We start from the raw sequence: 240,349 nt of genomic DNA, 5'->3' as shown, positions 1-240,349 counted from the left end.
TGAGCACATCTTAATCCTCAAATAAACAGACATGATAAATTCTATTGTGTGAAATCAATGCTTATCATTTTGTTGTAGACTGTTATCATAATAATGGTTTAATTACGATCATCAATCTATACTTTAAATCCCATAAATATAGTTAACATTTATTGTGTGCAAGAGTTCCGGTTTGGGTATTGAGACATTTGAAGGGATTTTGTGGTTTGACACCAAGTTGTTCCGACTATAACGTTTCTATATCGTGTACTTTTCAGGCACACCATACCATTTTACAGCATTTTACCTCATTTTACATTTTGGATCTCTATTCAAAGGAAATGCAGGTTTTGTCTTACAGAATACATCTAACTAGTAAAATATCACACAATTGCTTGAATGATAAAACTAGAAAAATTCAAATCAGTTTGTTCGAGTCAACTGAAAGTGCAGGAAGTGAAAGTAAATTCCGGAATCAAGAAAAATGTCCAAGGAAATAATGTAATTAAGTATTTAATTAGGTTAAAGACTGAATTCCTTCAATTTGCTAGAATTATAAAGTGGTTTGAATGATTTAGTGAAGTTTCAATATAGTTCCATTGTGTTGGATCTAACCATATGTTAAAGAATGACAATCCTGAACAGCACAAGTTGGTTAATCAATCCAAAATCCGGGTACAGGAATACGTGACTCTGGCATTTTGTCGAATTCGGTTTAAGCCAGAGTCACGCTGGCCTAAGGCTGTAAACTTGGTGAATTAACGTACCGGTGGACAATTTGTGTGCTACGGCACGTTTGTGTATCGTCAAAATTTTCGGAAAATACCATGCAGTTTTGATCGCATTTTACCACCAAGATTGCCGTGATACAAAAAAGTTTGCTTACAACTGGATTAACCGATTTGTGCTATTTAGGAACAAGACTCTTTCAAAGGATACTTAAAGTAGATTTTTCAAAATTCTGATTTCCCCAGATTTGATCCAACACCTTTGTATCTACGAAAACGATACTTAATATACATTCTTGGATTCTTTGGCTACCTTAACCTATACACAATGCGTGTAGACTTCACAATCGCAATCATCAAATTAACAGAGAATCGGACAGTCAACAATGAAGATGGAAGTTATACATATGAGCAACACTTCAATTGGACCAACGAAGAAAAAGGAATTGCATTAAGTACATTTTTCTATGGCTATATAGGAACACAAGTTATCGGTGGATATATAGCAACAAAATTTAGTGGAAGACTGGTAATCCCCCGTCATTAAATAATGGATGACTTTGATTATTCTTATCAGCATATAGTCATTGGTAATTGATTGAATGTAAACATTTAATTTAGGTCTTTGGCACGGGAATTCTCGGAGCTGCATTGATGACGTTTTTTACACCAATTTTATGTTATCAGGGAATTTCTTATCTTTATGTCTCGAGAATCATTATTGGAATTTGTAGTGGGCTTTCCTATCCATCGATTAATGCTGTTTATGATAAGTGGTGTCCGCCGTATGAGGTATGAAGCTATAGAGCAGTGTTGTCCAAACTCTTTTGTGTCATGGCACACCTTGTTGGGTAGTCACGACCAAACGATGGCATGCGGTTCGTGGCAATTCCAACTAGGTGCCGCGACACACAGTTTGGACAACACTGCAATTATCTAGTCACAAACTGTTCCTTAACCTATTTCCACAGCGATCCAGAGCATCATCATTTGGAATATCCGGCGTCTATGTCGGAACTATAATCGGACTGTCCCTATCTGGCTATATAGCCATTTGTCATCGTTGGGAATGGATTTTCTATGGATTTGGGATAATAGCTACAGTATGGTCAATCTTATGGTTCATAATCATCAAAGATTCACCAGCAGATGATGACTGGATACTCAAAAGTGAAAAGAAGTTCCTTTTGGACAGTTTGAATCTTGTTGAAAGTACAGGAACTCCATGGAGAGCTATATTGACGTCATTGCCTGTTTATGCTATTGGAATTGCTCATTTTGCGTATTGTTGGGGATATAACACATACCTGACAATAATTCCATTGTACTTACAAGACATTTTGGAATATGACACAAATGGACATCATCATACAGTTATTACTTCCATTTCATACATCCTAATTACTCTGTTGCTGTTACCATCAGGATATCTTGCTGACTGGCTTCAAGTTAACAATTATCTATCAACAACTCAAGTCAGGAAGTTTTTCAACAATATATCATTCTTCCTGCAAATGGCTTTACTACTTATGTCTGGTTACTTCAAAGATTTAGCTGCTGTTATTACATGCTCAAGTTTATCGGTTGGAATAGGTGCATTGGCAATGTCTGGATTTTTAGCAAATTCATTGGATATTGCACCTCAATATTCAAGCATTATTCTTGGGTTATCGAACAGTTTTGCGGTTCTTCCAGGTGTATTGTTGCCAGTATTGTCTGGTCACATCATTCGGACGCCGGTGAGTCTTAAAAGGCATAGAATAGTGCAGTGTTGTCCACACTGTGTAGCGCGGCTATGTCATGAACTGCTTGTCGTGTGCGGTTTAGGTCGTGGCTTATTACTTAGTTGTTGGACAACACTGGCATAGTGACTAATAAGCTTCATGTCTACCATACCCAGTAACATAGCAGTAACTTCACTAATCCTTCCTATTTTTCATCATTTCAGGCTGATTATGAGTTCAAATCAATGTTTTACATAGCATGTGCTATCTATCTCTTTGGATTCTTCTTCTATTCTATTTTTGCATCAGGAAAAGTTCAACCATGGGCAAATTTAAATCGTCAGTCGTCTATTAGTCTAGAAATTCTCGAAAGTGACATAACAAGTCAAGGCGTGTCTCGAGAGAATTCTAAGTTTAGAAAGAATAAGAATGAGTGCTAAAAAGGAATTGGATATACTTATTTAGATACTAATTAGATAGAGTCTTTGTTGTTGTGTTGGGTATATAGGAATAAAAAGGTGTAGTCAATGTTGTGGATTGCTAATTTTTACATTAGGTAGCCCGATCTGCATATATTTAAATGTTGCCACAACTTAGACAAAGCAGCAGAATGTTTAGAACCTATGGACAGCTACTCGGTGTCACTGAAGCACTGAGCTGTCACTAAAGCTGTCACCAGGTTCTATACATTTTGCCGCTTTGACGCCATTGTGGCAAATTGGGTACTAAGCATACTGATGCCTCGTTGCTGTAGTTGCAGCCAATACGTGCCGGTCGGTTTGATCAATTCGAATTCTGTCATTTCCAAATTTCTGCATTTTCAAAAGTTAAGCTCCATCAACTGCTTAATCTACATGATCAAAACAACATTGGAACTCTAGCCAACGGTAGATTATCAATGTATGGGTTTCTCTTTGCCTCAACATTCTTAAGACTTAAATGTCATATTAATACTTTGCATAACATCCAAAACATTTCCCAATACATCCATGTTTACATTCCTAATACAACAGTGATTCTTTATATACACCCAAATTATGCATATATTTTGCTGAATATACACATTTATTTTTATACCTTTTAAATTAAAGAGTTCAGTGTCTCTGAGAAACTGCTGATGTTTCCATTCCGTTTGTAGTAAATATAGAACAGCTGTATACAACATTTTTAAGAGAAATAAAGTTTTTGATGTTCACTTTGTACTGGATGTGATTATTATTATTTGAGATTGTAATTTGTGGTATTAATCTAGGGCATCGAAGCAAAGGCTGCATATTCTAGGAAGGAAGATCAACATATCTCTTTTAGTTTTGGAAAAATTCTTCAATTTGCATTGGTTCTTTGTGGAAAATATTCAGATCTCTGACGGATTTCCTAACATGTGGTTTGATAGACCAGATGATTTTTTAGGGACGACCACAAATTCGGTTGTTTTCGCCAAGTGACTGCCACTTGGTTCTAAGTATGCTTTCTCGATACCAGGACTGGGACTGGGATGGGACTGCACTTCTGGGACTCGGGATTTCCCGGTCCCGTCCCCATCCCGTCTCCGTCCCGATCCTTTCCAGGTTCTGAAAATCTTCCGGGACCGGGCTTTCGGGAAAGCATAGTTCTAAGTATACTGCCGCCTCGTCGCCGTGGTGGCAACATTTCAAAATGTGGTCTATCAAGCCACATGTAAGGAAATCTTTCAGTTCTTGAGTTGAGCTTCTGTGGCCGAATGGTTAAGCAACCTGATCAGCTACCTGTGAATCTCGATTTTATGAGGATATGGGTTCGATTCCCATTAAAAGTTGATCTTCCAATCATTAGATAGAGCAATTGTAGACAACCTCTGAACCGCGGTCCAAAAGTGTGTCCTTAAAATTGCCATGAGCAGTTTTAGAACTGTAAGGTTTTGGTCGAGGCTTACGTCTTAAGTGTGCCACGGAAAATATAAGATTACTCAACACTGAGATAGACTAATGTCAATATCACAATGTATGAATTCAGATTATCGTATGACTTGCGATTCCAAAATGTCAAGTCCATACAAATTCTGCTTGAAGAAGCTTAAGAGTACTTCATAGATAAAAGCATCAATGCTAACTGAAAAGCTTTCAATTAAAACTTAATAATGAATGCATTTTTAATCTCTTCCAATTAAAGTAATACAAACACAAAAACATTCTTATCAATGCTTGTCATTAAGTATGATACTAATTGTTTATTGCTACTTGTCATGGACACACACTCGATTTGTCAAAACATTCAAACACTTTATTCAGTATTATCGCGGCTTTTGGGGAGCTAGCTTCTTTAGTTTTATTCTCTGTTTATTATTTTGCTTATCTCACATGTTGGAACTGCCATAGTCACGTGATTCTAATTAATTCCCCAAAAAAACTAAACAAAAATAATAAAAAAGGAACGACCGTGACTTGACAAAAAAAGAGCTTATCTTATCAATATATAATCATGAGTGACTTGTAAGTGCTAGACATTGTCAATACTTCATTTCCATATCTTATCATAAATATTTATTTATTTATTTTAGGGTTGACCCAACACCTTTCTATTTGAAGAAAAGATATCTGATAATATTCTTGATTTTTATTGGCTATATAAATTTGTATACAATGCGTGTCAATATGAGCGTTGCCATAGTAGCACTAACGGATAATCGAACTGTTATTGGTGAGGATGGAACAAAGACTTATGAGCAGCATTATGATTGGAGTTCACAACAAAAGGGTTTTGCACTTGGTGCATTCTTTTATGGATATATTACGACACAACTTGCTGGTGGAATTTTAGCATCGAGAGTTGGCGGACAATGGGTGAGGATTTGAGATTTTATTGGGTCATTGAGTTATGTTGAGATGATTGACGACAATGACGATTATGAGAAGATGGTCTGGATTCTACAATGTCGGCTGAAAGTGGAATTGATACTTGAATAATATAGTGATCGAATCATACTCGGATTTTGCATGAAAAAAACCTTTGTGATGTGCTATTCAGAATTATTTCAGATCAGATAAAGCCGCTAAACCAAATAGCAATACAGGGAAATTAATCGATCAACATTCCGTCATCAGGACGGCTTGATTCTAGCAAAGTACCGGATTTAAATTGAATCAGGCACCAAGTCAGAGTAGTACCGGTCTAAGTGACCGGCGTAACTCTGGAAAGATAACACATGTAGCCTGGTACTACTCTGACTTGGTGCCTGATTCAGTTTAAATCCGGTACTATGCAAGATTCAAGCCGTCCTGATGACGGAATGTTGATCGATTAATCTACTTGTATTCGGCTACCGGAAAACATTTGGTATCTTTCCAGAGTTACGCCGGTCACTTTGACCAGTACCACTCTGACTTGGTGCCGGATTCGGTATAAATCGGGTAACATGCAAGAGTCATGCCGACTTGGGATCGATTATTGGATTGATTAATACTGCAGTAAGAGGATAAGGTACTGCTACCTAAGTCCACTGCTACATCTCATTATTTATAGTAAATAGCTAGTGATGACTGCTTTAGAGCAAACCACTCATGTCACCCACAAAGATCTCAATCTAATTTTACAATCCCACAGGTTTTCGGCCTAGGAATCTTCGGAACCGCTGTCATGACATTATTCACTCCCCTGATGACCTATCAAGGAATAACATACCTCATCATATCACGGGTAATTCAAGGAATCTTCAGTGGATTAGCATTTCCAGCTGTTAATGCTGTATATGCAGTATGGTCACCTCCATTGGAAGTAAGTTGTTTATATTTAGAGTCACACAATTCTTATCTAAAATCTGAACCTTTTTTATTTTTAGAGATCACGAAGCGGTAAATAGTTTGTGAAGTTATTGCATGTACATCCAATCTAAAATGTTATTTTGCAGCTAGTTATGGAATTTCTGGAATCTACGTCGGCACAATCATTGCAAATCTACTATCAGGCTGGCTAGGTGATAATTATGGATGGGAATGGATATTTTATGTCTTTGGAGCTGCAACCATTGCTTGGAATATTTTGTGGTTCCTCCTCGTCCACTCTAGTCCTGATCATGATCCATGGATAACAGAAGGTGAAAAGCGTTTCATAGCTGAAAGTTTAAAGAACCAAAGTGGAAAGAAGAATGTAGTTATGCCTCCATGGAAGGCAATATTCACATCATATCGTGTCTATACCATAGCCATAGCTCATTTTGCATACAATTGGGGCTACTACACATTATTGACTCAACTTCCCATGTACATGCGTGATATTCTCAAATATGATCTCACAAAAAGTGGAATACTTAGTGCTGTGCCTTACATCTTACAAACAATATTGATATATATTACTGGATACTTTGCAGACTGGCTTTTAATGAAGAAAATCATCACAGTCACACAAGTTAGAAAATATTTCAATAATACAGCATTGCTTGGTCAGATGACATTTCTGCTTATAGCTGCATTTTTGACAAATACATCTGCAATTATTGTCTGCATTTCGTTGTCTGTTGGATTAGGTGCTTTAGCTATGTCAGGATATTTGCCAAACACTATTGATATTGCTCCTCAATTTGGTAGTATAATTTTGGGTTTATCCAATTCATTTGCTACTATTCCTGGACTTGTATCACCTGTACTGTCTGGATTTATTGCTGTTACACCGGTGAGTATGTTTAAGCATTGTTGGAGTCTAGATCATCTGGATACATAAGATCTATGTAGCAACTTTAGACTTTATTGCAGTATTGTCCAAAGTTTGTTGATTAACGGCACGTCTTGGTGCTAAGACCCGACCGAGGCCACACACTGCTTGCGACACATAGTTTGGACAGCACTGCTCTATTGGATCCGTATATTCTGTCCAATGATTCCTTATCCACTACCTGTATTCCTTGATCTATCAGTTCAGAGTTGGCAGGACTCCAATATGGAGGTGCCTCCACTGGAGTCCGGACTCCCAAAGTCCTGACAACTCTGTTTTTCCTTACATTTCCTTACTTAAATCTCATTCTAGAGTGCCGATGAATACCGAATAGTCTTCTACATCACATGCGCAATCTACATAGTTGGAGCAGTAGTTTATGGAATTTTTGCCACAGCTGAAGTTCAGCCTTGGGCTTTAACTGAACATAGTACAACAGAATCAATTAGTGATAGGGAAAAAGAGACTAAAAATGTATGACAATAAAGATTGTAGTTAAATTTTTGAAGTAAATCCTTAACTTTATGAAATTTAGAGTTTCAATTTCAGTTGTTCGTGCTTGCTAATAACGAGTAATTAGGGAATTTATTGTAATTGATATGGAAATATTGTAATCATCAAGTTGCATTTAATGCACATAAAACAACGATTATAACTCGCGTAATATCGTCGGTTGGATTTTTAATCTCTTGTTTGTTCAGGATATGTTAGCAAAGAGGAGGAACTTAAAGGTTTATTCGCATTTGCCCGCTTTCATCCGAATATACGAACCAGTTCCGCCATCTTCCCGGAATTCTAACGGAAATCAAGTGGATTCAGAATTAAGTAACGAAAACAACCAAATGTGCCAAGAAACTGCTATGCTTTCTCGTTATCGAGATCTGCATCGAAATTTCCCATTTCCGAAAAAACCCGGGCTATGTCAAAAATTTCATTCCTGATCCTGTTCACGTCGTCATCGTGATGACAACACTTCAAAATGCTATTTTATTTCCAAGCATTTTCCCAAAATAGAAGTAAACTTTGCAAAAAATTTAAATTTTTATTGTAAACATCCTTAAATTTCAAAATTTTTGTGTTGACCTTTCTAGCTTCGTATTCTGAATCTCAATTGATGTACATCAATAAATAAATATAATTAAAGAAAGCAGATAAGAAGCTTCAAGTGTCAAAAAATATTCAATTTCTGCATTGACTTTTTCTTCGCAAAGGAAGTGATTGAATCGGAATATAATCTTAATTGTACAGTAAAGCCGCTATCTTTATGACTGGCCATTCAACCTATGGTACTTGGCTTTTATTTTGGAGTTCAATAATGATTGAATAGTTAGTATCAATCCTGCACTTTTGGTGAATTGTACAAAAATGGAAGAAAAATTTGAAATTGAAACTTTTATGGGAAATGACTTGTAAGTAGCCGTTCTGATCCTTTACCGAGTGTATAACTTGTCACCTCAATCCAATAATTCTAAGAATAATCCTTCTAGATCCGCAAAATCCTTACCATTTTACAAGAAAAAGCGCTACCTGATTGTCTTGCTGATTTTCCTTGGATATTTCAACTTATACACAAATCGAGTGAATCTAAGTGTCGCAATCGTAGCCATGACTGAAAATCGAACAATTCAACATGAGGATGGCACGGTCAGTTACGAAAAATATTTCGATTGGAACTCAAAGCAAAAAGGATTTGCACTTGGTGCTTTCTTCTATGGCTACCTCACGACGCACATTTTAGGGGGCATTCTAGCAACTAAATATGGTGGACATTTGGTAAGATTTAGGGAAATTTTGGGAAACTCAAGTTTCAGACCTTCTTCTTGAAATCGTAAAAATTGTCCAAACAATTTCAATTTCTTCAGACTCAGATGATTGTCTGAGTCCTAGGGAAACCTAAGAATCAAATGTTTCGAGGCACTCAGGTTGCATACCATGACTCAGACATCAGCTTAGCCGCTCTTTGTTCTCTAGAAATTTGAAACATTCATGTCACTATGTTATCATTTCCTCAGGTCTTCAACTTTGGATTATTTGGAGTTGCAATTGTTTCAGCACTAACTCCATACATGGCCAGATATGGAATCGAGTTTTTAATCACAATCAGAATCCTTGTGGGTATAGCAAGTGGATTTTCATTTTCGTCGGCGAATGACGTACTTAGTAGATGGATTCCTTTAGCGGAAGTAAGTTTAATTTGTTGAATGCTTTATTGAAAAAAAGCTAAGGAAATTTAATGTTGTTTCTGTTTTAGAGATCTAGAAGTGGTAAGTATGATATGAGTGATTTAACTCCTGACAGACCTGACGTAAATGCATCCCAGAGCAGATAAGGCTTTGATTTGTCGGCTATGCGTCTTGTCATAAACTTGATTTTCTTTGGCAAGTTCCATAAATATCAAAATTACTCGAGTTTACTATAAACAAGACATAAGGTGGAGTAATCGTAGCCTGCTCCACTCAGGATCCAGTGCAATCAAATAGTCTGAACTCCTATATGGACATAAAACCATAGCAATTCAATTCCCAGTACAACTTTCATTAACCTTCAATTTTCCCTTTTATAATTTTAAGCAAGCTTCACAACAGCTGGCCTAAATGCTGGAACATTCATGGCTAATTTCGTGTCCGGATTCATCAGTGTCAATTTAGGTTGGGAATGGATCTTCTATACATTTTCAATCACAACGATTATCTGGTGCATAATTTGGTTCTTTACTGTCCATCGTTCACCAGCGACTGATACATGGATTACAGCAGCAGAGAAGAAATTCATCATTAATAGCTTAATAGACCATAGTGGAGAAAAAGCAGTGACAAAGCCACCATGGAGGTCGCTTTGGACGTCACTTCCTCTTTGGGCTATTGTTGTTTCTCATACTTCCTATACTTGGGGATTCTTTACACTGATGACACAACTTCCAACATACATGGACGAAGTTTTGCATTTTAATCTTAAAAATAGTGCAGTAATCAGCTCATTGCCATACCTGGCATTTACATTAGTTGCATTCTCGTCTGGATTCTTGGCTGATTGGATGTTAAAGAAGAAGTTCCTTAATGTCACTCAAATTAGGAAGTATTTTAACAATTTTGCACTTCTGTGTCAGATGACATTCTTACTGATTGCTGCATTTGTCACCGACAAGACTATTATTATAATCTGTATCATCTTATCAGTTGGACTTGGAGGATTCATATCATCAGGAATTTTTGCAAATACTCTCGATATTGCACCTCAATTTTCAAGCATTATTTTTGCAATTTCCTCAACATTTGCTGTGATTCCAGGAATGGTTTCGCCGCCATTGTCGGGATTTATTGCTGTTACGCCGGTAAAGTATATGAAGGTTTTGCGGAAATTTGGGAAAATTTGTTATAAAAACTTCTGGTAAAATTTTGAACCTGATTTCGATTTAAGGGACAATTGTTGGAGGAAGTCTATCAAATTAGGATTCCCCTCTAACTGTCGTGTACATTCATATTATTCGGAAGTCTCACGGCATCAGAATTGCCCAAAATCTAACCACAGTCCATCGTGACTCTAGTTTCAGGCAAGATTCAATTAAATCCGGTCTCAGACTAGAGTCAAGTCAGCCATTGCTAGATTTTAAGCCATTTCTACGCCGTGTGCCTTCCGGACTAAGAGCATCTTTTACTATTCAAACTAATCTTCTTTATTCTCTCCCAGAATGCCAGCGAATATCAAATAATATTTCTGATAGCATGCTTAGTTTACCTTTTTGGTTCTATATTTTATGGGATCTTTGCATCTGGAGAAGTACAACCTTGGGCTTTGAACAATTCTGACAATTCAAAAGCCGACACGAAAGCTCAACAAGTCAAATTAAAAGCTGAAGATAACTTTAAGGAACGGAATGAAAATGAAATGAAAAATGCATAAAGTTTGTGCTTAATTGTTTTGTAATTTGAGATAATTGAGCAATTATAAATCATTAATCGAATATTTTTAATTACAATAAAGTATTTTTGAAAACTGAAATGTTCTAGTTCTACTTACTGGCTTACGTGACTTGAGCAGCACAATCCGACAAATCTCATTTAATTACCATAAAATGAGTCGAAATCAGTCGTCACGATGTCGCCAGGACCGTTAATATGACTTTGAGCGTACTTACCGTTTTAGAACTAAAAATGGAAGAAGCCGGAGCTTTTAAAGCCAAGTGTTATAATTATTAAATGCTGCCACTTGGTTATGAATGCCATACGAAGAAACTCGTCTCCGTGGTAGCTAAATCATTCATTACATATAAGTGCAGTACTGCATATATGTAAAAGTTTAATAACTTAATTAAATAACAAGTTTTTGTAATGGGATTAAAGCAACTTTAATAGTTTGATGAGATGCGTGACAGTTGACACAGTATGGAATTGAACAGGTGAATTCAATATATTAGTATGTGACCATATGAAAAAAAGACAGTTCAAATCACACAATGTTCACGACATTAAAGAATGATAAAACATAATAACATATCTGAATTCAAATGCAAAGTTAAGTTCAGTTTTGTTTAATTTCTGAAAATCATCTAGTCAGCCGATTTTTTATTGACAATTTATTCAAACTAAAGTGTGATTAACATTTTTAATTCTCAGTTGGCTTTGATTTTTAAAAATAATTTATTTTTATTCACTTAAAAAAAGTACTTAAAGATTCTTTGAATCATCAAGATGGCAGAAACGTAAGTAAATCAACAGGAACTGACAATTTTGTCACTTCATAACTCAAATCTCATACCTAACAAGCTGCTATCAACAAATGAACTAAATCTCCTTCTAATTCCAGTAATGGTGATTCAGTTCCCTTCTATAAAAGAAAACGTTTTCTGATCGTGTTCATGGTTTTTTGGGGCTACTTTAACATCTTTGCTAACAGCGTAAACTTGAGTGTTGGAATTGTGGCCATGACAGAAGAGAGAGAAATTATAAAAGATGATGGAACAAAAGAAACGGTACAAGATTTTAATTGGAGTCCAGCAGACAAAGGAGTTGCACTTGCTTCATACTTCTACGGATATGTGACAACGCAAGCTTTAGGTGGAATCTTAGCAACAAAGTATGGTGGATTTATGGTGAGTTTTAAGGCTAAAAATGTTAATTTAGAGAAGATTCATGATTTATATTTCAGATTTTCAACATTGGCATTTTTGTTACTGGAATTTTCGCGATGCTTACCCCAATGGTATGTCCCCTTGGAATTGGATTTTTGCTTGCAAATAGAGTTATTATCGGAATCTTCAGTGGATTGTCATTCACGTCAGCTTATGATGTATTATCGAGATGGATTCCTCCGTCAGAGGTAAGAAGCTTGTTGATTATTTTGGATTTTGTCTTAATTGCTTGCTTATTTACAGAGATCACGTAGCGGTAAGTGAAAATCATCATTTATTGAAGGACAGAGGAGTTCCTTATTGATGATATCCTAGGATACAGCCAAGAGTCTGGCAATTTAACATGTCCTTTTCATTTGTTAACATCCTGAAGTGCCCACATCCCCAAATAATGCCTTCATTCTTTCTTCCATTTAGTCAGCTTCGTAATGGCTGGAATCAACATTGGCAATTTCACAGCAAACTTTGCTTCTGGATACATCAGCGTACATTTCGGCTGGCGATGGATTTTCTATGTATTTGGAATTGTTGCCATCATTTGGAGCATCTTGTGGCTTCTTCTTGCTCGTAAATCACCTGAAGATGATAAATGGATAACACAGGCTGAAAAGGAATACATCATGGAAAGCTTAAAGGAGGAAAATAGTCAAGAAAAGCTTGCAACTCCATGGAAAGCAATTGCAAAGTCAGTTCCATGTTATGCAATTTTTGCTGCTGATGCTGCATTTTCTTGGGGATTCTTTACACTTGTGACTCAACTTCCTCAATATATGGACGAAGTTTTGAAATTCAGTTTACAAAATAGCGCAACAATCAGCTCATTCCCTTACTTACTTTATCCATTTATTGCAATGTCTGCTGGATCTCTGGCTGACTGGTTCCTGAAGCGGAAGATCCTCACTGTTACTCAAGTCAGAAAATATTTCAACAGCTTTGCATTATTATGTCAAATGTTGTTCCTCTTTATTGTCGCATTTGTGTCGGACAGAACAACTATTGTTGTGTGTATCATCTTGTCTGTTGGAGCTGGAGCTATTGCTGCATCTGGATATCTTGCAAATCCACTAGATATTGCATCGCAATTTTCAAGCATAATTTATGGAATTTCATCGACATTTTCTGTGTTGACGGGAGTCATTTCACCAACAATTACTGGATTTATTGTGACATCACCGGTAAGGGATATGAAATTGGATATTAGGGATGCTTACTTAATGCTTTGTAATCTTTTCAGGAACCTGGACTGTATAGAATTGTATTTTTGATAGCATGTACGATTTATCTTATTGGAACTATTATTTATGCATGTTTTGCATCTGGAGAGATTCAGCCATGGGCAGTTGCTCCGGAGCCAGTCAAAGATGTGGAAGTTAAGAAGTAGTGTTCTCTGGAATCAATAATTTTGATCTTAATTCTACGTATTAATAAATTGTCTGTCGCAAATTTAATTAAATCATTTTTGAGTGCCATTGAAGACTTGATTTCAGGGAAAATCATAAAATGTGAATTATCTGTCTGATGTTTCATATTCAGCTGTTCCATTTCATTCATAAACAACTTGCACTTTTGATTATCAGTATGAAAATTGACACATGATTAGGGAATATAAATTTTATTGATCTTAATGATATTCATTAAGCAGATTTTTTGGAAAATTGATAGGCACACTTGACTAGACTTGTGCCGCTGAATCACCAATAAAACCTTTCTTCGAAAAGTAAGCAATTGGAGTGATAATTGAGGCTTAAAATTTGAACTGATATCTTTATAGCTGGGAATTTTACTACTAGTGACTTACTATATATGATCGATGCAAAAATGGATTTTAATTCAGTATCAATTACAATTGGTTTGTGGATTAAGCTTCAAATTAAGAAAATTGTGATATTATTTGAAATATTAAAAGATCATATTAAAATGACTGAAGGGTAAGTATTGAGGCACATCCTTTCGTTAGAGCGTTATGTAATATATGTGACTTAGTGATATTCAAGTGACTGTGCCGCTCGTGTAATTTCGAAATTTAGAGAAATGCAAAAAAACCTTCTCAGACGGTGTAAGTCTAGCTTGAAGTTGGACTTAACAGAATTTTCGAACCAGTACAGAGTCATACCAGACTTGGCTTACTTCGAAGTCTGCCCCAAAAGTCTTTAGCTAAATTAACCCGAATTTTAATTATTTCACAGAAAAGAAACCCCAATTCCCTTCTACTTAAGAAAACGATACCTGATTGTCTTCTTAATATTCCTTGGCTACTTCAACCTTTACACAAATCGAGTGAACTTGAGTGTCGCTATCGTTGCAATGACTGAAAATCATACAATTTACAACGATGATGGGTCAATCAGCTATCACAAGGATTTTGAATTCGATTCAAAGGAGAAAGGCTTTGCTCTTGGTGCCTTTTATTATGGATATATTACAACACATTTCCTTGGCGGTGTATTGGCTACAAAATATGGTGGTCATTTGGTATGTACAATTTATTTGGGTTTGTCCTAAACTGAAGGCCTGTAGACAAAAAATGAAGGCTTGCAGTCTTAGACGAACTTCAAGATACAGCAAAAAACTTGCAAAAAACTGCAGGCTTGCGCTAAAATGCAAGTCTGGGGTTCTTGGCTTAATCAAATCCTAATAAATAATTTCTTCAGCTCTTCAACTTTGGATTGTTTGGAACTGCTTTATTCTCAATGATCACACCATTTATGTGTCATCATGGAATCGGATATTTGATTGCTGTTAGAGTCATAGTTGGAGTTTGTAGTGGATTCTCTTTTGCAGCAGCAAATGATGTACTAAGTAAATGGATTCCTCCAGCAGAAGTGAGTTTTAAGACATTAAGACATTCAAAGATTTTCAATTTATTCTTTCATTTAATTTTCAGAGATCAAGAAGTGGTGAGTTATGATTATGAATTTAGGCTATAAATAGGTCTAGATCAAGGTCTAGGTCAAGGTCAAACTGTCTTGTCTCTTGTTGTGTCTAAAAATAGTTTAATCTGGGGTGTCGATCCATAGCTAGCTAGATTTCTTTCAGAGACCGATCTCGTTCTGATTATATGGTGCTGTCGATATGACAAGGATTCGAACAATGCTCACGACAGTACATCCTCCTTCAGCTTCTAAACATTTGATTAATCTAAGAATGGTCAATAAATATTTTCATTCTATATTTCTATAGCTGGATACATAGTAGCAGGAATGAATGCTGGAACATTTATTGCTAATCTAGGGTTCGGAAAAAGACTAACTGATAATCTACAGTTATTAACATGTAGATTATCTACAGAAAATCTACAGTTATCTACAGTTTGCAAACTGTAGATAAATTTTCAAATGAAAAAAAATCCGTTAATCAAAATCGAAAATTTTGTAAACAAACAATTTTTTTATTCTTTTTTCGTATCAAATTCACTAATTTGCTGCTGATTTTAATCACTAACAGTGTAATAAGGCTATAAATATGGTTTCATAACCATTTTCTTCTTGATATTAATCAATTTAATTAATTTAAATTTCAAAAATGTTTTTTGTGAATAATTTGTGTGAAAAAGGCAGAAGCTGTTTTAAGGATTTTTTAGCCAGTGTAGAATGATCTCGTGAAAGAATCGCAAGTCACAGGCAATCCAAAAGACTCAGAAACGAATAAAACATAAAATTCATATCGATATACAAAAATTCTTCAATTTTTGATGTTGTTGATACCAAAAATTAGATTTGTGATGTGCTTATCTCTATTGATGTTGAAATCAATTCATAAATTGATAAAATTGATATAAATTCATCAAAATAAATGAATTTTGTACAAAAATTTTAACGATTTTTTTTGTTTCGAACAAAAAATCTACAGTTAGTTATCTACAGTTTGTAACTGTAGATAAGTGTAGATAACTGTAGATAACTGTTAATAACTGTAGATGTCCGAACCCTATGCTAATCTAATATCCGGATATATAAGTGACAATTTTGGCTGGGAATGGATATTTTACTTGTTTGGAATCATATCACTCAGTTGGAGTGTCTTGTGGTTCGTAATTGTCTATCGTTCACCTGAAAATGATCCATGGATCACAAAAGAAGAGAAACAATTCATTACTGACAGTTTAGTTAAAAATGGCAGAGATAAAGCAGCTTCAAAAACACCATGGAAGGATATTTTCACATCACTTCCAGTTTGGGCAATTGTTGTGGCTCAAACGACATACAACTGGGGATTTCATACTCTTCTCGCTCAACTTCCTTTATACTTAGATGAAGTTTTAGACTTTAATTTAGAAGAAAGTGCAATGATCAGTGCCTTGCCGTACCTGGTTTTAACAGTTCTAGTTTTCGTTTCTGGATTCATTGCTGACTGGATGTTGAAGAAGAACTTTATGTCAATTACAAAAGTGCGAAAAATCTTCAATAACTCTGCATTTATTCTACAAATGGTGTTCCTTATGGCTGCAGGGTTCCTAACATCTCCTGTTCTTATTATAGTTTGTATTACTTTGTCAGTTGGATTTGGAGCTCCTACATCTTGTGGCTACACTGCAAACCTACTTGATATTGCACCTCAATTTTCGAGCATAATTTCTGGAATTTCCTCAACAATTGCTACTATGCCTGGAATGATTTCACCACCATTGTCGGGATTTATTGCCACCACACCAGTAAGTCATAACTACATACCAGAGCTTGAAGTCGACTCGAGTCTACTCGAAATTGAGCTCTGGTACATGCTTTATTATTTGTAATAATTTGCTGATTTTTTGTCATAGAGTGCATTTGAATATCGAATAATCTTTATGATCGCATGTGGAATGTATTTATTTGGTACTGTATTTTATGGGATATTTGCTTCTGGAGATGTACAGCCTTGGGCTTTGGTTGAAACGGCGGAACCAGTTCATTACGAGAGATTTGAACATAAAATCATAGAGAAGAAACAAGAGAAGAAGATGGAAAATGTAGTTTAGGAATATTATTAAGTTTAGTGATTTTACATACAATTTGTGATATTAAAATTTATAAATTAATAAACTTTAATTAATAATTTAGCATAAATTAATGTATTTTTAATGCTTGAGGAGCCTAGCCCGATCGGCAAAAGTTCTTCATAGCTTAATGGCTACCAAATGTCATTCAAGTGGCAATATTTATGGAAGTTGAGATGAAAATTGCCACTTGGATGCCATATGAAAACCAATTAGCTGTCATGAGTTATTTGTACTGATCGGGAAGCTGCAAGATTAATTATCTATTGTACTACACCCTATAGACCTAATACTTATAGTGAAATTTATACCAATTGCAAGATCAACGGCAATTTCAAGGACACCCCAAAGCAAATTGACATCCAAAATTCACGACTAAAATACTCAGGAACAAACGTAAATACCAAAAATGAACAGATGCACTATAGAATCAATAAATTGACCCCGAAAATTAATCAGTCATATCTACGAAATAAGTGTCAATTTATTGGAAAAATGATGATAATCGTAATGCGTTATCGAAAACACTGACCATATCCAACCTTTTATCTATTCCTGTGCAGACGCTATATAAGCGATACCCAACAATTGAGTCAATTAGTCTCTATACAGTCTACTGAGTGATTAAAGGTGAATAGTGAATAATTTTTGGGAATCGATTGAGGAATAATTTACATTATGGCAAAAATGTGAGTGAACTTCCTTCAAAATTATACAAAAAGTCACAATCCAACTATTTTCCAGCAAAGATATATCAATTCCTCTTTATTTGAGGAAACGATACCTGATTGTCTTTCTAATTTTTCTTGGCTACTTCAACCTTTACTCAAATCGAGTTAACTTGAGTGTTGCAATTGTTGGCATGACTGAAAATCGAACAATTCAAAATGCAGATGGATCAGTCAGCTACGAAAAGGATTTTGACTGGAACTCACAGGAGAAAGGCTTTGCTCTTGGTGCCTTTTTCTATGGATACATATCTACCCACTTCATTGGTGGTGTATTGGCTACAAAATATGGTGGTCATTTGGTAAGTTTTTGTAATGAAGTCTGAGCAGCACAATGCAGCAGAGTTGTCAGGACTGCAGTCTAGAGTCCAGATTCCATTAGAGGCAAATCAAAAGGAAGCGACTTTTTGGATTTTCGGTGTGCGGTCTCCCAAAGTTCTGGCAATTCTGCAAAGCAGTAAGACATCATGTTTCCTGATAGTTCCTTGACGGCTGATTCTAATCCATTTTATACGAACAATGATAATTGCCGTATTGTGCTGCTCGGAAAATTAATTATGAAAATCCATTAAATGATTATAATGATTTTTTTTCAAGATTTTTAACTTTGGAATATTTGGAACTGCACTTTTCACCATGATTACACCATTTATGGCACATTTTGGAATCGAATATTTGATTGCAGTTCGAGTTGTTGTCGGAATTTTCAGTGGATTTTCATACACATCAGCCAATGATGTACTTAGTAGATGGGTTCCTCCATCAGAGGTTAGCTAAGTCCTGGTCCTTAGCAGACAAAGAGCAGCAGGTATTGAAGTGTTATTCCTGTATCATGGAAGCATGCTCTTTGACTGTTAGAGGATATATCATATAAAACTCTATTTTAAGGGATTATCATGATTTTTCAGAGATCCCGAAGTGGTAAGTTCCAGTTCCATTGCCGAAAAATTCTTAAACTCTTCTTTTTCTTCCAAAAATACAGCTGGATATACACTTGCAGGAGTAAATGTCGGAACATTTACAGCAAACTTAGCATCTGGCTATATAAGCGTATCTTTAGGCTGGGAATGGATCTTCTATACTTTTGGTATAGCTGCATTGATTTGGAGTGTGCTTTGGCTCATGATTGTTCATCGTTCACCAGAGACTGATCCATGGATATCAGTTGCTGAGAGGAAATTCATTGCTAATAGTCAAGGAGGTCACAGTATTGAAAAAGTAGTCATAAAAACACCGTGGAAAGCAATTTTTACATCACTTCCTCTTTGGGCTATTATTGTTGCACATACATCCTATATGTGGGGATATACTACACTTGTGACTCAACTTCCTTCGTACTTGGATGAAGTTTTACATTTTAATCTTAAAGACAGTGCATTATTAAGCTCGTTGCCTTACATGGTCTACACAGTTCTAGTTTTTATTGCTGGATTCTTAGCTGATTGGATTTTTAAAAGGAAGTTCCTTTCAGTCACTCAAATTCGGAAATATTTTAACAATATTTCATTCTTGTGTCAAATGGCATTCCTACTTGTAGCTGCATTTAACACTGATAAAACCATCATAATTGTCTGTATTGTTCTGTCAGTTGGATTGGGAGCATTTTCATCTTGTGGATATACTGCAAATGTTTTGGATATTGCACCACAATTTTCAAGTTTAATTTTTGGTATTTCATGCACGATTGCCACACTTCCGGGTATGGTGTCACCACCATTGTCAGGATACATCGCAACTACTCCGGTAAGACTATAATAGTTCCCGAGCAACACAATAGAGCAAATTGCATTTTTGGATGCCTTCAGGAAATATTTACGTACCCTAACAGGAAACGAGACCATTTTTAGGTATCGGAGAGTTATTTCTGTACCATGGAAGCATGCTCATAGCCTATTAAGGGTCTCTCTGTTAATAGGACAACCCAGCAGAGTCCTAGCTAACACGATGTGCTGCTCGGGACTTAATCTTTTTTGTGACAATGTCCAATGATCATCCTTAACATTTCAGAGTGCCGGCGAATATCAAATAATTTTCCTGATAACATGTGGAATATATCTCTTTGGTGCCATTTTCTATGGATTATTTGCATCTGGTGAGATCCAATATTGGGCTATAACAGAATCATCAAAGAAGCCGAGTTCCGGTTCAGAATGAAATTAGCAATTAAATGTCCAATTGTTGTGTCTATATTATTGTTTGCTGTTGTCTATGATTACAACTCGTACGCGACCGTCCGTACGGTAATAATCTAATCAGATGATAAGTTTTAGGCAATAATTTGAAGATAAACAACTGTCTGTTGTGACTTTATATTGATAGAATGACTTCTTGTTGTCATCACGTGTTTGTTGTTGTTGTGAATAATTATTAAATTAGATTGTGCATGTATGGAATGCTAGAGATGTGGACAAAAACAACAAAACATTTTTAAATGTCACGTTCTAAATTGTTTACACTTTCTTCGTGCTTAAAAGAATACTTCAAGCTTTATCAAGTTATTGTTTACAAGGTTGAAAGTATTGAATTTTACGTTCAAGTGCCTTGTATATATTGAGTGTCAAAATTGAACACAAAATTGAATTTTTCCAAAAAAAATGGGTCTAAATTAGCTGTTCTCGAGTTATCAGAAGCTCTGTACTAATTGTTGTCTACGCAGCGACGTAATAACAACTTAATTACTGGTTTGTGTTGCTCGGGATAATCATCAACATTTTTGTTTGCAGTTATGAAGAATGCGAAGCAAATTAGTCACTTTTTGATCAGTTTAGATCATATTTAACTATTTGTGGTCAGTTCTAAGGGTTTCTGATGCTAAGACCTGGTCTTCCTTGATTCGGTCGAAAGAATTTCGTCTACCCCGATACTTCTGGGAACCTTATTCAGCTTCTAGTTCTTAATACACGTTAGAGTTGGCCGAACTGAGTGCCGTGGCACAATAGATGTTTTAATCACCAAGGTATGCTGTGAGATGGACATTCTGTTAGGAACCAAATTTATGTCCTAGCAAAGAACAAACTAGAGGTTGGCGGTCTGTTGCCTAATCACTATCCTATAATGTCTTACTACACCGGTGGGCACACTAGTGCAGCAATAGTGTTCAGCTGGAATTTTTTGGAAATGTCATGAGGCGAATGCCGTGTGCGGTCGAAGTCTGATCTGCTGCGTGAAATAGAATATTGGCCATCAATGCCTGCAAATACCTCAAAACACTAGACTCCGCTTCGTCAAAACATGAAAGCATCTCACTTCTTTTTATTACCTCATTATCATTTTGATGAATACCTAAAATACTACACAAATCATCAGTGCTGCATCTTTCTCTTCACAAAATTACTGAATAAAATCAATTTTATTATGTCTCATGCCTTGATCCACATCTGTTATCATCACCATTCAAGATTATTAACCATAACAAAAGTAGTCCATTCAACTTAAATTATACAACAACAAATGAATAGCTTTAATCCACATTGACAATAAAAGTAAAAATATACATTATTAAATGATGCTATTCATTTCAGTTGATTAGCAAAAGTCGATCGTATTACATGTAAAATTGTCAAGTGTAAAGAAAAATTTGTAAAAAATAAGAATAAAATTTGATTAAAAAATGCCAATTGAGGTGACAGATGATAAAGGAACAGTGATAATAGAAACGCTTCCGATTTGGAAGAAGAGGCGCTATCTGCTCGTGCTGCTTGTCTTTTTTGGCTTTATCAATGTTTATACATTGCGGATTAACTTGAGTGTCGGAATCGTTGGTACTTGATTATGTCGAAATATTTTTTTTTGTTTATTTTGTGGCTTAAACTGAAAGTTGATTATGCAAGTGACGTGATTTTAGAGAGATAATGTCAATGGACTTTTAAGAGATTGGTGTTGTATTTTCAAAACAAAGTTTGCTATGATTTTGAGCACTTTAAGTTAGGAATTTAAATAAAAATATGATTAATTTAGCAGTTGAGTTTTAAGTTTTTATGAGACATACGGATGAAGATAATGAGTAATTCTGCTTCAGCTATACACAGGGAAGTATCCACATAGCTACAAACAGAAGAGAGGATTTATGGAGCGCAAACATTCAATGGGAGGGAACGAAGCAGGAGTGGTACAAGATTTTTGTCTTAGATGATCCTTCAGAGCTACAAAACGCAATACATGAATAACTGATATGAGAAGCACTGCTTAATACTCTTGAAAATTAATTTTGATCCATACTTATTTAAATGTTGTCCAAGCAACAGCCAAGAGAACAGATGAGCTCAAAGTCGACTCAAATTATGTGAGGAAAAGTCAACTCAAGTCGACTTTGAGCTCTGTTTCATACCAAACTACTAATACCTAAATTTGCCCAGTAAATGCTTTCGTATCCGCTACATTTAATCTATACCAATCGAGTCTTTTTTGACATTTTTCTTAACAATTTCCTGTCTTGTATCTAATCAACTTAAGTGCATACATCTTCAAATATCATGAAGTGAGTTAAGTGCATCCATGACCTAATAGATTAATCGTTTATTTTTAGCCATGACCGAAAACAAAACATTTGTGAATGAAAATGGAACAGAAGAGTGGCACAAAGAATTTGATTGGGATACAAAACAGCAAGGACTTGTCTTGAGTTCGTTTTTCTATGGCTACATATGTACACAATTTATAGGAGGTATTCTCGCTGCTAAGATTGGTGGACATATAGTGAGTAGATATCAATAAGTTGTCTTGAATATCATATGTCGGTTAATCAATCCAAAATTCGACCCGGAGCCCGGAATATAAACTGAATCAGGGACCATACCAGAGTCATGCCGGTCTAGTGCTTGATTTTGGATCGATTATCCAACTTATGATATTCAGCTATGATCAGCAGCTATTAAACCAATTTATATCATTAGGTTTTAGGATTAGGAATTTTCATCACAGCAGTTTTGACCTTGCTATCACCAATAGCAGCACGTACCGGTTTAGGACCATTTGTTGCACTTCGCGTAATTATGGGATTAGCTGAAGGATTCACATTTCCATGTATGCATCAAATCTGGTCAAAATGGGCACCGCCATTAGAAAGATCAAGAATGGCTGCAATTCAATATGCTGGAACATTTATCGGAATGGTTATAAGCTTGTCAACATGTGGAATTATGGCTGACACTTATGGATGGGAAAGCGTTTTTTATGTCTATGGAATTATTGGTTGTGTTTGGTATGCCTTTTGGCTTGCAATTGTCCGGGCAAGTCCAGCAAATGATCGATTTATAAGTGATGAGGAGAAGAGGTATATTGAGGCATGCCTGGCACAGACTAAAAGTACACCAACTGCCAAAAATATTCCATATAAAGACATATTCACGTCTACGGCTGTTTGGGCCATAGCTGCATCACATTTTGCTGAGAATTGGGGAGTCTACACTATGCTGACTCAGCTGCCGTTGTTCTTTAAACGTGAGTTGACTTTGTGCTGCTTAAATTCCTGAAATTTTATATTTAAATTTTATATTTTTTTTCAATTTTAGACAACCTTGGCTTTGATCTTTCTGGAAGTGGCTTCATTGCTGCTATACCTTATCTAGTTCTCGGTATTATGCTGTTTCTGGTTGGCTATTTAGCTGACTGGTTTCAAGAGCGCAAAATACTTACAACTTCTCAAGTTCGTCGATACTTTAACTGTCTGGCATTTGTGTCACAAACTATTTTTATGATGCTTGCTGCTTATCAGAAAAGTCGTGTGCTTATAATTTTATTTATTACTTTTGGAGCGTCATTAGGTGAGGAAGTAAAGCTTTAATTCTGAGTTATTTAATTATTAATTGCTTTTAGGTGCATTATCAATTTGCGGCTACGGCGTTAATCATTTGGACATAGCTCCACAATATGCATCAGTATTAATGGGAATCAGCAACACAGTTGCCACAATTCCTGGAATTATTTCTCCACTTATAGCTGGATTTATTGTCACAGAACAGACAAATGCTAGTCAATGGAAGTGGATATTTATATTGACATCGTGTGTTTACTGCTGTGGATGTCTTATTTATTGGTTCTTTGCATCTGGAGAGCTGCAATCGTGGGCGAAGGAAAAGACTGAGGATAATGTCAAGAGAAATAATGAGAGAAGCAGTGAGACTGAAGTGACGAGGTTTTAGCAGTTTAAAGTTAGTTGATTAAATGTTTACTGGAAGCTGGAATAGCACAATTTGGTTAATCGATCCGAAATGTGGTACTAGGCCGGCATGTCTCTGATAAAATGTCGGATTTGAGTCGAATCTAGTCCATCAGAGTCAGAGTCATTTTCAGAGCTCGAAGTCGACTCAGATTTTGTATGAAAAAGTCATTAATTCTTCATAATTCTAATTGACGTCGAGTTCACTTTACTATGGGATCGGACTTTTGGTTCATTAAACGATTTGTGCTTTTCGGGAAGCTTATTAGCAACATCATAAATAAAAAGTTAATCTAATTAAGTAGTAATTTATGTAAATTAATTGAATTATTTTCTGGCATTAGAATCTGGCTACAACTGAACATTCCTCAAAGTGCATGCTCTATGCAGTCTCCTTAAAATTATGCAATGGACAACTCATGCCAGGATTAGAGCCACAACATAAGTAGTTTAATATGTATTGGCTGATTAGAATTATCTAAATACCAACTTGATACTATTTTGGCATATTAAACTTGTATTTTATCAGCATTTACAAATATATTCAGTTTAATTGATATGGATTGGACTTCAAGTACTACAATGTTGCTCTATTTAGTTGATAATTGACCGTCAATTGATCTACATGTGTCTAACAAAGTGAAATATTTCAAAATGACAGTAATATTAAGAGATGATACAGGAAAAATTGTCAAAGAAACACTTCCGATATGGAAAAAGCGACGCTATCATCTTGCACTGCTCGTGTTTTTTGGCTTTATCAATATTTTCACTTTACGTTACTTCTTAAATGTGGGAATTTTAGGTAATCTAATGATGTAGATTAGATAATAACTAGTATAACTATAAGTACATTAATTATCAAGATGCTTTTGAAGTCGTTTACTTGTTTAGTTCGTAATTTTATCAATTCGTAGGTGGCAATTTAAAGCAAAGTAAGAATTTAACGGTTTTGCAGATCAGTTTGATTCAAACTGAATCCAATTTTGACTGATTGAATACATAATTTAGATCAGTGGTTAACAACCTGATTGCCGCGGCATACTAGCGTGTCAACAATTTTTTTTTTGAAATTCCATGAATCTTATACCGGATACGGATTTGTCCGAGGCTTACAACGGAGGTATTTCGTGAAAAAAGGTTGTCCATCAGTCCCTAACTCGCTAAGAGTGTGCTTTCATGAGCAACGTAAGCTGAGATTCTCAAATTATCAGAAAATTATACCGTTTTTGCATGTGAAAGGTTGCAACTCTGGCTGAGAGTAATGCTTCGCGAGCATGCAAAACTGGTATATTTAAGAAGAAAAAGCTTTCGATAGCATTCACCTTTTCTGTTAAGGACTTATTTGGATAGTTATTTTGTTTTCAATTGTCACATATGCAGCCTAACCATTTAAAATACGAACATAACAAATAAAAGACTCAGAACAGCCATTTAAGTGTGCTTTCACGAAATTCAGATCACGGACGAGACTTTCCCGGGATTTGTCGGTCACGATCCCACATCGAGAAAGCATTCATTTAAGTTTTATTTAATTTTATTTATTTTCAAGCTATGGTTAAGGAAGAACATAAAGATTGGGATGAAATTAAGCAAAGTCTTATTTTAAGTTCATATTATTATGGTCAAATTTGTACACAAATCTTTGGAGGCATGATGGTGTCAAGAGTACCTGATTTTATTGTAAGTAAAACAGTACCCGGAAGGCACATAGTGAAGGAATAGCTGAAAATCTGTTCCCAGGTCACCATGACTTTGGTCGCTGTCAAGTCATCTAAAAGCTTGATTTTTGGCCATTTCTACATATTCTTGAGCTTTATCTGGTATTTATTGACTAGCAATTTATCAATATTATCTTTAATTTCCAAAGGTTTTCGGTACGGGAGTTTTGGTGACATCAATTCTTACATTAGTATCTCCAGTAACATTAAACGCCAATTTTGAAACATTTATTGCATTACGTGTACTAATTGGATTAGTAGAAGGATATACAATGCCAAGCATGTATCAAATTTGGTCAAAATGGGCACCACCATTTGAAAGAACAAGTATGTGTGCATTACAATATGCAGGACATTATATCGGAATTGTGATGTCAATGTGCACTTGTGGTGTTATTGCTGATGCATTTGGATGGAGTGTTATATTTTATATTATGGAGGCATTGCCTTTGTATGGGCTATTATTTGGTTGGCACTAATTCGTGGCAGTCCCGAGGATGATTATTTTATTAGCGACGAGGAAAAAGAATATATTGCAGCTAGTTTTGCAGATATTCAGGAACTGCCCAATGAAAAAAGTATACCATTTAAAGCAATATTCACGTCTAAGCCTGTTTGGGCAATAATTTTGGCACATTTTACTGAAAATTGGGGACTTTTTACGATGTTGACACAACTTCCGTCATTTTTGAAAGGTATTATGGACAGTCTTTAAGAATTTATGAAAATTTTATGAAAAATTTCACCAATTACAGATTATAGTGGCTATACCATATCAGATACAGGCTTTGTGGCTTCAATTCCATACCTTGTCTTTGGTGTAGCACTTCTTCTAGCCGGCATTCCAACAGATTATCTTCAAGAACGACAAACCCTCACAACAACACAAATTCGTCGATTTTTTAGCTGCTTTTCATTTTTGGTACAAGGAATTTTTATAATGTCTGCAGCATACATGCCTAATCCAATGGTATTGATTACATTCATATCAATAGGAGCTGGATTTGGTGCATTATCAACATGCGGTTATGCAATGAATCATTTGGATATAGCACCACAATATGCATCGTTTATAAAAGGAATTGCGAATACAATAGGAACATTACCAGCCATAGTTGCACCAGTCGTTGCTGGTTTATTAGTTAAAAACAAAAAGGATCTCAATCAATGGAAAACTATATTCATAATAACTGCTCACATTTATTTTGCTGGATGTATTATTTATTGGTTTTTTGCATCTGGAGAGATTCAGCCGTGGGCAAAAGAACCTGTCCAGGAAGAACCTGCTAAAAAAACTGGGAAAAAATCAACTAAAAGATCCAAAGATAGAAGTGAGAACGATGTAGAAAAGGGTGAACGGAAAGTCACTAAAAGTCGTAAAACTAACAAACGAAAACCAAAATATAGACAAATTAAAACGAATGAAACAAAGCTTTCAAGATTTACGGATAGAGTCTCGACTTATTTTTCTAAGATTTTTAAATTTTAGTTTCAAAATAAAAGAAAGAAGAAGAATTTTCATATTAATGTCTATGTCTTGGTCATCTGAGGGAGGCAATATGTAACAGTTGATTTGTACTGTCAGCGAAGTAAGTAATTAATACTATGTCTTGTCCTGAGCAGCATAACAGTATCGCCATGTCATGAGCACCTCGTTGTTTTAATGATAAAACGTCTTTTCAGCTTCAGAAAACGGAAATATATGAGATTTTCCTCATTATGCTTCTTGGAAATCAACCTGCGAAAAAACTTAAACAGCGAGAGGGCGGCAATGGTCTAGTTAGTTAGGAAGTCGAACAGTCGACTCAAAGGTCCCGGGTTCCGTCCCGGATAATATTCCATGGGTTTATTGATTCTAACAAAAAAATCATAAATTTCATGGATTCAATGGAATTCATAGTATCTGTTAGATGATCCGCTCCTGTAATAGTCACTCCAACTCGGTTTGTGTGATTCGCGACACAAAAATAGTGGCTAGGTATTTTGCATTGATATAATCTCGGTCATGCATCGTGCAGAGTTGGAAAAATCATGCCGTTCATTTGTACATAAACCGTCATCACGACTCTAACATTGATGCGGGATTGAAAACTAAATCTGACTCCAAATTAGAGTAAATTTTTTGATCTATTAACTATTTGTGGGTTATGGTAAGTTTTATTCAGAGCTCGTAGTCAATACAAAATCTGACTCAATTCTGAGTAGACTTCGAACTCTGGCTTTATTAGGACTTGCGATACTTATGTACTCAAAACCATTCATCTATTTTATCAACTCTGTTTTTATCAAGATTATGATAAATATAAAGTGTGTAAAATTATGAATTTATACCTTAAGTTATCGATAACATTCAAATCAGATAACGAATTGCGTGACTTTGTAACATTGTTGATTATTTCAGTTTTTAAAAGTGTGCCGATCTAAGTGCACATTTGCTGATATATATCTATAAAAAGATGACCACTGACATTATAGCTTGTGATGAGGATGAGAACTTAATAGAAGATGCAACACCTTTTTGGAAAAGGAGACGGAATCACCTTGCACTTCTTGTGTTTATAGGATTTGTTATTATCTACACTCTGAGGTTTCTATTAAGTGTTGGAATAATTGGTAAGTAGATTAATTAAGCTTAACATGATTATTAAAATAAATGATTTTTATTCTCTAACCAGCTATGCTACAAGATAGTGACATAAAATGGGGTTCACTGCAGACCGGCATGATTTTGGGATCATTTTTCTATGGATATATAGTGACTCAAATAATTGGAGGAATTGCCATTGCATTTCTGCCTGATTTTCTGGTACTTTATTTCAGAGTTGGCAGGACTCCAATTTGGATGCGCCTTTTTGGACTTTTGGAGTCCGGACTCAACCAAAGTCCTGTCAAATCTGCTTTATTTCCCAATTACAATTTAACTTAATTTATTAATTTTAGATTCTTGGCATAGGAGTTGCCATAACTTCAACATTAACACTGGCATCGCCAGTTATTGTACAAGCCAGTTTTGCAGGATTCTTTGCCATTCGTGTAATCATTGGATTAGTTGAAGGATTTGCATTACCAAGTATGAATAATATTTGGATTCATTGGGCACCGCCATTGGAACGGACTCGCCTAATCGGAGTTCAACATGCTGGAAAATACATAGGCACTGTTCTATCGCTTTGTACTTGTGGTATTATAGCTGCAAATTTCGATTGGAGTATAGTTTTTTACATTTACGGTGGTCTGGGCTGCATGTGGGCCATCGTATGGATTGTTCTTGTTCGTGGACGTCCTGTAAATGATTGGTTCATTACTGACGAAGAGAAACAATATCTTGAGTTGACTGTACCTAAAGAGAATCCAGAAAAGAAGCTAAAGGTTCCATTGAAAGCAGTTTTAACATCGATGCCGGTCTGGGCTATAATTGTGGCACATTTTACTGAAAATTGGGGACTTTTCACGATGCTGACTCAAATGCCGCTATTTTTACATCGTAAGATTTTCACTGATTTCATGGGGCTGTTCATAAATGTTGTCCGTTATTTTGGACTTGTAGACAGTCCCTAAAAGGTCATTTGCTTATTAAGTAACGCTACGGGGAGGTGCAAGCATATCCAAAATACTCGAATTTTATATTACCTAATAAGCGAACAGCTTAATTACAGATAATTAATTGACATTGTCTCCCCCATAGATGATTTCGGCTTCGATATTTCACAAAGTGGATATGTCTCAGCAATACCCTATCTAGTCTTTGGATTAACACTTTTTGTAGCTGGATTTCTTGCAGACTTTTTCCAAGAACGTAAAGTGCTTACGACATCTCAAGTCCGACGATATTTTAGCTGTGTATCATTTTTGTCACAAGGTATTTTCATGCTGTTAGTAGCTTATATAGCTGATGCTCTTTTGGTTGTGATGTTTATATCGTTTGGAGCTGCTTTGGGTGACTATTTGAATTCTAGATAATTAATTAAATTTGAATCTATTTTGTAAAATTACAGGTGCACTGTCAACCTGTGGATATGCAATGAATCATATGGATATAGCACCACAGTTCTCATCATTTGTGAGGAGCATAAGCAGTACAATAGGTACAATTCCAGGTATTGTTGCACCTTTGGTTGCTGGCTTGCTTGTCACAATTCCACAGGCTGCGAATGAGCCTCCAACAACTATAACTTCAACAGACTCAGAAGAAAGGACTGAAAGTAATGAAGATGCTGTAACTGAGCATATAAATCAATGGAAGGATGTCTTCATAATTACAGCACATGTTTATTTCCTCGGATGCATCTTTTATTGGTTCTATTCATCTGGAGAAGTACAGCCGTGGGCGAAATTACCTGAAGATTCAAATGCAGCACTAAGCAGTTCGTATGATATTGAGAGTAATCCAGCAGAAGTAACAGAAAATGCAGAGAGGCCCACCAGAAGAAAGAAAAGAAATGTTGATAAGGAAAGAAGAACGAAACGTGATAGCTCAAATAACCCGAGTGTGCACAAAAATTCATCTAAAAATAGACATAAAAGTGCAGCTAGACCAAAAGATAACAAAAATAATAAAAGCAAGAAAAAACCAGATAAGGAAGCTTCAACAATTGGGTCAAGATTAGTAAGAATTTATGATGGATTTGCTAATTATTTGTCAAGAATATTCAAATTTTAATGTATTTATCATAAAATATTCAAGATTAATAAAGTAACGAGAATACTCATAAGAATACTGAATAAAGAATATGAAGATAAAAGCAAATATCCCAGCACAAATTGCAAGAGTTGATTAATTGAACAAAAATCCGGTCTCAGTTCGATATGACACTAGCATGGTGCCGGATTCAAAACGAATTCAAGGAGGTATTAAAGAACTTAAACTAAATTCGAAACGAAATCAGAGTCACGTCGCTCTTGAATCGAATTTTGATCGATCAACTGCTTTGTGCTAATTGATTGAAAGTTAATCTGTGTGCAAATTTTATTATTTGCGATTGGAATCATTAAAAATCATGACACTTTAAACCTGAAGAAGCTCAATTAAGAATGGTCTTATAGTTTGACTATTTAAATTTCAAGAAATCACATAGTCAAAGAATTCATGGAAAGAAGCTATCGATCGAGACAGTATTGTATTTTTAATCGGAAATTAGGAATCACACGCAATCGTAATAAAAATATTGACATAAACTTCGTCAAATTTGAAATCAAATCAGATGCTCCAAATCCTGCTTCCAGATACTCCATTTCAAACCTAAAACAAAACATTCAAAATTAGCAATAAAACAGTTTAATAAAATTCTTTGCCATTTACCATTTTTATTCATCCGGCGTCTTCTGACGTAAGTGAATCATCAAAAAATATTTAAATGAAACAAAAATGCAGTCATATCTCCAAAGAATCTCACACAAAAATGTCCATATAGAAAAAATAATCCATTCTATACAACAACAAATCCAAAACACGAGCAGCAGTTGATGAACAATAACAAAAGCGTGCAAGAACTGGTTTGTCTCAATGAACTGAAAATTAGCATATGACGGTGAAAATCCTCTGCCAAAAATAAACAATACCGGTGTCCACATGTTGTGGCTATTAAGTCTTAATTTGCATGTGATACAATGTGACGGTGCAATGCTCTGAATTGATCTTTCACATTTTGAATTAGTTCCATATTATTTTGTCATCTAGCTTCCAATTTATGATAATAATAGACATTCAGCATCTCAAGTTCACTGTCAAGGTCAAATCATTTATTTTTTTCCATAACGTGTATTTTTTCTATTGCATAATTTATTTGTAAGACTTGTAGAGCAGTATGAGATAAGGCGAGATTTGGGATTGTCTTCGTGTGACGTTAATATAATCTGGAATAATTTAGAATTTTGACGTAAGATTTTTTGGTTTAATCTTGCATTTAATTAGACAACTTAATGACCTCGTTCTGGTGTTTGTTGGTTGAATCTTCGGAGTTTTGACTTTTTTGTTTTTATACTGTTATCTGTCAATTTTCTAGAATTTGAATACTGTTTGATTGTTTTGATCTAGTTTAGGTATGGCCATATGCATATTGCATCTTGAAAATGGTAGTTTGGAGCGAAGCTTAAGCTCGACTTTATTTAAGTAGTGTAAATTAGAGCAAACTTTACTCCAATAACAAATGACAATTAATGAATCTCAAATATGTTACACTGGCGTGAATCTAGCCAATAGTGTCAAATTCAAACCGGATCCAATGTCAGACCTGTGTAACTTTAGCAAAGTGCAGAATTTTAAACTAAATCCAGCACTATTTAAATACTTCGCTGTCCGTACATGTAAATTGTGATCCATGGTTCTATCGCTGGCAATCGCTTGTCAATTACCGATGCAAAGTGCATTACCATATCTATCGACAGCGTGTTTTGCATGAGTTTTTGGAGTCACTATGTCGACATAATTCCAACAGGGTGCTGAATTCAAATTTAATCTAGCATCATGCCAGAGTCACGCTGGTCTGTTCCAAGATTTTTATCAATTAACCTATTTGTGCTATTCAAGTTAATAATTTGAAAAAATATTAAACTTAGATGAGCCGATTAAACTTATCCTCGAGTTTTAGCGTTTTTAATATTATATATTTGTTATTTTGGAGGAGTTGGGGAGGCCATCGATCTGATTCGGTGGCTGACCAAGCGTCAAGTGTTTTGCCTTCCCGTGGTACTTCCTGTTTTCACTACAGCGACCGAAACTGTGCCAGGATAAGTACATTAAGGAATAGATTAAAAGCCTATTCACACTCCTCGCATGTAGGGCGACAGTCCCACAAACAGGCTAGATATAGTAGGCTTACAACTTGCTATATTCGAAACTTAACTGTACAAAGAAATAGCATTTTTGTAGCAATGTAGTATTTTGATATTTGAACAGCACACTAAGTTTTCTAGGGCACCGCTACGTCGTCCTTATATTAACAAAATTCTTGGTTGACCAAATAAGCTAAAATTTTATACAATGCAACCCTTTCATTATGAATTTAGAGTAGTTCAAAAGGGATGTTCATTAATAGCATTCAAAGTATTTCAAATGCCTAACATTATGTTAGCGATAAAGTTGTTTTCAAAAAGATTCTTTGTTCTAGAACAATAAGAAAATCCGGAACCCAAAAAAAGCTGTATTTGATTCTAAAATTAGCGTGACTATATCTACCGCTAAGCTATTTATTGCTTTAAAATAAATAAATATTCAAATCAGATTATTATTAGCAACACAAGACAATATTAAAAGAAGTTTTCTAGGAAAAGATAAGCAACAACACCCAAAATTGATATAAAAATATGTCATAAAAATGAAGCCAGTCAAGATCATTTGATATGCATTTAAATGTGTCTTTCATATGACCGTCTATATCAGCATTCGTGCAATAAAAAGTCGGACTTTGTGTCACTAGAACAGGCTTGTCTGTAAGGTGAGAATCAGCATATGAAGTTTGTTGTTTTTGAACAATTTTAACGCATCAATATAATTAAATTCTAAAATAATTAAATAAATATTCTCATAAACTCGCTAATCATCCTTGTCACAGTTTTAAAGTCGAAAGTTCTTGATTTTTTGTGTATTTTTTTTCATGCTAGTGTTTCGAGCTACGAGCAAAAAGTCACGTACACACAATTTTTATTTTAAAAAAATAAATTTTTGTCCAGTCTAAGTCCATCCGAATATATGAAAAATAAGCATAGTAAGTTAAGCGATTATACAATCTCTCGTATGATTATGGAGTCGCTTTTTAATGAAAAAAAAGTGAATTATCTCATAAGTAAGCGAATGATGACATTTGTATACGCGGCCGAATTTTTATGCTCATTGCTGCACGTGTAGGGGGGTCATGGAACGGACATGGACGATGTTGTTTTTGATTTTAGAATTTTTTATATGTCGAGAGATTATGTGAAAGCTTCTAGAATGTGTGGAATATTCTGAAATGGATCTTTTTGTGTGTGTGCTGGTGCTTGAATGTGAATTCTAATACATGAAAAGTTCTGGAAATTTTTAGAATTTTGTTTGTCATTTTAAATTTACTTTATTTTAGAGATTTTTTTAAAAATTTCTAGATTTTTCTGAAAATTAACAAATTTGAAATGATGTTTAGCTCATGTTGAACTGGTATGAATCTTAAGGTATTGATAATTTGGTCAAATACCTGACAATTACGGCTACTTTTCTTCATTTATATTTTGTTCCTTTGTCATCTTCTCTACAGTTAAACGTCAGGTAATTCTTGTTATTTCAATAATTTGATTGTTTTTAAAGTACAATAACAAAGCCTGTTAAGCAATGGACGTGATTCCTAATCAAATGCATAAAATGTTTGAGGGGACCAGCAGTATGCGCAAAAGGCACTACAATTAAGAATATATTGAATTTCCTTTAGATCTACAGATTAAAGTGAAATCCGAACCACTTGCAAGCTCTGCGTATTATAGCAATACAAGTCCATCATAAAATGAGATGTTCCTTGCAGAGTACCTATTTGCAATTCATGTGCATAAGACTCAGCCAAAAAATCATACAAATACATGAATATCCTTATGGATATCTAGCAGAAGAGACACATTATGTGACAAAGACCTCAAAATCTGCTGGACAAACTGCTGGACACGACATATGACAATGATCGAAAATCCGTTCCCAGTCCTTCTTGACTCTGTCTGTACACCAAGTTTTATCAAATCTAGTATGAGGACAGAGTCTCGCTGACATGGGGTCACGCTGACATGGGGTCACGCTGACATGGGGACATCAAATTTTTTGGTCAACTCCACGCCGTGTGCCTTTCGTTACATTTTGTGAGTTTGATATATCTCGAGGGACACATCATACGATGACATAGCAATATCATTCTATTTTTCGAAAAAATCCTCATATAGCGGACAGTCATTGTCGTCAAAACGTCGTGACGATTACTTTTGTTATGCCACTTTTATTATGTGTCGCTCGGATATACTAGCTCTATTTAAAGTGTAATCGAATCATAGTTTCGTTATAGTATCTGGAAGTATCTTTAACAAAGAAATTCTTGAATTTTTACAACAGAAAACCCCTATGTCCTCCAATTTTCAGATCAAGCATAAAATCTGAAAAATCTTACACGAGCCTTAGAAATGATGCATAAAATCTGAAATAAAAAACCTTGCACGAGTCTCAAAACAAACAATACACAATCATGCTTCAAATATTCATGTGTAGCATTCCTTCAAAAATAATTCATGGGTCATTCCAAATGAAGACCTTAAATAGTTTGTATTTTCACGTACGCTTTGCACAATTCCTGATAACAATACAAACTACTTTTGTTGTTTTGTTCTAATTCCAGTTCCAACCGGACATAAATTCGAAAAATAATCATTTTTTGATAAGATTAATGAGCATTTTTACACACGCGTGTGTCAATTGTTCAGCTACTCGCTTTACTTTGATCTTGACGTTGTTTACTCCAAAAATAATATGATTATCAGCATCAACTACCGGCTTTAATAATGATGATAGAAATTTATTCTAATGTATTCTTGATTCTTTATTTAAAATTGTTTCTGTCTACATGCTACATGATATAAATAAACTTAAAAACTGCACGCGAAAGAGAAGAGAACTTTTATGATCCACAATTCTCTTATTTTCGTCTCGTGGATGCTATTAAATAATAAATTTCTTTCGTTAGCCAATATCGGAGGGAAGAAATTCATTATGAAGTTTACGTCTCGACATTTTTCGAGATTATTGCCGTTTTTTTACTCATTTGCTTCTTTTGGTCAACACAACAAAAAATCGACACGTTTTAAAAGAAGAAGAAGTCAGGATAGCAGGCGATGATTTGACTTAAATTTATGTTATGATGATGATAATGACCCCCGACTAGCCGTTATTTGTTTGTCTTGTTGATGATCATGAAATGACAGTTTCAGGTACAAAAAACAATAAATAAAGAGATTTTGATGTTATGTTAAAGCAGGCAGAAATATTATGTAATAATTGTAAGAGTAGGCTGGACACAGGGTATGAATATTTTGTTGGAAGGATATACGTCGAGCAGCACAATGGAGTCGACTGTGATGTCGTCACATTGAAGACAAGACATGAGATTCTACTGACGACTACGTGATGACTGATTTCGGCGAAAAGTAAACATTGCTACATCGTGCTTTTCGGAATATAGATGCTGAGCATATGAAGCCTTGGATTGTATTTCGCCATTTCCCATTCAAACTTTCACGTGGTAAGAGGCCGAACTCAAAGCCAATTTATGGAGCAAATACCAATAAGATCGTGGTTTTATTGTTTGTGTAGGCCTAGTAAACTGGAAACCTTAATTCAAAGCTATGAAGCCTAAAGTGAAATTAGTCGGAGATGGATTCACAGAGACTGTTGAGAGACAGCAATACTTTTGGTATTGGTAATCAGCCTCAAATTCTCTCTAACGAAGAGCATAGACCACAATTGATCTGTACGGACATCGAAGTAAGTTACCACTTACAAAATTCACCATAACTCAAGTGATTCTTTACACAAAAATTCACAATCCACAAAATACTGACCTTCTCACATTATTCTGTAAATATTACCAATATTGGATGAAAATATCAATGAAGATTAAGAAATTATTAATGATGTAGCAACAAGGCATTGATTTTGGGAGTAAACAAGTAAATGTCACTTAGACTACTGTTAACCTAGGTTTATCAATATATTTATTCCATCCATGGCCAAGATTAATGTGAATTCTAATGAGATTGATTTGGTTTTTTGAAAAGAACATAGACTTGAACTTTTATTTTGTTTAATGATGAGCTAATGATAATAGCAATACTAAAGCAATTTATTTTTTTTATCAATTAGAATTTATCAATAAAACCTGTTCTAGACAGAATGCTAAAAAGAAGCCGTTGATCAAGACATTATTGTACTTTTAATAGGAAATCCACAAGTTATAAATCCAATTTTAGACGATATCTATTGGAGGTCATGAATCGAAATTGATTTAACAGTTCGAGTAAAAATAATTCCGTTTTTCCTTATTTCGTTTACAGCAGCTAGTTAAATATTTAAATAATCAAAATCGATTTAGGATGACTTAAAATTTAAATTTAACGTTTCTATTAATTTATTAAAGAACATTACAATTGAGAACTATTGGCTATTTTATTTACAAAAAATCAATTGACAATAATATTTTAGGTTTTATCTCTCCGATATTCTAATGAATACTACTGACAAAGTCCATTGATATCTATTTTGAACTGCAGATGTCTCATGATTCTATAAAAACATACATATTGCTATTTGCCAACTTTAAGAAAGGATAAAGGTAAGATTATACCAAGAATATTATAATTCAGCAACTCGTGGAGACTATTATAATTCATAAATGTATTTTCACGTGCTGATTTCTACAGTTTCTCAAAAGTGTTAGTATAGCTGCTATTTTTGAAAATGTTCACGACTTATAGTCTGCAAAATACTGAAATTCAAAGATTTGTTTTAATGTTAGCAACATTGACGTTTATTCTCGAACGTCAAGAATGAAGAAGGTTATGCCAAACACTTTAAAGACACCGCTAAAGCTTTTTTATTAGCACCAAATGAAAGCCGCCTTCATGTGACATTAGAATGGCTGCTATTTGCCCTCTATGGTTCCAAATTAGAGCTTTCTTCATTTGTGTCGCTCAGGATTCAAAATTAAGATGCAATCTTAAGCGATGCTAAATTATAGCTTTTCACATCATTGAGCCAGATCATCAAGTTAGGGTTTACCAGACCGCTGCACTAAGTAGACCAGTTTATAGTGGGATCAGAATCTTTCCTTTGATGACGCTATGATCAGTTTATTGACGTTAGTCTACAAAGAGAGGCTGTGAGCCGTATTCCACTGCAAATGATTCGAAAAAGGGCAGGTCAAGAAGTTTCTCTTGCCAATTCTCGTAGCCATGACTGCTTGTTCGGCATCACAATAATTTGGTACAGAAGTACGAAAACATTTTGGCACCGACACACTTCGACTCACTATTATACATAGACTCAATCTAAACTCGTCAATATTTTCTAAATCACTAACTTCTATTCATGCAGACAAGCTAGAATGAACAATAAATTTTCAACTTAATCATATCACTACCTACAACAATCAAGCCATTCAACTTGATACGCAAAAAAAAAAAATCTTCTTTAATTGAAAAATTTGTTTTGCTCGCAGTTTTTTTTTATTTTTCGCAAATTGAATCAATCAAAAAAGATTGTTAAGAAGACGAAAATAGTGTAGAAATTTCGATATGAGTTAAATGACCGCAAGACAGTAACAAAGGGCAAAGATTAGTTGTGTACAGAAGTCATACACATGTTTGTGTTGACGACATCCAATTTAAAATTTTGAGGCGAGATAATTCAATACTTTTTATTAAATTGTGTATCTTGAACATAATGGGATACAATTTTGTAATTTAAGTAATTTAAGTAGAATTTTTGCACAACATTTTGAGGTGTTTAAAGGCTGATGGGAGATCACAAATTTTATCAGTATATCGGCTGAATTTGATCGTGAACAGACGTCTGAGATATATCTAAGAAAGTTATATATATAAAAAATGAAGTTCCTTATTCTTGCTGCCGTACTAGTTGCTGGTGCCTATGCTACCTTATCAGCTGATGAGGCTAAGCTTGTGAAAGGATCATGGGATAAAGTTAAAGGACAAGAAGATGAAATTCTTTATGTAATTTTCAAGGAAAATCCAGACATTCAAGCCAAATTCCCAGCATTTGTTGGAAAGAACTTAGAAGAAATTAAGTCATCAGATGATTTCACAAAGCATGCTGACAGAATTGTGTAAGTATAACCTAAAACATATTTCCCTACAGCATAACTAATTCCTGCTTCCAAAAATCAGCGCTGCCGTCACAAAATACGTCGACTTGGTTGGCAATGAAGCTAACGTACCAGCCATCAAGACCCTCCTTAACGAATTAGGACAAAGTCACAGAAGTCGTGGTGCCACAAAGGAACAATTCGAAAAGTTCAAGTCATCAGTTGCCAAATACCTTAAAGAACACTCTGGTGCATGGTCTGATGCCACTGGTGCCGCATGGAACAAGGCATTCGATGAAATGTATGCCATCGTCTTCAGCAATCTTGATGGAAATCCAGTTCACTAATCAATTCGATACGGACCGTACGGCAAACTTTAGTCAAAACATGGACAATATGAACCGCGAAAGTATTTGCAATAGGCAGTAAAACATTTTTTTTTGTTACATAAACTCATATTATCTATTGTAAATTTTCTTACATTAAAATATCAGTTCAATAGGCAGAAATAAATTGAGAAGGTTATGAATGATTTAAAAAAGAAAAGTTTTCAAGTGTTTTTAATGGAATTAAGAGTGAAATGTGAAATTTTGTTACAGTGATTAAATAAATATCTGATGATATCGAGTGGATGGTATAAATAGTTAGGATGAGATGTTCAATTGGGCATTTGTCAGATCGTACCCAAAGGCTAGACACTCAAATTGTATTTACTGTTCTTTCATTTAACTAGAATAGCATAGTTAAGGTGATCGATCAATCCGGTTCTCAGCTGGCATGACTATGACTCGAATCTAAACTGAATCCAACATCATGTCAGAGTCATCTCAGTCTTATTCAGGATTTTGGATCGATTATCTGACATGAAATATTCTGCTGAGTACAGTAAATATTGTACTGCATTGTTAAAACGTCTGATCCTAAATCATATCATCAATTTAATAAGAAAAGTAGTTTAAAATCAATTCAACAGCATTTAAAGTAGTTGTACATCCATTAAACTTCAATTTATTGTGAAGAACATCAAAATTCTAATTTGTTTAAATCTATTGAGTGATAAAAATAGAAAAGACATGATGCTAGTCTTAGAATGGAAGTTGTAGAAATGCGACTTCCATTTGCTGTTAGTAAATGTGTCAATAAGAAGAGTAAAATGCTCCGTAATCGAACCTTCTTTATTTGTGCTGATCGGATTAACATTAAATTGATGTTTCCTTCATTTAGAAGCCGCGTATTGACTAAAAAGCTTCCAATTGTAGTCGGAAATTATTTGGTGTAATTAAATAATGCATTCATGGCAAAGCCTTAAAAAATTTTTATGAGACTTTATCCGTTTTTGCCGGAATTTTAGTTTGTGGAGCCTAAAAATTCACCTCGGCTTAAGGGAACAACATACATAAAGGTGGTGAGTGCGTAATACATGAGGTCTTAGCCGCTCATTGCTCCACAATGTACCACTTAGTGGGACAGAGTCAAACGAAGCTCTGATTAATACACTGTACTTTTTCTTAGCAAACTCAACCCTAAATTCAATATAAGAGAACCCAAGACAACAGCCGGAGGCCATGGCTCAGAATTGACATGTACGACCAGCGAAGTGAAAAAATTAAAGCATCCATAATGATCAACAAAAATTTCATATCATCCAACGGCCTTTAGCCTTAATAAATTTGTTTACTCCAAAAATGCATGTAAACCCATTAATTTTCTCGTATGACTCCAAAATGTCTCAATAAGTGCTATATTATGTCATTCTCACACAAAAATAAAACACATCAATTGGATGTAACCACAAAAAGTAAATTATGTGTGATTGTGAACAAATCTGAATGTGAGGCAATTTGAGGAGTCTTATCTATAAATAAATTTGAATACTGAAAGGAACAAGATAGTAAAAGACACGAGTATGAAAAAAATATTGACCTTATGCTACTTAAAGCTAGCTACCCAAAAAATTCTGATATTTTTTATTTCAGTTAACCGGATTTCCATCAAGAGTTGAAAAAAGAACAAAATAGAAATTATTAGATGCCTTATTCCATACAGCAGCTGTATCATCATTCCATGATGATTGTCTCTTCATAAATCCATCAAGTGATGTCCTGAATTTGTTGAAAAATTCCTTTTGAATTCCTCGACTTTTGTGGCTTGATCCCAATTCATTCATTAATGTCTTTGATGCTGGAATGTTGTTTGGATCTCCAGCAAGTGATGCAATTTTTGAGAAGAAGCTCACAATTCTAGTTGCATGAATGGCAAAGGCAATCGATCCTCTCAATGCTTCAAGATCCTTTCCAACAAAGGCAGGAAAGTGTGCCTGAATTTCTGGATTTTCCTTAAAAATGACATAAAGGATGTCAGCTTCTCTGTGCTTTACTCGATTCCATAAAGTTCTTAATGTATCAGCTTCCTCACTACTAATTGGAACCAAATCGGATGATGCCCTCATGATGCACAATACAAGAATTATGAATAACTTCATGACGATGCCAATGACTTGTGTTTTGTCAACTAATTTAATTGGTTCTGAAAAAAAGAAATCTGAAGTCAGCTTGAAGCTTGTAATCTTTTATAAATTTTATTTATAAATAAACATGCTCAAATAAGCATTATCATTGTTTTTCTGAAATAAACAATTATTGCCTTTGATTTTTTGAGTGTAAAGGAATGACTAAAATTTTGTAATGATTTTTTTTGGCTGTTACAGGCTGTTTACATTCAAATTAACGAAAATTCAAGTTATCATACCAAATTCGACCCGAGCAACTTAGTTATTGTACCAGCAATATCACTTTTTTTGAGTCAATCATGTCAAAGGATCAGACTTCATGATTTTAACGATAATGTTTGATCCTGGACCTTCTCTTCCTTCCTATGCAACCAAAATGTCCCAAATCGAATGCATTAACGTTTTCAAAGAATATCAATCAAGAAACATTTTGTTTATGTGGATCTATGCAACACCACTGCTGATCGTTCCCAAGCACATCCATGTTTCTACTATGTTCTACTAATGTTTTGCAAGTCATGATATTCCTTCATCTGAAAAATATCAACCTTTGCCATAAAAACTCTCCTCATCTTTCATGAAATGATAAGGAAGCAGTTAAGAAATTACAAAAATACTCGTTTTTGTCAAGTGAATACAACGCATTTTTTCTCAGCGGTCAATAATTGATTAATAAGTTTGAATAATCTGCAAAATAAGACTAAGGAGAATCCAGGTCACTGGTTGAGACAAAAAAGAGATCCAGTAAGACCCAACAACACAGCCTTTGGATGGAATCCACAAGCGAAACGCTGACCAGTAGCTGCTTGGAGTAGAACAGTAATGAAAGAATGTCAGCTAAACTTGCGAACAGGGAATTTACACAAACTAAGTGATAGAGCCAGAAACAGAGTCAGGAGGAAAGCATTCTATTGTTATCAAAGCTCCATATGTGAAAAAGGTTGCAGTAATTAAAATCCCGTCATTTGGTTCTTAGAGAATCTGTACAAGCTTTGTGATGTGGCCAGTAACAGAGTCAGATTGAAGGCCTTTTGTAATAACCTAGGCTCCAAGTCGGATAATGGTTCCAGTAAGTAAGTAAGTTTTTGGTTTTTAGCGTCAGCCGAACGAGCGACCGAACATTGTGTATTATTAATCTTCCCTTTTCAAATAAGTTTCAAAAATTGCGCTAAAAACAACTTTACACCAGTTATTTTGAGACTGAATATTTTACGTTATTTAATCATAGATTAAAACAAATGCGAATGTAGAAAAAATGTTTATTTAGAATTTAGATGCAAAATGAAGCGGTTGTTATTCATTGCATTGCATTTCACGAAAATGATTGATTTTTTAACACTAGATTGATGCTATAGGTGTTGAAGTGTTGAAGAATAGGTAGACTGCAAGCTCGAATATCACAGTTAGGTGAATTGATCAAATTTCGTGAATTGATCAAATCGAGTGGAAATTTGAACTTCCGAAGCCACTCCCATCATATTTGCTTAAATAATCAATACTTATCTCGTTAATTCAATCAATGCATTGATGTTAACAACAATTACAATGTAATTAAATATTATCTATCATAACATTCTTATCACAATTCCAGAACAAAGAAGAATATCAAATACAACTGCAATCTCTCAACCTTTAGTACTGTACTTTTAATTAAGTACATAAAAAACTCAAATAATCAACAAAATGACTTGAACATTTTTGGGGCAGTGTTGAGCAACCTTTAATTTTTTGCGGCATATCTTGATGGTAAGTCATGACCATATGGCGTACGGTTTATTGTCCATTTCCCAAAATGTTTAGCATCACACTAATGTGCCGCGTTACACAGGTTGCTCACCACTGTTGCAGGCCTAATAAGGGTATAAAAGATTGGAAATTTCTTCAAGTGAAATTAGTTTCCATTTGAATTCGAATCGATTTGTAGCAAAATGAAATATCTCGTACTTGTTTTGTGCATTGCCGTTGCCACAGCTGATCGTACACCACAGTCAGCAAGTGATCTTGCTAAATTCAAGGAAGCATGGGCCACATTTAAGCAAAATGAAGTTCAAGTCGTGTATACCGTCTTCAAGGAAAATCCAGAAATCCAAGACAAGTTCCCACAATTTGCTGGAAAGGACATAGATTCAGTCAAGGATACAGAAGCTTTTGCCGCACACTCTGGTAGAGTTTTTGGATTCGTTTCAGATATTGTTGCACTTGTTGGAGATCCAAACAATCGTCCAGCTCTTCAGAAAATGGTCGCCGAATTTGGAGCTAACCATAAGGAACGTGCAATTACTAAGGAACTATTCGAAAAGTTCTTAGCATCACTCGATAGCTATCCAACTGAACAATTTGGTTGGGATAGTGACACTAAAGCATCATTCAATAAAGGAATGCACAACATTTTCCATTACCTCATTCAAGCATCAACATAATTTATTTTAAATTTTTGAGAATCATTCTGATAATGCACGAAAAAATAAAATAAAAAATATTTGTTTAAAGTCAAATGAAAGCATTTTTGAATTATATTTCAGATAAGAATTAACTTGGAGGTAAATGACGAGTGAGAAACGGAATTGACCTTTTGTGATTCCCCTTTTTAGCGCATTTTTGAAAATTGTTTCAAAAAGGTAGCTTAAATGCATTTTGTTCGGATGAGATTTAGATCTTAAAGACTAGACATCGCCATAGAAAGCTCAGGATGGTTTCAATAGCTCAATTATATCGAGTTGTCGGACATTTGAAAGTTTCAAATCAATGACTACATACTAAAATTAACAATTTCATAAACTAAAACAACAACACGTTTTTTATTGTTTTACAGCGTTCTTCAATGTTTTTACAGTGTTTACTGAACAAGGTTTAAATTTTTTTGACCGTTATCTGGTCCTGTGATTTATGAAAATCCGTCAAATGATGAAATTCTTAAATTTCTAGTATAGTGGCATGGACTGTATCTCAACTGTATCTTGTTTTGTTGGTCAGGAAATTATATGGATCCTACTGGATCTTGTTTTGAACCTTAAAGTGATCTGGATCCTACTGAGTCTTGTTTTGTGGGTCTGAAAGTGACCTGGATCCTTCTGGATCTTGTTTTTGTGGGTTTAGGAGTTATATGGTTCCTACTGGATATTGTGTTGTGGGTTAGAAATTGACTTATTAAACAATTATTGATCGATCGGACAAAAATGCGCTGAAGCAACTCGATAAGAATCAGTACATTTGTACTTTTCATTTAACTTCTGAAGCCACTCCCATTATATTTGTTTAAATAATCAATACGTTTCTCGTTAATCCAATCAATGCATTGATGTTAACAACAATGATATTGAAATCAAATATTATCTATCACAACATTCTTATCACAATTCTAAAACAAAGAAGAATATCAAATACAACTAATTAAGTAAAGAAAGACTCAAATTATATACAAAATGACTTGATCGTGTAAGGTATAAAAAATTGGAAATTTCTCCGAATGAAATTAGTTTTCATCTGAATTTGAATCGATTTATAAGTAAGCAGCAAAATGAAATATCTCGTACTTGCTTTATTCATTGCTGTAGCCTCAGCTGATTTTTTACCACAGACAGCGAATGATCGTCGTATCTTCATAGAATCATGGAACACATTTAAACAGAATGAAGTTCAAATCGTTTATACCGTCTTCAAGGCCAATCCAGAAATCCAAGACAAATTTCCACAATTCGCTGGAAAGGACATAGATTCAATCAAGGACACAGATGCTTTCGCCGCACACGCTGGCAGAGTTATTGGATTCGTTTCAGAAATTACTGCACTTCTCGGAGATGAAGAAAACAATCGTCCAGCTCTTCGGGCATTGATCAACAAATTCGGAACTAACCATAAGGAACGTAAAATCAGCAAAGAACTGTTCGAAAAGTTCTTAGACTCACTCGATAATTATCCAACTGATCAGTTCAATTGGGATAACAACACTAAAAGAATATTCAGTATTGGACTACACAACATCTTCCACTACCTTATTCATGCCTCAACATAATTTATTTTAATTTTTTTGTGAATCATTCTGATAATGCACGAAAAATAATAATAAATATTTGTTTGATGTCAAATTGAGGCATTTTTGAATTATATTTCAGATAAGAATTAACTTGGAGGTAACTGAGGAGTGAGGAATTCATTAAATTGATCCTATTATGATTGGGGAGTTGGAGAGGTCGTCGATCTGACTCGGTGACTGACCAAATGTCTTCATGTTGGTATTTGCTTGCTACTTCATGTTTTAAATAAGAACATCGCTGGCGACCAAAGCTGTTGCCTGTTGGGTGGTAGATCTGCAAACAGGCTAGATATGCTAGGTGGTGTCATATTCGATTCCCCGTTTTTATGATTTGTGGCTAAGTTGTTGATTCAAAGAAAATGAATCCGCTTTTACTTGGAATTGAACCAGTGACCTAGAGGTTGGTTAAGAGTATCTGTACTCTACGAACTACGCCATCAGAACATATGAATTCACATTCTACCAATTGCCAATTCTTATTGTACATAAAACAGTATTTGACAGTGCAATACACTACAAATTCTTAAATTCTAGGGATATATGTCCCCCCTTATCCCACCCGACTTAATACATGCATATCAAACATTAAGATAATTTCTTAATTCTTTATTGTTTGCACTTCATTATCTTATCGCTCAAGTTTATTGCAGATAAAAATAAACTTGCTTAAAAAAAATTCTCACAGTATATTAAGCCAGTCTATACTTAAACTTTGTTCTGATCAATTCAATTTATCACCAAAATGAAATTATCATTTATACAATTTTTCAACAAAAAATCTCTAAATTTGGATGCAAAGGCTAAATACATTCAAATTGGCTTTGCAATGCTTGCAAATTTTTCAATATTATCAACTGGAATGGGTCTTGGATATCCAGCAATTACGACTCAGATATTAGCAAAAGACACAACATTAATATTAACAGAATCTCAAGTGTCATGGTTTGCATCAATTACAGCAATTGCATGTCCATTCGGTGGTCCAATAACAGCATATCTCACAAATAAATTTGGACGTAAAGGAACTTTAATAATTATCGACGTAATTTCCATTATTCAGTGGATAATTATTGGATTTTCAAGTCGTAGTGATGCACAAATACTTTTTATTCAACTAATGTTTGCAAGAGTATTAACTGGACTTACAATTGGAATGATAACAACACCGGCTGTACTGTATTCAGCCGAGATATGTCATCCGTCGTTGAGAGGCAGAATGACGGTGTTGTCGACTCCATTTTTTGTTGCAATTGGAATTTTATTGATTTATTTGTTGGGGTATTTGTTGAAGGTAAGGGGGCGTTCACTTATTATGTTTCACCAGATCGGCACATCACGGCGACGAGGTGACAACATTTCAATATGTCCCGATCGGGTAGGAGGGGATGGGGGAGAGCTATTCTGTAACGCAATAATTATACGGCCCCTAATAAGATTCAGTGGCTTAAGGGGTATCTCAAATAGACGTTGAAGTAGTTTTTCAGTGTTTATTGAACATCACAGCTTAGTTGCTAGTTCGATTAGCCTACATTTGAGTCACTTGAGTGCTAATGAATGAAAATGAACATTTCCAAGCGGGAATCGATTGTCAGTCAAGTTTTTGAAGGTGCGAGGCTCGATTGTCGGTCAAATGCTCAGAGATGCAATTCGATTTTATTCGATTTCACATTCGATTTCCGCTTGGGACGAGTCATTGTCCTGATGGTACCGAGACAACTATATTTCATCTATTCGGACAAAGACAGCATGTTACTCGGGTAGATTAACACTTTTTTACCTTTTTCAACAGGAAGACTACAGATTAGTAGCGATTTACTCCCTTGGAATCACAATATTTACACTTTTGATCTGTTTCTTCATTCCTGAATCTCCAGTTCATCTTATTCTGAAAAATAAGCTGAAAACTGCTCGCCATGTTCTCTCAAAAGTCAGACATTTAGGTAAGTTAAAGGAAGGAACTGCTAAATATGTTTAATATTTCTCAATTCCATTAATCTAGCCAATGATGATCCGAGAATTGACGAAGAAATTCACCAAATTCAAAAAAATTCTCAATCTTCTGTATCGAAAACATCAAGTCTGTCAATATTCAGAGAATTTAGTAAGCCACAGCTGTATAAGCCATTCATGATTATGCTTGCATTCTTTACAATTCAGCAACTGTCTGGAGTATTTGTTATTTTTGTATATACAGCACAATTTTCAATTGAAGCTGGTGTGTCAATCGATGCATTTTTAAGTACAGTAATTATTGGAATTATTCGTTGTGTGATGACATTCGCAGCTGCATTCTTATCCGATAAAGTTGGTAGAAAGCCATTAGCAATTGTCTCAAGTATTGGAATGTTTATCAGCATGACTGGATTGGCATTAAGCTCTGAATTTTCATTAAAAGATACTCAATACTTTTGGGTACCAGCAGCACTTTTGTACTTTTTCGTCTCAATTGGAACCATTGGAATTTTAGTACTTCCATTTTCAATGGTCGCTGAAATGTATCCACAAAAGTCAAGAAGTCTTGCTGTTGCACTTTCTCTGTCTTACTGCTTCATTGTGAGCTTTTTAACAATTAAATTCTTCTCAACAGCTTTTATGGCTTTTGGAAGTGCTGTAGTTTTTGCATTTTTTGCTGTGATTTCATTAATTGCTGTATTTTTCTCGATTTATGTCTTGCCAGAGACGAAGGGCAAGACACTACATGAGATTGAGAAGCATTTTCAGAAGTGATTGAAAATTTAAGCTTTTTTGAGCCAAAAAGTTAAGAATTAAGTTTAAGGGTTCATTCACTTGTTACGTAACGCTCTTAGAGTTGGGGATGAGTCTGACACACTGGGAGGCAGAAGGTTGAATTGCGTTACATAACAAGTGAACGGCCATATTTACAAAATACAATAAAAATCACAAATTATACTTTAAAAATCAGAATTTTATTGACTTTTTACAATGGATTTCCATCAAGTGCTGAGAATAGAACCAAATAGACATTATCAAAGCCTTTTTCCCATGCTGTAGCTACATTATCATCCCATGTTACATGTTCTGAAAGATAAGCAGTCAGTGATGCTCGAAATGCATTAAATTGAGCTTTTGATATTCCACGTCCTTTATGATTAGCAGCTAGCTGATTTATAAGAGTTTTTGCTGCTGACACACCTGAGTCAGTTGGATTAAGTTCAGTAATTTCCGAAAAAAATCCAACAATTCTGCCTGCATGTGTAGCAAAAGCTGCAGTTGCTTTCAATGTTTTAAGATCTTTTCCAGCAAATTTCGGAAAACGTGATTGAATATCTGGATTGTCTTTAAAAATAGCAGCAAGTATGTCAACTTCATTGTGCTTTACTTGATTCCATGAAGCTCTTACAAGAGCTGTTTGATCATCAACCAATGGAACAAGATCACAGCTAACTCCAATAATGCACAGCACCAAAATAAACAATTTCATTGTTATGCTTCTTACTAATTAAAAATTTGATAGTGAACTTCATTAAATTCAATAAGAAGCTTGATCTTTTATACTCCTAATTTTTTGAAATTTTTCAAGTTATGAATGAGATTAAATTAATTATTTTGGTGAAAATAATAACAATTAATTTAATGAGATAAGGTATTGTGTTTTTCTAAGTCAAGGACAAGTAAAGTCTAGGAAATGATCTTGAAGAGTTTACTGACACGGCTGATACAGCTATTAATGCATCAGGGGCGTATTCAGGTGGGAGACGTCAAGGCCCCCTCCGCCATCAACCCTTGACTTTTTTGGATGCAATTCTTCATTTTCCTAGGGATTTTCTAGGTCAAGTTCCCAAAATATCACTCAAAATATTTCTAGTTCCACCCCTGTCATCCACAGATTCAATCCTATCATTTTGATGAAAGTTGAAAAAACTCAATTGAACTTTGAGAATGGCTTACGTGTGTCTTACTCCTTTTCAAACAATTTATAACAAAATAATCATGTAATAATCTCTCATCTCAGCTACTTTAATCCTATGCTTCTCTCACAAATTCTAAACTATAAAAGCCGTAAAGATTTGTCAATCAATTATGTTTTCAGTTAAAACTAATCCAGGCAACAATATGAAATTCTTCGTTGTTCTCGCTCTCTGCTTCGCTGCAGCTTCAGCTGCTGTCCAACCATTGACACCTGACCAAGCTGTTCTCGTCAAGTCATCATGGGCACAAGTTAAACACAGTGAAGTTGACATCCTTGCTGCTATTTTCGCAGCCAATCCAGACATCCAAGCTCGTTTTCCACAATTTGTTGGAAAGGATGTCGCTGACTTAAAGGACACAGCTGCTTTTGCCACACACGCAGGAAGAATCGTTGGTTTCTTCTCAGAAATTATCGGACTTATTGGAAATGTTGAGAATCGTCCAGCTGTTGAAACACTTGTCGGACAACTTTCTGCTAGTCACAAGACACGTGGCATCCCAACTGCTCAATTTGGTGAATTCCGTGCCTCACTCGTCGCTTACCTCCAAGCTAATGTTTCATGGGGCGACAATGTTGCCGCTGCCTGGAATCAAGCTCTTGACAACTTTTTCTTTGTTCTTACCTCAAACTATTAAATGATTTCTTAGTTTATTACAATAGAACAATAAAAATGCAATAGAACCAATTTAATTCGATGGGATTTATTGAGATTTGTAATGATTTTACAGCCAACTTTTTTGCAGCCAAGTTGTGCTTTTTATTTATCAGTTGAAAACGACATTGCTTCTTTTGAGTCTTGTTTTAGTTAGGTGATCGTAAGTCGTTGACACATGTCATATCTGGATGAATGCAGACGAAAGGTTAATGTCGTCTGGTCTAGATGAAAGCAGATGAATGGTCTTAAATTTAGAGTTCTTAGATAGGTGCCAATGAAAAGATGTCTAGTTGTATCATGGTAGGTTTTGTCTATGCCTAAGCAGTCAGACTCTAAATGATATCGAATTAGGAAAATTAAGCAGTGTCAAGAAATCACAGATAGGGTTTCTGATGTCGTTAACGAAAACGGAAAACGGGCCGTTTTTTTCGACTCAAAAAAAATTTTTAATTAATAATTTAAACTAAAAAAATTAATATTCCTCAAGTTTTTGGCCTGCGGTATACTTTTAGAAGCAAATTTTTCATGTACATATTTTGGCAAATCAAAAAGGACTTCAATTTGAATGTAACGTATCGTTTCGCTACCATTAAAAAAACGGACCCGTTAACGGCCGTTTTTCAGAAAAAAATGGAAACGGCCGTTTTTTAAAAATGCCGTTTTTCAGAAACCCTAATTACAGAAAAACGATGACTTAGTCAATTATTCTTCTATCTTAGCTGTGCACAGCTATGTACCCGGTGCTGTCACGCCACTTGAGCGGTACAATGGAAAGAACCGCATCTTTCATCATAATATTGAGTCAAAATCAGTCGTCATGGAGCAAGTATGATTACATCTCGTTTTATCGTTAGTATATCGACGAAGCGGTTTCTCAGCGATAATCTTGTGCTGCTCGGAATACGTTTAATTATGTAACTCTAATAATTACGCTCATCTAGATGAATGTGCTCATTCGCTCGCTATTTTGAGTTCTTTTACATACATTTAGGAGTCAAATTTGTGGAATGTTTTCAATGTTTGAGAAATAATGAATTTAATAGTAAACAAAATGCTTAACCTATGTACGACCTCTGAGATGATAAGCACATACTTTATTTTGAATTATAAAATAGACATCTGGAAGAAATTGCATAAGTTGTTGTGATTAAAAAGAAGTTTTATTGCTGTACGTAAATTATTTTATTTTTATTGAAGTATATCCGAATCATGTCAAATTATCTACATGCTTTAATCGATGTGTCAATAAATACATGTATACCTAAGGTCCTAAGTTGGATATCACTAGCATGTAATTTACAATAAAGCGAAGATCATGCCGAAAACGTTGTCCATACCTTGGTTCCAGGCAGCTGTAAGACTATCGGTAAATGAAACCTTACTTTCGAGGTATGACATAAGTGATGTACGGAATTCATTGAATTGTGCCTTTGGAATTCCACGGCTTTTGTGGTTTGAAGCCATTTCAGCGATGAGTGTCTTCATGGCTGGCATGTTAGCCTCATTTCCCATAAGAGCAATCATTTCTGAGATGAATCCGACAATTCTTCCAGCATGTGTAGCGAATGCAGCTGTGTCCTTCAATGAGTCGATGTCCTTTCCAACGAATTGTGGGAACTTAGCCATGATGTCTGGATTAGCCTTGAAAATGTAGTAAAGGATGTCGACTTCACTGTGCTTAACTTTATTCCATGAGTCACGAACAGCTGTGGCTTGATCAGCTGACAATGGAGCAGCAATGGCACCAGCAATGCAAAGAGCAAGAACTAAGAACTTCATTTTATTGTATGGATTTGTTTGTTGATTCAAATTCAATTGAAAACTTAACTTCATTGGTGAAATGCATCGGCTTTTATACTCAAAATTTTACACGACAATAATTAAGCACGAGATAGAAATGTGGCAAGTCTCAAGATTAATCAGAACACTTTGTTGCAACAGCAACAACAAGAAGTTGCATTTTTGTCAGTGAAATGTTTAAAGTAAATAGCCTCTAATCAAATGAAATTTACTCAAAGTCATTGAAATGTTTGAATGCACGTGTAAAATTTTATATAAATCAAATTTGCAGTTAAAGAAGCAATTTATAGATGCAATTTGAAGCTTTATTCATCAACCTTTTGATTAATCTAAGAGACATTTCATAAGATGTTCATGACGAGAAACCATCTATTCCTAATCCTGATAGATAAAATACATCTCGTCAATTAAATAATGAATACTGTGATAGGAACGCATTATATTAGCTACAGACTCTAGGTATGCTTATCAGCCAATGCATACTATGTACATGCACTACATTGTTGCATGTGATTCAACTAATGCTTAATTTACAATTAAGCAAAGATCATTACGAAGATATTATTAAGAGTGACGTTCCAGGCAGCAACTTTTGCATCATTCTATGAGGCGGAATTGCTTTAGAGGTATATGACGAGTGATCCACAAAATTCGTTGAATTGAGCTTGTGAAATTCCACGAAGCTTGTGATTGGCAGATAGCTCTTCGACGAGTACGTTGACCACTGGTTTCCAACAAGAGCAACAATTTCTGAGACGAATCCGATGATCATTTCGGCGTGTGTGACGAAAGCAGCCGTGTCTACAATTGATTCGAGATCCTTATCGGTAAATTATGGGAAACGAGCTTGTGCTTGACGGAGCCTATGAGCACGGACTGTAGCAGCTTAGTCAGCTGACAATGAAGCGACGATATCACTGATGCAGGGGGCGAGAAGAACGAAAAATTTCATTTTATCTAGAAGAGTTTATTGCTTTAAACCCAAGATTGCGTGAGAATTCTAAAAGAGATTACGCATTGGACACATATCAATTAAATGTTAGGACTCATTAGACCTGACCAAAATTGTAAACATGATAAGGATAGCTACTTTGTAAAATAATGACAGAATCAAGCTTTATATACAAATTCGGTGGCAAGCTTATGTCAGAATTATTTTTTACATAACAAACATCCCACAATATTTTGGTAGACTTCGTTTAGTTACTTATTTCGGAATCTACAGTCATTGACTTTAATTATTAAATGTGCCAGACAATCTTAATCTATATGTAAATATATAATGATTATAGACAATGCAATTTTCGTTTATTGCAATCAGCTATGCCACTTTTGTTTCAGTTTATTCACTTTTCTAATCGATTCATTCTATCCTTAATATTCATGGGTATTAACTTTGCAGTATACTGTAAAAATACATCAAATAAATGGTTGAACAACAAATAGGTTTTGATTCTTAGACTTTTATTAAAAATCATCCAAATCATGGACTAAGACTATACATGCATGAGCTGTTAATACATGTTCTTACAGATTCTATTTATTAGATCACATTATCAATTTACAATTGGGCGAAGAGGAGTCCGTAGATGTTGTCAAGACCGGCGGTCCATGCGGCAGCGGTGGCGGCATCCCATGCAACATTGCTTGAGAGGTATGAGACAAGAGCGGTTCTGAATTCATTGAATTGAGCTTGTGAGATTCCACGGCCCTTGTGGCTGGCAGCGAGTTGTCCGACGAGTGTGTTGACAGCTGGAGCATTTGATTCGTTTCCGATGAGGGCAATGATTTCTGAGACAAATCCGACGATTCTTCCGGCGTGTGTGGCGAAAGCAGCTGTATCCTTCAATGAGGCGACGTCCTTTCCGGCGAATTGTGGGAAACGAGCTTGGATGTCTGGGTAGGCTGAGAAGACGGCAGCGAGGATGTCAACTTCGTTGTGCTTGACTTGTCCCCATGTGGACTTGACTGTAGCAGCTTGGTCAGCTGACAATGGGGCGGCGATGGCACCGACGACGCAGAGAGCGAGAACAGCGAAGAATTTCATTTTGTCTAGATTTGTTAAGTGATTCAAATTCAATCGAAAACTTAGTTCACTTCCTAAAATGTTGCGTCTTATATACTAAAATTGTTGTGAGAAAAGGATCTTGATGAGAATTAAAATTTCTAAAATATGTGAGAGATTAAACATACTATGTTGAACGCATGGACTTCAAGTTTGATAAGAAACTCTTCTGTACTAGAGTAAACAAAAACAGAGTTGGCAGGACTTTGGAGTCCGGACTCCGAAAGTCCGTGGAGTCCGGACATTTGGAGTCCGGACTCCACTTTTTTTTTTGGAGTCCGGACTCCAATGGAGTCCGGACATTGGGAGTCCGGACTCCGAAAGTCCGGACTCCGGGACTCCGGGAGTCCGTGGAGTCCCATACAAAAAATTTTTTTTTCTTTTTCGGTTACACTGTGTAACATTGGTGAATTTTTTGACATGTTTTTCGATTACACTGCGTAACCCAAGTTGAAAATGTGAATTTTTTGACATTTTTTTGGGTTACACTGCGTAACCCGAGTTGAAAAAGTGAATTTTTGGACATGTTTTTCGATTACACTGCGTAACCCAAGTTGAAAAAGTGAATTTTTTGACATTTTTTTCGGTTACACTGCGTAACCCGAGTTGAAAAAGTGAATTTTTTGACATTTTTTTCGGTTACACTGCGTAACCCGAGTTGAAAAAGTGAATTTTTTGACATTTTTTTCGGTTACACTGCGTAACCCGAGTTCAAAAAATTATTTTTTTGACATTGTTACACAGTGTAACCCAAAAAAATGTCAAAAAATTCACTTTTTCAACTCGGGTTACGCAGTGTAACCCAAAAAAATGTCAAAAAATTCACTTTTTCAACTCGGGTTACGCAGTGTAACCGAAAAAAATGTCAAAAAATTCACTTTTTGAACTCGGGTTACGCAGTGTAACCCAAAAAAATGTCAAAAAATTCACTTCCATGAATTCAACTCGGGTTACGCAGTGTAACCGTAATATACATAGTCATTTAATATGTCGTAAACTGTAATGAACTCGGGTGTATTGCAGTGTGCAACCCAATTAAAAGCATGTCAAAGTTCAAATTCAAGCTATAGATTTATTCGGGTTACGCAGTGTAACCGAAGAGTATTGGTTTTATTTAATTCAATTTGATTCTTAAACTTCTTCTTCCTTGTCTGGGGCTCACTTGGGTCTATTGTAGCGCAAAGAGAACGCCTAAAGCCAGCTTTATCCTTCGAGAGCTTCTGTCATTTCGGAATGTTATACAAAAAAATATAGTCAAAAAATTCACTGATTTTAACTCGGGTTACGCAGTGTAACTTAAATATACTGGTTAAGCATGCATGCGAGCGTGTTCTCATTTTAATGTGTTATAGAGAGTATGCTCTGCCTGCTAGGAAAAATCTGAAAGATTATTTAAAAATTTCTAAGCAATGTTTAATTTTTTAACTGATTCTTAGATTTTTATTAGAAATCATTCAAACCATGGACTATTAATGTACATGCTTAGCTGTTAATACATGTTGATATAGATTCTCTCAGATCACATAATCAATTTACAAAGCGGCGAAGAGGAGTCCATAGATGTTGTCAAGACCAGCGGTCCATGCGGCAGCTGTGGCATCATTCCATGCAACATTGCTTGAGAGGTATGAGACGAGAGCAGTTCTGAATTCATTGAATTGAGCTTGTTGGATACCACGGCCCTTGTGGCTGGCAGCAAGTTGTCCGACGAGTGTGTTGACAGCTGGGGCATTTGATTCGTTTCCGATGAGGGCAATGATTTCTGAGACAAATCCGACGATTCTTCCAGCGTGTGTGGCGAAAGCAGCTGTGTCCTTCAATGAGGCGACGTCCTTTCCGGCGAATTGTGGGAAACGGGCTTGGATGTCTGGGTAGGCTGAGAAGACAGCAGCGAGGATGTCAACTTCATTATTCTTGACTTGTGACCATGTGCTCTTGACGAGACCGGCTTGATCAGCTGACAATGGAACGGCGATGGCACCGACAACGCAGAGAGCGAGAACAGCGAAGAATTTCATTTTGTCTAGATTTGTTAAGTGATTCAAATTCAATCGAAAACTTAGTTCACTTCCTAAAATGCTGCGTCTTATATACTAAATTTGAGTGAGAAAAGGATCTTGATGAGCATAAATGTTTGAGAGACTTTCCTTTGGTATAACGCAGCGATGATTTGTTTTCATAGTCCATGATTGATAAGCAAATCAATTGCAAAACAGAACGTGCCAAACAAATTCTAAAAATCACGTATTCCTTAAACATTCTAGTAAGAACTTACTTTTTCTTAATAACTTATTAGGCCATGATTTGGAAAGTTTTAAAAGGAACTTGAACTCAACACACAATGTCTAGGAAATAAACAACTGAATAGTATTGTCCAGACTCCAGGGTTCCGGACTTTTGGAGTCCGAAGACATTCCACTTTTTTTATTTTAGTTCCGGACATCAAATAGTCCGGACATTTTTTAAAATTGTCCGGCTAATCATGCTTAAGTTTATTTCCTGCCAACTTCTGAAATTTGAAAATTGAAGATGAATTTTAACAGCATACTTAATCTTCACCATAGTCAAATTAGTAGAAATAATGTAGGCACTGTAATAAACATATAAATCACGTAGTCTAATAAAATATTTGCTGATTTTTATATAGTTCAGCTGAAAGGATTCCGTCGGGAATTAATCAATTTGTACATTACAAAGTAGTCAAGTACATTTCAGGACTTAAAGCTGCATTACAACAAATCGTGACAATTTGCAAGGAAGAATGTCGCATTGGTGTTACTTCTAAAGATAGCTATTTGGGAAATTTACGACATGACATAAAAGCAACTTTAGGACTTGCAACAAATGTCAGTTAGATGCCCAATTGTTGCATATGTACAAACTTCGGATTAAACCAAAGAATCGGACTGGATTTCAGCACACTTCGAGGTCGACTAGGATTTTACATGGAACGGTCGACTGAGTTTTGGTTAAGAATTAGTTAGATTTCTTATAGTACAAGCTGAGTGTGGTTCAGAGAAGTTGTTCAAATTCAACTGTAACTTTATCATGCGCAGCTATGAATCAATCAGCTCTGAACAATTGAGGATTTGTCAGACGATTGAATTCATAAGGTTATCTTCAGTGGCTCATAGCTCCGAGATTCTTGCTTACCACTCATTTGATGCTCCTTTTGTCTTTAGCTTACAAACCCACATTATCACTGCATACGAAACATCGAAATAGGAGAAATAAAAGCTATGAATCCGAAACGGTATTCGAGTTACCACAGCTACCACAACAAAGTATTGGTTTCCTCATGTTATTAAAATTCCTGATTTACTGTTCCTTCGACTAAAAACTTGTGTTGGGATACGTTAGTCTATTGTCGCGCAAATCTGAAGAACGTCATAAAGACAGCTCTATCTTAATCGAGCAGCGATGTCAGTTCGAAATGTTATACAGAAAATCCTAAAAGGCAAAGAGCATGCTTATAAGTCCTTGCTATAATTAAATATACAGCATGCTTGCGAGCTTTTTCTCAGCTTAATGTGCTCTTGAGAGTATGCTCTGCCTGCTAGGTAAAATCTGAAAGTTTTTTTTTATGAATTTCAAATCAATATTTAAATTTTTTAACTGATTCTTAGATTTTTATTAGAAATCGTCCAAATCATGGACTATTAAATCTACATGCTATAGCTGGTAATAAATACATGTTCTTATAGATTTATCTCAGATCACATAATCAATTTACAAAGCGGCGAAGAGGAGTCCGTAGATGTTGTCAAGACCGGCGGTCCATGCAGCAGCTGTGGCATCATTCCATGCAACATTGCTTGAGAGGTATGAGACGAGAGCAGTTCTGAATTCGTTGAATTGAGCTTTTTGGATTCCACGGCCCTTGTGGCTGGCAGCGAGTTGTCCAACGAGTGTGTTGACAGCTGGGGCATTTGATTCGTTTCCGATGAGAGCGATGATTTCTGAGACAAATCCGACAATTCTTCCGGCGTGTGTGGCGAAAGCAGCTGTGTCCTTCAATGAGGCGACGTCCTTTCCGGCGAATTGTGGGAAACGGGCTTGGATGTCTGGGTAGGCTGAGAAGACGGCAGCGAGGATATCAACTTCGTTATTCTTGACTTGTGACCATGTGCTCTTGACAAGACCGGCTTGGTCAGCTGACAATGGAGCGGCGATGGCACCGACGATGCAGAGAGCGAGAACAGCGAAGAATTTCATTTTGTCTAGATTTGTTAAGTGATTCAAATTCAATCGAAAACTTAGTTCACTTCCTAAAATGTTACGTCTTATATACTAAAATTTGAGTGAGAAAAGGATCTTGATGAGACGAGGAAATGTCTTGAGAGACTAATTCCTTAAGTATAACGCAGCGAATTTGTTTACATAGTCCATGATTGATAAGCAAATCAATTGGTCAAAACTAGAACGTGCCAAACAAATTCTAAAAATACATTTTAAACATTCTAGTAAGAACTTACTTTTTTTATGATAACTAATGCGGCCAAATGATTCGGAACTTAGTTTTAGAATACAGAACTTGAATTCTCAGACATACAATGTCTAGGAAATGAAACTGTACATAGACGAAGTTTGTAGATCAAGCTTCTAAATCTCTTAAAAGTTCCAGGTCAAATTTCATCATCTTACAATAAGTTCCAGCCTCAAATAGTAAACATTTTGGAAAATTGTATGGTAAATCATGCTTATCATAACTTCTGAAATTTGACATGAATTGAAGCGAATTTTCAGTTATTTTTCTTGTATCTCTGTTCATCTTGTGATAAGTTTAAGTACTTGAATGTCGACATCCAAGCAAATTAATTAATTTATATTTGTTCATTTTTTATATTTATTGACAATTCCGTCGGGAATTATACAATATGTACATACATAAATAGTAATACATTTCATATTGAAAGCGCAATACAGCAAAACGTGTCAATTTGGGGGAAGAAGCACAAGTTTGTGTTACTGCTTAAGGATAGAATCCACAAAGGATAAGATGTCCTGAAACTCTAAAAGCAACATGGCATAGGACGGTTCTAAGAGAATGTCAGTTAGAAGACAAAATGTATAATTTGTACAAACTTTATAATAAGACCAACAATAGAATCAGATGAAACGCTTTTTGTAGAAACCAAGGCTCCACATCGGAGCATGGTTCCAAAAAGTATAGATATTATTGATGTAGTATCAAGTAACTGTAAAACTAACCATAACTAAGTTTTTAATACATTTAAAATCTCTTATTAAGCTTCAACTGTCATAATGTAATACTTTCAGGTCCTTTCTATCAATATTCTATTCATAAGGTTATCTTGTGACTCTCACTCCAATTATTCGTGCTAAACTTCAAGTTTCTTATACATTTCTCTAGCTAAAGTTGCCCAGAGCTTCACTTTTTCAGAGTTGATGTAACTAAACATCTGAAAAAGGAGAAATTTGGAAATGACTGAATCCGAAACGGTGACCTTCGAGTTACCACAGCTTGACCACAACAAACATCTTTCCTCATGTTAGGCTGACATGCCTTAATTACTGTTCTTCGACAAAAAACTTGTGATTTTCATAGTTATTGTATTGTATCAGAAATATGAAGATCAATCATAAAGACAGATGAAGACCAGTAAATAAGGAAGCGATGCTAACTTCTTATTTTAATATTATTTCCTTCAAAAAGAACAAATATGACCAAACCAAAAAAACAATCAATGGATTACAAAATGCAGATTTAATTTACTGAACTAATAAAATGTTTAAATCAAGTTTAACGTGAATTGTCTCTAAATAGGATAGAAAATAAATTAAATCAAGTTAATAAATTATGCTTTCTTTTGAACTGTAGATTTTTATTAAAAGCCAACGAAACTAAGTTTTAAATCTACATGCTATAGTTGGTAATAAATAGATGTTCTTATATCTTTATATCAGGTCACAATATCAATTTACAAAGCGGCGAAGAGGAGTCCGTAGATGTTGTCAAGACCGGCGGTCCATGCGGCAGCTGTGGCGGCATCCCATGCAACATTGCTTGAGAGGTATGAGACGAGAGCAGTTCTGAATTCGTTGAATTGAGCTTGTGAGATTCCACGGCCCTTGTGGCTGGCGGCGAGTTGTCCAACGAGTGTGTTGATTGCTGGGGCATTTGATTCGTTTCCGACGAGAGCAATGATTTCTGAGACAAATCCGACAATTCTTCCGGCGTGTGTGGCGAAAGCAGCTGTGCCCTTCAATGAGGCGACGTCCTTTCCGGCGAATTGTGGGAAACGGGCTTGGATATCTGGGTAGGCTGAGAAGACGGCAGCGAGGATGTCAACTTCGTTGAATTTAACTTGAGCCCATGTTGATTGGACTGTAGCAGCTTGGTCAGCTGACAATGGAGCGGCGATGGCACCGACGACGCAGAGAGCGAGAACAGCGAAGAATTTCATTTTGTCTAGATTTGTTAAGTGATTCAAATTCAATCGAAAACTTAGTTTAATTGCCAAAATTTCAAGTCTTTTATACCAAAAAAAGAGCACTGTTAAATGTACCGAGAGACGGGGAGACTCTTGGGAGATAATTATTAAGTAACAGAAAATAAATGCGATAAGGAACTGTTTGGTCCTAGACAAAATAAATCAAAAATACATTTTTGCAGAAGCGTGCCTGTTTTATGATAATAATGCGGACAAACAAATCGAAACTTATTTTTAGAATACAGTACGTGAATTCTATTTAGAATACAGTGTTAGAATTGAAATTGTACACAGACGAAGTTGAGATTTCAAATCTCGTAAAGCTTCCAGGTCAAATTTGGTGATCTTCAATAATTCATTACGAGTAGCATTCAGTCTAATCATCTGTCTATCTTTTAAGGACTTTCCCAATTATTGATCGAGACTGAAGTCATTTTCGATTATCTGTGGAAGCACAGACATCAAAAATCTATTGTTTTTGCCTCAATTAAAGAAATTTGTTCAATAAATTATTTACTGTAATTTATCTTTGTTATTCCTTATATTTTAATTAGCTAAGCGCTAATAAAAAATCCTGAAATATCTGCTTACTGTCTTACTAACTTCGCTGGTCGTACAGATCAGTTGTGATCCATTACCTCCCACAGGAGTCGACTGAAACTGGCTCTATCGCTGGCTTCCACTTGCCAATTTCCGATATCTATATCTATCGACATCTTCCTTTCAAGAGTTCTTTGGACATTCACGAAATGTATGCTTAATGACAATTTTACGAAATTAAATAATTTTTAACGTCTGGAAGCATTGTACAATTCCGAGTCATGAAATAATTCAGTTGCAGACGAGAACGCATTTGATGGCATTTGAACGGAAGATCCTGAGAGTTATATATGGACCAAAGAAGGAAGATGGCTTATTCAAAAACAAGAGCAACGCAGGATTTTACAAGACTTACAAAAATCGGATATTGTACTGAAATTCAAGAAGAACAGAATCCGTTGGGCTTGAAATGTTGTTAAGAGACTTAGTGAAGCTCTAATTGATAAAGTCTTTGAATCTGAATTCAAAGAAGGCAAGCGATCATGAGGGGACCCCAAGAACTCACGGAAAGATGCTGTCGATAGAGATGGTAATGCACTTGGCAACGGTAATTGACAAGTGGGATCAGCGAGCGATAGAGCAATGATTGTTTAGCTTGCTTTGCTGTAGTAATTTAAAGATTTTTCAATTTTAACAAATCTGCAAGGTATAAATAATACAAAAAAAATTTCATAAAATTCAGTTCTTAAATTTAAATTTTATTTTCTAAAATCTTCAAGATCACACTAGATTTTGGGCATTTGAAATTGTCAATTAGAACAATTTACAAACCGGCGAAGAGGAGTCCGTAGATGTTGTCAAGACCGGCGGTCCATGCGGCAGCTGTGGCGGCATCCCATGCAACATTGCTTGAGAGGTATGAGACGAGAGCGGTTCTGAATTCATTGAATTGAGCTTGTTGGATACCACGGCCCTTGTGGCTGGCAGCGAGTTGTCCGACGAGTGTGTTGACAGCTGGGGCATTTGATTCGTTTCCGATGAGGGCAATGATTTCTGAGACAAATCCGACGATTCTTCCGGCGTGTGTGGCGAAAGCAGCTGTGTCCTTCAATGAGGCGACGTCCTTTCCGGCGAATTGTGGGAAACGAGCTTGGATGTCTGGGTAGGCTGAGAAGATGGCAGCAAGGATATCAACTTCGTTATTCTTGACTTGAGCCCATGTGGACTTGACTGTGGCAGCTTGGTCAGCTGACAATGGGGCGGCGATGGCACCGACGACGCAGAGAGCGAGAACAGCGAAGAATTTCATTTTGTCTAGATTTGTTAAGTGATTCAAATTCAATCGAAAACTTAACTTCTTTAACAAATTTGTGATTCTTTTATACCAAAACTGTGAATGAGAGAACCTTACAATGAGAATAAATGCCATAGACAATTTGTGAGAGATTGGACATTGTCATTATAATTCAAGTTTACCCGTGCGTATGATAAGACTATTTTGTTTCTGTACCCAGACAAATAAACCATGATGAGACTTGATAATCATGCGGAAGATTAAATGCTTCAAAATCAAAAACAACCGATTCCTTTTTTATTAACAAATCCAGTTTTTGGGTGAAATTTAAGACTTTTTAAAAATTATCCTTCCATCATATAATTGTTAGATAAATAAGCGATTGTTCAATTTTCATGTCTGGAATCATGACTTCCGTACCTTAAGAAATGTCAGGTCAACAACTTTCAAACCAGAAGAAAAACAACAATTTGATTACAAAATATCAGAGGACTTTCGTCACAATTTACGGTTTGTTTTGACTGAGACCACAACGAGGAATTTCTTATCAAGCTTAAGATTATTCTTAACTAAGTCCTGTCTGCGTATTATCAATTCTCTTCTAATTCTCTCATTATTGATTTGGTATAAAAGAATCACAAATTTGTCAAAGAAGTTAAGTTTTCGATTTAATTTGAATCAAGTAACTAATCCAGGCAACATGAAATTCTTCGCTGTTCTCGCTCTCTGCGTCGTTGGAGCTATTGCTTCACCATTGTCAGCTGACCAAGCCAACCTTGTCCAATCATCATGGGCTCAAGTTAGAAATAACGAAGTTGACATTCTCGCTGCTGTCTTCACAGCCAACCCAGACATTCAAGCTCGTTTCCCACAATTCGCCGGAAAGGACGTTGCTGCCTTGAAGGACACAGCTGCTTTCGCCACACACGCCGGAAGAATCGTTGGATTCGTCTCAGAACTTGTTGCTCTTATCGGAAATGAATCAAATGCCCCAGCAGTCAACACACTCGTCGGACAACTCGCTGCCAGCCACAAAGCTCGTGGAATCTCACAAGCTCAATTCAACGAATTCCGTGCCTCACTCGTCGCTTACCTCCAAGCTAATGTTTCATGGGGCGACAATGTTGCTGCTGCCTGGACACAAGGACTTGACAACATCTTCGGACTCCTCTTCTCAAAATTGTAAATTGTTCTAATGACAATTTCAAATGTACAAAAATCTAGTGTGATCCTGAAGATTTTAGAAAATAAAATTAAAACTTAAGAACTGAATTTTAACTCTTTTACTGCACACATCCATACTAACATTTGTTTTGCATGACTTTATAATATTTAAGAAATGATATTAAATTAAATCTCTTTGAGCTTCGTTTCATAGTAAAAGGGAATTTCCCTTGGACATTTACTTGTTACGTAACTTAATAAAATGACTTTGTAGACTTATGTATCTTATATTATATAGGGATTTTATGGAATGAAGTGACTCGGTTGCATAATAAATTTGCTTTCCATGATTAAATTATTATACACCAATTATCACGATCATTCGAGAATCAGCATGAAAAGATTTTCATAAGTCCTTTGACATAATTTTAAAATTATTATATCGGAAATTGTAGAAAGAACATTAAGTTAACATTAAGAGTAAACAACAAAACACGCTTTACTTTCTACACTTAAATTAACTTTATTCGTCTGTTCCGTGACGTCTGTTCCGAGACGAATAGAAAGTAAAGCGTGTTTAGTTGTAAACTCAAAGTCCTTTTACAAATTATATGTACTAAGAACGCAACTCGCAGCCCCACTTTTGTAGACTATAGACATCTATCAAAGCAATTGTTTGACTCCTGCTTTAAATTGTAAGTCTAATTTTTAACGGGAGACTGGTAAACCGTTACTTGATAAACCATCATTAGCCTTGTAACGCATATATTGCGCATTTATGGATCTTAAGGTTTGAAAAGCAAAAATTTATTTTTTGCAAAAAGTATAGTAAAAAATTAGGTTTTTGAGTTTTTGTAGCAATCTCCTGTTGGTAATTAATTATGTAAATCTAGGAACTGATCAAGTTACACAAATTGCTTTTGTGTCAAACTTTAAGCTAAACTTTAGTTTATGGTTAGTTCTGAAAGTCATTTCAAGATAATTAGAAAATAAATTTTTTGTTTAATTTTGACTCAAAGATTTTTATTAAGTCACAAATTATGAACTATTTACATGCTTAGAGCTGTCAATAAATACATGTTTATCACACTATCAATTTACAATTGGGAGAAGAGGAGTCCGAAGATGTTGTCAAGACCGGCGGTCCAGGCAGCAGCTGTAGCGGCGTTCCATGCAACATTGCTTGAGAGGTATGAGACGAGGGCGGTTCTGAATTCATTGAATTGAGCTTGTGAGATTCCACGGCCCTTGTGGCTGGCGGCGAGTTGTCCGACGAGTGTGTTGACAGCTGGGGCATTTGATTCGTTTCCGACGAGAGCAATGATTTCTGAGATGAATCCGACGATTCTTCCGGCGTGTGTGGCGAAAGCAGCTGTGTCCTTCAATGAGGCGACGTCCTTTCCGGCGAATTGTGGGAAACGGGCTTGGATGTCTGGGTAGGCAGCGAAGACGGCAGCGAGGATGTCAACTTCGTTGAACTTAACTTGAGCCCATGTTGATTGGACTGTAGCAGCTTGGTCAGCTGACAATGGGGCGGCGATGGCACCGACGACGCAGAGAGCGAGAACAGCGAAGAATTTCATTTTGTCTAGATTTGTTAAGTGATTCAAATTCAATCGAAAACTTAGTTTAATTGTCAAATTTTCTAGTCTTTTATACTAAAAAAAGAGCACCAACAATTGTTTCGAGAGACGGGGAGAAGTATGGGAGATAATTGTTAAATAACAAAAAAATACGCGCGATAAGGAACTCTTTAGTGCTAGACAAAGTAAATCAAAAACAATTGCAGAAGCGTGCCTGTTTGTTTATTTTTAGAAAATACTACGTGACAAATGCTTCAATTTTCCTTGTTTAATACTTCAATATCCTCAATATACTAATGATTGATGTATCTTTAAATTGAAGATGTTCTGTGCAGTTATAAAATCAACTGTCATTAAATAGTAATAATAAACCCGATCGGCACAAATTGAAATGTTGCCACCACGGCGACGACTCGGTCGTATACTTAAAGCCAAGTGGCTGCCACTTGGCAAATTCGGTCGTTTTCGCCAAGTGGCAGCCACTTGGCTTTAAGTATACGACCGAGTCGTCGCCGTGGTGGCAACATTTCAATTTGTGCCGATCGGGAAATTGTCACATGATAACCAAAGACAGAGCCTGTTTTAAACGGTATTTGATGAAGACCATAGACCGCAATGGATCTATAAAGCCAACGATGTCAGTAACTTAGATTCCAATTTATCGAATCTGTGAAGACCGGAAAATCAGAAATTAATAGCATTTAGTTCAATTACAGAAATGTTTGCAATCATTAATTTATTTCTCTTTCATTCCAACTTTATTGTGGAGTTGAACAATGTACCTAAAAATTTCAGCTGTTTATAAAAACTAAGAAATTTTTTGCATCAAATGCAGTAAGTGAGAAATCAACTCGAGAAATCTCTTTAGACCAGTAGAGAATTGAGAATTGATAATTCGCAGACAGGACTAAGTTAAGAATAATCTTAAGCTTGATAAGAAATTCCTCGTTGTGGTCTCAGTCAAAACAAACCATAAATTGTGACGAAAGTCCTCTCATATTTTGTAATCAAATTGTTGTTTTTCTTCTGGTTTAAAAGTTGTTGACCTGGCATTTCTTAAGGTATAGAAGTCATGATTCCAAATATCATTTTTAAAAAGGTAATCTTCCTAAAGTGCTGATCTCAATTTTAACAATCCTAACTGTATTAATGGTACCTTCCAAGGAAATTGAAATGATTGGAGATTTTGCTACTAGACCTAATATCTTCAGTTAAATACGCATCAGTCATTGTTATGGAAGATTAATTAGATTAACTGTTTAATATTTGAATCACTGAAATATTGCTAAAATATAGAAATTGCGGATATTGAAGTATTCAACAAGGAAAGTTAAAGTTTTTGTCACGTACTTATTTTCTAGAAATAAATATTGAATGGTTTTTCCTCAATATTATGATAATAAAGAGGCACGCTTCTGCAATTGTTTTTGATTTACTTTGTCTAGCACTAAAGAGTTCCTTATCGCGCGTATTTTTTGTTATTTAACAATTATCTCCCATACTTCTCCCCGTCTCTCGAAACAATTGTTGGTGCTCTTTTTTTAGTATAAAAGACTAGAAAATTTGACAATTAAACTAAGTTTTCGATTGAATTTGAATCACTTAACAAATCTAGACAAAATGAAATTCTTCGCTGTTCTCGCTCTCTGCGTCGTCGGTGCCATCGCCGCCCCATTGTCAGCTGACCAAGCTGCTACAGTCCAATCAACATGGGCTCAAGTTAAGTTCAACGAAGTTGACATCCTCGCTGCCGTCTTCGCTGCCTACCCAGACATCCAAGCCCGTTTCCCACAATTCGCCGGAAAGGACGTCGCCTCATTGAAGGACACAGCTGCTTTCGCCACACACGCCGGAAGAATCGTCGGATTCATCTCAGAAATCATTGCTCTCGTCGGAAACGAATCAAATGCCCCAGCTGTCAACACACTCGTCGGACAACTCGCCGCCAGCCACAAGGGCCGTGGAATCTCACAAGCTCAATTCAATGAATTCAGAACCGCCCTCGTCTCATACCTCTCAAGCAATGTTGCATGGAACGCCGCTACAGCTGCTGCCTGGACCGCCGGTCTTGACAACATCTTCGGACTCCTCTTCTCCCAATTGTAAATTGATAATGTGATAAACATGTATTTATTGACAGCTCTAAGCATGTAAATAGTTCATAATTTGTGACTTAATAAAAATCTTTGAGTCAAAATTAAACAAAAAATTTATTTTCTAATTATCTTGAAATGACTTTCAGAACTAACCATAAACTAAAGTTTAGCTTAAAGTTTGACACAAAAGCAATTTTTGTAACTTGATCAGTTCCAAAATTTACATAATTAATTACCAACAGGAGATTGCTACAAAAACTCAAAAACCTAATTTTTTACTATACTCTTTGCAAAAAATAAATTTTTGCTCTTCAAACCTTAAGATCCATAAATGCGCAATATATGCATTACAAGGCTAATGATGGTTTATCAAGTAACGGTTTACCAGGCCTCCCGTTAAAAATTAGACTTACAATTTATAGCAGGAGTCAAACAATTGCTTTGATGGATGTCTGTAGTCTACAAAAGAGGGGCTGCGAGTTGAGTTCTTAGTGCATATAATTTGTTAAAGGACATTGAGTTAACAACTAAACACGCTTTATTTTCTATTCGTCTCGGAACAGACGAATGAAGTTAATTTAAGTGAAGAAAGTAAAGCGTGCTTAGTTGTTTACTCAATGTATTAATGTTCTTTGTGTTTTCATGCTGAGTCTCGAATGATCGTGATAATTGGTGTGTAATAATTTAATCACGGAAAGCAAATTTATTATGCAACCGATTCACTGCAATCGAGTCACTGCAGCCCATATAATCCCCATATAATATAAGATACATAAGTCTACAGTCATTTTATCAAGCAACGTAACAAGTAAATGTCTAAGGAAAATTCCCTTTTATTATGAAACGAAGCTTAACTTCTATTTCCAAGAGATTTAATTTAAATTATTTCTTAAATATTATAAAGTCGTGCAAAACAAATGTCAGTATGGATGTGTGCAGTAAAAGAGTTAAAATTCAGTTCTTAAGTTTTAATTTTATTTTCTAAAATCTTCAGGATCACACTAGATTTAAGCAATTAGATTGTCATTTGAACAATTTACAATTTTGAGAAGAGGAGTCCGAAGATGTTGTCAAGTCCTTGTGTCCAGGCAGCAGCAACATTGTCGCCCCATGAAACATTAGCTTGGAGGTAAGCGACGAGTGAGGCACGGAATTCGTTGAATTGAGCTTGTGAGATTCCACGAGCTTTGTGGCTGGCAGCGAGTTGTCCGACGAGTGTGTTGACAGCTGGGGCATTTGATTCATTTCCGATAAGAGCAACAAGTTCTGAGACGAATCCAACGATTCTTCCGGCGTGTGTGGCGAAAGCAGCTGTGTCCTTCAAGGCAGCAACGTCCTTTCCTGCAAATTGTGGGAAACGGGCTTGGATGTCTGGGTTGGCAGTGAAGACAGCAGCGAGAATGTCAACTTCGTTATTTCTAACTTGAGCCCATGATGATTGGACAAGGTTGGCTTGGTCAGCTGACAATGGTGAAGCAATAGCTCCAACGACGCAGAGAGCGAGAACAGCGAAGAATTTCATGTTGCCTGGATTAGTTACTTGATTCAAATTAAATCGAAAACTTAACTTCTTTGACAAATTTGTGATTCTTTTATACCAAAACAATCAATGAGAGAATTAATAGAATTAGAAGAGAATTGATAATTCGCAGACAGGACTTAGTTAATAATAATCTTAAGCTTGATAAGAAATTCCTCGTTGTGGTCTCAGTCAAAACAAACCATAAATTGTGACGAAAGTCCTCTCATATTTTGTAATCAAATTGTTGTTTTTCTTCTGGTTTGAAAGTTGTTGACCTGGCATTTCTTAAGGTACGGAAGTCATGATTCGAAATGTGAAAATTGAGCAATCGCCCAGGCTGAGAAACTCCGCGGTATCCATACAAACACCGCTAAATATCGCGGAATTTCATATAAATACCGCCAATGCCGCCTAGTTTCTTATCTGAACAATCGCTTATTTATCTAACAATTTTAAGATGTAAGGATAATTTTTAAAAGTCTCAAATTTCCAACCCTATAACTGGATTTGTTAATAAAAAAGGAAACGGTTGTTTTTGATTTTGAAGCATTTAATCTTCCGCAAAATTATCAAGTCTCATCATGGTTTATTTGTCTGGGTACAGAAACAAAATAGTCTTATCATACGCACGGGTAAACTTGAATTATAATGACAATGTCCAATCTCTCACAAATTGTCTATGGCTTTTATTCTCATTGAAAGGTTCTCTCATTCACAGTTCTAGTATAAAAGAATCACAAATTTGTTAAAGAAGTTAAGTTTTCGATTGAATTTGAATCACTTAACAAATCTAGACAAAATGAAATTCTTCGCTGTTCTCGCTCTCTGCGTCGTCGGTGCCATCGCCGCTCCATTGTCAGCTGACCAAGCTGCCACAGTCAAGTCCACATGGGCTCAAGTCAAGAATAACGAAGTTGACATCCTTGCTGCCGTCTTCTCAGCCTACCCAGACATCCAAGCCCGTTTCCCACAATTCGCCGGAAAGGACGTCGCCTCATTGAAGGACACAGCTGCTTTCGCCACACACGCCGGAAGAATCGTCGGATTTGTCTCAGAAATCATTGCCCTCATCGGAAACGAATCAAATGCCCCAGCTGTCAACACACTCGTCGGACAACTTGCTGCCAGCCACAAGGGCCGTGGTATCCAACAAGCTCAATTCAATGAATTCAGAACTGCCCTCGTCTCATACCTCTCAAGCAATGTTGCATGGGATGCCGCCACAGCTGCTGCATGGACCGCCGGTCTTGACAACATCTACGGACTCCTCTTCGCCGGTTTGTAAATTGTTCTAGCTGACAATTTCAAATGCCCAAAATCTAGTGTGATCTTGAAGATTTTAGAGAATAAAATTTAAATTTAAGAACTGAATTTTATGAAATTTTTGTTGCATTATTCACTGTGCTTTGTTTTGTACGACTTTTTAATTTTTATTCGAATTATTAAGGATCATGCTAAGTGAGCTCACAAAATTGAGCATATTGAATTACATTCATCGAGTATACTCATTAGAATGCTTATGTAGAAGAGTTCACTCATTATCCGTTTGAGTTAAGAAATGAACTTAAATAATTCTGTGGAATATCGAAGTTCTACGTTGTATGAAGCAAATAAGAAGCAATATTTTAAGCGAATTACTTAGTAAGAAACTCTAAAATATTACTTTATAGACCTCCTACTCGTCCATTATAAATTATTTTCTTTGAAAACCATTTTCATTGTTTGACATGGAATCTTGTTGATGATTAATAGCTCAGTAATCTAATCCTGACTCTCATTTATTAAAGTTCTTAAGAAATTTTCAAGAATGATGTAGTTTGGATGAGAATTCGTGGGATGAAAATTAATCTTGGAAAGCTTTTATGGAACAAACCAGATTAAGTTGTAATTGATGGAACGAAAGCTGGCATAAATATTTTAGAAATTATACCAAAATTCATAAATTGAAAATTCATTTTTTATTACTTAATAAGCATTCAACTTGAAAATCCTCTCATAAAGTTCGTTTCCTTTTTTATTGTTGCTGATCTGGCAAATTTTTAATAATTAACATTTCATTAAAATGCTGATAAGTTGGTTCTGTTGAAAATAATAAAATTCAAGCTATAATTTAAGATGCTTAGTTAATAACCAGCTTAAGACGCTGGTCTGTACGACAAAGTAAGTAAGTAAGTAAGTAAGTAACTAAATTCCATATCTGAAAATCTTCTGAATATAGTAAGAAAATAAAATTTTTGTTTAATTTTGACTCAAAGATTTTTATTAAGCCACAAGTTATGAACTATTTACATGCTTAGAGCTGTCAATAAATACATGTTTATCACATTATCAATTTACAATTGGGCGAAGAGGAGTCCGAAGATGTTGTCAAGACCGGCGGTCCAGGCAGCTGATGTGGCGGCATCCCATGCAACATTGCTTGAGAGGTATGAGACGAGGGCGGTTCTGAATTCATTGAATTGAGCTTGTGAGATTCCACGGCCCTTGTGGCTGGCGGCGAGTTGTCCGACGAGTGTGTTGACAGCTGGGGCATTTGATTCGTTTCCGACGAGAGCAATGATTTCTGAGATGAATCCGACGATTCTTCCGGCGTGTGTGGCGAAAGCAGCTGTGTCCTTCAATGAGGCGACGTCCTTTCCGGCGAATTGTGGGAAACGGGCTTGGATGTCTGGGTAGGCAGCGAAGACGGCGGCGAGGATGTCAACTTCGTTGAATTTAACTTGAGCCCATGTTGATTGGACTGTGGCAGCTTGGTCAGCTGACAATGGGGCGGCGATGGCACCGACGACGCAGAGAGCGAGAACAGCGAAGAATTTCATTTTGTCTAGATTTGTTAAGTGATTCAAATTCAATCGAAAACTTAGTTTAATTGTCAAATTTTCTAGTCTTTTATACTAAAAAAAGAGCACCAACAATTGTTTCGAGAGACCGGGAGAAGTATGGGAGATAATTGTTAAATAACAAAAAAATACCCGCGATAAGGAACTCTTTAGTGCTAGACAAAGTAAATCAAAAACAATTGTGGGAACGTGCCTGTTTGTTTATTTTTAGAAAATACTACGTGAATTTTCAATCGAAATGAAATTGCACGTAAACGAGAAAATCAATTTGTCCTTAATCCGTATTTCATATATTCCACTGATTTGAAATATTTAGCCTTAAATTATAAGTCTCAATAAGCTGCCATATGAATAACTGATGTATTACATTTGATTGAAGATCTTAGGTCAAGTCATTCAAATTCACTAGAGTTAGAAGTGGACTAAGGTTTTGTATTAAAATTGAGACTTTAATCGACTCGACTCCATATGATATTTGAGTCGCCTTTAAGTAAATTTACTATGGACACAGTAAGGACTTACGACATTATCTCAAAGAGATCATAGATCGCAAATGTCGTACGTTCAACTTCAATTTCGTAAATCTCTGAAGACCCGATCATCAGAAATCAATAAGCGATGTCCACAAAATAAGTGAATTATCAAAAAGTTTAATCTGATTTTTGTTTTCACAGTCTATGCGAATGTCAAGCAATGTTATGGTATTCACTAACTTACTTACTGTAATCATGTTCCTTTGTTAAGCTTAGGTTACAACAAAAGGCTTTTCATCTGACACTGTTGCTGGCTCTGTCACATATTTTGTACAAATTTTCTGTCTAATGACATTCTTTCATTACTGTTCTGCGCCAAGTAGATTTTGAAGCTCCTGGACACCGTTTCTGGTCGGATTAAATCCAATTATTGAGCAAACTCTTGTTTCTGTCCCAGCTTTGACTTTTTCTTCCAAAGAGTATGCTCTGTCCAGCCGTACTTCGTCATCTAAATTGATGTATTGCTGATCTGCTTTTTACAAAAGCTTCTCATTCAAAGGTAACGAAAAAATAAATTAATTTAAAAAAATTATGTTCATTTACCTTTAAATTTACGTATAACAATTTGAGGGTTGTTCCTTAAAACTCAGGATCAGTAAAAGGATGTTTATGACTTTTACCTTTTTCAAAAGAATAAAACGTCGGTTCCTTGAAAAACATTGATCTTCACATGCAGTAAGGATCGTTGCCCTCGTCTCAGAACTTGTTACTCTTATCGGAAGTGAATCAAATGCTGTTTAAACCCTTGTCGGATAACTCGCTTCCAGCCACAAGGGTCGTGGAATCTCACAAGCATCCTTCAACGAATTCCGTGCCTCACTCGTCGCTTACCTCCAAGCTAATGTGCTTGTGCTTGGGCGACAATATTGCTGCTTCTTGGATCTAAGGTAAGGCTGGTTTTTAATTGTTCTAATCACATAATTTTGAACGTCCGAAATCTAGTGTTATCTTTAAGATTTTTAAGAATAAGATTAATTAGTATGGGTACAATTAAATTTATGTTTTCTTTAGTGTATACATGCTGTAAATACATACAGTAAATACTTACAATCAATCATGCATATATACTGTATTCATACAAACATGCAAACATACATACATACATACCTACATTCATACATAAATTCATATATAAATACATGCATATATTTTTAATCCATATATGTTTTAGTGATTAAAAAATAAATAAAATAATTTTAATGCAAATTAAAATATCATCGATTCAGTTTGTGCAATTAATTTAATTAAAATTGGGTTAAATTAACTTTAATGTGGTGGTGAGCATTCAATTTTGAGCCACGGCACACCTCAGAATTTTTAGCGGAACACTAACAAAGTAAGTCTGTTAAACATTGCATTGGTTAAGCTCTGAATTGTGAATAACGATCTGGTTGTCTAGTTGTTTTACGGGTTTTTAATGTCTAGATGCACATTCAGGTATTATGAAAAATTTTAATCAACCTAATACTTACCTAATTACTGGAACCATTCTCCGGCTTGAAGTCTAGGTTATTACAAATGGCTTTCCATCTGGCTCTATTGCTGGGGTTCATCTCTATTGTTCTGTTTTTGAGTAGCAATCTCATATGTACTTGGATCCTGCTGAATCTTATTACACCTAGAACTTAAACATTTTCAAGCAATAAGAACAAGAATGTCTTCAATTTTAACTTTTTAGCTCGTGTAATTAGTATTAATTCGACCAGAAAACGTACAATCACGAGATACAAACCTCAAGTGTGACTCGAACTCATGTCTTATGATTTTTGGTTGCACACCTTTTCCACTGAGCTTTTGGGGATTATTCGACATTATGGCCATACTTACTTACTTACTTCCTTGGTTAAAGCGCACGGGGGTTCATTGCCGCGTTTAAAGAATGTCTGTAGACAGCTCTATCTACGACATTATGGCCATACATAAACTATATCACCTTTACTACTGCACTCCAAATAATATACCGTTGAATGGCTACTACAGGAATCCCCATTCTAAAATGCTAAATTACTTGGATACCTTCTGATATAAATAAAAAATTAATTTTTTTGTTTAATTTTGACTCAAAGATTTTTATTAAGTCACAAACTATGAATTAAGACTATTTACATGCTTAGAGCTGTCAATAAATACATGTTTATCACATTGTCAGTTTACAATTGGGCGAAGAGGAGTCCGAAGATGTTGTCAAGACCAGCAGTCCATGCTGATTCAACGGCGGCGTTCCATGCAACATTAGCTTGGAGGTAAGCGACGAGGGCGGTTCTGAATTCGTTGAATTGAGCTGGAGCGATTCCACGGCCCTTGTGGCTGGCGGCGAGTTGTCCGATGAGTGTGTTGACAGCTGGGGCATTTGATTCGTTTCCGACGAGAGCAATGAGTTCTGAGATGAATCCGACGATTCTTCCGGCGTGTGTGGCGAAAGCAGCTGAGTCCTTCAATGAAGCGAGATCCTTTCCGGCGAATTGTGGGAAACGGGCTTGGATGTCTGGGTAGGCAGCGAAGACGGCAGCGAGGATGTCAACTTCGTTGAATCTGACTGAAGCCCATGTTGATTGGACTGTAGCAGCTTGGTCAGCTGACAATGGAGCGGCGATGGCACCGACGACGCAGAGAGCGAGAACAGCGAAGAATTTCATTTTGTCGAGATTTGTTAAGTGATTCAAATTCAATCGAAAACTTAGTTTAATTGTCAAAATGTTTAGTCTTTTATACTAAAAAAAGAGCGAGAACAATTGAATCGCAAGGCATACAATTTTTGGAGAGACAACAATGGAAAAAGAAGTAACTATCAAGCGAATATGATAAGGAACTCTTTATCGCCAGACAGTTTGATTTGATTTTAATGAAATCCTGTATAATGCACGATAAATGTTTAATTCCGTAATATTTTTTAATATCACATGCTTGACGCTGTATAAAAATCTAAGGATATTTATCCATTTATTATTCTATTGAACTAATGAATAGTTGGAACAAGAGTTGACATGAACTAATCTTGGCTCTGAAATCCAAATACGTTTTTTTCAATTACAAACTGCACAAGCAACTGTTTTGAGAATATTATATGGTGTATATCTGAACTAGGTGCACAAAACATACATTTGGGACTGATTGTTAAGGATAAAACCGTTGTCCTTAAAAGTTCTAAAAACATTGTCGCTCGATTTAATGCGAAAGAAAATAATAAGAATAATAATAAGCACATGTAAGCAAATTTTTCATTTGTTTTGACTGGCATCAAAGAGTTCCTTATCATTTTTATTGCTTCTATTGTTACTCAAAATTTAATTGTAATCTCTAAAAAGTTCATATGCCTCACTATTCAATTGTTCTCGCTCTTTTTTTAGTATAAAAGACTAAACATTTTGACAATTAAACTAAGTTTTCGATTGAATTTGAATCACTTAACAAATCTAGACAAAATGAAATTCTTCGCTGTTCTCGCTCTCTGCGTCGTCGGTGCCATCGCCGCCCCATTGTCAGCTGACCAAGCTGCCACAGTCCAATCAACATGGGCTCAAGTTAGATTCAACGAAGTTGACATCCTCGCTGCCGCCTTCGCTGCCTACCCAGATATCCAAGCCCGTTTCCCACAATTCGCCGGAAAGGATCTCGCTTCATTGAAGGACACAGCTGCTTTCGCCACACACGCCGGAAGAATCGTCGGATTCATCTCAGAAATCATTGCTCTCATCGGAAACGAATCAAATGCCCCAGCTGTCAACACACTCGTCGGACAACTCGCCGCCAGCCACAAGGGCCGTGGAATCGCTCCAGCTCAATTCAACGAATTCAGAACCGCCCTCGTCGCTTACCTCCAAGCTAATGTTGCATGGAACGCCGCCGTTGAATCAGCATGGACTGCTGGTCTTGACAACATCTACGGACTCCTCTTCGCCCAATTGTAAATTGATAGTGTGATAAACATGTATTTATTGACAGCTTTTAGCATAGTATAGTTTGTGACTTAATAAAAATCCTTGAGTCAAAATTAAACAAATACTTTAATTTTTTAAATAAATCAAAAGGTTTTCAGATATGAAATTTTCATCGTATTCAGCGCATTTTACAGACTTCAGTTTGAAACACGTCATTTCTTCACGTTGTCCGTAATATTGTCTTTTTCACTATCTCCTTTCATAGCGAAGGACCTTTAGACTTGAAATCAGATATTAAATTAGTTTCTATATCTTGTCGAAAACCTGACGGAATAAAGTATTTTGGCTACTTCTTTTCTGAGTTATATCTGTTTAAAACAACTGTTGACGGCAGTTGACCAGTCTTTTCGTACATTTATCATAAGTTATTTCTAAATATGAAAACAACACTATGATCTATTAAGAGTGCCATATAATTACTATAAACGTAACAATGTTACGAAATCATTAAGGATTATAAGGAGAGAAGCATGAATTTCGATGCCATAAATGAAAATTAGATTCTTTGGAATATGTCATATTACGTTATGGACATATTTTTTGTCACAGTACACCAGTTGATAAAGTTTTTTTTCATCCTCAATTTATGATCGATGCAAATTAATTCAATTTTCTATCAATCGTGTCACTTTGAACTCCTTTCTCTTTTTGATAAACACTAGTACTTACTTACTTACTTACTTACTGGAACCATTAGTACAAATGGACACTATTCCTGACCACATTACAAATAATAGATAAGCACTAGTATTACCACACAAAAACCTTTAAACTAAAATTATGATGATTTTTAATTAAAAATAATCTGGAGTTATATAAAAGCTCGAGTTACATAAAGCTAATCCAATCTTTAAGCTTGACCTTGATTAGCGTGGTTAATAAAATCTTAACAAAGAATCATGTCGGCTCGCACCTTATGATTGGTGATAAAAGTTTTGAGGTGGTCAATAAGTTTGTTTTCCTAGGTTTTATCATAAGCAACAATAACGACATTTCCATCGAGGTGAGTCGGAGGAAACTGGCACAAACTGGCGCAGCGCACATTCTTCTCGTTAAGAAGCTTAATAACATCGAAGAAAATCTCCAGAATAGCTAAATTGACCATTTAGAAGACGCTTATCCGCCCTGTAGCGCTGTATGGTGCTGAATCATGAAACATGACCTCAGCTGACGAAAACGCAATAGGTATTTTTGAGCGAAAAATGCTCAGATCAATCTTTGAATCAAAAAAACAGATGGTGACCTTTTTCGGAGCATAGGCAATGAGGAATAGTATCGGCTATTCACTGAAACTGATATTGTGAGACGCATTAAAGTAAATAGACTTAGGTGGGCTGGACACGTTATCAGAAGGCTCGTGGATGTTCTATTGGTAAAGGTATTTAAATTTAACTTTTTAGATGGCAAGAGATCGAGCGGTAGGCCAATGAACTCATGGAAAGATTCTGTCTAAAGAGATAGTGTCACACTTGGAATTGGTAATTGGCAAGCAATAGCCAGCGATAGAGCCAGCTTCAAGAACCAACTGAGGGAGGACATATATCAAATTTGATCTGTACGGCCAGTAAAGTAAGTAAGTAAGTAAGTAATAAAATCTTATCTGAAAAACTTTTGATACAAATAAAAAAATTAAAGTATTTAATTAATTTTGACTCAAGGATTTTTATTAAGTCACAAACTATGAATTAAGACTATTTACATGCTTAGAGCTGTCAATAAATACATGTTTATCACACTATCAATTTACAATTGGGCGAAGAGGAGTCCGAAGATGTTGTCAAGACCAGCAGTCCATGCTGATTCAACGGCGGCGTTCCATGCAACATTAGCTTGGAGGTAAGCGACGAGGGCGGTTCTGAATTCGTTGAATTGAGCTGGAGCGATTCCACGGCCCTTGTGGCTGGCGGCGAGTTGTCCGATGAGTGTGTTGACAGCTGGGGCATTTGATTCGTTTCCGACGAGAGCAATGAGTTCTGAGATGAATCCGACGATTCTTCCGGCGTGTGTGGCGAAAGCAGCTGTGTCCTTCAATGAAGCGAGATCCTTTCCGGCGAATTGTGGGAAACGGGCTTGGATGTCTGGGTAGGCAGCGAAGACGGCGGCGAGGATGTCAACTTCGTTGAATCTGACTGAAGCCCATGTTGATTGGACTGTGGCAGCTTGGTCAGCTGACAATGGGGCGGCGATGGCACCGACGACGCAGAGAGCGAGAACAGCGAAGAATTTCATTTTGTCGAGATTTGTTAAGTGATTCAAATTCAATCGAAAACTTAGTTTAATTGTCAAAATGTTTAGTCTTTTATACTAAAAAAAGAGCGAGAACAATTGAATAGTGAGGCATATGAACTTTTTAGAGATTAAGATTAAATTTTGAGTAACAATAGAAGCAATAAAAATGATAAGGAACTCTTTGATGCCAGTCAAAACAAATGAAAAATTTGCTTACACGTGCTTATTATTATTCTTATTGTTATCTTTCGCGTCAAATCGTGCAAAAATGTATTTAGAACATTAAGCACAGACATCCAGACATTTTATCCTTAAAAATCGATCTCAAATTTATATTTTGTATGTATAAGCTCAGATATACAGCATATAATATTCTCAAAGCTCAGTTGTATGGAGAGTATTCAATTAAAATTTTCTTTTTTAAGGTCTTAGAGCCAACATTGGTTCATGATCCAATTATTCATTGATTCAGTAATTGCTTAATTCTTGGTTTCTGCAGTTCTACACCGTTGATGGATGTGATATTCGAAAATATTACAGAATTATGGATAATCATGGAACAGCTATCAAATTATCGTACATTATACAGGATTTCATTAAAATCATATTAAACGTACATGTAAGGAGAGAAACAATTATTTTGACTGGCGATAAAGAGTTCCTTATCATATTCGCTTGATAGTTACTTCTTTTTCTATTGTTGTCTCTCCAAAAATTATATGCCTTGCGATTCAATTGTTCTCGCTCTTTTTTTAGTATAAAAGACTAGAAATTTTGACAATTAAACTAAGTTTTCGATTGAATTTGAATCACTTAACAAATCTAGACAAAATGAAATTCTTCGCTGTTCTCGCTCTCTGCGTCGTCGGTGCCATCGCCGCCCCATTGTCAGCTGACCAAGCTGCCACAGTCCAATCAACATGGGCTTCAGTCAGATTCAACGAAGTTGACATCCTCGCCGCCGTCTTCGCTGCCTACCCAGACATCCAAGCCCGTTTCCCACAATTCGCCGGAAAGGATCTCGCTTCATTGAAGGACTCAGCTGCTTTCGCCACACACGCCGGAAGAATCGTCGGATTCATCTCAGAACTCATTGCTCTCGTCGGAAACGAATCAAATGCCCCAGCAGTCAACACACTCATCGGACAACTCGCTGCCAGCCACAAGGGCCGTGGAATCGCTCCAGCTCAATTCAATGAATTCAGAACCGCCCTCGTCGCTTATCTCCAAGCTAATGTTGCATGGAACGCCGCCGTTGAATCAGCATGGACTGCTGGTCTTGACAACATCTTCGGACTCCTCTTCGCCCAATTGTAAATTGATAGTGTGATTAACATGTATTTATTGACAGCTCTAAGCATGTAAATAGTCTTAATTTATAATTTGTGACTTAATAAAAATCTTTGAGTCAAAATTAAACAAATGCTTAAATTTTTACTTCTTAATTGACTGCTGACCAAGCCAATCTTGGTTAACCATTAGGAAAGAATGTCGCTTCCAGGGTCGCTTCCTTAGAAGACACGGCTGCTTTCGCCTTTCGCCTTCAATTTATTTTTCATGGAATGACAATGGGCTTCTATTTCTATTTACTAATATCTAGTCTTGCCATTTCATCAAAAATATCCTTAATCCTGATGTCCTTTGAGATCGTTTGCAATCAATTAAATCTTCTACTGTTCCTCTATGTAATGGGGGCATCCTGTCTGCATCTATATTCATGTACAGCCCATCTGAAGCGATCAACACGAAGAATTATTTTATCATCCTGGAAGCACTTACATAATTCGATGTATCCATAATTTACAGGGTAATAAATCAACCGTAGTACATGTCTTTAGAAGATTCTAAGACAGTCGTGGGCAACCTTTTAATTTTCGTGCCGTACCTTGGTGGTAAGTTGCGGCCAACACAACGACACACAGACTGCACATCACTGTTTCAAGTACCTACATGAATGAATCTAAGTCATACATATATGACGTGAGTCCTAATCTATATTGTAAACACCCAATTTCTTTTCTGATACAAGAACGGAAGCCTTATGAAGCCATTTTGTGAAGCCGTGTGAAGCTGGAAATTCTGAAGATGGGCGAAACGGAAGCTCCCGAATGCACTAGTATGTAATGAGTATAAGCTACCCTAATCTTAAATTTCATTCAATAACGCAACAATACACTAATTGGTTCTTATATCAAGAAGCAAAATTGCCTTGATAGCTCACTTAGCAAGGTACAGGTCACGAAAGTTGGTGTAGAATTTGAATTCCCACGTTCGAATCTCAGCTTAGTGATTTTCCGGAAATTTAAATACTTCGGCTTCTTAAGTGTAGGAATCTAGTGATAAAAACCAAGAATTAGGCAATTCGAGATGTAAGAACGAATCATGAATGATGTAGTTAAAATTAGACCTGGAACGGACCTGAATATATTGTTATCTACTAGTTAACTGGAACGAGAGCTTGCATTAATACCGAACTTGAGACCTACAAGTTTGCAATTGGCTGCTGCACATCAATAACAGAAAACAGGTTATGAAGTGTATACTTGAGGTTATATATGCATAAAATAGATTTAAGAATTATTGTTAAGGACACTGTCTAACGCAAATGCTGTCAGTAATGAGTGGCAATGAGCAGTAAGAGAGAAAGATAATCTCTGTTCTCTCTATTCCTTACACTAACGATTGTGTTCAAGGACATCTGAAATTTTTCTCGACACAACAGTGTGCGAATGCTCCTTTAAATCCTTATTTGATGATCGATGCAAATTGACATTTTATTCTTTCATTAATTACGCTTTTGGCTGCTTTCTTTTATAAAACATTGTATTCTGAGTTTCTTTAGAAACATTTTGGAGCAATAGAAAAACTAAAAAAGCTTCAAATCCAATCGTTAAGCTATAAATTTGCATGATTAGTAAAATATTTTATCTGAAAATCTTTTGATATGAATAAAAATTAAAATATTTGTTTAATTTTGACTCAAGGATTTTTATTAAGTCACAAACTATACTATGCTTAGAGCTGTCAATAAATACATGTTTATCACATTGTCAATTTACAATTGGGCGAAGAGGAGTCCGAAGATGTTGTCAAGACCAGCAGTCCATGCTGATTCAACGGCGGCGTTCCATGCAACATTAGCTTGGAGGTAAGCGACGAGGGCGGTTCTGAATTCGTTGAATTGAGCTGGGGCGATTCCACGGCCCTTGTGGCTGGCAGCGAGTTGACTGATGAGTGTGTTGACAGCTGGGGCATTTGATTCGTTTCCGACGAGAGCAATGAGTTCTGAGATGAATCCGACGATTCTTCCGGCGTGTGTGGCGAAAGCAGCTGAGTCCTTCAATGAAGCGAGATCCTTTCCGGCGAATTGTGGGAAACGGGCTTGGATGTCTGGGTAGGCAGCGAAGACGGCAGCGAGGATGTCAACTTCGTTGAATCTGACTGAAGCCCATGTTGATTGGACTGTGGCAGCTTGGTCAGCTGACAATGGGGCGGCGATGGCACCGACGACGCAGAGAGCGAGAACAGCGAAGAATTTCATTTTGTCGAGATTTGTTAAGTGATTCAAATTCAATCGAAAACTTAGTTTAATTGTCAAAATGTTTAGTCTTTTATACTAAAAAAAGAGCGAGAACAATTGAATAGTGAGGCATATGAACTTTTTAGAGATTACAATTAAATTTTGAGTAACAATGGAAGTAATAAAAATGATAAGGAACTCTTTGATGCCAGTCAAAACAAATGAAAAATTCGCTTGCACGTGCCTATTATTATTCTCATTTCTGTTAAATTGAGCGAAAATGTTTCAAGAACTCAACGATTTTATCCTTAAAAATCAATCTCAGATTTATGTATTGTAAGCAAAAGCTCAGATATACAGCACATACTACACTATGGGACAGAAATGAATTTTTTTTCCAAAAATTATTTTCTTCGCTTAAATTATAGTCCCTAGTATCCCATTTATGGAACTGATTACGAAATTGGATAATTCGATTCCGTTGCGGATATATGGCTCTTCAAAGTTTGGTTCAAGTGTCCTTTCTCATCAAACTCAAACGATCATCACCAGTCACTGGTTTGATAAAAATTCTTAAAACTTTTTTATTTGATAGCTATGTGTAGGAGCTTAATTATAAGATATAAAAAATTATCCTGCCTTGATTCCCTTAGGGAATTTTTGGATTTTCTATAAAAATCACAGGCATGTTGTGTTTCCGTTTGTCGGAGCCTCAACCAGTGCAACTATGGATTCTAAAAATATTTTTATATTATAGATATAGATACAATCTACAACTTTTATGAACATACTATATAATTTTACTGCAGTTTTGGTGATGAAAAAAATTATTTTCTTCAAAAAAATCACAATTTTTGGACATAAGTTGCTGTAGCTCTTCAGGAATACCCATAGTAGTGGAACTTTATTGCATATTTAAATAGCTCTTACATTATGCTATTTGAAAGTGTAGTTAGTTGGAAGTCGGTATATCGGACACTTTCGAGCAATTTGGCTTTGAAGTGATAGTGAAATGGATCGACGAAAATGAAAAAATTGAATAACTTTTTTATAGTCTAACAAAAATTTTTGTTTTTACTGTAGATCAATAAATCTCATCAAGACGCGTATTTTGAGTATAAATATGTTATGCTTTGGTCAAGTTTTCTGAGTGAAATGTTAAATTTTCAATTTTGATCAAAATTTTTCAAAAAAAATCACTTTTTTTCAAAAATTCAATGAAACTTGCTGGAATCTTTTTTAAAAGTTCTATTTTCATATCGTAATCAACTTTTGTTCAGCAACTTGTGTCAAATTTACCTAATTGAGGTTGAAATTTGACAAAAACTGATTTTTAGTGCATTTTTTGAGGTTTTTTCATACAAATGCTATTAAATCTTATCAAATATCAATTTTTAGCATCATATTATTGATTAACTTTATGTTTTTGAGAATGATCTTTCATTTTTCGAAGAGAAACTTATCAGATATCTTGTAAAAACGGTCAAAAACTGACTTTAAGTAGTTCAAGCAAGGAGACAAAAATTTTCAAATTCACTTTTTTGCAACTAAACTGATTCAGATGACTTTTAAACTTTCAAAAATTATTAATTATGTGCAAAATTTACTAAATTACTGCTAGTTTGGAGTAGTTAAGGTTTTAAAACGACTTTTTTCATCTGATTTTAAAAATTGAAATAACTACATTTTAAAACAGTTTTTCTATAGATATTGCTTTCACAGACACTATAAAATTATTAATTTTGCTTTAAATTTGATATTTTTGATAATGATAAATATTTTCTTTCAAGCAAATAACAATAAAATTGTTTCATATCAATCCTAAATTTTGTGAAAAATTTTAAATAAATATTTAATTAAATATGATATGTTAATCCTACTCTGCATTATTAGATGAACATTTTTTATTGGAAAAACTCTTGCAATTACTAAATACGGCTAAATACTATCAAAACATGAAGATATGTCATAAGAAAAATGAATTAAAACTATGCATGACACTTTCTATGAAATTGGATAGAATAAGTCGTTTTAATACCTTAACTACTCCAAACTAGCAGTAATTTAGTAAATTTTGCACATAATTAATAATTTTTGAAAGTTTAAAAGTCATCTGAATCAGTTTAGTTGCAAAAAAGTGAATTTGAAAATTTTTGTCTCCTTGCTTGAACTACTTAAAGTCAGTTTTTGACCGTTTTTACAAGATATCTGATAAGTTTCTCTTCGAAAAATGAAAGATCATTCTCAAAAACATAAAGTTAATCAATAATATGATGCTAAAAATTGATATTTGATAAGATTTAATAGCATTTGTATGAAAAAACCTCAAAAAATGCACTAAAAATCAGTTTTTGTCAAATTTCAACCTCAATTAGGTAAATTTGACACAAGTTGCTGAACAAAAGTTGATTACGATATGAAAATAGAACTTTTAAAAAAGATTCCAGCAAGTTTCATTGAATTTTTGAAAAAAAGTGATTTTTTTTGAAAAATTTTGATCAAAATTGAAAATTTAACATTTCACTCAGAAAACTTGACCAAAGCATAACATATTTATACTCAAAATACGCGTCTTGATGAGATTTATTGATCTACAGTAAAAACAAAAATTTTTGTTAGACTATAAAAAAGTTATTCAATTTTTTCATTTTCGTCGATCCATTTCACTATCACTTCAAAGCCAAATTGCTCGAAAGTGTCCGATATACCGACTTCCAACTAACTACACTTTCAAATAGCATAATGTAAGAGCTATTTAAATATGCAATAAAGTTCCACTACTATGGGTATTCCTGAAGAGCTACAGCAACTTATGTCCAAAAATTGTGATTTTTTTGAAGAAAATAATTTTTTTCATCACCAAAACTGCAGTAAAATTATATAGTATGTTCATAAAAGTTGTAGATTGTATCTATATCTATAATATAAAAATATTTTTAGAATCCATAGTTGCACTGGTTGAGGCTCCGACAAACGGAAACACAACATGCCTGTGATTTTTATAGAAAATCCAAAAATTCCCCTAAGGGAATCAAGGCAGGATAATTTTTTATATCTTATAATTAAGCTCCTACACATAGCTATCAAATAAAAAAGTTTTAAGAATTTTTATCAAACCAGTGACTGGTGATGATCGTTTGAGTTTGATGAGAAAGGACACTTGAACCAAACTTTGAAGAGCCATATATCCGCAACGGAATCGAATTATCCAATTTCGTAATCAGTTCCATAAATGGGATACTAGGGACTATAATTTAAGCGAAGAAAATAATTTTTGGAAAAAAAATTCATTTCTGTCCCATAGTGTACTATTCTTCAAGCTTGTGTGTGTAGTTTTCAATTACAAATTATGTAGATCTTAGAACCAAGACTTTTTCATGCCAACTCTTGTTCCCAACTATTCATTAGCTCAGTAGAAGCCTAATTCTTGGTTTCCAATAAGTATCCTTAAATTTTTACACAGCGTCGAGAATGTGATATTCAAAAATATTATGTAATTCAACATATATCAAATTATCGTACATTATACAGGATTTCATTAAAATCATATTAAACGTACATGTAAGGAGAGAAACAAATATTTTGTCTGGCGATAAAGAGTTCCTTATCATATTCACTTGCTAGTTACTTCTTTTTCCATTGTTTTCTCTCCAAAAATTATATGCCTTGGGATTTAATTGTTCTCGCTCTTTTTTTAGTATAAAAGACTAAACATTTTGACAATTAAACTAAGTTTTCGATTGAATTTGAATCACTTAACAAATCTCGACAAAATGAAATTCTTCGCTGTTCTCGCTCTCTGCGTCGTCGGTGCCATCGCCGCCCCATTGTCAGCTGACCAAGCTGCCACAGTCCAATCAACATGGGCTTCAGTCAGATTCAACGAAGTTGACATCCTCGCTGCCGTCTTCGCTGCCTACCCAGACATCCAAGCCCGTTTCCCACAATTCGCCGGAAAGGATCTCGCTTCATTGAAGGACTCAGCTGCTTTCGCCACACACGCCGGAAGAATCGTCGGATTCATCTCAGAACTCATTGCTCTCGTCGGAAACGAATCAAATGCCCCAGCTGTCAACACACTCATCGGACAACTCGCCGCCAGCCACAAGGGCCGTGGAATCGCTCCAGCTCAATTCAACGAATTCAGAACCGCCCTCGTCGCTTACCTCCAAGCTAATGTTGCATGGAACGCCGCCGTTGAATCAGCATGGACTGCTGGTCTTGACAACATCTTCGGACTCCTCTTCGCCCAATTGTAAATTATTGACATTGTGATTTTATAGAATCTATAAGAACATGTATTTATTGACAGCTCTAAGCATGTAGATTTAAATTGTGACTTAATAAATATCTTTGAGTCAAAAAATTTATGTTTTTTTCATTTCTGCATAATTGTTATTTGTATTTTCTTCTCAGAAAAGCAAAGAAAAAAAATTAAGGAACAAGTGTTATATAGAATGAGAATGAATTTTAGGTTTGCCAGAAAACTACAGGCCTACATATTCTATTGTTCAGATTCAAAAACTACATGCCTGGATAAATGCAGAATACTGCAGGACTGTGCATCTCATTTTGGTAAATCCTAGAATGAATGCCTGGATGGTAAAATGATGGGATATTGAAACTGACATTGAATGAGCTATATGTAGATAAAATTGTAAATGATGCATGAATCAGACATCATCTTATCAAGACGAATGACAAAAATGAAGAATGGTACACTAAAAATCTGATATTGGCACCAAATGACTCATTCTTGTCATTAGGGTTGATGGAATAATATTTCATTCATACATTTTTTACAAATTTATCTACACAGGATAAACAAGATGCTCATTTCATGGGATATTCAATCAATTTTTGTACATATTGGTCTTTGGGACAGCACTCAGTAGATATATCCATAAAATTACCAATCAAGAATCAATTTAGCTTCTGAAGTTGAATATTTTGATATTATAATCAATAAAAGTCTTAAAATAATTCACGATAAAAAGCAGCGATATATGCAGGAAGTCACGTATCATTCATAAAACAGGAATAAGTCATTAAAATCAGCATCAGCAAAAACTAAATGTTTATATCCAATTTTTGAGTGAAAATACGATAAAAAACATTCTCAGAACCTGAAATAAAATGTTTTATGGATTTTTAGACAGTTGTGGACCGAAATGCACCGATCTGTAAAAAAAGAAAAAAATAACAAGTTGCATTTGTATTTGTTGTAAGATGATCAGCAGTTCTGTTTCACAGGTAGAAAGTTCTACTCAATAGAAACTGGTTTTTTACATTTTTATGGAGAGAATAGGAATCAAAATACAATCGGGTATTTAAAATTTTGTGTATATACTGTCTAAAAATAAAAAAAAGAACATAAAAAGATTGATGGAACTGGCAGATCTACACAAAAGAAAGGAACACAATTCTTATTTTTAAATGGATTTCTATTTTTTAAAAAGATCTTTTATTGCCTAGTTCTATTGTTATTTCTGTTATGCCTGACTAAATTGATTGCTTTTCTGTGTCCTTGAGAACAAGTTTTCTTTTTGGATGTTTTGATTGATTTTATGTGAGAAAGTGGATCCCTAAGTTTGAAATGTAAAATGGTGAAAAAATTTTTAGAGCCTTAATATAAACAAGTTGGTCAATCGATTCAAAATCACCAGTTATCTGGCCGTTTTGAGTGCGCATATGAAACAAATCCGGCACTTAGTCAGAGTCAAGTCTGACCTGGGCCGGATTTTTGATCGATAAATCAAAACTTTGCATAATAAATAAGTCTGATGATGTTTTGTCTTTAGCAGTTGCATAGCAGTAGCATGTTGGTTAGAATGTCGATCAAATGATCCTAACGATCCGTGTTCGATATCAGGGAAAATTCACTTTAATTTGGGTGTTTTATCGCTGTTCTAGTCACATCAGCTCAGTTTGTGTGATTACTGTCCTTGTCAACAGATTTTCTATGAATTCTTAGGATGTCCTCGTGATATTTTGTCTCTAAAAGGTCAGATTTGAAGATTTTATTTAGAAACAGGCCTTCTTACAGTTTATCGAACAAACAATGTGTAGAATTGGGAATCTATCGCCTTCAAAAGGCAGCAAAAAGGCAATAACAAACTTTATGGTATCTATCACACCAATATCAATAATATGTATATAAATAAAATCTAAAATTTATGTTCTAATATCCTCTATCTACATCTCTTTAAACTTTTGAATCATGAAATACATAAGCAAAAGTACCTTGAGAGTTCATTTAGCCATGGTAGGGATCATTGAAAGTAGGAATTGAATTTGAATTCCTGCATTTGCATTTAATCCTATCATGCAAAGAGCATGCACATAGTGAAGAGTCAAGTGGAACAACACCCACGAGCATGCTCATTTAGTACATTAGAGGTGAGCAAGCTCTTTAAAGCATGCTATTTGTTTGTTGTTTTGGAAATTTCAGCTTGTTAAGTTCAGAAGTTTAAAGATGGAAATCAAAAATTAGGCTTCGTGAGATGATAAAATGGATCATGAATGAAGTAGCTAGAAAAAAGAATGATTTCAAACTGTTTTACTATAATTAGCTTTGAAATCTCCAAACTTGATAACATGGTGATTTTATTAATATTTTGTATTTTATTTAACAATTTTAAAAAATTAAAATTTTCTTCCAATAAAGTATAAAATTCTTCGTTTAATGTCAAATGGATTTTCCTTTCCTTTTTGTAAACTGTAAAGTAAGTCGAGTTGATCTTTTAAAAACTCTTTTTGGAGTTCTTCAGGCATTAATTTTAAACGAGGATTGACAACTTCTAATGATGCTATAAAAATTAGAATATAAATTTTATTTATTTTTGAATAACTTTCCCTAACAGACATAGAGCATAATCTGAGTATACGCACTTTTGTGAGCATGCTCTTTGTATGTTAGGGTTCAAGAAATATCACCTGTAAAAAAATCCTTATTTCCAAAATCAAACATTTCATTTTTGTCATCAATAAACTCAATGACATCGATTCCACTTTCATGAAGCATTTTCATAATTATTTCATCGACATTTTCAAAGAAAATAGTAAAGTCCTTCTTCCAATTGTCCATATATGGTGAATATTTGTCAACTAATCCATCCCAAAGTTCACATAAGATATGATCAGCAATAAAAACGCAGCAGAACAATCCATCAGATTTCATAAATTTATTAATCTTTTCAAATGCTACTGTCAAGTCTTTAAACCAATGGAGGCAGTAAAAAGTTGTGACAATATCAAATTCAGCCGATTTTAATGGTTTTGGAACACTTTCATGGATATCCATTAAGTAAAATGAAATCTTATCATTTCCATAATTTTTATTAGCAAGATCCACCATCGACTGACTCGAATCAATGCCAATAGCTTGAGAATAATTTAAGTTACACTCTTTTAGAATTACTTCAACAAAAACTCGTCCACATCCAGTTCCAATTACTGTTACTGAATTTTGCTTAAATTTTTCTCTCAAATATTCACCAAAATATTTGAAAAAATTCTTAGCACTTTGCATCTGCTCGCCATTATGCTTTGTGTACAAATTTGCTTTTTCCATTTAGTTACTTTAAATTTTTGTGGAAATAATGAATTAACTTATTGAAATTTTGATTAAGACTGCCAACATTTATACTTAATTATGATCCATTTAAGCTTCATTACAAGATTATGTGGACATTATACTTTATGAGAGTAGAATTTGTAGTAATAATATAATTTAGTTTATTTGTTCTTCTGTCCCTCTGTCCCTCTGTCCCTCTGTCCCTCTGTCCCTCTGTCCCTCTGTCCCTCTGTCCCTCTGTCCCTCTGTCCCTCTGTCCCTCTGTCCCTCTGTCCCTCTGTCCCTCTGTCCCTCTGTCCCTCTGTCCCTCTGTCCCTCTGTCCCTCTGTCCCTCTGTCCCTCTGTCCCTCTGTCCCTCTGTCCCTCTGTCCCTCTGTCCCTCTGTCCCTCTGTCCCTCTGTCCCTCTGTCCCTCTGTCCCTCTGTCCCTCTGTCCCTCTGTCCCTCTGTCCCTCTGTCCCTCTGTCCCTCTGTCCCTCTGTCCCTCTGTCCCTCTGTCCCTCTGTCCCTCTGTCCCTCTGTCCCTCTGTCCCTCTGTCCCTCTGTCCCTCTGTCCCTCTGTCCCTCTGTCCCTCTGTCCCTCTGTCCCTCTGTCCCTCTGTCCCTCTGTCCCTCTGTCCCTCTGTCCCTCTGTCCCTCTGTCCCTCTGTCCCTCTGTCCCTCTGTCCCTCTGTCCCTCTGTCCCTCTGTCCCTCTGTCCCTCTGTCCCTCTGTCCCTCTGTCCCTCTGTCCCTCTGTCCCTCTGTCCCTCTGTCCCTCTGTCCCTCTGTCCCTCTGTCCCTCTGTCCCTCTGTCCCTCTGTCCCTCTGTCCCTCTGTCCCTCTGTCCCTCTGTCCCTCTGTCCCTCTGTCCCTCTGTCCCTCTGTCCCTCTGTCCCTCTGTCCCTCTGTCCCTCTGTCCCTCTGTCCCTCTGTCCCTCTGTCCCTCTGTCCCTCTGTCCCTCTGTCCCTCTGTCCCTCTGTCCCTCTGTCCCTCTGTCCCTCTGTCCCTCTGTCCCTCTGTCCCTCTGTCCCTCTGTCCCTCTGTCCCTCTGTCCCTCTGTCCCTCTGTCCCTCTGTCCCTCTGTCCCTCTGTCCCTCTGTCCCTCTGTCCCTCTGTCCCTCTGTCCCTCTGTCCCTCTGTCCCTCTGTCCCTCTGTCCCTCTGTCCCTCTGTCCCTCTGTCCCTCTGTCCCTCTGTCCCTCTGTCCCTCTGTCCCTCTGTCCCTCTGTCCCTCTGTCCCTCTGTCCCTCTGTCCCTCTGTCCCTCTGTCCCTCTGTCCCTCTGTCCCTCTGTCCCTCTGTCCCTCTGTCCTTCTGTCCCTCTGTCATTCTGTCCCTCTGTCCTTCCGTCTGTTATTCCACTCTAAGTTCTGTCCCTTTTTTCATAAACACAAAATTTCCTGACAAAACTTCACACCATGCTTGGTAGGGTATTATTCTAGTTAATAATATTTGTGTTTATTTACTCTCCCGGACAGCTAAATATGAATGTTATACTTTTTAATGTAAAAATAGAATTTGAAAACAAAATAAAAGTCAACGAAATCATTTGACAATTGATAAGAATAAGTGTTGATGATAATACAAGAACAGTTGAACTTAACACGAATTTGTATGAAAAAGTTGACTAAGTCGACTAGACTCCATATAAAATCTGAGTATAATCCCAGCTTTAAGTTCATCAGTGAATGCCAGAACTCTTAATGTCCAGAATATTGGCAATTTGATGACAATTATGAAGATAGTCACGACTATCATCAGTGATTTTCTTTAGCAATTTTCATTTTAGTTAAGCATAGCTTAATAATGCACAATATTTGTTTTTTGGATTGACGAAAAAAGTCAATAACATGGGCAATTGGCCTATGAGCACCCTAGTCAAGGAAGTAAAGAAGAAAGCAAGGACAAAAATGCAATGAAGTGACTTGATAAGAACGAGTATTTTTGTATTTTTGTCAACTGTTTATCTTTTTTGTCACTAGACACTTGCTAGAGAAATCGAGTATGATTTGTGTGACTTAAAATATTATTTTAATGAAAACTTCATTTATGAGTTTCCTGAAATAAAGAAGAATCCATGATGTACCAGGACAGAAGTGTCCACTTTCAACTAATGTTGAATGCTGTAATCGATCTTAAATGAAATAATGTTTTAAGATATAAATTTAAGTACTAAAGTTCCCTTTTAAGATTGAATAGATTTTTTTTTTCAATACTTCATGCTTCCTTTTAATTTGGATAGCGTTTGCTATCTTAGAAAATCTTCAGCAACAAGCTGTAAGACGGTTTTACAAGAATGCTAGTTAGATGCAAAAAACGGATAATTTGTACAAATTTTATGATAAGGCCAGTAATAGAGTCAGATTGAAGATGTTTTGTAGAAGTCTAGACTTTACATCAGAACATGTGGAACCATGTTATAAGTAAGTAATAGAAAAGCTGGAAAACTCAGAATAATAAATACCAAATAATTATTTTGTTGCTAAAAAATCACAAAGAATATTTGACGTTTATTGGATCAAAAGATTGAAATTTAAATGTTATAAAAAAAGAGAAATACAGTCTTTTATCATCAGTTAAGCTTCACTGCTTCCAACATGAAACTGTTTAATCATCAAGTTGTTTGAATGCAATGGCCATTGTGTTGTCTAAAGCATGATTCCATGCAGCAGCAACATTTTCACCCCATGAGACATGGCTTGAGAGGTATGAGACAAGTGCTGTACGGAATTCATTGAATTGAGTCTTGGTGACACCACGAGCCTTGTGATCCTTTCCTAATTTTGTAACGAGTGTATGGACAGCAGCCAAATTATTTTCACTGCCTGAGAGGGAAACAATCTCTGACAAGAATGAGACAATTCTTGTGGCGTGTGTAGCGAATGGTGCTGTATCCTTGATGCTATCCAAGTCCTTGCCAACGAATTGTGGGAACTTAGCTTGAATATCTGGATAAGCCTTGAAGACAGCATACAAGATGTCAACTTCATTATGCTTAACTTGATCCCATGATGCTTTAACAAGACCAGCTTCGTCAACAGATAATGGTCCGGCGATGGCACCGACGACACACAAAGCGAGAACAGCGAAGAATTTCATGTTGATTTCCAGATATGTAAGCTAATTGAAACACAATTGAGTACTGACTTGTTCTGTAAATTGTGGCTCATTTTATACCCAAAAAATTCTACCTCGGATAGCTATTGCCTCCCTATTTCAGGTAGAAATTTTAAGGGGAAATTTCTTTTTTTTGCGTCTTAGAAATTTAAGAATCTTTTTGTATGTATTTGTGTAGATTATAAAATATTAATACTATTCTCCAAGTAGGTAGACGTTTTCTGTGTCTAGCTATATCTAAGTGCATTTTTTGATGTCTAAACATGTAAATAACATAGAAAAAACATATTAGTCTTCTGGGCGTAGAGAAAATAAATTTGAACGATGAACTGATTAGAAAAAAAAATATTTTAAAGTTTTCGATGCTATTTTTAGACATTACTAAATCTATTTTATGTCATTTGAATATGGAAATTGATTAAAAAAATCCTTGATTTTTGTATTATATTAATCAATCTGCGATTTTATGTGGCTTGAAACATCAAATTTTAACAATTTTGATGCCTCATTTCATTAAATACACGAACAGCACAAATTGGTAAATTTATGAGCAATCCAGTCCTACCGAATTTGGTTTTAAACGGCACTAAACCAGATTAACGCTGCCCTTACTTGCTTACTTACTGTACCCATGTTTCTATATTAAGCTTATGACAAATAAACGGCTTTCCATCTGGCTCTATTGCTGGCTGTAACTTGGTTTTCTACGAAATCTCTGTCCGCATGTTGAGTCGATGATGACCTTCTTTCATCACTGTTCTGCTCCAAGTAGCTTTTAGAGCTCCTGATCACTTTTTTCCTTGTGGATGTCATCCAAAATTATGAAACAAACTTGTGGTACCAAGGAATTTGTATCGTTGGCTTGACTCCAGCCATTCAGCCGGATTTTCGATAAATTACTCTGACTTGGGATTGGTTAAGCCGAAATCTGACTTTGAAGCTGATCAAATGTCAATTCTCGTATTATCATCTGATTCCACCAAATTGATGGCCATCGAAGTAAGTAAGCCAACCGACAACTTGTGATATTCAGGCATATTTTATGACTTAAAAATCGATAAAGACAAAACATCAAATTTTTGGCATTGCAAACTGATACTAAATAATTAGAACCAGCATCAAAACAAATTTTTAATGTATATTTTATGTTAATCATCATGACGTTAATCACTAACAAATTTTGCATTATCATGACACTCTGAAAAACCTTTAATTATGAATTTGTGATAAGACAATCTTTTGTTTCGTAATATATTAAAATTTAAATATTTTCTGGAATGTCCAAATATATGTTGATACTTGTCTATACTTGGAATATGCGAAAAAAATGTATTACCCTCAGATAATGAAGACTAAGGGTCAAGTTTAACATTTTTAAAAAAGTAGCTAAAAATATATTCAAAATATTGATAAAGACATTCCTTTTTTTGGTATTACAAATTGAAAAATGCATGAATTGCGGTGATTTCAAGAATTTTTTAAGATATTTGGAGACCGAGTCCGAATCAAAGACCGTAACTGAGACCAAGATTACAAGGGAATGCTTCGAGTTCTCGGACTTGACAAATTTTAAAGACTGGGAAAAAATTTTTTTTTTTACTTTTTTTTGGATTTGACGGGATTCGAACCCAATAAATTTGAATGAAAGAAAAATGTACTTTTTGTATTCTCAAACGTTCTGAGACTCGCCCCACAACCCACCTGGGCGTTCTCCGTTTACAAAAAGTACGAAATGTATTCGGCAGAAATTAAATTTAAGTTGCTAATTGCGAAATTTTTTTTTAATTTTGTTTTTCTGCGCATTACGCTGTATAACACAATTTTTCATGAAGGTAGAATATGTGTAGAATGATTTCATGTACAATTGTGCATCAAAGAAAAAAAAATTTTAATGGGAATTGTTCCTGAAAAAAGTGAAAAATGCCCAAAAAATGGTGATTTTGTATGAAAAAAAAATTTTCTTTTTACTTTTTTTTTTGGATTTGACGGGATTCGAACCCAAGAAATTTGAATGAAAAAAAAAAATGTACTTTTTGTATTCTCAAACGTTCTGAGACTCGCCCCACAACCCACCTGGGCGTTCTCCGTTTACAAAAAGCACAAAATGTATTCGGCAGAAATTAAATTTAAGTTGCTAATTGCGAAATTTTTTTTTTAATTTTGTTTTTCTGCGCATTACGCTGTATAACACAATTTTTCATGAAGGTAGAATATGTGTAGAATGATTTCATGTACAATTGTGCATCAAAGAAAAAAAAATTTTAATGGGAATTGTTCCTGAAAAAAGTGAAAAATGCCCAAAAAATGGTGATTTTGTATGAAAAAAAAATTTTCTTTTTACTTTTTTTTTTTGGATTTGACGGGATTCGAACCCAAGAAATTTGAATGAAAAAAAAAAATGTACTTTTTGTATTCTCAAACGTTCTGAGACTCGCCCCACAACCCACCTGGGCGTTCTCCGTTTACAAAAAGCACAAAATGTATTCGGCAGAAATTAAATTTAAGTTGCTAATTGCGAAATTTTTTTTTAATTTTGTTTTTCTGCGCATTACGCTGTGTAACACAATTTTTCATGAAGGTAGAATATGTGTAGAATAATTTCATGTACAATTGTGCATCAAAGAAAAAAAAAATTTTAATGGAAATTGCTCCGGGAAAATGTGAAAAATGCTGGGTCTTGCTTTCGGTCTCTAAAACTCGTGTAAGGCATAAAGTGATCATTGTGACAATTGATCTGTATGGCCTGCTAATTGCTAAATAACAAAGTACATTCAAAATATCAAGATTTTACAAATGCTTGCAAATTATTTAGTAAGTTGTATGCATTTTCTACGAGTAGCTGAGTAAGTCAGCTTCAGACACCAACTTATCAAGTAACTGAGCTAAGGAAGAGAAAAAATATCAAATTCAGTGTAAAAATGTCAAAAAAACAGACTTTTATCACTTTATATTCATGATTACCCTCTACATGAATTATGTAATCTCTAATCAGCTCCCTTGGTCAACTCATTGTGCATCCTATCAATTAAATCATAGAGTTTTGATAATAAAATGTACGTGGACAATACGGCGACCTTAAAGGTTAATAGTCGATTGTGAAAATCACATCATACATTAATTTAAGAATGCTGAACATTTAATAACAAATACTTTTCATGCACGTTTGTACGTGTTGTTTTTAGATTTGCTAATCAAAAAATATACATGACAAAGTTTAAGAATCCGTAAAAGAATGATTAAAATAAGTTTTGAATTCTGATGCTAGAATTTTGTATTTTATTAGATTATTTTGGAATTTTGATAATTTCATGAATTTTTTAAGGGGTCGGAGACGATCCGGAAGCCTACATTTTAGATGCTTATGCCTGCAGTTTTTGACTGTACCTTAAAGTTCGTCCAATGTTTCAAGTATAGATCTATTTACAATTTGTAAGAGAATTTATGTCAAATTCATGTGCATAGACTCTCGTGGACGACCAAAAATCTCTTGGAAGGGTACTTGGAATTGGTAATTGGCAGACAGATGTAAGCTACAGATCCAGCTTAAGGCGTCATCTGAGGGATGCCATGGCTCACAATTGATATGTACGACCAGCGAATTAAGTAAGCAAGTTTATGGACATAAAAGAAGTTCTTCAAAAAATAAATTCTACCCAAAAAAACATCGAAAATAATTCTATGTTTCTCCTCCTACACAAGACAACATATCCACATCTATCTTCTTTACAATATCCACAAATTTCCCTTTTAAAAATACAATCACAAACAGTAAACGATTGGGCCAAAACAAAATCAGCTGTGCTGCTTCAAAACAAAACAAAAATAATCTTTTTTCTCTTTCCATTTCTTTCTTGATGTAATGCTATAGACATTCTAATACATACGCACGTTTACAACATCCCTGTTATTAAATGTAATAAATATTAACAGACTGTGGAAATGTCGAAGATGGCCGTTATTTTTATTTTCAAAAATATAAATGACCGTTTAATTTTGAATTTAGATTGACCGTTATAAAACTTCCAAAATTTTTATTATTAAGAAAACCAAAAATTTGTTATGAAATTCATTATTTCTTAAACTTTGAATCATATTTAGGTCGTGTAATGACAAATCAAGCTTCATGTGACAGTTTAAATCGAAAATTTACAAATTTTTACATCGATTTTTATAACGGTTAAAATTAATTTAAAATTTCGACTCCCTTCGACGTTTTTTGAATCCTTCGACATTCAGTGTCGAAGGATTTCGACGCTCAGATTTCCACAGTCTGATATTAATAAGAGAAAGACGATGTAAAGAAGGAATCAATTTATGTCGATAAACAAGTTTTTTTTGGAATTGAGTATTATGAAATCGAAATGATGTAAGATGTCTGGGATGAGTTGAGCTGTTGTTGTTATTGGTTTTTTGAGAATCTTTTGAATAATTTTATTTTTATGACAGTTTTTTGAAAGGCATACTGACTTACTTACTTCAATGGTCGTACAGATCAAGTGTGATCCATGGCCTTCTTCAGTTGATGTCTGAAGCTGGCTATATCGCTGGCTTACGCTTGCCAATTACCAATACCAAGTGCAATACCATCTCTATCGAAACCCTTTTTTCCATGAGTTCTTTGGTCTACTGCGTGATCTCTTGAGATGCAAATTATTTGAATAAGTAAGAAAATTATGTCCCCTGGTCAGAGTGACCCTAGCTTGGAGCCGGATTTTGCTTAATCTGACTAAAAATCACAATAATCCTGGTCTGAGGACACTATTTTATGAGTTTTTTACACCATCAATGTGATTTTCGGATTTTATCAGAGTTGTCAAAAATGATGCCTTTTAAAATATGCCTAGCTGTTTCATGGTAGCATTTGATGTTGCCTAAGCCTCATTCAGTTTGACATCAAGTTTGTCGACTTCAAGAAAATGAAATTGTTTTTGAGCTCTGGCATCACATTTACATTGATATGGGCAAATACATGTGTCTGTTTTTGACCAGGCTCCAGTCTAGAACTTTTCCAAAAATGTTAATAAGTTTTAAATGTGTTTAACTAAAAGTCTAGACGGAATGGTGTTAAGGTGTTATTAAGAATGGCATTAACTATTTTGAAGACTTGCATTAAATATTGTTGGTTGTAAGTGCCAAAAATTTGGTGATTGCCATCGGTAGCGGCTTTGTGAAAGTCTGTGCTTATTTTATAATACAAATTTCTTCTTACTTCGCAGTCCGTACAGATAATAATTGATTCATAGCCTCCCTCAGATGACCCCTAAAGCAACTTCTATCGCTGACTTTCGTATGCCAATCACCAATACTGTCTCTATCGACTACTTCCTTCTATGTAGGAGTTCTTAAGTCTACCACGAGATCCACTAAGTGGGATTTAAGACAAGCATTCGTTAATAATAGTCAATTACCTTCTTTGCTTTGGATCTTCATCTTATTGTGGTATTTAAATCACTAATTTGAAGATATTACTATATGCAGCCTTACCAGAAGAGCTATGAGCTTCATATCTAATTCTAGAAACTGTATTTTAATTGTTTTGTTAAGATTTGAACCTTAAATTGCATTAAAATGTCTTCCACATAAAACACTAGACCAATAAGCTGCTAATCCACAAAATGTCGTAATTCTGTTCACAATCTCTGCAAGAAAAATCAACTTTTATCCACCAACAGCATCAGCATTTTTGCACGTACACAAAAAATTAAAAACACAAAATATTTTTGGTTTTTTTTTTTTTTTAAATCGATATAGTTGGTGAATGGATGTTTTTATTTATCTGACTTCGATGTAATTTACACAAATCATTAGAAATTCACATTTTTCACACACATACTTCTTATGCTGCTGCGAGTTGTTCTTTCAATACTCCGAAGACAAAGTCAAGGACGGCATTCCAGCTTGATTCAACATTTGAGTCCCATGTGGTAGCTCCCTTAAGCCAAACGACGAGTGTCTTACGGAAGTTATCGAATTGTCCAGCTGTAGCACGGCTCTTGTGTGTCTTTCCTAAGTCCTTGGCCTTGGCAACAATTGTTGCTGTGTTGGCATCATTTCCGAGAAGATCCATAACATTTGAGAAGAATCCTACAATTCTACCAGCATGTGTTGCAAATTCTGGTGTTCCCTTGATTGAGTCGAGGTCCTTTCCGGCAAATTGTGGGAATTTATCTTGAATGTCAGAGTTGGCCTTGAAGACGGCATAAAGGATGTCAACTTGCTTGCCCTTAACGGTGTTCCATGATGCCTTGGCAGCTGCGATTTGGTCTGCTGTTGGACCAGCCATGGCGGCTGTGACGCACAATGCAAGAATTAAGAATTTCATTTTTTTTTTGTATATTTGTTTGTTTATTCAATATCGAATGTAAACTGATTATTTCAGCGAAATTTGGCTTCTTTTATACCAAAAAATTTCTTCTCGTTCTTTTTCCGATTTCTCGTTGTGTTAATATCTAAATTAAATACTTTTTATTCTGCTAGTATAAAGTCAAGTTTCAGGTTTTTTGCTTCTCTCATGCAAAAATTAAGAGAGAAGATAGCGCACTTGTGTGACAACTTGTGTGACTGTTCGTTCAACTTATCATCATTTACATATCACGTACATGAAGATGATTTGGCTTTAAGGTATAATTAATGGATGATTGTATGAAATCGAAAGGAAGTTGAGGTTTGTAATAAATCATATCAATACTCATAGTTATTTCATGATTTTATGATGTTGAAGTAATTCAAGACTATTGCTAGTTATGACTTACAGCTTGACATGAAGTGCTTAACGATATTATGCATAACTGTTTAGCATTGATTAAGGATCTATAATTGTAGTGGGTGTAAATTACCTTAACAAGCAAAGCTGTTATGCGTTCATGCTACAAAAGCACCTATGGTACCTAAAAGCGGTCTCTATGCCTGATAGAGTGAAATGCTTGGTAATATTGACAATGCTTTAATATAATGATTGATAAGTTAGTAATAAATGATTAGTAATGATCGATAGACTAGTCAATATGTCAATAATTTTGTAAGAACTCGAAGAGCACAAGTCAATTAGTCAATCCGTTATCTGATACCAGGCTGGCGTGACTCTGACTTGGTACCAGACTAGAATTTATTCTTAACAGATGCTCGAACAAACAAGATGCTTGCTCACGAATGTGCTAATTATGTTGAAGTTGATTAAGTTTATTTGTGAGCTAGTTCATTTAGGTGAGTATGTTCATTATCAGTTAGGGAAGTCAAAGTCATGCTGCTCTAAGGTCGGATTTTTGATCGAATAACTGATTTATCTTGGACTCAATCTACTCGGACACGAAGTCGGAAGAATAGCAATGCAGATTTAAATAGTGGGTGAATAGTAGAAGAATGTTATGACCAATCTAAAAGAGTCTGTCAAAATCAAGACTTTATATTTGTGAATTACATATTAAAGACATAAACACGCTCTGCACTTACTTTAAATCCTTAAAAAGTAAATGCATCATAATGTACCTAAAAATGAGTATAATTAAATCAGTAGTGGGAAATATGTGTGCCGCGGCACATTAATGAGACATCAAAATTTCTAGAAATGCCATGAATCAAATGCTTAGTGCATTTTTGGTCGACGCTTGTCACCAAGGTATCTCGCAAAAATTAAAGGATTAGACCACTGATCTAATTTAAGAATAAGACCTAAAAAGTTAAGCACTCTATTGAGTATACTCATGCTATTTATAACTAGATAATCTAATCTATATGACTAAATAATCATAAATCTCAATTCCAACAAGACAAACAAAAGACATCAACTCATCATCGAAAAACCTCATCATCCCAGAGAATCTGCAAAATGAGTCAATTGTATTGGAGAACAACAACACAGCACATAAAAAAACGACACATGCAAAAATCTCGTTTTTCCATCTTTTTTTTAATGAAAAGAAAAAAGAATTTTCAAGGTTAAAATTAGTTGTTTTTGATACTCGGTAAAACTCGTGAGCATCCACAAAGATTCAGTCTGCATAATATGCACACGAGCGAGCATATAAAAATGCAGTAAAATAACTTGTTGATAAAGAAAAAAATCAATTGTTAAGGAGCAACTTTTTGATGAAGATGCTGAATCATTTTGTGAGCTATAAAATTAATTGTGGATGGAAATTTAATTTTTGGGATAAGAAAATGAATTTTTATAAATCATGAAAAAGTCATGTCCAAAAAGGCCTACGTGAGAAATTTTGTTATCTGTTCCAATGCTTTTCAGACACTCTAATTGAAATGATGAGCTTAAAATCAAATTAAGACTTTAAAATTTGTCATGAACATTTGCAGCGTTATTTAGCCAAGCTATCTTATTGGGCATTAATTTGAAGTTAAAGTAACGCATGTGTAACATTCATTTAACAAAATATTGACAGTTTTTGAGGTGCTAATCAGTAAAAATTAACGTTTAATGAGATATGAGATGAGATTTTGTGATAAATTTAGCAACCAATTGGAATGACAGTTTAGTGTAAAATATTTAATAACGAGGATGTATTTGATTTAAAACCGACGAGGTTAATATCAAGTAAGAATCTTTTTTGTTCCGACCTATGTACTGAAGTAAATAAAGGATTATATTATTATTATTATTATTATTAACGAGGAATTTTAGAGTATTTTCTAATTAATTTGTTATTTTAAACTGGCTTTCAATTGTTGAACCTATAAAAAATTCAAATAAAATGATAAAATGAATTAAATAGTAAAATCGTAAAAGTTTAAGAGTTTTCCGTCAAATCTTATTTCAGTTGAGTTTCTATTCACTTCAATTTCGAAAATCATATTGTAGAAAGTGTGTAAATTAGTGGCCGGCATAGTTCTTGCGAATTTAGTCCAATTTGATCAAAAATCTGTCCCATTTAAGAGCGGCACCCTAGCATGCAATGAGTGTGGTGTCAAGAGCAGAGTAAGCTCAAAGCAACCCTCTCGAGAATGCTCATCTAGTGTATTAAAGTTGAGCAATCTCGAGAGCATGCTTTTTTGGGACACAAGCTTAAGGACACTTTTACAGATATACAACCCAGAATAGCACAAATTGGTTTGCTAATCTAAAATCCGGCACCAGACCATCATGATTTAAACAAAATCTGGCACATAGTAAAAGTCACGTTGGCCTGAATTTTGTATGGTGTTATTTGGTTTGAAACCGGCACCCGTCTAGAATTAAGTAAGGGATCAAGTCATAGTAACGCCAGTCTTTTACCGGATTTTCGATCGATTAACCAATTCGTCTAATTCGGAAACATTAAAAATAATAGTTTTAATTTAAATATCTGAACTCGTGTCATTTTATCCTTTGCGAATTAATTTTTGCAGACACGAAACAAATTTTCAAACAAAACAATCATAAAAATCTTCCCCAAAAACCAGAAACCTCGTTAATCGAGATCAAATATCCCAAATAAATATTTAATGAAAAAAGTGTGTGTTAATATACAAACTAGAACAATCTGAACCCGTAATCCAGCCCAATATTTAGAATTCAGTATGTAAAGAAAAACAAGAGTTCAAAAATCGAATGGAAAATTTTAAAATAAACTCAAAAAGTCTATGAATATTTCATGAGATTGTCTACTGAAGACGTCTGTCGTTTAATTATCATGTGTCTGATTATTTTTATTGCATTTTTCACTAAAATTTGTTTTTAAATAAGCAGCTGGATTTTTCTGATTGTAAAGTTCTGGAATAAATTTATTAAGGATTGTTTACTTACTTTGCTGGTCATATAGATGAAACTGTGATAAATGGCTTATATTTAAATGATACCTAAGTCTGGATCTATCGTTATCTACGAGCTGTCTAAGGACCTAAAGACTACTTGCTCTTTATGAATAGCAGAATTCATTTGATTTTGACCTTATTGCAATCAATTAAGAACATTTGATAAGGATTTCCGAAATGTCGGTTTCGACGATCGATCTCTAGCTGAAAACCTGAGAGTCTTGGTCTTAATATCATGAATTTTCATGACAAGTCTATAAAATCTAGCAAAAAATGATATCACAGCCAAAAATTAATCAATAAAGTAGCGCATTGCTATTAAAAATCATTTAGTATGTTGAGTCAAAAGCATGTGTCAATGCTGTTTTAGTGGCTTCAAAGGCGACGTGTTCCTAAATTGCATGTAACGACGACAAATGCAAATTTATCTTCGATGATGGAAACATATGGAATCGTATGAAGCTGATGATTAGGGATATTTTTTAAAGCTGCGTTTCTAAATTTTTAAACTGCTGACAAATTTTAATGGGTAAAATTTACCTGATTTTTATTTTCTTTTCTACCTAATCCTTAATAATTTTGTAAACATCCATTAAAAATTGCTATACCTCACTAAGACCTTTGAGAATAATTCATATCTTTATTATTTTCAGGAAAGGTAGACATGAACATGAATAACTTAAAATTCTGTCTACTTTCTAGAATGTATGTTTAAGGAACAAATGGCAGAGACTTTCTACAAAATGTAAATCTTTAATAAATAGAATAGCATGTGATGTTAAGTTGGCTGATCTTTGACTTTCATGTAGATTAATTAACTGGATTTTATTTATTTGACCAATGCAATTATAAGAGCTGTACAATGAGAACTGTAAAGAGAAACAAGGCTTAAGTGACACAATCTCTAACAACTGGACTGTAATTAAGAGAGTATAAGTTCGAGTCCAAAGAACTCCTGGAACGAAACTGTCGATAGACACAGTATTACATTTAGTATTGGTAATTTGCAAACGGAAATCAACGATAGAGTCAACCTTAGGCGTCATCTGAAGGAGGCCATTCTGACAGGAATAATGCTGTAGGGTAGAGTACTTTTTTCTGTTGAAGATTACATACCGAGCATAATCAACCCAAATTCCTGCACTAGGCTGACTTGACTCTGGCATGATACTTATTTGCTTAACTGGTTCGCACGTGCACCCAATGATGCCGGATTTAGTCCGAATCCGGGATCAAGTCATGATCTTGCCAGCCTTGACTGGAAGATAGAACATCATTTATGCTACATGTTGCTCTGTAACTAAAACTTGCACTTCCAACTGAAAATTTACAAAATAAAGCCAGGTAAAGACGACAGCTGAGTGAACTTCCGGGAGGCATACGTCATAAGCGAACGACCAAAAAGTATCCTTATCGCATTTCACCTTCACATATTATAATCCATAAAGAAAGAGAGATAGAAAAAGGCCTCTAACGGTCGTATGATGTTGTCTATCTCTCTATACACATAAATTCTTCAAATAACATTATCAGTAAGAATGTGAATATTTATGACCCGCACCTACTCGTGTTCATAATATGTACTTTTTTGAATTTATATTATAACAATTTATTATTGATCATTTGTTCAGTTTATGGACCTTTAGTTTGATCTTAATTAAAGACACTATTTCTGTGTGATTAGAGCTTATTTTATTTTTTTTGGAAGTAAACAAGTTTTTGGAAATAAAAATAAATTTTTCAAAACTCACGTAGGCCATAGTTTTTATCAATTTTAGAATAATTATCAGCTTAACTTTATGACATGATTATAAATGGAATAAGAATTGTTGATTAAGATTTATATATTTTATTTAAAATTCTGTCATAATAATTTTTTTTTTTTTGATAGATTATAATTTTATTTGCGTGGCTTATTTAAGGATGTCAAAAAATTCTAAGCGGAAAATTTTGGCAGAGCAGCTTGTGGACTTTTCAATCAGGCACCTTCTTGAGTCAGGAAGATATCCAGATGCGTCAAGATACAAATTTACAAGACGCTATAAAATGTCCGGTAGCATTGTACGTCGACTGCGTTGCTCCTGCTTTTGAATAGGTCACCTTCCTTCTTTGGTCCATAGAAAACTCAAAGGATCTTCCTTTCAATTACTCCAAAATCGTTTTCGTTTATTACAGTCATGTTGCATGACATTGTTCAGTAGAATTGATAAAAGTCCTGGGATATGACTGTTGTGTCGTCAGTTGTGTCGCTTATAATATTATTATTCCATGACTTGGACAAATGCTGCAGAACAATGTCAATGAATACGACTGTTGAAGACGAGAACGCATTTGGAGTATTTGAAAGGAAGATCCTGAAAGTTAACTATGGGCCAAAGAAGAAAGGTGACTTATTCAAAAGCAGAAGCAATGCAGAATTGAACCAGTTTTACAGAGAAGCGGATATTGGTCGAATAATCATGTTCAACAAGCTCCATTTGGCAGGACATGTTGTTAGAAGACCTGTGGAAGCTTCATTAAATGAGGTCTTTAAGTCTAATTTTGTTGATGGCAAAAGAACGCAAGAAAGGCCTTAGTACTCATGGAAAGAAGCTGTTGATAGAGATAGCATGGCATTTGGTTTCGGGAATTGACAAACGGAAGCCAGCAATAGAGCCAGCCTTAGGAGTTTTCAAAGGAAGGTCATGGATCAAAATTGATCTGTACAACCAGTTAAGTAAGAAAGTAAGTAAGAAAAATGTCAATGTTAAACATTCAATATTGAACTTTCCTCCTTAATCTTTGTAACACGTCACACTTAACGTTTAATCTAGTTCCTTATCGACTAACTAACCTTTTGAAGATTAAAGTTGACCATCATCTGGAAATAACATGTTTAATTTGAACAAGGTACGTTATCAATTGACTATTCTGAGATTAAAGTGACCATACACGTCAGTTTTTTTCTTCGCTTATCAGCCTTAACGACGAAATTTTTAAGACTTGATTTTAAAATTTATGAATTTCATATTACTTGTTTCTGAGAAGTTATTAAAATTGTGGTTCAGAATTACTTACTTACTTCCTATAACTATGTTCATATGTAGAAATTCTGTTAAAACTAGATGCTTTCCGTCTGATTTTAATGCTAACTCTGACACCTATTTTGTACAAATTCTCTGTCCGCACGCTGAGCTGACATTGTTTCATCACTGATCTGCGCCAAGTAGCTTTTGTAGTTCCTGGTCGCCGTTTCCATAATGGATTCAATCCAAGGGCTATGTAGCAAACTTGGGTTTCTTTCCCAGCATTAAAATTCTTTTTACGAAGCATATGTCAAATCCAGCCGTACTTCCTTATCTGAATCTCCTTGTTGACGTCGTGTTGACCTGCTTTTTAAAAGCTTCTCATTTGAAGGCTAATCATCTGGATTCCTGTTCTCCCTAATCATAAGAATTCATCTGAAGCAGCTAATAACGTAAACTTGTAGTCTATGCTTGACTTGGTTAAGTGGTTCAGAATTGCAAACACTGAACATTCCAGAAAAACTGCTTAAAAATTTTGGATTTCGCCAAGTTTGCTGGCTGCATTCAAATCCTTTTCATATTACCCTAACAGGCAAGAGCATACTTTCATGGTACAGAAATGCCACTATGGTACCTAAAAGCAGTCTCTATGCATGTTAGCATCATAAAAAAATATAAACTTTTTCATTTTACATAATCATGCTTTCCAAAAAGAAATGCTTATCATTAGACTCCTGGTCTCGATTATTCTAATTTTAATTCTACGTCATGATAATAAAAATTCAGCTCAGACTTTTTTCGATTCTCACGTACGCCACTTTTAATCAAATGAAATTATTTGACGTCAGACATATTTCTAAGTCGATCACCCTACAAAGATTTAGATTAGCTGAAAATGTTCAAATATTTATTTTCTAAAATTAGATTTAGATGGCTGGATGGCAAGAGATCACAACGACGAGAAAGAAATTCATGGAAGAAAATTGCTGATACAGACAGTATTCCATTAGTTATTAGAAATTGGTGGGTAAGTACCGATTTCGACGAATTTTTGAGACTGATACTGTGATGGAACCGAGACTATGGACGAGATCAGATCCGGGAAGTTTATTTTGAGAGCCAGTAAGTAATGGCCAATAACAAAGTCTATTTTAGGCGTCATTTGAGGGACGCCTTGGATCCCAATTGATCTATACGGCCAGCAAAGGAATTAAGTATTAATGATCAATGGCCTCCCTTATTTTGCGTCTGAAGCTGACTCTACCACTTGCAACCACTTACCAATCACCGATGTCATCCAAGTGCATTACTATCATAACTATCGACAGCATTTTTCCATGAATTCTTGGGGCTTCCTCGTCATTTGATCTATGTGACCAATAGCGTAAGTAAGTCAAATTTAGACAAAAACAAAGCTATTTGATAAGGAACCGATTACTTATTATATAACTCAAAAAGTCGACTATCTGACCTATAACCTCTAAAACAATTGAATAATAAGTGAACGGCTAAAATGCTGTAATATGAATTCTATTTAAAGATTATAGAAAAATATATTTATTTTTTGTTTGACATGAATTCAAAAATAAAATCGAATAGTGAAAGCGGGCTAATCTATCTAAAATCTGAAACTAGGCTGGTGTGACACTGGCATGGTTTTGAATTTGAACCGAATCAACCAGGTTTAAACCAAATCTGGCACGATGCAAGAGTCACACTGAACGTGAATGGTTGGAAAAGATTTGCAGACACGATGCAAGAAAAGGTGCTATAAAGAATGCCAACTTCATTGAAAGAGGCTTGAACAATGCTAAGGAATACTAGACCTTGTCATAGTATGCTGATGCTGCAGCAGTGCATAATATTTAAATTGTGAGAAACTTCATCATTGAAGTATTTCTCAAGAAATTCTGCAAGTTTGTTACATTCTTATCAGCTATAACAATATAGATTTTGGTAATCATGAACGATTTAGTAACATTTTGTGATGTGAGGAAAGCTATTATAATTCTAAAAGACTGAATTGCTTTTGGAAGGTGAATTTGATGCCTTAAATCAAATTCAAGTGTACCGAATCACAGGTTGTCCACCACTGTTTTTTTTAAAATCAATCCATAAGTTCAATACATGGATAAAGTCGTTTATAAGTTTCATACCAAATATTAATAACATCACGAAATCAAATTAATTCTGCTTTAAGCTAACTTTAGAAAATCTCATCTATGTTATCAGAATTAAGCTCATCAAAATCACCAAGTTCAAAAAGTTGTTATAAAAAGCGTGTAAAAAAATATATTTTTGTTGCTAAATTTAGCAAAAATACTCGATTAAAACCGTAAAATTTTTGGTATAAATAGAATCACTTACAGCTGAATATGAATATTGTTTAACAAAAATTGAAACTTAAAACTTGAAAATGAAATTTTTGGCTATTTTCGCTTTGTGTATCATCGGTACATTTGCAAATCCATGTGATGACTTCGCATTGATGCAAGAAGCATGGAATACAATGAAGCATGAAGAGACTGCCATCCTTTATACCGTTTTCAAGGCCTATCCAAACATTCAAGCCAAGTTCCCACAATTTGCTGGTAAAGATTTGGAAGAAGTCAAGGACACAGCTGCTTTTGCCGTTCACGCAACAAGAATTATCAGCTTTATGTCAGAAATTATTTCACTTCTCGGTAAACATGACAATCTTCCAGCTATCAAGTCATCACTTACTAAATTAGGACAAGATCATAAGGGACGTGGCATCACTGTTAAACAATTTGATGAGTTCCACAAAGCCTTCCATTCCTTCTTGCATACACACGATGCATGGAATGAACAAGTTGATGCCACATGGCACTGCAATGAGAATGAAATCCGTAAAATTGTCAACGCAGCTCTTGAATAAAAATTGAGTGATTAATAAAGATTGCTTAATGCTTGATAATTCTAAAATTTGCTTGTTTTTTTGCTGATTTAATCATCAATTTGAAATTTTACAGGAGTTTAAGGAGCTCGAATGGTTTATTGTTGCAAATTTGAGTTTTTGCTGTCAGTCATTAAGTTGCCGTCAGGCGTTGTGCAGCTCAGCGAATTTAGAGGTACAGATACATCATTTAGATAATTTTGGACTCAATAATGCCGATGTTATCTAAATTCAGAATAAATTTGACTAGGGTTCTTACAAAACAACAGGACTGGCAACCATGGCTTTAAGTTACATGAGTCTGACTGATTAATATCAAAACCGGCACCTTGTCAGACTTACATTGGCCTGTAGCTGCTGTCCTAAAGGTGGTGAACGCTCAATATATGTGACTTTATATCGCTCTTGGCGTTCCTACACGATGTACCAACCTCCAACCCAAAAGCCACAAAGTGAAGCAGAGTAAAACGAGGATCTGGTTAATATGCACAGGATGAGTTGACCTATCAAGTTGCTATCCTTAAATACAAGGTAAGAGAACCAGGGGGCCATGGATCACAATTGATATGTACGGCCAGTGAAGTAAATAAGTACCGACTTGTGATATTCAACTTTCATCAATAGTTATACTAAATCTAAATTATTTCCTATCAGCAATAAGATCATGGCTCATGGCTTAATATAAGATTTATAATTTATTTTTGCGTGCTCATTCAGATTATGGACTTGTTATGGACACGAATTTCTAATTTGATTAAAGTTATTAATTTGTGAAATTCTTAATTAGCAAGTCATGTTACAGCATAAACAAGATGCTAGTATAAAAACACAGCAGATTCATTCCTCAAAACATCAGTCAAAGATTGAAAATTAAATCAAAATGAAGTTTCTTGTAATCCTTACATTGTGTGTTGCTGGTGTCCTTACTCACTGTGATAAGGCTCCATACATCAAGGCAGCATGGAATCAAATTAAGCATAATGAAGTTGACATTCTCTACAGTGTCTTCAAAACATATCCAGAAATTCAAGACAAATTTCCACAATTTGCTGGAAAAGATCTCGAAACAGTCAAAGACACAGCACCATTTGCCGTTCATGCTACAAGAATCGTATCATTTATGTCGGAAATCATAAATCTTCTTGGAGATCCAACAGTTCAATCAACAATTGATGCGCTACTCGTGAAAATGGCTAAAGATCATAAAGCTCGTGGAGTTACAAAAGAATTGTTTGATAAATTCAATAATGGTATGAATAATTACATTAAAACACATGCAGCATGGGATGAAAAGACTGAAGATGCATGGAAAGTTATTGGTGATGAGCAGCGTGCTCTTATCTACACTGTTCTTGAGTAAAATTTGTGTACTTTTTTGTGAATAAAATATTTAAATTGAAATTCTAGTTTGTTGTTGATTTGCATGATTTATAGGCTGCAGTAGAGGAAATGGTTAGTTGATAGTTCTCATATTTACAAGACCGAATGATACAAATAAAGAACGCTTTATTATTGAGGTTTTAAGGTGCTTCTAAAGCTTCTTTATTAACATAGAATGGAATCCTTCTCAATTTGACAACCATATGGATGTCACATGGGTTTTTTGTGTCGCTCGGAGGAGATGATACAACTGATTTGTATCCAAAATCTTTCGTGAACCCCTCTGCACATGACCAGCTTACATAAAATAGACTTTTCGCCAGCATCGATGAACTTAAGAGCTTATAATCTTGTGTTTTAAAAATAGTGGACTAGTTAGAAATTTAGCGAACATGGGGAGCAGGGATTGGCTAGGATCTCTAAAATAAAGAGATTTGACTCTCAAAATAACCACTTCATCATCCTGTACCCCCTGTACACACCTGCCCAAATAAACATCACAATAAAATATATAAAACTAACTACGAATTACAGATCTTTATTAACTCTATTAATTATCATAAATAAACATCTTAAGCTGGGATGATTTCGAAGGCAACTGTGTATGTGTTTTCGAGGGCATGATCCCAGGCAGCGGCAACATTGGCACCCCATGAGACATGTGTTGAGAGGTATGAGATAAGAGCTGTCTTGAATTCATTGAATTGTCCTTGTGTAATTCCACGTGCCTTATGGTCAGCTCCCAATTTTCTGACGAGTCCATAGACAGCTGAAAGATTTCCTTCATTTCCTGAGAGTGCGATGAGTTCTGACAAGAATGAGACAATTCTGGTGGCGTGTGTGGCAAAAGCAGCTGTTTCCTTGACTGAATCAAGGTCCTTTCCAGCGAATTGTGGGAATTTGGCTTGGATGTCTGGGTAGGCTTTGAAGACGGCAGCAAGAATGTCAACTTCATTGTGTTTAACTTGATCCCATGATGACTTAACGAGTGAAGCTTCGTCAGCGGTCAATGGATGAGCAATAGCTCCAACAATGCAGAGAGCAAGAACAGCGAAGAATTTCATGATGCTTAGATTCAAGTCAAATCGAAAACTGATTTATTGGAAGTCTTTTTCTCAACTTTTATACTGTTTAATTAATATTTTACTCAAAAATCAGTAAGAAAAACAGCAAAAAGAGATTTTATTTTCAAAAATTGTACAGCATAAGGTATTAATTAATCACAAGCGATAAGACACAGGTCCGAACAAATTACTCGTACGATTATCAAATTGAACCTCGAAACATCTGGCTTGTTATGATCATTGCTTCTTAAATGTATTGAAAAACATTGAAATAATCTCAACTAATTCCTCTGTATCAAAGTCGAAGCTCTTGCTGTGATTAATTTAGTTTCAAATTGAATTTTGAATCAAATTACAAATCTTGGCAAAACTTGCTGAAAAGGACTTCGATTCAGTGTCAATTCCACAGCTGCTTATGCCACATATCCCACCAGAATTGTCTCATTCTAGTCAGAAGTCATCGCTTATTCATGAGAAATTAGCATCCTTCTAGACATATACAGACTCGTTTCCAAGATGTCCAAAGACCACAAGTAACATAGAAGTACACAAGCTCAATTCAATAAATTCTAGTCAGCTCTCGTTACATACTTTTTCTGAAAATAAATTATCTTCTCGCTTTTTTTCTTGTTTATATTTGAGTACAATATTTATTTAAAACCTAGTATAAAAGCTGAAAGAAAGACTTACAATAATTCAGTTTTCAATTGCATTTGAATCTAAGAACTCAAGCATCAAAATGAAATTCTTCGCTGTTCTCGCTCTCTGCGTCGTTGGAGCTATTGCTTCACCATTGTCAGCTGATGAAGCTGCACTCCTTAAGTCATCATGGAAACAAGTTAGCCACAACGAAGTTGAAATCCTTGCCGCTGTCTTTGCTGCCTACCCAGACATCCAAGCCAAATTCCCACAATTCGCCGGAAAGGACCTCGCTTCAGTTAAGGACACAGCTGCTTTTGCCACACATGCCACCAGAATCGTTTCATTCTTCTCGGAAGTCATTTCTCTCTCAGGAAATGAAGCCAATCTTTCAGCCATCTACTCTCTTGTCTCAAAATTGGGAGCTGACCATAAGGCACGTGGAATTACACCAGCTCAATTCACAGAATTCAGAACTGCTCTTGTTGCATACGTCTCAAGCCATGTCTCATGGGGTGATAATGTTGCTGCTGCCTGGAACCACGGCTTAGATAACATTTATGCTGCTGTATTCAAAGCTCTTGAATAACTTGATATTCCTGAAATTATAATCCTCAAAAATGTTATATTGAGCAATTAATAAACTTTTTTATTTCTCTTTGTGATTCCTAAAATACCAATTGTTGTTCCTTATTGATTTCACAGAACTCCATTTACAGATCGACATAAAAAGATGAGCTAGAACAAACATCATCTGAAACCAGCAAAACCCTAATTAAACTGAATAAAACTCCTATTATTTTATATCCTTATGGATCACTAAGAATTTCAGATGTTTATTGATTCTTCATAATTAAAAAGCTACAAAAAAGTGAGCTCGATTTGACTTGATCTTATTCTAATATTTAGGCAGTAAGTGTTTGGAAAGCAATGGCATATGTATTGTCAAGAGCTTGATTCCATGCTGCTGCAACATTATCTCCGAATGAGACATTAGCTTGAAGATAGGCAAGGAATGCAGCACGGAATTCATTGAATTGAGCACGGGTGACTCCACGAGTTTGATGATCTTGTCCTAATCTTGTGACAAGTGAGTTGACGGCAGCAGCATTGGATGAATCTCCTGAAAGAGCGATGACTTCTGAGAAGAATGAGACAATTCTTGTTGCTTGTGTGGCGAAAGCAGCTGTTCCTCTAACGGCAGCAAGATCTTGTCCGGCAAATTGTGGGAAACGAGCTTGGATGTCTGGGTAGGCAGCGAAGACGGCAGCAAGAATATCAACTTCATTATTCTTAACTTGAGCCCATGATGATTGGACGAGGTTGACTTGGTCAGCAGTCAATGGTGTGGCAATAGCTCCAACGACGCAGAGAGCGAGAACAGCGAAGAATTTCATGTTGCTTAAGTTTGTTTGTTACTTTAAATTCAATTGTAAACTGATTTCTAATTGAAATTGGCAATGCTTTTATAGTAAAATATGAATTTGAAATTAGATGCGTACAGGGATTGTTATGTCTAACTTTTGTTGTCAAATAGAAAACCAGACAGCATTGCAGACAGCGATAACGCAATTTCTCGACCGCAAATTTTTCAAATCCGCATTTTATTTTTGAAAACTAAGTTATTGACCTCAATAAAGTTATGTTTTGACTGGAGATAATAAAAATGTCTGGAATGGGGGGAACCTCCTTCTTATCATCGTCTTCCGCATGATTTGCACACATTGTTTGCATGAAGATTACCGACGATTGTTTTGACTGCGTCTTCTAGTTATTATTAATTCTAAATATTTATTTGTCTATTGCCGAACAATAAGAAGTGCTGCTTACTATAAAAGCATTGTCAATTTCAATAAGAAATCAGTTTACAATTGAACTTAAAGTAACAAACAAACTTAAGCAACATGAAATTCTTCGCTGTTCTCGCTCTCTGCGTCGTTGGAGCTATTGCTACACCATTGACTGCTGATCAAGTCAACCTCGTCCAATCATCATGGGCTCAAGTTAAGAATAATGAAGTTGACATTCTTGCTGCCGTCTTCGCTGCCTACCCAGACATCCAAGCTCGTTTCCCACAATTTGCCGGACAAGATCTCGCTGCCGTTAGAGGAACAGCTGCTTTCGCCACACAAGCAACAAGAATCGTCTCATTCTTCTCAGAAGTCATCGCTCTTTCAGGAGATTCATCAAATGCTGCTGCCGTCAACTCACTTGTAACAAGATTAGGACAAGACCATCAAACTCGTGGAGTCACCCGTGCTCAATTCAATGAATTCCGTGCTGCATTCCTTGCCTATCTTCAAGCTAATGTCTCATTCGGTGACAATGTTGCAGCTGCATGGAATCAAGCTCTTGACAATACATATGCCATTGCTTTCCAAACACTTACTGCCTAAATATTAGAATAAGATCAAGTCAAATCGAGCTCACTTTTTGTAGGTTTTTAATTATGAAGAATCAATAAACATCTGAAATTCTTTGTGATCCATAAGGATATAAAGTAATTTGAGTTTTATTTGGTGTCTATAAGGAAACTTGAGTTTTGCTGGTTTCTAACTCATCCTTATGTCGATCTGTAAATGAAGTCCTGTAAAATCAATAAGGAACAACAATTGGTGTTTTAAGAATCACAAAAAGAAATAAAAATGTTTATTAATTGCTCAATTTAACATTTTTGAATATTATTACTCTAACAGGCAGAGAGACCAGTTTAGGTACCATAATAGTATGCTTGTACCATGAGGGAATGCTCTATGCCTCTTAGGGTTATTTCATGAATAATGATTTATTCAAGAGCTTTGAGTACAACGGCATAAGTGTTATCTAAAGCATGATTCCAGGCAGCAGCAACATTGTCGCCCCATGAGACATGGCTTGAGATGTATGTAATGAGAGAGCTTCTGAATTCTGAGAATTGAGCAGCTGTAATTCCACGTGCCTTATGGTCAGCTCCCAATTTTGAGACAAGAGCGTAGACGGCTGAGAGATTGGCTTGGTCTCCTGAGAGTGAGATGACTTCCGAGAAGAATGAGACGATTCTGGTGGCATGTGTGGCGAATTCAGCTGTATCCTTGATGGAAGCGAGATCCTTTCCGGCGAATTGTGGGAATTTAGCTTGAATGTCTGGATGAGCGGCGAAAACGGCAGCAAGAATGTCAACTTCATTGTGCTTAACTTGAGCCCATGATGACTTGACGAGTGCAGCTTCATCAGCTGACAGTGGTGAAGCAATAGCTCCAACAATGCAGAGAGCAAGAACAGCGAAGAATTTCATCTTGATGCTTGGATTAGTTTTAAGATTCAAATGCAATTGAAAACTGAATTGTTATGAAAAATAGTGCTGCTTATATACTAAATGAACATCCAAAAATAGTTCAAATACATCGATAACTTATTGATTAGTTACTATGAGAACTAATGGGGTTATTGACTTATGTTCAAAACAAACAAATGCTAGTTTTGATAATCTATTGATAAGAGATGTCGCTTCATAATAATAAACATAAAAATGAATTAGTGCTCTTATCTCAGATCATAGTGCATTAAATGTAAGAACTGAAGAAAATTTGAGAATTTTGAATGAAATTTGAGTGCATCGTTAAAGTTCGAAAGAAAGCCATTTTTATGCTGAAAATGCCTATTTAGTGACCAAAGTATTGAATTGAGCAAGTGAAATTCTAATACAGCTTTGAAAGGAAAGACTGAATTTTAATCAAATCATACAAATCAGCAAATATATCTCAGTTTAATTGATGCCTACATTGTAAGTATATTCTAACACTTGAATGCAATACTTGCATAAAATCATCACGTGCTGCATACAAGTTCTGAATCTTAGTTTATAATAGAATTAACGAAGCATGAAAAGTCTGTAAAGTTTGCATTTTAAGCACATTTGCGGCCACTATTTGGTGAATTCTTCCTGGGAAGCTGCTGTTATTTTCATCTCTTCTGCTGCTGTGTTCTATAATAGTCACAAAATGCCCTTAATTTTTAAAAAGTCGAAAATTCTGATGCTTAATTCTTGCTTTTGTCACTAAATTGCTAAAAAGCGAAGTTTGGCACATATTTGAATGATTAAGTTCCAGTGGGTAGGCCAAGCTTTACTTGACTCAAATTTGAGAGATCAAACTCTAGCGGGTTGGCAAAACTTCATTTGGCATATGTTTGTTTGAGTGATCAAGCTAGAGCTCAAGTTAAACACCAGCTTTCATGATATCCACCTTGCTAAGTGAGCAATCAAAGCACTTTTGCTTCTTATACTTTGTGAAAAATCGGCTAATCATCCTATGTAAGTGCAAATTATAGCAGCTGAAATTTACTAAATTTATCTCAATAAGTCAAATAAAAGTGTCAAATTTAGATGTTTTAAAAATTATACAGAGAATTAGAGATGTTTATTAATTCATTATTTTAAATTAATTTAGCTATTTGGATCTAAATAATTTAAAGACGGGCAACGACGATAGCATAAGTGTTATCGAGGGCCTTGTTCCAGGCAGCGGCAACATTGTCACCCCATGAAACCTTGCTTGAGAGGTATGAGACAAGAGCGGTTCTGAATTCTCCGAATTGAGCAGCTGAGACTCCACGGGCCTTGTGGTCATCTCCGAGTTTTGAGACGAGTGATTCGACAGCAGCGGCGTTTGAGGCATTTCCTGAGAGAGCGATGACTTCTGACAAGAATGAGACGATTCTGGTGGCGTGTGTGGCGAAAGCAGCTGTGTCCTTGACGGCAGCGAGGTCCTTTCCGGCGAATTGTGGGAATTTGGCTTGGATGTCTGGGTAGGCGGCGAAGACGGCGGCAAGGATTTCAACTTCGTTGTGGCTAACTTGTTTCCATGATGATTGGACAAGGCCAGCTTCGTCAGCGGTCAATGGTGAAGCAATAGCTCCAACGACGCAGAGAGCGAGAACAGCGAAGAATTTCATGATGCTTGGATTAGTTATTGAATTGAAGTCAAATCTAAAACTGAATTATTCTGAAGATTATTGCGGTTTTTATACCAAAAATTGCAAAAAGAAAGAATCACAATACAGTCATAAAACAATGATTAGTTCCTTATTCTTTACAAGAAGAAAAGAATAAATATAGAATAAACCAATACAATCATTAGTTTTGTTCTTGTGCGTTATCAATTACCTTTTTGCTATCAATGAATAAATGGACCCGCTTTATATAAAATCTTATCAAAATGTTGATGTGTTGCATAAATTTCTTCATTTTTAGTCGCCAAATGCTTTAGAAAATACATGATAATCGAAATGATTATATACATAAAATCACATAGCGCAGTCACAAAGCAACTGTAATTGCAATTTAAATGTCTAGACTCCACCCCCAAATATTTTGTGTTCAACGGCTTCAGATTCAGACTTCCTTTTTTTAGTTAAATGACAATATTAATGAACGAGGCCAGCTTGACTCTTTCATGGTGCTTGATTTAATTCAAATCCGGTAACAAGTCGGAGTCACGCAGGTTTGGTGTCGAAGTTTTTATCTATCAAGCAAGTTTTACTATTCTGGATTGTATTATGTTATGAGATGATGCGATTAGCCAGAACACTGAAATGCTTCTCATAGTATTTTTGAAGAAAATTGCAACAAAATCAACAATTACATAAATCAAATGCGTTTTTCCACCAAAAAAGACTTTATTCGTCATTTTCGAAAACGTCATTACCTTTTTAAAAACTCACTTTACACAAGAGCGATGAAAAGAACGTAAAAACCCTGCATCTACTCATTGACTTAAGGGATACTTATGATTCCATAGTCAGAGAAGAACTATAGAATTTGATGTCTGATTTTAAATTGCCAAGTAAAATGATTCGACTGCTAAAAGTAATACCCAGTAAAGTATTTAGAAGCGTCAAAGTGCAGGGTTTCTTTTCTGAATGTTTTGCGGCAGCGACTGGAATTAAGCTGGATGATGAATTGTCGACAAAGTAATTTAATATCGCATTGGAACAAAATTGTATTTCAAGGTTTCAATTGACTGGCACAATTTATTCCAAATCGTCGCAACTGTTATCAAATAAACTGTTCATGACTGTTTGTCATAAATGTTAGTCATGGCTGGCAATCACTTGTAGACACCTTTAAACATTCCAAATTTTCTTGAGAGGCACCAAAAAGAATATTTATAAGACAGCTGCTGCAATTGCGGAAACGCTTAGTGTCTTCGAGAGATGTGTATTGAGAACGATTCAAAGGGTGCAATGAATTTAGAAGAAGATTTGATAATAACTTTATGAGATATTCCAGGATGCTGCTAATAAATCGGTTAGAATAGGTTGTACATGTCTGCAGAAGAAACTGGATGGAAAAATATCACGAGGTTTACCCAAGAGCTCATGGGATTACTGTGTGATTAACGAAACAAAAATTCTAGGAACTAAATACTTAAGTTATTTAAATAAAAAATGTTAAATTGAGATTTTTTTAAAAATTATAGAGAATTAGAGATGTTTATTAATTCTTCAACACATAATCATAAATTAATTTAGTTATTTGGTTCTAAATAATTTAAAGACGGGCAACGACGATAGCATAGGTGTTATCGAGGGCCTTGTTCCAGGCAGCGGCAACATTGTCACCCCATGAAACCTTGCTTGAGAGGTATGAGACAAGAGCGGTTCTGAATTCTCCGAATTGAGCAGCTGAGACTCCACGGGCCTTGTGGTCATCTCCGAGTTTTGAGACGAGTGATTGGACAGCGGCGGCGTTTGAGGCGTTTCCTGAGAGAGCAATGACTTCTGACAAGAATGAGACGATTCTGGTGGCGTGTGTGGCGAAAGCAGCTGTGTCCTTGACGGCAGCGAGGTCCTTTCCGGCGAATTGTGGGAATTTGGCTTGGATGTCTGGGTAGGCAGCGAAGACGGCGGCAAGGATTTCAACTTCGTTGTGGCTAACTTGTTTCCATGATGATTGGACGAGACCAGCTTCGTCAGCGGTCAATGGTGAAGCAATAGCTCCAACGACGCAGAGAGCGAGAACAGCGAAGAATTTCATGTTGCTTGGAATAGTTATTGAATTGAAGTCAAATCTAAAACTGAATTACTCTGAAGATTAATGCGGTTTTTATACCAAAAACTTGCAAAAGGAAAGAATCACAATACAGTCACAAAACAATGATTAGTTCTTTATTCTTTACAAGAAGAAAAGAATAAATATAGAATAAACCAATACAATCATTAGTTTTGTTCTTGTGCGTTATCAATTACCTTTTTATTATGACTGAGTAGATGAGACCACTTTATATAAAGTCTTATCAAAATGATACTGTGATGCATAAATTTCTTCATTCTTAGTCGCCAAATGCTTTAGAAAACACATGATAATTTTCATTATATATATAAAAAAATCACATAGCGCAGTCACAAAGCAACTGTGTAATTGCAACTTAAATTCTTATCTCCCCTAATATTGACAAAATTATTTTCATTTGTATCGAAGAGATCAACAGCTTCAGATTTAATAAAGAATCCGAATGACACAAACTGGATTGAAATTTATATATTTTTAATTTGGCCTCAGGTTTGTTTGATTCTGATCGGCTTATTGTTTGATTTAAATTAAACCAGAAAACAAGTCGGAGTCATGAATGATTTTCGTAGTATATTTATTAAAAATTTTCTTGCTTATATCATTGGCTGGGATGCACGTTGACTCATTGGAACAAGAAGAGATCATATAGTCGGCGCCATCGTTTAACTTCTGCTTGTTCGGAATGTTAAGGACTATAACGCCACAAAGTCCTATAATGTCACTCAATATACTGAGGCATCTTCTGGGAGTATGTCATGTCCATCTTAATCGATTTTCTTCCATAAGAACAACCTCAAGTATCTGGGATCATTTATTAATTCGACATCGGATGTAAGGTTGAAACTGCATAAGCGTATACAGTCGGGATATGGTGCTAATAACACTCTTAAGTAGGGTGACCTGAGGATTTTCGCAAAATATCTAGACACATTTTTAAAAAAATCGGGATATTTCTGTGCTTTCTCGAAATCCTGGTCCCGATAAATTTTCGGGATCGGGATCAGGATTCAAATTTTCGGGATATCCCAGGAAATCCCGATCCCGATCCCGAAAGCGAGAAAGCATATCATATTTCTATGTTAGGCACCATTGGAGCTCTATTGGACTATTTTGAATTTGGATATATATTCACCCAAATTGAAAAGTTGGTGCGAATATGATTCACAGAACTAGTTAAATTTAGTTCGAATCTTGTCAAAAAGTTAAGGAAAGCAGCAAGGGAGAAAAGTACAGCAACATCCCGACAAAAATACAGAAACGTTCTTAGGCACCTTTTAACATTCTAAACTTTATCAAGAGGCACCAATAAAAATATTTATAAGACGTTAATCAGAGTAGTTGCAATGTACGGATCTGAGATTTGGAAAACGACGGCTGCAGATGGAGAGGCACTTGTTGTCTTTGATAGATGTGTGTTAAGAACGATTTATGGGATTACTGTGTGAGCACCACAATAATGTAAAATTGCTGGTAATTAGAAATTGGAAATCTAAAGACAGATCCAGCTTTCGACGATCTCCAATTAAATTAATTCAATACACATTATCTGTAAAATCGAAAAATATTTTTGAAAAAAGAAGAAAGCACAAAAATTTAGATGTTTAAAAATAACACAGAGAATTAGAGATGTTTATTAATTCTTTAACAAATAATCATAAATTAATTTAATTTAAATTAAATAATTTAAAGACGTGGGACGACGATAGCGTATGTGTTATCGAGGGCCTTGTTCCAGGCAGCGGCAACATTGTCACCCCATGAAACCTTGCTTGAGAGGTATGAGACAAGAGCGGTTCTGAATTCTCCGAATTGAGCAGCTGAGACTCCACGGGCTTTGTGGTCATCTCCGAGTTTTGAGACGAGTGATTGGACAGCGGCGGCGTTTGAGGCATTTCCTGAGAGAGCGATGACTTCTGACAAGAATGAGACGATTCTGGTGGCGTGTGTGGCGAAAGCAGCTGTGTCCTTGACGGCAGCGAGGTCCTTTCCGGCGAATTGTGGGAATTTGGCTTGGATGTCTGGGTAGGCAGCGAAGACGGCGGCGAGGATTTCAACTTCGTTGTGGCTAACTTGTTTCCATGATGATTGGACGAGACCAGCTTCGTCAGCGGTCAATGGTGAAGCAATAGCTCCAACGACGCAGAGAGCGAGAACAGCGAAGAATTTCATGATGCTTGGATTAGTTATTGAATTGAAGTCAAATCTAAAACTGAATTACTCTGAAGATTATTGCTGATTTTATACCAAAAATTGCAAAAAGAAAGAATCACAATACAGTCACAAAACAATGATTAGTTCCTTATTCTTTACAACAGTGACAAATTAAGTATAGAATAAACCAATACTAGCGTTAGTTTTGTTCTTGTGCGTTATCAACTCCCTTTTTATTATGACTGAGTCCACTTTATATAAAGTCTTATCAAAATGTTATTATGATGCATAAATTTATTAATTTTAATCGCCAAATGCTTTAGAAAGTACGAGATATTGACGAAATTATTTTCATTTGTATCGAATTATTCAACTGCTTCAGATTCACTTAAGAAACGGAATGACATAAGTCCATTATGGATCGAAATTTGATATCAGGTCGGCTTGACTCTTGGATATTGTTTGATTTAAATCGTCAGAGTCACGCAAGTCTATTCGAGTATGCAATATGTTCTCATATGGTGTGATAGCAGGTGAACTGGAATGATGCTCGTAGAATATTTGAACAAACTTTACTTACTCACTTCCTTGGCTGAGGTGCACGTGGACCAATTGTAGCGGTGAGAAAACATCTAAAGTCGGCTCTATCCTTCAATAACTTCAGCCAGTTTTGAATGTTAAGGACTTAAGCGTCCTTTTCTACACGTAAAATTCAGGAATTCTTTGGAATTCTTACCATCCGCAGAGTCCGATACTGTCACTCTATATACCAGGGTGTCTTTTGGGCGTATGTCTATCCCATCTTAAACAATTTCCTTTCATAAGAACTACGCCTATCTATGGAATTCCAGTACCGTAGATCGTTGATTATTATGACAACAGATGAAGTGCGTAAGCGTATACAGTCGGAATATGATGCTAATAACATTCTTAATAAGGTTGACGAAAGAATTTTCGCAATAGCCTGAGTCGAAATAGCATGATTCTAAACATTTATCTAAAATTCCAAAATTTTTATGAAGTTTTCAATTTCTTTAAAAATCGAGAAACATTAAGTTTTGTTTTGAAATTGCAGCATCCCGGGAAAAAATACAGCAGTTAGGCGCCCTACTCTTAAGGACCTTTTAACGTTCAAAAATTTATCAAGAAAGAACAAAAAATACTTATAAGACTTTGATAATAGTAATTTTATTGCATGGATCCGTATGGATGTGAGGTCTAGAACACATCAGCTGTAAGATGGAAAGGGACTAAGTGTCTTCGATAGACGTATATTGAGATCGCAATTTATGGTATCACTGTGAGAGCAACGATGCAAAAGTGCTGAGAATCAGAAATTTAATATCAAAAGACATATTTAGCTTTCGGCTAACTCTAATTGAATTAATTTAATGCACATCATCTGTAAAATTGAAGCTTATTTTAAAAAAGAGAAAACACAAAAATTTAGATGTTTAAAAATAACACAGAGAATTAGAGATGTTTATTAATTCTTTAACAAATAATCATAAATTAATTTAATTTAAATTAAATAATTTAAAGACGTGGGACGACGATAGCGTATGTGTTATCGAGGGCCTTGTTCCAGGCAGCGGCAACATTGTCACCCCATGAAACCTTGCTTGAGAGGTATGAGACAAGAGCGGTTCTGAATTCTCCGAATTGAGCGGCTGAGACTCCACGGGCTTTGTGGTCATCTCCGAGTTTTGAGACGAGTGATTGGACAGCGGCGGCGTTTGAGGCATTTCCTGAGAGAGCGATGACTTCTGACAAGAATGAGACGATTCTGGTGGCGTGTGTGGCGAAAGCAGCTGTGTCCTTGACGGCAGCGAGGTCCTTTCCGGCGAATTGTGGGAATTTGGCTTGGATGTCTGGGTAGGCAGCGAAGACGGCGGCGAGGATTTCAACTTCGTTGTGGCTAACTTGTTTCCATGATGATTGGACGAGACCAGCTTCGTCAGCGGTCAATGGTGAAGCAATAGCTCCAACGACGCAGAGAGCGAGAACAGCGAAGAATTTCATGATGCTTGGAATAGTTATTGAATTGAAGTCAAATCTAAAACTGAATTACTCTGAAGATTATTGCGGTTTTTATACCAAAAAAACTTGCAAAAGGAAAGAATCACAATACAGCCACAAAACAATGATTAGTTAATTATTCTCTATAAGAAAAAAATATTAAATATAGAATAAACAAATACAATCATTAGTTTGTTTTGTTCTTGTGGCTTATCAATTAACTTAATGTTATCAATGAGTAGATGAAACCACTTTACATAAAGTCCATGGAGTCGACTCCACATTTTTTTGGAAGGCGAATCCATAGTGGAGGCGATTTATTAGAATTTTGGAGGACGGACTCGCAAAGTTTTGCCAACTCAATAAGAAATCAACATAAATATTGTTTAAATGATTCCCGATGTACACATTTTTATAAATTTTTGTGAAGCATTTCCACTGCATATATGTACAGCTGCACATTTTTAAGTCTTCAGCACTTAATTGATGATTTTGTTACTGTTTTATTCAAATATTCTACGAGAATCATTCCAGTGCATCGGCTAATCCCATCATATGATAACATATTACATTCCCCAATAATATATCAAAAAATCGGTTAATATATCAAAAAGCATTTGTCGATTAAGAATGAATAAATTTATGCAACACAATGACATTTTGATAAGACTTTATATAAAGTGTGTCCATTTATTCATTTATAAAGAAAAGGTAATTGATAAGCCTTAAGAACAAAACTAACGCTAGTATTGGTTTATTCTATATTGTAGAAAATAATAAACTAATCATTGTTTTATGACTGTATTGTGATTCTTTCCTTTTGCAAGTTTTGGTATAAAATCAGCAATAATCTTCAGAGTAATTCAGTTTTAGATTTGACTTCAATTCAATAACTATTCCAAGCAACATGAAATTCTTCGCTGTTCTCGCTCTCTGCGTCGTTGGAGCTATTGCTTCACCATTGACTGCTGACGAAGCTGGTCTTGTCCAATCATCATGGAAACAAGTTAGCCACAACGAAGTTGAAATCCTCGCCGCCGTCTTCGCTGCCTACCCAGACATCCAAGCCAAATTCCCACAATTCGCCGGAAAGGACCTCGCCTCAGTCAAGGACACAGCTGCTTTCGCCACACACGCCACCAGAATTGTCTCATTCTTGTCAGAAGTCATCGCTCTCTCAGGAAACGCCTCAAACGCCGCCGCTGTCCAATCACTCGTCTCAAAACTCGGAGATGACCACAAAGCCCGTGGAGTCTCAGCTGCTCAATTCGGAGAATTCAGAACCGCTCTTGTCTCATACCTCTCAAGCAAGGTTTCATGGGGTGACAATGTTGCCGCTGCCTGGAACAAGGCCCTCGATAACACATATGCTATCGTCGTCCCACGTCTTTAAATTATTTAATTTAAATTAAATTAATTTATGATTATATGTTAAAGAATTAATAAACATCTCTAATTCTCTATTTTTAAAACATCTCAATTAAATATATTTTATTTCCTTGGCAAAGGTGCACGAGGGCCAATTGCCATAATTTGAGTTCGACGAAAACTGAATCTGTCTTTTGATAACTTCTGCCAGTTTCTACTATAATTCGCAATACCTTTGCACCGTTGCTCACAGAGTAATCTCATAAGTTCTTGGGTTTACCTCGTGATCTCTATTCATTCAGATAGTCAGCAGTTGTTAATTTAAATATTGATACATGATCTGGTTTTCTGTAGACATGATTAGCCCTCTGATCAATGTCTTATAAATTTTATTTTTGGTGCCTCTCGATAAACTTTTGAATGTTAAAAGGCGCCTAAGAGTGTTAAAATCACCATATCTCAACTGTATCCGCTTACGCACTTCCAAACTCACATACGATGTCCAATTAATATATTTAATCTAATATCGCCTGTAATTTCGTCAGAATTCTTCCAAGAATCTGCTATTATCATTCCTTATAGGCGGCGTTGAAATGACATCAGTGACCTAATGTTAAGTTAACAATAATTTTCGTAATTCTTTTCCATTTCACCGTACTAGTTGCGAAGCTTAGTTTGTGTATTTGTTAAAATCAGTGAGTTCTTGAGGTCGATATGACAAATAATGTGTCTCCACAACTAGGTATACAAGTATTAGAAATTACGAATTATAACTGGGTACATTGCAGGGTACATCTGATCTTTGGAATGTACTGAGATGATTACTTCATTGATAGTGAATCCATTGTTCGTGTTCCGATTTTTATGTTAAATATTCAAAATAATTTAAATCTTGAAAAAACAAATATTTAGAAATGGCAGAATTGAAGCCTATGACTATCGAATTGCCAAATTTTACTCTAGTCAGGTACCTTGACAATTACTACAACAGGGAACATAACAGAAAATTACTTTGTTGCTTCTTCTAAGGCTGCTTATGATTTTGAGTATATACTAGCCATACTAGCAAAAAATCACAAAAACTAAGCCTTGTGGAGCAAGGCTTAACAGGAACATATTAAATTAAAGTTCTAATTTAAATTTATTAAATATGTTAAATTAATATGTTCAAAAAAATTTAGATACACAATATCTGTAAAATCATAAAATTATTGAAAAAGTAGAAGACACAAAAATTTAGATGTTTTTAAAAATAATAGAGAATTAGAGATGTTTATTAATTCTTCAAGACATTATCATAAATTAAATTAGTTATAAATATCTAAATAATTTAAAGACGTGGGACGATGATAGCGAATGTGTTATCGAGGGCCTTGTTCCAGGCAGCGGCAACATTGTCACCCCATGAAACCTTTGTTGAGAGGTATGAGACAAGAGCGGTTCTGAATTCTCCGAATTGAGCAGCTGAGACTCCACGGGCCTTGTGGTCATCTCCGAGTTTTGAGACGAGTGATTGGACAGCGGCGGCGTTTGAGGCGTTTCCTGAGAGAGCGATGACTTCTGACAAGAATGAGACGATTCTGGTGGCGTGTGTGGCGAAAGCAGCTGTGTCCTTGACTGAGGCGAGGTCCTTTCCGGCGAATTGTGGGAATTTGGCTTGGATGTCTGGGTAGGCAGCGAAGACGGCGGCAAGGATTTCAACTTCGTTGTGGCTAACTTGTTTCCATGATGATTGGACGAGGCCAGCTTCGTCAGCGGTCAATGGTGAAGCAATAGCTCCAACGACGCAGAGAGCGAGAACAGCGAAGAATTTCATGATGCTTGGAATAGTTATTGAATTGAAGTCAAATCTAAAACTGAATTACTCTCAAAATAATTGTGGCTTTTATACAATTAATTTTGCCTTAAAAAATCACAATACAATCATATAACAATGATTAGTTTAAACTATAAAAAAATGAGAGGAACGGATTTTGTATATAATAAACCAATACTATAGTCATTGTCATTTTTTTGACAAGCGAAATCATCTTATCACTATCACTATGTAGACGAACTCAACGCATTTGACTACCCTTATCTCAATTTTTCTTTTCTTTTTTTTTTGTACATTCAAAATTTGCAACTTATGTACATAGAAGGTGAAATGAACTCGGTGATTGACTTCTCAAGGCTTTTCGAAAATCAAAGCGAAATTTTCAGGAACATAAATGTCACGTGACGTATATATAATGACTGAAGGGCCCAGCCTTATGAGCTGGAGGCACTGCGATTTTAAATCTGTTGTACCACACCCTTTAGCCCTACAGTTTATAGTGGGATCCGAACCACTTGCAAGCTCTGCACGTGACGTAATTTTTCTTTTTGCTTTCGTAATGACAACATATATGCGGATGTTCTTAGAATTATTTTGTGCAATAAGAGTCAGATATCAAAAGGTATTGGAATAAGATTCTTGTAATGATCTTACTTTGATGGCCGTATAGATCAGCTGTGATCCATGCCTCCTTCTCCCTGTAATGATCTATCACTTACTTACTTACTTAGCTGGCCGTACAGTTCAAGTGTGATTCATGGCCTCCCTCAGTCGGCTCCTGAAGCTGGCTATATCGCTGGCTACCGCTTGCCAATTACCAATTCCAATGGTCTATCAACGGAATATTATTTGGAGTGAAGTAGGAAAGGGGATACAGAAAAAGTATAAATTATATATGGCACCTTGACGTTACTTACTGGTATCATGATTCGACTTGAACCACAAAAGATCCTTTCCATCTGACTTTATTGCTAACCAAGTCACTAAGCTTGAAAAAACTTTCAGTTTTAACATTTAACTGACATTCCTTTTCGCCATGTTGCTTTTTGAGCACCAAAAATCCTTTTCCCTTTTGGATTCCAACCAAGAACAGGACAACAAGCATATGTCCTTCTTCAAGCTACAACTCTATTCCGCTTTCGAAGTGTGTCATTATGCCATACAGTCGAATAACCCTTCGATAGGTCAGTGATAAGAGTATTCGATCGAATATTATTGGATTTGATTTTGAGTCTCACACGCGATCAATCATACGGTCTATAATTTGTAACCTGTATGTCAAAAGCTTTTGAAAATGCTATGAACCGTAGGACGTGTGTGATTTTGTTCGAGGCTTATCAATTTGGCTATTTTTATTCTATTGTTTTTATAGTTTTTGTAAAATCATTGTTTTTGGGTGTATTGTGGACAAGATTTTCAGTATAAAAGCCAGAATAATTTTCAGAGTAATTCAGTTATCGATTTGATTCCAATTCAATTACTAATCCAAGCAACATGAAATTCTTCGCTGTTCTCGCTCTCTGCGTCGTTGGAGCTATTGCTTCACCATTGACTGCTGACGAAGCCAACCTCGTCCAATCATCATGGAAACAAGTTAGCCACAACGAAGTTGACATCCTTGCCGCCGTCTTCGCTGCCTACCCAGACATCCAAGCCAAATTCCCACAATTCGCCGGAAAGGACCTCGCTGCCGTCAAGGACACAGCTGCTTTCGCCACACACGCCACCAGAATCGTTTCATTCTTGTCAGAAGTCATCGCTCTCTCAGGAAACGCCTCAAACGCCGCCGCTGTCCAATCACTCGTCTCAAAACTCGGAGATGACCACAAGGCCCGTGGAGTCTCAGCTGCTCAATTCGGAGAATTCAGAACTGCCCTCGTCGCTTACCTCGAAAACCACGTTTCATGGGGTGCCAATGTTGCTGCTGCCTGGAACAAGGCCCTCGATAACACCTTCTCTATCGTCTCAGCCCGTCTTTAAATTTTTACTATCAAATAGCTTAATTAATTTATATTAAAGAATTAATAAACATCAATAATTCTCTGTGATTTTTAACATCTAAATTTTATGTCTTTTATAATCTTTCAAAAAAACATTTCAGCTATTCACATCAAACCATGATCTTAAGCTTTGCTAGAGCGTTTTGTGCTAATATCAGTCAAAGACAGAATTGTTTCTCAGAAAGTATGACGGAGAAATGGCGAAAAATTAGTTTTCCAATAGCGTGAATTTGACCTGTGGCCGGACAATTATCAAAGACTTTGATAATTTTTTGATAAACAACATTTACAAGCAAAGGATGCTATAATCGGAATGTAAAGCATCTTACTTACTTGCTTCACTTGTAGTACAGATCAATTGTGATCCATGGCCTCCCATTGGTATCTTAGTTTATTGTTAAGAGTGACGGCTTGCTAGACCAACGCACTCTGCATTAACCAGAGCCGCGTTTGACTCCGCCCCACTATGTGGCTTGGATTAACGGTCTCCACCGCGAGAAGGTGAGGTTGGTACATGGTGCGGCTACAGCCACATATATTACGCGTTCACCACCTTTAGAAAACCATGTAAAGTATTTAAGTTATTCATTTAAGGTGCTGAGTGTAAGCATGTATATCAAACAAACAAAATTTACAAAAATTCTCATTTCTAACAAATTACTGAAAAGCTTAGTGATATGAATAAGATCGGTAGCATATTGGTTTTGTCATATGTCATGTGCTCGAGACTTGACATTGTAAATTTTGCTGCTTTTTGTGTATTTTCACTTTAAAATAAAATGCTCAAACGTCAATTTAAAACTGATCATCAGATTTTAGCTGCGAATTAGAGCAATGTTAGACTCTAGTTCATGTTTCGATCTGAATAGCTGAAATGTTTTTCTTGAAAGATTATTAGCCGTCAAGATCATTAAAAACATAAAATTTAGATGTTAAAAATCACAGAGAATTATTGATGTTTATTAATTCTTTAATATAAATTAATTAAGCTATTTGATAGTAAATAATTTAAAGACGGGCTGAGACGATAGCGAAGGTGTTATCGAGAGCCTTGTTCCAGGCAGCAGCAACATTGGCACCCCATGAAACGTGGTTTTCGAGGTAAGCGACGAGGGCGGTTCTGAATTCTCCGAATTGAGCAGCTGAGACTCCACGGGCCTTGTGGTCATCTCCGAGTTTTGAGACGAGTGATTGGACAGCGGCGGCATTTGAGGCATTTCCTGAGAGAGCGATGACTTCTGACAAGAATGAGACGATTCTGGTGGCGTGTGTGGCGAAAGCAGCTGTGTCCTTGACTGAAGCAAGGTCCTTTCCGGCGAATTGTGGGAATTTGGCTTGGATGTCTGGGTAGGCAGCGAAGACGGCGGCGAGGATGTCAACTTCGTTGTGGCTAACTTGTTTCCATGATGATTGGACGAGGTTGGCTTCGTCAGCGGTCAATGGTGAAGCAATAGCTCCAACGACGCAGAGAGCGAGAACAGCGAAGAATTTCATGTTGCTTGGATTAGTAATTGAATTGGAATCAAATCGATAACTGAATAACTCTGAAAATTATTCTGGCTTTTATACTAAAAATCTTGCCTAAAAATCACAATACAGCCGAAAAACAATCGTTTTTCAAAAACTATGAAAACAATAGAATAAATGGATTGTATATTAAACTAGCCAATACGAACGCTATTGTCTTTTTCTTTGATAAGCGAATTTAATTTTTTTCATTTTTAATACCGTATGTTAATCTTATACGAAACATATGTGTACTCTTATCATCTTCTATTATTCAAATTGATTAATTTGATGTTTACAAAACTAGATTTACAAAAGTAATCATGCTGGATTCGGATTAATTATGGATTCATTGCAGGTTCACGCTGGGCTGGTCCTGGATTAAACATCGATTCACCAACATGTGACTCACAGAAACACAATTATTTATGTTTCGGCAGCAATTTATTCAGTATAAAGCTTTGTCAAGATATACAAATTATTTGGATCTTTGGGGATATCCAAATACTACCCGTTAAAATTTCAACAAAAATACAACATATAGTCACCCTAATACAGTGCTTAAATATTTCATAAACGTGTTAATGCATAGAGGTTCATTTATTGCGTAACACAACAAAAAAATGAATTTTCAGAAACCCTTTCACCACCCTTGTTCCAAATCAAGTCGTTACAGAGCCATATAAACCCCTCCTCCATTAAAAAGCGAACATTATAAGTGAACGAACCCTTATCATTTTCTGTACATAAGATGAATAAGGTATATTAAAATAAAATAAGATTAGGCCGTATGGAACATCATATCAGTTGCGAAGTAAAATGTTCTTATCAACATAAAATAAAGATTCTAGCGGCTGATTTTTGTACATAATCCGTTATTGTTTTCATTGTTTCAAGTTTTAACTAGGCATTGTTTTATGATTGTATTGTGTTTTTTAGGCAAGATTTTCAGTATAAAAGGCACAATAATTTTCAGAACAATTCAGTTATCGATTTGATTCCAATTCAATTACTAATCAGCAACATGAAATTCTTCGTTTTCTTCACACTCTGCGTCGTTGGAGCTATTGCTTCACCATTGACTGCTGACGAAGCCAACCTCGTCCAATCATCATGGAAACAAGTTAGCCACAACGAAGTTGAAATCCTTGCCGCCGTCTTCGCTGCCTACCCAGACATCCAAGCCAAATTCCCACAATTCGCCGGAAAGGACCTCGCTGCCGTCAAGGACACAGCTGCTTTCGCCACACACGCCACCAGAATCGTTTCATTCTTGTCAGAAGTCATCGCTCTCTCAGGAAACGCCTCAAACGCCGCCGCTGTCCAATCACTCGTCTCAAAACTCGGAGATGACCACAAGGCCCGTGGAGTCTCAGCTGCTCAATTCGTCGAATTCAGAACTGCCCTCGTCGCTTACCTCGAAAACCACGTTTCATGGGGTGCCAATGTTGCTGCTGCCTGGAACAAGGCTCTCGATAACACCTTTGCTATCGTCTCAGCCCGTCTTTAAATTATTTAGATATTAATAACTAATTTAATTTATGATAATGTGCTGAAGAATTAATAAACATCTTTTAATTCTTTTAGAAAGCAAATTTGATATTTTTTTATTACTTGTCATATTTATGAAAAATTTATTTTACAGTACTTGATGATGAAACAAGAGTTAGCGGGACTTTAATTGGGAGGCATCTCCTCTGAAGTCTCGATTCCCTAAGTAATGGCAACTCTTGATACGAAACTTCATAATGATTCATCAAATGTGTGTTTAATTTAAGTAGATTTGTGAAAGGTTTGAGTTGGTAGCAATAGTTTTGATTCTTAAATTTGACATAGGGCAGCAACATCTGTTGTGAGTATATATTCAAAATAAACAAGATTGCCTTAAAATATTTAAACTTTTATGTTTTATTTTAGGAAAAGAAATTGAAAAAAAAAAAATGTTTTAAATCCTTTGGAATCACTGTAAGGAGGAAGGATCATAATAGGATAATTTACATAGTTCCGTGAGTATTCAGAAAATAATTTAGTATGCAAAGCTAATTAAAAGTAGGGTTTCTGGAAGCGGTTTTCCAAAAATCGCAAAGCCGCACTTTTTGACCTTAACCCATTAATTACTAGCGTAACTTATATGTAACGCTTAATTTTTCTTAAAATTCTCTTTATATGATGATTTAATTGGCAATCTTATCAATAATTATCATTTATTAATGGTCAAATTTACAAATTTTCTAATTTATAACTTGCAAATATGGAAATTAGTGAAGTTAATTAAATTTAACTTTTGAATCGAAAAATGAGTGACTTTTAAACTCAAAATTTTCGGCCTTAAAGCCATATTTTCAACTGGAAGTTGAAAGATATTTAAAGTTCATCATTAAATATTATCAAATCTAACAAATTAACATATGAAAACCTTAATTAAATACATAAACTATTGTCTGATAAAAAATGTAACATATATGTTACGCCAGGATTTCAGCGACAATTTTCTTGTTACATATATGTTACAGCTAGTATTTTGAAGGTTCTTGAGTTTTAAAGTAAAAAAATGTTTTATTATTAATTTAATATGGTTCAGCTGTGATTTAAGGAGTGGTGTTTTGTGAATCACTAGTTTATTATGGGATACACAATTTAAAAAAATAATCTCAATAGATTAGCTAATTTTCGTGGAATTTTTAAAGTGAGAAATTTTTTAGGTGAAAAATATGAGAAGGAAATTTTCAAGTGAATTAAAGTCGATTTAGAAGAATTATTGGCTTCTTGCAATGTTTTGTGCGATTATATGATGTAAAAGAAACATGTGATACATTGTTTGAAAGCTCCTAAATATGTAGTTCATGAGTTATGATGTGCAATGTGACAGAGAATTTTTTTCAGGATTTTATATTTCTACGCATAATGGAGCATTTAAGTTTAACTAATATGACTTTGAATGTCATACATATAACAGTGCAGTTTAACTTTTTACTTTTAAAGCAAAGGAATGGATGAAATAAGTGAATTAAAATATTCTTAAGAAAAACAAAAAGTGTCGATGAAATACTAGCGTAACATAAATGTTATACTATATTTTTGTTAATTATACTAAATCGGTGCACTTATTCGCTCCAATTTCTTCGTTAATCTTATTTTTTGACCATTATTTATCAAATACATATAGTTTAAAGTCCTAAAAAAACTCCGTAATTAATGGGTTAAGATGCGGTTTTTAAAAAACCGCGGTTTTGAATGAAAAAACCGCAGTTTTAGAATTTTGTATGGAAAAAATTCATTTAAATCCACAAATTAAATCACTATTAATTTGAAAAGCTGGAATGAAATCTTGCATGATTTTAAGAAAAACTTTAATTTTAAAAGTTTTTACATTAAATGAACTGAATCTAAATAAAATGGAGGAAAATAGAAAGATTTAATACTTTTATGCATAAAATCCAAATTTAAATTTTTTCAAAAAATTTCATACATTTGTATGAAAATTGAAAACAGCAAAAAACCGCAAAACCGCGGTTTTTGAAATTCCGAAAAACCGCAAAACCGCGGTTTTGGAAAAACGCGGTTTTTCAGAAACCCTAATTAAAAGCACATAAATTTTAGATGTTATTAAAAATCACAGTGAATTATGGATGTTTATTAATTCACCTATTCAGCAAATGGCGTAATCATAAATTAATTAATCATTGTCGTCAAACTTCTTAAAGTTGTGCAACAGCAATGGCCATTGAGGTATCGAGAGCCTTGTTCCAGGCAGCAGCAACATTATCACCCCATGTGACATGGTTTGAGAGGTATGTGACGAGGGCGGTTCTGAATTCTCCGAATTGAGCAGCTGTGACTCCACGAGCTTTGTGGTCTGTTCCCAATTTTGAGACAAGTCCTTGAACAGCGGCTTCATTTGATGGATTTCCTGAGAGAGCAATGACTTCTGACAAGAATGAGACGATTCTGGTGGCGTGTGTGGCGAAAGCAGCTGTGTCCTTGACTGAGGCGAGGTCCTTTCCGGCGAATTGTGGGAATTTGGCTTGGATGTCTGGGTAGGCAGCGAAGACGGCAGCGAGGATATCAGCTTCGTTGTGGCTAACTTGTTTCCATGTTGATTTGACGAGGTCGGCTTCGTCAGCAGTCAATGGTGAAGCAATAGCTCCAACGACGCAAAGAGCGAGAACAGCGAAGAATTTCATGTTGCCTGGATTAGTTAATAGATTCAACTCAAATCGAAAACTGAATTTCTAGTGCAATTGGTGCTCCTTTTATACCGAAAAGTGATGCACAATACACATAGAATGCAATAACTTGACGAAAATAATGAGGGGAATAGACTGCATATTAACCAATACCAGGATTCCGAATTTTGATAAGAGTGAGTATCACGAAAGATTATTCTTTAATCTCATTAGAAAGTTTTTAGGAGCGAATAATTTTTTTGCTATTACCTCTAAAATAAATTTGAGAGTAGAACTGTTTTGTAAGAGAAAGAAGAGACTAAGAACTGCAAAATTTGATTATTAATATTTCTGAGCTCCAGCAAGCAAGACATAAAGGAAATTGATGCTTTGAAAGTCAATGGAAATATAATTCCCGAGTAGCACAATGCAGTTAACTTTTTTTTAAAACTTTTGGGCAACTTTGCATTTCCGCTAATTCGGCGACGGAATGGTACCTTAGAGAACAGGCTGTACCGTTAAGGATTGTTGTTGCTAAAAAATATCAGTGTTGTTCTAATTGTTGAAAAGCTTGTCAGACTTATAAGGATATTTAAACCTTATTGAAATCATGTTCCAATGTGTACCTTCGGTTCCTTTCATCTTACTTTTTCACCATTTCTTAATAAGGATCATCAAAGTCAAAAATACATCACAAAGATGATATTTAAATGATTTTTATAGATTAGTGCAATTTGGATTAACCACATATTAAAAATATAAATAGCCAACAAACCCTTATAACGAGTATCTATGGATCTCAGAGGCCTGAACAGCTAAAACCAGTTTTTAATACCTAATGTAATGCTTTTCTATTGAGTCTTTTAGTTTGAATATAAAGTTGCCGGCCAGAATGCTTATGTATCCTGTATTAACCCTGTATTAATGCTTCAAATCAATTCGTCGATGGGAGATAGAATTTTGTTAAAAAAATTAGGATTCTGAAACTTTTAAGAGATACCACGAATAGCCATACTGGATAAGCTTGTGAATCATACCATTATGCCAGACACTAGCAAATGTTTTGCAAGACTATTTAATTGTATGACCTCCTAGACTATTTGTAGATCCGAGTTAAAGTAATAACACCTTAAGTAATGAAACGCTCTATTTTTCTTTTTAGTCCCAAACAGACAACAAATATATTTACTTACTTACTTCCTTGGCTAGGGCGCACAGGCGTTTAAAGAACGTATGTTGACAGTTCTATCTTTCGTTAACTTCCGCTAATTCTGGAGACAATAAGTATACTCACTTAAATAAGTGTGCTTATCTGGTATATTCAATCAATATAATCAATGGTCTGTTCGAGAATTGCATACTAAAATGATCAATATGATATTTTTGGTGCGTATTTCTGAAAAACTTAATCAAATAAAAATTTAGAAAAAACAGGAGATTTTAGATGTTATTAAAAATCACAGAGAATTGTGGATGTTTATTAATTCTTCTATTTGATGGCGTAATTATAAATTAATTAATCATTGTTGCTAAACTTCTTAAAGATGGGCAACAGCGATGGCCATTGTGTTATCGAGAGCCTTGTTCCAGGCAGCAGCAACATTATCACCCCATGAGACATGGTTTGAGAGGTATGAGACGAGGGCGGTTCTGAATTCTCCGAATTGAGCAGCTGAGACTCCACGGGCTTTGTGGTCTGATCCCAATTTTGAGACGAGTCCTTCAACAGCGGCAGCGTTTGAGGCATTTCCTGAGAGAGCGATGACTTCTGACAAGAATGAGACAATTCTGGTGGCGTGTGTGGCGAAAGCAGCTGTGTCCTTGACTGAGGCGAGGTCCTTTCCGGCGAATTGTGGGAATTTGGCTTGGATGTCTGGGTAGGCAGCGAAGACGGCAGCGAGGATGTCAACTTCGTTGTGGCTAACAGCCTTCCATGATGATTGGACGAGACCAGCTTCGTCAGCAGTCAATGGTGAAGCAATAGCTCCAACGACGCAGAGAGCGAGAACAGCGAAGAATTTCATGTTGCCTGGATTAGTTAATAGATTCAAGTCAAATCGAAAACTGATTTGCTAGTGAAATTAGTGCTCCTTTTATACCCAAAAATGATGTTTTTAGAATACATATACATCACTATAATTTTAAAATATGACGAAAATGGTGAGAGAATGGACTGCATAATTGCTAACACGAGGATTCTAAATTTTGATAAGAGCGAGTATCACTAATGATTGTTCTCACTAGAAAGCTTTTAATAGCGAAACATATTTTTTGCTACTTTATGAGTATCAAATTGAGAATAGAGTTGTTTTGAAAGAGAAAGAAGAGACGAAGTATTAAAAGTTTTAGCTATTAATGTTTCAAAAATCCAACAAACAAGACATTAAGAAAATGATACTTTAAAAAATAATAGAAATAATTGCTGAATAAGTGATTTTTTTGCTAAGATAGATTCAATTTCTGACATAGACCATCCTGTCTTGAGCGACACAAATGAAAAGGATTCCACCAATGTGATTTTGAGGCTCTGCTATCCGTAAAAAGTCTGACAACTGTTTTCGTGAAAACACGATTCCCACTAAAGTAAAACGCATTCAACAAGACACCTTGTAAGCAGACTGAATCGTTTCCTTCCATACAATGGATTAGTTTCTCGTTTCCCATACCATGAATCATCGCGTTGTATGATATGGGCTGCTCGATCTTAGTAAGAGTGGCTTGGGCATGACAAGTTGAATGATCATGGCGATGATTATTTGCTTTTCATCAATAGCATGTTCCCATTCACGGCACTACGCTTGCATCAGATCCAAGGATGTACTCGTGCAGCGTAGTGTGACAAACAAGCCAACAAAGTGGGATATACGGTGGCAACCGTGTACCTAGTCCATAACACAAGGGCTTGCGTGTGAGAGCACGGCTGAATGAAATACGGACGTTTTTTGCTCTACTTTGTTAGCAGCAGCAGCATTGATGAACGGTCGAGTTACTAATGGTCTTGGGTAGTGATTGTCAAGTGTCAAACCACAAATCTGCCTTTTTAGTATATTTTTATATAAATTGTTTTATTGGATTATTATGCTGAAAAAATTATGTTATATAAATTTATTGTTAAATCAAATACTTTTATGGTAAATAAACACCTATTTATCTATCTATATATCCTGTATTATTAATACGAAATAGAAGCTGCCTTCACTTGACGTCCATAAGGCTGCCAAATATGGACAGCATCCATTTGGTATTAATAAAAATGGTTTAGCGGTACCTTAATATTGTTTTGTGTCCTGCCTGAGCACAAAATACATGAACTATTCATTCTTTATATCCTTGCCTTAATTTTTATGGTTGGATAATAGGTTTTGAAAATCTATCTTTCATTAAAATTGACCTAGAATGTCCAATATACATCATGGTTAATTTGATGAAATTCTGGAACCAATGAAGATATCTTAATGGACAGATGGAGCATTTGAAAAAGAACTAACTATAATTAGGTTCATGCCAGGATACTTGCATTCTTGATGGAATAATTAAAACTGAGCATTACATCTTAACTTCCGATTAAGAACTATAATAAGTTATTTAACTGAATCACAGACAATATGTTCTAACATATTGTTGTCCACACGGGCATAGAGAGGATGCTGGCTATTTTTGAAGAATAGAAAGCAATGAGAGGAGTCTAAAGGTATGAGGAAGTAAGTAAATAAGTATGTGAAAAAAATACGGTCGTTCAACTCGCAATAAGATCACTATAAAGTTTTTGGTAAGTATTTCTGAAATAATAAACAGGAAATAAAAAACAGGAAATTTTAGATGTTATTAAAAATCACAGAGAATTATGGATGTTTATTAATTCATCTATTTAGCTAATGGCGTAATTATAAATTAATTAATCAATGTTGTCAAACTTCTTAAAGATGGGCAACAGCGATGGCCATTGTGTTATCGAGAGCCTTGTTCCAGGCAGCAGCAACATTATCACCCCATGAGACATGGTTTGAGAGGTATGAGACAAGAGCGGTTCTGAATTCTCCGAATTGAGCAGCTGAGACTCCACGGGCTTTGTGGTCTGATCCCAATTTTGAGACGAGTCCTTCAACAGCGGCGGCGTTTGAGGCATTTCCTGAGAGAGCAATGACCTCTGACAAGAATGAGACAATTCTGGTGGCGTGTGTGGCGAATGCAGCTGTGTCCTTGACTGAGGCGAGGTCCTTTCCGGCGAATTGTGGGAATTTGGCTTGGATGTCTGGGTAGGCAGCGAAGACGGCAGCGAGGATGTCAACTTCGTTGTGGCTAACAGCTTTCCATGATGATTGGACGAGACCAGCTTCGTCAGCGGTCAATGGTGAAGCAATAGCTCCAACGACGCAAAGAGCGAGAACAGCGAAGAATTTCATGTTGCCTGGATTAGTTAATAGATTCAAGTCAAATCGAAAACTGATTTGTTAGTGAAATTAGTGCTCCTTTTATACCGAAAAATGATGGTTTTACAATACATATAGAATACATAAACTTTAAAAAATGACGAAAATAATGAGAGAATGGACTGCTTAATAACCAATACAAGGATTAGAATTTGATAAGAGCGAGTCTCACTAATGATTGTTGTTTAATCTCACTAGAAAGCTTTTAAGAGTAAAACATATTTTTTGCTATTTTGCGAGAAGAGAAAGAAGAGACGAAGAATCGAAATTTTTCACCATTAATGTTTCTAAAATTCAACAAGCAAGACATTTAGAAAATGATGATTCAAAAATTAATAGAAATAAAGTTACTGCTGCTGTAAAAAAAACTAAGTGATGTTTTTAGCTAGGATAGGTTCAAATTCTGACTTTGAATGTCGGATTATCAAGGATCTTCAATCAATTTTTGACTAATGATCAAATGATCAATTAATCAATTAATGATCAACAAAAAACAAGAGTGTATAAAATATATTAATTGCATTAATTTCCTGTTTATGATCAAATATATGATGCCACCCTTAAAACTCCCAAAAATAGGGATATTTTATACAAATTTGGGAATATTTGTGAATGTAAATTCCGAAGTTTTCAGGCCTTTATACAACTCACATTGATAGATTTTTAAAATTCTGATCTAATTAATTTGTGTGGAAAAACTTTTTTAATTTTAGACTTTAAAAAATTCAAGTCGACTTCAAGATCTGAAATGTTAAGTCATGTTTGGACATTTCTTAATAACCCAGTCTCGTTTTATACTGTCAAATATCCATGAATCCATTTTATTCGAGTAAAGTATGTGCCATATTATTTAAATGTAGGAAATAATTAATAAACTATCTCTATTAAATAATTATCCATGAATCAAAAATAAATTGCAAAGTAGTTCTAAAATTTAATTCAAAAAGACTCAACTGTGTTCCATGATCATCCTTAATTAACGCCTAAAGTTGGCACTTTCACCCAATTCCACTTTTCTCACAATTATCGATACAAAGTACAATACCTTCTCTGTCAAGACCCTCTTTAAGGAATTCTTCTTGAAGAATTTAAAGAGAGGTCGCTTAAATGTTCTAATTTTGTGCGTTATGGCTTAAATCAATGATTCTCAAACTTTTTAATAGGCAGCATACAATAAAAACGCAACTTATTAAGTTAAGTTATTGCGGGTGGACAAAATTACGCTATAACTCGTTGATGGCAAGTTAATGTCAAGTTGATGATTATTTCTAACGTATTTGTCCACTCGAGCATGCGAATCTTTAAAAATTTCCATTTTTATGACAAAATGGGTAAAAATATTCAAATAGTAAAATTTCTGAAATAGTAATATCGAATAAAAAACAGGAAATTTAAGATATTGTAAAAAAATCACAGAGAATCGTTGATGTTTATTTATTCATCTATTTAATGGCATAATTATGTTGTCAAACTTCTTAAAGGTGGGCAACAGCAATTGACATTGTGTTATCGAGAGCCTTGTTCCAGGCAGCAGCAACATTATCACCCCATGAGACATGGTTTGAGAGGTATGAGACAAGGGCGGTTCTGAATTCTCCAAATTGAGCAGCTGAGACTCCACGGGCATGATGGTCTGATCCCAATTTTGAGACAAGAGCCCCAACAGCGGCGGCGTTTGATGGGTTTCCTGAGAGAGCAATGACTTCTGACAAGAATGAGACAATTCTGGTGGCGTGTGTGGCGAAAGCAGCTGTGTCCTTGACTGAAGCGAGGTCCTTTCCGGCGAATTGTGGGAATTTAGCTTGGATATCTGGATAGGCAGCGAAGACGGCAGCGAGGATGTCAACTTCATTGTGGCTAACTTGTTTCCATGATGATTGGACGAGTGAAGCTTCGTCAGCAGTCAATGGAGCGGCGATGGCACCGACGACGCAAAGAGCGAGAACAGCGAAGAATTTCATGTTGCTTGGGATTAGTTACTTGATTCAAGTCAAATCGAAAACTGAATTATTTTAGAAATTATTAGAGCTTTTATAGTAAAGGATCAAAATACACACTATGAAGACAACAACAGACTAGGAATCATAAAGCGTATTGTGATTATGAGTATAATTAATTCAATACAATGACAATTATTTACGTACGGATTGAGAATTTTAGAAATTGTGCGTACGTTTATATTTGATAGATTCTCAACTTTAAAATGACATTCAAATTCCCAAAATAAACACAAAAATCTCACGTACGTAATTTTAGGAATTCCTTCTCATTTCCCCATATTCATTTTAAATTGTCATAAAACTTAGCTATCTTAAAGCCTGGAATCATTTATTGATATCAAATCAATTTTGGATCTGCATCAGAACTGCATAAAAAGAAATTGCGCGGGATTTTACTATCATTAAGCACACCATTTGATAAGGACCAACATAAAATACTATAATTAGAATATCGATAAGAAAGCAAACACCGTGAGGAATTTGTGACTTATCAAAATTAAATTTATAGTATTTGTTTGTACTGTATTTGTCCTTAACTCGAATTTTCTCTCTGTCAAACTAATCATTGTGGAATTTTGTTATGGAAATCTTGATCAGCTTCTTGCGTATAAATAGAGGACTAATTCCATTCACAATTCAGTTTTAGATTTGATTCCAATTCAATAACTAATCCAAGCAACATGAAATTCTTCGCTGTTCTCGCTCTCTGCGTCGTTGGAGCTATTGCTTCACCATTGACCGCTGACGAAGCTGGTCTCGTCCAATCATCATGGAAACAAGTTAGCCACAATGAAGTTGACATCCTTGCCGCCGTCTTCGCTGCCTACCCAGACATTCAAGCCAAGTTCCCACAATTCGCCGGAAAGGACCTCGCTTCAGTCAAGGACACAGCTGCTTTCGCCACACACGCCACCAGAATCGTCTCATTCTTGTCAGAAGTCATCGCTCTCTCAGGAAATCCATCAAACGCTGCCGCTGTTGGAGCTCTTGTCTCAAAATTGGGATCAGACCATCATGCCCGTGGAGTCTCAGCTGCTCAATTCGGAGAATTCAGAACCGCTCTTGTCTCATACCTCTCAAACCATGTCTCATGGGGTGATAATGTTGCTGCTGCCTGGAACAAGGCTCTTGACAACACAATGTCAATTGCTGTTGCCCATCTCTAAATTTTTAAACCCATTAGAAATATAGAAGCAATTAATTAAGAAATCAATAAACATCTGTGATTTCCGATGCTATTTATTAACATCTAAAATATCCTGTGTCTATTTATATTTTTGTTTTGATTGAACTTTTCAGCAAAAGTTATATAATATATTCGTGAGAACATCTGTTTCCATTTCGCGGAGATAGCAAATTTCACCCCACATATGTTACAAAATAAGTACGTTAAGCGTGCGGTCGAAAGGTGATAATGACTTAATATTAAAAACAAAAACAACAAGATTTTTGTAGGAAGTTTATTTTTAAGTAAACATATTTCATATTGGGAAGCTTTATGAAGGTCAAAAAAATTATCAATGAATTTTTAAAGTGGAACAAAAAATGGTAAACAAATTAATCTTGAGATAATTATACCTGGAAGTATGTTTAAAGGATTTTGCATGAGAAAGTGACTTTGGGTAAAATTCTGCACTGACCAAAACTATTGATATATTTGTAGTTTCAACTACATAATTATCAATTGAAGGATTGGGGAAGCTGTAGCCCGACTCTGAAACTGACCTTTTCGTGGCATCCCTTGTTACCACTAATTGCACCACTTGCGACAGAGCTCTTTGCTGGGGCATGCAGATTAAAGGGATAGATTAAACCCTATTCAAACAAATCTGTCTGAAGGGTGGTCGCTTCACAATCAGGATATTAATGGTAGAGTTTTAAAACCCATCCTCTCTTAATTTAAACAGGGTAGAATTAATAAGGACGACCAAAGGAAACGAGCAAATCCGAAATTCGTGAAGCATGTGCTTTGACAGATCATCATTCTCGGTGTGGATTATAAAAATGTTGAAATTAGAATTATCTTGTTCGGAATCAGACTTTTACTTGGAATAATCTCGGTGAATTATGATTAACTCAATAATTAGAATAAGAGTTGACATGATATCTCGTTAATCACAAAATCATTCATTATAAAAATACTTACCAAATTTTTTGTACATTTACCTATGATAAATTAGTATTTCACAACAATTTTCCACACCGGTGTGGCAATGAAGCCAAATAGAATCTAATACTCAAACCACCAATCCTGACTCAACCGAAATTACAAAATTGACCAAAACGTCTAACTCAAAATTCTGTCACAAATTGATTGCCTAGAACATGAAATCAAATGAGCTCCACAAATTATATGATTGATTAAGAATACTTCTGACCAGAATTAAAAAATTATCAACTAACTCATATAAGAACATTTTTAGTACTTCCATTGATGAGAAGAGATGTTAAATATATTGAAACACTACTCATAATCAATCACGTAGAACCTCTGTTGTACTAAAAATTATCGTGTTCTTAAAGTAAGTCTAACTCATAAGCATTAATTTGCTTGTGTTGCGTGATTTTGTTAGAAATTCTAGAGTATAAAAGGTGGACCAAATCCAAAGTCAGATCAGTTTTCAATTCAATTTTGAATCAACTTACAAATTCAAGCAACAAAATGAAATTCTTCGCTGTTCTCGCTCTTTGCGTTGTTGGAGCTATTGCTTCACCATTGACCGCTGACGAAGCTTCACTCGTCCAATCATCATGGAAACAAGTTAGCCACAATGAAGCCGATATCCTCGCTGCTGTCTTCGCTGCCTATCCAGACATTCAAGCTAAATTCCCACAATTCGCTGGAAAGGATCTTGCTTCCATCAAGGACACAGCTGCATTCGCCATTCATGCCACCAGAATCGTCTCATTCTTGTCAGAAGTCATTGCTCTCTCAGGAAATCCATCAAATGAAGCTGCTGTTAACAACCTTGTCACAAAATTAGGAACAGACCACAATGGCCGTGGAGTTACAAAGGCACAATTCGGAGAATTCAGAACCGCTCTTGTCTCATACCTTTCCAACCATGTCTCATGGGGTGACAATGTTGCTGCTGCCTGGAGCAAGGCTCTCGATAACACCATGGCTATTGCCAGCAAAGTTATGGCTCACTAAATAATATGAAAACTGAAATCAGAATGCTTGTGAATGGTACAAATGGATTAATAAAGATTTAAAGCTCATTTATTCAGAAGAAAAGTTAAATAATTCATTTTATTAAGGATTGATCCTACAAAATTGATTTTCAGCTTTAGCTTACAGGTTTTCCATCAAAATTAGCAAATATGACATAATACATGCTATCAAAACAGTCATTCCAAGCATGTTCGACCTTCTCGTCCATTCTAAAAATAAATAAAGTTTTAATCAATTTTGTGCTGTATAAATTGTTGCATCTGCGACCAGTAAACAACTGCTAGAGATGGTTTAAACACTTACTCAACATGAGCCTTCAAATACTTGAAGATTGATTCCTTAAATTTACTAAATTCGTCCTTTGTAACGCCTCGAGTCTTATGAACCTCAGCCATATCATTTGTTATTGTTCTAAGGCATGGCTTGCTAGATTCTCTACCCAAAAGAAGGATGTAGTGTGAGAAAAATGAAACAATTCTTGTGGCATGAATTGCAAATTGATTTGTGTCTTTAATTTCTTCTAGTTCCTTTCCAACAAATTGTGGAAATTTAGCCATAATTTCTGGATAATCTTTAAAAATATTGTAAAGAATTTCAATTTCATTCTTTTTCACTTGATTCCATGTCCTTTTGATGCTGGCTATTTCATCTTCATCTAAATTATCCCAATGTGGATTAGCAGTAACACAAGCTATGCACAATAAAAGAACTATAAACTTCATTTTTAACTCTTTACTTCCACAATGTCAGTTATGAACTGTCTATAGACTAGAGTCATTTGTCTGATTTTATAACAAATATCACGTGTGGACGATAATTCTATGAATTTTTATATTAACGAGTTCAAATGCTTTTAGCATATTTTTTTATATGATATGTTAGATTTGGTTACAAATGGCGGAATATGAAGGAGACGTGAGCAATTGATCAATTGACAGATGTTACATCTCCATTCTGATAACAGAATGTTGAAATAATGCAGAAGTCTAATTATGGCACCACGATGGTTGTTGTTAGCCCATTTTATCCACGAAAAATGAAATATTCAAAAGAACCCAGCAGGCATAGATCATGCTCTCATGGTACGAAAAGACCACTACGGTACCTAAAAGCGGTCTCTTTGCCAGTTAGGTTACGATAAGTCAAACTTAAAAACATTGAAATGCGCTCTGTACATTTTAGATACATAAACATATTTTGGTAATCCTCGTTCAAATCATCATGATTAAGTTGTGAAAAGCATTCCTTGATTAATACTGAATAGAAAGTAAATAATGCGATTGTGTTGTAATGATAAACGCGTTGATGTTTACAGGTCAAATTGTGAGCTTAAAATAGTCATTGTTTGATATTTGTTGATTTGTGCAAGATTCATATCGTTATTTTGAGGAAATTGTTGTTGCTGTTTTGAAATTTGGGTGACATCAAAAACACTAAAATTTCTTTGATGTTAAATCGTGGGATTAAAATTGTGATTTTAAAAAATCGCTCCTTTAAGTTATGCAAATTTATAAAAATCTTTCGAATCATATGCAGTATAAACGCAGCTTACTGTTTCCGTTTGTAAGCTAAAGACCATAAGCTGACAACAGCGTCATCAAAAAAGTGGTTCTGATCACACTTTAAACTTTGTGCCGTATATTAGTCGTGAAACGCGATGTCGATGTCCTGAATAGCCAAAGAATTCTTCCTAAAGAATACTTTGAAATTAAGTTTTTATTGTTTTACTCAAATCTCAAAACCGACTCGATCTTTGTATGGAATAGTCAGCACAAGTCGACTCAATTTTTTATAATATTTGAGTCGACTTCGAGCTATGGTCACAACTGAGCTTGTTCTCCGGCACACTGGTATTTCCACCTTTGGAATGAAAAAGAATCAATACCAAAGAAAAGCAGTATATACAGATAAGAAACTCAAATATGCTAACTGATCAGTAGAGTCATCTATGAATGTAAAGATCATAAAAAAAACATTTAATTTCATCATGAAAAGCAGTTTAAAAGCTTTAATTTCATAAATCTTATCATCTTATATATAATTTGGGGTAGGTTACGATTCAACGCCTTATCACTAAATTTTGTTATTCAACAAAAATGTTTTTTTTTTTTTTAAATATGGAATTCAAAACAAATACATTTATAGCTTGAAATACCGGTTTTGACTTATGGTTGCAAAGTCAGTTGAAAATGAAATAATTAAATCTTGCATTGTGCTTAGTTGCAGTTTCTGTTGAGCCTTGCTGATTTGTGCTGGATTTTGCTGAAGAAGTTAACATTAAGCACACGTGGGAATCAGCTAAGCACAATGGAGTGACATGCTTTATCATATTTTTAACATTTTTCCAGGAATTATGGCCATTTTTTGCTGGAAAAGACCTCAAAAAGTTAAAGGGAACTACTACATTTGCTACCCACACTGGAAGGAGGAGCAAAAAGCCATTTGATTCACGACTTTTAACTGAAAGACAAAACAGTCAGAAAAGAAAACAGGTAAACAGTCTATTAAGTAACTAATATGATCTAGTAAGAAATGATTTACCCTGATTTACCTTCCATATAAGTAGATTAGTTCACGATTCAATGTGACACAGAAATGTCATATAATATGTTTACCTATGAAATGTATGAATAAAAGCACGAACAAATAGCAATATAAGCTGACAAATCTTCATAGTGAATCATCAGTTTATCACAAGTTTCACTTTAAATAACAACAGAAAATTAATTTAATTAAAAATGAAGTTTTTAATGGTTGCAATTTTTTGCATCACTGGAGTCATCGCGATACCATTTACACCACAGGAAAGAATATTCACAAATCAAAATGATGAATTCATCCTGATATATTTGGCATTAAAAGATGATTTTTCACGATTATTTCCACAAATTGCTAGAAATGATAGCATTGGATTCGCTAGGAAGGCAATAGATGTAATAAACTTTTTGACAGAATCAACCAACTTTCTAGCACAGAATTCATCAAGTATTGATGCCCTCAATAACTTGGCAAATATGGTACGGGATTTGAGAATCAACAAAAATGATTTTTGTGAATTTAGGACTGCAGTGACATCTTTTATGGAGACGAAGCTTTCATGGGAACCACCAGTTCAAGCTGATTGGTACAATATCGTTGATGCTATTTATTATGAATTATATAAGAATCAAAATAATTACATTATTAAAAATGAATTAAGTTCCAAATAAACATATTATGAAATTAATGCGGAATTAACATTTATTCGTTCAATATGCCTACATACTCCGCAAAAACCTTATCAAAAACTGGTCAAAAACATAACTTTTGATTTCGTCACTGTCAGTTTAGCTTCTCTTATCAAGACCACGTAACTGTTAAGTTAAAAATATAACAAACTTCCCACAGAATCATAATCTCTCTTCCAATTCTCACTCATATAATTTGGTATAAAAGCAACAAGATTTAGCTAAACAAACTAAGTTTTCAATTCAACTTGAAGCAACAAACAAATCTTAACAAAATGAAATTCTTCGCTGTTCTCGCTCTTTGCGTCGTCGGTGCCATTGCCGCTCCATTGTCAGCTGACCAAGCTGCTACAGTCCGTTCATCATGGGCTGGTGTTAAGCATAATGAAGTTGACATCCTTCACGCCGTCTTCAAGGATCACCCAGATATCCAAGCCCGTTTCCCACAATTCGCCGGAAAGGATCTCGAATCATTGGTAGACACAGCTGCTTTCGCCACACACGCCGGAAGAATCGTCGGATTCATCTCAGAAATTGTTGCTCTTGTTGGAAACGAAGCTAATGCCCCAGCCATGGCCACCCTTGTCAACGAATTGGCTGCCAGCCATCACAACCGTGGAATCTCAAAGGCTCAATTCAACGAATTCCGTGCATCACTCGTCACATACCTCTCAAGCCATGCCTCATGGAATGATGCCACAGCTGCTGCCTGGACTGCCGGTCTTGACAACATCTTTGGAATGATCTTCGCTCACTTGTAAATCCAAAATATTAGCTGAAAACCAAATTCAACAATACATGAAGCAACACCTCATGTATTTAGTGATATCATGTGATTTGAACGATTTTTAATAAAAGTCAACGAATCTGTTATTTGTATAGAAAAAAAAACTTTTTGTGCCTTTTTATTTAATTATTTCAGATTTTTAGATGGGAATTCAAGGACTTAATGTTAAGCATCCTCCAATCGATTGGCTTTTTCTGCCTAAAATCAATGTTTAGCTGCAATATAGAATTAGAAATTCTCATCAGCTATTCCTGCTATACCTGCCAGATGTATAAAATAAAAACTTTTTAGCTTTCCAAAATATATAGTAATTTTGATGACATGCTTATGATAGATTAATGCGTATTGGATCCTGGATTTTCATTTATTTTGAGTCCACAAATTACTTTCTAGATTTCAAGAACTAATATTTCTAGAATATGCTTTGATTTTTAATAGGAATGTGATAATTTTTGGATGATAACAAATTAAATGACTTTAGGTATGGCATGACATCAAGTTTGTCTAATATTTTTAGCAAGACGTAGCTTGGACAGCAGTTTCATGTATAAAACAAGAACACATCTCTGTTTCAAAACGAATGACCGAAGGAACACGGGATGAAAAAGTAGTAAAATAATGGTCGTAGGTTGGCATAACAGGCTCCAAGCCATGACTCTAGTCTGGAAGTTATTTCACGTTATCTAGCTACGTTCTCAATTGTACTACTCAAATTTTCATTAATTAAAGGTAATTGATTTTAAGAATACAATTTAAAATCTGAAATAATTAAATAAAATGGCACAAAAAGTATTTTTTTCTATACAAATAACAGATTCGTTGACTTTTATTAAAAATCGTTCAAATCACATGATATCACTAAATACATGAGGTGTTGATTCATGTATTGTTGAATTTGGTTTTCAGCTAATATTTTGGATTTACAAGTGAGCGAAGATCATTCCAAAGATGTTGTCAAGACCGGCAGTCCAGGCAGCAGCTGTGGCATCATTCCATGAGGCATGGCTTGATAGGTATGTGACGAGTGATGCACGGAATTCGTTGAATTGAGCCTTTGAGATTCCACGGTTGTGATGGCTGGCAGCCAATTCATTGACAAGGGTAGCCATGGCTGGGGCATTAGCTTCATTTCCAACAAGAGCAACAATTTCTGAGATGAATCCGACGATTCTTCCGGCGTGTGTGGCGAAAGCAGCTGTGTCTACCAATGATTCGAGATCCTTTCCGGCGAATTGTGGGAAACGGGCTTGGATATCTGGGTGATCCTTGAAGACGGCATGGAGGATGTCAACTTCGTTGTGCTTAACACCAGCCCATGATGAACGGACTGTAGCAGCTTGGTCAGCTGACAATGGAGCGGCGATGGCACCGACGACGCAGAGAGCGAGAACAGCGAAGAATTTCATTTTGTTAAGATTTGTTTGTTGCTTCAAGTTGAATTGAAAACTTAGTTAGTTTAGCTAAATCTTGTTGCTTTTATACCAAATTAAGTCAGTGAGAATTGGAAGAGAGATTTTGATTCTTTGGTATATTTTTAACTTAACAATTACGTGGACTTGATAAGAGAAGCTAAACTGACAGTGACGAAATCGAAAGTTATGTTTTTGATAAGTGATATATGAAGAAGATGGAAATTATTAAGGAAGATCTTGGTCAAATATAGCTTTTGTGGCTATATTTTGGAAATTATCTTAAGTGTGCAGCATAAAACCTCTCTAAAATAGTAATTTCTCTAAAAAAGTAATTTAAAGCTTTTTGATAACAAATATAGATTCTTCCTTCTACTCTTTTCATGTCTTATTCCGTAGCATTACATAGAATCTTGAATAGAATCCAGCTCTTTCAGACTATTTGTTGTATTTTTTGATATTTTACAGTTAAATCAATTTCAAATGTTCAAAAATTTTTAAAACAAATCAGCCTGATTTAACAAGTCGGTTAATTGATCAAAAATCAGGCAATAATCCCGTAGGATGCTAGAGCACTCAACATTCCGAACTAATAATAGTAGTCGAAAGATAGAGCTGTCTACAAGCGTTCTTTAAATGCACCAAAGGGCCCCCGTGAGCCCAAGCCAAAGGAAGTAAGTAATTAATCCCGCATGATTCTGAATGACTCTGCACTTCATTTAAACAGAATCCGGCAACAAGTCAGCATCACACAGACCTTAGGCCGTACAAAATCCAGAAGTTCATTCCATAGATTTCATAACAATCATAACTATATTGTTTACTAGTGTATATTATGAAATATATGATTGAAGGTGACTTTAGAATTGTTTGAAAAACAATACTGATAATCAGCACACGCTTCAAAAGTTATAAATAAAGTAATTGTTATCTAAAGAATTTGTCTTTTTTTTCTGCCAGATGTTTAAAAAATACAAATATTCCTGCTATGTCATGGTAATCAGCATAAAAGCGTAAAATTTAATAGAAAACTTTACGGAGATAAGGAGCACCTCACATATATTTGGAAAAGAATGAACGTTTGATAAGCTTAAGATGTCACAAGTTCACATTTAAATTAGTGAAAATAAAAATATTAAAGATTAATTTTTAAAGAAGAAAAATTACGTCAAAATTTTAATAAATTCTGCAGTATTGAATCATTCAACATAATGGGTTGCATGGTCTTTTAATTGATCGAAAAGCGATCATCAAAAAAATTTTGATCGATCAGATGCGCGATCGACATTTGAACGATTTTGAACGATTTTGTCGATCTCGATCAGAGTTGGCAGGACTTTAAAGTGGAGTCCGGACTTTGAAAGTCCGGACTTTCAAAGTCCGGACTTTGAAAAAAAAAAGTGGAGTCCGGACTTTCAAAGTCCGGACTTTAGTGGAGTCCGGACTTTAGAATAGTCCGGACTTTGAAAGTCCGGACTTTGGGACTTTGGGAGTCCGAAAAGTCCCATACAATTTTTTTTTTTTTTTTTTAAAGTATTTTAATATTTTTTTTTCGATTACACTGCGTAACCCGAGCTAAAAAAGTGAATTTTTTGACATTTTTTTCGGTTACACTGCGTAATCCGAGCTAAAAAAGTGAATTTTTTGACATTTTTTTCGGTTACACTGCGTAACCCGTCGCAACAAAGTCCAAAGTCCAAAGTCCAAAGTCCAAAGTCCAAAGTCCAAAGTCCAAAGTCCAAAGTCCAAAGTCCAAAGTCCAAAGTCCAAAGTCCAAAGTCCAAAGTCCAAAGTCCAAAGTCCAAAGTCCAAAGTCCAAAGTCCAAAGTCCAAAGTCCAAAGTCCAAAGTCCAAAGTCCAAAGTCCAAAGTCCAAAGTCCAAAGTCCAAAGTCCAAAGTCCAAAGTCCAAAGTCCAAAGTCCAAAGTCCAAAGTCCAAAGTCCAAAGTCCAAAGTCCAAAGTCCAAAGTCCAAAGTCCAAAGTCCAAAGTCCAAAGTCCAAAATCCAAAGTCCAAAGTCCAACCCGTCGCGTAACAAAGTCCAAAAAACCACTTTTTCAAGTCATGTTACGCAGTGTAACAGAAAAAAATGTCAAAAAAATCAATTTTTTAGCTCGGGTTACGCAGTGTAACCGAAAAAAATGTCAAAAAATTCAATTTTTTAGCTCGGGTTACGCAGTGTAACTGAAAAAAATGTCAAAAAATTCAATTTTTTAGCTCGGGTTACGCAGTGTAACCGAAAAAAAATGTCCAAAAATTCCCAAAGTCCCAAAGTCAAAGTCTCAAAGTCCCAAAAGTCCGGACTTTCATAGTCCGGACTTTAGTGGAGTCCGGACTTTCAAAGTCCGGACTTTAGTGGAGTCCGGACTTTCAAAGTCCGGACTTTTGGGACTTTTCGGACTTTTAAAGTCCGGACTCCAAAGTCCTGCCAACTCTGATCTCGATCACATCGATCACGATCATTGATCGTTGAAGGTCCATGTTGGTTTTTAAAAAACAAAATTCCAAACGATATGAAGTATTTACTCTTCTTTTTGAAGTTCAGACACCGGTGAAACCCCAAAAGAGAAAGAAATCAGTATAAATACGCAAAATTGTTTCAGCTCTTAATAGAGGCTGATATTATAGCTTATAAGAATCTTATAAGAATTATTAGAAGGTTCAAAGAGACCAGGCTTCGATATGTTGGACATGTTATTAGAAGACCTGTAGAAGCTCCATTAAATAAGATTTTTAAATCTGACCATGTAGATTGTAAGAGAGCTCCAAAGAACTCTTCGAAGGAAGATGTCGATAGAGACAGCATTGAAATTGCTTTTAAAAATTATCTTTGGCTCTACAAAATTATTATAGATTCAGGGCGTAGCTGCAATATTTTAAAATATAAAAATTAAAAATTCAGCTTGTTTTTCAAAACACCATCATACATGATTGGGGTTAAACTTATTTTGAATTTTGGTGCAAATTATGGTATTTTTGATAAGATTACTTCATCACTTGGGGTCTAATGTACGCGCTACGTGATTAATTCAAAATCAGAATTCAATTCTAAAATGTTTATTGATAGTGAAATGTTCTCGATTTATTCATAACTTAGTTAAGACACAATTTTTGTTTTGGTCAACTAATCAAAATATTCTTACATGCTGCTTATCATTATATATTTAAGGAAATCACGTGAGGATCAGTTAGTCCTTATCAGTCAGGCAACTGATGAAGTGTGTAAACAAAAATTGTGTCCAAACTGAACTTTCATAAGCTAATTGAAACATTAGGAAACGTTTTTCCTACACATTACCAAATTAAATCCTCTTTATTTAAGTCAATTTTAAGTATTTTTTCGCGGTTGGTAAATTAGCACAAGATCATTGAATTTATGAAACCGGTCGAGTTTTTTATTTCCAAATTTTAGTGTACTCGGAAAAAATTTTAAAAAAATATTTTTCCTTGCACAATAGGATCGGGTTTAAAACAAAGGACACCTATAGTGTTTCTCTTTAAAAAAATCGGCAAATCAGTTTTAGCATAAGCTTGAGAAAAAACAATTATTGAAGTGCCTTAAGAGCACATATACGTCTTGCTTTCAATACAGCATTTACCGATTCTCATGTTACTAAAGTATGTAGATCGGGATAGAAAATAAACGACCCCTCATGGAATAGATTATAATTAACTAAAACTTTCAAAAACCACTGTCACAAAGCTCAAGAGCTTTACATTTTGTGCTTTGTTACTTTGTTCCTTACGCATTATCTTCACTTACGTTTTAAAATCAAAATATCAACAAAATTTAAATCTTGTTTAAATCAAGGTCACTGATAATTTCTCAGCAATATGTGGAAGAGGAGGCGTGTCATTGTTTGGAAATTAATCACTTAATGTGACACTTTTATGGTAAAAATATTTTAATTTAAAAACAATAAAAAACAAAGAAATTGTTTTGAGACTTTTTGTTGAGCACTTGATACTCATATGATCATTTGCTAATTTTTTGTAAAAAAATGTCCGTTATTTTACAACGTTCAAAGGTCTTGATAATGAAAAAAAACGTTATAAGTCCTCGAGTTACTTATCACATGACTTAAGCGCATTTTTGTCCAGAAATCAGAAATATATGGGCACAATAGATGGTTAACACAAATTAATTTTAAATTTTTGGTATGGAAAATTGAAATAACATTAAATAAAGCATTTAACCATAGTATTAAGCACCATTCGATAAGCTAGGAACTCGGTGCTCGGTGGTACAGAGCTTAAAACAATAGCTCTCTACGATATCTGGTTACAGAAATACTGCGCCTAACTCAACCAGCCGATCAAAATGATTTTCTAAACGTTTCAAAAATGCACAAAAAAATCTCATCAGTTCCTTGTTTATTTTATTTTAACGGTAAGATTAAGAAGCAATCTCAATTTTTGCTGATGTGATAGCAGCTTTTCCGTTATTTAATCTAATTTTAAAACAACAATAATAATCATGAGTCAGATGATTAAGTATAAAAGAGAGAATATAAATGTTTATAAACATCAGTTTTATTTCGTAATTTTGAGCATAAACAATTGATTCAAAAATGAAATTCTTAATCCTTGCACTGTGCATTGTTGCCGCTATGGCTGATCCACACTGGATTATGTTGGATAATGATGCAGTTGATCACGTCAAATCCTCATGGAAGAAAGTCAGTCACGATGAAGTTGATATTCTTGCTGCCGTCTTCAAAGATCATCCAGACATCCAAGCTAAATTCCCAAAATTTGCTGGTAAGGACCTCGAATCAATCAAAGGAACTGCTGCATTTGCCACACATGCAGGCAGAATTGTTGGATTCTTTGGAGAATATGTAGCACTTCTCGGAAGCGAAGCCAATCAACCAGCAATCAAGTCACTCTTGCACAATTTGGGAACAAGCCATAAGGGTCGTGGTGTTGTTGCATCTCAATTCAGTGGATTCCGTGATTCAATGACTAACTACCTTAAGGCATACTCAAACTGGAATGCTGATGTCTCAGATAGCTGGGATGATGCCTTCGACAAGGCTTATGCAGTCATTTTTGAAACATTGTAAATAATTTTTAATTTGTACGATTTATGACCAGAGCAAAGTCATTGACTGTGATGAATGTAAATAAAATTGCCAGATTTGTATTTTCTCAATGAGTTAGGGTAATCAATGTATTTTTGGTGGTATTTTGTTTTTGGAGGTATTTTGCCTTCAATTTTTATTTTGGAAATATTTTCAATTTTAGCTCGTTATTTGTTCTGGAAAACACATAAAAATCATCTTATAGATGGCAAAATATCTTTAGGAGAACAATAAACCCTATTCGGCATTTCTTTAATTAAGTTTTTTAATTTTTTGTTACAACAGCCATTTTTTCTTAGAATGAAAGAAATTTTGACCAATTTTTATCGATTATTTTCGTCCTTAAATACTCATTTTTCTTCATTATGAGTAACCAAAAAAGATATTTTCTATCTATTTCTGTGTTTTCATGAAGATTTCAACAGTATTTACTGTTTAATATACGAGAAAACAGCATTCAAAAAAATGACGTGTTGAATGTATTTTTGGAGGTAAAAAAATTTGTTTTTGGAGGTATTTTTAACGGAATTTTTTTGAATTTTGTCGAAGAAAATGGTTTTGTTTTGAGAAATATTTTTGGCTATTTAAGATAAATTAATTAATTATTGTAAATGTTTGGTTACTTAGAGTGATCTGTTTGTAAAAATTTACTTGATTATATAAGGAATCAAGCAAGAGGACGAGATGTTAATGAAGTGCAATCAAAAATTTCGCAAAAAATCAGGACTTGAATATTTTTATTGATTTCATCAAATTAGGATAGATAACATAGTCACAAATGAGAATCAATGATATAAAGGCACACAATAAAGGTAATATGATGCAAGTTAAACTATCTAAATTACGGATTTATCATTTTATCTTCAATTTTTCTTGAAAATATTTTTTTGTCTTAGATGATCGATAAGATAAAAAAACGAATTAGAATTACTCTAATAATGAAATATTTACTGCTCATATCACATATTTTAGCTAAAAAGATGGCTATATTGGATTTTTATATTATTTTTAGCAAAAATATTTATAACGGTAATTTTTTGAATTGCCTCCAAAAACAAATATTTTTACCTCCAAAAACAAATTTGATACCTCCAAAAACAAAAACGAAAAAACTCTAGATAAAATCGTTAATTATGCTGAAATGGATGAAAATAACAAAGAGTTGTGCTTGGAATATGATTTCTACAATAGCATTTTATATTTTGGTACATAAACCTCTTTCATTCATGCAGTAATTACGAAAATATCAGCACACAAAGTTTTCAAAGGGTAAAATACCTCCAAAAATACATTGATTACCCTAAATGTGAAATGATTTTTTTAGGAATTTGAATTTGGGAGATTTAATAATTTTTGGATATTGAGTTTTTGCACTATTGGCCCGTACACTTTTTAGCACAACGCGAAAAATCGACTTTCTGAGAAAATCCGGAATGCATGTGGTTCCGATTCAAATTCAGCAAAATCAGACCCCATGCAAAAGTAAGGGGGCCATCTGCTGTGTTTTTTCCGGGAGGCTGCTGTGACCCGACTAAGCCTCAAAACATTTTTCATCCCGATTTTTCAAGAAGTCGAGAATTATCCAGATACTCCCGAAAGTACCAATATTTTGCGAAAATCCTTTGGTCACCCTACATAAAGCCCAAAAGCTTTACATTCTGTGCTATGTTATTTTTTTCATCATACATTATCTTCATTTACATTTTAAAATCAAAATATCAACAAAATTTGATTATTTTTTCATTTATCAAGGCCATTGATAATTACTAAACAATGTGTGGAATCGGAGGTGTGTCATTGTTTGGAAATTAATCATTAGTTACTCATGTAGAGTATACATCTTAATTTGTGAAAATATTATTGGATTCTCTCAAAAACCGAGCGACACAAGGCTCGGTGGAAGCTGGGTGGAAGTGTTAAACTTCACGTGGAAGCTGTTTAGAAGCTTTATATAGTCAATTATTAAATTATATTGAGCATTTGATACTCACATGATCATTTGCTAATTTATATGTAGTAAAAAAGTATAAATAAAATTTTTTCCTCATTTATAAAGGTTCAATGGTCTTGATCAGTGGTGGTCAACCTTTTATTTTTCGCGGTACATCTTGGTGGCAAGCCTCTATCAAAATCACACACGGTGTACGACTCATAGCATTTAGATAAAATTTTGGAGATACACTGATGAATCACGGCACACAGGGTACCCACCACTCGTCTTGATAATGAAAAAAGAATATAAAACAGTTCCTATATAAAACAATCAAGACTGAATGTATAAAAGAAAGAATGTAAATCTTCATAAACTTCAGTTTTATTTTGTAATTTTCACTTAAAACAATTGATTCAAAAATGAAATTTTTAATCCTTGCATTGTGTATTGCTGCCACCACAGCTGATCTACACAAGATTACATTAGATGCTCATCAAGTACATCTTATCCAATCATCATGGAATCAAGTTAAACACAACGAAGTTGACATCCTTGCTGCCATTTTCAGAGATCATCCTGACATCCAAGACAAATTTGCACAATTTGCTGGTAAGGATCTTGAAACAATCAAGGACACAGCTATTTTCGCCACACATGCCACCAGAAGTACTGGATTCTTTGGAGCATTTATTGCACTTCTCGGAAGTGAGGATAACCAACCAGCAATTAATACATTCTTGCGCGCTTTGGCAACAAGCCATAAAGCTCGTGGTGCTGTTACATCTCAATTCTATCAATTCCGTGATTCAATGATTAACTATCTTAAGTCACACACAAGCTGGAATGATGAGGTTTCACAAAGCTGGGATATTGTCTTCGACATGGCTTTCGCTGTCATTTTCGAGTATTTGTAGATGATTTTTAATTTTATGATTTATGAACAAACGCAAAGACATTGACTGATACATATACAGTCGTAGTTTATAGTCGGTAACATTATCATAGTGTATTTTCTCTATAAAATTAAATGTGAAATGCTATTTTTAAGAATTGAAATTTTGGAAAATTTTAGGAATTTAGTATTTTAATTCCGGGCTGTAGTTGTCCTGCTGACTGTAGTTTCAATTCAGATACAGAAAAATTAGACCCCATTCTAAAGTCACGCTGGTCTGCGGACATTCATTACCGATATTTTCACATCTTGTTAATAAGTTCACCCGTGATTTCACATAATCGCATCCCGCAAATGTACATAATTTGCTGACGACTCCAAATCTTCAATTTTTTACTTGAACTGATAATAAAACTACATAAATGTCTTTTTAAATAAAACTCTCAAAAAATATTCTTGTGCGAGGTTATGCATAATTTCAGAACAACAAATCAAACTGGAGGCGTGTTCACGTGATCAACATAATCATTATTGTGAATTCTTGTTGATTTATGACTTTTATTTGAGCTTCAAATAAAAATTCTTGATTTTTCAATTTACTTCTCTTTTCTTGAGAATTTGCAACGTTTGAACCAGTTTTAGGCGCTATATAAAAAAGGACTTGGATTAAAATTGATCTGTACATTCGGCAAATAATTTATTTAAATTAATTTGCAATTATTGTACACAAAATAAAAGAATTCAAATTTTTTTCCGTAAATTTTCTGGTCGATAAATTTAATGTTTCATATGTTTATCTACAGTTATTTACGTTTTCACAGGCAGTAATGTTGTTTTGTATTTGATGAACTTAAAAACAAGAAACTATTTGTAGATTTATGATTCTAAGACCTCGAAGATGACTGAGAAAGCCTTGTCGAAGGCATCGTCCCAGCTGTGTGAGATATCAGCATTCCAGTTGTTGTGTCCCTTGAGGTAATCAGTCATTGTTGCACGGAATTCAGTGAATTGAGCCTTTGTGATACCACGGGTCTTGTGGAAAACTCCCAAGTCGTGTAAGAGTGTCTTGATGGCAGCTTGGTTTCCTGATGATCCGAGGAGTGCGACGTATTCACCGAAGAATCCAATAATTCTTCCAGCGTGTGTGGCGAAAGCAGCTGTGTCCTTGATTGATTCGAGATCCTTTCCAGCGAATTGTGAGAATTTGGCTTGAATGTCTGGATGAGCTTTGAAGACGGCATAGAGGATGGCACTTTCATCGTGGCTAACGGCTTTCCATGTTGTTTGAACTTGTTCAACTTCATGAGCATCTAATGTGTGCCATTCTGGATCAGCCATGGCGGCAACAACGCACAATACAAGAACGAAGAATTTCATGTTTTTTGACTTGATTCTCAAACTTTCAGAAGAAAACTGATGCCTTCTCTAACTTTTGTCTCATCTTTTATACTAATTTTTTCAAATTCAAGTTGATGTATTTTTGGAATTACGTAGCTGCCTAGTTAAACTTTATTGGTATGTGTTAGGAATATTATGGTAGGGAAAAATGATAAATGGGATCACAATTGTCCATTTTTGTACGATTAAGTTTTGTGTTTTATTTTGTGGACCTTTGAACGCGGATAGTATACGACACTAGAATCTTATCTATAGGGATACTTAACTTACCGAACAGCATTTTCTATGCATGTAATATAAATGTAATATTGGTAAGATTGCTTTACATGATTTATGCTTTCAATCAATCGAAATTTTTACAAAAAGCTCTTGAAGGTCTTTACATGTTAGGATATAATCATGTACTCCTCAAAACATGGCCACACCATCTAATACAAATTAATTGTGTAAAAGTCAATTTAATGAACAACAAGCTCCCGGTAATATTAGAATATTATAATACCCTACTGATATGTTCTCATGTCTTACGAAATATATTCTAATATATAATCTTCATGTGAATGATCATGTGAATGTCATATGCTCCCCATGAAGTTTTAGAGGCAAATCATATTAAATTTAGATTATTTGTTTAATTGTCAGCTACACGTACGTTATCATAAGAAGAATACTTTGTAAATCAAATCATTAAAATATACCAAAATAGTATTTTGGAATTGATTGAATTAATTGCATTTGTAGCCTATGAATATGTTATTATTTCAACATATGAATTTAGAGTGAAAAGCTAATGATTCAAAGAACAGTCATTCTGTCAATTCATTATCTCTATGTGTACGTGAGGATCTAGAAAAATCCGATACAGTATCCTAATGTTCTTCATAATTAGTATTAATTCCTCCTACTTAGTGGAAAGTTTCAAACAATTGATGCTTTATTCCACGAACACACCTCTTATTTTATTAATAGATTATGAATTATCAGCAAAATATTGTATTCATAACCGCTTTTAATGACTATTTCTAGTGCACATCTGGTCAGTTTATTGTGATTAAACATTTTTGATTTAAAATATTTTCAAATTCACAATCTCGTACGACAAAAGGTTAAATTTGGCATGGATGGATTTTGTTGTTTATTTTGAAATTTTATGACCTTCTATGCACTCTAACTCCTTCATTCTGTTGTTGGGACAGAATTCTAGAAAAATCTTTACCATTTTTGGATTGAATCTTATTGGATTCAATATGGCTGGCAAATTGTGATAAATAAGGATATCCTGAATGAAGCCTCAAAGGATATGTTTCTAAGTCATCTTCATTTCTGTCATTTGTATAAGTGCATATGTACCTCTTTCTGAAAATAAAGAAAGTAATCATTTCACAATGCATGTCATTCAAAAAAGGTCAATTTTTTAATCTGCCTACAAAGTATTTTATTGACGATTACGTAAAGATGACAATTAAATATATAATCTTAATATAGTATGATTTGCCCCTAAAATACAAAAGGGAGCATATGACATTCACATGATCATTCACATGAAGATTATCTATTAGAATATATTTCGTAAGCCATGAGAACATATCAGTAGGGTATTATAATATTCTAATATTACCGGGAGCTTGTTTTTCATTAAATTGACATTCCCACAATTAATTTGTATTGAACATTGTGACCATGACTTGAGGATTACATAATTCACATCAACGATTATGTCCTTGAATATCCTTAAATTAACAAGTGTCCATCATCTGATTATATCCTAACATGATAAGACCTTCCAGAGCTTTTTGTAACAATTTCGATTAATAGCCAACATAAATCATGTAAAGCAATCTCACCATTAATACATTTAACTTACATGCATAGAGAAAGCTGTTCGGGAAGTTCAGTATCCCTATAGATAAGATTCTAGTGTCGTCACTATCCGCGTTCAAAGGTCCACAAAATAAAACACAAAACTTAATCGTACAAAAATGGACAATTTTGATCCCATTTATCATTTTTCCCTACCATAATATTCCTAACACATACCAATCAAGTTTAACTAGGCAGCTACGTGATACCAAAAATACATCAACTTGAATTTGAAAAAAATTAGTATAAAAGATGAGGCAAAAGTTAGAGAAGGCATCAGTTTTCTTCTGAAAGTTTGAGAATCAAGTCAAAAAAACATGAAATTCTTCGTTCTTGTATTGTGCGTTGTAGCCGCCATGGCTGATCCAGAATGGCACACATTAGATGCTCATGAAGTTGAACAAGTTCAAACAACATGGAAAGCCGTTAGTCACGATGAAAGTGCCATCCTCTATGCCGTCTTCAAAGCTCACCCAGACATCCAAGCCAAATTCTCACAATTCGCTGGAAAGGATCTCGAATCAATCAAGGACACAGCTGCTTTCGCCACACACGCTGGAAGAATTATTGGATTCTTCGGTGAATACGTTGCACTCCTCGGATCATCAGGAAACCAAGCTGCCATCAAGACACTCTTACACGACTTGGGAGTTTTCCACAAGACCCGTGGTATCACAAAGGCTCAATTCACTGAATTCCGTGCAACAATGACTGATTACCTCAAGGGACACAACAACTGGAACGCTGATATCTCACACAGTTGGGACGATGCCTTTGACAAGGCTTTCTCAGTCATCTTCGAGGTCTTGGAATCATAAGTTCCTCACGTTCTAAATGCGTCTCTATTAGTCAACTAAACAGGAATATATTACATAAAATCTGTAAATTTTGAATGCCGTGTTGATTAATAAAGATAAAAATTTCTCAGTAGCCTTAAATTTATATTCTTTTTATTGGTTAATGTGATTTGAAAATTATTTATTTGATTGTGAATACTTTTGTTTCCATGATAAGGAAGAGAGCTTTTGCTTTGATTTAGGTAACTTAATACTACAGTATCAAAACAAGTGCATACGATGATTGTAGTTTATCTCATCGGAACACATAAAATGCTATGTCCTGTACAATTAGAACCAAGTGACAAATGCTTAGAAATGATTATATTTGGTATTCATTCGGAAGCCACTGGTTCATTTAATTTTGTTTTCCTAGCAGACAAAGAGCATTCTCTTTATAGCTTAATCATCTTAAATATACTAGATGAGCTTGTTCGTTAGCATCGCTCTTAGCTTACTCTGATTTTAAGAGCATGCTCTTTGCCTGCTAGGGTTAATGTGGTAAAGGTACAGTCATGTAAAATTGTAAATCCTTTTCACATCGATCCCACTTTATATAGTGACTTAGATCAGAGACCGATCTTTATTTTACAAATTCATGTGCATCATCCACAAATTTAAGTCTTTTATTTAAGTTCAACTGTTCCAATAACCAAAAAAAGCTTTAAAACAATCATCTGTTCCACTTTTCATCCATTCCAAAACCATTCAAATTTCCCGCAATCGACCAAAGCGACATCTCGTTGTCAAAATTCACCGACTTGTTTTCATTTGTTGTTTTTTGACTTAAGTGAAATAATCAAATAAAAATTTTAATACTTTGTGCTAATAATTAAGCTAATTTATAAGAATGGGACTCGGTCAAGTATTGAAGAAAGTCGATGCATTTCCAAAACTCATCGATATTGAAGTCAATAAGACATTTAGCGGTGCACTTTGTAAGTTTTAATTTTAATATTTTTTATTACGTGTACGATTTTTTATTGTGACTGTATCTAATCTGTATATTATTTTTAGTGACCATAATTAGCGGCATTTTCATGTTTGTACTTGTCATGTCGGAACTGAATGCATACATGACACCAAATTTAAATGAAGAACTTTTTGTAGACACAACAAGATCACATAAGTTAAAAATTAATTTAGACATTTATGTACCGAGAATATCTTGTGATTACCTCTCGCTGGATGCGATGGATTCGACAGGTTTGTTGAACTTTGTTTGGATATTTTCTTGTGGATTTTTAGAATTTGAGGATGTAAATCTACAGAAAATATGCTGCGTGAAATTTATATTTGGAAAATATTGATTAAACCATTTAAGGTCGATTGAATGTGCTGATTAGTGAACAATACATTGGTTAAGTTAATAGTTTTGAGCGTATCTAATTTGAGTACATATTGTACGAATATGTTCATTTTAATAGACTTTTTTGTCATACATTTTTGAGCGTTGTTTTAGAAAATTCTAGCAAAATGTATACTTTCCCGATATCGGATCTAATTTTCCGGGATCATGAATTCATGAAAGCATAGTAAAATGAATAATTTTATCCATATGAGAGGGGTTTTAATCCTCAAAAATCCCATCTGGATATGCTCTTGGATCCTCTACTAAGTAAAAATAGCCAACATAACAATTGAATGACGCTGTATATATCAATTTAGAGGATAATTCACTATCAAGCCATAAAATTTTACAATATCCTTATTAATACTTATCAGTCTATTGCCCGAATATCATAAGTCAATTAATCGAACCAAAATAGACTATCGTTGCTCTGACATAGTGTCGTATTTTAACCGAATATGGTCGTGAGTCGAAGTGATTTAGGAGTGGAATAGTTAAGTCCTATGCTATCTAATTAATGCAATACTGACCAGCTTGCGACCAGTCGTACAATCATCTGCTCGAGATTCGGTAGGAGAAAGTCATTATTTGTAGTGGAAAAGCAATTTTATAGAGAAAAGAGAGGCTACAGGAACTAATGTGTGTAAGAGTGCATCTGATCCTACTTTATGCTGTAGATGTATTGAGTGCAGAGGTCTGATACATCCTCACTAATAAAATCAGTGGTGGGCAACTTGTGTAGTTTTGGTCAGGGCTTAACACCAAGGTGTGCCGCGTACAATAAAAGGTTGTCTATCACTGCATTAAACAATTTTTGGATGCGAATCGCCTTAGTATATCTCTGTATCTCAATGGTCTGAATAGCCAAATAATTTTTTTTACAGCACTTAGTCAGAGTAACTCAGGTCTGGTGTCAGATTTGATCAATTAATCGATATATAGTATTAAAACTAGTTCAGTCCTTTCCGAATTTCCAACAATTTTAAACATATTTCTTCAATAACAAAATTTTAATCAAACTATACTTTCAATTTTCATTTTAGGCGAGCAGCATCTCCACATTGAGCACAACATCTTTAAAAGACGAATGAGTTTAGATGGACATCCAATTGAGGAAGCTAAAAAGGAGGACATTCAGTCATCAACAACAAAAAAGCTCAACCAGACAGTTGAGGAGCCTCCAAAACCCGAAGAAGAGAAAGAGAAAAAAGTTGATGAGCCTCCAAAATGTGGAAGCTGTTATGGTGCTGAATATAATAAGACTCATTGTTGTAATACATGTCAGGATGTTATCGATGCATACAGAGACAAGAGATGGAATCCAGATACCGATAAATTTGAGCAGTGCATTGGTGAGAAAAAGGTTGAGAATGAGTTTGCAAAGAAGGCACTAGACGAAGGTTGTAACATTTTTGGGTATTTGGAAGTAAATCGAATGGGTGGAAGCTTCCACATTGCACCAGGTCGATCATTCAGCATCAATCATATCCACGTTCATGATGTTCAGCCATTTTCATCCTCAAAATTCAACACAAGTCATGTCATCCGGCGATTGACATTTGGTGAGGAATTCGGCTTCGGACAGACAAATCCACTGGACAATTTGGAAGTGACAGCAAAGGAAACAGCAATAATGTACAATTATTATATTAAAATAGTTCCAACAATGTACTTACCACAAGGTGATGCATCAGGCATTATTCATACAAATCAATTCTCAGTGACTACACATCAAAAGACAGCACAGTCAAGTGGCGGTGAATCGACAATGCCTGGAATATTTTTCTCATATGAATTATCACCGCTGATGGTGAAATACACAGAAAAGTCAAATAGCTTTAGTCACTTTTTAGTTAATATTTGTGGAATTATTGGCGGAATTTTCACGGTCGCTGGATTGGTCGACAGTGTCTTACATCGTGTTGAGAAGCAGATTCGACGAAAAATGGAACTAGGAAAATTTACATAAATTTATTGTCTGTTACATGAGTGAACTGGATGTTGAACTATTTAATTTTTTTGCAGACCATTCCAGTTTTAAGATCAAAACTTTCCAAAAAAAAATCCAAAATTAATTCAAAGCAAAATTTGACAAAAATCTCCACTTTATTTTTTGCAAAATCTTTTATTAATGCATTTATGAACCTTTTTTATATCTGAATTCTGCACAAGTGTATGAATGATTTTTTTATGTGTTAAATAGTCTGATTATTTATAAAGGATTGAATGAATTTAATAAAATCTCATTTAATGTATAAACTGATTGTAAAAATTGATTATTGCTGTTTCTAACAGGCAATCGACATGATTTTAATGTACAGAACTACGGTACCTTAAAGCAGTCTCTTTGCCTGTTGGGGTTACTTATTAACTTCTTTACTTTCTTTGCTGACCGTACAGATCTTACCATCAGAACTTCATCAAGATTTCATCCTAAATCCATCAGAATTTTATTTAAATCCGCCAGAATTCCATCAGAAATCCATCAGAAATTTGGACGGTCCTATGGCATTCGCCCAATTGTGATCCATGGCCTTCCTCAGACGTCACTTAAAACTGGCCTAATCACTGGCTTCCGCTCGTCAATTTCTAATAAATTTTGTAATTTTTGCTGTTATAGATCATTCACCTGTGACGCTAAATATGACGAATAATTTTAGAGTGCTTACTTAGTTTGATGACTCTCTATCTTAATTTGATTTGCACCTCTCTCAGTTATTTTTTGTTGATTTTTTTTTGTCTAGACAAACTGAAAGTATGTTTCAGTAATTTCTAAGTGGTAAACTTGTTTCTTCAATTTTTACACATGTCTTGATGGACTCATTAACATTTTTCTTTGACTGTGCAGATATTTGACTAGGGTGACCATAGAATTTTCGTTAAAATAACTTAAATTTGCATTAATCCGTATATGGATTTTTTGGAAAGTGACAAGCATGAGTTAAACACTCCAAAAGTACAGTAATGTACTTACTGTCATCGTTGAATTTGTATGAAAAGTAAAGGAACTACAGTGAATTGAAATTAGAAGAAGAAATTGGCACTGGATCGGTTAGAATTCGAGAAGGCAAACAGAGTACTGGTTTGCATCGACCTGTCGCAATCTGGTATCAGATTTTATTTCATTTGTGTTTTAAATAAGGGGCCAAGCAAAGCTGTTACCAAATCCATTTTGACGTCGACTTCTGGGGTCAGGTGCTGCTACCTCGGTCTTCCCTATTCCTATATTATTCTACACTTAATGCAATATTCCACATTGACTACTAAGCATTTTGGGCAATGGGTCCTCGTGTGCCTTCGCTAAAAGAGTATGAAGGTGAATTTTATTATAAATATTGCTAACTTCAGACAAGAAAATACGCAAATCAAGTTTTAATTTGAATACAAATTGTCATGCTTATGAAAATATCATTGATTATTTAACAACTTCTCTCGATCTTCTCATCTAAGCCTCAAAGATGCATACAAGTCTCATCAAGTCTCCAAATAGAGCTTAAAATATTATTTTTTTAATATCTCATTTTTTGCTGTGAGTTTCGCTATTGTAATTCTCATTTTGATGATAATATGGACAATAAAAATTGTTTATTGAGTGACAAAAACACACTAGCTTCTCCGATACTCAATTGTGTTTGAGGTGCTTTTGTGGAAGGTTGATATTTTATTTAATTTTGTGTAAAAAGTCAATGTGATAAAAAAATTATTAAGTGGACAAATTTTTTAAGTGGTTTTTAAAATTTTTAATGAAAATTTGGCAGAATGACTGGAAAAAATGATGGAAATTTGTGAGTTATTGCTGTTAATTTGTAATTTAATTGTTTTTGGGTAGTAAATCTGAAATTTTGTAAAATTAAATTAATTTTGATGCGAATTGTTAATAAGTTTTGTTGAAAATTTAAATTTTTAATTGTAAAAACTGGAAATTCCCACTTAAAAAATTTAAAAATTCAAAACAAAATTTGAAAAATTTAAAAAACTTTAAAAAATTCAAAAAAATTTAAAACTACTCAAAAAATTCAATAAAATTATTAAAAAAAACTTTTCAAACTGTTAAAAAAAATTTGAATAAATTGAAAATTTAAAAAAATTGGAAAACTTTAAAAAATTTTAAAAACTTTAAAAACTTTGAAAACTTTAAAAATTTGAAAAGTTTAAAAAATGAATTTCCTCAAAGTTAAACGACCTTGCAATCAAAAATTACAGCAACAATAAACTAATTTAAAATTAATCTCAATTACTTAATGATCAGCAGTCTTAGATAAGTTAAAAGAGTTGATAAGATTGTCTATTACCAGTAAGTTTATAGCTTTTTAAAGTGACAACTTAATTTCTATATTGTCTTTTTTTCTCTTATCTTTATTAAAAAAGTCAACAATGTCTCAGGCGGAACTATTGAGCAAAATCTTTGATTTAAAGCCACTTATCCGACAATAATTAATATTTTTGCACATAAAATATGTGAGAATAAATGTCCAGAATAGAACATATTAAGGGCAATTGATTAATTTGTCTATCAATATTGCAATATTCTGATTTTCCTACAATGTACAGCTCAATTGAACTGACATTCACAATGAATAACGTGTGACACAAAAAGAAAAATAATTTAATGTTTACATTCTGCTGCATGATCTACCTCAATATGATTTTTCTTGCCGCAGTTTATGTATGAAATTTAAAAAATTGCTTATCTGTATTTATGTTTTTTTTTGTAGGGAAATGGATAACGATCTATCAGTCGACCCGACGCCAATTTATAAGAGAAGAAGATATTTGGTTGTTTTCATGGCGTTTTTAGGGTTGTTTAATGTCTATGCTTTACGATCGAACTTAAAGTAAGTATTTAATTTAGAGCTTGAAGTTGACTCTCTCGAGAGGACAGAAATACGATAGAACTAGACATCAATTGGGCATCAAATAGCCATTAATTAGATGTATCGTATTTTAATCCACTCGAGTCTGAATTTGTATGGCTATAAAGCTTGAGTAAAGCCTTAAAAATCTGAGCCAAATTCGACTACTGATTTAATCTAGAAAATGATCACTTATGGCATCCAATGTTTAATATCATGCTGGTGAAAATGTGTGGATTAGTGAATTTATGAATCTTTTATGACTGACCGAGTCAATTTGAAGTCAGAAATTTAATTTTTTTTGATAAAATCTGGGGTTTAGCAAAATTAAATACTCAGGCCTGCATAGAAATTGAAAGCCTACTTATCTAGAACAGTAGAAAACACAGACCAGCTGCAAGAATGCAGTTTATTTGGCAAACCCTAATAAAATCATTTGTAATCGACTCTTTTCCTCAAATCCACATACATTTTCTCTTTGTCACATAGCATAAAAGTAGTGAAAAATTCAATGTTAAGCCAGCGTGGTTTTGCCCTGGATCCAGACTCATTAAACGAGTCAAACCGATTTCTGCTGGATTTTTCGCCTTTTACGCTATGCTCTATTCGGATTTAGAATAACAAAGAACTTTTATTTATTCCATCAGTGTTGCTATAGTGTCAATGACTGAAAACCGAACAATAATCAATGAATTTGGAAAAGAAGAGTTCATTGGACCAATTTTTGACTGGAATTCAAAGGAGAAGGGATACATATTATCAGCATTTTACTATGGATACCTATGTACACAGATTATTGGAGGTGTTATTGCTGCTAAAATTGGTGGAAATATTGTGAGGAACAAAATAATGTCATTTGTGATTAAAAGTTCATACCTAACTTTCAATTTTTTAGCTTTTTGGAATAGGAATAGGAGTGACAGCCGTATTTACCCTACTGACACCTTTAGCTAGTAATTGGAGTATTTACGCATTAATTGTAGTTCGTGTACTTATGGGACTCTTTGAGGTAAGTATTTAAAGCCCGAGCAACATGCTGTGTTCACTAAGGAATCACTGTACCGTTGTATTGACAGTAGGACATGAGGTTGTCCTGATGACACCTTAATAGCTGATTTCGACAAATTTTAGCATTGTGTTGCTCTTTTGGATAAATAGTCTAAAAATTTTGATTAATTTTTGCAGGGTGTAACATACTCAGCACTTTATGAGATGTGGTCAAAGTGGGCTCCACCATGTAAGAATCCAAACATTGCCTTTAACCTAATCTTAAGCATATTAACTATCTATCTTTGAATTTAGTTGAAAGATCCCGAATGGTCGTTGCTGCATTTACTGGAAACTACGTCGGACTTGTCATATCATTACCAGTCAGTGGAATTTTAGCTAAAAATGTTGGTTGGGAATGGGTATTTTATGTATTTGGTATAATTGGATGTGTTTGGACAGTATTTTGGCTATTGTTGATCAGAAGAAGTCCTGGACGAGATCCGTTCATAAGCATTGCCGAGAGAAGATACATTGAACAGTCACTGAATCGACAATCAAAGGATAAAGCTGTCAAAATACCTTGGAAAGCTATTTGGACGTCAAGCGCTGTTTGGGCTATTATTGGTGAGGTTTATTGGAATTTAAAGATTTTTTGGGACTTAATTGATTTATTTATTTGTAGCTGCACAGTTCTCAGAAGGCTGGGGATTCTTCACACTCCAAACACAGCTGCCACAGTTCCTTAAAGATGCTCTGGGCTACGATATTGCAAAATCAGGATTAGTTTCTGCACTTCCTTATCTTTGCATGTAAATCCTCAATATTTTGTTCCTCAAACATTTTTTAAGTTTAAATTTTTCAGGGCTGCAATGCTTCAAGTTGCCGGCTACTTATCAGACTGGGTCAGAATCAAGGGATATTGGACAACAGGTCAAACCAGAAGATATTTCAACAGCATGGCATTCTTAATACAAATGGCATCAATGTTGTGTGCTGCCTTTTTCTTAAATGAAGTTGCTTCAGTCACCTTCATCACAATTGGCGTGGCAATGGCTGCATTTGCTTACTCAAGTTTCTCTGTTAATTATCTTGACATTGCACCACAATTTGCTGGTCTACTTATGGGAATATGTAATAGTTTTGCAACTGTTGCTGGAATCGTTAGTCCGATTTTGACGGGATATATTGTTACTGATGCTGTAAGATTTTTGAAATTGAACTGAAAGGCAAATGATGTGAAAAAGGTAGAATATAGTGTAACCAGGCCAGTTTGACTCCGATTTCGAGTCGGATTCTGCAAAATCCAGTCATATGCTAGAGCTAATCTGGCTTGGGGACACTTATTGTTGACTTTTACACGCCAGTTGCCTTTGAGGATGGTATGGATAATTAACCTGAAAATTAATTGAATTTTAATTAATTTTCCAGAGTGCTGAACAATGGAAAATTATTTTCTATATAGCAGGTAAGTAACGTTGCATTTTGCGGATTTTCTAGGTATTCCTTCAGGAACTCCGTAGTTAATTGCTTATACATAAGTTGCAGTACAGTAATTTGACCGTTTATTCAGTTGATATGTAACTTGTCATGAACTGTCAAGCTTATAACATAACAAGACATGCAGTTGAATAATCTCAATCTATACAACTTTAAAAGAACTAGCATATATAAAGAACTAACTTAATATTCACCAAATTCATTGTATTATCAGGTGGAATCTACTTATTCGGATGCATAATCTACTTCATATGGGCTGAAGGAGAAGTTCAACCATGGGCAATTCAAGAAGACATTAATGCAACGAGTGGATCAACTGAAATTAATGCTAAACAAGGAACCATCAATCCAGCACTTGATATTAAGGAATGAAAATTTTAACATCAAGTCTGCTGTGCCATGAGTCCTTCCCCACCTCAAACACCATTCAATTCCGATATTTTTAGCAAATCATGATTTTTATTGTCATAAAAAAAGTTAGAAATAAATTTATTTTTGTACCAAAAAGTTGGGAATTTTTTAAGTTCCTCTAAAAGTCAGGAATCTTCAAAGTATTGGTATAGAACTCCTCAATTTCTTTCTTATACTTCTGTAGAACAAATCCTCTTTTCAACTTCATTGTCGGACCAAGTTCTCACCAGTATGCATGCTAAAATCATTCGGAAGTAGCATGAATTTCTGTACCTTTTGTGCATTTGATGTTGCTTTCTTATTGGCTCGATCGATGGCTTCCTGGATAAGATTAAGAACTTTTGGATCTGGTCCAGCATCCAGAATTTCACTTATTAGCGTATAATTCAGTCCTAGTTCCTTCATGTGATGCAATGTATCCTCTGCTAATTCATCTTGTGGAACTCCATTACTGTCAACATTCGTTTTAAGTGAAATCAGCATTGACAAGAACTTCCTCTTATCTCCAATTAAAAATGCATTAGAAATAGCTGAACATTCAGCTACGACAGCATTTTCAATGTTCAAAAATGGAATATTTTCTCCACCGGCAGTGATAATCAGTTCCTTAATTCTTCCAGTTATGTACAAAAATCCATTTTTGTCAAAATATCCAACATCACCAGACCGTACCCAAAGTTCATCATCAATGACTTGTTTAGTCTTTTCAATATCATAGACATATCCCATAAAGGAGTTTCGTCCACGTGTGCAAATTTCTCCAATTCCGTCCTTATCTGGATAAAGGATCTTGGCTTCTGTGTTTAAAATGCATTTACCGACACTGCCAAGTCTAAAGGCATCAACATTTGATGCAAATGTAAGTCCAACTTCAGTCATTCCATACAATTCAAAAACTGACAGATCTAAGCCTAAGAAAAATTTCATTGTCTCGACATTGAAAGGAGCTGCACCGACCATTAAGAATTTGCACCTGTCAAGTCCAATCTTTGCCTTGATTTTGTTTAAAACTAAATTTCTAGCTACAAAGTACGAAATTGTTGATGCTGACTTTCCATAAAATCTACTCAAGTGATAATTCAATGCCGTATTTGTTGCCCATGTCACTAAAAGTTTCGATAATCCATGACTACTTTCAATGCTATGTCCAATCTTATCATGAAACTTCTCATAGACTCTGGGAACTCCAAAAAAGAAAGTCGGACGTGCAGCCAGCAATGTATCGATAAGAGTTCCCTTTAATGCCTTCTTATCAGCAAAATAGATAGTTCCGGCTATCGATATGGACAGAAAAACATCAATCATTGATGCAGCAACATGTGATAATGGTAGATAAGAAACTGTCACTTCTTGGTCACTTTGCTTTAAGTTGTATAGATCAATAACATTTTTGACATTGAACATTACGTTGTCGTGACTCATCATTGCTCCTTTTGGATTGCCTTAAATGGAAAAAGAGATAGATTAGTGAGAATTTTGAGTGATTTCTTGAGAATTGTCGATTTGTTGACAGATTAGTGCATTATGAACTGTGACTGTAATCATAATCAACAAAAATATTAAGCTATTCAGATCATTTAGATCCAGAGCTGTTTTAGGAGATTTTGGCGTTTAATGATTGTTTAACGAGTGAGAGTTAGCGGGAGCCCACTGCACTCTGAAGACCTACAGTTTATAGTGGGATCAGAACCATCCCTTTGAGTGGCTATTGTCTACTTATTGTCTTTAGCCTACAAAGGTAGGCTGTGAGCCGCGATTCAACTGCATATGATTCGAAAAAGACAGGTGAAAAAGTTTCTCCTGCCGAGTTTCGAACCCATGACCAGTCGGTAGAACCTCTTGGTCAGTATTACAATAATTAGGTACCAAAGTACGAAACCATTCCGCCACCAAGCCTTCTCGACTCACATAACTGTAGTCATACTGCGCAATATTGCTTGTTTATCTTAATACAATGGTGAGCAACCTGTGTGCCGTGACACAAATCCTGTGTTTCGTGACACAAATCATGTACGCCGTGGCACAAACAAGTCTGTCCATCACTGTACCACTTCAACATGTGCATTGACTTGCTTAATAATTCACTAATATTAAATATATGCTAATCACCTGTAGTTCCAGATGTAAATATCAAACAGCAACACGAGTTCGCCTTAATTTTCTTCACATTTTGTTCATATTCTTCATCATACTCATCAGTATCCATCTCCTCCAACTCTTTCCAGCTCATAACTCCTTTATAGACTTTCTCTGACGGCAATGTCTTAATAATAGCCTTCAAATGAGGTAGTTTGTCCTTAATTTTTAGGACTTTCTCTAGTTGGTAGTCTTCATCGACTACAATGATGTTGGCACGGCATTTTTCAAGAATGTAAAGGCACGCTTCAGCTGAATTTGATCCGTATATTCCAACAATTTGACCTCTGCATGTAAAAACATTTAAAAATAGACAATTATTAAATAAGTAAAAAATTTTAATCTACAATTTTTTAATAAACAGTAGCAACGTAAGTATTTATTAGGGTCAAAGAACAGCACTGAAAAACTTTTGATTGTGGCTGTTTGCGAAAAATATTCAAAATATTTGTTAAACAATAAACAAAAATTTGTTGGAATTTGATTGCAAATTATCAGTATTATTTACTGCGTGGATGCTTACTACTATCACGTGAATTGTATAAGATCATTCATAAAATGTCGTTAATTGAAAGATTTGGATTAGAGTCCGGCTATTAATAAGTCTGTTGCCGACTGGGTTCTTAATTCAATTTAAGTTTACTCAATGGACTTTTTAATCTGAGTGGACAAAACTACTTTAGAACTAAGTAAGTAAGTAAGTAAGTAAGTAATATTTATTACCAAAAGGTATTTAAATGACAATATAATGAAATCGAATTCGATTATAACAATTTAAAATAGAAAAACAAGAGAAATAAAAAACAAAGAAAAACATGAATTTATGACATTTTTAGGTCTACGTAAATGATTAAAAGAGCACTGGAAGAAACGAAGAACTAGTCATCAACTGGACATTAACTTGTCATCAACCAGCTATAACTTGGGCAAGAGAAAGGAATTCTCCTATGTGACATTCAGGATGTAAAAAAAATAGCTTCAATCAAGATATTTCTTTCATTATACAGCTTAAAAAATTCCTAACAGCACGCGTCGATTAATTGACACAAAATCCGGCACCAGAAAACTGTGACTCTGGCAAGGTGCCGAAATTAATCTGAATCCAACAGTAGGTCAGAGTCTCGCTTATGTGGTGCTGGATTAACCGATCTATTCTATTTAGGGAAATAGTAATGCAAAACAATCCCAAATCGCACATGACGTAGAAAAAGCGAATAATCAGTTCCCAAACCGGTGTTCGTCTACTAAATCTAGCTTCAAAAAAGAGCCTTACTGCGTCGGGACTGGATATATTCATTTTTTCACGTATTGCGTCTTCCAGCTAGGCTTTCAGCAATCAAGCAGAGTCAGAGCTTGAAGTCGACTCGAATATTATTTGGAGTAGAGCCGACCTGAGTCTACTTTTCAATACAAACACCAAATAGACTTCAAGCTCTGAGCATAACAAAGCATAATTTCAATTTTCTTACCCAGCATGAATAACACCTAATTTAGACAGGAACCACTCAACACTATTAAATGCAATTACAGCAACTTTTCCATTCTTTTCTAATCCAAGTTTAAGGAATGCTTTAGCCACTTTCTCGACACGACTTTTATATTCTTTATAACTTATTGGTATCCAATCGCCAGTTTCTTCTTTTTTGTACATTAATGCCGTTCGATCTGGATAAAGATCAACAGTTTCGGCTAGTAATTCAGGCACTGTTGAGATTCCTGAGGATTTGTCATTTTTGCACTTGATTATTTTAACATAATCTGATGGCTCGGATGTGTAAAAATTTTCAGCAGCAGCAAATTTGTTGTCTATAATATATTCCATCCTTTAATGAATATTTTTTAGTTCTGTACAGTTCAAGCAATCAAATGAAACTAAATTTATGTTCAGCTGATTACATATTACAAATATAGATAATTCTCTCAAATTTCATTTCAAAATATGTGTGTTGCAGTATAATGTGTGGACTTATGGACTGATGCGTCTGAAAAGAAATTCTTATCATTAATGCTGGAGATCTTGTGACCTAAATACTGTCCTAAGAACATTTAATGAGAAACAAAATTCTCAAGAATTGCATGACAATTTTATTTATTGCACGTGTGCCAGTTGAATGCTTTTTGTTCTATTTGAATTTGATGATCTGGTTCCTGAAAGTTATGCAAAGCTGTCAGCATCAAAATTGATTTTAAATTTTAAAAGACCGTTGAATTAAGTTTTGAACGAGATTCCGTTTTTGGTTTTTAAACTTGATAAGCCAACAACTCTGAAGAGCAAAAGTTTCCGTTATTTAGTTCAAAATTTTGAATTTGAAATCATTTTGTGTACGAAAAAGTTTACACACACATATGCAATACAAAATTTGCATCCTTACTTTTTTCATCTTTTTCAAAGTAATCAGCTATAATTGTTTATCATAATTGAATTTTTTGTAAACTCCTAAATTATTTCTCGCAAATTGAAGCCATTTAAATGTAAAATTAACACAATTTATGACAAAAAACTTGATTAAATTCTGATTGGTCAATATTGTAAACATTACTAATACATGGAAACACACACACAACGATAACAAAGATAATTTGTTTTTAATTAATTTTACTATTTTTACCTTTAGTTTTACCAGTTATTATTCAATTATCAATTATAAATACCATTTTATTAATATTTGAATGATTCGTTAGTTAATTTATTGCTTAGAAAGCAAGTATTTTTAAGATTTCATCTGAAAAAATTTAACGGACTCAATGTACTAAAATAAGGAACAAAAAAATTCCTTATTTCAAATTTTAGAACAAAATAAGGAAAACCGTTACGTCTTCAGAGTTGTTGGTTGATAAGGACTCAGTGTGAGTTTTGCGACATAAACAGTTTTAAAGTTAGTTAGATACATCAATATGCTGTATTGCACAGTTTTGACAACATTCCTGAATCATTAAGGGTAATCTTGATCAAGACCGAGATTTTTCGACTTTGAAAAATGTTCTAGCAGTTCAGTTTCAGTCAAAGTCCCAGTCTCAGTTTTGTTCTCAATTTTCTTAGTCTTAGTCTTAGTCTTGATATCAGCCTGGGTTTTCAGACTCGGTCTCGGTTTCAGTCTCAGTCTTGATTCTAGTCTGGGTCTTAGTCTCGTTCTCCATCTCGATCTTGTCCTCTGTTTCGGCTTCGGTGTCGCTTTCGGTCTTCATCTTGACTTGAGTCTCGGTCTCGTTCGCAGTCCCGATCTCGGTCTCAGCCTCAGTATTAGTCGTAGTCTTAGTCTTAGTCTTAGTCTTAGTTTCAGTCTCTGTTTCAATTTCAGTCACAGTCCCGTTCTCGATCCCAGTTTGGGCCGGTACTCGGCCTCAATCTCGATCTCCAACAGGCATCGCCAATAAATGATCCATTTATGAAATTTAAATTCCTTTCAATTCTGTATGTCCAAAAAAAAATCATCCAAGGCAATTGAGCCTTGTGTGCACAAAATCGACACGATTCTAACTCAAATTAACTTATGTCATAGTCAATTTACTTTATGATGGCATCTAAAAATTGCCTGTCGTCTCGAACCTCCGCGAAGGAATTGTCATTTCTATAAATTTGACATTAAATCAGTTCATTTTTTATATTTTCATACCTGGCATGTCTAATTCATGAAAAATAATAATTTTATCCTCTAATGCTCTTTAAGATGTCGATGAAAGGTGACAGTCACTTGGCTGCAAATGACATTCTTTTGAAAAAATTATTTGAGTGAAATGCATGAAAATGAAAAATTATTTCCACAGTCAGCGTCTAGGTGAATAATTTAATTTATCATTCGGATAATTTACCTGACTGTAGCAAATTTGGTTTGATATTTTTTGGGATAATTATGTGAAAATGTTCATGTTCTGTTAAATAATGGGAATTTTTCTTTTAATTTATCATGGGTGATTTTGGCAAATTTATTTTTGGTGAGTTTTTGGGGTCCTTTGTGGTTATTTTGTTCACAATTTGTGAATTTTTGTGTCAATTTTGCTTAATTTTCTCAAATTTTGACTCAATTTTCTCGGATTTTGCCTCAATTTTCTCAGTTTTTGTCTCAATTTTCTCAGATTTTGACTCAATTTTCTCAGATTTTGACTCAATTTTCTCAGTTTTTGACTCAATTTTCTCAGTTTTTGTCTCAATTTTAGTCTTAAACCGCAGTTACGGTCACAATTTTGGCTTCAAATTAGCATTAATTTAGTTCACAATTTTTCCAGTTTTTACCAGATTTAGTCTCAACATTCTCGAAAATTCAAACCCAAACAACCACAAGGACCCATTTGCAAAAATAATCATCTTACTAATCCCCATGTTTATTCAGTTGCTGATATTTTATCATCTCGAAAAATTCTTTTTATTTGGCGACAACATGTACGAAATTTTTTTATAGCCAATCAAATTAAATCTATTTGTTCCTCATCTATAAATAAAGTGTTATGAAAATAAGAATCGGCATAATATGTGTGCCGAAATAAGCTCACAATCATGACCTAGGCAAAATAGAAGCAGATTTTTGATGAAATAGCGACAACAATGTGAAGAAAAATTTATTTTAAATCCTGACTGAATGTTTGTTTACCATCGAAGCATGATGATAGGATCTTGTGCGCAGTGGAAATTTTTTTGCGATGATATGTTTTCACATAGGTATTTTAAGGTCAGACACCAACTGATGTTGACTACAAAAATATTTTGTTTTTCGGTTATTTTTGGAAATATTTTGTATATTTTTGGAAATGTGAGTGAGAATTGGGGGATTAATCTGAGAATTAAATGGATGTGAATGATCTTGCTTGGAATTTGTTTGTAAATAGTTGAATAATTTTGAGACTTTTGGTTGGGATGGTGATGAATCTAGAGGATCTTGTTGAGTTTTGTTTTAGACTCTTGATTTGCTCGATTTAGTTTGAGACAGAGCTTGAAATTGCGTAGAATTTTAAATGGAATCAAGTCGATTTTTCAATACAAAATATCAGTTGATTTCAAGCTGTGCTATGGAGGATTTACTTATTTTTCTGGCCGTATAGATCAATATCATTGCCTCCCCCAGATGACGTCTAAAGCTGACTCTTCCGCAGACTCTTTCGCTTGCTTTCACCTGTCAATTACCAAAAGCAAATACAATACTTTTTAATTACTTCTTTAATTTCTTTCGACAGCTTCCTTCCAGGAGTACAGCTTGCTTACAGGAGTACAGCAATTTTTCAGGAGTAATTGCTATTTATTAGGTTTTTACAATAGTCACCTTTCCTAGGGTGCACCTTGGAGTTATTTTAGAATATAAATACACCAAACTCTAGTAAAAATGTCAATTTTAAGGGAATTTGCTCAAAAATTAAGATAACCTCAAATGGTAAACTCAATTTAGAATACTTAAAGGATTCGTTTAAAACTACAGGCCTGTAGTCTTGGACGATACCAACAAATACATTAAATTGGAAGATATAGTCGAAATATGCAGGCGACAATCCTCAAAATCTCAACATCAGCGTTTAACATGTTGAAATTGCAGGGAAACAGTTCTTGGCCCAACCCTAAGCTGAATAGACGAAAATATGTTACAAATAGTTAATGTCTAGTTTATGTCCAGTTGATGACTAGTTTTAACGTATTTTTGTTCACCCGAGTATTTATTTGGCATGCGAAATCAATTTTTTGTTGAAAAAACTCATTTAACTTCAAAGGTTATGAGATCTTTGAGGTTATTAACAACTCCACAACTGCAGTTCCACATAATAAAATTCGTAAAAAAATTTCAACTACACACCCCTTCATCCATTAATCTCTTAGCATCATGCATATAATTAATATAAAAACAACAAATTTTTTATTTCTTAATCTCATTAGATTCAAAGCAACATTGTAAGCTTGCCACATAATTTGCTAACGAAATTGAGCGACGAGGAAATGATGTACATAAAAATATACGAAAAAAAGAAGAAGTCATTTTTCTTGCATATTTATGCTGAAATGAGCTCGCATCAAATTGATGAATTATGTGACAGAAAATCTTTTTTAGCTACAAAGTTATTTACAGTTGCAAACATGCAATCAAATGTGAAGCTGTAAGGTTGAAAAAAATTCAGGAGGACATTAAAGTGCATGTAATTAAATTAGAACAGTGGGATATAATTTTTAATTATACCATAAAAAATTTAAAGCAAGGAAAATTCGCTTATGATCTTTACTTTTTGCATACCTAATTAATTATTTGTGCATTCTTGTGCTGCTTTATAGTCGTAAAATTAGATTTTGTAGGTTTTATAAAAATTTGGAATGTTTTTTTTAAAATGTGCATAGTCAATTCTTAGGTGGGGATTTATAGGGGTCTATTCTCATAGTAAATCCATTCCAAAAATCATGAAGCAGTTAATCGATCAGCCGTCCTGATACTGCCTTAGTGGCTAATTCGGTTTAAGTCCGACATCATGACTGAATCACGTCGGTGTGATGGCGGTTTTTTGATTATCTGACCGATTTTTGCTATTCAGGAATCAGCTCTGATAATGAAAATGTCAGTCAAAACTTCAAAATCAGCAACATTTAATCTTCATCTGCAGCAATTCAAGTTAGCAAGTGATAATCAACGATTGAACCAATTTCAGAAGTCATGTATGGGAGGATCATGCTGGATCATAATTGATCTATAGAGCCAGTACAGGAACTCGAAAAGAATAAATCAGTTAACTGATCGAATATTCGGCCTCAGATCGTCGTGACTCTGATTTGGTTCCGGAGTCAATTTAAATCTGGTACCATGTTAGAGTCACGTCGGCTTGATGCCGGATTTTGGACCATAAACAAATTGGTCAATCGATCAAAAATTCAGCCATAAGCCAGTGCATCTTTGGTGAAATGTCGGATTTAAATTGACTCCGGAATCAACTCAAAGTCATGATGGCTTGGGGTTCTGATGCCGGAGGAGCGAGCTAATTAACTAGCAATTCACAACCATCTATAAACCCCTCATCGTCCACCAATTTTACATCCAATTATTAATTAACTCCAATAAATCGTCCCTTAAATCACCAATTTACAATGTCACTCAAGCGCTTCACAAAGCACATGATCCAAAAGACAAAGTGGAATGTGCATTAATAATGTCCATCATCAATCTTTCAATAAAAACTTATTACACATTATTTTCTTCGAAGGAATGCAAATGAAAAAAAGAGACGAAAAAATAATATTTTTATAACCCAATTTCTTTCCACTTTAACAACAACGCAGTTAAAATGTGCCACAACTTAATTGAGAGAGCAGAAATTTATGAGAGCAATAATTGAGCATGATGGTTAAATGGCTGTGATTCAATGTGACTGCTTTTGAGGTGTGAAAGGGTTTTGGATGATTGGCAATTTGTCTGAGTGGAATTTGAGATGATTAGGTGGGATTTTGGGGATTATTTTGACATTTTATGCATCTAGTGCTCTTGTCAACTTAGAATTTGATGTCTTTAGGGGTCGTGTTTGGTATTTTGTCCTATAATTCAGAGTAGACGAGAACAAAACAAAAATATGGAACCAATGTTTGTCAAAATGATGAATGATTATAAGTATGCTTTCCCGAAATCCCGGTCCCGAAACTTTTCCGGGACCGGGACGGGATCGGGACGGGACCGGGAAATCCCGGGATTTCCCGATAAAAAATATGTGGTAAAAACGACAATTTTTTAATGTTTTTTCAGTGTTTTTAAGCATAATATGTATTTTCAAAAATTTAATGACGATTTTAAATTTCCAGAACTCTTGAACCTGACTAGTTTAAATGATTTAAAAGTAGAATAAAACTAAAAAATTCTGAGTTTAACTATCATATTCTCCGTTTATATGATTATGAAGAAACAAATCTTTGTTATGAGAAATAATCTCTAATATTTGTAATCAATTTAAAAATAATTCAACCATTAAACTTTTGAAAAAAATCAAATTTGCTGGAAATCGATAAATTTATTTAAAAGGCCTTAAAAAGGTTTGTTTGATTTGGGTTTATAATATTTACCACTGCATTTCAGAACAAAAATCAGAAGACCAAAAGAAATTTTAAACTTTTAACTCAAAAACATTCAAAATACGAATTTATAGCTCCATATTTCTCATGTTTTTTGACAAAATTATATAATTTATTTCGATTTTAAATTTTTGATTAAAAAGTAAACGACTTTTATTTTTATTTTTTTTATTTTCTTAATAGTTAATAAGAATGTTTTTAAAACCTGGTCTCGCGGGACCAGTCCCGGAAGATTTTCGGGACTCGGGACGGGACCGGGACGGGACAGTCCCGGGATTTCCCGGTCCCGGTCCCGGTATCGAGAAAGCATAATTTATAAGGGTTCGTCAAAACTGTATGCGCATATTTGTCGAATCCTAACAATTATCAAAATGTAGTTGAACCACTTTTCAAAGCTCTGATCAGGTCTGGATCCCGGGTTTTGCCTCGAAAATTTGTCGAAACCTAGTTTTCCGGAAACTCTTTTGCTAGCAACATGATGTAGAGCTAGCTTCAAAATTAAGATTGGATAAGGTTAGGTACTGAGCTGGCCATCAAGTTTCGGCATGAAACTGAATCGAAGTCAGCATGACACTGTTTTAATGCCACGATTTTGGCTTTTTCATGAAGTTTTGAATCTGACAAGAGCCATAGCCACATGAAAGGCATTGTACGCTTAAATTCAGCGACATAAGGACAGATCAGTGGTCAGAGTCAAACCAGATAGCTACAAACTTTTTCGAGAAACTTAATTTTGCTTTCGATTGCCATCCTGAATAGATTTTAGAGGCTTCAAATAATGACCACTGATTGCCTATGCTTTCTACTACATTTTACCTTACTTACCTCATTTTGATCACTAAAGCATTCAATTTTTCTTTAAAAAACAAAACTAAGCACACATCCTCGAGCATATGGCATGAAAAAATTGTAAACTATCAATCAATTAATTAGTTCACGTTGAGTATCACATGTCATGTGTGGTTTTACGTCTGTAATCCTCATCATAATAATCATTTAACATAATTTATGACTTGATATTAAGTCAGACAAAAGGAGAAACGACATAAAAATATTGGCGCCATTTTTAAAATAGTTCTTAAGGTATGTATGCTGATCATATGATCCATTCGATCATTCATTAAATTCCACCTTTCATCTTCCTCACAACGACTTGTTTATTTCTTCTTTTCAAATTTTCTACTCGACATGATTTTTCATTTAATTTTTCTTTCTTATTTTTTTCGTCTTTTTGGCATAAAAATTTGTTTTTTTTATTCACTCAAAAATATAAAGGAACGAACTACAAATTAAAAGAATTTGACAGACATTCAGAGCCATTAATGGTAATGTAAATAAAGACAATTGAGGATGATTTGAGTGATTCTTCCTGCTTGTCTAATTAGTTATTGAATTGAAGTGATTTGAACTAGAAATGTGTCGATGATTGGAAGAAGCTGAACTTATGTGAATAACCTCAGAGAGTGTAGATGAGTCAGGACGTCAAAATGTCAAAACATTGCCCCAAAATTCATTTATTTTTCAGTTCCACTTAATGAGAATCGCCAATTAAGCAAATTTTGCCTTTACCCATGATTAAGTCTGTTATTGACTGTATCAGGTAGTCTAACTAGAAGTAAATATCAATTAACGTCACAATGTAAATAAAAATCTTGTAGAAAATTAAAATTTTTGTATCAACTAAGGAGATTTATTGAGCATAAAAATGTCTGCTAAATTGAGCTGCTTCGAGAATGTTTTTAGCATTTTGTTTTTTTACATTCTATGCTTCAATAAGCGAGATATTTTAGCTGTTATTTTATAAGGTTCAGATTTAGATTTTCTAATGCGTAGAAAATGGCATTAGAAACAAAATTAGGAATTTTTTAAAGGATAAAACTTGCTTTAGACATTCTAGAACACTTGACCCAAAGGCACAAGATGCATAAAATGCGAAAACTCGGACACGGTACGACAAGTCTTCATTTCTAGCCGGATTCAATGAAATCCAGCTCTAGTCATTGTAGCTGACAGCAAGTTAGAGCTAATAAAATCCAGTTAATGGCCAAAGTTCTAATGATTACCCTGGTTTTAAGCAGCAATGCATCGGACAGCATCATTGGTCGCATAAATGGGCCGAAATTAGCCGTGCCGCTACCTTCAGGGCAACTTCGAAAAAACGATGCCTAGCGAATAAATTTTTACTAGAATGTGCCTTTCGGGTTGTCGATCTATTTAAGTTTATAAAGACTGACTTTGATTAGGGGCCATAAATGGATTTAAAGTATATTTCAACAATATTCAAATTATGTCTGAATTTTCACCTATGACAAGAAAAATAAAATCTCTTAACTACAATAATAATACAAGTATTTCAACATACCTATTTCCCTTCAAAACATCACTTTGTTTATCCCAAATCATCCTTCAAATTTTACATCGTGTATTGCATTACATGTTGTTTATCCTCCAAGGTGTTACAAATCAACATTGAATATTCAACTTGAAACCCAAAATTGACAGATTTTTCTTTTTCTTTGAAGATGAAAATTAAAAGTCAAGTGAAAAAAGTATTTTCAATTATTCTTGTTGTTTTGCTGAGTGGGCATCATGTTGTGATTGAGACTCTTTGAAGATTTGAACGATAACATTACACTACACGTGTCTGTTATTTACACAATGTGTCATAGAACTTGATAGATTACATTCATTGTGACTTTAGTAGTTAGATCGTTAAGAAGCGAGATTTTTGTTAGTTTGCTTGTAAACTTGTCTATGATCCCGAGTGGGACAAAAACGGAGTAAATTGATGAATTTTGACCAAATAGAAGGGACACCCCACACTTTAGGGGATCATGTTCATTGTCCGAATATTGCAAATAGGTTAATCGATCAAAAATTCGATCCGAGACTGGGGTAACTTTGATTTAATGCCAGATTCTCACTAAATCTTGTCAATTTGCTAGAGTCACGCCGATCTGATGCTGAATTTCGGATCTATCAACCGACTTGTGCCATTCGAGTAGGCTTTTTGAGGCTGCAAATCCGATCGGCACATATGGAAATGTTGCCACCACGGCGACGAGGTGGCAGTATACTTAAAGCTAAGTGGCTGCAACTTGACAAATCCGGTTGTTTTCGTGGTTTCCGTGGTGGCAGTATACTTAAAGCTAAGTGGCTGCAACTTGACAAATCCGGTTGTTTTCGTGGTTTCCGTGGTGGCAGTATACTTAAAGCTAAGTGGCTGCAACTTGACAAATCCGGTTGTTTTCGTGGTTTCCGTGGTGGCAACATTTCAATATGCGCCGATCGGGAAAACTGTATAAATTTGCAAATAGGACAGAATAACACAGTAAGCAAGCAAGTAAATGTGAGTCACATTTTAGCAATCTATTGTGAATAATATTTCAACATCCTCGACATCTGACTTCTCTCTAACATTGAAAATAAGTGACATTTACATAAGAGTTCATTAGCAAGGCAAAGTGATTACTTTTTTCTATAAATATATATTTATCTTAATCTGTTTTTAAAAATATTTTCAACTTCATATTTTTCCATATTTTCTTTTGTCGTCTCGCGAAATATTTTTAAACGCAAAAAAATATAAAGGAACAAAAATTTTATTTTTCTTTATTTTTGCCTTTATGACAATGAATTGTAAAATATTTTTAGCAGAATAATTGTGGTCTCATGCATAACAAAAAAAGCGAAACAAGAAAATTGGTGAAATCATACCGGATATTTATCTGACAGTTATATTGATTGATGATTCCTTTTTTTGTCACACTTATTTTTATTTCTCTTAAAAATAATTTTTTTTTTTCTTCTATTTTTTTAAAAAAAGCAGAAAGGAATTTTGAGCAACCATTATTCATACTTTCAAATGCGTCGACGTATTTTTCTTGTGATAATTGATATTTTTATGAAGAATTTCAATTTTTGTAATGAAACTTTATTTTTTGTCTTTTGGGGGTTCAGTATGAGCTTTTGGGGACTGGCAGATATCCATAATGTGTCACTCAAAAATAATGGCGTAGTTAAAAAAGATTTTAAGCCAAATTTAGAACACAATGAATGAAAAGCAATTGAAAATGGCAATTGAAGACAGTTTATTTCCGGAGTGGACAAACATACTTTATAACTAGTCAAAGGCAAGTTAATGTCTAGTTGATTATTAGTCCAAATGATTTTTTGTCCACTCCGGTTTGTTAAGAGGACCTGAAAAAAGGAGATTAATTAGAATTAGCAATCAAAAATCTTAGCCAGACCGACGTGACTATGATAAAGAGATTAGGACTTAAACCGAATCCGGCATCATACAGTCGCTTTGGATTTTGGATCGATTAACAGATTTATGTTTTTTGGGATTATAGCATCAAATGTTGGTTAGAATCTGCAACACCTGAATCATTCTACCACAACTCGCATATGTATATTGTACACAGCCTGGTACACAGTTTATAATCTGATCATTTCTCTTTGAAATATTATTTTGCCAATGCAGAAATGAACGTTTAGGAACATAATAGGGAAACAAAATGTTACCAAAAGGAGAATACTTGGTGTACAACCTTAGAAAAGTAGAAAGAGAAAAAAACCGTTTAAACCTGGTTCTGATCAAGGTTCTATTGGTTTCTGAGCATCTTTTCATCACAACAGATCAAAAAGAAGTAATCAACAATTATAGCTTACCCGTAAATCGCAAATTCGAGCAATTCGTCATTAGATTATCGTTGGATGGTATAAAACATGATGCAGCGTAAATTTGGTCTAGATTGGCAACGATGCCTGAGACTGTAGTGGTCTTTTAGTACCATGAAAGCATGCCTGTTAAGGAGACAAAATCGTGCCAAATTAAAAAATTTCACAATTTTTACATTTTTTATGTGAGAAAAATTGTTAAAGTCATAAAATACTACAATTGTCACAATATTGTCTGATCCTGGGGCGCCATGTATCATCCAAATAAACCTATAAATCAGAAAACTTCCTACTCAAGCCTCTATTACCACAAAAATTCAAAACATTTAATGCATTTTTTGCCATCTTGTAAATATTTCAACAGCAATGTTCACTGGAATTGACATAAATCTATCGTATACAGTTCTATTTTCAATTTTAAATTAAATTTTTAAGCCTGCAAAACAATAAATTACGGTTTAAATGCAACAACAAATAAATTAAAGTCGCAAGTCTCACAAAATCCCAACAAAACATAAAAAAAACTTTTTTATTTTTACAAAAAAATTTCACATATGATGCACGTGCAAGTCACTAAATGTAGGAACGGAAGGAGATCATGAAACGGATAATATCTTGTTTGTTTTGTAAACTTTTCAAAAAAACTTTTGAGTGGCGACTAGGAATTTGCAATTTTTGCTTTACTTTAGATGCAGATTGAGTCTTTTTGGCAGACAACGTGACTGAATAATTTCATTCACTTTTATTTTTGTCAGATTATTTTAATTTGGTGAGGGAAATAAAATTGGGGAACTGAATTAATGAGGAAGATTAAATATGCATTTTGAAATGAAAGGTTGAAGAGTTTTTGACATTTTTTCGGGATGTGGCTTGAATTTAAATGAGAATTTTGACTTACGACTTAAAATGGATAAATTGCTGATCCTTTTAAATGATCTCTTTCTGTTGACCTCTTTATCTGGTTACTGAATTGCAAAAAATGCATGACATTGTTATCAAAAGAGCTTTGATAAGTCACCATGTCAGCACAAAAAACATCAAAATAAAGCGGAAGTTCCCTACTGTGTCCATTTTCAATCTTCTTTTACGGAAGAAAGTGAAAATTCCTATAGCATGTCTCTGGGAGCTTACGTCATTACTTACGATTCAGTATGTTATACTCGAGCAAATCAGACTGCAATTAGTCAAGTATGTCTTGTTATATACTTGAAATTTGTGTAACTTGCCAACAAATGCCAAGATTTTAGCTAGATAAAGGGTTGCCTAATCACAGTCTGTTTTACTCTAGAAAAATTTTAATGTGTAATAGGGTTTTGAGTTCGACTATGTTCATATAACTATTTGAAGATCAGATCATTGGAAGGCTATTAAATTATGCTTTCTCGCTATCAGGATTGGGATCGGAAAACTTCCTTACGATGACAAATTATAGCATTTTTCGGTATCCCGGAATTTTCTGGGAAATCCCGAAAATTTCAATCTCGATCCTGATCCCGAAAATTTATCGGGACCGGGATTTCGAGAAAGCTTTCGAGCGTTTGCAGATCTCGAATATACTAGATGAACATGTTCGTGAGCGTTGCCATCAACTTTCTATATTTTTGAGAGCACGTTCTTTACCTACTAGGGTATGTTATCATTGAAAATTGACAATCAATAACCAGCAACAGAGCTAACTCGTCATAATGACATAGATAACTCATGAATCACAAAGAATTCTTGAATGTTAGTAGACTGTTTATAGTCAGTCAAGCACTTGACATTTGCAATTGCCAAAAGGCAGCCAGCGATAGAGCCAGTTTTAGACGTCAACTGAGAGAGGCCATGGATCCCAGATGATGTATCTGAACAGCGAAGAAAGTATGTTTGACTCATAGACCAGCAAAATAACTGAATATCAACTCTGTCTAGTCCAGACGATACACATAAAAAATAATAAATAGCACAATTCATTCCTAAAAAATGAATTCGAAAGCATTTAACAATAAATAAATATCGAAAAAAAAAGTCAAAAATACCCCAAAAAAATTAAATCAATTACAATATATCTTTAGTCGCTGTGCCATCGCACCAGACTCGATTTATTTAAGCATCTTAAGTCAATTTATGAGTCAATTAAGTGGTTTGCCAAAAATATCAAGATAAAACTAGATGAGGAATGCGAAAAAAGCTAAGTGAGTGATTGTGCTGCTCAATGTGAATGCTCTCGTTTGGATGTAGAAACTTGATACAAATGAAAATTTCTCATATTTCACTCATTAACAAAATGCTAATCAAGTGACTAACGTAAGGAATGTGAAAATTATAAATATTATGAGAGTAGCTGTAAAATGATCTGTTTATTTGCCGAGAGCTTTTAGTGGTCATTTAATTACTGCACAAAAAAAGAAATGTATGCCATAAACATGCTGATTCATCATCAGTCAGACATGTGAGAAATATTTATGGATAACTTTAAAATATCATTGAATTCAGCACTTATATTTTCATCATTTTTCCCTCTGTGGAATTCAATGCTCTCCGCCTTATAGTCACTCGACTCTTCATTTTCATTTTTACTCTCATTTTCTTCATCGCTAAAAATATTTACAAAATATACATTTTTATCTTTTTTTTTTTTGCTAGAGACAACAAAGAATTTTCCACATTTTTGAGTTCTTTGCAAGCGTGGAAATTTTTCTTTTTTCTTTTTACTATGGCTAGAGTCGGAGTGATATATGAATGAGGAATTTTTACATCTGTTTTGATGATCTTCTGTCATAGTAAAGTGTTTAGTAATTAGTTCATTGCATCCTCGGCTCCAGATGTCTGTGGAATTATAAAAGATCTTTTATTGAGTGATTATTTCATTCATTATGAACAACTTGGAGTCAGTTTGCGTAGCAGACATGATCTGGGATTAGTTTTGAGGAAATATGATTAAGATTTTCCGGGATGTTGAGCATTTTTGTGGTTGAAGTTTGGATTTAATTATGTTTTAATGAATTTCAGGGCATTTTCTTGAATTTTAATGACATTAGTCTGGTCTCTCTTCCACCCGAGCGACACAAATTAAGAAGACTCTCTTACTCACCAAGTCGAAACTCCGAAATATTTGAAGGATTGGGAATTTTCTAAAGAATTCCTTCATTCACCTTTTTTAGGCCATTTAACGAAAACATTGACAATTAAAGTCCAGGGTCTGGTATGTAGTGAATTCTAGTAGACCATACCCTCAAATTGACAATTAAATAAACTATATTATGAAGTGTAAATAAAATTAAATCATTGCTAAGGTAATTTAGCCTAAAAACCAGCTTTAGAGTTCGATTTGGCTTCGTAAGTGTCAATTTTGAATTTTTGTTGTTCTAGACGTGCCGTAACGACTCTTATGGCATTCTTAAGAATTCGAAGAATTGAATCAGCTAAAGTAGTGAATGGTACTCATCAGAGTCGTATCCTTTCTTGGACAAAATTCTTCAATTTTTGTTTAAATTCTTGGGATCCATAAAATACTAAATTTAAAAACTACCTTAGAGTCTAACTACCGAAGAGTCCATCCCTTGAAAACGAAAGAATGTGTGATGAGTTGTACACCTTAGTACTTTATTAGATCGCTCATTTGAGAAGAAAATAATGAAAGAAAATGAAAGCTAGTTGGAAAGATGATTTAAAATTGATATAGCAATAAGCGCATGTGACATTTTTAGCTTGTTTGGACCATTTTGTATTTGTATCTTTACATTATAGCTATAGTCTTTACAATGTTGCAAATGGAAATTATGCAATTGAATTATTTGCAGTTTCCACATAATCCACCTATTTGACTCTCTTATTAACTTCAAGCTCAATTGATAATCTCTTGCTAAACTCTCAAACAGCACGATAAGCAGATGAATCAAAAACATTCCAAAAACCGACGTTACGTTGCCTTTAGGACACTTTAACGTCTTGCTGTCAAATCAGTGGTTTTGGTCAACTTGGTCAACTTGAGTTACACGAAAAAAGAAGAGTACACAGTGGAACTATAAAGGCTCCGCTTAACCTCCTTTACTAACACCAAATAGAAGTCACCTGAATTTGACAGCCATATGAACACCCATCCCATTTGGAATTAATTAAAGAAGTTTAGTAGAGCCTTTAGAAGCTTCAGGCAAAACCTTCTTCATTCGTGTCACTCAGCCAAGAATTTTACACATAACGCATAAAAAATCGATTCCTAATAAATAAATTCATTATAGCATAAAACGAAGAATTACTAAAGCTAATTTATCTACTTAATGTTTTATATTCGACAGTGTTTATTAACTTTTATCGATCAAACAGTCAAAAATGAGTAATTCAAACCCAAAATGCCACCACACTCTCATTTTTCCTCTCGGAAAATTTCGCTAAAAAGAATTCACTTCCATTGGCTTCTTCTCAAATGAATCGTGAGTTTTTTTTTTTATTCCTCATTTCTTTATTTTCAAACAAGCGTCGACCGAACGAACCAAAAAAGTAGAAAAAGAAGAAATAGAAAAAAAAAATTCGCTCACATTTTTCGTCCGAAACTCACAACTGTCAGTTGATAAAATACTCTCGTACAATATAGACGTACTCTGAACAAGCAGAGCTGAAAAAGAAAAAAAAATACTCAAATTTTGTGTGTAAATTAAAGAAGGTGAATCAGTTGGAAAGGAATTTTCACAAAGAGAAAAACAAGAAAAATTTTTTTGAAGGAAAAAAGAAAATTTTGCAAAAAAAAGAAAAACAAAGCAAAAAATTGTGTGTTAAGCACGGAAATAAGAAGTAAATCTTAATTTGTTAAAAAAAAAGAAGTGAAATTTGTGAATTAAATTATCAAACAAGATAATAATGATGACTCTAACAATGCCGCCAGCAACGACAGATGAGAATCTTCGACTATTGTCGACTGAAAATAAATTAAAATCAACAGACATTCAAGAAATACTTAAAATTAACAGCAATGCCAGTACAAATGATGAGAATGTCAACGATAATGCAAACACATCAATCACATCAAGGTGAGTTGAAGTTAATCTTATCGTGTCTTGACTATTTACATATGATGATGATGAAAATATTATTTAGAACGACAACAGGTTGTGTATGTGGAATTTAGCATGAGAGAGTGATGCCTTTAGAGACATGGGTTTGATTTGAGGGTTTAAGTGTTTCGGGATTTTTCGGTTTTTTTGAGAAATTTGAGAATTTCTGATGTGTTAAGTTCAGATATTGTTGAATTTTGGAAATTCTGATTGAAGTTTGTCTAGATTGATCTGAAAGGTGCTCAGCACAGTCATAGCTAGTCAGAAAATAGAAGATTTAGTTTCAATTTCATTCTTAAAGCGCGCAATGGGAATTTATAGGTTTTGGATTCATCAGTTATGACCATTTGTTGAAATTTCGACCAATTTCGACCTTTCTGGTTGTAGTTTGTCTAGTGTCCCGTGAATTGTGCTTATAGCAGTCCAAAAAGCCAGAAATAGGGACATTCATTTCTTATATAACAATGCAATTTAATTTTGGAGGTATTGGACCAGTCAAGTTTAACAAATGCTGAATTTTGGCTCTTTTGCTCGAAACTTGTCTAGGTTTCTGTAGGAGTTCCTTAAATTATCTATAGTAAGTTAGTAAAGGAGAGGTCTGGTCATTTAAAAGAATATATTGAAATCCTGAGAGTTTCGGACCCATCAAGTAAAGCAAGTACAGAATTGAGGTGTTTTTGATCAAAATATGTCAAACTTTTTCTGATAGCTAGTATAAGCAGTCGAAGCAATCCAAAAAACGAAGCAAAAGAGAGGAAGGTTTAGTTCATCTTGATCATAAACCAGAGAGTATCCAAATTTAATGGCTAAGTTTACTATAGTGGATTATCCCCGGCTTGGGACAATCTACTTCATCTACGTGATAGCTCTTATTTACTTACTTGGTAGTTCATTAACCAAAAAGTCTCCAACTTTCCCCTGAATACATCCCAATGTTCATCCAAATGACTCACAATATCCACTTTAAAAATACCCCTTTTAAACAAAAAAAATTTATATTTAAATTTTAAAATTGCAAGCTCTTAAAATATAAATCACATTGCAACTTAACTGCTGTTGTTGACTTTAACGACATTTTCAATGCTTAATGCGGTCGTTTGAAGGATGAGTAAGAAATGAGAATTCATTCTGAAAAAGTAAACAAAAAAAAGGCAGCACAAAAAAAGAAGAAATTCTTGAAATAATTTAAATTTTTGCTCACAAATCTTAAAGGCATTAAAAAGATGGCAATTGATGCTTCGAGAAAATAAAGAAATTTATTTTTATTGCTATAATTTTACTTTTTTTTTTGCAAATTGAATCAGACCTTGTGAGATTAATAAAAAATAAATTTATTACACACGGCTTTTTTTCAATGTTGGATATTCAATTCATAACGTAAGCAAACAACTGTTATGAGCATATGATGATGATGATGATAAAGTTTTGATGTCTATTGTGCGGTTTATTAGATTGTTTGTTGTTGTTTGAGGAATAGATTCAGTCAATTGAGAGGTCAAACAGACAGTTAATTGTTTTATTGAGCTTTAATTTGATGATTGTTGGTACTTAAGGGTCTTAAATTGGTCGATAATGTGATGAATGAGAGGGATTTGGCTAACAACTATCATTCCTTGGTACCTTGAGGGCTTTTTGAGGAACTTGCCACAATATGTCAAATTTAAAGTCAACTATAAGGGTCAGACACTCTAAAAGTCAAGAACAGCACTCACTGTCTTATGGATTGTCACTCTATGTCGAGTAATCGTATCTTGTTCCTTTAGAATACATCACATGCCTACAGCCCCCTTTATAAATCTTCAATTCCTAAATTTCCTTTCACTTCTTCCAATTCTCATTGAAACAAAAAATACCACATTAGCATAAAACCAATAATCAAGGTGCTAATTTGCATTTAGTGCTGTAATATTCAAGTTTCTAGCTTTGTTTTGATTCAAATTTTTGGTTGCTATAGTTTTAATGATATTTAACTTAAGACTCTGACGTCATTAATTTTATTATAGAAGGTATAACTTGATATATGGCAAATAAAAAAGGTGTGCTGAGTTAATGCAGTGCGATGTGATGTTTGGTGACATTGATAAAGGTCTTACTCGGTCTAACCTTTCATAATACGTACAATTAGATGCAATAAAGTTTATAGGTACTACAATTTGTGCAGTGTTGAATTTATTGCTTTTTAATTTGAAGTTCAATTAATTTGTCATCATTTATTCGTAGTGTTCTTTAGCTGTGTCTTCCATGAATAGCACACATTAATCGAACAAAAAACAGAAGTGACTTAGACTCGGTGTCAGATTCGACTTAAATTCGTGACCACATCCCAGCAAAGCCAGCCTGGTGTCAGAGTTTGAATCGATTAATTGACTTGTGCTATTCGGTGGTAATTTTGAACCTTATTCATTACTAGCCGCGAATCGCTCTAGCACAGCTCTAAATCTCAATGATCTGAATAGTTAAATGCTTTTTTAGTACCTTACTTCTTATAAAATTTATTTCGGACCATAATAAAGATAATAATAATAATAATAATAACTTCTTATAAAATTCGAGTCGAAATTGAGCTCTGAAATTTCCGATACACAAATACTTTCTAAAATGCCTTCCACATCACCTTCAATCATCACATCAGTAATTAATGTTCACATAATTTTGAAAAACTTACTTCCGCAAATATGACCTAGAGTATTTATTTATTTTAATATTTTTACGAGAATTCTCAACTATTAGAGGGTTCGTTAGCTTATATCTAACAACATTAAATAGTAAATATTGATGATTTCATGCTTCTCTAGTGCTAGATGAACATTTTTGGAATTTTCTATGGAGATGATAATAATAAGTATAGCTTATGAGTTCTCAATTATAATGAAAATTCACATAAGAAAAATACAGACTAGCCTAATAAACGATAAGAAGATCTGAAAGTCCCTTCGGGGAATTTATGGATTTTTACCTAATTTTTATAGAATTCGTCTAAAAATACAAGCCTATAGTTTAGAGCAAACTATGAATTGTAACCGAAAATTGCATGCCTACGCATCTAAAACTCAGGAAATGAAGGTCTGCGGAGTTATATCTAAAGAGTTTGAAAGTCAGCTCTTCTTCCTCTTTTTGGATAATACTCATCAAATTGCCAGCGTTTATTTCAAGACAAAAATCTAAAAACCTCTAAATTTTTGCATTTCATAGAAAAAAATTAAGAACCTCTCTCAAAAGATTACCTGATACACCCAGCTGGGCATCTTTATGACCACAAATTCCTAAACAAAATAATTTATCCTTCTAAAATGTAATATTCCTCTAACTGCGAATTCACATTCAATCTTAACAAAAATGCGATCTCGTTTCTAAAATTGCCAGGTGAAAAATGAAAAGTCATTTAAAACGTGAGTTATTTTAATTATTTGGCACGATTTTAAAAGTCTAATGTGAAGACTTGAAGACGAGATATTGATTTAAACCAGATCAATATTTATTTAATTAATTAAGTTGCTTGCTTTAGTAATAAAATTTGGTAGCTACACCTATACACGGCAATAAAAAGCGGATAACATTGTTTATTCGTCATGCGATTTTTGAGCTTCTTTTTATGGCTTTTATTGTTGGTTCCATAAAATGTTTCGGATTAAAATCAATACCTGATTGTACAAATTTAATATTCAGCGCCAGAACTTCATTAACATGAAGCATATTTCACATAAATTTTAATATTTATTTTGCAATAGTTTGTCATGTCTTTCCCGCCTCAACACAAACAGTTTTCCGCCCTTGTAATTTCATATTTTGTGCCTCTTAAAAAAATAAAATTTTTCTCTTTAAGAAAAAAAAAAGAAAATTCCACTTAGAAATGATTTCTGTTTTTCTTTACAGAAATTCTAGCTTCTCTCTTTATTTTCTTTCTTATTAATTGAAAATGAATTCCACTTTGTGGCGCCCTTTCAATGTTTTCATATTTACATGCAATAAATTCCTAGATTTTCTTGAATGATTTGTAGTTTTTTGTGGGGGATTTAATGCTGGCTTTCCGGAGAGCTTGAATTCCACTAGAATTTTATATGGAGTCGAGTCAACTTGAGTTGACTATTCAATACAAATTTCAGAGTCGACTTCGAGCTCTGGTTTCTCGTGCATATTTAGGTTCAACGATCCTTGATTGACCAGGTTCAACGATTAAATTACGTGCAATGACTAGGTTATATGAGTCCTAGGTCAAAAAGCATAGTCAGTAGGAGGAATTTGGGATCAAATATCCCTCGGTCTAATCATTTCTTCTTATTTCTGGGATTTGTTGAGAGAAAAACTGGAAAATCCTTTAATTTTTGATAATGACCCTGTCTCTAACTAGGTTCTTACAGCTTTCGAAGAGCTCCTGAGACTGAGCTACATTGGACTCCAAATGGACTTCCAAAAATAAAATTGCAGATTCCAATTGAGTGTTTCTAACTCTTGGCTCTAGTATGACTAGGATATATATCTTACTTACTTACTTACTGCAGCCATGTTCCTATGTGGAACTTAGGTTACAACAGAAGGCAGGGTTACAACATCTGACTCTGTGGCTGGCTCTGTCACCTAGTTTGTACAAATTCAAAGAATATACCTCATAGACTTTCAAGAAATATTTTGTGTAGTTTTTGAGTTAAATAGTGCGATTAAAGTAGTCAGAGACAGCAATAGGGTACGTCTAAAGCTACCATCTTAAGCGTGATAGATCATTGGTTGCAAACTTGAAAATTTGAACTATTCAAAAGTCAAACTTGAGTCATAAATTATCGTAAAAATCATATAAATGACAAATTTATTAGAGCTAATTCTAGAAACTTCTAAATGCCTTGTGTGGTTTTAGTCCAGGCTAGGTATACCGTGAAAAATAATAAAAGGTTGCCCACCACTAATGTATAGGGTCAAAAATTGTAATTTTGACATTATTTTGCAGCGCATTATTTCCAAAAATCTATAAAACTTCTCATCTAACCCAGAAAAAAATCATCAACAATTTCCTTTTCTCATTCGCAATTCTCTCATATTTAATGAATGGAATGTAGTCACTTTGACTCACTTTGTTTCATCTTGTCAAGGAAATTTTTCATTCAAATTCCGTTCTGTCATAATTTTCCTCTTCTTCTTCATGCTTTCGTATTTATTTTTTTCTCATAGCTTCTTATAAAATAAACTTAAAAAGAAGTCATAGGCATTTAGAGGATCGGAAAAGCGTAAAGTGACACGAGAGAAAAAAATTCTTACATTTTGCATCTTCTCTACTTTACTTTTGATTACTTCGTGCAGCATGCCTGCCTGAGTTTGCTTCTCAAATCTACTTTAGACCTCGTCGCAGTCGCATAGTTGAAACGATGCCAAAATATTTTAATAATTATGAAAATTATTGCTCACTTTTGACTTCTTTCTCAGCTTTTTATGTGCGCTTTATTTTCTGATAAATTCTTTTTAATATTTGTTGCTGCGCTTGCAGTAATTTATGCAAATTTATCCATTAAAATGGCAATAAAGTTTTATTTTATTGAGATGTGATGAATATTTTTAGCGAGAATTGGGTGTTTTTTTCTGTATTAATTGGGTATAATTTATTTAATGGGAATGAATGTTGAATTTAATTGAGTTTGATGGAAATAGATGAAAAGGTTTAGTTGAGATGGGGCGGAAAGGGTGTTGGAAGGTTAAAGAAGTGGGTATCAGGGGTATTGAAGGAGTTTGAAGCTTGGTAATTATGAATATAAGGATGAATTAAAAGTTATGTTTTCAATTGATGTTTTTAACATTTTAATAGGAAACAATAAGTCCTAGTAAATTGAACAATTGAAACCCAATCATGAGAGACAGGAAAAAGGTACCCCAAACCACTTTCCCACTTTGATAAGCATCAAGATGACTGTATTCTCATGTATTGAGCCAAATTTCGTTGTCTGTCGTAGAAATAAGGTGAAATCAGCCGTCACGTAGTCATTTGAGTACCTACACGTCTTTTCGTCTAAATACTGGGCTATGTAGCAGTGAATGTAGCCCTGGCCAGTACATTGTGCTATTCGGATATTTATGAAGTTCAGAGATAAATAATAATACAGATGAAACACCTATTTGCCGCAAAGCAGTGTTGCAATCTGCCAGTTTTTCTGCAGAAGACAATTTCTTTATAAAGATTTTATCTGCGGAAGAAAGTTGTCTTCTTGCAGATAAATAAAATTGTCTTTCGGAAGATTGTGTCTTCCGGTAGATTTAATCTTCCGCAGACAACTGTCTTCCAGTAGACAAAAAAATGTCTACAGGAAGACAGAATCTGCATGTAGATTTATTCTGCCGCAGAAAAATCTACCAAAAATTTTATTTTTTTTGCAAAATCCCTAATTTAACAATATATTACCTATTAATTATGTGATATTTATGTTCGGAAACATCAATATTAATGTTTCAAAGCTTTTAATATCAACTTACATGGAATTTTCATGCAAAATTGTACGAAAACAAATGTAAACAAAAAATAACGGCATTTTGAATTTCAAGTATTGTTTTTCTCTATTTACATGTGTTTTAAATGATCTACAATATTTTAAAAGCATTGAAACATTAATATTTATGTTTTCGAAAATAAATATCACATAATTAATATGTAATCTATTGCTAAATAAGGGATTTTGCAAAAAAATGAAATTTTTGGTAGATTTTTCTGCGGCAGAATAAATCTACATGCAGATTCTGTCTTCCTGTAGACATTTTTTTGTCTACTGGAAGACAGTTGTCTGCGGAAGATTAAATCTACCGGAAGACACAATCTTCCGAAAGACAATTTTATTTATCTGCAAGAAGACAACTTTCTTCCGCAGATAAAATCTTTTGAAAGACAAATTCTGTGGAAGAATCTGCTGTCTTTGTCTTCGGCAGACATCTTCCATTGCAACACTGCCGCAAAGTTTCATCGAAATCAGCAATCATGATGCTGTCAGGGCAATTTTGTTTCTTGCTACAATAGCGGTGACGTGACGGATACCAAGCAAGCATGTTCTGCTGTTCGGGAATACTTACTTACTTACTTTTTTGGTTGGGACACACGGAGACTTTTAGTGACCGTCTGTAAACAGCTCAATCATTTGATAATTTATACTAGTTCAGGAACTGTGCAGGAATAATAATAATAAATCTCCATAAATTCCCAAAGTTCCTTCAACATGTCAAAATTTTAAGCCTAACAAGACAACATTAAACATTCAAAAATTTTACAACAATGACTGTTAAACAATCAACAAACCTTCGAAATATCCATAAATTAACTTTCCCTAAAACCACCACAAGGGCTTAACATCACTAAATTCTCAGAAATTAAGTAACTCAAACGATTGGAATTTAAAGCGACCTGTTTGAAATTAAACCGAAGTAAATGAGACTGTTTTTTTCTTATTCTATGTGATAAATATTTTACCGACGACACAAACCTGGCGACCAAACGACGAATGCTTTCTTCTTCGATTGTTTATTTCACTGAATGAATGTACGATTGGGATTAAGAATTTGTCATAATTTATAGCACAAAATTCACGATGAATATTTATTTTATCATTTCTCAAATTTCCCATCCTCACTCATTTGCGAAGAAAATTCAACATTCTTGCTTAATTAAATCATCGCCCATATCACTTCCTCTTGACCGCTCACTGATCATCGCATAAATCATTCAGAATGCGGTTTAATGCTCACATTTTCATTCATCTGCTTTGCATACTTATGTTGAATGAGGTCGAGTCTAAGTTGTTAGGCTGATTGTTGCTCAGTTGACGACAATAATCTACTTAAATATTTTTTGTGTAAATTTTTTAATTGCCTCTTTGTCACAAATCAATGGGTTTAAAAATAGAATTGAAAATGAATGAGATGAGATGAAAAAAATGTGAAGTTCAAGGACTTTTGATTGGATTGAAAAATGAAAATATTTTTCTTAAGTGGGTATTTTATTGCATTTTTTTGAAGAACTTTTACTTTGTTTGAGATATTTTTGGATGTTTACTGATGAAATTTTTGGTTGGGTTCAAGGACTTTTTTGTAGATCAAGCAAGAGTTGTGCATAAGTCATCAAATTTGAATTTGGTATTAAATGGTAATTTACTTAATTGATCGACCCTAGGGTAGGAACCCAAATGACTCTGACTTGGAGCCTGATTCGATTTAAATTTGACACCATGCCAGACTTACTCCAGTCTAGTGTCGAACTACAATTCGATTTACCAACTTGTGTTATCTACCAACCAATGATCGTTAAATGGTAGCTTACTCGTCGATCACTAATCATCATGTCAGCAGCCATCGAGATCACTCATGGGAAATTGATCTGTAACCAATGGTCAATAACAATCTCGATCAAATCGTAGGTCAATGATCATTCATATTTTTGTATTGAAAAACCTTAGAAATTTTAAGTATTTTGATCAAAGGGGGTAAGGTACGGGAAGTGAATGACCCCAAAGCTTCCTCTGGAAACGTTCACACGTCTCTATTCAAAAAAAAGTTCTTTAAGGATTTTTTAGACGTAATGCCGTGAGCATTCCTCTACTCCTAGTATTATCTATTCTTTCTCGCTATCGGAATCGGGATTGCCCGGGATATCCCGATCACTAAAAATTTCAATCCCTATCCCAAAAATTTATCGGATCCGGGATTTCGAGAGAGCAAAGTATTATCGACAACACTTATGATTAGGAGATTGGATACTAGTATGAGCCGATCCCTTGCACTCACAAAGGAGTAAAACAGGTTCCTGATCGGATGCCTAACAACTCGACCATAGAGGCCTTAATTTTACACTGGCAGATTCGCATATTTATGACTTGATGTTGCAGATTCCGCTTTGATCAGACACCACAATTGGGAATGGTATTGAACTCCATGATCAAATATCTTACAGACAAGTCAAGATGGCTAATAACCCAATACACAGATCTTATTTATAAAATCTCCATAAACTCCACTAAATTCCAATAATTCTTTATATAATTTAAACAAAGAGCAAAAATCAAAGAACCCATCGTAAATTCCCACACATTCCATCCCCACCTCCAACAGCCTCTCAACTATAATTTCCTCTTAAATATTAACAAATTTCCAATTTACTCAATTTATGCAAGAAGAAAGAAAAAAAATTTTCATTAAAGAAATTCTGTTTACATTAATGAGCAGCAGCTGAGATGTTTCAATTTAAGCAAAAAAGAAGGAATTTGTAAGAAGAAAGAAATTGAAAATATTTACACAAAGATCTCGTCTCTTTTTTCATTTTTCATCATGTGAATCTGCGATATTTTTTTTTTTTATTGTACGTACTTGTGAAAATGTAAAAATTCCAAACTTTCAACAGCTACCCTCACATTTTACGCAATTTTTTTTCTCATTGAAAATAGATGGTCAGACGATGTATATTAAATATTATTTAACACCTTAATGACTATGAGAATAATGCGTAATAGTAATTATAGTAACATGTTGGTCATGTGGGCATGTAGATTAATATAATATGAAAAAAAAAAATTATACGCTTGAGAATTAAAAACAGAAAAATATTAAATGTGAAAATTAATTGAAATTCTTTGTAGTCAGTTTTATGGCACCGTGAAAATATTGATGTTCTCACGCAATGAGGAATGGTCACGAGGAATGTGTACTGTGTGGGAAATAGTAACTACAAGCTACCATGACTCAGCTATGGGTCTAGATTTTCTCGAATCCACTTCTAAGTCAAAGCCCTTTATTAAGGATTATTTCAAGATTATGTAAACCATTAAGACATAAAAAGCAACACTATTTAGACATTATTGGTACTATTAAGGATATGCGAGTTGCACCATAGATCAGAGTGGCAAAACAGGTGCCTGGAACAGGAAAAAACCATATAAATTATCAAGAATTCGTACGGTTTTTGCCTTTCACAGGCACCTGTTTTGCAACTCTACGGCATAGATGACCAGAGATGGTACAACAGATATTTGACTCAAGTAAGGTCTATATTAAACCTGAACAACATTTTGTTGCAAATTTTAATTGTCACGAAGGTATTAGGGCACCCATGTGTCTTTCCGTCAATGCAGCGATGCCCTATCGACTTCAAAGTGTTGCTCGAGATTCATTCTTTTCTATTCTGTAAAGTGGACGCAAATTCATAAGTATGAATATCAAACGAAATACCCGGAAAGCATGCGAAGTAGGTAAGGTCGAAAATCCGGTTCAAGCCTAACGTTAGTTCAACCATAGGGTTGATACTTTGGATTTTGGACAAAACCAAGAGTAATGTCGACATGGGACTAGATTTTCAGCCTTTTCGATAACTGTGATTTCCGGGATAACTAAGCAACATACAAGGAAACTTTAGTGCTTTTTTATGCAAGGATCAAGGCTTAATTTACGCCAAATTCATCAATATGATATGAAGACCCCCTCAGCCTTACTATTCTGATTTAAACCTCAAATCTCCAAGTCTGTATTTCTTGACAAAATTCAAAATAAACCTCATAATAACCCCACAAATTAAACAGCTGAAATCGCTTCATTTAATAAATTGTTTAATAAATTTTGAAGAAAGACTTGAGTTATAATATCGCAGATTTTTTGACAACTTAATCTACAGCGCCAGATTTCTTTTGCGCGAACAAAAGAGTGTGAATCATCAAAATTCAACCAGCTTTTTATCCTCTTGTTTTTTACGACGCAATAAATCATTGAGATACGCGAAAATAAATTAATTATTATCACATGTAAATAGTGACCAGTTATCACATTTCAAGAATCCATAAATTATGTCTCTACAACCTGAAGACTTTAATATAAAACAAGCATAAATTCCTCTAGAAACTATTTCTAGAAAAATATTTTTGTTTCTCACTTATGCGCACCGTTCATTTTCATCATAAGAATAGACTAGAAAAAAAGTGAAAATTTTATTTTCCACAGTTGAGATGGAATTTCATGAGAAAAAAGAGAGGCTTGAATATTTATTTTTATTTTGGCTATAAATTAAGATACTTCATCCTTATTTCATTCATTAACTTGAATGTGATTCAGCTTTATTTTTTTGCGTAAGGGGTATGTTGGAAGTGATGTCTTTTAAGTAATTATATCGTCTAATAAAAATCTACTTGAACTTGAAGTTGTTGCTTCTTCTAAATGTTATCATCAACAATAGAGCGGCACAATATAGAAGCCAGGATATTGCTGCTAATATTGCTATTTATTTGTTAATGTTACCATGTAGTAATACCTTGATGATGTAGGTTTAAGTGAATAACTTACAACTTGATCCTAATTTTATATGGCATAAATCGACTTTTTTTTATTCAAAATCTGAGTCGACTTCGAGGTCTTCTTACAAATCTAGAATGTTACAAGCTCAAATTTTGAACTTCATTAGACATAACTTGATACTTTTAGGTATCTTCAATTAATATTCTGTTCGTAAAGTTATACTAAAGAACTTCCTATTTTCCGAGCTACACCAAATGTTTCGGACTCCATCTTTAATCCAATGTTGCTCGAATATCCAATTTTGTTTAGATGTTGTAAATTAAAACCCTATCTGAAATATGACGGCTGTTACTTGGCTCTAGACGACACACGACGAAGAAAAGTCGATAAATGTGGTTTCGATCTGGCATGACTCTGGCGAGAAGTGCGATTTAATTGAATACAGAGAGAACAACCTACAAAAGAGCATTCGATATAAGCCTAAAACCGATAACAATCTTGCTGGTATTGGTATAGAGAATTGATCAAAACTGAGATTTCGGGAAATCCTAGCCCATGCCAAAGTCACGAAGTCTTGAAGCCTCAAATTCACCATATTTTACAATAGGCTTTAATAAGCCTTTGTGAATATGAATTTTTCAACAAAAATGTGCTATCCTTTTGCTTCTCCTTATGCTTCGTTATAAAGTTAGATCTCATAAACGAATAGTCCCCGAGAATAAATTTTCGTACATAATATGCATAACAGTGATAAAACTGATTTTTCTCTTCAGTCTAATAGTATTTGACATTTACACATAAACATGTGATAAGGCTGATAAAATTGGCATAGGAATTTGTCCTACTTTTTTATTCAAGATAATTTTAATATAAATAACTCTCAAATTAATAGAAAAACTTATTTTAAAATAAGAAATATTTATTTTGCGATGAGAACTGCTTAATCCTACAACATAACCTCTAGTCAATAAAACTCTAGACATGTCTCTACATGTAAACTCCAATCTCTAATTGCCTGTAAAAAAAAATCAAAATTTTAGCCAAAAGATCAGCAGTCACCAAAAATATATAAAGTCATAAAAATTTGTTACTAAATTATTCAATTTTGACATTTTAATTTGAGCGTTAAAAGTCAAAACAATTTTTTTTTTCTCATCCAGACAATCCCGCCTATATTTTCATCAAGAAAGTGCGCGGCATATTTTTACACATGTTTGACGTCAATTGAACGTGCATCTTACTCTCTCCCACATTGTTGATGCTTCTGTAAATGGACATTAGCCTTGTTATTGTTATCGTTTTTTATTATAGCGTGGAATATAAAACAAGAAGGAATTTAAAGAATGAATCACGAGAGAAAATAGACCAAAAGTCACGAACTAGCGTGGCTGTATTTAAACAACAAAATTCCGCTTTATTTTGACAGCAAAAAAAAATTTTCTTTTTTTCTATTTTTTCTCTCTAAATTTTTCCGAACGCACAAAAAAAAAATCTTGAATGAGATTTTTTCATTCAACTTTTTCACGGTGAGGGTTGGCTGATGCTATTGTTACGACTGTTTGATGAGATCACAGATTTATAAATGAGTAAGAGACAGACTTTTGGTCATAAAATCAACAATTTATCGGGGGAATTTGAATTTTATTGTTTACGTTCAATTCTGATGGGTTCGACAAATTGTTGTGGGATGGATTGTGATGATTATTTGGTATTAATGAGCACAAATTGGAATTGAAATGAATTCTAATGTTGTATAATAGGTTTGACGTCACAGAGAGTCTGAAAATGATGTTTTGTTTGTATTGTAGCTCACTTTTTACGAAGTTGGTTATTTTTGGTCATGAAGAATTTGTGAAAAATGTGGCATTGACCGTGATTCAGGATTGTCTCGACTGTGAGAATTTGATCGGAATTTCGGGGTCAGATGAAGAATTTTTGGGGCGTTTTTAAAATTATGATGCTGTTCAAGAGCGTAGAAGGAATAGGAAATGGGAGGCAAGTACCAATAATGATAGACTAAAGGGGGTGATGGGAGTCCGGACTTCCAAAGTCCTGCCAACTCTGCTACCATTTGATATGGACACCCCATCGAGAAATGACTCCATACAACTCTGCTTGTCGCTCATCTCAATATCCAATATTTCCATCAAAACTATAAAAACTTACCAAACCTTAAATCTAATCATCTCTTTCCTTCTCATTTCTCATTACAGCAAGCAAATGCCATTCTACTTTGGAATCTCAGAAATCCTCCCAAATCTCTACCTTTGTGGAGCATGTGCAATTGTCAGACCAGAAACACTTGAAAAGCTACAAATAAAATTTGTCGTAAATGCAACAGTTGAGCTACCAGACACACCACTTCCAGATGACAAACCAGAATACATGAGAGTTCCAGTTAAAGACGTCCGTGAATCAAATTTAATGGAATATTTTGATAAAGTTGCTGATGTGATTGAAAAGACAAGACAGGAAGATGGAAAGAGTTTAGTTCATTGTGTGGCTGGAGTTTCACGATCGACATCATTGGTATTGGCTTATCTTATGAAGTACGCAGACATGTCATTGCTGCAAGCATTCCAACATGTGAGGAGCATAAGACCTCAAATAAGACCGAATATGGGATTTTTTAAGCAATTGATTGATTATGAGCAGAGACTATATGGCACAACGACGGTGTCAATGGTCCACTGCTCATCACTCGGTGAGGAGATTCCTGATGTTTACGAGTCGGAATATAAAGCAATGGAATTGCTGTACCAAAAATACAGAAGGAGCTTTGCAAGACGATAAATCATCCGGCTGTATTTTGAGCTATAAACAAGCTTTGCTTCAGTGATATGAATGGTGACAATTGAAGATTAAGAAGGATCCAATGGAAATGGAACCTAATGTGGATTTAAGGATGGATAATTAATTTAAATGACTAAAACCTTTAAATGTATTTTAATTAATTTAAGATGAAATCTATTGTAATTTTTGGATTAATTCAGCTAATTATGATGAGTAAATTTAATTAAATTAATTAATTGATAATTTTTAAATGTGTAAGAAAAATGGAAAAATAATAAAAAGTCAATAAAATTTATTGAGATGAAAATTTAAGAAAAAATTGGATTTTTAAATAGAATTTCTGAAAATTTCAGCTTTTTTATGGCTTTTTTAGTTCTTTTAGGGGATGATGTAGCACTGATAATGGCTGTCTTGCGGGTACAAGAATACAATAAGGTTACACCATCCTTAGTTAAAGTCTAAAAGTAAATGCCGACCAGAATAACAAAAGCTTCTTGATGCAGAACAGAGGACAATGTCAGCTTTACATGCGAACAGTCGATTGCAATTTGTATGAACTAGGTGACAGCTAGCCAGCAAAAGAATAAGATGGAAAGCCTTGTGTTGTACCCTAAGCCTTAGTGACAAAAATTCAAAAGGCCCTGTCATGAAGCTTTAAAGGCTCCGTTGCATGTGACATCCATATGATTGTCATTTGGGATCCATATGGTGGCGGCTTAAATTTGGTGCTGGCAAAAGAGGTTAACCAGAGTCTACTTAATGGTGCCTTCTATATTTGTGCTGCCCACTAAGCTCCACATAAGAACATGGTTACAGTAAGTGGGTAATGAAAAAAAGTCAGCATTTCATGCGAATTTTCCAAATTAAAATTCAATAAATTTCAAAAGGACTCCATCCAATACCCGTTAAAAATCTAACGACTTACGATCATAAAAATTATAAATAAGTTGTTCCAGCTATTTCCAGATTCATATTTTAAGCAAATATTTACTAAAGTTCCAAGTCAATTTTGCACGAGTTAATTAAGAAATGGAATGCATCGATTGAGATAAACAAAATATAGCAGAGATGATTTAATGAATTCTTCTAGTTGATTAAGGTGAGAGTTATTTCAGTCTAATGAATGACGTGGGTATGTATTTTTGCAGTTCTTTTTGTGTGTTTATATTTTTTCAGCAATTTTACTGTGTTATTATTGAAATGAAATGATTCATAAAAGTAAATTTACTGCTGCATTTGAATATGAAGTAATAGGTTGCATAAGATACGGATTTTATGTTGATTTGTCGTTATTAGAGGCCGGTAATCGATCAAAAATCTTGTCCGAGGCCTGTGTTATTTTGACTTGGTTCCTGATCCATTTTAAACCATGCTGGAATCACATATCGACTTCAGGACGGATTTTGCATCGATTAATCGGTTTGTACTACTCGGTCACCCTAGTATTTATCGCTGGACAGTGTCAAAAGGTCCATCAATCTCCGTATAAATGAAGAAATTTTTAAAAAACCAAAATATATTCAATCTACAGCTCCAATTGCTCAACAGTACTTAATTTGCTAAAAGAGCTTTTCACTGAACTTTTCCCAACGTATTTTAAAAATTCAAAAAGCTTTTAACAAGCGTGAAGTTGACTTCAAAAATAAGATCATTCAAATTTTTATCCGTTATTCTCAAAAGCTTCATTTCTTCAATTTTCAATTTAAAATTCTTTACAAGTAATTCAGCTAAGAACATTAATCAAGATGAAATAAAAGAATAATTATTTATTTTTTTAACAAAGAATCTTCTTTTGACTGACTAATCAATCAAGAATAATTAATAGATATTCCCGTCTTTTGATTATGACATCAGGCATAATAATCCGGGAATATTACAAGTTAAATTAATGTTTAATTCTAAAGGATTAATAAATTATTGTTTGCTTAATTTACTTCCTGGTTTATTGTAATTTTGGATGATGAATATTGATAAATTAAGTAATTAATACATCTTTTGTATCATCGCCAGAATCGATCCGGCCTGGGAATATTTTTGTCTGATTTTCTACGCAATTTGCCTTCCTTGGCTGGGGCGCACGTAGGGAATGTCTAAAGACAGCTCTATCCTTCGAAACCTTATGCCAGTTCGGGATATTAAGGATATTTTTAGTGTCCTTTTGAACACATTCAATCCAAGAATTCTTCTTTTAACAGATGTTGCTTCTATTAACAGAAAATTGAGACTGTTGTCTTAAAAGTGCTTGATCTCGACTTTTCGACGGTTCGTCGCATTTTGCCGCTCGGGTATTCCAAAATATAGATTGTGCTTTCTTAGTCATTCCAAATAAATCTGCAATTCTGTAATCTTTTCTGTAATCAAATCGAGTGGATAAAAATAAGTTAGAACCAGTCAATGGCATGTTCATGCCCAGTTTGATAGCTCATTCTAACATATTTCAACCCTCCCAGACAACCAATTCTTAAGGTCTTAATTATAATAAAATCGTAAAATCCTTTTTCTTTACATATCCATGAAAATCTGTAAATTCAAACAAATTTCACGGATTATTCTCCACATCACAAACTACTCAATATAGAATATTCATTAAAATGAATGAAAAGAACATCAAAATTCCTCTAATGAAGCATAAAAGAATGAAAGGAAATAACGAAAAGTGAAATTTTCTGAACATAACAATTAAGAGCAACAGTAAAAAACTTAAAAAAGAAGAAATTTGTGTTCTTATAGGATTTCTTTTGTTACATTTTTATTGCTGTGTAATGGTTCTAATAGGCACTTCTCTTCATTATCCTTTACATGACCTTCACACACTTACTTCCTTTATGTTATGATTTATGATGAGATGATGTTCTTGTTGGAATGTTTTAGGGGTAATTTATGGATTGATGTTTAGAATTGTGTTGTTGGATTTTAGGATTTTAAGCTAATTTTCATAGAGACTGTTTGCTGATTACGTGTCGCACTGGAAAAAGAGAAGGAGGAAGGAGGGAGTGAAATTTTGATATATCATATGTTATGAGAAGTGCTGTCATTGTTACGTAATAAGTGAACAACCCTGTACAGTACGATGAGACAAATGTTTTTGCCGTCTACGGGACGGCTTCTTAGCGACTTATTTCCTTGGCTGGGGCCGACGTGAGCCCATTGTCGAATTATGCGTGAGCACGGAGAGAACGTCTAAAGTCGGTTTAGAATGGTAAGGACTTTAGCATCCTTTTCTTCACATCCAATCTAGAAATTCCTGGTATTTAACTTCCAGAATAGCTAAGGTCGGTTATTTGATCCAAATTTCGGCACCAGGCCGACATTAATTAAATTATCACTGGCATCTGGCATAGTGCATTTAAATCAAATCTGGCACCAAGTCACGCCGACCCCGAGGAGCTTGATCCTGGACCAGAGTTTTGATCGATTAACCGATTTGTGCTATTCAGCAAAGCTCGAAGTCGACTCAAATTTCGCATGAAAATGATCGATTCGACTCAAGACGACTAGACTCCATTCAAAATTTGAGACAACTTCGATCTATGCTATTCAGGATTGTCCTGCCCGGGATTTTTGTTTACTAGTTGTATATTTTGCATATATATCAATATTTGTATACCCCCTAGATCATCAAAAACAATAGTTTTCAATAATAACAAATAAGTGTCAATAAATACTTCCCGAACTTGATAATATTGATCCAGAATTTTTTAAGCAAAATATTTTTCTGTCACAATTCGCGTAAACAAATGAGAATTGATAATCAGAATCATCTGAGTTGCGCACGTCTCTAAATTGTGTCATATTCTTATCAATTAATAACTGCATTTGCGTACTGATTTGCATTATTTAGGTTTTCACGATCACTGTCAAGGCTGAACAATTAGCCTTAAAATGTAAAAAATTAAGAAATTTGCACACAATTAAATGAGAAAATTCCTCACTTTTTTTGTTCCTTATCAATTTGTTTCATTTTACTTTTATGATGTAAATTGAGTAAAAAAAAGTGCATTTCATGCAACCTACTTACTGGAATAGTCTGCTGAGGATTTAATAAGGAAAACGTGTAGCAATAAAAATTGAAATCTAGCTTTTGTTTATAACTCTATTGATACTATTTTATAATTGAAAACGTTTTCAAATCAAGTGATGATCAATGATGATTCAATTTCTGTGAAAACGACCTAATTCAAATCAATTTTAGAGCAAATTGTTAGTTGCTATTAATTTATGAAGCGATGATAGACTATATTTTAAAGTGTCGACTTTATTTTGGTAATTTTTAGATAATCATTAAAGCTATGATTTAATATTTTGGTATTTATTAAAGCTATGATTTAATATTTGGTATTTATTGGAGCGACGACTTGACTCTAGACAATTTTTAAAGCTCTGACTTGACTTAATTGCAATTTTTTGGTCAATTATTGAAGCTATGACTTGATTCTAGTTAAATGATGAAGCTACGACTTGATTCTAGTTAATTGATAAAGCTACGACTTGGTTTTTTGTCAATTGATGAAGCTACGACTTGATTCTAGTTAATTGATGAAGCAACGACTTGATTTTTAGTTAATTGATGAAGCTACGACTTAATTTTTAGTTAATTGATGAAGCTACGACTTGATTCTAACTAATTGATGAAGCTACGACTTGATTCTAGTTACTTGATGAAGCTACGACTTGATTCTAGGTAATTGATGAAGCTACGACTTAATTCTAGTTAATTAATGAAGCTATGACTTGATTCTAGTAAATTTTTGAGCTATGGCCTGACCAGTCAAATTAAATGATCCGAATTAGGCTATTAATGCCAAGATTTGACCCTGGTCAATTATTTTAGCAATGTCTTAACTTCATATTCCAAACTTGAAGCGATGACTTGCTTTCAATCAATTTTTGAAGCAAAGCATTTGATTTTTCAGTAAATATTTGAAGCGTCGACTAGCTTCTTTTAATTAACAAAACTACAACTTTGTCAATTTATAAAGCAGTGATTTAGCTCCTACACAATTTATTTAAAGCTCCGACTTAATTTTTGACATCATTTATTCAATCAACGGTTAGATTTAAATCACACAGCATTTTATACATCCCAAAACTCAATTCACATAACATAATTTTTAACTGCATCGGAAATTAACTTCCAACAATCAATAACAAAATGATCATATGTGCAGCAACATTGTGTTTATGTAGCCATAATCTTAGAGACGATTGCCATGAAAAAGCAATTTTTATTTTACTTCACAATGTTCAATTCACGTTTTTTTTATGAATCATTATAAAGCAATCAGAATCATTAGAATTCCTGAATGGCTTTCATCGCATCATCATCATTTGAACAAAGAATGAATCAGAATGAAGCACAATACAATGGACGAAGGAATAGAAGGGAAAAAAGATAGTAAAAAAAACAGCCGTGAACAGATATGGGTCAGATGTATTTTAAGTCCAGTTATGTAATAATAATATTCTAGTCAGATTTTTTTTTTTGTATTCTTTCCTTTCATGTCGTTGACTTTTCAACACTGAACGATTCATTTGACATAGAAAAAATAGACTGTAAAGGTAAGAAATAAGCATGCATGTGCGATAAGTTGAAGTAAATTAATTCTCTTTCGGCTTCCATTGAGCGTCACTTATTATGTGTGTGGTAGATGTGCTGAATTATTGCGGATGTTTTGAGACAGTTTATATATTTCTTGTGGCATGAATTAAGAACTTTTTTTGATGGTTAGACTGATTTGACTATGAATTTGCATGGGCGGAAGATTCGGTTTAATTTTGATTGTTTTTATTTGATAAAATTGAATTTTTTGTTAGTTCCTTTAAGTTTTTGTGGTTTCTAATGTAAGTGATGAATGGCTCTTAAGTAGTTATAATGTATTTATGTCTACTTGGGAGGTGATCTACTTATGCAATAATTAATTGCAAGAAATTTTAATAATCTCGAATATTTAAATTACTCATCTGGAAGGTAAAAATAGCGAACAACTCGGTTCCAGTCAAAATTATGTCTATATTTTTTTACGCCATGTGCCTTCTAGGACAACTCGTTGTTTGTAAGTATCAATTATGATCTAAATTTTCCATATTGATAAAACGTCTTGATGCCCGTAAAATGCCGGATTGACTCGAAAATCGCAGATTTTTCGAATATGTTATAGCAGTGGTGAGCAATCTTTATGCCGTGGTACACAAGTGTGCCAATTTTTTCTGGAAATGCCACTAACCGGATATTTTGTGCACCACTGAATTATAATCACACAAAGGGCGTATTCAAGAGGTTAGGGTATATTTGTGGTCAAAAAATTCTTCAATGCCACTATCCTATACCCTTCTAAATTATTGCGATTCATACACTTTCGCTCAAAGAATCACTGTTTATGTCACGCTAACAAATACTGATGTTGTTCCTCACATTAACATTCCTGCTTGCTGAAAAGCTAAACTTTTTCTCCTTAATATGTTCCTGATCCCCTTTTCCCCTTCTTCTATCTTTTTGTACTACTTACAATCATCAGGATTCACAAAATTCTAAGAAAACTCACTTCAGTAGCACATAACCTTCGTGATTTCATGCTAGCTTGTCTCTTTATTCACATGCATTTTCAACTTTGCACACATTTCTTTTCTAGGAATTATTCAATCTCCTTAAAGTAAGTGCAGCTAATCCTGCAAGCACACTACTGTTGATGAAAATATGAAAGAAGATTAGGGGCCGTTCACTTGTTATGTTATGCAAAAAAAGAGAATTTCTAGACACCCTCCTCCCCCTCGTTACAAAATGTCCATGCAAAAAAATGGTTTAGGCTGTTACAAAATCGTAAACCCCCTCTCCCCCGAGCGAACTTAATAAGTGAACAACCCCATACATGCACTGTATTTTAATCGTATATGCTTGTTCATTTAAGAAGATAAAAGTCTATGCTACAAAATAGCAAATTTTAAAAGGATTTTAGAGGAGTAGCTATAAGCTGATGTGATAGGTGAAAATGCATTTGAATAGATAGACTTTCCTGAGCTGCATAGTGTGTCAGGGTGTTTTAGTATTGTCATGTAGATTAAAGACGTAAGGTGCATTGACGGCTACATAAGGACTGATTTAAATTAAATTTTAACGGTGAAAAATGAAATTTGCTGCGTCGTTCCGTTGGGGTATAGGAGCATACTGATGTCAGAAATCTGAAATATCAAAGATTGTCAACATAAAACCCTTTGAGGTATTCCAAATAACCATAAGGATATATGAGAACTTCCCAAATAGCACAAATTGGTTGATCTATTGGTCCCAGGTTGGCATGAGTTTAATTTGGTGCATGATTTGGCTCAAATGGCACAAATCCGCCGATATGCTAGACTTACGTCCGCCTGGTGTCGATTATAAATCAATAAATTGACTAATGCTGTTCAGGATGTGTTAGAATGTTGAAAAAGTCTATAAAATTTAATAATATGCAACATAAGCTCCAATCTGACCTCACTCGATAAACATTCTTTGCCATTCATTCCCAACTAAAACAAAAACCTCATCAATTGAACATAAAAATCCATTTGCGGAATCAAAATTGACAAACAGAATCAAACAAAAGGCACAATTTAATGTAGCGACAAAAAGTACACATTTAATAATGCAAAGAAATAGAATAGATTTATTTGCCATAAACAGCCCGCAGAGATTTCAACAAAAATGACACAATGGAGAAATGGGAAATGATACCGACACAATGGGATTGAAAAGTACAGCTAGAATTTTTTTTAAAGTTCTTACAATTTGATCACATTGAAAAAAAGTATGAAGGTGACGCCGGCATTCAATGCGGGATGCTTGACAGTTTGTTTTTATTTTTGTTACTGTTTCTGTAGCGGGAAAGTTTCATTAAAAAGTCAGGGAATTTTTATTGGATATGCGATCTTGTGATTCGAAGTTTGAGGAAATTCTTTGAAGTTTTCATTGAAAGTTTGATGAAAATTGGAAAGTTTCGTCTTCTTTTTTCAAGAAATTTTTGTTTTTCTACCAAGTTTTCAGGATATTACAAATGCAAAAATTCATTTTAAGGATTGCATCTAGCTTGTGTGCATTTACAGGTGTAAAATCTACTTCTGAGCATGTCTGTATATGTAATGACTTCATTCTTATGGTCTGCAGTTTCTAGAAAGTCAGTTGTTGTATATCTGCAGCTTTTAGGAATTAAAAAACTAGGATTCGTTCAAAATTGCAGGCAAAAAGTGCATAGCTGCAGCGTTGGACGAACTTTAAGCTATAGCCTAAAACTGCAAGTCTGCGAATCTAAAATGTTGAAAATGCAGACCTGCGGTTCTTTGGAGAACCCTAAAGTATCTGTAGCTATTCAGATAATTGTCATTTAGAGCTGCGCTAGAGTGATTCTCAGTTAATGATTGTTAAGGTGCTCCACACCTCTTCACTCAGTAGACCTACAGTTTATAATGGAATCAGAGCCATTACTCCTCGGATGACTCCATTTAATAACATTACTGCGTTTAATTCACAGAGAGAGGCTGTGAGCCATGTTTCCACTACATATGGTTCGAAAAATGACAAGTGAATAATTTTTCCTGTCGAGTTTCGAACTCATGGGATTGCTTTGAGAGCAGCGATGCAAAATTGCTGGGATTTAGAAACTGGCAGAAGTTATCTAAAGACAGATCCAGCTTTCGACGAATTTTAAATGCGACAATGGGTCCCCGTGCGCCTTCGCCAAGGAAGTAAGTAAGTAAGTCTAGAACTCATGATCGTAGAGTTGGTTGGTACTGCAACAACTAGGTACAGAAGTACCAAACGATTTCGATATCGAAGTACTTTGACTCATAAAGAAATTTAATTCCTATATTGATCTCTATAAGTAGTTATTTTGCTAAACTTGATTCTTAAGCATTTTCTGCGGTTTCTGCATCGTCAAGAAAGCAGCCCGAACAGCACAAATAGGATAATCCACCAATATTACGGTCCCATATCAGTGTGACTCTGACTTACTGAAGAAATCCATTTTTATCCGACTCCATGTCAGAATCACGCCTACCTGATACCAGATTTTGAATCACCTAACCAACTTGTGCTGTTCGGGTAACTTCCTCTATAAAATTATCCACAATTTAAATCTCAAAATAACTTTGAACAGTTAAAAATTATTTTTAAAACTTCAACTTTAAATAAAACTTTTCTGAATCGGCGTCCATAAAGACAAACAGTTTTGTCTTAACATTGCATCTGCAGATCACATCTATGATTCGTTGGTACCGAGAAATCATTACAGCAAATATTTTTCTAAGAAGAAGTTCTTAAGTAACACTCACAAGACATCCCACACACTCATCAGATGTTTAAATGCAAAAGTATGTCAAACATTCAATCAGAAATCATTTGCGTGGAAGCAGATTTTTACTAATTTAAAGGTTTTATTGGCATGGTAATGTATTAAGTAATAAATTCAATAGAAATGGAGGATTGACACATAACAGACATGAGGTTATATATAGGAACAATGATAGATTGAATGAAAATTGATATTTTGTTTGTAAATCCGTTTATAGCTGTAAAATATTGGTAGATGCAAGGTGATGAATATTTTTATATTTTTTATGATTATAATCTTTTGAGGCAAGGAAAGTTCTTGGAAATTTATTCATACCTTCTACCCCCTGATGAGTATGTAAGGTATATGAATAAAGTTTGTATCCATTTCATGTCAGATGTTGCTTTTGTTATGCAATGAAGGATTATAATGCACTGAGATATATTAATAATAGTTAAATTTTGAGGTATGCAATATTTTAGGACGGATCGATACAATTTTCTTTCATTCAGCAGAATTTTGTAACAATCCAGCACGTTATTGTGTCAGTTCAGCTCCTTTTTGTCTCAATTCAGTGCATTATTGTCTTAATTCAGCACAATATAGTAGCAATGGACAAAATTATATTCAAATATTTGCCCAACCCTACAATATATTCTCATTTGGCTCATTATGGAAGAAACTAGCTTCAGTTCAGCTCTTTATTGCGTCATTTCAGCGCATTCTTGGTTCAATTTAGTATATCTAGCTTCAATTAACCTAGTTTCCTCAATTTAGCATGTTATTGGCTTAATTCAGAAAAATTTAGCTTCAGATTCGCATCTTTTTTGCGTAATTTCAGTGCAAGTTTGCCTCAATTTATTGATTTTTTGTCTAAATTCAGATTATTTATTCACCAAATAGGCATAATATCAACGCAACTGAGAACTTTTACATTAAAATTAACACATTTTTGCCTAAATTCAGCATTTTGCATCTTTTACGAAAATTTATGCTTGAATGCCTCAATACAGCAAAATTTACTTTCAATTATGCTCTTTTTTGCATCATTTCAGACTAATTTCACTACAAGTTAACACAATTTTGGCTTTATGAAACAGGTTTGGCTTAATTGAGCAGAGTTTGGTCATAATTCAGTAAAATTTTGTCTCAATTTAGCGCATTTTTGTCAAAAATCAATACACTTTTGTCAAAATTCAACAAATTGTTACCTCAATTCAGAACAATTTGTTTTAGTTCAGCAGAATTTCACCTTAATTCAGAAGATTTATGCATCATTTTAGTAGAATTTATTTTCAATTCAGCTCTTTTTTGCCTCAATACATAAATTCAGCATAATTTTGAATTTATTCAGCGACATTTTATTTTTTTTAAGCATATTTTTGCTTCAAATCTAATGAATTTTGCATCAACTTCGAAGAATTTTGCCTCAATTTTGATGAATTTCGCTTCAATTCATCACAATTCGTCAGATAACAATCTGCGCCTTAATCCCCAAACCTCATAGATTCGTTCCAAAATATCTTCATATTCAAACAAAAATTCAATTCATTCATGGCATGCGTCAAGATACGAAAAGGGGGAAAATATAGCTGTTCATACAGATGCAAACACAACACAAAAAAAAAATTGCAATTTAATATTGCAAGAAGATGAAAATGAAGAAGAAGAAGAAAAGATGAAAGTATCAGGTGAACATAAGATTTGCCTCATGCATCCTTCTGTGCATTTTTTATTTATATTTTCAACGTAAGAAGAATAAGAAGTAAAAAAACTTTAATTCACAATGGATTGAATGAATCGTAATTCTTCTTCCATATTTATCAATTTTGTTACATAATAGCCTACACATCCGCATATTAATGTCATTTCACATCTTTTATTGTTATTATTCATGAGGAATCAGCACTGAATGAATTGAAAATAATCATGTGGTTCATGTAAATTGTTCTTTTTTTTTGTGAAGTTCACAGAACATTTTGCAGATTGCACAAAGCATTTCAAGTGAATGTCAGACACCGTTAGAAATGTCGGCATTATGTTGCCCGTGATTTTTTATATTTTATTTTTTTTTCAAATAAAATAGTTGCACAAAAGAGTGAAGCAGATCTATCTCTATAGAGCAGTGGTGGACAACCTGTGTGTCGCGGCACACTAGTGTACCCCCCTCCCACAAATTGTCCAAAATACCTAATCCCATATGCAGCTTCGACAGATTCTCATCACCAAAATGTCCCGCACCACACAGGTTCCCCACCCCTGCAACACACAAGCAGTTTTATTTTATCTCTTTTTTTTTTTGCACTGCACATAACACACATTTTGTAACCTTTTTGTACCTCTGACTGAAATTCTTTGGAACTGAAGCTAACTGCACAATTTGGAATTTTATTTGTGTGTTTTCATCTCTTTATCATATTATGAGACCAAGAGGTATGTTGAAGATTGCAGAAATTCTTCTACTACATATTATGTAGCTTTGATGTTGAACATGCATGAAAAGATGAAAGATTTGTATGGCACATGTATGTGCTACTCATAAATATTATGAATTTTTGTAAGCTGAGAATTTGAAGTTAAGGGGGTCAATTTGTCAGATTTGATAAGGAATTCTAAACTTTGGTGCATTTTAAGGTTGTTTTTTGGGTTTCTGACAGCACTTAGTATTCAATACGGAACATAAGTGCTCTGCGGAATATAGATTTCCTAATACTGCCATAATCATATTAGAGACTATGGCCTTGGTATCATATGACGCAAGAAGACAGTCGTATTACTCAGGAGCTTAGCCAGAAATGATTTTAGAGGAGGAGTAGAAGTGAATTTTAAGGAAATAGCTGTCCAACTTAGCCAGGCCGACCACAATAAGTCTAGTTCCTAAAAATGCCCTTTTAGGTGCTACTGAGATGGTTCAAGTGATCGACGACTGCAATGTCATTTAGTTCTTATGAACCTTTTCTGTTCTAGAGCCTTAGAATATCCGAGAAGCGGTTCAAATAAGAAGGAATGCCTTCAATGTACTTTAAACTCCATCCTCATCCTTTTACTTACTTACTTACGTCGCTGGTCGTACAGATCAACTGTGATCCATGGCCTCTCTCAAATTTCGCCTAAAGCTGATTCTATCGTCGGCTTCTGCCTGCCAATTGCCAAAACCAAATGCAATGCTGTCTCTATCGACAGCTTCCTTCCAGGAGTTCTACGTCCTCATTCTCCAATTACCTTAAACCTCCTGAATCTTAAGGTTTTACTCTCATGAATGTGAATTCTAATTAAAAATGCGCTTTAGTCCCTAAAAACTCATTTTCTAAGAAATTCAAAACATCCTCCATAATTGCTCCTCATACATTCTTCCGTCCATGAATACATAACTCGATGTGGTCATAGCGCTCCTGACGATGGAAAATGATTTTAATTACAATTATTATCATTATTGTACACAATGAATTCATGTAAAACATTCACTCTATGTTTCAGCTACTGCCATGCCATTGTTCATGACCCCATCATAATGTTCTTTGTGACTAGAAATTTATGTGAGAAATGGTAATAATAACTTTTATGTCGCATGTCACACGGAAGTTCATTGACCCGATAATTAATGCGGAAGCAACATACTGCAAGTGTCGATATTTTTTTTTTCGGCTGTTTTCTGCATAAGATTCCGACATTACGATAATTTTTTTTTTATCGATACTGAATGTAATGCTTTTGTGCATTATTATGTCTGTCATTATCATATTCTTATAATCAGTAAACTGACCGTTCTCAGAATAACTAAAGTTATTGAAATTGTCATGCAATTTTTATTTATAAAATATCAATTGAACATTTCATTTTTATGTTAATGTCCATGAAAAAGAAGCAAAAAAGTTCATTTCTGATAATGATAATTGTGCTGTGAGAAATAAAAAGATGCTATATGACAAGGGTTAATGCACATTTGATTGTGTAGATTTCTTTTTATTCCGTCTCGTGACAGTTTTTTTTTTGCAGATGAAAAACAATCGATTTTTTTGTGGAGCTGTTGTATTGGTGATATTAGGTTTGCAGGAATTTAACAAGAGGTGGATAGAATGTAATGGAAAGTATGACCCGTTACGGTTGATGTCAGAAATGTTTTCTTTCTTTAACTGAAGGAGCAAGTCTTTAAGTTTTGTCTTATCAGCGGCAGTGAATTAGATAGCGTAACTAGAACTGGACGGGATTTGGGAAACCGAAGTTGGACTCCGAATTTGATCAAAGGTCAAGCGTATGCATTTAGGTAGTATCTAACCTAATCTACCACTAAATGCATAGCTTTTGACCAATGGATACATTCTGATTGATCTCTTACAGTGCTGTAAATTCCTTACTGGCATGCTTTCATGTTACAGAAAGACCACTACGGTACATGGAAGTCTTTTTGTCTGTTAAGGTACATTAATTTTTAACTAAGAATACTCTGTAGAAGAGTCCTGTTCTTCAAACATTTGTACAACTTAATTATTCAATTACAAATTTTGCTAGTCATACGGATCAATTCCCTAGCAAACAATGCTCACGAGCATGTTCATCCAGTTCATTTTAGGTGCACAAGCTCTCAGGACCATGTTCTTAACCTCTTCATAACTTCCTATAGATCTAATCTAAAACTGACTCTCGTCAATCGTTGGATACAACTTGCTAATTCCTGATTTTAAGTACAATATCTCGATCGCCAGCTTTTTCCATGAGTTTTTTTTTTTTTGGATAGCTACGAGCTTTGTACATGAGCAATTCCCGAACAGCTTAACGTGTCACTAGTGTTTTATTCTCTACGTCGCCATATTAACGATAAGACGCAAAGTTCGCCTTTTTATGCCATTGTGGATTAGCCATTTAGTATATCTGAAAGTTCACAAGATAGCTATCAGATTACCATTTCATAATAAATTAAGTAGTTGCCATTCTCTTATCATTGTTCTAAGTCAGTGGTGGACAACCTTTAACTATTAGAACTCCGAAGAACTCCTTTAAGGAAGCTGTCGATAGAGACAGCATTGCATTTGGTATTTGCAATTGGCAGGTGGGAGCCGTCGATATAACCAGTTATAGGCGACATCTGAGGGAAGCCATGGATCTCAGTTGATCTGTACGGCCAATGAAGTAAGTAAGTAAGTAAGCTGCTCACAGAATACGATTCATGCCATTTTCCAAAGTATTTAGTGGCACACTAGTTTGCCGCGACACACAGGTTGCTCACCACTGATCTAAATCCTATCCACTAAATGCCTCAAGAATTAATTTTTTCATCAATCTTCAACAATCTCTACTTAAAACAACAAAATTAAATCCTTAATTCATTCATGAGTTATTCCACATCCTGCATAAATTCACCTTCTTACAAAACACAGAAAGGAACATGCTGGAAAAGGTTCAAAGCCATAAAGACACGAGAGATGAAGTGGAAAAAGTCGAGAGAGAGAAGCAAAATCTGTCTGCTGTTTTTTTTTTTGTTCACATGCAGTTCAAGTTCGGTTATTGACATGAATTTTGTCTATGTTTCATTCAGTTGTTGTAAAACTTTTTATAGAAGTAAATGGAAAGAGACAGCACGAAAGGAGCTTTAAGCATAAAGCATGCGAAAAGCTTTATTTCTTTATACGGAAGAAGAAAAAAACTTTCAGTGATGAAGAATGTGCTGCAATACCGAAAAAAGAAGCAACGGAAATTGAAACTGAAATGTCAATGACTTGTTTATGTGTATACAACTTAAGTGCACATTCCAGTCTTGCTTTTACATTTTTCAGAATGGAAGTTATATATTTTTTTTTGAAAAGGATATTTAATTGAAGATTTATTGCTGAACGAGTAAGTTCAAATGGAGATGGAGAATTTTTATTGGAAAATTATTCAATGCATCTGAAAATATGTACGAGAACGAAGGGGATACATGCTATTATTGCTTTTTTTGAATGGAAAGTTTGCAGGTGTGAAATGTGAAAAAGATTCTTTGTGAATTTGTTGCAGAATTTATTTTGCAGGAAGTGATTGTACAAATTTTGTTGACCTTTTTTTGGATGGTTTTTGTGACTTTTTTTTGTGTTTTGTTGGGTTGTTGAACGTTCTAGATTATTTTCGGTTATTCTCTGTCGATTGCAGTAGTTCCATGTCGTTCCTGGTCGAAAGGTCTAGATTCTCCAGAAAATTCCATTAAATATGTAAATAATCCATATTAGTAGATTGTTGGTCTAGTTATTAATTAGACATTATGAGAAATATTTTCCATTCGGTCTCTTAAGGTCGTTCACGTTCCTCCACTATCAATTTTGGTCATCATAAGTGAATCAACCCTTAGTATCTCCACATGTTAACTCTCTAAACTCAACATTCTTGTGCACTTACTTCACTGTCCGTACAAATCAACTGTGATTCATGGCGTCCCTTAGATGCTACCCGAAACCCAACATCCAAAAGCATTCAAAGACTAAAAGCTCCAACATGATCCACAGCATTCCTCTCAACACCCACCATATCCCATCAATAAATCATCCATTATTACCTTGTAAAAGCAGATCAAACTACCAATTAAACACCCATTTGACCACGTCAAGTCAAAGCCCATTTAACTTAATGAACTTTTTTTTTATTCCAATTTTTTGACTCTCCATTGTTTATAATTTATAGCGGCCATGCACTTTTGGGTTGAGGAAAAATGTATTTTGAATTTTTAAACTGAATTTTTGCATCATTAATAATTATGACTGCATATTACTACTTATTGGAGTGTTTAGAGTTAAAATTTGATGGGATGGAATGAACAGTAGTTGTGAAGAGTTGTCTGTTGGGGCTTCGGGGGAATTTATGTGATATTGAGACTTGGTAAGTAGTGTAAATTTAGCTTGGGGAGATACACAAGCTTGCTATACTGTCCTTGTTTGGAATCCACAAGGAAAAGGGCTTCGTGGTACTCCAAGAGCAATAAGGCGTAGGACGGTAATGAAGGAATGCCAGTTAGATATCAAAACTGAGAATTTGGACAAGCTTTGTGATTCAGTCAACAATAGAGTTAGATGGAAGTTATTTTGTAATCAAGAACCAAGTCGGAGCATGGTTCCAGTAAGTAATTAAGTAGTTTAAATTGGGATTGATGTGAAGCAGATATCGCCAAACAGGTGCCTGTGACAGACAAAAACCGTACAAATTATTGATAATTTATATAGTTTTTCTTCCAAAACCGTACAATTTCTTGACAATTTCAAGAATTTGTACGGTTTTGCTTGTCACAGGCATTTGTTTTGCAACTCTGATGTGGAGTTTATTGGCTACGATCTATTACTCAGACAGATAAAGTATTGTTGCACATAACGGATCTCGAGTAGGACTCGAACCCACGTCCTACGATATTCGGACACATGATACTATCACTGACCTATCTTATTGGGGGCTGCTCGACTATATGACAAAGATATATATTTAAATTCTAATAATTACTTGCTGAACCCCTAATTACATTCCGTCCATAATTCATAATAGAATTCGATTTACTCAACTGATTACTATAGAATCCCATTAAAATTACATCTGATTCTAACAAACAAAGTAAAGTGCATATTGACACAAAATCAACACATCAGAATCCCCAACAGATCATTCCACTTTATTTTGCACAATCTAGCACCATTGTTTGCATAAGAAAAGTCATCGATATCCAGAGTCTTTGTCATCAACACTTCATAACAATTCACACCATAAAGAAAATAAAGTCCTTGTCGCAGCACAAACAATAACAAAAAAGCATCAAACCGCAGCTTATGCATTTTTCATAATAAACATCTCACGACATGCACACGACAACCATATTTCTCTTGCATACGCGAAAAAAAATTGCGAACAAACAATGTACACGAGTAAAGTAACAGAGTGAACGCCAGGCAACCTGTGTACCGTTACCAATTTCTTATACTTTTATTGCCAATATGAATAATATTTTTTTGTGTGTAAATCATTTTATAACCAAAAGAATTGAGAAGAAAAGGCTGATTATCAATAAATTGGTAGGTGCAACTTCTCAAAAGAATTTCAAGTTCCTCTTCTTACTCTTCATGTCCATCGATTCTTTTTCATTCGCGAGAAAATGCTTCACATGAGGAAATATTATTCTTGGTCCAAGAGAAAGTCATAAGCATCATTAACGCATATTTTTTTTATGGATGTAAAGTCATTTAAATTGCAGTTGCTGAGATAAATTTTTTGGGAAAGAATTTAAAGCAGAGTGGAGAAGAAAAGAATGAGAAGCAGTTATTGAGTTCAGTCACGAGATCGTTTGAAATGTCCCGGAGGAAATAGATGGAATGATGGAGGATGGAAATTTCCATGGATGCAGTTTGGAAGGAGTGGATATTGAGGGGGTTTGAGTAGGTGTTATGACAGTTGATAGTTAAGGAAGGAATAAGGGGAGTGAAGAAGGGGATAGAAGTGGATAACGGGGGATAGAAGGGGATGGAAGGGGATAACGGGGGATAGAAGGGGACAGTAGGGGATAGAAGGGGATTGAAGGGGATGGAAGGGGATTGAAGGATATAGAAGGGGATGCAGGGGGATAGAAGGGTAAAAGGTAGGATTAGGATCTATTTGCTTCAAATCAGAATTCAGATAGATTAACCCACTTGCACTATTTGGGATACTTATGCTTACTTATCTACATGCCCGTACAGACCAATTATGATCCATGACTTCTCTTAAATATCGCCTCAAGCTGCCTCTGTTACGGTAGTCTGTTTTACGGTAGTCTGTACCGTAAAATTCATAACTAGACCAAAAAAGCCCATAAATAACCACAATCCGATCACCCGCTGACCACCCATTAACCGCACACACAAAACAACATAAATAGCTCGAAAAAATTAATAAATTTGTGAAAACTGCAAATTTGTCGATGCCGAGAACATTTAAAAAGGCTTTCATAAAACATGCAAAAAAGAATCGAAAAAAAAAAAATAAGGAAATACTTAATATGTCACAGGCGTTTCATTTCATTTCTGTCAACAGCAGCCAGCCAGCAATCGCAACTAAGTGAGATTGAACGAAATATCGAAGAGAGTACAAAAGAAGTCCCGATAGCAACAAATGATTGTTCTCTTTCGTATTTGTTTGCTTGTTCCCACTTTATTCCCGAAAAATACAGAATAACAAAGTTAAATTTACATTCAAATTGAGAGAAAAGAAAGTCGAACGAATGGAAAAGTAAAAAAAAAAATCGCCAATCAAAATTGAATCGAGACATCGACGAAAAATATAAAGTTTATGTGAGTTCATTGGCCGCGAAAAACTGGGAATAAATGTGGAAGACTCGAGCACAATGGGGAACGAGAGGGAATGAACGAAAATAAGAAAGAAAGAAGAAAATAAATATGCGGGGAACTGAGAAAGCAGAGAAATTTTAAGCATAAAAAGGTTGATTAAAAGTGTCAATTGAGTTGTTGGTGAATAAGGCGCATGTCTGGAGTTTTGGTGGATTGAGGAAAAGGTTTGCTGAATTTGAATTAAAAATTTGCTTAATTATGCTGAATTAAGGCAAAAATCTAACGAATTTAGCTACTATTAATATGAAATTTTGTTGAATTTAGCTAAATTAAGGCAGAAACTTGCTGAATTTAATTAAAGTTTGACAAAATTCTAATGAATTTAGCAAATTTGAGGCAGAACCAGCTGAAATAAGAACAGAATTCTACAAAAAATCAATAGAATTTTGAAAATTCAGGCAAAAATCTTGCTAAACATGCACAATTTAGTTCAAAATTAGCTGAAATAAGACGAAAATTTGCTGAACTTTGCTAATTTGAAACAAAAACCTGCACATTTTTAGTCGAAATTGGTTGAATTGAGGCAAAAATCTGCTGAATTCAGTTGCAAAAAATTGCTGTATTTTGACTTATTTTATCACACTTGAAGCAAAAACCAACACAATTCAAATCAAAATATGGAAAATTGAGACAAATTGCTGAATTTCGATTTATTATCACAAAATTGAGGAAAAATTCATCTGAATTTCTAAAAATTTACACAAAAAGCTGCTTAATTTTGATTAACTTAAGCAAATAATTGTGAATTCTTACAAAATGGATTTTAAAAAAATTTTAAAAAATTTAAGCAAAATTTATGCTAAATTGTGACAAAAATCTACGGAAACTCGACTTATTTTCACAAAATTCAGGAAATAAACTTTGAAAAATTCAGTAAAATTGAAGCAAAAACCTACACAATTCAGTTCAAAATTTTGCTGAATATAGACAATCTGATCCTATCCATCCACCAACATCACCAAATTATGCTCCACGAAAATAAAAAAAACTATTTTTAGAGTAGAATATATGAAAATAAAAATATATTTTTTTCAATGCTAAAAATCGACTGAATTTGATTGTCGAAAAAAAAAGAATGTTTTATTCATGAGCTTTAGAAAACGAAATTCTTGACTGCAAACAATCAGTCACTCACCTTTCGGTCTTCTTTACAGTCTCTTGATTTCTTTCATTCTCTCTCAGCTCCCCACACTGTTAAGCTTAATTAATGGAAAAACTTGCAGCAGAAGTTTTTCATCTCGAAGCTTCTAGAGCGTTACAGGCTTGAGAATGCCTGGTTATGCCTCTAATTATTTTCACTTTAGAGTCTTAGAAGATGAGGCTTTATGCTTAAAATACATAAAAATTTGTTGTTGTTGCGTCTTTACTTCTTATTTCTCACTTTAAGTATAATAGTAATTTTGCTTTGAATTTGTTATAAACGTTCAGTCGGTTATTCGAGTTTATTGGCATAGATATGAACATAATTTTTTTGTTTTGTTTCTTTTTTTCATGTCTAGTACTCTCACAATAATGTTAATTTTTTTTTTTTGTAGTTATTTGTTTTATTTTTTCTTCTAATTTTTATTAATTTGCTGCTCATGGTTTCTTGAGCCAAAAAATGATTATTGTTTTGGCGAGCTGTTGAAAAGAATGTTGAGAAATTTTAATTGATGTATAAGGAAGGCTTCTTGCTGTTGAGTTGAGAAAGTTTTTTGTTGGAAAATGTTCAAATTTTATTTTTTAGTAATTGGCTGAGTTATGTTGTAGATAAAATATTTAGTTTTCCAAGAATGAACTTTTTGAATGGAGTTGGATGAGGGGTATGAAGTGGTATCAGGGGGTATAAGGAGGTCTCAATCTTTTTTGTACTCATTTGGCTACTTGCCAAGCGATCGATTGCTTTGAAAAACCTTTAAATACTTCCAAAAGCAATAATTCTTAAGTTTTATGAAGCACCATTCATAGACTACAACTTTAGTGTACATTTTGATGTAAGAAAATTGCCAAAAAACACACGTCGTAGAAGGGTGTAATATTCAATCTCAAACCGGTGTGACCCTGGTTTGAAGCCGATTTCATCATCGAAGGCTAGAATCATGCTAACTAGATGTCGAATTTTATATCATTTCTAGCATGACTCTGACTCTATGGCAGAATCTTTGAAATCAAATCTTAACCTAAAGTCAAGTTTCCCTGTATTGTCAATCAATTTCTTGTCATTTCGGCGCCGTGTGGTTATTGGCTTGGTATATCGAGAACCATATTATGAAGATCACTGCAAGTGCGTATACCCTAAGAATACCCGAATAAATGAACTCTGAGAATATTTTCATCTCTTACTTGTTTAAGCATTTAACTAGCTTTTAATTAATTATAATTCCTACTAGGCAAAAATAATGCTCTCGATAGTTAAATGTACTAGTTAGGCTTGCTCGCGAGCGTTATTCTCAGCTTACTTTTCTCTTGAAAAGACACTTTACTTTACTTTACTTCTTGGTGAAGACGCGTGAGAGCCCATTGACGCATTTAGAGTTTGTCGGAAGCTGGATCTGTCTTTCGAAAAGACATATTACCTCCTAGGAAATCTGAAATTCTCCCAAGCTTCCATTAGAATCATCTAAACTTCTTCTTATGCTAATTTGGATGTTAATATTATTATAAAAAAATTCACTTACATCTAGAAGTCAATTTTAAGGTTAACCAAAAAAGGTTGACATTAAAATTCTGAAGGACACCATTCAACCAAAAACGAGCAACCACAAAGAGTAAAATTTTTATGTCCTTTTTGAATGGTCAATTTTTGAAACAGTTCAACCACATAACGATGCTTAATGCAATTATCTTATATTGCTTGTTTCAACATCATTATCATAACGATTATCGTCCCATGTCTTTAGTGAAATTTGAAGCATTTAAATGAGCATTTAAGCAAAAACTGCTGCAATTTATCATGTAAATAAGAATTCTTTTTATTATAACTGTGATATGCTCATTTACATGAGAACAAGTTGATGAATCATCGTGGTTGTTGTGCAAAAAGAGTTTTGAGTTTCGCGGGTAATTAAATTTTTGATAAGATGAATTTTGCAGGTGAGTGGAAATCGGGGTATGTGGGATAGAAGTGCAATTTGTAATTTTTTTTAAGAATTTGCAAATTTATTATGCGATCAGTCATTGCTCTTTGGTCTAGTTTAGACATGCGTCTAGGTAAAAAAAATGGTATTTTTTCTGACATTCTCGTTGAATTTTTTGTTATTGTAACCAAGCTTGGCAGCACTACAATGTGGAGCCGCCTTTCAAAAAAATAAGAGTCGCCTCCATTAAAGTTCGGACTCCAATGGTGTTTATTGTGGGGGACTCAATATTGGAGTATTCGAAGGGAAAACTCTAGGGACAAGTGAAAAAAAAGACAAACTTCTTCACCTGAGTTATCTGTCCTCTGAGTACAACTACAGTAGAAGGCATACCATTCAAAGAATTGGCAGGATTCTATTGTGGAGATGCCTCCACTCTTTGGGAGTTCGAACTTCACTGAGGCTCAGTAACGCTGCATTTTTGAACTTTTGGTGTCCGGACTCCCAAAGCATGTCAACTCTGTACAATATCCCCAGAGACGTACATAGGATTCCATGATGATTTCTTTAGGAAAGTACTTCATGAGTTTTATTTTAATTTTTGAAGACCAAGCAAAAAAAAAAAAATTGATGTTCTATGATGATGTTTTATCACGCAATCTATTCAAAAAGTAAGATTTGTTATCTTCCGCACTCTCTCCTAAATTATAAAGGACATCTAAACCTATAGTGTAAGTCATTAGAATTTATGTAGGTGACAGAGCAAGTTATAGAAACAAACTATACACAAACGACATGATGCAGCAAATTTTATTTGTTGCCGTAAGAATGTTCCTAAAACAGCCGGTATGGAGCCGTCAGGACTTAAGCAACATTGTCAGATAAAAATCTTTTTTTTTATTAAAATATAAGCTTCTTCTAAGAACATGATAAAATGTAGCAATTAAATAGAAGTTAACACTACACTTCCAACCTATGTGTGTGCTACTGACAGCAACTAACCAAGACTCATCTAAATATGCTAACCACAACAGTTCCTGTCATTTCCCAAATACAAAAAAAATAGTTCAACTCCCATTTTATTCCCCATTAAGCCATTCATCTACTAACTTAATCTACACCGCCAATAAATGCACACACAAAATAAAAAATTAATTCCAATTGTGCATCTACAAAGCCATTGTCAATGTTTTTTTATTGTACCCGTTAATTTTTTTACTGTTTCATTTCCCATCAAACTCATTTTTGTTTTCAATTCATATTTGTATTGCTTGCTATTTCATACTGATTGCGGTTAGTGAAATCATCATCAACATCATAATATGCTCCTCAAGTTCGTTGAACTTATGAATGATAAATTTTATTTTCTCATCCAGAGTTTTATGCTCTCGCGGCTTATGTTCTCCATAGACACATGCATGAGAGCTTTCCCGAAAATAATGATTAAAATTTCACTTCTTATGACCCACATTAGTGTCGATTTATATATATATATAGTCTAAACATATTAAAGAAAGCGAGAGAGATGAAATTTATAATCACAGGGAACGGTTTTTGGAGAGGAAAATTAATTTCGATTTGCTTCTTATCTTCCTTCATTTTCACTTATTCATAGCTCTTTTATTTAAAATTACTTCTCGATTTTCTTAGTTTCGATTTTTTTTTTCATTTCTTTTCTTTCGTTTTTTAAATGAATTTTATTATTATTTTTTTCTAGATCAAGTTTGAGCGGTAACAGCTTAATGGAAATGGAAATGGATTTGGCCGTGAAAATTATTAACACATACATGAGTGAGTTTTTTTTTGGCGTGTATTGATAAAAATTGTGTTATCGGTCATGGACTGTGGGGTTTTGTACAAACAACATGCTCTTTAACAATAAGGATCGATGTGCTCTTGGCTTAGTGCTTTGATGGAATTCTCTAAAATTGTGGATTCTGTTCTATATCAATTTTGTCAATTGGGCAGATTTTGATTTGATTAATTGTATGCTTTGTTCTAAGGACGAAGAATTGCATCTAGACAATATTCGTGCTGTATAGTTACAATTTGTGTGTTCTTGAATATCTTGATGTGTTCTCTATATACATGGCGTGCGATGCTTAGAACTAGACACATGATTAGGTACTTTTCTACCTTGCTGCTGTGTTCCGACAAAGCCTCAATTTTTCTGTGTCCCGATTTTTTAACAAGTCGAAAATTTCATACAAATTTTGTAATTTTTAACAAATTTTGAACATTTTTACAATCCGCGAAATACGCAAAAATCATCTGGTTACACTACATATAATTAATAAGATTGTGGAAAGGATCATAATGTTCAATAACAAACCCTAAGAGCACAAATCAGTAACTTCCTTACTTACTTCACTTGCCTTACAAATCAATTGTAATCCATGGTCTAAAACCTCCCTTTGATGTCGCCTGAAACTAGCTTTATTGCTGGATTTCTCTTTCCAGCCGGTTAATCGATCAAAAATCCAGCCACAGACCAGCGTGACTTTGACTTGGTATCGAATTTAATATAAATCGGGCACCAAGAATCATCAGAACCACAACGACTTGGCTCACATAACTAAATACTTACGTTTACTTACTTACAGCAACCATGTTCCTATGTGGAGCTTAGGTTACAACAGAAAGCTTTCCATATGACTCTGTTGCTGGCTCGGTCACCTAGTTTGTACAAATTCTCTGTCAGCACGCTGAAGCTGGAGCTCCTGGTCGCCTTTCCCCTTGTATATTCCATCCAAGGGCTGTGTAATAAACTTGTGGCATAACTTAATTCTCTGATCCCATATCTGTTAATATCCTTAATAGACAAAAAGCATGCTTTCATTGAACAGATATAACACTACAGCACCTTAAAGCGGTCTCTATGCTTTTTAAAGCTTCTCTTCCATATATTAAATATCATTGCAATATTAAATCATAATTATTCTACAAAAACTCCCATTCCAGCATCAATTTCATCAATAATTCCAACTAACCAGCTCGTCTTCTTCTTTTTAAGTTTTTCTCAAGAATTAATTAATGATCAAGTCACTGAATTGCGTGGCAAATTGTGACGAGAAGGTGAGAAAACGATAAAGTTATTTACAGGAATTAATGTAGAGCAAAAACTAGAATGTTGGTGATAAGAAGAGGAAGTGATGGAATTAAAATTCTCTGAATTACATTTCTTATCATGTTGTGAAGATGATTGATGGCTGTATGTGATATGGCTATTTATATCTTAACAGTTATTGTCACATTGATGTGATAGGAGATGATGATGTTGGGTAAGTGGTGGATATCATTGATTGTAGGGTTTTTTGAAGGTAACTAACAGGTAACTAACAGAAGACAGTCTCGATCAGCACATATTGAAATGTTGCCATCACGGCGACGATGTGGCAGTATACTTGGAGCCAAGTGGCAGCCAATTGGCAAATCGGGTTGCTTTCGTCTAGTGGCTGCCACTAGGCTCTAAGTATTCTGCTACCTCGTCGCCGTGGTGGCAACATTTCAATACGTGCCGATCGGGTGTCAGCGATAAAGCCTTCTTCAGATGTAAACTAACGGAGGCTCAGATGTAACTGACTAGGTCCAAGCGCGAAACAAGATAGTTTGACTCTAACAGCCGAAAATTCCCCAAACAACCGCACTCAAATCTAATCTTACAGTTCATAGTGGGATCCAAACCACTTCTTTGATGACATTCCTACCTGCAGTCTACAAAGGGAGGCTTGTGAACCGTGTTATCTGTGCATATGATTTAAAAACGGACAAATGACTCCGGGTGACTCTATTTCGAGTCTTGTATCACTTGGATCGATCCATGATCACTGGGTATGAGCAGTAAATAAATCCAGAAGAACAAAGTCACTAAGCCACCAAGTTTTTACTCCACCAAACCACTTAAATTCATTAGAATTCAATTAAAATAATTAATTATCTAATTAATAAAAGAAGCCCCAGCATGATAAATTAGCATTGCCACTTATCTAATCAATCAATAAAATTCACAGCACATAAATCTGCCAGAAATGAGAGGAGCAGAAAAAAATGTTGAAATTGACAGGCAGCATAACTGCTCATAAGCACACTGCATTGCGTCAAGTGACTAATTAAAGCCTAACATGGAGCCTCATTGCTAATTAATACACAGCATAGATTTTTATTTCAATAAAACCAATCACTTACCTACATAAGAATAGCTTAAAGTGACGATGACTCTGATTTTTTTATTTTTTATTTCTCTTCCAGACTTGATGTTAATGGCAATTAAAAAAAATCACAGCACAAGGCTTTAAAAAAGTGGGTGATTGTACTGTAAATTTGAACTTTTTCTACGCCTGCTTCTCTTTCTCATGTTCAACATGCGGCCTGTAATAATATCATTGCATAACTTTCATTCCGCATTGAAGTTCAATGACTTTGCCATACATTCTGCGCTTTTTTTTCCTATGAACCATAAGCAGCACGAGAGAGTGAGAGAAAATGAGCAGCACAAAATAAAAAGCACACCGCGAGTAACTCGTTCTGTGTTGTTTATGAATAAACCTAAATAGTGCACATAAAGCATGTAGCTGACGATAGACACAATGATGATTATTTTATACTGCCTTTACCTGCTTGCTGCTGCTGTTTTTTTTCTACTATTATTTAAATTATATGTTTTGAAGTGCAATTGGGGGGTGGTGAAAAAAAACAGCCTAGGAAGAAAGGAAATTGCCATGTCTAGATACATAATGGCACCTTATTGGGTATGGGAATGATAATGTTGTACATTGAAATTATCCATGCAATGCATTGGAAAAATAAAAAGTTTAGTTTTCTTTTTATTGCTAAGTTCGGTGGGAAAAAATGTTGGGAATGTCCTTGTGGTTGAGGGAAATGAAGCGCAAGATGTCTGAGTTTGAAGCTGAACGGAGCTTGAATTTGAATAGAACACGAAGTTTAGCTGAACTTGAAGTTGAACTGGACTTGAACGTGAGCTAAATTTGAAGCTGAGCTGAACTTGAAGCAGAACTGAACTTGAAGCTTAGCTGAAATTGAAGCTGAACTGAGCTTGAAGCAGAACTAAACTTGAAGTTGAGCTGAACTTGAAGCTGAGCTGAACTTGAAGCTGAGCTGAACTTGAAGCTGAGCTAAATTTTAAGCTGAACTGAACTTGAACTTGAGCTGAATTTGAAGCTGAGCTGAACTTGAAGCAGAACTGAACTTGAAACTGAACTGAACTTGAAGCTGAACTGAGCTTGAAGCTGAACTAAACTTGATGCTGAACTGAACTTGAAGTTGAACTGAACTTGAAGTTGAATTGAGCTTGAAGCTGCCCTAAACTTGAAGCTGAACTGAGTTTGAAGCTGAGCTAAATTTGAAGCTGAACTGAACTTGAAGTTGATCTGAACTTGAAACTGAGCTGAGCTTGAAACTGAGATGAGCTAAACGTAAAGAAGAGCTGGACTTGAAAATATGAAGTCCATATTTCCGTAATTGAAGCTGAGCTGTTTTCTACAGACATTCAGACAATCTACACCCCCATTCACAACCAACATCCAATCCACAAATTCTCAACAAAGAAAAGTCCTTTTCTACCTTCATTTTCCTCAACCATACCCATGAATTATTTCCAGTCACGTCGAGCTTGAACATAGGAAATGAAAAATTTGTCGCGTTTGAGGCAGAAATAAAAGGCTGTAGGGAAAAACAATGGGCTGTTTGGCATGAAACACCGCTTATTGAGAGTTGAAGGAACTTTATACCTGTAAAAATACATAAATACACAACATGAGTACATAGGCTAGCTTATTATTTTCTGTTGTGAAGCTTTTATTGAGAATTTATGGTATTTTTTATATAGTAAATAAGGATGAGGAATGGATGGAATGAAGGTGTTGTTGTTGTTATCCATTTAGAGGGATAATGGAAGCTTAAATGGATGAGAATGTGATACCATTTGGTTGATCGATCAATAAACTGGTCGCAAGTCAACGTGATTCTGATTTAACTGTTAATTCGGTTTAAATCAAGCTCATTGTCAGAGTCACGATAGCCTGGTGCTGGATATTTGATCGATGAACCTATTTGTGCTGTTCTGGGACGTTCTGGAACTGTCTTAAGAATGCAACAATCAATATTCAAGTGATACTTTGGATTCTTCAATTTAGAAATAGAATGAGTCATCCAACTCCTAATGCCAATACTCCTAAGCGTCACATTAATAATGAAGGCTCGGTCATGGAGCTTTCAGGGCTCCGGAAAAGCCTTTTTATTAACACCAAATGGAAGTCGACTTCGTGTGATATTTGCCTTCTATACTAATACGGCTTCCATTTGTCGGTAATAAAAGAGGCTCCTTTAGCGAACCCATAAAAGCTTCGTGGCTGAGCTCCCTTCATTTGCGTTGCTCGTGTCAAAATATATTGTGGCATTCAAAACAAACCCGACTTCCTTGAAACAGTCGTAAACATAATTAACCAAATTCATTATGTAAATCACGATATTAATTACAATATTTGACAAATGTCCGTTTAAAATCAAACAAAACTTAAAAATTTAAGTACTTTACCTAAAGTCTCAAAACGTGATCCACTTATCCAACAATAAAGTAAGTGGGTGAGTCCTTTAAAATGGTAAAAGACCCTAAAAAAGCAATTAAGTTTAAAAGTCTTAATTGGACTTTATTTTTCAAGGTTGAATTTTTAAGTTTTCGTGATGTTGAAAAAAGGAATTTTTGAAAAATTTAATAAGGTATTAAAAGAGAATCTTGAAAAGTTTTTGGCATGCTTTGTAAAAGCTTTGAAATTTATGCATTTTCTAAATACAGAAGTAATTACAATTTATCATTAATTCCTTTAAATTTTAGATTCCAATTCAACCAAAATGTCACAAAAGTCAATAAATTTATCAACATTTTCACATCATTAAGCTACTGATTCCTCAAAATCCAAAAATCCCATTTACATTACCTTCAAAACTGAAACATTTTCTTAAGAAATATTATTTTCAGCCATAACAAGCAGTGAATTTTAAGATGCTTAAAAATGTGGTTCAATAAACTCTGCCAACATTTTCGCATAAGTCAATGAAACATAAACACATATACTGGGCGCTTTCTCAGAACTGAGTTGTGCGAAGCTTTTAGACTGCAAAACTGAAAATGAAATAAAAACTTTTAATTCTTAGGAAAAAAGAGACTTTTTGGTACGAACAATGTGGAAGAGAAGAAGGAAAAATATTTTTGCTTTCATTCCAATTTGTAATGCACACGAGTAGCTTGAATGTATGCTTACTTACTTGAATTATTTCACTTGATGCGATTAAAAACAAAAAAATATTTAAAAGAACCGTTAAATGTTTTGTTGAACAATGTCTGAGATTGCAGAGGTGACTCAATTTTGTCGTGGAAATATTTTGAGGAATTTATTTTAAATTTGCATTAAATTAGTTGATTTTGATTCATTTTAATTAAGCTCAATTTTGTTTCAATTAAGCTCAATTTTGATTCAATATAGCTCAGTATCTCCATAATTCTATTAAATTTTGCCTCAATTCCGTTAAAAACTTGCATCAATTTACTTCAAATCCAGCTAAACGTTTCTCAAATTCAACTAAAATTTGTATCCATTTAGTTCATCTTTTCTTCAAATTTGTTACAATTCAGCTCAAAGTTTCCTCAATTCTTCTAAATTTCACCTCAATTTACTTCAAATTTCCTTCATTCTAACAAAAATTTTCCTCAATTCAGTCTAATTTGTCTTTATTCAGCTCGTTTTTTGTCTTAATTCGGCTTAATATTGTTATAGTTAAGCAAGATTTTGACTCAATTAAGCTCATAGAGAAGGACATAATTCTGCACAATTTGTCTAAATTTTAGCTGAACTTCATTTTAAATTTACTTCAATTCAGCTCATTTTTGCCTCATTTCAGCACAATTTATCCACAATTCAGCTTAAATTTGCATCAACTAAGTTCATATTTGCCTTAATTCAGCTCAAGTTTGTTGTAATTTAGCACAATTTTGACTCAATAAAGCTCAACTTCTTCCAAAATTCATTACAGTTTTGTCTCAATTATCGCTGAACTTTGCATCAAATTTATTTTCAATTCAGCTAAATATTTCATCAATTCAGCTTAAATGTCTCTCAATTTAGCTTATTTTTGCGTCATATTAGCCAAAAAACTGTTGCAATTCAGCGCAGATTTGCCTAAATTTTGTCAAATTTTCATTAATCTCTTTAAAAGCTTTTTTTCATCCAAAAGCATCTCCTCACACAATCACACTTCAAATTATTAAATGTCTCAGAATCACGATTGATTTTTCATTAACAACACTTACGCATGATTGCGCGTAAAAGAGAAAAAAAAATCAAAGTTTGTTGACCTAAAAGATATTTCTATGTATTAAGATGGCCAAAAAGCAACTTGGACACTTTCATATTTTATTTTTGTGTGCGATTTTTTAATGCTCATGTTAAACAGCATGTAAAGTTGCGAATAGAACGAAAAATCTAAGGTGAAAGATCTCTGAATGAAAATGGAAGTTGTTAAAAATTGAATTTTTGCTTTTAATATTTGATGTGAAAATTAGCGAGCAAATGCTATTTCGAGACTGACTTCACGGCTACTTGATTATCAAGAATTGCTCAAAAAATAGAATTTATTCCCAATAAACATTAGAAATTATTGAAATTACGGCCATTAATTTATTGAAATATCGAGTCTTTATTCCTGTGTCTGGATTTAATGATCTCGTCATCCACAGCTGATGCAAATTTTGATCTTTGGATGTCTAACAATGCATATGGATATAACAATAAATTCTTGTTCTGCATTCGTGACCTACCTTTATTCACATTTTCACTTTTTGCAAATGTCAAAATTGGCAATAACAATAACAATTAATCAAACAGGTCTGGGATAATAAGAATTGCAAATTTTTGGCTATGATCATCCTGATCACAATATTGATAAAATAAAATGTCATCATCTCGAAGGTGAAACGTTTCTATGACTTTGCGGAATATTATCAAACTTATGAAACATCTATAAAATTAGCAATTATGGATGACTTGCGTTCAGGCTGAGAAATTAGGCGGTATTTAGCGGCATTTGAATGAATACCTCGGAGTTTCTCAGCCTGAACTTGTGTGCCGCAACACAAAAGTATGTTGTCTTAAATTTTTGGAAATGTAATGACTTGTCTGGTGTGTCCGGCTCCGATCGAAGCTTATCATTAAGGTGTGCCGAAAAATATAAAAGGTTGTTCATCACTTGGCTAAAGAAACCTGTCAACAGGTGTTGAATTTTAGGAAAAATTTCGAGGTCGTTAAAAGCATTAATTTATATGGAATTAATTTTAAATAGATTAGACATTTCCTAATAGCATAGATTGGTTTATTGATTTTAAATCTGGCACTAGACTAGTGTGACTCTGGTGAGCTCTATCGCTAATTTATAAGGCTCTGCTAAACCTATTTTATTAATACTAAAGAGAACTAGCCTATTTTAGGCTATTTAGAAGCTATATGGACGCCAAAAGCTGGCGGCTTTCATTTGGTATTAATAAAAGAGGTTTAGCGAAGCCTTAAAAGCTTCCTGGTCGAGCTTTCTTCATTTATGTCGCTCGGGGTGTGACATTGTCAATAATTAATAGCTTCTTTGGTTTAGTTCTTTGTCCACATACATAATCTTTTACCATATGTGCACATATGAAGTCAGACTTGAAGTATTCTCTACTAAAAGTCAAATACTAATACGTTCAGCCAATTTTGATGTTGAAAGTGATTTACCTTTGCATTTAAAAGTATTCATTTAAGGATCTCAGCCTTAAATTCATTTCAATGCTTTGATTATCATTAGAGTATATCTATTCTAAAGCCAGCGACTGAACCAGCTTTTGGCGACATCTGAGGGAGGCAATGAATCACTGTTGATCTGTACGGCCATCGAAGTAAGTAAGTAATATACTAAGAACAGCTAGATGACTAAAACACAACAACAGGCTCAACAGCCAATTAAGTCATCAACGACAATCTTCAGCTGTCAAATGAACATCTAAATATTTTTATTGCATCTTTTAAATACCATTAGCTTTTATTGTTATGAGGTTGCTTGCACAAATGTGTCTAAATTAAGAACTCGAATGGAATTAAGAATTTAAAATTAATTATACCAGTTGATGTTTTTGCATATGACAAAGTTGAGACTCAAAAAAGCTAGTCAATGAATTTTTGTTAGAATAATAAAAACATTCCGGTATCTCCTACTCGTGTCTGTTATGGATGATTATAGAGATGGACGAAATGATAATTTCAAGAATATTCTTAAATGTATAACGTAGCTATGGAGAATCAGTTGGACAGAAAGGAACAAAGGAGCTGAATATATACACAACAGTCATACCGCTGCAAATGCAAGATTGTCAATCATGAGGAAAATCGATGATGCTAATGATGAGTCTCAATTTTTCGACATTGGCCAATTCTTGAGATTTAAATGGGTTAACAGGATATCCAGATGTTGATCCGATATCGATTTCGTGTTGATAAATCTAAGCAGTTCTAGAGGAAGTAGCTAAAAATGACAGTACGGGGTTAACCGCTCAACCAAAATTCTTCTTACTACGCCTCTGAGCTCACGGATGCATATTAAGTAACTAAGCAAACACAAACTTCATTTTTGGGGTAAAATGGGTCAAAACCAGTCGTCAAGATGACATCAGAGCACATTAACGTTTTGTTATTAACATGATGATATAGTGGTGCTCCCCAGTGCTTACTTACGTACTTACTGGAACCATGTTCCGACTTGGAGCCTAGATTATTACAAAATGCATTCCATCTGACTCTGTTACAGGCCCTTAATGCTCAAAGACAACTTTGAATGAATTTAACTGAATTTTATCCTTGAACAATTAGTACTTAGTGCCATTCCTCATCAAAATTCCTTCCAAACATCCACAGAATCCAGAATCAATTAATAACCAGCTCCTAAAATTAATCCGCAACTCATTCAAGGAAGTTATTTAACAATCTTATTATGACATTGTATTTATCTCATTTATTGTGTCATAAGGAGTAATTTTCTACCATCTACATGCATTCGTAGCTTATTAGCCATCCACATTTACATCTCAATATGCCGTGAAACTCTCACTAATACCTTCAAAAATAAAAGAAGAAATTTGCAAAAAAGCTTCATGACATTGAAAGCAGTAAAAGATGGAAGCAGCGGCAGAGAACAAGAGAGTCAAGATAGACAATGTTTGGCTCTCAATTTTTAATGCCGATCTAACTTTTACCACAACGAACAACATCTTCGTATGAATTTTTTGAGTTTGTGTTTAACAAGAAGGAAAAAAAACCAGAAATGAAGTAAAAAAAGAATGTCAATGAACTCTTCGCTTACTTATTCTTGTGTGTGCTGTATTTTTTTTTCGCAGAGATCACAAACTTGCTCAATTCAATGTTATGTGAATTTCTCTTTGATGTGTAAGTGTGCTTAGAAGAAAATTGAGAATAAGAAGAAGAAGACCGAGATAATAAGTATGAAAATTATTGGGGATTTTGAGGGAGATTTGAAGGAGCTTTTTAGTAGAAGGAATGTATAGTTCTGGAACTTATTTTGACTTCCAAACTTCAATTTTGGGAATTTAGGAATTTAGGGAATTTAGGAATTTAGGGAATTTAGGAATTTAGGGAATTTAGGAACAAATTCTTCAATTTTTTGGATTTTTACGTGAAAAATCTCAAAATCCCACTAAATTTTGCAGACCATAAGTTCTTGGTCGGAACCTAATTATTACATAATTAAGGATTAAGAAACTCGGCAGGAAAATTTTACAATTGTCGTTTATCGAATTTTATGCACTGGAATTAGAATGGCGACTCACAGTTTTTTTTGAATGCTAAAGGCAGAAATGACATTAAAAGAGTGGTTCTTATTCCTTTATAATCTGTAGGTCTATGTATTGAACAAGAGATCTGGCGAACTGTCATTTTTTCAGCTACCATTAGCTTTGTAACCTACTATAGTTTATGTTTTAGAGTTCCATGGAGAAACATGGATTCAATGACCTAGAAAAAGGTTTGGTCCAAGAATCGGAAGTTTGCATTTGCTGTATTTTAGATGTCAAAATCTGCAGGTCAAAGCTGTACCTTATAGTTCGTCCAAAGCTGCAGACTTGCAATTTTGGACGAAACCCTACCAAAAAGTAGACCATTGGAGCAAAGTGTACCTTTAGAATTAAGAAATATCTCTTAAACTATATCCCAAGTAGACCTCTAAAGTGACCTCGATTGGGATCCATACTTCTGTAAACATGTCTTTTAGATTTTTGAAGCCCGGAGTCCCAAATTTCTTCTCAAATCGAATCCCAAGAGCAGTGCAAACTCTAACAAACATTGGGTACCCAGCTTCCAAGTTTCTAAGCATTCAGCTCTTTCGTCATACTCATGTAATAGACAAACCAACAACACCATTCATCCATTTCCTCTACCAAACTCTGCATCTAAGAAAGTATTACAAGAACTTGACTTTGTGTCTTACATTTCTCCTCACCACATTACCTTGCATTAGTATTTGTGTTTAAATAAAAGCTGCAAAAAAAAAATGAAGCAAGTATGCTTCTCAAAAAAACGAACTCTCAAAAGTATGAGGAAATGAATTTGCTGCTGCTGTAAGAGAAAGAAAAAATAAAAAAAATTATTACGCGAGATGATTAAACCAAGAAAAAAAGGCAAGCAATGTCGATGAGATAAATTGAGTTTGCTTTTATTTCTCTTTGAGCGAAAGAGTCATTGACACACATTTTTTTTTTATTTTGTTCAGGCTGCTTCAGGCCTTGCTAGTTGTAATATGAAGTTCAAGTTTCGTAATAGAAAAAAAAAACGCAATCGTTCATTGATCTCGAACTACTTTTTCATCTCTTCTCTTCGCTTCTCTTCTCGAGTTGTGTGTTTCGGTGTTGATTTCAATGTCTGGCTGAATAAATTTTTCTATTTTATATGATTTTTTTTCTTCTAAGCAACAAGATGCGAAGAAGAAGGAATTTAATTTCCGAGTTTATTGGCTTTTTGATGCTTTGTGGATTTTTTTTTATTTCTTTCTTTCTTTTTTGCGAGAACTTTCATTTTGTCTATGAAGTTCTGTTCTGTGGAGTTTTTTGTGAAGGTTTTAGAATGAGATCTAGAAGATTTGTGAAAGCTTTGAATGGAGAGAACTTAGAGGATTAGCTTTTTTGTGGTGATTCTTGTAGAACTGTACATGAAAGACACAAAGCATGAAAATAACAAAAAGTCGATAAGAATGTCCTCAGGATAGACACTGCTCTAGCATGGGGTAAGACTTTGCTGAATGCAGAATCACATCGACTTGAACACACTTTTTTGAGACTTTTTCGCGACATCTCTTTTTGGGACAGTAATTAATTTAGTAAAGAATTGCTTGGAAATGACATACTTGAGTGGAGCAATCGTAGATTGGTCGACCGTACATCTAATGTTCTAATGTTCTAAATCACGAGGAAGACCGAAGAATTTCTGGATTGGATCTGTTGAAAAGGACGTTAGAGTCCTTAATATCCTAAACTAGCAGAAGGTTTTGAAGGATAGATGTTGAACATGAATTTAGATGAGCTGACCATGAAATGTCAATATACCCGGAAAGCACATGAAGTAGAATTGTCTGAAAGTCCAACTCTAAGCTAGCATGACTCGAAGTTTAGGTCAGATTCGATGAAATCCTGTCCTAGAGTCTCTCTGAGACCAAACCCAGAATCACAATGCCCAAGAATTTTCAGCAATTTCTACGCCGTGAGCTTCTCGGGATTACAACAAGATGTACGGTAAAATCGCCCCTGTTCCATTTGAGCAAGAAAAACATTGGAATTTTTGGGTTTTCCCGTCAACTGAGGTACAAAAACAGATTTTTAAGGAAATCATTCAGATTTATTTGCCGGTTTCTTGAGTATATACTAGTCATACTGATATTTTGTTAACTTACAGTCGGGGACCCATTGCCGTATGTAAAGAACGTCTGTAGACAGCTCTATCTTTCGATAACTTCTGCGAATTTGAGATATTAAGAATTCTAGCTTCCTTATTACCACATCTAATCCAGGACATTTTTGGTCTTCCTCTAGATATTTTGCCGTCCATAAAGTGATATTTTGCTAAATTATATTCAAACAATCATTAAAAACAGTAACGTTGACTTTAAATTCATTTTTTAAATTCATTTCTACCAAAAAATTCATCAAAATTTCATCTCAACACCAATGCAACTCTACAGTTCCAACAAGAGATGAATGAACTTTAAACACGAAACTTTATTTGATACATTTTCATCATCCACACTTCAACTTTCATTTATAGGTCATTATTGAACCTATTTTCCTTTAAAGTCATGATTTTAAAAGTATTTTTTTTATGTGGCAATTTGTAGCACATAATTTATACCCGTGTTTTTGAAATTATGGCAAAATTTTTTGAAAGTATTTCTAATGCATGATTTATCGCTTAAAAGTCCAAAGAAAATGATTTTTTGTACTCACGTGTAGGACTGTTGAGTCAAAAAGAGGAGAAACGTGCAATTTTTTGTTAGAAAAATTAGATGAATAGAGTTGTGACTGAATTGACTGTAAATTGAATAAAATTTATTATATCAAACTTCACACAAGTGTACATGAATAGAAAATTGTGACAAAAGACTACGAAAAATTTGGACATAATTTAATGAAATGGCACTAAAATAAATTCTTAATCTCCGCATGTTTTTAATTCATTTTCAAAATCCAAAGCTTGAATGAATTTCTGCCAATTGATGTAACTTCCTTCGTCGATTTCAAAGTGGAATTGGTTTTTCTGGAAGGAATAAATAGAATAGACAATGAGGCTGGAGTGAATTCAAGCAGAATTGGCTGTTCTTTGGGAGTATGGACTTCAAAAATCCAAAAAGTCCGCCTCCACTATTGAGTCGGCTCCCAAAAATAAGTGGAGATGGACAACATAGGAATCAGGATTTTTATGGAGTCGACTCCACTTTTTTTGGGAGCCGACTCAAAAGTAGAGACGGACTTTTTGGATTTTAACTGGTTGGAGTCCAATGGTGTCCAACTCCACTTTTTTTGGTAGGCACCTGCACATAAGAGTCCTGTCAACTCTCTATTCAAGCCCTAAAAGGCATAAATACTGCATTTAGCTTCCATCATGCACCAATAAAGCATGCTCTATGCCTTCTAGAGAATTGATAGGATTTTGGGGTCAACCCCACTTCCTCTGCAAAAACCCCCCACAAGCCACAAATCACAGACAACTCAAACTCACCTTAGGATTGATCGGTGCCACCGGTGTTGCTTTATACGTTTTCAAGTCAATAAAATTCAAGAAATCCCTAACTTCATACTCATTATTCTCATTCTTATTGAGCACCGCAAAGAGTTGCTTGACTATTGCAATATCCAATGGAACTCGACATCCTCTAATGACCTTCAACAGATCATTTTCATTCAAATATTCAGTATTATTTGGTGATAAATGGTAAATAAATTCCTTCAATCTGTCAACGTCACTCCAAAGTTCACGCCAAATTTCACCTTGAACAATTGATCTGACCATTTCCCTAAATTCTAGTGGAGTCTTCTTTGTTGGAATCGCAAAATGTCGACACAATGTGACAATCTCCTGTTCGGTTATGTCATCTTGCAGAAGATCACGCAGCATTGTCTTAAAATCTTCATATTCTATGAATTCTTGTGTGAATTCACCATCTTTGTGAACTTTCACTTTAGTCATGTAACATGCGATAAAAT

The 240,349-nt window shown here is 34.7% G+C and overlaps 66 protein-coding genes, 1 long non-coding RNA gene and 1 pseudogene across 67 annotated transcripts; 35 read left to right on the top strand and 33 right to left on the bottom strand.

Moving 5' to 3' along the window:
- Positions 1-347: 347 nt before the first annotated feature.
- LOC139096609 (sialin-like) lies at positions 348-2,871 on the top strand. The gene is made up of 5 exons (XM_070648344.1): positions 348-480; positions 954-1,236; positions 1,329-1,499; positions 1,679-2,446; positions 2,656-2,871. The coding sequence occupies exons 1-5, from the start codon at positions 464-466 to the stop codon at positions 2,869-2,871; spliced, it is 1,455 nt and encodes a 484-aa protein (XP_070504445.1). The 5' UTR covers positions 348-463.
- A 1,815-nt stretch (positions 2,872-4,686) lies between these two features.
- Positions 4,687-11,066, top strand: LOC139096608 (uncharacterized). Its single transcript, XM_070648342.1, has 12 exons — positions 4,687-4,899; positions 4,968-5,250; positions 6,011-6,181; positions 6,246-6,258; positions 6,315-7,075; positions 7,427-7,588; positions 7,664-7,686; positions 8,602-8,887; positions 9,127-9,297; positions 9,366-9,378; positions 9,685-10,445; positions 10,802-11,066. Exons 1-12 carry the CDS (start codon positions 4,889-4,891, stop codon positions 11,012-11,014), a joined length of 2,868 nt encoding a protein of 955 aa, XP_070504443.1. The 5' UTR covers positions 4,687-4,888; the 3' UTR covers positions 11,015-11,066.
- Positions 11,067-12,035: 969 nt separating this feature from the next.
- On the top strand, positions 12,036-13,623 carry LOC139096607 (sialin-like). The gene is made up of 5 exons (XM_070648341.1): positions 12,036-12,203; positions 12,260-12,430; positions 12,486-12,498; positions 12,660-13,417; positions 13,477-13,623. The coding sequence occupies exons 1-5, from the start codon at positions 12,036-12,038 to the stop codon at positions 13,621-13,623; spliced, it is 1,257 nt and encodes a 418-aa protein (XP_070504442.1).
- Positions 13,624-14,159: 536 nt separating this feature from the next.
- On the top strand, positions 14,160-17,199 carry LOC139096606 (sialin-like). Its single transcript, XM_070648340.1, has 7 exons — positions 14,160-14,170; positions 14,429-14,714; positions 14,894-15,064; positions 15,127-15,139; positions 15,423-15,474; positions 16,254-16,893; positions 17,002-17,199. The coding sequence occupies exons 1-7, from the start codon at positions 14,160-14,162 to the stop codon at positions 17,197-17,199; spliced, it is 1,371 nt and encodes a 456-aa protein (XP_070504441.1).
- Positions 17,200-18,079: 880 nt separating this feature from the next.
- On the top strand, positions 18,080-20,099 carry LOC139096604 (sialin-like). The gene is made up of 5 exons (XM_070648339.1): positions 18,080-18,247; positions 18,543-18,713; positions 18,854-18,866; positions 18,928-19,688; positions 19,953-20,099. Exons 1-5 carry the CDS (start codon positions 18,080-18,082, stop codon positions 20,097-20,099), a joined length of 1,260 nt encoding a protein of 419 aa, XP_070504440.1.
- A 1,381-nt stretch (positions 20,100-21,480) lies between these two features.
- On the top strand, positions 21,481-27,350 carry LOC139096603 (vesicular glutamate transporter 2-like). The gene is made up of 10 exons (XM_070648338.1): positions 21,481-21,706; positions 22,471-22,640; positions 22,838-23,384; positions 23,456-23,707; positions 23,760-24,084; positions 24,651-24,676; positions 25,655-25,785; positions 25,973-26,191; positions 26,242-26,518; positions 26,579-27,350. Exons 1-10 carry the CDS (start codon positions 21,556-21,558, stop codon positions 27,310-27,312), a joined length of 2,832 nt encoding a protein of 943 aa, XP_070504439.1. The 5' UTR covers positions 21,481-21,555; the 3' UTR covers positions 27,313-27,350.
- Positions 27,351-27,451: 101 nt separating this feature from the next.
- LOC139096633 (sialin-like) lies at positions 27,452-30,508 on the top strand. The gene is made up of 5 exons (XM_070648367.1): positions 27,452-28,436; positions 28,499-28,629; positions 28,764-29,307; positions 29,509-29,760; positions 29,819-30,508. Exons 1-5 carry the CDS (start codon positions 28,280-28,282, stop codon positions 30,481-30,483), a joined length of 1,749 nt encoding a protein of 582 aa, XP_070504468.1. The 5' UTR covers positions 27,452-28,279; the 3' UTR covers positions 30,484-30,508.
- A 7,836-nt stretch (positions 30,509-38,344) lies between these two features.
- LOC139096621 (globin CTT-II beta-like) lies at positions 38,345-39,187 on the top strand. Its single transcript, XM_070648356.1, has 2 exons — positions 38,345-38,662; positions 38,724-39,187. Exons 1-2 carry the CDS (start codon positions 38,424-38,426, stop codon positions 38,986-38,988), a joined length of 504 nt encoding a protein of 167 aa, XP_070504457.1. The 5' UTR covers positions 38,345-38,423; the 3' UTR covers positions 38,989-39,187.
- Positions 39,188-40,613: 1,426 nt separating this feature from the next.
- Positions 40,614-41,090, bottom strand: LOC139096602 (globin CTT-VIII-like). The gene has a single exon (XM_070648337.1). It carries the CDS (start codon positions 41,088-41,090, stop codon positions 40,614-40,616), a length of 477 nt encoding a protein of 158 aa, XP_070504438.1.
- Positions 41,091-43,078: 1,988 nt separating this feature from the next.
- LOC139096601 (globin CTT-VIII-like) lies at positions 43,079-43,570 on the top strand. The gene has a single exon (XM_070648336.1). It carries the CDS (start codon positions 43,079-43,081, stop codon positions 43,568-43,570), a length of 492 nt encoding a protein of 163 aa, XP_070504437.1.
- A 1,097-nt stretch (positions 43,571-44,667) lies between these two features.
- Positions 44,668-45,162, top strand: LOC139096600 (globin CTT-VIII-like). Its single transcript, XM_070648335.1, has one exon. The coding sequence runs from the start codon at positions 44,668-44,670 to the stop codon at positions 45,160-45,162; it is 495 nt and encodes a 164-aa protein (XP_070504436.1).
- Positions 45,163-45,899: 737 nt separating this feature from the next.
- Positions 45,900-48,027, top strand: LOC139096570 (facilitated trehalose transporter Tret1-like). Its single transcript, XM_070648307.1, has 3 exons — positions 45,900-46,474; positions 46,973-47,123; positions 47,183-48,027. Exons 1-3 carry the CDS (start codon positions 45,926-45,928, stop codon positions 47,908-47,910), a joined length of 1,428 nt encoding a protein of 475 aa, XP_070504408.1. The 5' UTR covers positions 45,900-45,925; the 3' UTR covers positions 47,911-48,027.
- A 61-nt stretch (positions 48,028-48,088) lies between these two features.
- Positions 48,089-48,645, bottom strand: LOC139096572 (globin CTT-IX-like). Its single transcript, XM_070648309.1, has one exon. The coding sequence runs from the start codon at positions 48,623-48,625 to the stop codon at positions 48,122-48,124; it is 504 nt and encodes a 167-aa protein (XP_070504410.1). The 5' UTR covers positions 48,626-48,645; the 3' UTR covers positions 48,089-48,121.
- Positions 48,646-49,031: 386 nt separating this feature from the next.
- On the top strand, positions 49,032-49,749 carry LOC139096571 (globin CTT-VIIA-like). The gene has a single exon (XM_070648308.1). The coding sequence runs from the start codon at positions 49,225-49,227 to the stop codon at positions 49,747-49,749; it is 525 nt and encodes a 174-aa protein (XP_070504409.1). The 5' UTR covers positions 49,032-49,224.
- A 1,211-nt stretch (positions 49,750-50,960) lies between these two features.
- On the bottom strand, positions 50,961-51,548 carry LOC139096574 (globin CTT-II beta-like). Its single transcript, XM_070648311.1, has one exon. It carries the CDS (start codon positions 51,546-51,548, stop codon positions 51,066-51,068), a length of 483 nt encoding a protein of 160 aa, XP_070504412.1. The 3' UTR covers positions 50,961-51,065.
- A 1,464-nt stretch (positions 51,549-53,012) lies between these two features.
- Positions 53,013-53,666, bottom strand: LOC139096573 (globin CTT-VIIA-like). The gene has a single exon (XM_070648310.1). It carries the CDS (start codon positions 53,614-53,616, stop codon positions 53,131-53,133), a length of 486 nt encoding a protein of 161 aa, XP_070504411.1. The 5' UTR covers positions 53,617-53,666; the 3' UTR covers positions 53,013-53,130.
- Positions 53,667-55,046: 1,380 nt separating this feature from the next.
- LOC139096560 (globin CTT-VIIA-like) lies at positions 55,047-55,681 on the bottom strand. The gene has a single exon (XM_070648297.1). The coding sequence runs from the start codon at positions 55,650-55,652 to the stop codon at positions 55,167-55,169; it is 486 nt and encodes a 161-aa protein (XP_070504398.1). The 5' UTR covers positions 55,653-55,681; the 3' UTR covers positions 55,047-55,166.
- Positions 55,682-57,346: 1,665 nt separating this feature from the next.
- Positions 57,347-57,875, bottom strand: LOC139096582 (globin CTT-VIIA-like). The gene has a single exon (XM_070648318.1). The coding sequence runs from the start codon at positions 57,847-57,849 to the stop codon at positions 57,364-57,366; it is 486 nt and encodes a 161-aa protein (XP_070504419.1). The 5' UTR covers positions 57,850-57,875; the 3' UTR covers positions 57,347-57,363.
- Positions 57,876-59,453: 1,578 nt separating this feature from the next.
- LOC139096590 (globin CTT-VIIA-like) lies at positions 59,454-60,089 on the bottom strand. The gene has a single exon (XM_070648324.1). The coding sequence runs from the start codon at positions 60,060-60,062 to the stop codon at positions 59,577-59,579; it is 486 nt and encodes a 161-aa protein (XP_070504425.1). The 5' UTR covers positions 60,063-60,089; the 3' UTR covers positions 59,454-59,576.
- A 1,277-nt stretch (positions 60,090-61,366) lies between these two features.
- On the bottom strand, positions 61,367-61,966 carry LOC139096578 (globin CTT-VIIA-like). The gene has a single exon (XM_070648314.1). It carries the CDS (start codon positions 61,936-61,938, stop codon positions 61,453-61,455), a length of 486 nt encoding a protein of 161 aa, XP_070504415.1. The 5' UTR covers positions 61,939-61,966; the 3' UTR covers positions 61,367-61,452.
- A 623-nt stretch (positions 61,967-62,589) lies between these two features.
- Positions 62,590-63,195, top strand: LOC139096584 (globin CTT-VIIA-like). The gene has a single exon (XM_070648319.1). The coding sequence runs from the start codon at positions 62,624-62,626 to the stop codon at positions 63,107-63,109; it is 486 nt and encodes a 161-aa protein (XP_070504420.1). The 5' UTR covers positions 62,590-62,623; the 3' UTR covers positions 63,110-63,195.
- Positions 63,196-64,081: 886 nt separating this feature from the next.
- On the bottom strand, positions 64,082-64,719 carry LOC139096550 (globin CTT-VIIA-like). Its single transcript, XM_070648287.1, has one exon. It carries the CDS (start codon positions 64,668-64,670, stop codon positions 64,185-64,187), a length of 486 nt encoding a protein of 161 aa, XP_070504388.1. The 5' UTR covers positions 64,671-64,719; the 3' UTR covers positions 64,082-64,184.
- Positions 64,720-66,239: 1,520 nt separating this feature from the next.
- Positions 66,240-66,879, top strand: LOC139096557 (globin CTT-VIIA-like). Its single transcript, XM_070648294.1, has one exon. It carries the CDS (start codon positions 66,291-66,293, stop codon positions 66,774-66,776), a length of 486 nt encoding a protein of 161 aa, XP_070504395.1. The 5' UTR covers positions 66,240-66,290; the 3' UTR covers positions 66,777-66,879.
- Positions 66,880-67,719: 840 nt separating this feature from the next.
- On the bottom strand, positions 67,720-68,341 carry LOC139096589 (globin CTT-VIIA-like). Its single transcript, XM_070648323.1, has one exon. It carries the CDS (start codon positions 68,286-68,288, stop codon positions 67,803-67,805), a length of 486 nt encoding a protein of 161 aa, XP_070504424.1. The 5' UTR covers positions 68,289-68,341; the 3' UTR covers positions 67,720-67,802.
- A 718-nt stretch (positions 68,342-69,059) lies between these two features.
- LOC139096569 (globin CTT-VIIA) lies at positions 69,060-69,659 on the top strand. Its single transcript, XM_070648306.1, has one exon. It carries the CDS (start codon positions 69,088-69,090, stop codon positions 69,571-69,573), a length of 486 nt encoding a protein of 161 aa, XP_070504407.1. The 5' UTR covers positions 69,060-69,087; the 3' UTR covers positions 69,574-69,659.
- An 860-nt stretch (positions 69,660-70,519) lies between these two features.
- On the bottom strand, positions 70,520-71,156 carry LOC139096552 (globin CTT-VIIA-like). Its single transcript, XM_070648289.1, has one exon. It carries the CDS (start codon positions 71,105-71,107, stop codon positions 70,622-70,624), a length of 486 nt encoding a protein of 161 aa, XP_070504390.1. The 5' UTR covers positions 71,108-71,156; the 3' UTR covers positions 70,520-70,621.
- A 2,611-nt stretch (positions 71,157-73,767) lies between these two features.
- On the bottom strand, positions 73,768-74,323 carry LOC139096613 (globin CTT-VIIA-like). Its single transcript, XM_070648347.1, has one exon. It carries the CDS (start codon positions 74,295-74,297, stop codon positions 73,812-73,814), a length of 486 nt encoding a protein of 161 aa, XP_070504448.1. The 5' UTR covers positions 74,298-74,323; the 3' UTR covers positions 73,768-73,811.
- A 732-nt stretch (positions 74,324-75,055) lies between these two features.
- LOC139096596 (globin CTT-VIIA-like) lies at positions 75,056-75,602 on the top strand. Its single transcript, XM_070648331.1, has one exon. The coding sequence runs from the start codon at positions 75,084-75,086 to the stop codon at positions 75,567-75,569; it is 486 nt and encodes a 161-aa protein (XP_070504432.1). The 5' UTR covers positions 75,056-75,083; the 3' UTR covers positions 75,570-75,602.
- A 1,643-nt stretch (positions 75,603-77,245) lies between these two features.
- On the bottom strand, positions 77,246-77,856 carry LOC139096614 (globin CTT-VIIA-like). The gene has a single exon (XM_070648348.1). The coding sequence runs from the start codon at positions 77,826-77,828 to the stop codon at positions 77,343-77,345; it is 486 nt and encodes a 161-aa protein (XP_070504449.1). The 5' UTR covers positions 77,829-77,856; the 3' UTR covers positions 77,246-77,342.
- A 775-nt stretch (positions 77,857-78,631) lies between these two features.
- LOC139096620 (globin CTT-VIIA-like) lies at positions 78,632-79,251 on the top strand. Its single transcript, XM_070648355.1, has one exon. It carries the CDS (start codon positions 78,660-78,662, stop codon positions 79,143-79,145), a length of 486 nt encoding a protein of 161 aa, XP_070504456.1. The 5' UTR covers positions 78,632-78,659; the 3' UTR covers positions 79,146-79,251.
- A 1,540-nt stretch (positions 79,252-80,791) lies between these two features.
- Positions 80,792-81,395, bottom strand: LOC139096615 (globin CTT-VIIA-like). Its single transcript, XM_070648349.1, has one exon. The coding sequence runs from the start codon at positions 81,367-81,369 to the stop codon at positions 80,884-80,886; it is 486 nt and encodes a 161-aa protein (XP_070504450.1). The 5' UTR covers positions 81,370-81,395; the 3' UTR covers positions 80,792-80,883.
- A 3,702-nt stretch (positions 81,396-85,097) lies between these two features.
- Positions 85,098-85,669, top strand: LOC139096619 (globin CTT-VIIA-like). The gene has a single exon (XM_070648354.1). It carries the CDS (start codon positions 85,122-85,124, stop codon positions 85,605-85,607), a length of 486 nt encoding a protein of 161 aa, XP_070504455.1. The 5' UTR covers positions 85,098-85,121; the 3' UTR covers positions 85,608-85,669.
- Positions 85,670-91,374: 5,705 nt separating this feature from the next.
- Positions 91,375-92,060, bottom strand: LOC139096565 (globin CTT-VIIB-7-like). The gene has a single exon (XM_070648301.1). The coding sequence runs from the start codon at positions 92,000-92,002 to the stop codon at positions 91,511-91,513; it is 492 nt and encodes a 163-aa protein (XP_070504402.1). The 5' UTR covers positions 92,003-92,060; the 3' UTR covers positions 91,375-91,510.
- Positions 92,061-97,737: 5,677 nt separating this feature from the next.
- On the bottom strand, positions 97,738-98,394 carry LOC139096588 (globin CTT-I/CTT-IA-like). The gene has a single exon (XM_070648322.1). The coding sequence runs from the start codon at positions 98,340-98,342 to the stop codon at positions 97,857-97,859; it is 486 nt and encodes a 161-aa protein (XP_070504423.1). The 5' UTR covers positions 98,343-98,394; the 3' UTR covers positions 97,738-97,856.
- A 5,570-nt stretch (positions 98,395-103,964) lies between these two features.
- Positions 103,965-106,369, top strand: LOC139096580 (uncharacterized). Its single transcript, XR_011544989.1, has 3 exons — positions 103,965-104,485; positions 104,575-104,650; positions 105,691-106,369. It is a non-coding gene; the product is annotated as an uncharacterized lncRNA (long non-coding RNA).
- A 769-nt stretch (positions 106,370-107,138) lies between these two features.
- LOC139096579 (globin CTT-Y-like) lies at positions 107,139-107,712 on the top strand. Its single transcript, XM_070648316.1, has one exon. It carries the CDS (start codon positions 107,183-107,185, stop codon positions 107,663-107,665), a length of 483 nt encoding a protein of 160 aa, XP_070504417.1. The 5' UTR covers positions 107,139-107,182; the 3' UTR covers positions 107,666-107,712.
- Positions 107,713-108,508: 796 nt separating this feature from the next.
- Positions 108,509-109,043, top strand: LOC139096637 (globin CTT-W-like). The gene has a single exon (XM_070648370.1). The coding sequence runs from the start codon at positions 108,564-108,566 to the stop codon at positions 109,041-109,043; it is 480 nt and encodes a 159-aa protein (XP_070504471.1). The 5' UTR covers positions 108,509-108,563.
- A 528-nt stretch (positions 109,044-109,571) lies between these two features.
- Positions 109,572-110,143, bottom strand: LOC139096591 (globin CTT-V). Its single transcript, XM_070648326.1, has one exon. It carries the CDS (start codon positions 110,125-110,127, stop codon positions 109,636-109,638), a length of 492 nt encoding a protein of 163 aa, XP_070504427.1. The 5' UTR covers positions 110,128-110,143; the 3' UTR covers positions 109,572-109,635.
- A 676-nt stretch (positions 110,144-110,819) lies between these two features.
- LOC139096632 (globin CTT-VIIB-7-like) lies at positions 110,820-111,440 on the top strand. Its single transcript, XM_070648366.1, has one exon. It carries the CDS (start codon positions 110,867-110,869, stop codon positions 111,353-111,355), a length of 489 nt encoding a protein of 162 aa, XP_070504467.1. The 5' UTR covers positions 110,820-110,866; the 3' UTR covers positions 111,356-111,440.
- A 122-nt stretch (positions 111,441-111,562) lies between these two features.
- LOC139096631 (globin CTT-VIIB-8-like) lies at positions 111,563-112,194 on the bottom strand. Its single transcript, XM_070648365.1, has one exon. It carries the CDS (start codon positions 112,161-112,163, stop codon positions 111,672-111,674), a length of 492 nt encoding a protein of 163 aa, XP_070504466.1. The 5' UTR covers positions 112,164-112,194; the 3' UTR covers positions 111,563-111,671.
- Positions 112,195-112,618: 424 nt separating this feature from the next.
- LOC139096581 (globin CTT-VIIB-8-like) lies at positions 112,619-113,266 on the top strand. The gene has a single exon (XM_070648317.1). The coding sequence runs from the start codon at positions 112,671-112,673 to the stop codon at positions 113,160-113,162; it is 492 nt and encodes a 163-aa protein (XP_070504418.1). The 5' UTR covers positions 112,619-112,670; the 3' UTR covers positions 113,163-113,266.
- A 285-nt stretch (positions 113,267-113,551) lies between these two features.
- On the bottom strand, positions 113,552-114,040 carry LOC139096616 (globin CTT-VIIB-7). The gene has a single exon (XM_070648351.1). It carries the CDS (start codon positions 114,038-114,040, stop codon positions 113,552-113,554), a length of 489 nt encoding a protein of 162 aa, XP_070504452.1.
- A 1,084-nt stretch (positions 114,041-115,124) lies between these two features.
- LOC139096546 (globin CTT-VIIB-3-like) lies at positions 115,125-115,749 on the bottom strand. The gene has a single exon (XM_070648283.1). The coding sequence runs from the start codon at positions 115,696-115,698 to the stop codon at positions 115,213-115,215; it is 486 nt and encodes a 161-aa protein (XP_070504384.1). The 5' UTR covers positions 115,699-115,749; the 3' UTR covers positions 115,125-115,212.
- Positions 115,750-117,200: 1,451 nt separating this feature from the next.
- On the bottom strand, positions 117,201-117,834 carry LOC139096548 (globin CTT-VIIB-3-like). Its single transcript, XM_070648285.1, has one exon. The coding sequence runs from the start codon at positions 117,779-117,781 to the stop codon at positions 117,296-117,298; it is 486 nt and encodes a 161-aa protein (XP_070504386.1). The 5' UTR covers positions 117,782-117,834; the 3' UTR covers positions 117,201-117,295.
- A 1,575-nt stretch (positions 117,835-119,409) lies between these two features.
- LOC139096545 (globin CTT-VIIB-3-like) lies at positions 119,410-120,026 on the bottom strand. The gene has a single exon (XM_070648281.1). The coding sequence runs from the start codon at positions 119,984-119,986 to the stop codon at positions 119,501-119,503; it is 486 nt and encodes a 161-aa protein (XP_070504382.1). The 5' UTR covers positions 119,987-120,026; the 3' UTR covers positions 119,410-119,500.
- Positions 120,027-121,413: 1,387 nt separating this feature from the next.
- Positions 121,414-122,037, bottom strand: LOC139096547 (globin CTT-VIIB-3-like). Its single transcript, XM_070648284.1, has one exon. The coding sequence runs from the start codon at positions 121,988-121,990 to the stop codon at positions 121,505-121,507; it is 486 nt and encodes a 161-aa protein (XP_070504385.1). The 5' UTR covers positions 121,991-122,037; the 3' UTR covers positions 121,414-121,504.
- An 823-nt stretch (positions 122,038-122,860) lies between these two features.
- LOC139096551 (globin CTT-VIIB-3) lies at positions 122,861-123,472 on the top strand. The gene has a single exon (XM_070648288.1). It carries the CDS (start codon positions 122,895-122,897, stop codon positions 123,378-123,380), a length of 486 nt encoding a protein of 161 aa, XP_070504389.1. The 5' UTR covers positions 122,861-122,894; the 3' UTR covers positions 123,381-123,472.
- Positions 123,473-124,590: 1,118 nt separating this feature from the next.
- Positions 124,591-125,216, bottom strand: LOC139096554 (globin CTT-VIIB-3-like). Its single transcript, XM_070648290.1, has one exon. The coding sequence runs from the start codon at positions 125,169-125,171 to the stop codon at positions 124,686-124,688; it is 486 nt and encodes a 161-aa protein (XP_070504391.1). The 5' UTR covers positions 125,172-125,216; the 3' UTR covers positions 124,591-124,685.
- A 1,435-nt stretch (positions 125,217-126,651) lies between these two features.
- Positions 126,652-127,166, top strand: LOC139096566 (globin CTT-VIIB-3-like). The gene has a single exon (XM_070648302.1). It carries the CDS (start codon positions 126,666-126,668, stop codon positions 127,149-127,151), a length of 486 nt encoding a protein of 161 aa, XP_070504403.1. The 5' UTR covers positions 126,652-126,665; the 3' UTR covers positions 127,152-127,166.
- A 929-nt stretch (positions 127,167-128,095) lies between these two features.
- LOC139096561 (globin CTT-VIIB-3-like) lies at positions 128,096-128,691 on the bottom strand. The gene has a single exon (XM_070648298.1). It carries the CDS (start codon positions 128,663-128,665, stop codon positions 128,180-128,182), a length of 486 nt encoding a protein of 161 aa, XP_070504399.1. The 5' UTR covers positions 128,666-128,691; the 3' UTR covers positions 128,096-128,179.
- A 984-nt stretch (positions 128,692-129,675) lies between these two features.
- LOC139096624 (globin CTT-VIIB-3-like) lies at positions 129,676-130,272 on the top strand. Its single transcript, XM_070648358.1, has one exon. It carries the CDS (start codon positions 129,702-129,704, stop codon positions 130,185-130,187), a length of 486 nt encoding a protein of 161 aa, XP_070504459.1. The 5' UTR covers positions 129,676-129,701; the 3' UTR covers positions 130,188-130,272.
- Positions 130,273-132,271: 1,999 nt separating this feature from the next.
- On the bottom strand, positions 132,272-132,904 carry LOC139096622 (globin CTT-VIIB-4-like). Its single transcript, XM_070648357.1, has one exon. The coding sequence runs from the start codon at positions 132,859-132,861 to the stop codon at positions 132,376-132,378; it is 486 nt and encodes a 161-aa protein (XP_070504458.1). The 5' UTR covers positions 132,862-132,904; the 3' UTR covers positions 132,272-132,375.
- Positions 132,905-134,281: 1,377 nt separating this feature from the next.
- Positions 134,282-134,917, bottom strand: LOC139096562 (globin CTT-VIIB-4). The gene has a single exon (XM_070648299.1). It carries the CDS (start codon positions 134,865-134,867, stop codon positions 134,382-134,384), a length of 486 nt encoding a protein of 161 aa, XP_070504400.1. The 5' UTR covers positions 134,868-134,917; the 3' UTR covers positions 134,282-134,381.
- A 1,739-nt stretch (positions 134,918-136,656) lies between these two features.
- On the bottom strand, positions 136,657-137,296 carry LOC139096618 (globin CTT-VIIB-4). Its single transcript, XM_070648353.1, has one exon. It carries the CDS (start codon positions 137,244-137,246, stop codon positions 136,761-136,763), a length of 486 nt encoding a protein of 161 aa, XP_070504454.1. The 5' UTR covers positions 137,247-137,296; the 3' UTR covers positions 136,657-136,760.
- A 1,367-nt stretch (positions 137,297-138,663) lies between these two features.
- LOC139096585 (globin CTT-VIIB-4-like) lies at positions 138,664-139,268 on the bottom strand. Its single transcript, XM_070648320.1, has one exon. The coding sequence runs from the start codon at positions 139,232-139,234 to the stop codon at positions 138,749-138,751; it is 486 nt and encodes a 161-aa protein (XP_070504421.1). The 5' UTR covers positions 139,235-139,268; the 3' UTR covers positions 138,664-138,748.
- A 640-nt stretch (positions 139,269-139,908) lies between these two features.
- Positions 139,909-140,528, top strand: LOC139096586 (globin CTT-VIIB-4-like). The gene has a single exon (XM_070648321.1). The coding sequence runs from the start codon at positions 139,954-139,956 to the stop codon at positions 140,437-140,439; it is 486 nt and encodes a 161-aa protein (XP_070504422.1). The 5' UTR covers positions 139,909-139,953; the 3' UTR covers positions 140,440-140,528.
- Positions 140,529-141,755: 1,227 nt separating this feature from the next.
- Positions 141,756-142,511, top strand: LOC139096538 (globin CTT-VIIB-4-like). Its single transcript, XM_070648275.1, has one exon. The coding sequence runs from the start codon at positions 141,936-141,938 to the stop codon at positions 142,425-142,427; it is 492 nt and encodes a 163-aa protein (XP_070504376.1). The 5' UTR covers positions 141,756-141,935; the 3' UTR covers positions 142,428-142,511.
- Positions 142,512-142,518: 7 nt separating this feature from the next.
- Positions 142,519-143,216, bottom strand: LOC139096537 (globin CTT-X-like). Its single transcript, XM_070648274.1, has 2 exons — positions 142,752-143,216; positions 142,519-142,657 (listed from the first exon to the last, which is right to left on the bottom strand). Exons 1-2 carry the CDS (start codon positions 143,168-143,170, stop codon positions 142,564-142,566), a joined length of 513 nt encoding a protein of 170 aa, XP_070504375.1. The 5' UTR covers positions 143,171-143,216; the 3' UTR covers positions 142,519-142,563.
- Positions 143,217-145,905: 2,689 nt separating this feature from the next.
- On the top strand, positions 145,906-146,576 carry LOC139096540 (globin CTT-IX). The gene has a single exon (XM_070648277.1). The coding sequence runs from the start codon at positions 145,951-145,953 to the stop codon at positions 146,434-146,436; it is 486 nt and encodes a 161-aa protein (XP_070504378.1). The 5' UTR covers positions 145,906-145,950; the 3' UTR covers positions 146,437-146,576.
- Positions 146,577-147,246: 670 nt separating this feature from the next.
- Positions 147,247-147,919, bottom strand: LOC139096539 (globin CTT-IX). The gene has a single exon (XM_070648276.1). The coding sequence runs from the start codon at positions 147,866-147,868 to the stop codon at positions 147,383-147,385; it is 486 nt and encodes a 161-aa protein (XP_070504377.1). The 5' UTR covers positions 147,869-147,919; the 3' UTR covers positions 147,247-147,382.
- Positions 147,920-152,389: 4,470 nt separating this feature from the next.
- Positions 152,390-153,025, top strand: LOC139096549 (globin CTT-X-like). Its single transcript, XM_070648286.1, has one exon. It carries the CDS (start codon positions 152,442-152,444, stop codon positions 152,934-152,936), a length of 495 nt encoding a protein of 164 aa, XP_070504387.1. The 5' UTR covers positions 152,390-152,441; the 3' UTR covers positions 152,937-153,025.
- A 2,260-nt stretch (positions 153,026-155,285) lies between these two features.
- On the top strand, positions 155,286-156,286 carry LOC139096626 (globin CTT-X-like). The gene has a single exon (XM_070648360.1). The coding sequence runs from the start codon at positions 155,307-155,309 to the stop codon at positions 155,799-155,801; it is 495 nt and encodes a 164-aa protein (XP_070504461.1). The 5' UTR covers positions 155,286-155,306; the 3' UTR covers positions 155,802-156,286.
- Positions 156,287-156,445: 159 nt separating this feature from the next.
- LOC139096625 (globin CTT-X) lies at positions 156,446-157,202 on the bottom strand. The gene has a single exon (XM_070648359.1). It carries the CDS (start codon positions 157,154-157,156, stop codon positions 156,656-156,658), a length of 501 nt encoding a protein of 166 aa, XP_070504460.1. The 5' UTR covers positions 157,157-157,202; the 3' UTR covers positions 156,446-156,655.
- Positions 157,203-159,304: 2,102 nt separating this feature from the next.
- LOC139096558 (globin CTT-X) lies at positions 159,305-159,975 on the top strand. Its single transcript, XM_070648295.1, has one exon. It carries the CDS (start codon positions 159,355-159,357, stop codon positions 159,853-159,855), a length of 501 nt encoding a protein of 166 aa, XP_070504396.1. The 5' UTR covers positions 159,305-159,354; the 3' UTR covers positions 159,856-159,975.
- Positions 159,976-160,639: 664 nt separating this feature from the next.
- On the top strand, positions 160,640-163,429 carry LOC139096559 (endoplasmic reticulum-Golgi intermediate compartment protein 3). The gene is made up of 3 exons (XM_070648296.1): positions 160,640-160,811; positions 160,891-161,079; positions 162,268-163,429. The coding sequence occupies exons 1-3, from the start codon at positions 160,724-160,726 to the stop codon at positions 163,191-163,193; spliced, it is 1,203 nt and encodes a 400-aa protein (XP_070504397.1). The 5' UTR covers positions 160,640-160,723; the 3' UTR covers positions 163,194-163,429.
- Positions 163,430-164,847: 1,418 nt separating this feature from the next.
- LOC139096599 (sialin-like) lies at positions 164,848-169,071 on the top strand. The gene is made up of 10 exons (XM_070648334.1): positions 164,848-165,009; positions 165,940-166,059; positions 166,725-166,911; positions 166,973-167,086; positions 167,263-167,314; positions 167,380-167,691; positions 167,750-167,876; positions 167,930-168,266; positions 168,496-168,532; positions 168,779-169,071. The coding sequence occupies exons 1-10, from the start codon at positions 164,984-164,986 to the stop codon at positions 168,934-168,936; spliced, it is 1,470 nt and encodes a 489-aa protein (XP_070504435.1). The 5' UTR covers positions 164,848-164,983; the 3' UTR covers positions 168,937-169,071.
- LOC139096583 (very long-chain-fatty-acid--CoA ligase bubblegum-like) lies at positions 168,996-173,224 on the bottom strand (annotated as a pseudogene).
- A 15,128-nt stretch (positions 173,225-188,352) lies between these two features.
- Positions 188,353-203,153, top strand: LOC139096555 (dual specificity protein phosphatase 18-like). Its single transcript, XM_070648291.1, has 2 exons — positions 188,353-188,817; positions 202,287-203,153. Exons 1-2 carry the CDS (start codon positions 188,648-188,650, stop codon positions 202,864-202,866), a joined length of 750 nt encoding a protein of 249 aa, XP_070504392.1. The 5' UTR covers positions 188,353-188,647; the 3' UTR covers positions 202,867-203,153.
- Positions 203,154-240,349: the final 37,196 nt, after the last annotated feature.

This window comes from Chironomus tepperi, unplaced genomic scaffold (genome assembly GCF_022539635.2).
Source record: "Chironomus tepperi strain 1889 unplaced genomic scaffold, CSIRO-AGI_Ctep_v1 contig_395, whole genome shotgun sequence".
NCBI lineage: Eukaryota > Metazoa > Arthropoda > Insecta > Diptera > Chironomidae > Chironomus > Chironomus tepperi.
Note: the sequence above shows the minus strand (reverse complement) of the source record. Positions and strands in the feature narration are given on the sequence as shown.

What these genes read in the sequence shown, in the direction of transcription:
- LOC139096560 (XM_070648297.1), bottom strand. Translation starts at nt 55,652, where the DNA reads ATGAAATTCTTCGCTGTTCTCGCTCTCTGCGTTGTCGGTGCCATCGCC.
- LOC139096566 (XM_070648302.1), top strand. Translation starts at nt 126,666, where the DNA reads ATGAAATTCTTCGCTGTTCTCGCTCTCTGCGTCGTTGGAGCTATTGCT.
- LOC139096606 (XM_070648340.1), top strand. An exon ending in CAAAATATGGTGGTCATTTG is followed by an intron (nt 14,715 to 14,893) that starts GTATGTACAATT and finishes TAATTTCTTCAG; the next exon opens with CTCTTCAACTTTGGATTGTT. An exon ending in GATTTATTGCCACCACACCA is followed by an intron (nt 16,894 to 17,001) that starts GTAAGTCATAAC and finishes TTTTTGTCATAG; the next exon opens with AGTGCATTTGAATATCGAAT.
- LOC139096547 (XM_070648284.1), bottom strand. Translation starts at nt 121,990, where the DNA reads ATGAAATTCTTCGCTGTTCTCGCTCTCTGCGTCGTTGGAGCTATTGCT.
- LOC139096624 (XM_070648358.1), top strand. Translation starts at nt 129,702, where the DNA reads ATGAAATTCTTCGTTTTCTTCACACTCTGCGTCGTTGGAGCTATTGCT.
- LOC139096589 (XM_070648323.1), bottom strand. Translation starts at nt 68,288, where the DNA reads ATGAAATTCTTCGCTGTTCTCGCTCTCTGCGTCGTTGGAGCTATTGCT.
- LOC139096546 (XM_070648283.1), bottom strand. Translation starts at nt 115,698, where the DNA reads ATGAAATTCTTCGCTGTTCTCGCTCTCTGCGTCGTTGGAGCTATTGCT.
- LOC139096607 (XM_070648341.1), top strand. Translation starts at nt 12,036, where the DNA reads ATGACAGAAGAGAGAGAAATTATAAAAGATGATGGAACAAAAGAAACG. An exon ending in CAAAGTATGGTGGATTTATG is followed by an intron (nt 12,204 to 12,259) that starts GTGAGTTTTAAG and finishes TTTATATTTCAG; the next exon opens with ATTTTCAACATTGGCATTTT. An exon ending in GATTTATTGTGACATCACCG is followed by an intron (nt 13,418 to 13,476) that starts GTAAGGGATATG and finishes TAATCTTTTCAG; the next exon opens with GAACCTGGACTGTATAGAAT.
- LOC139096558 (XM_070648295.1), top strand. Translation starts at nt 159,355, where the DNA reads ATGAAATTCTTCGTTCTTGTATTGTGCGTTGTAGCCGCCATGGCTGAT.
- LOC139096571 (XM_070648308.1), top strand. Translation starts at nt 49,225, where the DNA reads ATGTTTTCAGTTAAAACTAATCCAGGCAACAATATGAAATTCTTCGTT.
- LOC139096600 (XM_070648335.1), top strand. Translation starts at nt 44,668, where the DNA reads ATGAAATATCTCGTACTTGCTTTATTCATTGCTGTAGCCTCAGCTGAT.
- LOC139096548 (XM_070648285.1), bottom strand. Translation starts at nt 117,781, where the DNA reads ATGAAATTCTTCGCTGTTCTCGCTCTCTGCGTCGTTGGAGCTATTGCT.
- LOC139096573 (XM_070648310.1), bottom strand. Translation starts at nt 53,616, where the DNA reads ATGAAATTCTTCGCTGTTCTCGCTCTCTGCGTCGTCGGTGCCATCGCC.
- LOC139096578 (XM_070648314.1), bottom strand. Translation starts at nt 61,938, where the DNA reads ATGAAATTCTTCGCTGTTCTCGCTCTCTGCGTCGTCGGTGCCATCGCC.
- LOC139096584 (XM_070648319.1), top strand. Translation starts at nt 62,624, where the DNA reads ATGAAATTCTTCGCTGTTCTCGCTCTCTGCGTCGTTGGAGCTATTGCT.
- LOC139096619 (XM_070648354.1), top strand. Translation starts at nt 85,122, where the DNA reads ATGAAATTCTTCGCTGTTCTCGCTCTCTGCGTCGTCGGTGCCATCGCC.
- LOC139096601 (XM_070648336.1), top strand. Translation starts at nt 43,079, where the DNA reads ATGAAATATCTCGTACTTGTTTTGTGCATTGCCGTTGCCACAGCTGAT.
- LOC139096604 (XM_070648339.1), top strand. Translation starts at nt 18,080, where the DNA reads ATGACTGAAAATCGAACAATTCAAAATGCAGATGGATCAGTCAGCTAC. An exon ending in CAAAATATGGTGGTCATTTG is followed by an intron (nt 18,248 to 18,542) that starts GTAAGTTTTTGT and finishes TTTTTTTTCAAG; the next exon opens with ATTTTTAACTTTGGAATATT. An exon ending in GATACATCGCAACTACTCCG is followed by an intron (nt 19,689 to 19,952) that starts GTAAGACTATAA and finishes TTAACATTTCAG; the next exon opens with AGTGCCGGCGAATATCAAAT.
- LOC139096622 (XM_070648357.1), bottom strand. Translation starts at nt 132,861, where the DNA reads ATGAAATTCTTCGCTGTTCTCGCTCTTTGCGTCGTTGGAGCTATTGCT.
- LOC139096621 (XM_070648356.1), top strand. Translation starts at nt 38,424, where the DNA reads ATGAAGTTCCTTATTCTTGCTGCCGTACTAGTTGCTGGTGCCTATGCT. An exon ending in AAGCATGCTGACAGAATTGT is followed by an intron (nt 38,663 to 38,723) that starts GTAAGTATAACC and finishes TCCAAAAATCAG; the next exon opens with CGCTGCCGTCACAAAATACG.
- LOC139096582 (XM_070648318.1), bottom strand. Translation starts at nt 57,849, where the DNA reads ATGAAATTCTTCGCTGTTCTCGCTCTCTGCATCGTCGGTGCCATCGCC.
- LOC139096551 (XM_070648288.1), top strand. Translation starts at nt 122,895, where the DNA reads ATGAAATTCTTCGCTGTTCTCGCTCTCTGCGTCGTTGGAGCTATTGCT.
- LOC139096625 (XM_070648359.1), bottom strand. Translation starts at nt 157,156, where the DNA reads ATGAAATTCTTCGTTCTTGTATTGTGCGTTGTTGCCGCCATGGCTGAT.
- LOC139096585 (XM_070648320.1), bottom strand. Translation starts at nt 139,234, where the DNA reads ATGAAATTCTTCGCTGTTCTCGCTCTTTGCGTCGTCGGTGCCATCGCC.
- LOC139096616 (XM_070648351.1), bottom strand. Translation starts at nt 114,040, where the DNA reads ATGAAATTCTTCGCTGTTCTTGCTCTCTGCATTGTTGGAGCTATTGCT.
- LOC139096545 (XM_070648281.1), bottom strand. Translation starts at nt 119,986, where the DNA reads ATGAAATTCTTCGCTGTTCTCGCTCTCTGCGTCGTTGGAGCTATTGCT.
- LOC139096632 (XM_070648366.1), top strand. Translation starts at nt 110,867, where the DNA reads ATGAAATTCTTCGCTGTTCTCGCTCTCTGCGTCGTTGGAGCTATTGCT.
- LOC139096552 (XM_070648289.1), bottom strand. Translation starts at nt 71,107, where the DNA reads ATGAAATTCTTCGCTGTTCTCGCTCTCTGCGTCGTCGGTGCCATCGCC.
- LOC139096572 (XM_070648309.1), bottom strand. Translation starts at nt 48,625, where the DNA reads ATGAAATTGTTTATTTTGGTGCTGTGCATTATTGGAGTTAGCTGTGAT.
- LOC139096615 (XM_070648349.1), bottom strand. Translation starts at nt 81,369, where the DNA reads ATGAAATTCTTCGCTGTTCTCGCTCTCTGCGTCGTCGGTGCCATCGCC.
- LOC139096570 (XM_070648307.1), top strand. Translation starts at nt 45,926, where the DNA reads ATGAAATTATCATTTATACAATTTTTCAACAAAAAATCTCTAAATTTG. An exon ending in TGTTGGGGTATTTGTTGAAG is followed by an intron (nt 46,475 to 46,972) that starts GTAAGGGGGCGT and finishes CTTTTTCAACAG; the next exon opens with GAAGACTACAGATTAGTAGC. An exon ending in CTCAAAAGTCAGACATTTAG is followed by an intron (nt 47,124 to 47,182) that starts GTAAGTTAAAGG and finishes CCATTAATCTAG; the next exon opens with CCAATGATGATCCGAGAATT.
- LOC139096579 (XM_070648316.1), top strand. Translation starts at nt 107,183, where the DNA reads ATGAAATTTTTGGCTATTTTCGCTTTGTGTATCATCGGTACATTTGCA.
- LOC139096538 (XM_070648275.1), top strand. Translation starts at nt 141,936, where the DNA reads ATGAAATTCTTCGCTGTTCTCGCTCTTTGCGTTGTTGGAGCTATTGCT.
- LOC139096554 (XM_070648290.1), bottom strand. Translation starts at nt 125,171, where the DNA reads ATGAAATTCTTCGCTGTTCTCGCTCTCTGCGTCGTTGGAGCTATTGCT.
- LOC139096569 (XM_070648306.1), top strand. Translation starts at nt 69,088, where the DNA reads ATGAAATTCTTCGCTGTTCTCGCTCTCTGCGTCGTCGGTGCCATCGCC.
- LOC139096613 (XM_070648347.1), bottom strand. Translation starts at nt 74,297, where the DNA reads ATGAAATTCTTCGCTGTTCTCGCTCTCTGCGTCGTCGGTGCCATCGCC.
- LOC139096588 (XM_070648322.1), bottom strand. Translation starts at nt 98,342, where the DNA reads ATGAAATTCTTAATTCTTGCATTGTGCGTCACAGCCGCCATGGCTGGT.
- LOC139096581 (XM_070648317.1), top strand. Translation starts at nt 112,671, where the DNA reads ATGAAATTCTTCGCTGTTCTCGCTCTCTGCGTCGTTGGAGCTATTGCT.
- LOC139096626 (XM_070648360.1), top strand. Translation starts at nt 155,307, where the DNA reads ATGAAATTTTTAATCCTTGCATTGTGTATTGCTGCCACCACAGCTGAT.
- LOC139096590 (XM_070648324.1), bottom strand. Translation starts at nt 60,062, where the DNA reads ATGAAATTCTTCGCTGTTCTCGCTCTCTGCGTCGTCGGTGCCATCGCC.
- LOC139096633 (XM_070648367.1), top strand. Translation starts at nt 28,280, where the DNA reads ATGACCACTGACATTATAGCTTGTGATGAGGATGAGAACTTAATAGAA. An exon ending in CATTTCTGCCTGATTTTCTG is followed by an intron (nt 28,630 to 28,763) that starts GTACTTTATTTC and finishes TATTAATTTTAG; the next exon opens with ATTCTTGGCATAGGAGTTGC. An exon ending in AATGCCGCTATTTTTACATC is followed by an intron (nt 29,308 to 29,508) that starts GTAAGATTTTCA and finishes TCTCCCCCATAG; the next exon opens with ATGATTTCGGCTTCGATATT.
- LOC139096591 (XM_070648326.1), bottom strand. Translation starts at nt 110,127, where the DNA reads ATGAAATTCTTCGCTGTTCTTGCTCTCTGCATTGTTGGAGCTATTGCT.
- LOC139096614 (XM_070648348.1), bottom strand. Translation starts at nt 77,828, where the DNA reads ATGAAATTCTTCGCTGTTCTCGCTCTCTGCGTCGTCGGTGCCATCGCC.
- LOC139096574 (XM_070648311.1), bottom strand. Translation starts at nt 51,548, where the DNA reads ATGAAGTTCTTAGTTCTTGCTCTTTGCATTGCTGGTGCCATTGCTGCT.
- LOC139096559 (XM_070648296.1), top strand. Translation starts at nt 160,724, where the DNA reads ATGGGACTCGGTCAAGTATTGAAGAAAGTCGATGCATTTCCAAAACTC. An exon ending in GACATTTAGCGGTGCACTTT is followed by an intron (nt 160,812 to 160,890) that starts GTAAGTTTTAAT and finishes TATTATTTTTAG; the next exon opens with TGACCATAATTAGCGGCATT. An exon ending in GGATGCGATGGATTCGACAG is followed by an intron (nt 161,080 to 162,267) that starts GTTTGTTGAACT and finishes TTTTCATTTTAG; the next exon opens with GCGAGCAGCATCTCCACATT.
- LOC139096618 (XM_070648353.1), bottom strand. Translation starts at nt 137,246, where the DNA reads ATGAAATTCTTCGCTGTTCTCGCTCTTTGCGTCGTTGGAGCTATTGCT.
- LOC139096599 (XM_070648334.1), top strand. Translation starts at nt 164,984, where the DNA reads ATGACTGGAAAAAATGATGGAAATTT. An exon ending in GGAAAAAATGATGGAAATTT is followed by an intron (nt 165,010 to 165,939) that starts GTGAGTTATTGC and finishes TTTTTTTTGTAG; the next exon opens with GGAAATGGATAACGATCTAT. An exon ending in GATATATTGTTACTGATGCT is followed by an intron (nt 168,267 to 168,495) that starts GTAAGATTTTTG and finishes TTAATTTTCCAG; the next exon opens with AGTGCTGAACAATGGAAAAT.
- LOC139096557 (XM_070648294.1), top strand. Translation starts at nt 66,291, where the DNA reads ATGAAATTCTTCGCTGTTCTCGCTCTCTGCGTCGTCGGTGCCATCGCC.
- LOC139096561 (XM_070648298.1), bottom strand. Translation starts at nt 128,665, where the DNA reads ATGAAATTCTTCGCTGTTCTCGCTCTCTGCGTCGTTGGAGCTATTGCT.
- LOC139096620 (XM_070648355.1), top strand. Translation starts at nt 78,660, where the DNA reads ATGAAATTCTTCGCTGTTCTCGCTCTCTGCGTCGTCGGTGCCATCGCC.
- LOC139096596 (XM_070648331.1), top strand. Translation starts at nt 75,084, where the DNA reads ATGAAATTCTTCGCTGTTCTCGCTCTCTGCGTCGTCGGTGCCATCGCC.
- LOC139096608 (XM_070648342.1), top strand. An exon ending in GATTTATTGCTGTTACACCG is followed by an intron (nt 7,076 to 7,426) that starts GTGAGTATGTTT and finishes ATCTCATTCTAG; the next exon opens with AGTGCCGATGAATACCGAAT. An exon ending in CTAAATATGGTGGACATTTG is followed by an intron (nt 8,888 to 9,126) that starts GTAAGATTTAGG and finishes TCATTTCCTCAG; the next exon opens with GTCTTCAACTTTGGATTATT.
- LOC139096562 (XM_070648299.1), bottom strand. Translation starts at nt 134,867, where the DNA reads ATGAAATTCTTCGCTGTTCTCGCTCTCTGCGTCGTTGGAGCTATTGCT.
- LOC139096603 (XM_070648338.1), top strand. Translation starts at nt 21,556, where the DNA reads ATGCCAATTGAGGTGACAGATGATAAAGGAACAGTGATAATAGAAACG. An exon ending in TACTTTTGGAGCGTCATTAG is followed by an intron (nt 23,708 to 23,759) that starts GTGAGGAAGTAA and finishes AATTGCTTTTAG; the next exon opens with GTGCATTATCAATTTGCGGC. An exon ending in TGATATGGATTGGACTTCAA is followed by an intron (nt 24,677 to 25,654) that starts GTACTACAATGT and finishes TTTATTTTCAAG; the next exon opens with CTATGGTTAAGGAAGAACAT.
- LOC139096602 (XM_070648337.1), bottom strand. Translation starts at nt 41,090, where the DNA reads ATGAGGGCATCATCCGATTTGGTTCCAATTAGTAGTGAGGAAGCTGAT.
- LOC139096539 (XM_070648276.1), bottom strand. Translation starts at nt 147,868, where the DNA reads ATGAAATTCTTCGCTGTTCTCGCTCTCTGCGTCGTCGGTGCCATCGCC.
- LOC139096609 (XM_070648344.1), top strand. An exon ending in AGTGGTGTCCGCCGTATGAG is followed by an intron (nt 1,500 to 1,678) that starts GTATGAAGCTAT and finishes CTATTTCCACAG; the next exon opens with CGATCCAGAGCATCATCATT. An exon ending in GTCACATCATTCGGACGCCG is followed by an intron (nt 2,447 to 2,655) that starts GTGAGTCTTAAA and finishes TCATCATTTCAG; the next exon opens with GCTGATTATGAGTTCAAATC.
- LOC139096555 (XM_070648291.1), top strand. Translation starts at nt 188,648, where the DNA reads ATGATGACTCTAACAATGCCGCCAGCAACGACAGATGAGAATCTTCGA. An exon ending in AACACATCAATCACATCAAG is followed by an intron (nt 188,818 to 202,286) that starts GTGAGTTGAAGT and finishes TTCTCATTACAG; the next exon opens with CAAGCAAATGCCATTCTACT.
- LOC139096549 (XM_070648286.1), top strand. Translation starts at nt 152,442, where the DNA reads ATGAAATTCTTAATCCTTGCACTGTGCATTGTTGCCGCTATGGCTGAT.
- LOC139096550 (XM_070648287.1), bottom strand. Translation starts at nt 64,670, where the DNA reads ATGAAATTCTTCGCTGTTCTCGCTCTCTGCGTCGTCGGTGCCATCGCC.
- LOC139096637 (XM_070648370.1), top strand. Translation starts at nt 108,564, where the DNA reads ATGAAGTTTCTTGTAATCCTTACATTGTGTGTTGCTGGTGTCCTTACT.
- LOC139096565 (XM_070648301.1), bottom strand. Translation starts at nt 92,002, where the DNA reads ATGAAATTCTTCGCTGTTCTCGCTTTGTGTGTCGTCGGTGCCATCGCC.
- LOC139096540 (XM_070648277.1), top strand. Translation starts at nt 145,951, where the DNA reads ATGAAATTCTTCGCTGTTCTCGCTCTTTGCGTCGTCGGTGCCATTGCC.
- LOC139096537 (XM_070648274.1), bottom strand. Translation starts at nt 143,170, where the DNA reads ATGAAGTTTATAGTTCTTTTATTGTGCATAGCTTGTGTTACTGCTAAT. An exon ending in TATTTGAAGGCTCATGTTGA is followed by an intron (nt 142,658 to 142,751) that starts GTAAGTGTTTAA and finishes ATTTATTTTTAG; the next exon opens with AATGGACGAGAAGGTCGAAC.
- LOC139096586 (XM_070648321.1), top strand. Translation starts at nt 139,954, where the DNA reads ATGAAATTCTTCGCTGTTCTCGCTCTCTGCGTCGTTGGAGCTATTGCT.
- LOC139096631 (XM_070648365.1), bottom strand. Translation starts at nt 112,163, where the DNA reads ATGAAATTCTTCGCTGTTCTCGCTCTCTGCGTCGTTGGAGCTATTGCC.